Genomic DNA, 216,531 nt, shown 5'->3' with positions numbered 1-216,531 from the left:
TTACAAAAAAAACATAAACCGGATGGTTGGTGTAATTTTTTTTGTTCTTTGTAACATGAAAATATATTTTGTAGTGGCATTCCTGAATTAATATGATCTTAAAAATAATACAAAATACACCATAAAAAACGACAAAATAATACCAATGTACAATCATCAAGTTTAAAGCTAATATATAAACATCAAAAATCCTGTACTAGGATCTCGCATGAATATAACAATATTGTTTTTATTAACTAAAGATTGAAATTTTTTTTACACTGCTGAAGAGGCGTTTGCATTACAATGACTTGGTTTATCAGAACCCATTTGCTTAATGTTCCATAATCCCACACAATAATGAAACAATCTGTGAAATATTTTTATGCCACAAATTTCAACACTACACGCGAGTTCAACTTTCACTTCACTTTTTAATGCAATTGTGGACTTTTTATTACAGACAAATAAACTTTCATTTTTACTTAAATTTTACAGTAAAATGAAAGAGGCAGAATAAACTCTCATAATTTGTTTTAAATATCTGTTGCTTTTTATCCCAAATTACATTTCACAGTATGTGTAGAAGCATCAGAACTTAAAATTGAGTAGTCTTTCTTTCTTTCTTTCTCTTTCTTTCTTTTCTTGGAATTTTAGTGTTTGACATCACCCTCACTCAGGGGCGTAAATCCCAGGGGAGACTGAGGGGACACGTCCCCCTTCATCGGAGGGTTGTCCCCCGAAATCATTAAAAATCGCACTGTCTATTGTGCTAAATATATATTTATATATACCTAAACTAATTGTGTAATTAGAAAAAAATACAAACGCAAAAAATGCGTTTTAAGTTTAGAAACAGTCGAGTTCCTTATTGTTGAATTAGTTATTTTGGTAAAACTTTACAATAACAGTACATACATTATCATGTACTAATGTTCAAACTAAGTGTTACTTTATTATGAGCTAATGATGATTTAAGGCATGCATCAAGAATTAACCTTAACTACAACATGAGTCACACGAATTCATGTGTGAATAACGGCTACCTTAATTACATGTTAGTACATGTTTGTTAATTAATGTATTAATTAACACTGGGCTAAGTTAAATGTAACTTGCTCTATGAGAAAGAAAATTAATTAAAAGTGCCCTATTTAAAATACATAACAAACACCTTTGGATGGCGAGAACAATTTTTGTGTGCCTTTACCATCTGTGTAAATATGTAAATTCAACAACACACAACCCTGTACAGTTTCTCTTGTTATTCCCATTTTCTGTACATTATTCTTATTTTATATATGCAATTGTTTTAAGAATCTTTTTAAACTGTAAATCTTTATTATAATTTGTCTTGTCATTGTGTTGAATGTGTCTGTACTAGAAGCTTTCAACACCAAAGAAAATTGCCTGGCAAGCACACCTGGCAATAAAGCTCTTCTGATTCTGACAATAATAAACACCTGTTTTGCATTATTCATACTTTTATTCATACCCACCTTGACTGGTTACGGTAGACTGGGTCCCAAGGCACTGCTCCATTGACCTCAAGGGTGAAGAACAACGTGTAGTAACAAGCAGGCGTTACTTCCAAACTACAAATCAGTTTTAGCCTACAGATGATGGTTTTCTTAGTATTGATCAGGCCCCCTGTCTATAATAAACAGTCTAAACATAGGCACATCTGCTCTGCTCTTTAACTTAACAAACCATCAAATGGTACTCAATGATAAGTGATTATGATGAGCTGAATATGTGTAGTGCATGTGTAATTGATAACTTTACAATGATGCATTAACAAGTCACGAGTTCATGTTGGTCTATGAGTAGTTAGCATAGTAGTTAGTAGTAGCATGAGTTCATAATAATAAAATAATACAAAAAGTCATTAAGTAATGCAGGGCCGGCCCTAGCATTTTGGGGGCCCTAAACTGATTTCAAAATGAGGCCCCCCATCATCTAATGTACACAACATACTAACCTTACACAGATATCACACTGACAATCTGACAATGTCAAATTAACAACACAATATAATCCCTTTACAGCTTTCCTGTAGCTCAGTGGTTAGAGCATGGTTCTAGCAATGCTGAGATCATGGGTTCGATCCCAGGGATTGCACATACACAGAATGGATAGTACAATTCAATTAATGTAAGTAGTTTTGGATAAAAGCATCTACCAAATGCATAAATGTAAATTCTGATCTGCAAATACATACAACATAACTTAGAAAGCTTAAAGTGTGCAATCAGTTTATTCAAAAGAAAGAGCTTACAAGCAGAACATCAAAAGTAATAACATGCACTACAGTAAGTTTTTACTGTATTTGTGAATTAATAAATGAATCTTTAAAATAAAATTCTAAGGACACCAGCATTCCAATTACAGATTAACAAAAACATATTAAGTACCTTTACAAAACAACATCTCACAATAGTGCAAATTAACCTGTAAACGAGTAAAGTGAATTTTGCCATCAAGGCATCTCCTACTGCTGCCAAGCCCTAAATCCTTGCCAGTCTTGTTTTTTTGCTTGCAAAGTCATTTATTACATCATCATAGGATAGCTGGCTGCCAACCTCATGATTGATGATAATAATGGCAAGTGCATTTAAACGTTCTTGTGCCATTGAAGATCTGAGGTAGGTTTTTATTAACTTAAGTTTTGAGAAGCTTCGCTCAGCTGATGCCACTGTAACTGGGAGAGTACATGAAATGCGTAGAGCTACCCAAAGATTTGGGTACAACTCACATATATCTTTATCATGCAGGAATGCAAGTAGTTCCAGTGCTGTCATTTTGTCTTTAGGGAGAGTTGGGAGGCTTTCTAATTCCATGACAAGGTCTTTCCAATCAAGATCAGACTCATTACCAGTGCTCAGTGTTCTTCCAAGCTGCTCACATTGATACCTTAATGTCTGGGTATCAAGATTTTGAAAGTTATTTAACACTCCAAAGTTGTCCCTCACCTTACCCATGGAGCTGAAACGGTCTTCCAGTGTTTGGGTAGCACAATCCACCACAACATTGAAGAATGAAACTTCCATTTTTTTTAGGGCACTGGACTCTGGCTCTGCAGCTGCTTCATAACTGAAGTGTCTCTTCATGGTTCTTAGCCTCTTCTCCTTAAGCAATGCTTGAACATTCATTTCCTCACACCTTTCAGTTGCTTTCTTGACTGCATCATTAAAGCCAGTAGCTCTGTAGCTCACGAGAGAAGCTTTTGTCTGATGGATGAGATCTACAGCAACATCCAGCTGCATGGTAGCAGATTGAAGCAGTTTGCTTGTGACATTAATTTTTCTCAGAATATTGTACCAGACAACAAGACAGATTTGAAATCTGAAGGAACCAATTTCTTCCGCGAGTGACTGGGCTTCAATCCTAACTGTAGGATCTTTAGTGTTCTCCCTGACCTGTAAAAGAGCCTCCCTCACCTTCTCTGGCTGGTGCTGCAACGGCTCAATACTTTTCACCCGACTTTCCCATCTGGTGTCACTCCAGCTTTTTAAAGTGATGTCAGCATGATCTTTGAGAATGGCCCATCGTTGCGGTGCAGCTGCAAAGAGAGTGAACAGCTTCTGTACAACTCCAAAGAAGTTAATTGCAACTATTGACTCTTTAGCTGCATCTGCAACAACTAAATTAAGAGTGTGGCTTCCACAAGGAACATAAAGTGCACGTGGATTTTTCTCAAGGAGTCTAGCTTGCACTCCTTTATTTTTGCCCCTCATGTTGGCTCCATTGTCATAAGACTGGCCTCTGCAATTACTAAATGGTATGCCAAGCTCCTCCAGTCTTTTTAAGATAAGAGAAGACAATCCAGCGCCGGTGGAGTCAGGAGCATCTAAGAACCCAAGAAAGTACTCCTTTATCTCTGGCCCTTTTTCTAGACTGACAGTTCTGGCCACCACAGACATTTGCTCTGTGTGGCTGACATCTGGTGTGCAGTCTAAGATGATAGAAAAATACTTTGACTCTTGAATGCCAGCCACCATTGTTTTGACCAGTTGATCACCGATGCAGGAGATTAGTTCATTTTGTATTGTTTTGCCAAGATAGGTTGTGTGGTTTCCTTGCTTGTCAGCTAGTCTGATATGCTCTCTTAACACAGGGTCAAACTTAGCCATGAGCTCAACCTCTTTTAAAAAATTGCCATTGTTGGGTACCATTAATTTGTCTTCAGAGCCCCGAAAAGCGAGGTTTCGCTCTGCAAGAGACTTAATGATTGCAATCAGTCGAATGAGAACCTCACGCCAACGTCTCTTCTCAGCCTCTGTGAGGGTTAGTTGTGTGTGGTCAATTGTTTGTCCCTTTTTTAAACCTAGTTCAAGCTCTTTCCATGACACCACACTTTTTATGTGTGCAGGGCTGTTTTCATGTTGTTTAAGGATTGCTCCAATATTAGTCCAATCACGCTGTCCCTCTGTGATTAGCTTTGAAGAGCCCTTTGAAAACAATTTGCAACACCAGCAAAAAACAGCATCACTTTTCATGGAGTAAACAAGCCATGTACGTTGGATTTTTTCCCCATTAGTGAGGAGCCGAAACTTGTAATGGAAATGAAAGCTTCTTCCGTCTTGTCTTTTTGGAAATTTAAAGTTAGGATTTAAATCGCTTGGTCCTCTAATAACTAAACCAGCCCTCTCTTTACCTGACAAGACCTCAGGCCAGTCAGCTGGATCTCTTGAAACAGCTGAGACATTTGCAGAGCAGAAAGCTCCTTCTGTGATTGCACTGGAGGATGAGGTGGAGGCAACAGCACTGGAGGTTAAGGTAATGTCATCTGCACTGGAGGATGTAGTGGAGGCAACAGCACTGGAGGTTAAGGTAATGTCAGCTGCTCTGGAGGATGTAGTGGAGGCAACAGCACTGGAGGTTAAGTTAATGTCAGCTGCTCTGGAGGATGTAGTGGAGGCAACAGCACTGGAGGTTAAGGTAATGTCAGCTGCTCTGGAGGATGTAGTGGAGGCAACAGCACTGGAGGTTAAGTTAATGTCAGCTGCTCTGGAGGATGTAGTGGAGGCAACAGCACTGGAGGTTAAGGTAATGTCAGCTGCTCTGGAGGATGTAGTGGAGGCAACAGCACTGGAGGAAGAAGTAATGTCAGCTGCTCTGGAGGATGTGGTGGAGGCAACAGCACTGGAGGAAGAGGTAATGTCAGCTGCACTGGAGGATGTGGTGGAGGCAACAGATAAGCTGGAAAAAAGACCAATGTAGGCTGAGACAGGGCCAAGACTGTCATGTAAGGAGGAGGTAGCTGCTGCACAAAATAGATGGAAAAACAGAAGTAAATATGATAGCTCATTATGATAATTTAGTATTTATGTGTTAATTTTAATATTTTTGACAATTTATTTTACTAATAAACCTTTGTACATGTAGTATTATTAATATAAAAAGGCTATTTTAGTTGTATTTCAGTTAAGTGAGATCTATAAGAAAGTTATTTAACTGACCTGCATTTTCACCAGCTGTAAGTAGGCCTACATTCATTAGAAAATATTTCAAAAGTCTCCCTAAGGTGCAAAACACACACACACACACACACACACACACACACACACACGGAGACAGACACACGACGCACACACATGGTTTCTGAGGACTCCCCATAGACGCATTGAATTTTATTGTACAAACTATTCTGTCCCCTTCCACACTAACCCTCACAGAACACATTAGGCATATTTTATTTAAAAATAAAACACCATTTAGTATGTTTACTGAGCGAATAGTCCTTGTACAGAACCACATTTACAAGTACACACAGCTTATTATAATGTTTTATATACAGTAGCCTATCTTGTTAAAATTGATTCAATTTTTTAATTGAACACTTACCCTTTTCTTGATATTTTCTTTTCTCATCTTCTTTCCTCTTCTTCCTCTTCTCTGCGCCAGACTGATAGTGCCGCCTTTTCATTTTTAAGCTTCGCACAGTTTAAAGCTAACGCACATGATGATTGACACTGACACAACGAGCAAGTAAATTAAATTTTTACGCACGGCAGGGGGCCCCCTAGTGGCCACGGAGGCCCCATGCAACTGCCTATATCGCTTATTAGGTGGGGCCGGCACTGAGTAATTGCATTAACATTATCAACATCCACCAAGGTCTTTATTTTGCACCAGAACAATATCCAAAGATCAACATGCTCTTCTAAGATCAGATGACCAGCGGTAAATACGCACAAAATTTAAAACAAACTTAAACGTTACAAAATTCAGGAACATCACAAGATTTTTAGGAACCTGTATTTACTTTAAACACAACATCTATCGATGCAAACAATTTTTTTTCAACCATAAATAGTACAAATGTTTTCTCTAAATACTAAAACCAAAACTTCAATCTCACTTTTTGGAGATATCAAGCAGTGCATGTCTGTCTTTTAAACGCCTTATGACATCCACATTAGGCTGAGCTAGACAACGTGCATAACACATATTAGAAAATTTCTGTATACTTTCTCCGTTTTTAAAGGTTGCTCTCAGTGCTTTGAACTCCTCTTGATTTGCTGTAGCCAATTCAGCGATAGGAGCCTGCATAACAATGGTATTTCTGTCAACCTTGATTTTATGGTAAGCTTCCGCTTTGCTCAAACCACCTTTTACAAGCTGTACAACTTTGTGGTAACACTTGATTGAGTCTTCAGGGGTTCTTGCTGAAAAAAAAACAAAGCATACAATTATTTACAAGTAAATATTCTAAATTATACACTTTTTTCGGTTCATAAGATACGTAAAACCGCTGCAAGCAGCAATTACATGCCCAAGCTAAACTGTGCACCGCTACATGTTAGCTCTCAGAAAGCGATCAAAATCACTCAATGTATACATGTATGCTATAGATTGAGACACTTCCTGTTTCAACTTTTTTACCATAAACTTTGCAATGGCAACATCATCTGAAATAATTTCTAGTTTAGCATCTTCCCATCCACACCCATGTCTAAGCTTTTAGCATGGTAACAGCTGTAAATGCACATAAGCATACCATGTGTCTCAATTTGCACCCTAGCTGATTAGTTCAAGAATCAGTGTATCGTGTACTCTTCACATTGGAACACAGATGGCTTATTTTCCTGTGACGTGACTGTTGATACTTCACAACTGGTAATCAACAACAAACAAAACTGACATCTCTAACTTTACTTTTAAATACTGGTTAAAGTGAATTATGAAAAAACACTTTGACTGTTATACATAAATATAAAAAAAATCTTGCAATACTATGCCATCTAGTGTCGTGGTGTTGTGCATTGTTGCTGTAATTCATAATTCAATTCGACAAAATAACCCAATATTAAAAAGAATATAGATTAAAAAACATTTCCTAGTTTCCTCTGAAGACTTCATTAATGAAAAACAATAACTGTTGGAATGTGGAAAAACTTAAGATAAATAGTTATTACTTGTCTTTGTCAATGTATACTAGTTCTTGAGATAACAGTACTGCATTGATTACATTAAATACTGTCATAAGCTTTAATATTTACCATGGTGATGGAACTGAGAGTGGCATCTGCCTTATTTTGAAATCTGCCTTATTTTGAAACTTTAATATTGCGATGTTAGAAATGTAGAAACACTCCAGACAAAAAGATCTGAAAAGCTGTTTGTTTGATCAAACAGTTCTCGTATACCGCATCAACACATTTGGGGGTGAGCATGAGCAAGGGTCATATGGCTGTATCTTTGCGATACTTTGGAGTATTGACTCCAAAACTTTGTACACAACATCAGTAGAACAACTTGCTATCAAGTTATACGAAATTTTATTTTATTTCTAGTACTTTTTGTCAAGGATTCGTGGCGGGAGAGAAGAACCCAGATGCAGGCAGGCAGTGATGAAGGGGTTAACAGAAATATTTTATTTACAAACAAAGAACAAAACAAAAACCCACGAGGGGTGATCAAAAACACAGGAAAGAAAACACAAAACTAGAAACCAAACACTTCCCTCGGTGGGGCAAAACAAAACGCGACACAACGTCCAGGGGCAGGAAAAACAAAAAAACCAACACGGCAAGGTGAATACTCACAACAGTATAAGCACACGGGACACGTATACACGGCACATCAAACGTAATACAAGAGCAACAAGACAATGAAACAAGAGGGCATTTTAAAGGAGAGACAAACGGAGGAAATTACACAGGGCAGGTGGGAAACATTAGACACGGCAGGAAAGCAATACATGAGACGAGAGGGGCGGGGCCAATGACAAGACACCAGAAAACACATGAGATATCAGAAGATAAACATCCCATGGTCTTCTCACACAAAACCTAAGGCTTTGCCATGGCTCTGCTACAGGACCAAGAAAAACATGACTAAATGAAGCAGAGCCATGACACTTTTACCTATGAATTTAAATTTGATGTTCAAAAATTAATGATCAGACATAACCACATGTATTTCCTTTTGTGCCCTTGAAGGCCTTGACCCAGTAATTGCTGCTTGCAGTTATATTAATAATAAGAATGAGTATTTTTAAATCACTTAGTCTTGACAGAATTTTTGGATAAAGCATTATTTTAAAATTTGGATAAACATAACCCATCTAAAATCAATCCTCAGTTTCTTGAATTTCTTCCTGTTCTTTTGTTTTTTATCCTTTTTCTTCTTTGCTGTACGTTCCGAATCAGATGAATCTGAAGAATTTGAAGATTCTGAAGATTCGTCAGTGGACTGTGATGTAGCAACAGTGGATGATGCTGCATTCGGGCCAGATGAATTAACTGCTTCACACCTAAGTGCTATGGCAGAAACAAATACAATGTATTGACAACATAAAACTACAAAGCATTAGGGCCCTGTTTCACAGACATGTCGGTTTAGCTTAAGCCAGGACTATGCCTTAGTTGAAGTAAAATATTCATGTTGCTTTTATAAAAATGCCTTAGAAAAATACATCACTGGTGTGCATCTTGAGACAAAACAATGGCACTAATATATTTTAAGATATTTCTGGTAAAGTTATATTCAGTTAAGGACTAGTTTTAAGCCTTGTCTGTGAAACCAGGCCTAAATCCCTTTAATCACACTTAATGTAGTCATTTTTGAGGTTTTACATGTCTAAGAGGGACAGTTCACCCAACAATGAAAATTATGTTATCATTTACTCACCCTCATGTTGTTTTAAACCAAACCTGTAAGAGTTTCTTTGTTCTTTTGACAACAAAAGATGATATTTTGTGATGGTTACCACACAGTTGCTGGTACCTATTGACTTCCATGGTATTTGTTTTTTCTACTATGGAATCCAACGGGTACCGGCCACTGAGGGGTAACCTTCATAAACCAAAATATCTTATTTTGTGATCAACAAGATAAAGCAACTCAACATGAGGGTGAGTAAATGACAGAATTTTCATTTTTGGGTGAACTATCCCTTTAATAGTACACGCAGAGAAAAGGCAGCCTTCTTAGTTAGCCGCCATCTTAAAATGGATGCAAAACACGTGCTCAACAACCATTCATATGACAGGGTGTGTGAAATGGTATTACCTAAATTTATAAACATTAACGCAGACACAAAAACACAATAATCAAAGAAACACAAATGTACCATCCTCCAGTCTTGATCGGAGATAATTCCTGTCATCCGTGAGAAAGTTCTGCTTTTGAATTTCAATTGTTTTTTTGGCTTGATCAAAAGCAATTTGTGCAGTGGGTGCCACTTTTAGAAGACAAAATCAATTATGTAACTTGGATGGGATCAAACAATACATAAATAAACATTGTATCCTACATGAACTAGGGTTAATTCAATCAACATGCATAATGAAGTTAATACATTAAAACACAAATTCGTAATTATAATTGAAAAAACTACACGATTCAAACAATATCAATTTAACAATGATCTGTATCTTGTATTTATTTGTCTGTAATGTTCACATGAATCTTGTGTTTATGTAGAAAAGGCTACAACAAACCTGCTGTGTCACTGGTTGGCTGTACAGCAGACCTGCAGCATTAGAACAGTATAAGCATCAAAGTAACAACAACACCAGAAAAGAAGCCTTTATCCCTTTAAAAACATTTGTGAGTTTTAAGGTCGACATGAAATCGACGTGATGACATATCAACACATTATGAACTAGAAAACTGTATGGGGGAATATATGTAGATGAAGCATTTTTATAGGATTTATGCAGTGGTATTCATTCATTCACACTTCTCTGCAAATTTTGTTAGTCTCCTTCATTTGATACACTGGAACTCTCACCTAATGAGCTGATGATTGGAATCAGGTATTAAATAAAGGAGACATAAAAATGTACAGAGTGATTGAAAACCACTAATGTAGTGTATAATATGATAGCAAATTATTTGATAATAAAGTCGTTATCACACAGACTAAAAACTGCAAAATGCTTAATGGCCACCAAAGGTCTCAATTTATCTGTCAAGATATTATAAACGTGTCCAATAAGAATATCTCAGGGGAGGAAAATATCATAACAAAATTCTAATCAATTCGACCATTTGTTTCGACCATTTGTGTCATTTACTTACCTACTGATGACCTTGTTGGATTTTCAGACTGAACCCTCTTGCGTGCAGGTAGAACTAGGGGGAAGCAAGTGTTAAACATGAAAAAGGGGAAAACAAACAAGCAGTAAATGCAGGGCTCGGCTTGAGGGGGCTGCGAGGGGATGGCATCCCCCTTGTTGAAAAAAAATGCATCCCCACTGTAAAACCACCATCCCCCATATAATTACTTTTTAATTATTATAATATACATTTTATAATGCGAATCGTCAAATATTTGACCACAGCATCCATCTTAAAATGTTTTTACAATTCGACCATGCATACACCAACAAAAAGTATGATATAAATTCTTACCATAAAGATCGGAGCTGTATTTGTGATTTTTTTTGTTATTGTCCTCATTCCTCGTAGCTTTTCTTGACTCATCCATGTTGTCCAGGTCCTCTTGTTCATCTGCTGATACACCCTTTTCACATGACGTCACGCATCTTCCTTTCTGCCGCGAAGCAGTGTATCATTACTTCCAGCACTCCAGTTCATAAGGTGGCGGTAATGCACCTATAAGCTGATTTGCCAACCGCCAGTAAAACTCAAGAAGAAGAAGTTACTTCCGCTAGCGCCTCAGAATGGAGTTTACCAAGTGGCTTGCACATCTGCCACAAATACGGCTAGATGATGTACAACTGTCACGGCTGTGGCAGAAGAACCCAAGCGCAGGCAGACGTGAAGGGGTTAACAACTAAATACTTTATTAAACAGCACATAAAACTCAGAACAAAGAAAAACCCACGAGGGGGTGTCCGACAAGACGAACTAAAATACAAACTAGAAACCAAAAACTTCCCTCAAGGGGGCAAAAACCAGAAGTAAATGATAATAAACACAACTCACAATCCCGGGACGCAAAGAAAAGCAAGACAGGAACTCCAGGAACCAACACAACGCACGAGACACGAACAAGCATGTACACATGAAACGCAATCCAAAGGCACAAGACAAAGAAACATGAGGTCATTTATAGGGAAAGACAGAGGAGCGGGGCCAATGACAAGACACTGGAGAGAACGCATATTATTGTCAAAAGAACAATAATATGTTTCTCTCCACACATAACCAAAGACTTTGTCATGACTCTGCTACAGGACCAAGAAAACATGACTAAGTGAAGCAGAGCCATGACAACAACGTCTTGCAGACAAATATTCGCTAACGACAAGATCAAAGCTAGAGAAAGGATACAAATTCTTTGTTGAACAGTACCTGTTTGATTATGAAGGTAAGTGTTTTCTTTTCTTTTTGTGTTAGCGAAGGTGCTAGGATAAGTACTTGAATACGTGTTCGGTCCGTTTTTTTTCTCACTGTTGTTAAATTCCAGCGCGACGGCAAAACGGAAGTTCTTCTTCTTCTTCTTCTTCTTCTTCTTCTTCTTGTTTGTTGCAAGACGGATGTTATGATACACTGCTTTGCAAAAAGGCGGAAGTTAAGTGACGTCATTGTGAAAAGGGCGTATTAACTCATGCTTAACTACTCCTAGACCAACATGAACTCGTGACTTGTTAATGCATTGTTATGTCATGACTTTACCTGGAGGGGAACATTATTATTAACTCATGCTTAACTACTCCTAGACCAACATGAACTTGTGACTTGTTAATGCATCATTGTAAAGTTATCAATTACACATGCACTACACATATTCAGCTCATCATAATCACTTATCATTGAGTACCATTTGATGGTTTGTTAAGTTAAAGAGCAGAGCAGATGTGCCTATGTTTAGACTGTTTATTATAGACAGGGGGCCTGATCAATACTAAGAAAACCATCATCTGTAGGCTAAAACTGATTTGTAGTTTGGAAGTAACGCCTGCTTCATGAATACATGTTACTACACGTTGTAATTCACCCTTGAGGTCAATGGAGCAGTGCCTTGGGACCCAGTCTACCGTAACCAGTCAAGGTGGGTATGAATAAAAGTATGAATAATCATGCAAAACAGGTGTTTATTATTGTCAGAATCAGAAGAGCTTTATTGCCAGGTGTGCTTGCCAGGCAATTTTCTTTGGTGTTGAAAGCTTCTAGTACAGACACATTCAACACAATGACAAGACAAATTATAATAAAGATTTACAGTTTAAAAAGATTCTTAAAACAATTGCATATATAAAATAAGAATAATGTACAGAAAATGGGAATAACAAGAGAAACTGTACAGGGTTGTGTGTTGTTGAATTTACATATTTACACAGATGGTAAAGGCACAAAAAAATTGTTCGCGCCATCCAAAGGTGTTTGTTATGTCTTTTAAATAGGGCACTTTTAATTAATTTTCTTTCTCATAGAGCAAGTTACATTTAACTCAGCCCAGTGTTAATTAATACATTAATTAACAAACATGTACTAACATGTAATTAAGGTAGCCGTTATGTGTGACTCATGTTAAGGTTAATTCTTGATTAGTACATGCCTTAAATCATCATTAGTTCATAATAAAGTAACACTTAGTTTGAACATTAGTACACATGATAATTTATGTACTGTTATTGTAAAGTGTTACTGTGCATCACACACTGCAACTAACACGCCGAAGCTGTTTCCCATGCATTGTTTTATTTGTGGCGACCTGGCATAATGTTAACATCAGTGGCTGTTCTACATTGAATTACACCCTGGCGAGACCCCTTCGAGCGCCCCCCCCCAAAAAAACCCACAAAATTCTGCACAAACAGTTATATTTTATTATAAGAATTTTACCATAAAAAATAGCCAAAAAAGAACCATCAGGGAACGTTACTTTCTGGTTATTTTGTGGTTGCAAAAAATAACCAATAAATAACCATCAGAGAACGTTATTTTCTGGTTATTTTCTGGTTGCAAAAAAATAACCAGAAAATAACCACCAGGGAACGTTACTTTCTGGTTATTTTCTGGTTGCAAAAAAATAACCAATAAATTAACCATCAGCGAACGTTAATTTCTGGTTATTTTCTGGTTATTTAAAAAAAACAGCCTGCAACGTTCTGGGAACGTTATTTTCTGGTTGCAAAAATAAAACCTGAAAAGAACGTTCTTAGAACGTTATTTTTTGGTTCCCAAAAAAAGGGAACCAAAAGCTAACGTTAGGGGAACGTTCTGTGTTTGCTGGGATATCAGGCTGTTCTATCCCTTTGAGAGCGACGGCGAAGCATGAAATATGCAACCCAACCCAACCTTAGTTCCTTCCGGAAGGCTTGGGTAACTGGTGAATGCAGCTGGTGTTGTGGTGAAAATAACAGTCTTGTAGTTCAAAAAATCTCTCAGACAAAGAATTTGGTCCAGGTGTTAAGGAGTTAACGTTATTTGCTCGAGCCAAACAAAGTGAGATGTTCCAAGTCATCTAAAAACCAAGTGTTTTCCAGTCTACAGTTATAGTAAAACTTTTAAAAGGTGGTCTCTTCTAAAGCCAGGTACTTTCCTGTTATCTCTATTTTTTTATTAACCAATTATCGATTGTCTGCCACCAATAAGTCCCAGGTAACAAGGTACGTATCTAATGGTACGCTGGCTATTACCTCATTTTTTAAATAATTTGCATACAATGGTTACCATACGAGACTACCAAACAAGCCATGGTCTCCATACGAGACCACCAAACACACCTTGGCGTACGTGCGTGATCATGGTTACTTTTAAACAGTGGAAAATCCCCAGGTTTCAGAGAGAGCACAACATGCTTCAAACTTTAGGCCTCTAAAAACATCACTGGATTTTACCTTGTTACATTGTGCTCAAATGTGCTTTAAACATGCTTAAAGTGACATTAAGTGCATTTATATGAACAATCATTGGTTACAGGTACAGATTGTATCATTAAATCATCAATTCATCTTCAAATAATCAAATCATCATCATAAACCTACTTATATGTAATCATTCTTATTAAATGTGATTTCAGATCAACCCATCTACAGTATGTACTACTGGCGGGACTTATAGACGAGACACCGGAGAGAACGCACATTATGTCCAGGCCGACAATAATATGTGTCTCTCCACACAGAACAAGAGGCTCTGCCACAAGACCAAGAAAGACATGACAAAAAGAGGCAGAACCATGTCAGTTTACTGTCCTTACAGCACAGACCCTATAAACACAGAAAGTATAACTTCAGAGTTTTATTAGTATAATTATAAAACATGTTTTTATAGGTCATATATGATCTTTAGGCTGAACTAAAGCATGTGTGCACCCATTGCCAACAAAACACAGACATCAGTTTCACTCACCACATGCGGTTCATGTCCGGCATCTTTTAGCGCTGGGACGGCTCCATATATCAGTTTCAAACGATCTCCAAATCCAGCGTTATATCCACCGTTTATATAACATTCATCACCCAAATGCAGTGAACAAACTGTACACTTGTACAAACGTATGCTGTCTCTCTCTCTCCTGCACACAAGTGAAAGTGACGTCTGCGCATGCTCTTTCTCCTGCTCTCCTTGCTGCCACGTGCTTTTCTGGGAGAATTGTCCAATAAGGGTCTAAGAAAAATTGTTACGAAACAGTTTTATATGTTCGAAAAAACCTTTCCGAAACCTGTACGATCGCCGGGGGAGTGTATCGAGCACAGAAATACAACGTAATACGCCCAAGTCGTTTTTTGACAAGTTGACCATGTTAAGCATGAGAAGACAGCACGTTTAACATTGTAAAGAAGTCAGAATGCATGACACACCGTTGCAGCACCCCTTTAAATGATTTAAGATTCCATCAGATCTACAGTACAGGAAAATAGTATGGTTTACCGCTGCAGCACCCCCACTGGCCATCAGGGGTCTTGCAGCAGAACTTCTCAGCTGAGCAGTAGACATTTCCATCACACTGTACAATCTCTGCCTGATTCTGCCATTCAAGTGCTTGATCCGCAAGCACAAACTGAAAATAGAAATCTAGAAATGAGATTAGATTATGTGGCTCAGTGGTCAGCGCTCCAGACACATATATGAGCTATTGGCTCATGGGGACCCGGGTTTAAAACAGACCATGGTCAATGCCCGATCCCGCACCCTGTCTCTTACCCTCATGCTCCTGTCTGTCTCCACTGTCTCACATATATAAATAAAGCCCAAACATATAAAAAAAGATTGGATTATACATATGAATATTTACCTTGTTCTTAAAGTGGGTCTTTTCTTCTGTGGTTCAGGTTCTCCTGCTGTCTTTGCTGTCCTTTCTGTCTCCTGACTTTTATATTCATACATGTGGCACCTCCCACTGCAAGTTTGTTGTCCATACATTTAAAATGCAATTCAACATTTTCATTTTATAGCCCAATTTTCGTGATAAAATAACTGTCTGTAATATTTTTAAATTAATATTTTAGCAAACTAAAATGTATTTTATTAAATTCATAAGAATTTGGTTTTTTAAGAGTAAAGCAAATTTTTGTTTATGTTAGGTGTATTTACTTTTTTCGAGCATTTACTGTGAGACAGAACAACCAAAAAACATATTTTTATTTGAAATATAGTGAATGGTAACAATATTTAAGACTAATGTTTCAATATTAAACATTACTTTGTGAAGGTATTTCATCCAAAAATAAAAATGATGTCATCATTTACTACTGTTATGTCATCTCAAACCTAAATGATCAAAATGAACATTAACGAATGCAAATCTGTCACTAATATTGTTTATCAATTACTGTCAACAAAACTGTCATTTCAGTTCAGAGGTTAAGTAAATTCTCAGTATTGACATGTTTGTGTATTTTGTTTTGGCATCACGGTAAGGACAACTGCAAACTAAAACAAATTTATGTACTCATTTATACAATGTTTTTGAGGTGTTTGAAGGAACCACTGAAGTTTAATAAATGCTAAATGTTTTAATGTTGAATTGTGCATTTTTGTTAATTTTCAGTTTTGTTATTGTTTTTTAAGAAAGAGCAACCACAGAGAGGTCACGGAGGTTGTTTCTCATGACTTAAAAAAGTGCAAATTTCTCTGAAAAAGAAAATGTTTATGGATTCACATACAATTATATGCATATACTGTATATCGAGAGAGCGAGAGGTAAATTTCCCTCAAGGACAAATAATGCTGATTTTAGTGTAACACCTCTACACATACACACTTACATACAGTAATGACACAGAGAGAGAAAGAGAAATAACATAAACCACGATTAAGGGAGCAGATGTTGCAAAACAGAAAATAAATCTTTCTCATGGGAAAATGCAGTTTTGGCTCAGGCTGCATTTTTTCTCAAGACTGATATGAGAAAATATACTGTTCTGAGGACAGCTAGTGTGCGTAGTAGGTTATTTACTATACAGTAACAGTATCACCATAATGTTACAAACGCAATCCATATCTCAAGGTGTGTTTTTCATCCAAACCTTTAGGAACCTATATAGGAAAACAAACTAAAATACTAATTATTAAGATGAGTTATTGTATTGCATTTGTGTACACAAATGCAATACTGTTTTACCCTGGGGGGAAAATCACAAACATGCCATGTTGTGAAAGCCCATGGTGTGTAATACAGTTCCATTTCCATTTATGCATTTGGCAGACGCTTTTATCCAAAGCGACTTACATTGCATTGTACTATACATTTCTGACTATGTGCAATCCCCTGGGATCGAACCCATGACCCCGGCGTTGCCAGCGCCATGCTCTAACCACTGAGCTATTAATTACTGGTGTTGCTGTGAACACAGAAGTAATAAATGTACTGTTCCCCAAATTGTTCATTAAATAAGTTATAAAACGATTAATATAGAGGAACAGCAGTCAGATAGTAGAATACAATTTTAAGCGGAGTCATCCCGTGAAGAAGAAGAACATATTGACCTTGAACAGATCGGCGGATGTGAAAGAGCTGGTCCAAACATAAACCACATTTACAAAGATATGAATTATAACTTTAAATCATAAAATCAACAGCTATTGAGAAAACTAATTTGTGAAATCACACACAACATTTTTCTGAAGAGGTTCTACTGTCTTAATTCTTAAGGCTAATTTACACTCATCATGATCAAAAATCATGTTTGGGAAAACTTCAGCCATGTTTGCATAGTTGTGCCGGATTCAACTTCTAACCATAACTTTAGCTTTAAGTAGATTTATGAGGTTTCAACTACTATAGAAGAACTTATACTAAAACCTCACCATATCCAGGCCAGGTCTCAGTGTGTGTGTACCACCATCGTCCTCTAGATGGCCACATTGAATCACTGCACATGTCTGTTGATCATCAAGCGCTGCATGCAGTGTTTTATAGAAACTGTAAGGCCATCTCCTGTACAGTAACAAAGAGGCACATGTTAAGATGTGTCAGCGTTTGTATCTAAATGATATGCATGTGTGTCTGTTTACAACGGCCTGCACACTTTGACACATGCTTGGCTGGTTTTGTTGAGTCCAGGGCCTCTGTACTGACACTGTGCAGGATGGAAAGATACAGCCTGAGCCAAGACAGTCTGGAAGGAGGCCACAGTGACACTGTACAGCCAGTCTCTCAGTCTGAACCCACCTCACCGAACATGAGGTATTGCTGACTGTGCCACCACACAAATGGATGCAATCCGTCTGTTTATATTTATATTTACATATTTATGCGTTTTTTAGTTGTAAAATTGTGACATTTAGCTAACTTACTGTGGAGTGATATGAAACGTATGTTGCCATGTGCAAATGTCAATTATAAACAGTGTGATCTGAAGGATAGACAGGGGACTAATAGGGATAGTTTACCCAAAAATGAAAATTCTGTCATCATTTATTTACCCTCATGTCATTCCAAACCTGTATATGACTTTGTGGAAAACAAAATATATTTTAAGAAATGTCTCAAGGGTTTTCAGTCCATATAATGGAAGTCAATGGGGGTCAAGGGTTGTTCTTCAAAATATCTTCTTTTGTGTTGTGCAGAAGAAGAAAGTCATAGAAAATAAAAAGAAAGTCAGGTTTGGAATGACATGAGTGTTAGTAAGTTATTAAAGAATTTTCATTTTGGGGTGAACTGTCCCTTTAAACAAAGCTTTAGAACCAAAATACCAGAGTTATTAGTTTTGTTTTTAGTTTTATTAATATTTAAAAAAAATAGTTTTTATGTAAATTTTAATTACATTTTTTTGCAATTTTGTTATACTTTTTGTCATTTTAGGCTATTATTTTGCATATATGATTAATTTAAATTATTTTTTTGTTTATTATTATAATTTTAGTGGCTTAAATTTATTTCAGTTAATTTCTGAGGCAACATTTAAAAAAAAATCCCAAAATTTTGAGGCCAATATTTTATTTGATTTCAATAAACAGAAATTTTAGTAAACAAAAATAACTTTGCAACAAAGCAATCTTAATTAAGTGTTGCAGAAAAGTATGTTTGTGCTAAATTTTATATCTTGATATCCGTCTTAATTTTGTCAAAAATATTTTCTTTTGATTTTCAGTTGGACCAATAAAAAAGTCCTAATTTGGGTAAAAAAAGTTGACTAAAAACTAAATCTTCCCCATTTTACAGATGTGCATTGTGTTTGGGGACTAATTTTATTTAACTAATCATCCCATGTCTTTTGCACCATTGTTGCTTGTTGTCACCATTTTGATAATGCCGATTTACATTTTGCACTCCTGAGATACAGGAGGATTAAAATTCCCTATTAGTACCATCTTTGGCACATTCATCTTAATTTTTAACAATATTCTGTTATTTTATATTTTCAGCACAATTATCTTGATAATTTCTAATATTGAATATATCGCTAGCCCTATTATGCTTGTGTTTGTTTTAACATTAAATATTTTCTTCAAACCACCTTTAACACAAAACGTCTGTTACATTCCATGAGCCCACACACACATGGATCAGGCAGGTCGATGCACAACACTTCTGATATGTTCATGTTCAATCTCAGAGGTGAGGCAGCACAGGAAGAATATGTAACTGCCCTACAAATGAGGCCCTGTACTTCCAAAAGAAAGTTAGACGCCCTCCATTCTGAGGGCAAAACTTTCAGACTCTGAGCAGTAACTCACAATGAGAGCCAACATGAAGACTCGAGCCCTCACAGTGCCTCACACTTGTGGCTAGGAAAGGCTCTGCACCGCTCCATTATCATTGCAGTTAGGCAATCTGGTTGACACTTTTTCGTGACCTGGTTCCCTCCCCACAACGGCAGGATTCTCAGCCGCACCATGTGGGACAGTAAGATAATCTTCCGGCCACTCTTAGTGACGTGACAGTGTATGCAGCACTGTACTGTATATTATGCTGATTTGTGCTGATTTGTTGCTGTAAAGATTTCATATCTTCTGATGTAATCTTCAACAAAGCTGCGTAAAATGAATGTATTTAGTCATGCTTGCATGTTTTGCATTTTCAAACTGTTGCACTCACAGAGAAATGGCTGAAAACAATTGTAATGCTAAGGACTTGATTTTCCCCCTGTAAAATGCATACTGGACCTGTCAAAAATTTATTATATAGACTTTTTAGAAAAGTTAACATGATTTGAGCTATAATCTGTTGTCATACGTGACTGCTGATTTAAAATGTTATTAAATTGCTTCCTTGACAAACAGTTAAAACTTGATTATTTTTACAAACTTGACACATTTCAGTCTTTTTCCATACAAATGCATAGAAAATAGCTGCCGGGAGGTCACAGACTACCAAGAACAATAGATGAGATCTCCTTAACATCTTGAGTCTAATGTATTTAATTGATATTTATTTCAACTAGACATCAATGAAATTAAATAAAGAGCAAACGGAAACTTTTTTTATTGTGTATTAAGTCTCCTTTATCTTATTATCTAAAAATACAAAAAAAGAAACACCCAGAAATCTCACAAATGGCTCCATAAGCGTTCAAGAGATCACAACAGAGATGTCACAAACTGAGCTCAGATTTGCGTAGTCTGCAATGAAAAGTCATTATTAGTGATGATTTCAATATGATTGTACACATTTCTCATCATATTTATCCTAATTCAGATGATTTTACATATACAATCTACATTCATTTTACAGCTTTGATGTATATTTTAATAACTGTTTTAATATTTTCTAAGTAATTTTGGGAGAAAGATTTGAGACCAAGTTTAAACTCAATTGAAACACAACTGAGAACTCGATCAAACCTCCTGAGCTACAAAAGAGCAACCTCTGAGCAACAATAATATTTTCCTCTGGGGACTTTCCTGAAGGGATTATTTTTAATACACTTTCAGTGGTTTTCAAATGTGTTTTACTGAACAAATCTCGATTTCTAAATACAGCAGACAAAAACATACAGTATGTGGAATTGAGAGAGAGGAAGAACATGAAAGAGAGGAAGAGAACACCAAGAATATGAGACTGGGGGCGGGGGAGCAACTGCAAACTTCCTAAGCAATTTCATTGGACTTCAGGTTTTCAATCATCTCACTAATACATTTAAGTGTCCCAAAAAGATTTTAGTTCTTGACACGTACGTCACACTTAAAAATATATGAATGTCTTCACATTATCTAACAAATATCAAACCAAGTATTGATTTAAAATCAACAGCACAAGCACACTTTTGAACAAAAGTGTAAGCGACATCAATATATAGTCTACAATTAAACATAATATTTGGATACTTTGGTTGTCAGACGGGGCAGGAGATCAAATATTCAGTTTACAGTATAAAAATCATTGTCTATGGAAAGTCAAACAAAATGTGTGTATGTGTGTGTGTGTGACACACATGATCGGTGCTACATGTAAAACACGCATACAGTATGTTCACGTCCTCATGCATGATTTTATTTTCCGTAGACGTGTTGATCTCACATTTCTCTCATTCTCTAAGTACTTGGCCTCGGCCTGCCCAGCCCTAATGACTTGTTGCACCGCTCTGCCTGTAAACGTCTTCACATTCTTTACTTCGCAGCGGCTTAGACAGTCAGAACAGTACTTTTATGTGTGTTTGAAAGAGAGAGAGAGAGTCGTCTGCACTTCTGCCTCGCCTCTTTAACGCATTCCACTTTCACTCACTATATCTCGCCCACACTCGGCATGTGACTGCCAGTGACAGGAAATCAAGGATGTCAAATCCTGCACTCAGCGCCACGCTCTCTCCAATAAGGCCGTCTCAGAAACTTGCCTGCCTGTAACAATCATCTAAACCTTCTCGAACTGCAGATAAAATTAAAAAAAGCTCATGAATGTAGCACAGATTTTTCCTAACTTTCAGTTGCACTGGCTTACTTGCATGCATATCCGTAACCTTTAAGGCCAGTCCTATACTTTTACAGTTCCCTAAAGTGTTTTAGCACCAAAATGTCTGGACTGCAGCTCTGCCGAACTGAGCTTTCAGGAGAGTTAGTGAAGTACCACATTATGATCGAGAATGATGTCATTGTTGTTTGGTCTGGTTCACTTTCCCTTCAGGAATATCCAGAGGAGAATGTGTGTGAAGACTGGTCAGATGTTCTTCTTGATGGCAGATCACAGATTTCAGTCACTTCAATATTATTACTGTTAAAGGTCCAGTGTGTAATTTTTTGCAGGATCTATTGACAGAAATGCAATATAATATAAATAACTATGTCTTCAGAGGTGTATAAAGATCTTACAAAATGAAGCGTTACGTTTTATTACCTTAAATAAGCTACAGTATTTCTGTCTACACACCGCGGGTCCCCTTGCATGGTATTGGCCATGTTGTTTCTGCAGTATCCCTAAACGGACAAACTGCTCTACAGAGCGCGTTTCCTAAATACGTTATCTCCTTTGGGAAAGAAGCGAAAATGTGATGACATCTTGGTGTCAGTTCGTGACCTCACCGCTAGATGCCGCTAAAATTCATACACTGGACCTTTAATATTGAATCATATTCTATGTCATTTCCATGAAAAGAAACTCATTTACAATTTGGTGTGGATGTTCTTGAGCTTTATTTACATGAGAAATAATACGTTAGGAAACCAGATACATAAGTTCATTCCTCCTAGTTCATCACAGTGGACATTCACCATTTGAGATGGTGCGAACACCCCTGTGCCACAAAATGCTGTCATATTCAAAAAATTGTAGGTGAAACAGGCCACGTCTTTATGAGATAGCTGACATTTTTAGCTGACATTTTTGCTACATCACCAAACCGTCCGTAAATCATTTTGTCAGGACATGTAATGTTGCTCAGGTGTGGTAAGAGCAATACATCTTCCACACGCACAGAGAGCTCACAGGCCGAGAGAATCAAGAGAAATGTGCTCTGATAAAAATACTCAGAGGGAAGCTAGGACAAGTTTGCACTCATGATGTTATCAGAAGAAATGGTTTTCCAAATATGCGGCAGGGTATACACACACACATGCGTAGCTGCCAGACAGAAAGAGCCAGAGGTATTTTGGCTCCGGTGGTTAAATCTGTCACCAAATTATTCAATAAAACAAGCCAGATGGGATTTATTTAACTTCACACACATCAGCTATAAAAGAATTGCTCCACCAAAAGGTTCAATGTTATGCGGTTAACACGAGCATGATTCATGTAAATACAATAAGTCTCTAAAGAAGTGACTACATTTAAAAAAAATCTAATTTAGGTAAGTTGTGTAATGCTACATATTTTCACATGTACAGTTGTTGGATCTATTTTTGAACCTGCACTGATTTACTGTTTTATTTGACAGAATCTTCACATATTTTTGCAATGCAATAAATAAATGTTAAATCATATAAATAAACAGCAAATTTACTAAATGTGCTTTTACTTAGCACATTTTTTAAAAGTATTTCTCCAGCTGTCAGAATATCACCCTTTATTTACATAATTTTTTTAAAGCATGTTATCTAATGCATTGACCAATGTTAACAATTACAAACGTATAATACTTCATTTATAATAATCGCATTGTTTTAAAGTTTGCATTTAGGCATTTAGCTTTTATCCAAACTTACAAGACTTACAAGAATTAGGAAACAATATATCTCTGCAAAATCAAAGTACTGGTTGCGGCACATTCAAAGGCACAATCTAAAACTGCTCTTGTAAAGATACAATTATCCTTTGTTTTCTTTATGGCGTGTATAAAACTATAAAGGACTGTATGAATTTATGGCTACAATATGTGCAGTTAGTTGACATTAAACACGGATGATTTCACAATCTGGGTATTAAAGTTAGTGAGAATATGATGTGAACCGCAGTTTCAACTGGAATGTCATTGTTTACAAAGCAAGCAAAAAGCAGTTGCTAGGCGACTAAATCGGATCTTACACTTGTCTTTCACAAAGAAAATGACACCAACACACTTCCTTCTCTATGCTGGTTGTTTCAAAGTAAATATTCGATAGCAGGCTGCAAAACCAAACATAACAAGTGGCAAAAAAAGGGCAACAGAGAAATGCTCTAGATGAAAATAATCATATTAAAATAAACAAAAGGTAGCATGGCAATATGAATGGCATTGCGATAGTGTTAGTTTATTCTGAAACAGCTAAAATGAGGTTGAGATTCAGCCAAACTGACCTCACATGAACTCCTCACCTATGCAATATTGTATCGTGTACATCTGTATTACTCCAAGCATACCGTGATTTTGGAACAGTGCTTCATTTTCACATGAATGTGAGGAGCAGCTGTCAGTTTAGCAAGTTAAAGAGGCAGCCCTGTGTGAGCTCTGCTGTCCCAATGCTCGGAGCAGAATAAACAGTGGACAGCTGGCCTGGGACAATGGCACCTCAGTTAATGATTAATGCTGTTAATGAACAAATCAAGAAAGCTCTTGATACTTTCAAGAACTCTTTCCTCAAAGCCAGCAACGTGCTGACCCTTAAAGGAACAGTTCACACAAAAATGAAAATTCTGTCATTTCTCACCATCATGTTTTTGAATACTTCTGTATAACACAAAATATTTATTTATAGCAGAATGTCCAAGCTGCTCTTCTCTATACAATGAAAGTGAATGGTGACTAGGACTGCTCTGCTTCTGTTTCACAGAAGATACAAAGTCGACATGAGGGTGAGTGAATTACAACATTTGTTTGGCTAAACTTTCCCTTTATTAGCCTTTGATCTGTGATAGAAGGGCTTACCCGTGTAGAAATCTGCTTCATATATGAACTTATGATGTGTTTTTGGAATTTTGAGAAAATTGCACAGTAATTGTTCAACCATGAAACAAAGAACTTACACAATATATGATACTATAGAAATTCAGATGTGGTCAAGATGGAAATCAAAAAATATGCAATTAAATGTACAAAATGTTCATTTTTGTTATTATTTAAAAATATATGATGCCTATATTGTACTATATACAAATTGTGTATAGGCATTATATTAGACAGCAACCTGTCATTTAAAAACCACATCTCAAATGTCACAAATGTTTTTACCTTTTTTGTGTCTTTCAGTTTTTCTTATTTTCTCCTGTAAAGCTGCTTTGGAACAATGCACATTGTGAAAAGCGCTATATAAATAAAATTGAATTGAATTTGTGTTGTGCATATAGTACATTTAGGATTGTGTTTTGTACATAAATTACTTAGGCAGCTCAGTTCAGTTCAGTTACAATTTATTACATTCAGTTACAATTTATTTATTTATCTATAAACAACCATGTAAATTATTGTATACCTGAGAATACATTTTCATGTATTTCTATATTTGTTAGGTGTGGATTGTGTGTCATTTTTATGTTTGATAAAACCAGTACAAATATAACATTTACGTATGTTAAGCATAAACTGCTGTAAATGTCACAATACAACATAACGTCTTAAAATGGTGAGAAAGTTTCTGCTTGGAACATAAATGTAAATCAACTAAAGACACACACACACACGCACGCACACACACACACACACACACAATGTTAACATTGATTCTCTGTAATGACAGTGAAAGCTTTGAGATCTATGAGATATCCTTACAATGTTTATTTCACGAGGGCACCACAGTCTCCACACAAATCACTGATAAATGGCTATTCATGTAAGCAATAACAGATGTGAGGGTCTTATTTAGAGCCAGTGAAAGTGTGTTCTGTATGATGTGTAAAAGCGCTGTGTGTCTGGCCCTCCATTTGCAGAGGTGGCAGGTGTTCCTCGTTTCTCCAAAAAGCAGGTTTTTATGTTCCTCCTCAACTTAGTTACTTGGTTGCCATGGAAATGCGCCACAGAAAGAGTCTTGTCTTAAGGGGCCTGTGCTGGGGAAGGCTTTACTAACTGCCTGGACTGGACTTTACTGAAGAGAGGGTGGAAAAAAGAAACGATGAAAAATCAATCCAACATGGAAAACAACTGAGCATTGTCTCTGTGCCTGACACTATATTGAATGGAGATGTTCAGAGCAGATGTTTCATATGAGAGAATGCTGGACTATCATGGATGTCCTTTAGCTCTCTTTAACACACGACTTGTACAATGACTTATAGTCGTATGACTGAAGACTGAACACAACAAATGTATTTTTTTTTTATTTGATTGGCTGTGGTAACCTTTACTTTTAGGTTTTTTTAGACGCTTCTATCCAAAATGACCTAAAGGTCCAATCATGTGTAATTTTTTTGGAGGCTCTATTGAAAGAAATGCAACATAATATACATAACTGTCTTCAGAGGCGTATTAAGACCTCACATACTAAAGTGTTGCTTTTATTACCTTAGAATGAGCTATTTCTATCTACATATGCCGCGGGTCCCCTTACATGGAATTCTCCATGTTGTTTCTACAGTAGCCCTAAACGGACAAACTGCTCTACAGAGCGTGTTTTGTAAATACGTTATCTCCTTCGGCAAAGAAGCGAAAATGTGACGACATCTTAGCCCTGTGTCAGCCACCATAGTGCTTTAAAAGGGGGGGGGGGGGGTGAGTGCTTGAGCGAGCCTTTGGTTGCAATTTGCAAGCTCACCGCTAGATGTCGCTACATTTCATACACTTGACCTTTAAATGTATTGAAAATGTTGACTGTAGAAGACAGTGGTGGTAATAGTGGCAATCAGCAGCTTAACCACTTTGATATTTTCCTAAACTTGCACTCTGGAGACAGAAGAAACATTGTAAAATGTGTGAGTCTTTTAATTAGTATATGGGGTATCCACCGGCATGGGTGGACCTACTTTCATCACCCTATAACTAAGAACAAGGTGCAGGACTGCCAAATCACAAGGGTCTCTTATGTATTAACTAATTCAGTGGGGTGAACATGTAAGCAAGTGAATGTGGGTGTTGCCCACACCTGCTTCTAAAACTCTCTCTCTCATAGGTATCTCATATAGCTCTGCAGGTTTTGAGAAGTTATTGCTATGTATGTATAATTTGGGCTAACTTTTATGCCATTCCTAAGCTTTATAATTATATGCTAACTATATTTAGCACATCTACTGTACTTACAGTAGACTACATGGAACCAGTGAAGGTCCTGCATTTGTCTGTGACTGGAGTCCATCTTGCATGTCAAATCCTGCAAAAGAACAAATAGTGGCCAAAAGTCACGACGAGGGGGGCATATTTGTACAATATTTGCTTCGAATGCATATGAAAGAATATGGGTTTTATTGTAATATACAAAAGTGCATATAAAACAAAAAGCTCACTGGAAATAAAGCAAACATCAACTACAATTGCATCTGTTATAAATATGTGGTCATCCTTTCTTGTGGTAATATTTTGTAGTCATTCTTTGGCTAAACTTTGCACGTGTTTTCCCAAGCCTCCTTAAATTCTTCTTAAGCTGAGCTTTAGTTTGTACTCCAAAAACACCATTGGAACACGTATACAATTTTTCTTTAATAAACCTGAATATTTGAATAAAGAGCGAATCTATAGACGGTTTCAAAGCAACAACATAAACAAATGTTACTGCGCATGCACGCTTTTGTGACCCAAAATTAACTTCCGATTCACATCCGCAAAGAATAGAGTCCCAGGAGATTATTTCTGGTAACAAGCAAAAGAAATAACAAGTACATTACATTAGCTAGCAAGTTAAAAGTGTCTAGCTAGTATTAGTTTGGGTTACCAGTAGAAGAACCATTACTTGGATAAACTTAAATGCGACAAAGTTACACGATTCATTCAACACGTTGTTTATTTAACAAAATTATTATACAATAAAATATGAATAGATGTAATAGGCCTACTAGACACTAGCCAGACTGATAAACATACACAAACCGGAAGTTAACTTTGGGCCAGGCACGTGCGTCCAAAGAAACCATCTTTATAACTATTGTCCAAAGTTGGACATCTTTGGCCACAACTTTTTAGCATCTGTCAGTGAGCAGTACTCGTTTTAGTTATTGATTATTTAAACAATCAATTATTCTTCTTCTTATATTATTAATTATTTGCACAGTTTTCATAGATTCAACATTACATATAAAACTGACTTTTAATATGCATTTATAACTCCCTCATCTACAGATGCATGACCAACATTATTGTTTTATCATGTACCAACTACACGGACACTATGTATTTGGGTGTGGTCACACTTTGAAAGCAGTTATTCTGTGGACAGAGGGGACAGTGAATCAACTAAAAGTAATGGGAACATGAGAACCATTAGGATCACTTTCACAAATGCTGCCTCCATGTGTGGCTGAATCTGATTTGAGAAAGCCGATCTAAGAGGCTGCTGTCGGGCCGACTGGTGTCTGCTTAGAAGTGTATGGGGTGGAAAGGTAATCTAGTAGAATGTCACCTGCTTTCCTATGGCATGGCACTAGAGAGAGTGTCTCTTACATAGACAGACTGATCCCCATCTGCCACTCAAGGGTCTCAAATAACCAAAGAGATTGTCATTTAAAAACCACTGATAATGTATGATTGAACCCTTTCATCTGGACTTACCAACAGACATTAAAGGAATAGTTCACTCGAAAATGAAAATTCTGTCATCATTTACTCACTCTCTTGTCATTTCAAACCTATATGACTTTTTTTCTGCAGAACGACATTTGCAGAATGTTGGTAACCGAACAACGGCAGTACCCATTCATTGTGTGGACACAAAACCAATGCAAGTCAATGGGTACCACCGTTGTTTGGTTAACAGCATTCTTCAAAATATCATTTTTTTTGTTCTGCGGAAGAAAGAAAGTCAGACAGGTTTAAAATGACAAGAGATTATACATGATGACAGAATTTTCATTCTTGGGTGAACTATCCCTTTAATGATCAGCAGAGCTGATGCAAAAAGTCACGTCTTGGAAATTCGGCCGATGCAACAAATTACTCTCAGCTCTATTAGAGGTAACAAAGACAGGAAATCCTCACAAAGTTGAAATATATAGGTGTTTTTTTGCTGATTACATTTCATTTCGAAGCATGTGTTTGTTTTTATAAACCATTAAAGCTTTTACATGGGATACAATTAAAATTCCTCTAAAGAGATAATCATCTCAAACGCAAAATTCCTTTCATCCTGTCTCTCAGCATTTCATTCATTCTTTCCTTCAACAAACTTTTCTGTGTGTTCAAACGGTTTTGGTTATAACATCTGCTAGATTTGTTCTTGTTTAACATACCCTGACTCCTTTTTGCTTCTTAAATGACATCTGTCTTGCACAAACTCGACCAGAAAATGTGCAACCGTTTCTCCTTTTTCAAGATGACTATTTTGGTATGTCTCAGAGGACAGTGAGCATACCACACACAAACCAATTTAATAGCTTTGTTTTCTCTGCCTAATCAGCATGTGTATGCATGGTAATGTATTCAATCTGGGAAATGGCTCTCAGAGCTGGTTTAAAATGAACAATCATGATGCATAAATGTACAGGGAAGCCTTCGCAGTTATTGGTTTAGACCCCATTGTGTGTAATGTGCGCTTTGTGATGCAAAAATTTGAATTTTAAGTTGACAAGAGGGGGCACGCATGGGGAAACTGTATTGGCAGACAAACCTACTTCAGACTCATCATCTGCCCCCATGCCGAACGGCTCTCACTCAAATCAACGAGCGTTCAGTTTCTCTCAATGCTTGAGACAAGCAGATTCTTTCACCTCAGCAAACTACGAAGCCCCCACGCCACGACGAATAATACAATTCATGTAGGAAGATTCACCAATATTCTTTGACTGATTATCAACACATTTTGTCCCCTACATTTTCATTTACAATATAGCCCGTTTAAAATGCAAAAGAACATGAATTATCAGAATTTCACAGTGCGTTTTTAAATAAAACAAACGTTTTTGTGACATTTCATTACAAAATATAATCAATTGATAAAATGAATGCATGCCACAGCAAAATCGCCAGTGTTAAAAAAGGTCAAATTAACACTCGCATTGTATATATAATTGTGAGTGTTAATTTGACCTTTTTTAACACTGGCGATTTTGCTGTGTGAATATCAGCTTTGTCGTATTGGCCACATTGCATTTTTTTTATATATAATTTTATAGGAAATTATTTTTATATTTATTTATTAATATCTAAAAACATGTTCACTGGTAAGACATTGTTAAAAATATATTTAAGTTGTCCTGCCACCTAAAAAAATGCAATAAACCAGGCGTAATCAGACTTCTTAAACGTTTTTAATAAAATATAAAAAATAAATGTCATGGATGAACGTCAGCTTTATCATATTAGCCACAGTGCACATTTTAAATAACACAATACAACTGTATAGGAATTTTACATCTGTTGTACATTTCACATATTTTAACATCTAAAAATGTTTTCGCCGAAAAGCCACAGTTAAAAACATTGCCAAGGTCTGATTTAGCAATATTTCAGGTCTGGCAACCTAAACACTGACAACATCTAATTGTGCAGTGCAGTATATATCAATAAAAGCAATAACTATTCGGAAATAGCAAGCAAAACCTTGCAGCGGGACAAATGAGACAGCGTGAAATATCTTTTGGCCCTGAACTACAGACTAGGGCCTTGAACACCAGCCTTATGACAGAGAGCTTATCACCTCACATTCCAAATATTTCACTGTGAGTTGTTTTAACAGGTTGAAAAACATCAATACTACAAGATAGGCCTGCTTATGATTCAAGAATTGCAGTTATTGATCAGGCGTTTAAGAGAGATATTGGGTCATTGGATGCACAATGATCAAAATCAATGATTTCAATGAATGTGCCCATGCATCAAATAACCTCTCTGCGTCTCTTCCCCTGCGGTGATCCCGTTCTGACACCGAGACAAAAACAAGAAAGCGGTATGAATGGTAAAGGAGCGAGCAGGCAGGGAGAAAGCAAGAGGAGGCGGTGAGGCTTTGTAGTCGGCGAGGAATGCGGAAACGCTCCTGCTCTGTGTCAAACTGCTCTGAAGGGGGTCAAGGCACATTCAGCCAGCGTGGGAAAGCGAGGAGGAGACCAAGCACACACACGAGCGCCGCATAAACTTGCATAGATGGGAAAAGCATAAGAGGGAAGGGCGGTTATTTGCGGATCGATGAGAGAGAGAGAGCGAGCGAGCGAGAGAGAGAGAGAGAGAGACGATCCCTTGCTTTCGCTTGGTTTGCCAGTTTAGTTGCAGTGGTGCGGTACTGCTGGAGATGGGGGTTAACGCGTGCACCATCCCTCTACCTGTGTGGCCAGTCGCGAGGACGCTGATGTGATGTGCGTGAAGACGCTGGGAAAGTGAGCGCTGTTTTACACAACTTTATGAATGACGCGACTCTCCAGGCGGAATATCATCAAACGGGTAACTATGTCGACATCCTCAAATCGACTTTGGTTAACTTTGTAGTGTTTTAAGCGCGTGTTTGCGTTTCTCCAGCTTTTCATGCACTTTTGGAAGATTGTGAATTAATGTCGTTTTAAATACCGCCGCGTGGTTAATGGATTTGACTAAAGCGTGGGAGCAAATGTAGGCGTTTAGTTTCGGAGTTTATTGATACGCAGAGTTGAACAATGAAATCAGTAGACAACCACGTGCTCGAGGCTGTGTGGCACAAAGAACAGATGGGACGATCTTTGACAATCTCGAAATGAGAATGAGAAAACTCAATGTTTGGCGTTTTCGTGAATGTTTTTATTGGCAATGTGCGCGCCTGTTAAATAATCGTTTACCGCGTGTTGCATTATACCGAACTTACCTGCGTTAACTGAAGAGTTCAACAAGTGATTACTTTATTCCTGAGAATTCCAGATGTTTATTTTATGCGCTTTTATTGACAACTGGTTGCGCGCGTGGAAAGATCGTGTACGTTGTATGTATGACGCTGTGTATTTTGTCCTCGATGCACAGCTTAGATGTATCTGATCGCTTTCGTGTTTACCTCTGCTTCCTTTTGTGTTCGCGATCTACAGGCAGTGCACGTGCCAGCGCCGCTCTCCCGATAATGCCTTTGTGAACTATCCTTGCGCTCGTCACATTTCGGCATTCCCCGCAGTACCTCGCCGTGAGAAAACATGGACAAAGAGAGCCTGACCCAACAGTACGAGCCGGTGGCTGAGATCGGCGAAGGTGCGTACGGAAAGGTCTACAAAGCACGGGATCTGAAGAACGGGGGCCGATTCGTTGCCCTGAAAAGAGTCCGGGTCCAGACGGAGGAAGAGGGAATGCCCCTGTCCACTATCCGCGAGGTGGCGGTACTGAGACAACTGGAGTCGTTTGAACATCCAAATGTGGTCAGGTAAATGGTTTGTTGGGAGTGGATGTGTAAGTGATGATTTTAACTGATCGTGCATGCTGTAGTGTGGTTTGTACATGCTTGATTACTCTGTGTTTCCTCAAGTTGTGCGTGTTTCCTGTCACATCAACATGTCCCTGTTGACCTTTTTTAGGTAGTTCCCCATAAGAACATTAAAAATGGAGGTACCTGTAGTTTGAACACAACGTCACATCAGGTGGCTTTTCCTCCATTGGCATCTGTTGACTGATACATTACGTCCATTAATGTTCAGTTATTGAAATAGATCAAATTTTTCTTTTTAGATCAAAAAGTTCTTTATAATCTTGCTATGACGTTATCATTATATGTTGGCCACACTTATTAATCTGACAGTTCTCGACCATTTAAATGCTGAAACCTCGTATCTCCATATTTCGTGATTTTTTGTCATAAATCATTAATAATTAGTCACTCTTGGTTTGTCAATGGGTTTTGCAATTATCTAACCAATTAAAAGTATCACAAATTGGTTGTCAAATTTGACAACACAGTGTTTAATCATTTTAAAAATTACACTTTTTTTTGTTTCCTGAAAAATAGTGAATTTGGACATCTGAGGTAATAGATAGACAACGACCATATTTAGTATTGTTACATAAAATATTGGTATTCACCAAAGTCATTTTGATCTCTAGACATCTGTTTGACCATTGAAGCCACTAGCCCTAATAATAGAACAAAACTTACACAACATCGTCAAAGAGATCAACCAAGTTTCATTTTCTCTTTATCACAGGATGAGAATGTCTCGTGCATCTATGCAGGTCTCATTGTTTTGATAATTAGATTGTCAAATGCAAATGGTACCGTTGACGCATGCACCTCTGCAACAATTCACCTAACCTTTGTCAACTGAAACGATAGCCAATGTTGAACTTTACGTGCAGATGTGAAACCATTGATGCGTAAATATCTGAGTAGCCCATCGTCATTCTCACCTGAATGGTTGCATTTTAATTCTTTGTTGGTGTCTGGAATCATCAAGGTCATCTTGCATTGTTTTTCCACTGTCACTTGGTAGCTTATAAATGTCAAAATGGCTCCCTGAGTAGGAGGAAAATCCTGATTTGATATCATTTTACGTCTCTGAGGGAGGGGTCCTGGAAATGAATAGATTGATCGGCTCATCAAGTTCTTTTCGTTGATGAGAGCTCACGTCATTGGTTGGCCTTTCTCAAGGCCTGACCTTGCCATGTACTTTACAGGAGCACCATGCACTAAAAAGCTGTCTTCGGATACACATACACATACTTTTTGAAAAGATAGACCAAGGTCTGGGCTACAAATGAATTATCTGGCATTTTATCTGTGTAATGTTGGTTGTCGTAGGAAAAAAGTGGAAGTACATCTTATGGAGACAAAGTTCTTTGGCTTTAAGAGATTTTGGGTGCTGAGAATCTTATAGGGCCGTGCGTTAGGAACACTGTGAAAGTACAGGCAACCTCTCAGTGCTTATAATGAGAATATTATTCATGCCATATGTTTTGTTGGTTAAGAGACTTCATTGTGGAGGTACAATCTGGATTCTAGGAGACGCTTTTCCTGGCGAAATTTACTTTATGATGTCATGGGATTGGATAGCGTTACCATGAGAGATTCTTTTGGTAGATTAGGTATATTTGACTTTGACTTTCACTAAAAGTCAAAGATAGTTCATTATATTTGTAGAAAACATCAAACAAATGTTTGAGACATTAAACTCATATTTTATTGTCATAAATATACGCTGGTTTTGTATTTTGTAATGCTTTACACACATATATGCATTTAGGCATCAGCCTGCATCATGACAGAATATCTATGATGAGTCATATCATAAATTTTATGAAAATCATCTGATATGCATTTTATGTCAGATGGTACAAAATGTTAAGGTAAATGGCATCACAGGATGGTGGTTTAAACACGTAGTTTGTTTTGGGTAGATCCCCTTGTTAACCCCTACAAAAACATTTCATGTAAGCGTTTAGTACTACAGCATCATAAGATCAGAACAGTAAAATAGGTTTAGAAACAAACACGGGTAATTTGAAGAAGCATTACACTCATGGAACTAAAATGTCTCAAGTTTATTAGAAAATGGAGAGACTGTCGGCCAAGATGTGGATGAGGCTATTTGGAGATGAATTTATGTATGCATCATTTACATTTAGTCATTTAGCAGACGCTTTTATCCAAAGCGACTTACAGAGAGTTCAGGGAGCAATAAAGCGATATGTCATACAGGAGCAATAATACAATAGGTGCTAATACCAAGTTACTAGTTTCCACAAAAGCCAGAACAATACCCGTTGAGAGAAAGAGAGAGAGGGTACGTTTTTTTCCTCATTTGTCTGTCAAGTATTCACAGAAGAGATAGGTTTTAAGTAGTTTTTTGAATGTTGTGACTTGTGAGAGATGTGGTTGACCGGACTGAGTTGGGAAGAATGGGATTTTATTAAGTCCCATCATTAAAATCGAATTGGGTTTAGTTGTTTAAAAGTTGTCTTGCAATGAAAATGGTTTGTTCTTTCCTCTAGGTTGTTTGATGTATGCACAGTTTCCAGGACTGATCGGGAAACCAAACTAACTTTGGTCTTTGAACATGTGGACCAAGATTTAACTACATATTTGGAGAAAGCACCTGATCCTGGAGTGCCTCCCGAAACTATAAAGGTACCACCATACCGCCACATTTGTCGCCACTTTTATTAAAAAAAGGCAAATCTGATGTCTTTAGCCCCAAAACTATAATGGTTTGTAGCAAAACATGTAAATGGACCCTTTTTATTTTATTCTAATACCTGGTCTTATTGTGCACACTTTCAGTCAGTACACAGAGTTGCAAATAAAATTTCACAATGTTTTGAATATGCAATTGAATAAAAAATACCGATTACAAAGTGACAGCAACACTTTTTATTCATTTTTTAAATGCACTTTTTACTATCAGGTAAACATGTTATATTATATCCTTTAGATTAACATCCACCGACCGGCTTTTTCCCATGCTCCATATTCTTAAAACAGCTGTTGTGTTTAAATTAAGGAGACATTTTTATTTGTGCTTCAAGGCACACGAGCAAAAAATAAGCATTTGGCCTCGTAAGAATGCAGATGAAGGATGGAACTCCGATCACAGAGTCCTGTGCTTTTGATGGCCAGTGCATGTGGTGGATGGGCTTCTAATTAAAGGGCTGGCTGCTTGTGGGCCTCTATTTTCATTCAGCTCTGGCTTTCACCAAGATTGGCCAGAGGAATGTTGTTTCACTGCTTGTCTTTGTGTGTTTGTGCACATGCAAAGAGTTTGTGAACGTGTGTATGTCTGTGTAGCTCAGCCTTTCATTGAATATAAACCTGTGCACTCCAAGGGGTTTTCTCAAGGGCCAATAAATCATTCAGTCCCAATATCATTTTCATTAGGCTAGAATTAATCCTGCTGACTGACCCCGCGTCAGTGTCCTCTTACGGTTGTTCGAAAAGCATCGAGCGGAAATGTCTGATTTTTTTTGTCCCGATCATCTACATTCACATAATCTATTTTGACTTTTTCCCACATGCTAGTCTTACAAATCCAATCATCGTATTTCGCCGCTTCTCCCCCTAGGACATTTTACATTGAGTGTTGGAACAAACTAGATCTCTCTCTTTGTCGCTCGAGCCAAATTGAAATAGAAACTAGAAGCTAAGGAAAGTTTTGAAAAGTTTAAAAAGTGACACCTAAGGGGTTTCCTATGCAAGTTTTCTGTATCGATAAGGAAGCATTGTGTGTCGTTGGTGTCAGTAGATTCGGATCTCGGATCTGAGATTAAATGTTTACACTTTTAGGCATAATCAGACATGGTCTTTTTAGATTATAAATTAGAATACAATTTTTCTTTTTTTGAAATAATGATTTTCCATACAAGTTTTACGTAACAAATACGTGGAAAAAAATTGTTATAGATGATAAAACTTTTAGGTAATTTATATCTGTACACATTATACAGGACACATTTAGGTCATCTAATTTTACATGTTTTGTCTATCAAGATAGAGCCGTGGTCAGACGTGACTGTGAGCATGCGAAGATCGTTCGGACAGTGGTACAAAAATGGGCAGGCGCGATTCCTCCATTTTTTAAATTTCTGTATCGAGAGGTCACGCTGTGACGTTTTGATCTTCTACAGGTCATCTCATTTTTTTCTTCAAGACTGATCATAACTTTAAGTCAGTTACATAAAAAGGTAGATTGGATTGTAGGTCTAATTGTAATGTGAAAAGTAAGACTGATTAGTCTTAACTAATTGCTAGTCAGTGAGACTAGAACTTAGCGGCTAAGTTTATGCAACTGGCCCCTGTACTTTTTTTTTCTTTCATTTTGAACAATAGAGAGATAATATACACTCTGAAAAAATGCTTGGTTATTTTTAACCCATGGTCTAAAAGGGAGAAACCCAACTGTTGGGTTATAAATTAACCTGTGCTGGGTTGGTTTAGCCTTACACCGTGTCTAAACAGGACGCGACCGGCGCAAGACGACAAAAGACATTAAAAACTCATTAGAACCCATAGTTTTACATTTTGTCCACACTGGATGCGGCGTGGCACGACAAAGCCATTAAGAAGCAGGTAGTAGTGTCGTGTCCGGTGTAGACATGGGGTTAAATGCTGGGTTGTTTTAAATACAAACATTTTAGGGTTAATGTAACCCAGCTGTTAAGTTTGTCCTTTTTTGTCCAACCATGGGTTTAGAAGAACTCCGCATTATTTAGAGTGCAATGAAACTGAAAGGGAACTGAGGCTGTAAATAAACTGTGTTTTGTCTAACATATTTTGTTCCACTGAGAAAAGTCACTAAACATGTAAGTTAAAGGTCCAGTATATGAAATTTAGCGGCATCTAGCGATGAGGTTGCGAATTACAACCAGCGGCTCACTCCACCCCTCGAAGCACTACAGTGGCTGACACAGGACTAAGACGTCGTCATGTTTTCGCTTCTTTGCTGAAGGAGATAACGTATTTAGTTTAGGGCAACTGTAGAAGCAACATGGTGAATTCCATGCAAGGGGACCCGCAGTGTATGTAGACAGAAATAGCTCATTCTAAGGTAATAAACACATAACGTATTATATTTCATTTCTGTCAATAGATCCTCCAAAAAATTACACATTGGACTTTTAATAACAACATTATAATATATTCTTTAGTGAACTTAAAACAAAATGGCACACAGTATAGTCTTTGAGAATAAGATCTCAAAGCGCTCTTGAATATGCATTAGTGAGATTCCATTCTATCAGGCCACACAGATCGAGCTACCCTATGGGAAACCAGATAACAGACATCAGATGTAGACTGCGGTCTCTGTGCGGTCCTCCCATAGATGCCCAATAACCTCATTCAGCACCCTCCTAAGGACACCAGATTGCAGAGGTCCCAGCCTCCACCCCATTTCAGCCCCCAAACTGCCCACTCCTGCCCCATTTAGACCCACCGCATGCTAATTGATGAGAGAGGCCCCGGGAATCAAATGAGCTGGAAGGAGATCAAGCGACCCGGCCTGCGTTGGGGAGTGCGGCTAGGCCCTTCGGCCCTGCGCCTTCTCGAGGCCTGTCTCTGGTCCATAAAGGAGAGCCTAATGAAGCATGGGGAAGGAATTACACCAACGCTAACTGGCAGATGTCCTGCATTGTGCCCGGGTACAATAAACAATATGGCTGCCTCTCATGAATTAGCATGAGAAAGGGGGGTGCCTTCTGGAAGCTCTGTTTTGACTGCTGTTTTTGGGGAGTATTCTTTTTTCTTCCGCTTTTTCCTCCTCGGCTTTATGTCCTCCTTTTTCCGAGAAGAGGTACTTTAGGACAGGTGCTATCCAATCTTGCTTTTGTTTCGGGCTTGAATGCCTCTCAGCGGTTATTTCAGGTCGCCGCTGTTGGTTTAATTTGAAGCATTAATGTTTTGATTGTAAATTATGGTGGCCCTGTTGCATGAATAGCATGTTACAACAAAGACACGTCTCTTGGAAACCCAACAGGTGGAATCTGAATGATTTCTTTTTTCATAATGAGAGACTGTTTGACAGGTAAATCAGGATTGGTTAACTGGAGCATTTTCCCCATAACATCTGAATAATTTATATTATTACACATTTCCAATTTATTTTATTCACATACCCTCACTTTTGGCTAATGTGATAAGTGTAATACATTAAGTAAAAGTAAGTGAGGTGATGTATGTTTGTTTACCCCTGGGTCACCCTTCTCCTTCATTGTTGTCATAAGTAAAAGTGGGCCAACCGTTAGCCATTTCAAGCCAAGACAGAGGAACTGGTAGGGGGTGATGCCGTTTTTAGGAGTTCCCAGAATAACCGCATGTGCTACGCCGGACCCGCAGGTCTGAGAGGTCACGGCTGGATGGCTCTTCAGAAAGGCTCCTTGTTTGCGCTGGCCGCAAGGCACACCGGCCTCCAGAGCACACGCGTCCCCCAGCGCGGGCCCCTGGTGCGTATATTGTCAGGACCTTCATCCCCTTCCACTCGCCCGGTCCGACTCGCGCCGTTTGTAGTTTTCTGCTTGAGTGTGCACCCCATTGTTTCAGTGGTTTTAATCACTCACCAGCTGGTTGGTGAATGAACAGCGCTGCGGGCTCAGATCCATGTTACTTGTGAGGTCTTGGCAGCAGGTTTTTCAGGGGTAGGCTGCCGCTGCTTGATACCTCTGCTTTGGAACAAGTCAAGCGGCAACTGCGAGCAAATGCTTCTTGCTTGCCGCTTCTTCCTACTTTTGACTCCACTTTTTTTCTTGCTGTTTGTCTCTTTCCCCCTTCTCCTAGTGAGGCAATCTATTAAGTTGCTTCACACAATACACAAAATGTACAATAGCAATGTTTAACATTTCTCTTGCCTCGTTCACCGTCTTTGAATCACAGTGCATTTTAGAAATGTGAGTGACTGTACCCAGAATAGGTCTAATCAAGCTCTTACGCTACACTGAAAAAGACCTTTGTCTTAAATTTTTTTGAGTACAATGAAAAATCAGCTTTACAAGTCATTTTGACTTACTAATTTAAATTTTAAAATGTAAAACTTAAAATGGTAAGTTGAAATTTCTTATCTTAGTTTGATGAGACGTAAATCTTTAATTTTATTAAATTATTTCAATTTGACAATTTTTCATAGTAAGCTGACTTAAAAAAAATCAATTTACAAATTTAAATAGTAAGTTGACTTGTAAAGCCAATTTAATTGTAGTTTGAATATACACTCACCTAAAGGATTATTAGGAACACCATACTAATACGGTGTTTGACCCCCTTTCGCCTTCAGAACTGCCTTAATTCTACGTGGCATTGATTCAACAAGGTGCTGAAAGCATTCTTTAGAAATGTTGGCCCATATTGATAGGATAGCATCTTGCAGTTGATGGAGATTTGTGGGATGCACATCCAGGGCACGAAGCTCCCGTTCCACCACATCCCAAAGATGTTCTATCGGGTTGAGATCTGGTGACTGTGGGGGCCATTCTAGTACAGTGAACTCATTGTCATGTTCAAGAAACCAATTTGAAATGATTCGAGCTTTGTGACATGGTGCATTATCCTGCTGGAAGTAGCCATTAGAGGATGGGTACATGGTGGTCATAAAGGGATGGACATGGTCAGAAACAATGCTCAGGTAGGCCGTGGCATTTAAACGATGCCCAATTGGCACTAAGGGGCCTAAAGTGTGCCAAGAAAACATCCCCCACACCATTACACCACCACCACCAGCCTGCACAGTGGTAACAAGGCATGATGGATCCATGTTCTCATTCTGTTTACGCCAAATTCTGACTCTACCATTTGAATGTCTCAACAGAAATCGAGACTCATCAGACCAGGCAACATTTTTCCAGTCTTCAACTGTCCAATTTTGGTGAGCTCGTGCAAATTGTAGCCTCTTTTTCCTATTTGTAGTGGAGATGAGTGGTACCCGGTGGGGTCTTCTGCTGTTGTAGCCCATCTGCCTCAAGGTTGTGCGTGTTGTGGCTTCACAAATGCTTTGCTGCATACCTCGGTTGTAACGAGTGGTTATTTCAGTCAAAGTTGCTCTTCTATCAGCTTGAATCAGTCGGCCCATTCTCCTCTGACCTCTAGCATCAACAAGGCATTTTCGCCCACAGGACTGCCGCATACTGGATGTTTTTCCCTTTTCACACCATTCTTTGTAAACCCTAGAAATGGTTGTGCGTGAAAATCCCAGTAACTGAGCAGATTGTGAAATACTCAGACCGGCCCGTCTGGCACCAACAACCATGCCACGCTCAAAATTGCTTAAATCACCTTTCTTTCCCATTCTGACATTCAGTTTGGAGTTCAGGAGATTGTCTTGACCAGGACCACACCCCTAAATGCATTGAAGCAACTGCCATGTGATTGGTTGATTAGATAATTGCATTAATGAGAAATTGAACAGGTGTTCCTAATAATCCTTTAGGTGAGTGTATACAGTATATATATACTGTATATATATATATAATATCATTAAAATTTGCTTAGCATTTCGTGGCTATAGAGCACTGTAGAGATGATGTATTTTTGTATGGAACCCTGGATGCGAGTTAGCATTTTAGCACTTCCGGTTCCAGCGCCCTCAGTCTATGGGTTTTTTGAAAATCGCCTGAAATAAGATCTTTGGTTAAAAAAACCATGTTTAACCAATGTTTAATCTATGTTATAAATAACACCAGTTATAACACGCTCATGACTTTATTTTATCTTAAAAATAGTGGTTGCTGAAAAGTTGCTAAAAGCTACTACATTCTTTGGCATGGACGTTAGATGCCATCGCGCATATAAATCTCACTAACAATGCGTGGATGGAGATTCATTCACAGTGTAATTACTTACCAGGGTCTGTTTATAGCCTCATGTTAACTTATGACTTCTGGCGTTTATATTTAGGCTTCAAAAGTAACAAATGTTGCGTTAATTTGTAAGTATTAAGCCGCGGTCACACTTGACTTTTCCCTCCTTTGACTTCCATTCATACGCATGCGAATGCGACAGACCGGAAACACAAGCCCGTCCAACGATATTTCGCTGCATAGCAAAGTTCAAGTTTGGTGAACTCTGACCTGCGGATTCGTGTCACGTGAGTGCGTGAGACCAATAGAAGATCAAAATGTCACAGCGTGATTTCTCGGTACAGAAATGTAACAAATGGAGGAATCACGCTCCGCCCATTTTCGTACCGCTGTCCGAATGATCTTCACATGCTCAAAGCGAAGTCTGACCGCGGCTTAATCTTGATAGACAAAACGTGTAAACATCATAAACTTTTTTTAATCACTGATCTTATTTTTAGTGATCTTCCAAAAATCTATGTGAAAAATGCATAGGCTTTCGGTCAAGGGAACCAGTGCAGCCCTAACTTCCGGGTTGGCCTACAAAAATACATCATTTCTGCGGTACTCCATTACATGGATAAAAGATGGAAATTCTCCACATTTTGAACTGGAACCCCGACCTCCTTCCTTGAAATTCACTTCATACACTCGGTACAACATAATATTTTTTCTACAGGTTGTTATTAGAAACGTAACTAGAGAAAAATGTGTAAAATAGAGAAATACACAAAGTATGGGCAGATCTGTGAAAAACTATATAGAGTTGTCAATTTTCTGTTTGATGCTAATTTAAATATATTAAATAAGGTGTCATGGTTTAGTTGCCTAAGATGCTTTTAGAATGAAGCCTTCATAGGGAGCTCGGCTCATAATGTTTTGGAACAGATTGTATTAGTGAGTCAGACTTCCTCAGCTTCTCTCTTGTGTATCTCTGCCGTTTCTACCAGAGGAAATGGCAGTTAGGCCATTCTGTGCCTGACCTCTGTTTTTCCCGACATCTCTTTGTCTTTTTGTATTAGAAGCCTTATGGTCAGATATTTTTGGGGGGGGGGGGTGTCGAGTGAACAAGTCAATTCACAATTAGCCAATCCCGAGACAGCTGCAGGGAAGCGGAGGCCTATAGGAATCAAACCTTACAGCGGCTTGTCAGCTCTGTCACACTATATCCATATAAGTGACAAGCACACATTTTCTGTAAAATCTCAAATGACCATAATCTGTGTTACAAATATATATTTGAGATATTTCATGATCCATCCTAATCGCTCTCTTTGATATCAATACTGTCCCATCTGCTTTTTCCACTTTAGGTTATTAGAATGTATTTTGGGATTATGTATTTGGAATGGCTAAGGTCTTCTGGTCTTGTTTTGGCAGGATATGATGTACCAGCTGCTGCAGGGTCTGGATTTTCTCCACTCCCACCGCGTGGTTCACCGAGATCTTAAACCTCAGAACATTCTAGTCACCAGTGGAGGACAGATCAAGCTGGCTGATTTTGGTCTGGCACGCATCTACAGCTTTCAGATGGCTCTTACTTCTGTGGTAAGTAACTGTGTTGCTCTCCCCTAAAAGTTGAAACGCAACAAACACCTTGTACGTAATGCCTTGTGACATTGTTTAGAATTTTTTACTTTGTTAATGTCTTCTTTTTTTATTTTCACATTTACTCCTTTCACTCAAATGACGCACAACGACAATTTCTCAGTTAGTCTTGTATAATACAGTACAGATTAAACCTTTTTTTTTTTGATGGCCCTTTGGTAGTTTTTGAGTGTGACATCCAATCATACAGGCAAAACACCCCCCCTCGAGATGAATCTGGTCAGCATCCAATCAGATATGGTAACACTGAAAGTCCATCTATCAGCCTGAAAGGAAGCGCATAATGTGTAAAGTGAAACCACCAGAGGCTGTTCTGTGTCTCTGGCCTCACAAAGTGCTTTATGCTGGGATGAAATGGATGGGCCGATTGAGTCTCGTCAATTCACTCCTGCCGTGTTTGAAGTCACATTCTCTTGAGGAGAGCTCTGATGTCACAAGATAACATGTAGCCTTTGAACGGACACTGTGTCTTTCCTTGTAGATCCTTTTTCCCTTAAAGATTTTCAAAGTGTCATCTTTTGTATTTTAGGCTTTAGTTAAGATATTGGTTATGTTTTAAAACTATTTTGCATGTGTTTTACATAACGGTGTAGATTTGGTGAGTAGCGAATGTTTAAAAATGTAATGAAATAGGGGAAATAGAAAAAGCACGCATGGGTGACCACGTGCCTCCGTCGCTTTGCATCTCCGATGCAGACTGAAAAATATTTGCCATTAAAAGTTTGTCTGTTGTTAGCAAAAGCTGTAGATATTTTCATGTTTTATAGGATGACAAAACGCAACAGTAATAATCTTTACAGTGTTTTTAAAACGGAGGTTGCTAACAAGTTGCTAAATGCGACTGCGGACAGTTACTTCCTAGGAAACAAGTTTTTAAAACATTCTTAAAAAGTTTTGGTGGTGGAAGTTGAGCGATCATGGTGTATATGTCTGTTTATAGTCTCATGTTAGCTTTTACTTTTTGCTATTGTGTTTAGGTACCAAAACTCATACATTTTGTATTCAATTGTAAAGGTTATCTAGCAAAACATGCAAGTGAACGTGTAAGAGCCAATTTTCAGTCTTTTAAAGGCAAAAATGCATAGGCTTTTGGTTGAGGGAACAGGTGCGACGCTAACTTTTGGGTTGGCCTACAAAAATGTCAATGGCTTTACTCCGAATATAACACACAGCCGCGGAAAAAATTAAGAGACCTTTTTAAAATTATTTTCAGTTTTTCTGAATGTACTAGTTATAGGTATGTGTTTAGGTAACATTATCATTTTTGTTTCATTATTTGAATTACTAACAATATTTCTCAGAAATTTGAAATAGAAAATATTGTTTCTAATTGCGTTTATTTGCAGAAATGAAAACTGAAGAAAAGATGCTCTGAATTTTTTCAGACCTCAAATACTTCAAAGAAAACAAGTTCATAATTACTTTTAAGCAATACAACAGTACTATTTGTACATGTATTTAGGAAACGTTTAAAAACCATTCCTATGTGACGACCTCAATTTTTATCACAGTTTTAACGTGTCTTGTCATGCTGTCAGTCTTTCACATTGCTGTTGGATGACTTTGTCACTCCTGAGGTTTGATTTTGTTGATATTCAACAGACACTGGACTGGCCACAATACATCTAGAAATGCTGATTTAATGAAAATTTGCAATGGTCTCTTATTTTTTTTCCACGGCTTTATATACTCTATGTATAACATATATACACAATTATAGTTCTCTCCTCTAAGCAGCGTGCGTATATCTGTACTGTATATATGTGGATCAATTGACAGGATGAACCCCACAGAAAGATTTTGCTCCGTAACAAAAAAAAACCCTGAACACTGGTCAAGACTTTTATAGCAAATATTGAATTACTCGCATCTAATTTTAGCTGTTAGCATGGCCCGTATCACATGCAGAAGAGAGAGCATGCTACATTAACCCTGTTTTTTCACAGACTCATTCTGCCTGCAGATTCTGAATGAGTGCCAGAGCCTCCTGTGGTTTCAGCGCTTGTAGTCGCTGTGCAGAAGATGCTGTTTCAGTTCTTTAATAAAGGGACTGCAGGCTGTTAAGTCGTTAGATCGCAGAGTCCCTGCAAGATCACCTGGGAATCTACCATTAGAAAACATCCCCACCCTGTGTATACTGAGAAAGAAAGTGTGATAGATAAGAAGATGGGGGGGCGGGGGGGTTACAGTGAACATGAGCACTGCGGCTCTCCTGATTAATTTTCCTCTACTTGGAATCCCCCTATCACCCGCCCTACGAGCAGCTAAAAAAAACATTTCCTCTCTTTTGGCAGTTAGAGGAATGTCGTTATTGTGTATGCAAAAACAGTCACTTGTAGATATGCTGTTATAGCTTTTGGCCACATTCTGTGACAACACTTAAAGTTAGCTACCGCCTTAGGAGACTTCATTCGCAGAAGTGCTGAATGAACCAAACGGCAGCTGAGTCATAACTGCCCACGAGAAGGCTTTCAGAATTACCGTGATTCAAAACAGACTACCGTTCTGACACGGAGACCGAATCAGGCATCAGGTTTGAGTAAAGTCTGTCATGTCTGTTTTGCATAAAGCAAAAAGGAATATCCCTTTTTGCGGGAGTTTCTGACAGAAGTACAGTATTTTGTCAGATTTCATTTTTGCATGTTAGCGTATATTTACATTTCATATTTCAGCATTTGGCAGTTGCGTTTATCCAAAGCTATTTCTATACATTTCGGCAATGCTTTTCTCGGATTAATGCTGCCTTCACGTGTTCTCGGAAATTTGATAGTTCCCACTTCTGATGTCATGATTCCGAGCTGGTTGTGTTCAGGCGCTTTGTTGTCGGAAGGAATGGAGGACGCCAGATTCATGCTTGTGTGTGTCTTGGGAAAATGTTATAGCCTATAGTTTACAACCGTACATCCTACTGTATAGTTTTACTAGTCAGCTTGCTGACTATTCTGGAATATTGGTGAAATACTGTATATGCTATTTTTGCAGTGTATAAAACATACAGTATACTTCAAAGGGTTATATGTAAATGTGTACTAATTTAACGACAAGACAAGGCAATGAAGCTGTTGTGGAAAAATTAATAAATCATATGCGTCAAAGCAGAAATCCTTCTCCCATCCTCCATGTTGATTGTGTAAGGCTATCAAAATTATTTCCCAACTTCACAGTGGAAAACGCGACATCAGAGAGCGTTCATGTGCAATTTTTACCCCTGAAACTCATATTTCCGATAATTCCGAGAGCACGTGAAGGCTGCATAAATCCAGGATTTTTGCACACTTAAAGTGATAGTTCAACCAAAAAAGAATTCTGTCATCATTTATTCACCCTCTTGTCTTTTCAAACCTATATGAATTTCTTTATTCCGCAGACCACAAAAGAAAATATTTTGAAGAAAGTTGCTAACTGGCCCCCATTCACTTGCATTGGTTTTGTATCCAATAGAAGTGAATGGGGGCCCGTGCTGTTCGGGTTCCAGCTTTTTTCAAAATATCTTCTTTTGTGTTCTGCGCAAGAAAGAAAGTCATAAAGGTTTGAAATGACAAGAGGGTCATTATTGGGACCACACATTTATACATTATTACATACATTATTGGGATTTTAAAGAGCAGCAACTACACATAAAACAAGAGGAATTGCTCTGGACGAACACATCACACTGTTTTATTGCTGACTGCATAGCTCTCATCCCCACCCTGTAGATGAGAAAGAAACCGAATGACAGAGAACTGATGGACCACCCATCGGGTGCTACAAGAGGTTGAGATTAGCCTGACCCTACAAATCTCATGGGTCCGAAGCATTGTTGATAGCTAGAATGTCTCCCGGTGGCTTTTGTCAACTTTTGATTGACAGCCGAAAGCCGCAGGCCAAGAATACAAAACACAGAAATGTTCTTGTTCTTCTTTTTCCCTTTTTGGGTGCATTTGCTGCCTTTTAGCTTAGCTCACGAACAAGCCATGGGGAAGTCGTCTCAGCTCTGAGAGATACTGTATGAAGCACAACATGTCTACAGTTGACGTGAATGTGGACACAATGTAATGGCAATGGTAATGCTCTGAAGTTGAAATTGGTTGTGGTTTCTTGATTCATACCAAATGGAGTCATTGTAGGAATGAAGGCAGCTGGGATTGTCCCATGAAAGCGATTAGGGCCTTGCTCAAGCAAACATCACGTGCACCTCATTGCTCATGAAATTGGATTTAAGAAACCGCAGGCGAATGCCTTAAATCATTTATCAGACTTATTGTTGTGCAATTTATGCCTCTTTTAATAGATAACTAAAACATACTGGAGAGCCTCAGAGAAGTGGCATATCAGTAGATTCATGATGTCAAGCAGATTTCCAAACCCGTTTGCATTGTACAAAGAGACCAGATATACAATTTTATTGGCTTATATCCTCAAACATATGAAGAGTTTGGTTCCAAAGGGAGATAACTCAGTTTTAATTATTTTTCCAAAATCATGTTTTTGATTGTTATCATGTTTTTATTGTGTTAGCTGTATTTATTGGCTTAAATCAAAAACTCATCTCATTTTGTAACCAAACTCTTTATATTTTTACCATAAATTAAAGGATAGTTTACTAAAATTCTGTCATCATCTTGTCATTTCAAGTCTGCAGAACACAAAAGAAGATATTTCGAAGAACGTTGGTAACCAAACAACTAGGGATGCACCGATACCATTTTTTAAAGACTGAGTAAGAGTACCGATATTTTTTTCCTGGTACTCGCCGATACCGATACCTATAACCGATGCCTGTATAATGTACAATTATGTTAATAAACAAGTTTCTTACTGGTACATTTTCTCTTATTAGGTCTACTTAAATTTAGGAACTATTTTTTAATTAAGTTCTATTTTTTATGATAAGAAGCACAATTTTACTAGCACATTTACTTCAGTTCACTAAAGTAAACAATATACTGTTTTAAATGGACTTTTATTTTGACGGATCGCCGCAAATGGTGTCTGTTTGTGTTCGTGTCCTCGTGCAGTGAAACGTTGGCGCTGAAAGCTCCACAAGCACAATGCGTTCAGTACACGCAACCGCACCACTCTTTCACACACGGTAACGCAAAACAAGCAGAATACATATTTAAACAGTATCTGAATATTTCATTAACTGTTACGCTTAACGTTAGCTATTAGCTGTTCAGTGTTCATTTCTTGTTAGGAAATAATACATTTGCCAGATTCCGTGTTGTACAGCAAATTCTGTTTTTATGCCTGGATTCCTCGATTCCGTCTGCGTTTTCCGCATTGCGTGAAGGTATCGGTGTGTCATTACGAGTACGAGTACATGAGCTTGGTATCGGGCCGATTCCGATAGTGGTATCTGTATCGGTGCATCCCTACAAACAACACGGAACCCCATTGACTCCATTGTATGGACACAAAAACCTATACAGGGTTTGAAACACATGAGAGTGAAGTAATGATGACAGAATTTATATTCTGGGGTCCCTTTAAAAGAGGACTCCATCTGTGAATTGTATTTTTCAGATGTGCATCATGAGAATCCTCCAGACTGCTTTCAGTGGGGTTGGGTAAATTTGCTGTAGCGGTTGACGTGGCTCGAGTTATGCCGAGATAAAAAAGAATCCCACATTTCCTGCGACCGTTTTTCTGCGTACCACAAACTTCATAACAGTTTGTGCTGTGGGAGTCTTGTGGGCCCCGTCACTTCCTTCCCCTCAGATGGAAGAATGAATCCCTTATGTTTGCATCACCTAGCGACTGTAGCTTGCCAAGCTGTCGTCCTCTAACCCAAACCATCCCAGCATTCAGCGCTGATCAGGTTTCAGTGGACGTGTGATGTGATATATAGTTCAGATATGATGCAGATTGTGTTGGGTCTAGACTTGTTGTGCATGGACTACAAATCTGACATCTGAAAGGTTTTGGAGCACAGCATACTCCAAAGTTTTGGTAGGTTAAAGTGATAGTTCACCCAAAAATGAAAATTCCGTCATACACGTAAGAAGGTATTTTGAAGAATATTGGGATACGAACAACGGCTGGACACATTGACTTGTATTGGTTTTGTGTCCAAACAATAGAAGTGAATAAGGTACCGCCTTTGTTCGCTTACCAACACTCTTCAAAATATCTTCTTTTGTGTTCTGCAGAAGAAAAAAGTCATTCAGGTTTGAAATGACATGAGGGTGAGTAAATGATTTTTGGTTGAACTATCACTTTAATGCATTGCTTGTCATGACCATAAACTGTATTTGTGAATCTCTATCATTCGCTGCCCTACAAATGTGCAAGAAAATTGTTTAAAAGCACATTGAAGCATTTTGATTGCCTTGACAAAGAATCCAAACAGCCACAATTTTGTTATTTACAAAGCGACAAACATAATATTTGGAAGATTTTGGAAGAAAAACATTGTTTGCAGGCAGTCTAATTAAAAAATCATATTTAATAACCACATTAACACATTCAATCAACTTGACCCAAATATTCAGCGAGCTACTTAATCTTTCTGCAAAAACTGTAATGATTATGGCTGGTAGCTACTTACGTTGGCACATGAATGACATGAGGCTATTATTTGGCTATCCGAACAGCTTGGCACACAAACGGAAGGGCCACAAACTGATAATGCAATTAACGGTCTTTCCATCTGCCCCTCTCATTAAGCATGCCTGGTCAGCGCCTCCTACTCGGCGCTGAACGCAGGCTGTCGATAATCATCGCGATGCGAGCATGAATAGAAAGTGGCACACGGGCGACCTTTCATGTTTAAAAGTCCCTGCTCTGACTGAAAATGAATTGAGGCCTCCCGAAATCAGCTCGCAGTTATTTCAATACACGTGTGGGCAGGGGAAATGACTCATTGTTCAACAGCAGAAATTATTCAGCCCCCTTTCACGAAATGAGTCTGCTTAATGGGATTTTCATTTTGAGCTGGGCTACACTGTCCAGCGCAAAACCAAACCAACAGTCTCCGCATTGCTTGTCCAATCAGAGTCTTACACTTGAAACGGCGTGTCGATTTAAAAGGCTTGAGTATGAATGATGCACAGAACGGAAGTCTGACGGATGTCTTACAGAAGCTTAATTAATAGCGGAGAATCTGTATCTCTCGGTTCCCAACTTCCAGCTATTGGTTAAAAAATGATGTTGTGTTTGAAATGTTTGTTGTGCGTCATGACAACAAAAAGGTGGTATATTCAAGTCAGACGCTGGTGGATCACATTCCCATCATTACTTGGCCAGACCCCAGGTCTCTCTATTTACAAGAGGTCACAGGTTTGCATGAGATGCAGTACATTCTATATCTGTGCTTCCTTTGGTTTAAAAAGTCAAGCTTGGAAAAATTGGTGAATCACTAGATGTTCTATGTTGATCAGAATGAAATGAAAAGTCAGGATTTGTATTGAAGTGCACATGGGTTGCACAATAGTTTTGTTCTTAGCAAAGACATGTTCAAATCATAATTCTTAATTATGAAAAAAAGTTCAGTTTCAGCTAAACTTTCACCGACTCTCCCTCCGAGCTGAGCGCAGCGGCTTTCGCTGCCAGACAATGTGCTTATGCTTTGGATAGACCGAGAGGCAGCGGCTTGTCTGGAGAAAGGAAAACATGGCACGCAGGAGAGCACGTGCGGCACACTCTGGGAATGTTTAGATATCTCCCCCGGTATTCCAAAAGGCAGAAAGGAGGGGGGGTTAAAATGCCTTGTATGCTCTAACTCCAGCGGAAAAAGGGGGGGCTTCAAAACACCATCAGGCACACAAAGAGTGCCGTAGCCCAATGTATGGGGAGCGTCTTATTTGGTATTTCCTGTGTGACCTCTTTTGCTAGCTGTCCACTGAGAGTTTTGAACCCTTGCTCCCGGACCTTGTCGGCATTATTTGTTGACGGGGCATTGGCTGCGAGCCAATCGGGAAGAAGAGCGAATTGAGGGGGGGGTGCGTTGCAGGATCCAATGGCATCTGGATATTAAAGGCTTGCCTGTACCAAAGCGCAAAAAAATTACGGCATATATCAGGAATTTTCCAACTAATGATGTGCGGATGTGGTAGCGCTGGGGAAAAGAGTCTGACTGTGCTTTCTTTGTTCGCTCCGAGAGGGCCCCATACAGCATTCCTGTAAGCTCTGCATTCTTTGGCAACAGTTGTGGAGGTTTTTTTCTTTACTGTATACAGTTTATGCATGCTGCTTGTGCTTTCATTTATCTGTTTCTCCAATCCTTGTCAAACCTGGTGGTATTGTTGCCATTTTAAATGAGTGAGGGGAAAACCCAGAATGACTCTTGGGCTTCACAATAATAGTGTTTACAGCCGGGAAGCAAAGAATGGCTGGTCCCAAGACAAAACATGGTGGGAGGTAAGGAGGGAGGTTAGTGCTGTACGGTCGTAGTGTGCAAACAGTCGTGCAAGAATAACCTGTTTTTGCAAACCAACCGTGAACGTTTAAATGAGGGATTTATTACAGATAGATTTCTCACGTAGCTGTTTGGTCATTATTTCGGTTGGTTTTGCATTATGGGGGAAACGCATGCAAATAAACAGCGATGAAATGATGCAAAAGACACGCATGGTGGTTTTTGAAGAGCGAGTGAAGTCGCTTGACGAGTGCAGTTGGTGGTATCAGGGGGAGGGGCTTTCTCATTCTTGAGAGGATTTCATTGGGTAAAATATGTCAGTGCAAGATGAATCATCAACATTTTTGGTCCGATGTCCCATAAGACTAAAGACTAAAGTTAATTTCGTCAACTTTTGGAAAGCACATTAACATGTGGATGCTAGCAAAGCTAATGGTCAAAAACACACTAAACACCACTTTTGTGTTTTAAAGGTCCAGTGTATGAAATTTAGCAGCGGTGAGGTTGCGAGTTGCAGCCAACGGCTCGCTCCACGCCTCCCTTTCAAAGCACTATGGTGGCTGACACAGCACTAAGATGTCGTTCCCGTTTCTTTGCCGAAGGAGGTAACGGATTTGCAAGACAGGCTCTGTAGAGCAGTTTGTCCGTTTAGGGCTACTGTAGAAACAACATGTCGAATTCCATGCAAGGGGACCCGTGGTGTATGTAGATAGAAATAGTACTAAGGTAATAAAAACATAACGCTTCATTATGTAAGGTCTTTATACACCTCTGAAGACACAGTTATGTGTATTATATTGCATTTCTGACAATAGATCCTCCTAAAAAAGGCACATTGGATCTTTAAAGAGTTCAATTTTACTTACAGAGGACTTTCAACAGCTAGTAATGATATCACTTGCTGATCTATTTCCAACTGAATAAGGTTAGCTTTTTTAGCAAGCAGCATTGTCCTCTGCCAAGTTAGCAGACTTGCCCCTTTGAAAGTGTCCGGGGGCGTCAGAAAGAATGCGGATGAACGTCTTGTGTTGAAGAGGCCTTTTATCCTTCGCTTCCTTTGAGAGAGACAATGTAAACAGAGGCTCCCAGCCAACTCCATCAGCCAGGCTCATTCTGAGTCACATTGTGTATCTGTTGTTTTAATTCTATTGGGGTAAATGTAAAGGAGGGGTTTGGGGGCTAGAGTGCATTAGGTGGGGTAAGGAGAAGTGCAGGGTGGCCCGGTGCAGGAGTCGAGCTGCGGGGCCGGTGTGGATACGCTCAGTTGGCGGTGCTGAGCAAAGCTGCAGAACTGTTTCGTTTCCCTCGTGCTGAGCGGGCCCACACTGTCTCACCGAGTCACCGGATAGGAATGCACAGAATGCTCGCTTTAAATCTGTAGTCAGCCAGAGCTGCTTTATCTGACCCTTTCATTAGCGGCCGGTTTCAGAAAAACCTCTGCAGGCTGTCTCAAAACCACAGGGATGGTTAGAAACCTAGAAAGGGAGAACGAGAATGTTAGCTTGTACATACTGGCATTTGTTTACTTCATATATATCGTTTTAAAAGCAACTTTTATATGCAGTGGAATAAGAATTAATAGTATCCAAACTTTAAAGATTAAATGTTAACCCATTAATGCCCAGATTTTCCCAAAGATGTCTTCTTTAGAAATGTTTGTTAAGTTTTAACATACTGTGCAGTTCTTTATGAACGCTAATAGGCACAGTTCGCCCAAAAATTCTGTCACTTTTTACTCATTCACAAGTTCTTTTAAATCTGAATAAATTTCTTAGTTCTTTTAAACACAAAAGAAGTTCTTTTGAAGAATGTAAAAAACCAAGCTGTTCTGGGGCACCACTGACCAACATAGTAGTTTAGTTTCCTACTATAGTAGTCAATGGTGCCCCAGAACTGTTCGGTTACAAACGTTCTTACAAATATCTTCTTTTGTAATCAATGCAACAATAAAATGTATACACATTTAGAAACTGAGTAAAGGTGACAGGATTTTCATTTTTGGGTGAACTGTCCCTTTAAATGCGTTTTTCATCTTAAAATACATCAACTTTACTGACTGGTGTAAAGAAACTTACAGCAACCTATTCAGAGATTGAGAAAAATGATTTTTTTGTCTTTAAAGTGCATTTCTAGAGCCTTCAACCATGTTAGTTGTGCACTCGCTGTACTTCAGAATGTCATTTAAGATTTCCCTAATACTTTAAATTATGTGCAGAACTCCTTTTAAGAATTACTATTAAAGCGATGCTAAATCAAGATTTACTCTAAGGAAAGGATCATATGATAACTATTTTTACATCAAGATTTTACATCAAAAGCAGCTATCTGCTTGAGTCATAGGACCCAGCCTGTAGGGTTGGGAATCGTTTCAATCTTATCGATTCTGATTCCAATTCTGATTCTGCTTATCGATTTCGATTCTTACCGATTCCCAGTTTCGATTCCACAGTTGAAGTAAAACATTTAGATATCAACCTGTATGGTCATGTAGCCTGCTTATTGACTTGTTTACCAAATATATATATATATATGTATGAGCAGCATTTTGTGTATATTTACACATAGAAACACACCTTTTCTGATTTATTACAATTTGTATTATCATAGTTGAACTACATCATGGTTAAACTGCAGTTACTATAATGCAACTATGGTTAATTTGTGATTCCTGTGCTTTAATGCAAATTCTATAGCTAAACTATGCTTACTAAAGTAAAAAATATCGATAATTTTCATAAGGGATATCAGCAGATCATGCAACGCATGTACTTTTCTGAAAATATGCACACAGGAATTGATAAGAGGAATTCCAATTTTAATCTCAAGTATCCGATTCCTATTCCTCTCGATTCCGATCCGATTCCTAGCCTTTCGATTCCGATTCCAAATTGGAATTGATTTTCGATTCCCAACCCTACCAGCCTGTGTGTTTTGTTTGATGTGAGGCCACATGCCGTGAGTACACGCTGCATTGTGTGCTACCATTGGTTTAGTGATGCAAACTGTGGCATGTCTCGTTTAACAGAGGAACTCTGTGGGTAAATGTTAAAGAGGCCATTGCCATCTTTTGTGTCACGGTCGACGACATCGAGGAAAACCGAGGCCGTTACGTGCGTTCTGACATTTCCTAAACGCCTTTTTCAGTCTCACCCCTCTGTGATGTCAGCAAGCACCTCGCTACAGTAATCCATCATGAGTAAAACGTGCCGATTTGAAATCTCACTGTTTAAGAGTCACACGTCATTTTTGAACAAATGAGACGCTGTGTGAACGAGCGTATGTGTGTATGTTTGTGGTGTAGCTTTTTATTAACACTGTCAAACAAACGGATATACTTCAGCTTGAACATCAGTTAGTGGTGGTGTGTGGTTCTTCCTAGAAGTCATGCAGCGCGCTTTGGTTTTTTCTACTTGGGTCGGGTAGGTTTAGATAAGACAACAGCTCAGGTTTTGTTTCTTTGCCGTTAACATGCTCAGCTGGACTAGAATGTTTGGTTTGGAAGTCATGACTGTATTGTGAAATGGTTGTTCACTTTGTGACTGTTTACGGCGAATCAGAACTGGCTTTTAGAAGTATTGAAGGAGGCATTCAAATGAGACGTTTACCTACGTAAACGTCAAAGTAGTAAAACTGAAATGTAGTCACTGTGCCTCAAATCTGGAACATTAGTGTCGAAGTGTTTTTAAGTGTTTTAAAGGATTTTACACATATGAAGTCAAGTTCGCGTGCTACAGGAGTCTTATTTTAGAACGTCATGTGCTTTTGTCTGTGGTCACTTGGCAACAAAGAGGCCAAAATGTTTCATCCTTTTTATTTCACCTTTAACTTCCTCCCCATTTCCACTAAACCAGGAAGACAAATGAGAATGTGTCAACACAGCACATGCGGCCCCCTCACTAAAAATAGACTACGTATGAATATATGTAGCTACTTATGAGTATGTGTAAGCTGTACGCAAATGTGAAACCTATTTTTAGTCACAGCAGGACCATTATAACACATATCTGAATGAATTACATATTCTACACCATGGGGAATACGTCAGTTTTACGTCCGTTTTAGAATTGAAAGATTTGGGCATGAGGATGTAGTCACATTTTAATTCGGGCTTAGACTTGGTATCTAACACACTTTATTGATGTAACTTTATATATATAATTTGCGAAACAGAACAACAGTGCACATTGTATTCACTGTATTTCCCATGTTAGTGTCAACCCTCCATTGGCCATCCTTCCGCTCCTCTGCCGTACCCTTGAATGTCTTGCATTTAAGGATAAGTCACTGATGTACTCTCCAGGCTTTGCTTCCAAACACAAGCCTGACTGATTTGGCTGATAAGCGTGGGGGTTTCTGGGCCCTGCGCCGATTGGGAAGAGCGAGGGAGAGAAGGCCGAGGAGGGAAAGCACCTGGAAACGGTCCACCCTGGAGCAGGGTCATTGGGTTTTGTCTGGAGGCTCTCCCTACTGTAGCTGTTAACAGCAGTCTCCTGCACACAGAGACTTCTTAGACTCCTGCAGCCTGTAGGAGGCGTTCGCCAATGCTGTCATCCTGCTTTTGATTGGTCAGTGAGATCTGTTCGGAGTTACAGAGAGCTGAAGAAATCGAGAGGGGGAACGCAATTGCCAGCTGTGATTTCATCCTTATGCAATTCCGATGGGTGATACCAGTTCCAATTGAAATAAACTGCAATGTCGAATTGTCATTGCGTATGTAGACGAGAGTGAATTTCGGACAGTTTACACCTCTAGCGAAGCATTATGAATAAAGGGGGACTGTTTTTTAAGGTATCTTGATTGTTTTTTGTTTTGTATGTGTACAGGTTGTCACATTGTGGTATCGTGCTCCAGAGGTGCTGCTTCAGTCCAGCTACGCTACCCCCGTAGATCTGTGGAGTGTCGGCTGTATCTTCGCAGAGATGTTCCGACGACGGTAGGTTTGCATCGCAAAACTGTCACACCCAGAGTCAGTCCTAATAAGCCCAGACTAGCAAAATAAAAATGTGAGATGGAGGATTCAGGGGGGGACGCTTTGGAAAACAAACACAGATAACGTGGTTGTTGCGTCATGTGACTGTCATCGTACGTTTAACTGCAAACAAGTGACGAGAAGCTTGCTATTGAAATGTAGTCACAGAGTAGTTCACCAGATAATATTCACTAAACGAAATGTAGATTAAAACATTCAAAACCACTTAAATGCAATTACCGAAAAAGTACTTCATTTTATAATAGTAGAATACAGAATGTCGTATTCGTTATTTGTAGTAATTGTACTGTTTTTCATATTAACATATGATTTTAACGTAATGTACAATCAAAATCAAACAGATAATGTAACCTTGATGTGCACACAGTATCAGCAACTTTCACGGTTACACTATAGTTACGTTCTAAATGTCATTTGAATAAATTTTCCTATTAAACGCATTCTTTTTATAAGAAAATGTGAAATTCGGAATCAAATGGTTTTTGTCACTCGTGCACGTTTTTTGCTGGAGGTAGAGGTTATTAGTAACATGAAAATGGTTAGCGTCACTGTGGTTGCAACGGGGAACAGCAGTCTTGGAGTGATCCGTTCATCTGTGTGCGGTTCAACGAATCCTTCCAACTGCTCGCCTCAACACATTTATTAAACTGCTCAATCCAGTGACAGCAGGTTTTAACCGTTTTAGACGTAAACGGCTGTTTCTTTGTGGCTTCAAATGTACTTCAGTAGCGGGTATTGCATCAAAAATTATTTATGGTTTTTCATAAAGTATCTCAAAAGGGAAGGAGGCCGACAGAGGACCATCAAGGTTTTTCCAACTAGTTCCTGAAAACGCTGCTAAAGAGTTTTGCTAATATTTTTTGTTATGTGTTATTATTTTATTCTTTTTGTGTTATGTAGTCTGTGTAGTTATGTAGTTTGACAAGACTATTCTGACCTGTTCAGTGCAATTTTGTTATTTATTAGATTAGGTATATGTATAGATGGGTTAAAGCAAAAAAAAAAAACGGTCTGTGTGTTTAAACGTGAGAAATGTTTTTTTTTTACAAAAAATGTGAATATTCAACATTACAAATACTGCACTGTACTGTATATAAGCTGTACATGTGTATATTGCACCCTATCAGTGAAGTCCATGATATTGGTCTTTTTGCCCCTTGCCCTCAACATGCTGACATGCTGTGTGGGGGGGGGGTTGGGTGTTACGTGGCCTGCTTTTTCCCTCTCCTGACGTATAGCACACATTCGGACGAAGCAGAAGAGTTGTAATGGAAAGCGCTGATACACACACATCCTGTGTTTCACGTTCTAATGGTCACACATGTCCGCCCGTTCGGCGGCGTCCGCTGATAGTGTTTGCTTTACAACACCAGCAGATAACATTAGCTGACTCATTGCCTTACACCATAATCCAATACTACAGCAGGATATAACTGATGGGAGATTTAAAGCGAAATCTTAGGAAGCTGGAAATTAAATTGTAAATGTACACATGTTTTATCAGTACGTACCTTGTCAAATTGAATATCGAAAGTGTCCCGTGTGTTCATTCTGCTGGCACGCCTTCAGGGGTGGGTGGGTGTTTAAGGTCGGGGGCGGGGTTGAGGGGGCTTTCATTGCTGTTATACCAGCACACCTTTTCTCCTTCTGCAGGTGATTAAGGAGGCTTTTTAAAAGGCCACCTGTTGCAGATTAAAGGGCACCTGGGACCAGGTTTCCCCTCTGATGTTTAAGAAGTGCGCTGCACTATGAGAGCCAACTCCAGTAATAGAGCTTTTAGATTCAGCCGAGAGTTATAAAGACAGGGAGCACCTCAGCCAACAACATATTGTATGGCTTTGTTCGAGATGAAAGTCGAAGTGTTGAGGGGACCGTTTTCCTGGAAAGGACTGCGTAACATGGGCCTGAAAGGAAGAAAAAACATCGGCATTCGAGAGGTTTGCCAGCCTGCTCGTGTTTTGTTTAACCTTATTGAGATTTTTATAAAAGGTTTAATCCTCGTCTGACTCTTTCGACAAGTTTCGGTAGAAATTCAGCAAGTCTGTATTTGTATTCCTATGAAGCTGTGGGTATGACAAGTAGTGTGCTGACGTTCTGGTTTCTGAACCGTCGGCTGCCAAAGACTTTCAGATCCTCGTTTGCTGTTTCACAGAGCAGACTTTCGTGTCGATTAAAGCAAAGCTGAAAATCATTTATTCGCACCTTCACCGGCACGCTCTCGGATACGTTCCAGAGGTCGCTCGGGTGGAATGTGGATGGAGACACTGGCACTTGGAGCGTGACTCGACGGCGTGTGCCCACTCACTCAGGAAGCCTTTGGCCCGGCATAATGTCTGCCTTGTGCAAAAAGCCCCTAATTCATTCAGACTAACAAGTAGCCCAAGGGAAGACCAAATGTGAAGAGATTTTCAGCCATACTTGTTTTGGCATGACACCGCTTAAGGTGAGAGTCCCCCCCACTGTTAGAAAATAGATCGGCTTTTGTCTGATGCGACTGCTCGGGACTGACTTTGCCTTTAAGGGTTTCACATTTCAAATCAACAGATTTCCAAAGAATCTTCTTCAAAGGGAAAAGGGAGAGAGGTCTTGTCACCTGGGAAGAATGTTTAGCATCTTAACCGTAACATTTGTACAATCTATTGACTGAAAGTTGGTGAATAGCGTAATCGTGTCGTTTTGGAAAAGTATGCAAAGACAAGTATCAGAGCGTTCCGGACTAATCTTTAAATGAAGTCTTCTGAGGGCTTTTGAAATAATGGAGGCCTAAGGAAACGCAGAGGCCTTGCACGTGCTCGGTTCTGGCTCTTTGTCTGAATACAGTTGACGCTCTGTGAGGCTGCGAGCGCCTCGAGCTTGTCCTGCCGTAGGGCGACCTCTGGTGACGGCTGTGGAGATTGCATGTGCAACATCTCAAGATGTGATCGAACATTTACATGTACTTGGCAGACATGTTTATCCAAAGCAGTGAATTCACATTTTTAATTTGTATGTGAATGTGGGATTTTAATACATGACCTTTGCACTGCTAACCAATGCGGTACCAGTTGAGGCAAGGATTAGTTATGATGGTGTTTAGGAATAAATTATGACAGTGCACATTGAACATGGTTTTGCTTATCATAAACCAGATAGCAATAAAAGTGCAACATTTTCAGTTTATTGTATGTTTTACTGTACTGTTCAAGCACGCTGTTTCATTTGAGCTTCTTTACACGGCAGGGATAAATCGCATTTTCACTTTTACTCCTTGTGGTGTGTTCTGGAGACTGGGCGCTGTGCTGCTCTTGGAATTTAAGCACATGCCAAGGGAAGCATGCCCGCCCACGGGTGTCCTTACTGGCACTGAGCCACAGGCAGCAGTGGCGGTCCAGGCGGATGGACTTGAACATGTGCTGAAAAAATCCTCAGATCTCCTCTCTCTCCCCTTCAGACTGCCTCAGTCAGAGGCTGGCCAGGAAATAACACATACAGCTGAGCAATGTGTGTTATGTGGCTGTAAGGCCTGGTTTGTACAATGTAGACTATAAGGGATTTATTTCACTTAATTTTGTTCTTGTTTCCTACTTCAACTCTGGAAATAAGACCTGGACACTGCATGTCAAAACAAAGCTTTTGTTGTATGGCTGTCCTTGTGTTTAAGTGGTCACAGAGTCCAATCTGTTTCCTGTGTTGCACGTGGCTTTCCTATCTGGGTATATACAGCAGCGGAAAAAATGAAGGGACCAGTTTTTCTGATTTTAGAATTTACTATTTACAGGTATGTGTATTAACTACTAACAATATTTCTCCCAAATTTCAAACAAAAATATAGTTTCTATTTGCATTTATTTACAGAAAATGCAAACCGGAGAAACAGGTCAAAATAACAGAAAAGATGCTATGTATTTTTTCAGATCTCAAATATTGCAAAGAAAACTAGTTCATATTCACTTTTAACAGTAAAACTTTATTATTTTACATGTATTTAGGAAAAGTTTGGAAATTATTTTTTTGTGATCATTTTTGTCACAGTTTTCACGTGTCTTGTCATGCTGTCAGTCTTTCACATTGCTGTTGGATGACTTTGTCACTCCTGATGTTTGATTTTGTTGAAGTTCAACAGACACTGGACCGGAATGACCACAATACATCTAGAAATTGCTGATTAAATGAAAATTTGGAATGGTCTCTTAATTTTTTTCTGCGGCTATAGATTTTTTTAATAAAAAGTTTGTTTATAATAAATAGATGCGGTTAAATACATGAGATTAAAACAAATAATAGCTGTTATATGTAAAAAAATTTAAATGCATTACTTGGTCTTTTTGCAGCCCTCTTTTCCGTGGGAATTCGGATGTTGACCAGTTAGGCAAAATTTTTGAGTAAGTACAATTTTTCAATATCATTTGTTATTTGTTGAAGAATTGACAATATGTAAATTCATAACCGTCGTACAATCACATATTTAAAGGGGTGCTTGACTTGATGTGGGGCAGTGATTATTTTGTATCTGTTAACCTAAAAGACATGGACTAAAATCCACTTTTTGATTTTATTAGTCTTACAGTAAAAACAGTAACAGTTTACAGTAAAAAAACAGATGCTGACAGACGCAACATATATATGATAAAATAAAATGTTTTGGTGTTTCATTGACTTGAGTGAAAAGCCATGATTTTGACTGTTTGAATGATGGTATTTCAGTGTGGTGGGGGTCCCTTCTCCAGAAGACTGGCCTCAGGAGGTGGGCCTGCCCCAGAGTGCCTTTTCCCCTCGCCCTCCCCAACCCATAGAGGACCTGGTGCCAGACATGGATGAGCTGGGCAAATCACTTTTACTTGTGAGTAACAGTACTGTCATTGATATCTTCATTTTTTGTCAAACTCATGCTGGTGGTTTACTCAGTTTGTTGTTTTTTCCCCCTACACAGCGTTTTCTGTCATTTAACCCCTCCAGACGGATATCAGCGTATGATGCACTGTCTCACCTGTACTTCCAAAGTCTGGACAGCACCAGCAAGAGTCTGTATGCCCAACCCTTCCCCAGCAAAAAGCCCTCCCTGGAGGAGAGAGCTGCTTAAAAGACTCGAGGCTTCCACTTTAGACTCCGTGTTAAAGACATAGACCCCCATCCAGCCCCATTTGAACCAGTCTTCCATTGCATAACATCACATGCTGCTTTTAGGACTCACAACAACTGTTGTTCGATCGTATTTTTCTACGCTCTCACTACTGCCAGCTAATACATAGCAACAAACAAACAAACGTGCTGCCTGGAATACCGTTTGAAATATCAAAAGCTGCTCTCTTCCACTTTAAAGGAAAATGGTCTGCTCCGAGGAAAATACGCATCACAACACTGCCAGGGATCGTCCGTCTGTTCCCGAGACCGCAATTTATACCGCTCTGAACCAAGTCTTAGCTGCATATCACTGCCTGGAACACGTGGGATCGTTTCAATCTCGCAAACAAGAACTACTGCAAATTAGGGGCCCGTTGAACGGCGCCTCTTATTTTACACATTAAAATGATCGTTTTTTACGTTCATGCTTATGAAAGCCTTCATGGTGTTAGGATTTGTTTTATTTTCTGGTGTTTAGCAGGAGCGTGAGGACACGCCAACTTGCAAGATGCAAAGCCGTTTTGATGACTGCAAAACACGCAGAATCCATTAGTGTTCGATTGAAAATGGCATTTCACGGCCTCACGAGTCTTCCGAGCATCCTGCTGTGTTCACCATCGAGTGGACGACAGAACGGCGCAACCAAACGTTTTGACTTCAAGCACTATTTAACTACACATTTCCTTGACATAATAATGTGTTTCCACACGTATTTCTTTCCATTATTTCTACATTCTGTTCCTCTATTTTATTATGTCAGTGTTGATTGTTGACATCTTCTTTTTGGCACGTCTTAATTTTAGTGAACTTGAACGTGTAGGTTGTTGTAGAGCGCTAAGTATTGTTGATTTATACCAAACAGTCTGCACCCTGTTGTCAGGGACTTGCGTAGTGGAAGGTTGACCCGTGCCGGGGTTGCATGTTGACTTTAGTGTTGGATTTAGAACAGAAATAAGCCACGGTGGAAAAACATGTATGAAAGTGTAGAGCAACGTTAGGAAATGTCTAGTAAAAGTAGTCATAGTATTGGTAAGTTATGTTAAAGGTCAGGTTGCGAGAGTTGTCGGAGAGTTGTAGTTGGAGAGTTGTTGGAGAATGTGTATTATCCCATTACCGGTCACTCGAGGTTCTTTACTTGTGTTACATCCTTCCATTTTCAATTCCACCGAATTGTTGATTGATGGTCGCAAAATTGGCCGCAAGCTGTAACGTTTGATAGATAGGCAGCTTTCATGCTTTTATATTTAGCGTGTGGCAGGAGAGTTGTATTAAGAAGGTGGAGGGAAGGAAGGAAGCTGCTTCAGATTTTAGATTTAGAAATCTGTTCCATGTGAAGATGTTGGAAGAGATTTAAGGAGCTGTACGCAGGCACTGTATTGCATTTCTACAATGAAAGGTTCACACAGTTAAGCACTGATGCTTGATTCATACTCTCAGGATCAGTATACTCATTCTCTCACATTCCATACTCAGGTCTATTTATGACTTTAGTTTTAGATTCAACCATGGTTCAGGTTTTAGCGTAAACATTTTACAGTAAAACGCAACTGATGGTCTCAGCTATCCGTTGTCCGTGATTTCATACTATAGCGATACAACTATAGCACGGTAACTGTTGGGTTATTTATGTCATCATCATTCACTCACATTTCCTTCAATTCACGTACACTGTTCTGGAAACATGTTGGAACAGATAATGGAACACACAGGTGGTCATTTCACCATTTATTTTTTTATTTATATAATATTATTCTTAATATTATATTTTATGTATTAGATCACTGTTGTGCAGCAACTTTTGTACTGTTGATGTTTTCACAAATATTCTCTGATGGTTCATAGGCCCAATAAAATCTGCGTGTATGTATCTAATGCACAGAAATAGTTTGTCATTGGTGTAAAACACCATCCAGCTCCACTGAACTGATATTTTGTTGGCGCAGCCTTACCCTCCTCCAAAATGTCGGCGTTTGTATTTTTTTAAGAGGGCATTAGATATCACACCCATGTATACCCTGTATGCCTTTTTGTTTGTGGGTCTTGTATAGAACTAATCTGTTTTTAAGTTTGGTTAGTCAAGAAAGTAATTCATAGTGTTTTATGATTATACATGTGTTAAATGTTTGGCTTTCGAATGTATGACTGTTCTTGTTAGTGATGGAATTTGAAATTTGGCGTGATCATGCTGAAAAATAGCACCTTTGATATTTACCCATCTCAGTGCTTTTCCCCCCAAATGATGCTTTTTAGTAAACCTGTTGTGGCTTTATCACATTTATGATTAACTTTGAATTAAAGGTAAATGCGTTGAAATGATTTTAGTTAGGGTTTTTTTATCATTTGTTTATGTAATCGGATATCATTTTAAGCAAACTACTTTTGGAAATTGTGGACATTGGTACATGATGTTTTGCTCCCTACTTACTTCCTCTACAATTTTTAATTTGTTCTTATTTATTGACATTTTGTTTTTGGATAGTGATGCTTTAAAAGGCATTCAGTCATTTGTCATTGAAATGAACTGTAATTGAACCGTGGTCAGCTAATGGTGCTAAAGCCACATATATCACTGAAGACTTGAACAAATTGAAACAAAATTGTTCCCAGGAGAACGGTAACAATAAATGTCTTTACAAATATTTTCGATATTTTATTTTTATTGTTTTTTTATTGTTTTTTCAATATAACATAATTTATAATAACCCAGACAGACAGTACTCTGAATTTAAAATCATGAAGCTGGAACATTTTAAGAAATAGTTAACAGTAATGTAATCTAGCAAATCCATAATGAAATACATTCTCTAATCAATGTGCACACATTTTTTAATATTTAGCTGCTGCACAGACACTGTATGAATTGTTCTCATTATAAGACTCTTAAATGTTATTTTTATCAGCAGCCTAAATATTCATTGATAATCAAGTGTTGTATCACTTTAGACTGCATGATGTGTATTGGGGTTCGAAGATTCAGAATACTGAGGAATGATTTCTGGGCTTTTAAGATATGTTTTTATTTTGTAATCATAATTATGTATCCTATTTCTTATTTTTGGTCTTTATTTTATGGATTCATTTAATCTTTTTTAATGTAATTTTTGAACATCTTTTAACTGTGCACATTGATTAAAAGTTAAAAGTTTTGGTCAGGGTTTTTTTCATTTGACTTTCCCCACATTGGCAGACGAGTGATAAAGTGCATTTTTCTAACATTTTACATTTTTGCTGTTTATGCTGTCAGCTTTTAGTCGTTTATAAAATACTTTTGTTATGGGGAAGGAGAAATGCGTGAAAATTTGTTGTCAATGCTTCAATTGAAAGTTTTGTTTATTTGTTTATGTAATTATAGAGCTAAAATAATTTTGCAATTTCTCTGCTTTTAGCTTTTACATTTTACATTTTTGCAAGTAGAGCACATGTGGATTTAGGTCAGAGTACAATACGTTACTATCACATGCATGTGACAGATCTTACTTTTGTCTTGTCTGGGTGAATAGTTAGCATTATACATAATGTGTTTTCATTTGAAGATGTTCTGAGTTCTGAAATTCAGTTTAATTTCTCTTAAGCTGTGTTCTCATGTTAAAACAGCACAAATAGTTTTGTTGCTAAATTAATTTCATTTAGCTACTCTTCTAAACACTTGCACGTCTCACTAAAGTGCTAAAAATTTGCAAGAACCAAATTGAAATTAGATTGTTGGTCACTGCCCTTTTTATGACCATACTAGTTTTTGTTAGTTTGTTTTTGTTAAAAAGGGTGAATGGTATGTAGCCTAAGTGTTTTATATATCTTTGTTGTCTGTGGACTGGTTTTGCTGCTAATGTTTGTCTTAGGCTCTGGCTCCTGTATGAGTTATTAAACTGGCCCACATAAAGATGATTCCAATTTGCCATTGAGAAAAGCTGCTTTTTGCATTTTTGTATCTGTATCTGCCTGACGTTTTCATATTTTTGTAAAATAAATATTAGTTTGTAAAACTGGGTTGTAAAGTTGATTTCTGAGAGAAACAATGCTTAGACGTTTATCCTATTTTTTAACATTTAAATATTAGGTCCTGTTGTTAAATTGGGTGGTGATTAACATTTTAAGAACACATTTTAGAAAAAAAACTTCAAACATTGCTAAAATTAATCAAGCTATCCGGTGTTCTCAAACGAGGTCTCGGCACCTCGTGCACGTTTTAACCAATCACGTCACCGAAATCCATATAAGGTTGCCAGAGCGACCGGAGTATTTACCGTTAAACGTTGCTTAAATAAACAAGGTATAATAACAATAGTAATGCTTAAAATATAATAATGCTTATGAATTATCTGCAAATAACTGTGATCATCTCAGAGTATACATCAAGATAACGATTATGTAAAGATTCCTCAGCGGGTCGTCCTCATATTAAACAAGAAGACGCGCTCTCTAGTGCTCACGTCGCGAGCATGTCATGTTGCTGAGAGAACCGCTAGGTGGCGTTAATTCTGAGCTTCTCAGTCAGCTATCGCCAGCAGCACAGAGATGTAAACAACAGGAACAATTCATAGATTTTGGCCTGCGGGTTATAGGCAAAATCTTCAAACATGGGAAAGCGAGATAACAGAGTGGTGAGTAAATATTGCATTGCTGCGTATAATTTAATTTAGTTCCCTTTTATGCGAAATTTCAGGTGACTGGAAAGAGGGCCAGTTAGGCCTTAAGCCGTAATGCTAACACGTCAGAAGAACACTTTACGTAAACGACATACCCACGTCCATTTACAAAATGAACAAATACGCTCTTTGAACCCTATAAATGCATTACATTTTATGTTTTGAACCTGAAACGAGCGTTTGTGAGGTGTTGCTAGGCTAATGCTAGTTTGTGGCTCAGACTGGGTAACTCAACAATTACATGTTTATTTTAAACTGTTCTTCTACGGTTTGCGGCACCTTTATTTCTATTGCTCATGTGTGAGTTGCATTGCACTTACATTTTAGAAACGTTTTATCAACCAAGGCTAGAGAACTGTAGTTAGCTAGCTAGCTCTTGAAACGTGGATGCTCGTGGGCGTGTTTATTATGCGGGTAAACGTGCTAGTTGATCAATTTCTTAAAATGTATTGTCTTTCAGGCTTACTTGAACCCAATAGCTGCTGCCAGAGCACGAGGACCTGCACCCAGCGCAGGCCCAACCATTCAGGATTATCTCAGCAGACCACGGCCGTCATGGTGTGTGGAGATTATCATTCACGAACCAATAATGAATATATGTGATTTGTTATCTCATCTATATGTCTCTCCGTTCATTCTGTGTGTAAGGGAGGAGGTGAAGGAACAACTGGAGAAGAAAAAGAAGGGCTCAAGAGCCTTGGCTGATTTTGAGGACAAAATGAATGCGGTATAGTTGTTTTTAAACGCTTGCCTGTTTTTGATGTTAGTGTCAGTTTGTATCGTTTGTGTAATATGTGTTGTCACTCATTCTCATCAGCGATGGAAGAAGGAATTGGAGAAAAACAGAGAGAAGGTGCTTGGTGGAGGTGAGAAGAAAGAAAAAGAGAAAGACAAGAAAGAGGTAATGTTGTGTATGGTGATCTGAATTTGTTAAATTTAACAACATGCTTATGATTTGCTGATTTTTATTTTTCTCTCTTTTCCAGAAAAGGAAGAAGGAGAAGAAAAAGTCCAGCAGGGTGAGGAGAGCTCTCCAGTTTTGTGCACTGGGCTCTTGACAGATCATGCTCCTCTTTCACACTGAAATGGTTCTGGTTCATGTTCTAAAATTGGTGCTTTGAAGACGTCATTCAAAACCAGCCCGTGTATCTGTTAACTGATGATTTTTCTATCACAACCACAGAAATGCGTAGAATAGTTTCACAATGAGCTCCAGCTCTAGCACACTGTCTTCGGAAAAGTGACATCCTATAGAGGGCAATTGACATCAGTCTGGCCTTTGTGGCTTTAAATCTAACAAATTCATGCTTTTGTTGTGTTTGTTCAAGCATTCTTCATCTTCCTCCTCCTCTTCGAGTTCTGATTTCTCTTCCGGTTCCTCTTCAGAATCTGAAGATGATGTAAGTGGCACGAAAACAAGTTGAGTTATTTGCATGTGTTTTTAAAATAGCCTTGAATAGTTACTGAATGTTCCTTGTTCTCCTATTTGCTTACATTTCAGGATGAGAAGAAAATTGTGAAGAGAAAGAAAAAAAGAAGGTCTTCTGCTAGGAAAGAGTCTGACGATTCTGACACAGAGTCGGAAACGGATAGCAGGGTATTAGTGGTTCTTTACATTTACAGGAAAATCATTACAAAGTTTGTGTTAAACATTCAGTATCGCCAGTGAGATTCTTTAGTTTGTTAACTATTATTATCCACGATTGACAGTATTCACTCTTGAGTATCAATTTTCCCTGCTGATGAAAATAGTTATGAGACTTGTTTCGGTAAGACTGAGTTATAATGTCATTTATTATCTGCAGGAATCATCCAAGAAAAAGAAGAAGAAGAAGTTCAGGGAGAATGGCGAGAAAGACAAGGTACCTTACGACTAACTGAAGACATGATTTTTACTGTTTCTTTTTATCACGCCTTTGTCTCTTAAGTTGTATGTTTTTGTTTCAAAGGATGAGAAGGACAGTCGGAGGAAGAGGAAATCTGAGAAGAGCCATTCGGAGTCCTCAGACGAGTCTGATATAGATGTATGACTGCTTAAACCCTGTCATCTCAAAGGGACAGTTTAGATAAAATATAACTTTTGTCATTTATATCTCACACCTCGTGTCATTCCCAACCCATAGGACCCAAATAATGATTAAAAAAAAAAAAACAGACAGGAACCAACTGGTTTTTGTTGTGCATGTGACTACAGAATTTTCTGTTATAGGCTTGGTTTTTCGTTGTTTCATTGAACAGTTTATATGTTTTACTTTTAAGGCAACAATGACCAGATTTCTGTGTGTGTGTTTTTTTTTAGGAAGAGTACAAAAAGAAGAAACACAGTAGTGAAGAAAAGGAGAAAGTTACAGTAAGTCATCTCGCATCATAATTAAAAAAAATCATTTTAGTGGTTTGTAACTCGTTTTGGCCATGTGACTTACAAATACTATATATACATTTACAGGATAAGTCCAAGAAAAAAAAGAAAAAGAAGAAGCATAAGAAACACAGCAAAAAGAAAAAGAGGAAGACTTCTGGCTTCGAGCTGGACTATAGGGCTGGTGAGGTGTCCACTACAACAGGCAGCTTGAAAACTGAATAAAGACAGAGCTCTTGCCAAACTGGTGGAAACCTATTAGATATCTGTCCAAGTGACTCTTATGAGCTGGTGCTGCTTAGCACGCTGAGGCTTTGTGTCCAACGGATGAGATGATCATGTGAAGGGGGAGTTGAAAGATGGCATGGGCTTTATTATGTCAGGTTTGTGTGTTTATTTTTTAAACAGATGATTCAGTCCAAATAAAGGTCATTTACACCACTGCTGGCCCCGTGTGGTATAAATGCTAAAATTCAGCTCATTTGCTGGTTGTAAAAGCTGCTGATTTACATGATTTAAAAAAAACTTTTTAGTGTTAGACATTGAAATGCAGTAAAGATGACCTATTACTCTAAACATTCCTCACAGTAGGCACTGAGGGACATCGAGGTGCAATCTAGGTCGATTGTATGACATTTAAGTTAACGTAATGGAAGGAAGATCATTGTATTTTATCACTAGCCGTACATTTTTGCACCCTGAACTACTCTGAAACAATGTTTTAAGTATATATAACATATGAGGGAACTTGTTTTCATCCACTATACTGTAGTTTATGCTAAATGCATGCATTCTGCTTACACTTCTGATTTTTATGAAACAAATGATCGGTATGAGAATTTGGTCTTATTCCATTTGATGACAATGCTAAAGTTGGAACTTCAACCTTCAGGGACCATGCAAACCATTTTAATGTATATCCTGAATGCAGTGCAAGTTGCTTTGGATAAATGCTTCGGCCAAGTAAATAAATGTAAATGTATGTACATTAATTTGCGGCCTGTGTACATGGTTTATTAACTTTGTATGCTAGTCCTTTTCGATCTACATGTTCCCCATGTAATTTTTTTTTCAAGTAGCTGTGAACTAAAGTGACTTATCTAAGGCCATCTCTGGTTATCTATTTTAAGATTCTTACTGTGTGTAATCACTTCTTAAAACATTATTTTGTGTCTTAAGTCGCTCACGGTTTCAGGTGAAACTTTGCATGTTCATGCATTGTGTAGCTCAATGACCTCTGTGTGTGTGTTGGACTTAAATCTCAGTCTTTGCTGGTATCACATACCTGTAGCGGTCTGTGTATGTCTTAAAGGAGTTTTTTTCGGTGATCTGACACTGTGCTTAAGCTGTGTATATCTCTCTGTGAATGTGTATCGGTGAGACTGTCTCTGGCCCTCAGGTGACAGCAGCCTTTTGGAACCTCAACCAGGTGTGTGTCCAAATGGCAAGTGGGAGGTGCCTGAGCTAGCTTTTCTCATTTCCCTGGCAAATACTGTCACCAGTTCCCCTTTCTTGTCACAAGCCAAACAGCTTCTAGAGATTATATTGCAGAAATGGAATGTGTTGGAGTGACCATGTTTCTACTGATGTGCACCTTATTTCTCGGTGTTGATGGTAAGAGCATTTTATACACACTTTAAAATAAACTGTACAGCAGAGGTGATATCATACACCATACGCTGCAATAGAATTTTTGGTTACACTCTATTTTAATGTGATCTTCTTACAGTGTAATTAAAGTACAGAGTGATAATTAAATACATGTACTTTCTATAGGGTTAGGGTGTGGTTTAGGGTTAGTTACATGCAACTATGCATAATTTATACTAGTAAGTGCATGTAACGTGTAACAAGGGCATCTTAAAATATTGCTATTGGGAGATTTGCAAGGGCGTATTTTTGAATGTTGTTGAATTAACCTGATTTCCCAAGGTTGAATTTCGCAGTAAATAAAAATCCATTTCTGTTTGACTTGTCATGCACATAAATACTAACAATACTTCAGTTATATAGGCCTACTATAGAGAATATTAGAGAAAAATAAAAAGCAAATCTTAAAATCTACAATGTTTTATTTCAAATTTGTATTGATGTCCCTTGGAAAAAACGTATGCAACCTTTGCATTAACATAAGTTGAGGTGCAAAAAAACAGAAAATACCGAAACCATGACATTTAAACAACACCAAAAAATGTATGTAAATGACAAAATCATTTCAAATCATTTTAAAACTGTTTGTAGATTTACTTTCACTTTAAATATTAGATTGAAACACACCCCAAAAAATACATTTACATTACAATACTTCACATACAGTTCTGTCTTATTTAGAAAAGATGACATTGATTGTTTTTAACATAATTTTTTATTATTATATATAGATTATACCAGTATGTAACCACAATTTATAAACTCATACTGTGGGGGAACTTGTTCCTCAAATTTCTATAGGGGTCGTGGACTTAAATGTAGCCATAGATGTGACTCAAACTCTTATGGCAGACGCCTAAAGTTCTATATTTCACTTTGTGTGTCACACGGCGTTTTTAAGAATACGCAAAGACAAACATTGAAGTGGATTATTCATGGCCAGGGTTATGTTACTTTCCAATCCACGCGTGTAAATATGTGTTTGGTTTGTTGCACAAAAGGCCCTCACTTAAGGTGTGAATAGTTCAGTGTTTGTGTTTGGAAACGCATATGGAGCTAGTCATTTGAATTGTTAGTGAGAACAGTATAATTCCTAATGCCTATTGTCTTGGTGGTGTAAGGTCGGTGTTGCCATCACAACAACAATCCTTTCTTTTGTTTAGACCAGGCTCAAAACTTCACAGACTATTGGAGCTCAGCGTGGTATAAACACAGGCACACTTTTGGCTTCCACCCAAACTGCCCCCTGGTCTTTTGTGCGTGCAATGGGGCGTCCTTGTTTATTATTTAACGCACAACACGAGCCACACAGTTAACTATTGTAATGCACAACATTGCCTGTCAGCGGGCCGGTAAAGGCGAGCAGGGGGTGGAGATGCTTATGTCCGGGTAGTTGTGGGCAGGAGGCGATGGGAGGAGTATGACACTGTTTACCTGTGTGCTGCCTACCTGCCTGCTGCCACACGACTGCGCTTAGCAACGTAATGCAGATTAACAGCTGTCAGTTAAAGCCGGGCCTCTGATCCTTTCAATACGGTCATTTTATCTCCACTGAGAGAAATCTTATCCTTTAGAAATGAGATATGGAAATGTAGAGGTCGGAGGAGGAGAGTATGTTGTCTTGGTAGTAGTAGTAACAGGATTACTCTAACGCTCTTTTCTGAGCATGTTTTCTTTCCGTGTACAAACACAAGATCTTCGAGCGTTTTGCAGGGCTTAATGTAATGCGCAATTTTGCCCGAGTGTTTGCTCGCAGACCCGTTTAGACAAATTAGAGAGAACTTCATGTTTGATCACTATCATCCTGAGAAGCTGGTAAATATTTGCTCACAGCATGGTACAGGATTGAACACATGGGCTGGTGGTGATTAAAGTACAGACCTGTGTGAGGAATTATTAACAATAGAAAAAAAGATACAAAAGAAGATATTTTGGCTGCGGTTTAAAATAGACTTTTGTGGGTGAATATTATGTAAGCGAAAATGCTTTGCGTCATGGTGCTGTTGGGATTTATTTTAGGATAATGATCACATGACCGTTTATTATCGCTTTAGATACTTAAACAAATGGTTGTGACAAAGTAAGTTGAGTTGAAATAATTGTATTATGTTTGAATAAAGAGATGGTGTAGTGAGACGTAAGACATGACACTTGAACAGTGTTGAAGATTGGTTGCCGGAGACGGAGTGAAATAAACCGCTGCCCATTATGGAAAAACTGCAGAATGATAGTTGACCAATCAGAATCAAGAATTTCAGAGATCTGTGTAGTAAATGTAGACGTAGGCTACATGTATTATATCTTACTTTGCAAATATCTAATTATAGAGTTAAAGGGACAGTTCGTCCAAAAATAAAAAGTTCTGTCCTTATTTACTCACCCTTGAGTTGTTCCAAATCTGTATAAATTAATTTGTTCTGATGAACACAAATAAAGATATTTGGAAGAATGCTTTTAACCAAACAGTTCTTGGCCACCATTGACTACCATAGTAGGAAAAAATTGCTTTATAAATGTATTTGTACTGTTGAACCCAAAAGAAGATATTCTGAAAAATGTAGTAAAGCAAACAGATCTGGGGCACTTTTGACTAACAATTTTTCCCACTATGGTAGTCAATGGTGGCCAAGAACTGTTTGGTTACAAGCATTCTTCCAAATATCTTTCTCTGTGTTCATCAGAACAAAGAAATCTACACAGATTTGGAACAACTTGAGGGTAAGGAAATGAAGACAGGATTTAAATCTTTGGGTGAACTGTTCCTTTAAACGGAGCATCCAAGTGCAAACTGCATAGGTTAGCAGAAGATGTAGATGAATGTTTAATCATCAAAGTCACTGTTAATGAGAAACATTGCCATTTTTACGCAGCGCTGGTCTGTCCAGTGATCAAAATCATGAATATTAAGCTTTTGAGGTTGCTCTAGGGTGGTGTGAGATACATAGTATGAATTTTTTCTTTTTGTGGACAGTTAAGTGTATAGTGTAATTCGATATGCTTTTAAAAATCAAACTTTTATTCCTTAAACATTGCACCTTAAATAACCCAGCATTTTTAGAGTGTAAAAATAGTTTATATTTGACCCAACAATGGCTTTAAACAACCCAGCATTTTGGTTGAAGATCTTTTTTTAGAGCGACAAAAATTGTAATGCATTTTTCTTTAAGTTTACCTAATAAAACACATAGGGGCTGTTTATCGGACGGGATTGGCTTAAATCAGGACTTGGCCTTAGTTTATTTAGGATATTTAAGTCTTTTTAAAAAACATGCTTTACAAAAAAACATTACTGTGTGCTGAGACAAAAAAACCACACTGATATATTTTATGATATGTCAGTGCAAGTTGTTTTTGATCGAGACATCTCTTAAGTTTGTTTGCCAGTAGGCTTAAGCCCTGTCCAGGAATCCGCCCCTTAATGTTTTATCCATCCAAATGTTAAACATCTTTTTAGCCAAGGATATTGTGGATAGGTAGTTACAGTATGTATTATGCACAAACTTGAGATGCACACTTTCTTTTGAACAGGTATGGAATATATTTCACTGGAGCCCACACAGCATGGCAAATACGGGGACTCTATGCTCCTCAGAGTTGAGCCTCATTTTGATGTCAAGAATGTGAAGTTCCAGGGGGCCTGGTACAAGACTAAACCCACTTATACTCTTCTTGTCACTTTCACCGAGTCCAATGCCATCCTCAATATGCGGCTGAGGAACAAACCAGTGCTTAAATTGCCAGATGTCTCGCTAGATATTGAGCATCTGGATGAGGACGCTGAGGGGGAGTACAAGCTGGAGATCAACATCATCTTCCCAGGAAGCTCCACGCCGGTGGCCGTCACGAAAATAGTGACGATCACAGTAAGCGGTATGAAAAACTGCTTGCATTAATAAGAGCTCTGTACAGATAGTTTATCATTTTATGCACTTGTTATTAATAGATGCGTCTAAAGTATGCAAACATGATACAGATGTTGGGTCAGTTTATTTTTCAGTCTCATTTCTATCTTTTATCACTCTTTTTTTTAATGGTTTCTGCCACTAGTGCCTGTGTCAAAGCCCGTTCTCAGTAAGAGCCCAGGGGCAGACCTCATAGAAGAGCGAGATAATGTGACGCTGACATGCTCTGTTGAAACCGGCACCAACGTTCAGTACGAATGGATTAAGAACAACATGGCGGTAGTTCCAAGCGAGCGGCACACATTTTCACAAGATCACGGCACACTTGTCATAAGTCCTGTCAGTAAAGATGATAGAGGCCGGTACACCTGCGAGGCCAAAAACCACATCAGCCATGAACTGAGCGAAGGAACTGCTCTCAGTGTGTACTGTGAGTATCTGTGTTTCTTTTCAGTTATTGTGGATGAGCTGCAACTGCAAACTCATTCATCATCTGTTATTGCCATGTGTTAATCATTACAAGCTGTCCAGCTCGTTTCTCTTGTCTGGGAGTTAACTGTTGTTTGTTTTGTGACTCTGTACTAACATGATGTCATTTCTATTATGGGCTTGCTCACTTTTTTAATGCCAAGGACCCAGAGTTCGAATAGTTTTGTTTTCACTTTTATTAATATTTTGAATTAGCTTTAATAATTTATTTTTTTATGTTTTTATTTCATAGCAATTTTGTTATGCGCTTTTGTCATTTTATCATCATTTTGTTTATTTTGATGAATTTAATTTAGTTTTACTTTAGTTCTAATTCATTTTCACTTAATAATTGTGTCTCAACTTAAATGTGTTTCAGTTTACTCCTGAGGCAACATTTCTCATTTTCATTTATTTTAAGTTTTTAATAATCAAAATAAAGGAATAATAATAAAGAAATAATTAAATATTTAGGCTAATGTTTGATTTCAACAGACAGAAATGTTTTAATAGTTTAAGTTTTTGTAATCTATAATAACTTCAAGGTTATCTCCATGCATAGTGTCAAAATCAATATATAATGTGTGAGAACAGGATTCATATTATAAGATATTATAATTTTTTCAGTATAAAATAAGACAGTAAGTGCTGGCTTTGGTCACTTTTGTGGATGACGCTTGTAAAGTGTATTAACATGTTAAACACATTTAGGGGCGGCTTCCAAGACAGGGATTAGTTTAAGACAGGACTTGGCCCTAGTTAAATTAGGATATTTAAGTCATTTTTAAAAACATACTTGACAAAAAAACATTACAGTGTGCATCTTGAGACAAAACAATCGCCCTGATGTATTTTAAGATATGTCAGTGTAAATTGTTTTCAGTCAAGACACCTGTAACACTTAAGTCTGGGACTAGGTTTAAGCCCTTTCTGGGAAACAGCCCCTTAATCTTCTAAATTAGATTAAAATATTTGAATTTTACCTCTCAAATTTCCCCTTACGTGCCCCTGGGGGTCACATAGATCTGAAATATTAATGAGTACATGAATAAGGACATTTCAATGTCTAACACAATGAATTGGAATCTCTCAATGAATGTAAAACTACTAATACTGTTTTTATGTGTCTTTACTAATTGTGTTAGATGGACCCTACAATCTAGAAGTAAATTCAGAGCAGGGTCTGAAAACCGGAGGGGTGTTCACGGTGAACCCAGGGGAGCTGGTCTTTTTCGACTGTCTTGCTGACTCGAACCCTCCCAACAGCTGCGTCTGGATCTCTAAGACATCGAACGGCACAGAGATCATCATGACTGGAACACGGTTTGAAGTGACATCTTATGAATTAGCTCAAGCAAAGGAGTTCTGGTGTAGAGCATTTAACAATGTGACAAAGAAACAGGATGAGACCAAATTTTCGCTGGTGGTGGCCAGACTTGGCAAAGGTACGTCTGCAATGTGTTAGAGATGAACTAGAAATAAAAAATGCAGTTAATATTGCCAAAAATAACACAAAGATTAAAATGACATATACAGTGCTCCTAATAAATTCCTGTTTATGAACATTTGTAACATATTTTGTAGTAAATTTGATTCTAGGCCCAGATTTCTATTTCTATTTTGTTCAAAAAATGTATAAGAACCAGATATGTATTCTCATTGTTTGGATGAAAAACATTAAAATCACCCCTTAAAAAATATAGTATACATCTATAAATTATAATATAAATTAAGCTATTGGCCCTTAATATAAAAAAATCATTCTGACAATAGTGTGCAGACTGCTTTGCATTGGTATATTTGTGTATATTCATTAGTATATATGTTTAATAATTCTGCCAGGATACTAAATAAATTCAGATTAAATTGAGCTCACATGTCATGGTATTTTCTGTTTGTTTTAGTTGTTGGGAGTTTGTTCTATGAGTTATTGAATGCTACATGTACAGTTTACCATCCATTGTTTGACTACAAGCTTTTTTCTGTGGCTAAGTGCATATGTTTCTCAAATACATCGTGCTGTTCTGTTAGAAAGTAAATAGGGGCTGGCACATGTTCTTATTATTTACCAACCATTACAGGCTGGGAAGTTTGGTTAAATATGGAAAACTGTTTTATATCAAAATATACATGATTTTGTTTATCAATGTTTTTCCAGGAAGAGAAAAACATATCCAGGAAGGAGGTGCTCTGTCTTCATTGACTTTCATTACAATCTCATCAGTGGTCATCATTGTGTGTATGATGTTTGTGCTCATAAGGAAGAGCTGCCATCCAAGACGAAGTATGAAGTTATCTGCTTTTTACTGATGTTTAGACTTTACCACAACAAAGTGCCAAAAAAAGAAAAGCGTGACCTGCCTGTGAGAAAGTCATTTTTGTGATTGACATAAAATCATTCTAAATAATGTAAAGAACATTGAAAATATAACATCTATGATATGGAGTGAGTAATACCATGTCACAGATCGAAATCATAGCGAAATTAATGATTGAAATCAAACTGTGACGCTTGTTATACCATGAATTGTTTATCATAAATAGATTGCGAGACCATCTGGTTTTCAAAGGCAGTGTCATAAATTGTTTTGAAAAGATTCATTTGGCTAGTGTACTTTTAAACAAATGCAATAATTTTTTTAGCATGTTATGCTTATCAGACTGTATTCAAATCATTCATAATGACTAAGACGAAGAAAACATAGCACCGGTAATTTAAATAATCTTTTGATCTTGTTTCAACAGTGATGAATACAATCTACAGACGGTAAGAAAAACTTTCATATTCAACAGTTTGAGAAATATATGCCACGTTTGTATGTTTTTCTGACAGCATTGATTGATTGGACCTGTGTTTTAGGCCTATGACAGAGCAGAGAGGACTGCACCGATCCGGTAGGTTTACTGCACGCTCACACTATATACCTGTGTTGTTAGGCAGTAATGTGTACATAGCCTCTCTGTACAAACAAACTCCCCAACCCCATTAATATTACAACTACTATAATCATATCTGCCTGGTTTCTGTCAGCATACGCTATAAAAAAATTCCACCTTGCTTGCTTGGTTTCACCTGACTACATACACAGTCATTTCTTATTGTAGTAACTTTGGGTTTGCTAAGTAGAAAGTTGGTTTATTTATAAGGATATTAAACAATTTATTTCTTTTCTGCCTATACAATAAAACACTATACAACTATTTGGAATAGAATATTTCGGTGTATATTATTTTGTTTAAATCTCTGTACTAAATGGTTCACCAATCTGAGTAATATACTTATAGGTCATGAAGATGCAACTGAAGACTTCGGGATCTACGAATTTGTTTCTGTTCCTGGGAAAATGGAATCGACACAGGTTGAAACCCTCACATGAAAAGATAATTATCTGCTCATTTGCATGTGCAGTTTTGCCTCGGAACAGTTTTAATCTTTCTTCCCTGTGCTTTTTCAGGCATCCTGCAGGTCTTTGGCACGGCTTGATTCAGTCAAAGATTTGCATACCACCATCTATGATGTCATCAGACATGTGCCTGAAACGCCAACACTGAGTCTGCTTAAATGAGAGGGAGAGGTGTCACGTGTGCTAAATGTAAAAATTTGTTTTGTTTCAATCCAAATTTTCTCTATACAGTGACACATTTCAGCACTTATTTTGTTTTGTACAATTATTCATGTTTATACTTTATAAAGATCATAATTCTTATAACACCTGTGCTGAGCACTGACATTCTTACCGTGCTGGGCACTGACATGTCTTAAAAGGAATATATACTGTATATATTGAAAATTATGCATTATTTTCTGTAACAACAGGCTTAATGAAAAGCTAAGAGTATTTATATAAAATACATCAGCTGACGTTATGGTTTTGCATTGTGAATGTAAATACGATCGCATTTCGTACTTTAATATTGTATTTTTTTTTGCACACTGCAATGTATTCCACGATATTGTTCGTAACATTACAAAGATGCCACATAACCGTTCCATACATTTCATACTAGGTAGCAGTTTTTGAATTTAAAACAGACATTTTTAGTCGGTTTTATTTTCTATGTGTTGCACCTGCTCCTGTTTATATTTTAAACACAGATGGATGCCCTGTACTTTGAAAATAAAGGTTTTTAGAAATATTTTAATAATGGTTTATTCATTCTTTAATATCTTTAAACACAATAAAGGATTCTAAGTCTTAGTATAGAAAAGCATTTTATTGACAAAACTAAACAGCATTCTATGAAATAATGAGCAAAGAGATTACAGGAACACTATCTGTTTATTTTCAGTTTGAGAGAAAGAGCAGAAGGATTAAATCAACAGCTCAGCCGCCCGCGGGGGTGGTGCCACTCCTTCATTTGACTGGGAAATCATCAGTGGTGGATATCAGTGGAACTTTATTTACAAAAACACTGGGTCTTTTATTTATTCTCCAGCCAGTCTGAAATGTTCACCTCAAACACCCACTCGATGTTTTTGACACTAATCTTTTATTTGCTGTAAACTTTTCTCCGAGCCATATGATGTCAATGACCAAAACAAATGAGGTTTGGCAGCATTTTACAATAATCCAAAATGTCATGTCATTGGGTATATCTGTCAAAACATGCTAGTGTAATGATTTGAAAAGTCATTGGACTTTTTAAAGCATTATCCAGCTATTTTAGAAAAGTAATGATTATCGAACAGAAAATAGAGTGACACACCAGGAAATTACTGAGTAATGATTATAAGGTTGGTGGGTGGGTGGATGGATGGATAAACATAAATACAAAAATAATTAGGCCTATTAAGTCATCATCATAAAAACAACATGGCATTTTTGCGGTATTACTGTTAATGGTAATGTTGTCCTGCTTTATAAATTGTGTTTTTCTTCATATGTAAACCGTTTTAGACGAGTACTTGGAGAGATTGGACGCAAATCCTCAGGGAGTGAGCGGAACTACGTATCCCATGCTGCACTGCACATGACCTGTCACGTGATCCCCGTAGTGAAACATGGCACCTGTCTAGCACTACAGGAACTGAATTGCAATTTGACAGAGAAATACAATATCGTCGCGTCTGTTCTTAAATATACGATGCAGAAAATCAAGTCTTTGATGGCCCGTCAGGTGAGTTTTTGCTCATTTTATGTTAGCCCACTTTTTCATTTCATTGACGACTCCGGAAGCGTTTTAATAAGCTAGCCTGCTAGCTATAATACAATTTAATAGAAAAACAGCTTGTATTCGCTGGTGATGTACGTAGTTTTGTAATGCATTAACGTTACATCAATGCCATTGAAAGGACAAGGGAGAACGGTCAGTAGTACAAATAATGATGATAACCAGCTTCAGTGTTTATAGTGCTCAAAATGGATGGTCATTTGTTAAATCGGTTCAAAACACAGCCTATTTTCACTCAATTCATACCCAGTTCAAAGTCATATTCTTATAAACCTGTAAACACACAGTCAGCTTATCAATGGTTTTGTTACGATCATTGCCCTGTCATTGCACAGCTGTCACTGAACTGACAGATTGGTTGTAGCAGTTTCTCTTTTCGTAAAATATCGAATAGTTATTGTTAGTAACGTGGACTGTTTATTTTTCCACAAGGGCCTGAAAAGTCCTCAAGAGAGTGTGGTCGACATGAGCCCCGTGGAGAACTTCAGGATCCCCAGCAAGGTGTGTGTGCAAGACATTATTATATTCAGACATAACCTGTGCTGATGTGCTAGTTATTTACTTCTTTATTTTGCTGTACTGTAATGGTTTTTGGTTTATAAATGCAGAGGTTTATTTAAAATGGTTGAATACAATAATGTTGTTTCTAAAACTGTATGATGTGTTGTTTACAAAAGAAAAAGATCTAGCTTAAACAGTTTTGTAACTGTTTTCTGTCATTGTAGAGAGATTGACAGAACAAACATTAGTAATGATAGGAATAGCCCAGGAAGTACACTCCTTATGTCACACATATGTCAATGGGGGTGTAACCATACACTCAGCTCACGATTCGGTACATATCTCGATGCTGGGTTCACGATACGATACACATCTTGATATTTTGAACAAAATAAAAAAATGAAACATTTATTTTCAAAATATTAACAATTTCAGTAACTTTTTTTGTTGCACATACAACTTAATAAAGAATTTTAACATTTTAAGGCTTAACTGAACCTGCTGTACTGCAGGTTTGTCAATGAGTGACAGCAAATTTTGATTTAGGTTTAGTCATAGTCTTTTGACTAAAATGCAATTAAGTTTTAGTCGACAAAATCTATCCGGTTTAACTAATTTAAATGGTGTAATTAAATGTTCCATACAAAGATTTAGCTGTTTTGATTTAATTTACTTTACCTTAGAATTAAATTAAACCAGGTCATTACCTTTATTTTTCAGAAAAGTTGAGTAACTACTGGATATGCATTGTTGTAACACAGAGAATATTAGACCATGAACGACATGTAGCAGTTCATTCAGTCTCATTTTGACTCAATTGACTCGTTCGTTCAGTGAAGGGCGTGTTCATTCAGTACATTCAACCAATGAAACGCTCTGACAGAGCTCACACTCAAACGCTATTGGCGCGCTGTCTTTGCTTGAGACAGTAATGAATGAGAAAAATCTTTCAAAAATACATATCACATAAACTGCATTACATTTCTTCAATCATGCAAATCACATACTTGTTTTCTAGCATGTCATTCGATCTTTTAATATGCAGTACGACTCACTTCATCACTTCTCTAATCGGAACAGCGCTTGTTTCTTTTGGCTTTATGTTGCATATCATGTTATGCAGCAGCTCACGTTAGCGGATAAATTAACATTGGCATTTAAAAACGTTTGTGCTGCCCTTGTAATGAGTTTCGGGGTGACTCGCCAGCAGTCACGCTTCAAGTTTGCTGTGTTTTAACTAGTGATGGGAAGTCCGGCTCTTTTCTGCGAACCGGTTCTTTTGGACAGTTCTTTCAATGAACCGGTTCAAAAAACCGGTTCACCGATTCTCTTACACTCTGACGTCATGACGTCACTCGCCCTGACGAAACGTGTCAAGTCTATCATCCCTACCGGCTGGGATGAAAATACACTCGGCACATTCAAATATAAACCAGTAATCATAACTTCTGTCAGTTAACACATCACGTCATGATCTGTTTCTTACATATACGTTTTGCAACTAAAGCACCCAAATAGGCACAGTGAAGTGCAGCAAACTATGACATTTTAAGTCTTAAAGATAAAAAGTTAATAATTAATCTTCATCAGCATTTTACAGAAACTATATAATCCATGCATAATTCAATACGATTTATGTGTTATTAAATAAATTTACGCTTTGCCAGATTGCTCCATATATTTTAAGTCCTCGGTTCACGTGCGCTCGTAACATTAGCACAGCATCAGTTGTCCACACTGTTCTGTAGCCTCACGGTGAATCACGCATGCTCACTATCCTTAGCTCATCGGTTCTCACTCACTCACTCAGTCGGACCGACTCGGACATGTCCGAAAGAAGCGGCTCTTCGGTTCGTGTACTGCTGAATCGAAAGCTGTTGCAACCGGCTCTTGACTCGAGAACCGTTCTAGCAGTGGCATGAACGTAAACGGCGCTGCAGATTGGTTTACGTACAGTGATAAGGCAGTAATAAAGTCCTAAACATCTTTCCAATGTGTTTTATAGTATCACAGCTCTGTTTTATAAAAATATCTGACTTAGATGCTTTTTATCTGCTTTAAAATTACACGCATGCGCAGTATCATCGGTTCTGAGTCGGACGTGTCCGAAAGAGGCGGCTGTTCGGTTCGTGTACTGCTGAATCGAAATCTGTTGCGAACCGGCGCTTGACTCGAGAACGAGAACCGTTCTAGCAGTGGCATGAACGTAAACGGTGCTGCAGATTGGTTTACGTACAGTGATAAGGCAGTAATAAAGTCCTAAACATCTTTCCAATGTGTTTTATAGTATCACACCTCTGTTTTATAAAAATATCTGACTTAGACGCTTTTTATCTGCTTTAAAATTACACGCATGCGCAGTATCATCGGTTCTGAGTCGGACGTGTCTGAAAGAAGCGGCTCTTCGGTTCGTGTACTGCTGAATCGAAAGCTGTTGCGAACCGGCAACCGGAATCCGCTTGCTTCTCGCACATGATGATTACGTCATGTTTAGATTTATATAATCTTGTTTAGAAATTAAATAAGATGTTCATGAAAACACCATGGATTACACTAATAAACTAAAATAAATGTTTAGTTTATTATTTTTGCGAACAATTCTTTTTAACCTTTAAAATAATTAACATAAAAGCACAACTGCACAAACGTTTTCTGTAATGCATTTTAAGCAACATTAATATTAAGAATATGTTTGTACAAATTCTTATGACCATTAAAAGTGTGATCTGTGTTCAAATGTTTATGTTCATGTTGCAAATGTAGTTTCTTATATGTACAGTAGATATACTAAATCCTATTGAAATCAAGCTGGCTCTATCAGCTAGCTTAGCTATAGCTTGAATAGCTTCTCCGCTCGTGCTTAACAGTTCAGTTCAGCGTGTAGTAGTTTACTGTTGGATTTACTGAAAAGTCGTTGATACTGGCTGGTTTATTTTGAGTGGGATGCGTTGTCATGCATGTCAAAAGTGAGTAACTGAAGGAATTTGTGGATAAGTGCTTTTTGTAGACGCGAACCGTTTCAAACGATTCAGTCCGATTTGGTGAACCGGTTCGACCGCATATGTCTCTACCGCATATGTGAGATAAGCACACGTGACGCGCTGGCGCAGAGTATAGGGTTGGGAATCGAAAATCAATTCCAATTTGGAATCGGAATCGAAAGGCTAGGAATCGGATCGGAATCGAGAGGAATAGGAATCGGATACTTGAGATTAAAATTTGAATTCCTCTTATCAATTCCTGTGTGCATATTTTCAGAAAAGTACACATGTTGCATGATCTGCTGATATCTCAATAAAAGCCCTTATGAAAATTATCAATATTTTTTACTATAGTAAGCATAGTTTAGCTATAGAATTTGCATTAAAGCACAGGAATCACAAATTAACCATAGTTGCATTATAGTAACTGCAGTTTAACCATGATGTAGTTCAACTATGATAATACAAATTGTAATAAATCAGAAAAGGTGTTTCTATGTTTAAATATACACAAAACGGTGCTCATAAATATATATATATATATATATATTGCAAACAAGTCAATAAGCAGGCTAAATGACCATACAGGTTGATATCTAAATGTTTTACTTCAACTGTGGAATCGTAACTGGGAATCGATAAGAATCGAAATCGATAAGCAGAATCAGAATTGGAATCGATAAAATTGAAACGATTCCCAACCCTAGCAGAGTAGGTAGCGTCTTGACCGCTCAACGAATACAATTTAACATCATATCGTAAAATATCCCCATCTCTCTTCGATGCGCATTGTGACATTTTTTGCATCGTGAAATATCGTAGTACGAAGTATCGTTACACCCCTAATGTTGACCATAGCTCCATTCATACTGCACATGTGTAGAATGGTTGTCAATCTTTCATAACTTTATTATGTATGAATATAACCGTATATAGCTGTTTTTGTACTGTTTATTTTTTGTTCTGAGATGAAAACGTTGTGATCATCTCAATAATGTGTCTGAGAGAAAAATGTGCAGTGCTATGTATGGTAAAAGCACCGTTTTAGTTACCACCTAGCTATTATCAAAGTTTGCAAGAAAAGGACATGTTTTAGTCTGGTTTAAAGGCCTTTTTGTGGGTATAGCACCTGCTTGTTCACCTTTGTGAGAAATCAGACACCTTTAAGCCCCAAGCTGACAGAATTATTTGTCTACAATTAGATATATTTTCATTATTCACACATAAAGTTCTTACAGAAATAGAATTAGCGGCTCTAGGAAAGCTAAACAAACTTTGACTGAGTCATACTGTTACTGTGCCACTTGTGTTATAACCTTTATTTAGTGAGATAAATGATCTTAGCATTGGCTCTGAGTGTTGGTTCTAACACTGCTTCACAGGTCCATTAAATCAGCGGGACTATTCTGAGAATAGACTGCTTTTTAACACGTTCTGGCTATTTCTATGTTTCTAATGTGATTATAGTCCTCAGTGTCACCTCTGATATTTCCTCAGATACGTTTTACTTTAGTTTACGGATGCACCGATACCGATACCAGTATCGGTCCGATACCAAGCTCATGTACTCGTACTCGTAATGACACACCGATACCAAAGACCGATACCTCACGTGACATACGAGCCCTATGATTTCCGCAATGCGGAAAACGCGGACGGAATCGAGGAATCCAGTCATTTCCTAACAAGAAATTAGCGCTGAACAGCTAACCTAACAGTTAACGAAATATTCAGATACTGTTTAAATATGTATTCTGCTTGTTTTGCGTGACCGTGTGTGAAAGAGTGGTGCGGTTGCGTGTACTGAACGCATTGTGCTTGTGGAGCTTTCAGCGCCAGCGTTTCACTGCACGAGGACACGAACACAAACAGACATCATTTGCGGCGATCCGTCAAAATAAAAGTCCGGTTAACTTAAACGCTCTTTGCTGCGTCCCGTCAAAATAAAAGTCCGTTTGACTTGAACATGTTATAATACACTCACATTTCACCACACCACCCCCTTAATTTTTTTTGTAATTTGACCACAGAGTGTATTGTTTACTTTAGTGAACTGAAGTAAATGTGCTAGTAAAATTGTGCTACTTATCATAAAAATAGAACTTGATTAAAAAATAGTACTTAAATTTAAGTAGACCTAAAAACAAAAGAAAATGTACCAGTAAGATACTGGTTTATTAACATTATTGTACATTATACAGGCATCGGTTATAGGTATCGGCGAGTACCAGAAGAAAAATATCGGTACTCGTACTCTGTCTTTAAAAAATGGTATCGGTGCATCCCTAGTTTAGATCCCGATTTATGCCAAAAGAGTGTCTGTCATTTTAAGTTATTTTAAAATTTATCTATTACTATTACACATACTTTGGAAAATGATTTTCTGGGCCATATGGCTTGGATCCCCGGTGGGCATTGTTTCAAAATTTTCCAAACTTTTCTCAAGCGATTGAGGTAGTGAGAAAGTGTTTGATCAATGTAATGAACAGCCTGTCCATGTCCGTGCCCAGCAAAATGATGGATTAGACCACTCACATAGCCACCAAGTGCTTTTGTGCCATTAAAGATGCTTGAGTGCATGAAAAGTAGACTTTGTTTTAACATCTTTGTCCAAAGAATATAATTAGTTTGAAAGTGAGAGTAAAGGGGAACATTTTATTAATTTGTTTCAACGAGGAGACATTTATCTTCATTTTGTTAACAGTAATTAACATAGGTTTTTTTCCTGGTGACCTGGTCAGATCAGGATGTTCATGTTAACTTTGCCCAGCCAATATTTTCATGTACCCTGTCATGAATAAAATTAATATCTATGGATAGCTATATCTTTTTAGATGTCTGAAAAAATAAATATTTTTCGTAAAACATTTAATGTGATGTTATGTAACTCCATGACAGTTGTGAGATTATAATATAAATACTTGAATAGCAATGGCATATAGTGTGAAACATTGTGAGTTCTTTGTCATATGCTATCTTAAGCCGTTATCACAATTTCAACAAATCCTCATTTATAATAGACGGCGGAATCACCTTGGAGATGTATATCAGCACAGTTTGCAACTGTTTTATAATAAGAAAATGCAAATATGAACAATTATTAGCATTATAATTATGTTAATTGGCAAGTTCTGTGTTTAAATTTGCATTTGTTGTGTAAAAAAATACAGTGTGTGGGTTTAAAACGACAAGAGGGTAGGTAAATTACTACAGAATGTAATTTTTTGACTTAAGTATTTCTTTAAAACTTGATGCACAGTCATACAGCTTATGCATTTTGTGTAGCTGTCATCACTTACAAATGCATTGCATTATTTCCTTTTGTACCAATGGCAATGATTTAGCAGTTTTCCTTCTTGTAATTTTTGCAGCAAACAGTGAATGTGGTTGTGTAGTTCTGTTCAGTTATTCGTAGCATCAAATGCAGTTTTGCCTGAACCTGGGTGAAACTTAACCTGTCACAAAGAGATGGTTTATGATTCTGTTCCTCATATTTTGTTTCAGATGCTTAATCATTTACTCACCCTCATCAAGTTGTGTTCAAACCTGTATAAATTACTTTGTTTTGCTGAACACAAAGGAAGATATTTGGAAGAATGTTAGCAATTTTCATTTCAATAATTCACTACCATATAGTAGGACAAAAAAAAGTGGTAGTCAAAGGTGCACCACTGTTTGCTTTCCTAAATTCTTCAAAATATCTAATTTTGTGTTCAACAGTTCAAAAAATATAGAATATTTTGTTCTACTGTGGTAGTGGATGATGTCCCAGAACTGAAAATTGCTAACATTCTTCCAAATATCTTTCCCTGTGTTCATCAGAACAAAGACATTTATACAGGTTTGAAACAACTTGAGGTGAGCAAATGATGACAGAAATTTACGTCTGGGAGTGTGAAGTATCAGAAATACAATAAAAAAAGTTGGTTTCACAGCTATGCCCAATATAAGTTAAGGGTTTAGTTAAGGTTAAAACAGTTTTAAGATGGTATGTGACCGTTTTTAACTTTTTTATTTGGTTTATTGTTTTCACTTATGGAAGATTAAACAAACAAGGGCAGGTAGCGTTTTTCCATTTGTTCATCATTTTACAGTTCCTAAAAAATGGTTTCAGCCAACTGTCCTAGTAAGCCAGTTATAACTTGCATTGATGCTTGGTAGGTGTACATTCTGTACCTTATGTCTTTAACAAATGCTATCTCACTTCCCTTGTACAACAGGAACTGTGTCAAATCACAAGGTATTAAAACCTAAAATGTGCTCTTGGGGGTTTTTATATGCCTAAACAGATTTTCACTTGTTCAGTCTGTAGATGGCAGTATAATCACATGATTGAGATTGTCAGGCAGTCTTGTGAACAACTCGTGCGGTTTAGCAGTGCAAAGTCAGTAGTGTTATTAAGAGCGTCTTTACGTCATTAGTGGAGTGTTATCATCAGCATTGACATCATCGTCAATAATATTTTCCATAACACAATTCATTCTCACATTTTTTTAAGAATGTCAGTGACGGTAGACTACGCAGACTTGTCTCACAGATGATGCACATTGCATATTAAAAAATGATGATTGCTAATATTGTTGTCTGATACCTGCAAAGAAATTATAGAGTTTAGACAAAGTGCCGTGACTCGGATTTGATCACATTCTCGCAACAGACGTGACATCAACGGCTGTCTGTCGCTTACCACTCATGTCTGTCCATGTGCACCAATGCTTATTGTTATTTTTAATACGCTTTTGAATAACACTGTGTTATGCGTTTGATCATTCATTCAATAACACTTCAGCTCACTTATCTTGAGCCTTGATTGATATACAGCACATTGAGTCACACTTTTATGTGCAAATAGACTCGCATTCAACTCCATCTCTGCGCACAGGGAATAAAGGGACGGGAAGTGTTAATTTCTCTAAACATTGTCAGCCTAAATAGAATGACAATTAAATTGAACAAAGACTTTGCGACTGTTTTAATTAGCACAGCAGAGATTTATTTTTATTTTCTCACAATCAGTTTGTGTGGAAATGCCGTGATGCTGTGAAGAAGTCTCACCGGATCTGATTTTGGATTTAATTTACACCTGATTTGTCATTATGTGGTGTATACTTCACATATTCGATTCAGTTGTGCATTTTTGATCTCTAATGAAAAGATCAACAATATTCACAAGGGATGTATTTTTAAAGATGACATTATTTGTATTGATAAACACTTTTCTTGAATCCGATTTTTGTTCTTGTCTCAAGTGGGGCTCACAAAACCTTAAAGTCCCCATGAAATCAAAATTTACTCCATTTACTTTATTATTGCACATTGCTAGTTTTGTGGTGAACAGTTTTTATGAATGCAAGTCAATACACAGTTTTTGCTGTTATTGTAATCTTTAATCAAAACTTTCACTCCAACTGACAGTCTGCTGCAAGCTTCATTTCTGAAGGATCTACTTTTCTAGATCCAACCAATTGAGAGTGAATAAACAAGCTATGTTCTCTTATTTTATAGTTCCATATTTTGTTCAACCCCCAAATTCTTCACAATACGGAAGGTAACCATGCATTCACACGAAGCGTCAGCATCAATGCTCGACGGAATGTGTGTCTAAAGCGTGGCCCTGACGCGATTGTTATAGTGACAACAGCCAATCACATTGTTCTCCGGTTTTGCATGAACGCAGTTGGCTAGCGCCTGCACTAGGTTATTTGTATAAGGCAAAGATTGATTGGCTGACGCCTGCGATGGCGCTTGAAAAGTTGAGAGATTTTCAACTTATGCGCCAACGGACCCACAATTCAGTTCTGCAACACATGACGTCATACATTCAAAGTAAATGAGAAGCGTTAACGCTGACTCCCCGTGTGAATGCACCGTTAAGGCGATCACAACTTCTGGTTCATGCCAACTTTAAGGTCTAATTAAGGTCTAATTTGAGATGAAGCTGGAGGTGGAAAGATCCTAGTTTAAATGTCCTGTCTCCAACCTTAATGCATTCCAGTCCATCACACGTCATAGCACAGTAAAGCGTACTTAATCAATATTTATTTGAATTTATTAATAAAACTTACAGAGAGACTTTGTTTCATATCATTTTGTGTTGTGCAAATACAGTATGTTAAAGTTTGTTTTGACGATCTCACTGGTAGCATCTTTGGCTTCCTGAGGTCGGGGTTGATCGGTCTACCTGAGTTCAGAGGTCAGATGTTTGACTTTGAGGGATGTTCCAGATGTTTATTTACGGGTTTTGTGGTGGGAAATATCAGAAATCTGAGGTGTCTGGAATGCAGAAATAAACATTTCACTTAACAACAAATAGGATGCATCAGTATGATTTTCTGATTGGAAACAATGTGTATTGAGAAAAGCACTGTACAGAAATAACTTAACCAACATTTATTTGAAATGGGAAGTTTGGCAATCTAAGCCCCTTTGTTAATAACTAATAGCATTTATGTCAGATTGTCAGCCATGGTTGCTTTTTGCTATGCAGGGCTCCATTGCTACAAATTCATACAAATTATTGCAAATTATTACCAGCAGATAAATCAGATTAAATATAAAGGAGTTTATGCTTACATTTCAAGAAAAGACATTGCCAGTGGGGTAATATATCTAAATCAACATATATTCTCTGTAGACAGGTTTTTATTTTGTGTAAGGTTGCTTGATATGCTTAGAAGGTAAAAATACTGATAAGGTACATTTATTTTTGGTGTGAGGGGACATTAGAAAGCATTTTATTGGGCAAAAATGTGTAAGCCCTTGAGCGCCCGATGACTCATCAATAATTTTGGAGTGTGTATTTTATATGCATATAAAACTTTACTTTGTCAAGCATATGCAGTAGGTGACCTCAAAGCCAACAGACCAAATACCAGAAAAGTCCAATTTTCATTTCACAGAATCTTTAAGCCCTAATAGTAACCGCTGATCCCAGAGATTTTGCCTTTTGTTCTTCCTGAGAGTGTACCAGTGAAGAGTGACTCATAGCACCCCGCCCCCTGCTGATGTTGATGCCATACCTCAGTGAATTCACCCACGCTTTCCTCACAGCACTGCCAACATCATTCTGTACCGCATGCAGTTTCTTTGCGTAGATTAAAGGCTCTCTGGTCAAATTATATCTTATCTTCCGTTTCAATGACATGAAATTGAGGCCTTTATACGAAGGTCCTTTATATTTTATTAAGTGTCTAACTTCAGTACAGCGTGAATGAGTGCTTTATCAACATGGATTGCTTTCTGTGAATGTGTTTGACGGCTGTAATTAAAGGGTTTTTGAATGCTGCCTCAACATCTGCTCTTGTAATTGAATATGGCTCTAAGTTTATCTCGGTCGCAGAGCTGTTTAAACCCCATTGCATCACACGCTATGAGCCTCTCAGCATCATTCTTCAAAGAAAAGAAGATGGCTTTATTTCTCAAAGTTGTTTTGAGTGAAATTGATGTTCCTGTACTGATTCTCATTAAGGTTCATGAAGGGAGTTCCCCAGGGACGGGAGCTAAGACCATTTAATCTTTGGACTATGAGCCATACTTAAGAAATAATCAATGTCCCAACTCGGTTTTGAAGGAGCAAGGCTGTTTTTCCCATCAATGGTGTCCCAGATGTAGAGAGATTTCCTTGCCAACACTCACACTCATTTCTCTCTCCGCAGGAAGAGCTGCGGGAACTAAGAGAGCAGCCCACTGATCCCCAGGCAGAGCAGGAAATCATCGACAGCATTGAGGAAGTGTACTTTTCCAGCGACTCCTTCGACATGGTGCAATACGAGCTTGAGGTGTGTGGGGGGGTTCGGAACCTCTGGTGTACCTTCTGTGATTTTTAATTGTTTGTAAATCTTCAGATTCAGAGAGTCATGATCCTATTTCAAAACAATTCTCTATGCAGAATAAGCGGGTATTCAGTAATAACCTACAGTCAGAAGATCAGTACACTATCTTCTCACACTGAGAGCACTGACTAGCCGATGGTTACGGCTCATCCAGGGGTCTTCACTGTTTGCGTAGTTTGACCCAAGTTGATGGATATTCTGCATCCCGCAGATGTGAAATCTCATTAGGTTTGGTGGTGCATTGCAAAAGCTGCGTTAAATAAGACTTTCAGCCAAGTAGAAAGTAATTACTCTTACGCAAGGCTTGGCTTTTTACTTTTCATTGTTTCTCTCTGTGGGAATGGGCCATTAGGCGTTGTTTGTGTATTCTTTTATTATAAACTCGGATTGATTCATCAATTATCCACAAGTCTACTATTCAACAGGGAAAAAGTTTGTTCAGGCTGTTGAAAAGCTTTTATTTAGAGAGATCTTTATCTGCACAAATTAGACAAAGATTGAAGTTCTCAATTTTTTTCTCTGAAACAGAAACTACCTCCCGATCTGAACCTCCATGAACTCGAAGAATACAGAGATAAGCTGAAGAGACAACAAGCAGCCGTAAGTATAGGATTCAGGGACATCTTTAAAATAAATGTTTAAAATAAACAGCAAGTAGACCTATTTGTGGTATGGTTTGACATACGAGGCATGTGTTGAATCATTACTGAGACTCATGTCTCATCCTGCGTCATCTGTCACAGTTTATTACCATGTTTACCCCGCTTTAGCATGTTTTGTAGCGATCTGGGGTGATCCGCAGTTCACGTCTGCCTTCCAGTCTCAGAAATGTGTTTTTGAGTGTCCTCCTCTTTGGTTTCTCGTGAAATGCTTGCTTACGCACAGCTGTCTTGTCAGCACCGTGCATGATGAAAGATGCGACCCCTGTTTCATGGGAGACACCAGATGACCCTGCCTGACGTTATCTGTTTTGGCCTGCCACAAGCAGACCGTTTTCTGGCAGCACCCGGCCCCCGGGGTCACCGCAGGTGCCTCGGCACCAACCGGCAATCCCTGGTGGTGACAGACAGCTGCAGGCGGGTGGGGTGGACTTCCCGCTGAATGCCATTACTTTAAATTGTGCTGTGCAAGCTCGCGTAACGTGGTGTTTTATTCATGATGTATAAAAGCTCTTCCAATGTCATTTACATGAGAGAACGTGACCTTATGGACAGAAATAGAGTGTTTTTTCTTTTTATTTAAAATAGTCTCTTTACGCTGCACTCATATGCGCTGTCTGTAGATGTGTCTCTGGCAGTTATCGTTGATAGGGTTGGTCAGTGGAAAAGGAATCCATCTGCTCTATTGAAGGTGGCATCTTTTTCTTCTGCTAACAGGCAGCTCTGACACTTCACTGGCAGAAGCTCATCATTGAGCTAATTGCTTGTCGGCAGTGTGAATAAGTCTGACTTTTCTGAAGCAGGATGACATTCTCAGTGGGTTTTAGTTATTTAACAGCAAAAATAGTTTGCTGAGCTTAAGTAACTTAAAGAAATGGTTCACTCAAAAATGAAAATTCTACAATCATTTACTCATTCTTGTATGAGTTTCTTTCTTCTGTAGAACACAAAAAATTACCATTGGACAAAAAATTACCATTGGACCACATTGATTTCTATTGTATGAACACAAAACCGTTGAGACATCTCTCATAATATCTTCTTCTGTGTTCCACAGAAAAAAAAGTCATATACCGGTTTTGAACGACATGAGTTGTGAATAAATGACAGAATTTAAATTTTTGGGTAACTATACCATTAACATTAAAGCAATCCTTTTATATTTAATGTATGGGATATAAAGTATATATGACATTTAATTTGGTCCTAAAACAGATTCTCTACGTTTTTAATCCGGTACTACGAGGAACATTTTGATTTAAGATTTTGGGTAGCACTTTGATTTGCAGTCCTGTTCCACATGTACATGTAAATGTGTAGTTACTAGGCACCAGCCCTAAAACTACCCCTTAATCTAACCCATATTAAGTATATATAGATATATACAGTATAGATGGTTTCATCGGACGCATGTGCCTGGCCCAAAGTTAACTTCCAGTCTGAGTTTGGTTATAATATAACAGTTTATTTTATATTTGATTAATATATTATAATGCTATTATAATTAAATTAAAACTGCTCAGTTATAGATTCTTTGCGAAGGTCTACCGGAAGTTAAGTTTGGGCCACATAATGTATGTTTATGTTCTTACCAAAGAAACCGTCTACTGTATATACGCACACACTGTGAAATAAAAATTCAGCCATATTTTGATCCGAGACCCGCTGCTTTAAAGTATTAGGGTGTTTTGAACTGTAAAATAATTATTAATCTCAGAATTTTTTGGTAGTGAATTATTAAATATTTGGTAATCTACTATAGAGTGAGGAACCTATTTAAGGTTTGATGTTGATAAGGAGTTATAGAGACTGTATTTAGGAGGCTGTAGGGGAACATAGGACATAAAGGTTACAAAACACTAGCCTTTATAATATTGCCCTATGCTTTATGATGTAGCCTACGCTTTGGAGCCGTGTAAACTTTTAGTGACAGTCCTGTGTGTATCTTATGAAAAGCAATAATATTGTTTCAACCTAGAGGGAGGTCTGGGGTAATTGGCTCGTAACATTTAATTTATTTTGCCGTTTTGCAAAGTGAAAGATTGTCTCATGTTGTATTGTTTTGATAAATGTCTCAAAGCCAAGTTTAACGTTTCACAAAAACGATAGTATTTTATGTACAGAATGAACAAGATTTTTTTAGGCAGAATTCCTGCAGTGCTCATTGTGCAACTGTTCACAGGGGGAGGAGAAAAATGGACGAGAGCAATGACAAATAAAGGAACAAACCAAAACAGAGCCAGCCCTAATTGTCTCTGTAGTCTGTGAGAGAAAAAGTACTAACAGATATTGTTGCACAAGAGCACAAGCAGAGCACAAATGCCTTCAAGAAATGAATTCTCGTGAGGCTTTTTTCAAATTAGCCACACACTTTCATTGTGTACATATGGCAGTGAATGTGACTCGATTGGCTTTTGATATAGGCATGTTGATCAGGGCCCAACGCTTAACTTGTTTAGTGCACCATTGGCCTTGAATTGGGACCTGCTCCATTTGATTGAGCTTTTCTTTGCAATCCCAATGAACCGTAATGCAGTTTTAGCTGATTAGATATCTGTGAGAGAGTTATTTCCTGTAGTCATTAGGCAAAATGAAAAGTATTAATGATGAACTTTATTATTTGAGTAATATTTGTTTGTGTTCTTGTTCTTTTAAGGACCATTGTCGTAATTGGAAAATAAGGTAAAGAGTACGTACGGTGTTTGACGCAGTTCCACGCTGGTGTAATTTGGATCCGTAAAACCAGCGCTGGGGAAAATTGCAGGCTGTTTACTGCACTGGTGCAAGCTCTATTTAATAGATTTCTAATTGGAGTTATTAGGCGTGCAGGGATCAGTCTGCGAGAAGGCGTACAGGGAACGTTAGCGCTCTTTTGTCTTGCTGATAGACCGCTTCGCTGGTTGTCATCATATTCGCTCTATCGCTGCCGAGTTGCTGAAGTCTGACGGGTTGCGATACAACATATGTTGGCCAGTTATTTTTAGACGCTGTCTGTCTTCAAGTTTTGGAAATATTGAAAGGGATGGTGATTTTTTTCTAGGTGCTTACTGGTGTTCATCTCAAACACGAATGACCAATAGGTGGGGCAGCGAGCTTTGTGAAAATGATCTCTTTTTGTCATCTGTGAACAATGCGAAATAGCCTACCTTCGCTTTCAGTAAATAAGCTACAGGTTTGCGCAGCATTAAAGGGATATTTCACCAAAAAAAGTGTTCCAAATCTGGATAAATTTCTTTGTTCTGATGAACACAGAGAAATATTTTAGGAAGAATGCTTGTAACCAAACAGTTCTGGGGAGATATTGACTACCATAGTAGGAAAAATGACAATGTTAGTCAAAGGTGCCCTAGAACTGTTTACTTTCCTACTTTCTTCAAAATATCTTCTTTTGTGTTCAACAGAACAAAGAAATTTATGTAGCAAATTTTCCTACTATGGTAGTCAATAGTGCTCCAGAACTGTTTGGTTACAAACCTTCTTCCATATATCTATCATTTATCTTTGCTCTCCTGCCCATCTCCACCCGTCTCAGCTTTTCACACGATGTGTTCCGTTTACACTGCTCAGCTGAGTCTGCCATCTGTTCGGCTCTTACGTCACATCAGCACTTCACAGCTGTCCTGCCACCCCGTTCACGACGGCTGGCCATGCCACGTGACACACATATCGATCAGAGCGTGCCACAGAATGTTTTAGGTTTATGACCTAACCTTCTGTGGCTCCATTATCCCCTGCTGTATGTTAGAATGTGCCAAACATTTATAATGTTGTGATAAAGTCACTGTCGCAAATATGAAAGACATGGAAAGTCAAATTAGGTTAAAAGTTTCTTGTTTCCTTCTAATTTGTGACTCGACTAGTAATGACATTAAATGCACAAATGTCAAACAGATGTTAACCTTTACCTTGTGTTCTCATCTTACAGGTGTCTAAAAGAGTGGCAGACCTTATTCTGGAGAAACAGCCTTCATATGTTAAGGTTAGTAATCTGTCATGTCCGGTTGAACTAGTGCCAGGACACTGTGTCTGGAGGATGTGTTTAGTTGACATCTGACTTCTGGCCTGTTTACTTTTTGTAGACACACAAGCTGTTTGAACAGTCAAAGTAAAAAAAAAAGGATTTAAAATTTAATTTAAACCTGAATATAAAAAAAATGATTTTGGAAAATCAAACTATGAAATGTGAAATATATACAGACGTGCTCAAATTTGTTGGTACCCTTACAGCTCATTGAAATAATGCTTCATTCCTCTTGAAGAGTGATGAAATTAAAAGCTATACTTGCATGCCTTTGGTATGTCATAGAATAAAGCAAAGAACCTGTGGAAAGAGATGAATTATTGCTTATTCTACTGGACACATTTGTTGGTACCCCTTAGATAATACATCATTGGATTATAGTGATATTTCAAACTAATTAGTTTCTTTAATTAGTATCACACATGTATCCAATCTTGTAATGAGTCATTCAGCCTATTTAAACGGAGAAAAGTAGTCACTGTGCTGTTTGGTATCATTGTGTGCACCACACTGAACATGGACCAGAGAAAGCAAAGGATAGAGTTGTCTGAGGAGCTCAGAAAGAAAATAATAGACACGCATGGTAAAGGCTACAAGACCATCTCCAAGCAGCTCGATGTTCCTGTGACAACAGTTGCAAATATTATTAAGAAGTTCCTCCCTGGGCGCGGCCGCAAGAGGAAAATCGCCCCCAGATTGAACAGAAGGATAGTGCGAATGGTAGAAAAAGAACCAAGGATAACTGCCAAAGAGATACAAGCTGAACTCCACGGTAAAGGTACGTCAGTTTCTGATCGCACCATCTGTCGCTTTTTGAGCAAAAGTGGGGCCCAGGAGGACTCCACCTTTGAAAGAAAAACATTTTGCTAAATTTCATATTGACAAGCCACAATCCTTCTGGGAGAATGTCCTTTGGACAGATGAGTCAAAACTGGAGTTTTTTGGCAAGTCACATCAGCTCTATGTTCACAGAGGAAAAAATCAAGCTTTCAAAGAAGTGACCACCATACCTACAGTGAAACATGGAGGAGGCTCGGTCATGTGGGGCTGCTTTGCTGCATCTGGCACAGGGTGCCTTGAATCTGTGCAGGGCACAATGAAATCTCAAGACTATCAAGGCATTCTGGAGCGAAACGTACTGCCCAGTGTCAGAAAGCTCTGTCTCGGTCGCAGGTGATGGGTCCTCCAACAGGATAATGACCCAAAACACACAGCTAAAATCACCCAAGAATGGATAAGAACAAAACATTGGACTATTCTGAAGTGGCCTTCTATGAGTCCTGATCTGAATCCTATGGAACATCTATGGAAAGAGCTGAAACTTGCAGTCTGGAGAAGGCACCCATCAAACCTGAGACAACTGGAGCAGTTTGCTCAGGAAGAGTGGGCCAAACTACCTGTTAACAGGTGCAGAAGTCTCATTGAGAGCTACAGAAAACGTTTGCTTGCAGTGATTGCCTCTAAAGGTTGTGCAACAAAATATTAGGTTAGGGGTCCCATCATTTTGGTCCATGACATTTTCATTTGTTTTATTATTTTATGTTGAATAAAAAATCAAAAGCAAAGTCTGATTTCTATTAAGTATGGAATAAACAATGGTGGATGCCAATTACTTTTGTCAGTTTCAAGTTATTTCAGAGAAATTGTGCATTCTTCGTTTTTGTGGAGGTGTACCAACAAATTTGAGCACGTCTGTATGAAGTATTTAAGCTTTCGCACTTTTTATAATATAACAAATACATCAAAAAAGCAAATTTGTGACATTGACCAGGTTAAGTTTCCTAAGCCAGGTTTTTTTTAAACTGGGGTCTGGAAAAAAAATTATGCAAAAAATGTTTGAACATTATTAGTGTTTATTTTCGAAGTGTTTATCTGTTAGAATCTCAGAATTGTTTATATTTGTATCTTTTTAGTGAGTTTTTCTCACCATAGTAGCCAACAATCGTAAACGATTTCACTTTTACAGTTTATCTAACAAAGTTTCAATGTTTCTTTACACATAAAAAATGATAGATGGATATGAATTTTAGAAAGGGGGTCACTCATAAAAAGATTCATTTTATGTCGGGGTCCTTGACATCATAAAGTTTGAAAACCCCTGTCGTAACCATTGAAGTGCCCAAGATTTTCTTTAGTGCATCCACAAAGCAAAAAACCCCAAAACCCCTGTTTTTCTTGATATATATTAAACAAATTTTTCTTGGAAATGAAATGGGAATTGCGCATGGCATTTCTTGTTGACCTTCAGGAGCATCCTTGTTACCATGGAGATTAATCCTTTCAAACTCTACATTAGCCGGGTTTCCATCCAAAGTTGCGAATTAGTTAATGCGCAAAATTGGAATATCGCATAAAACATTTGCGAATAAGCACCGTTTCCATCCAACTAGTCAACCGTCACTTCCTAATAAACTGCCACTAAATATCAGTAAGAAAAGTAAGAGAAGTCACTGAATATAATAATTTTCATAATACTTGCGCAAGCAGACGATTAGGAAACACAATAAATGCGGTGCTTTTGTGGATGCCTGCTGTTTGGGAAACACAGTCGTGATAGTCGTGAAGAGGCAATTACAGAAATACTTGACGACTTTGCTCAGGCATTTAAGAATGACCGTAACAACATTTCTGATGCTGTGTCACAAGATCAGTACTCTGGTTAGTCAGGTTACGCCGTCTCATAGTGCAGTTACGCTACTTTTTGGAGAAATTCATTCGGCAAATGCGTTTCCATCTCCCATTATTCGCATTAACCCTTTTTCGCAAAAAAGAAAAACCACCTCAAGCGAGCGTAAAAACTTTTTTGCGAATTAAGGGTTTTTAATTCGAAATTTGCCGTTTCCATCACTCGTTTCTGATGCAAAACTTCAAAATGCGAATAAAACCAGAGTGATGGAAACCCACTTATAGAGTATAGACTATTATGTTAAAACGCAGCTTGTATGTGCGTGTATTCGATTTCATATATCATGTGACTGACAGGTTGGCTCAAGATACTTTGTGTTTTTATCTCGAGGGAGACTTTTCCTGTGATTTAGGATCAAAGCAGTATTGGAAGTAAGAAGCTGCGGCTTTGTATCTGTTTGCCTCTGGTCATAGTTCTCTCATCCTTAAACAACCCTTTGAATCGCTTTTGAAAATGGATCACTTTGAATTGTTTAAGGTAATCAGAAGTGGACATGCTGAGCTTTGATTGGGATTTTTACCCTGTATCCGGGAATGGAATCATTCATTATGTTTGATGTACGGAGGAATTTGGATTTGGGTGGGGCGTTGATTCAGAAAGGGAAATATCAGTCTTTTTTCCTTCTCAACTGTTGAGAATAATTACATTTTTAACTTCAGAGATGCACATTTAATCCCCTCCCCATGCTTTCTTGTTGTTAAAAATGAGATATTTCTTAAACTTTTTAAATGAATATTTGTCCCTGTAGAGATTTCCTCTTTGTTAATGAAGAGAACACACTTTGATCTACCAGCAGCTTTTTCGCTGAAGCATCATAATGGTTTTCAATATTAGCAGTAAAATCGAGGCAGATTTTTTGAATGTGTCAGATGCCGCAGCGTTTCTCAGTCACGATCTGTTTAGTTTTTTTTACCTGAAACACTCATGGTTTTTCTTTCCTGTCACCTTGGAATTCAGCTGTATGTGTCTTGCTGGACAATTACTCAGCAGGCAACACCGCACCGATGTGCCGTCCCTACAGATGTGCTGTCCAAGCTATTTTGTAAGCGTACGCATGGTGAGAGGTGAGACTGGAAAAATAAAACCGCATTATAGCTATGAAACACCCCGCAGTGCCTCTAAACATATATTTGAATTGCTAAACAAAAGAAAGTGCGTTTGCTGTCAATTTACAAGATGAATGAAGGGAAAACTCTAGTTTATCATTGGCAGCCTGCGTTTGGTTAGTAGGTAATGATTGGCTGTCATTCTTCATTTTTTTCAAGTGAAACAAACAAACAAACAAACAAACAAACAGTGTTATAGTTTTGTTATGTGACCTAAAGTTGGCCTTGGTGTTGAGGGTCTCCATAACCTTGCTAATGGTATAGTTGTTCATACCAATGATTTCACCCTCAATCCTTTCCTCGTGCTTGATAGCGTTGTACAAAAAGGGCAAGCGTGTCGTTTTTGTGTGGGGTGTTGCTACTTTTTACGTTTGTCAGTAGTATGAGTATTTGAGAAACATGTTTGGAAATCATCATTGTTTGCCAATCTAACGGTGAAGAAATTAAACACTTCACATTTAGGGCACGTTGTTATATTTTCATATTTCCACATCTAAAATGTATCAAAGCTGTTTATCTTCTGTACTAAACTGCAGCTTATGTAATGAAAAGCGAAACACGTGGTGACATTATACTATAGAATATATACTATACTTCTAGAATCATGTCACAAACATTTGCCCTTTGAAGGCCAACACAAAAAACATTAGATATTGTATTTATTATTGATGCTCACTGTAACATATTTCATGCTTAACATCAAAATGAACCCTTTAATGTATTTATAGCTTTATAAAGGTTCTATTAAAAATGTTTTTAAGTGCCATAGTACTTATTACCTTTACTTATACCAGTGTGACTCTAATCTAAAAGTACTCTGGTTTTGGAAAATCCCACTCAATGTCATTTAAAACTGGAAAGTTCTTATACATACAGTCAAGCTCCGTCAATCAATAGGTCACAGAAGCGCACGGGAATAGAAATCGCTATTTTTAAACTCCTGACTCATCTGACATTGAATCATGTAGAGAAAAGTGAGGTTATTTGCGTTCCTCCTTTTTGAAGAGCTTTTACCTCCCATAAGTCTGCTGTTGCTTTGCCACGAGCCATTTTGTAGCTCGGCAGCGCGGTTTGTTCTGAGCCTTTCAGAGATACGGCTGCATTTCAGCCAGCTTTGAACTGTTTTAGCTGTGCGTTTCATAAATCTTGTGTGCTTTGTTCTGTACGTGTCACAGAAATAGTCAAACAGCGGTACATCACAGTGTGATGCACTGAAACATTTTGATGCACTTCACTTGCTTTGTCATTTTTGAGCAGTCTTCTTGACTGTAGTTTGCCTGTAAATTCTGCGAATGTTGCTTATGTAGACGGCTCTCTAGATTTTGGAACAGAGCCAGATATGTACGTTGTTATTTTGTTTGTTGTTGCAGGTAGTCATTTAGCAGACCCTTTTATCCAAACCAGCTCGCAGTATTCTTACTACAAGCACAATGAAGCCGCCTCCAAGCGCTTTTCTCAAGGGAACAATGCTCATATTTTCTCTTGACAGGTTCACACTAGCACATCAGATTAGGGAGGGTGGGTTCGACCAGGCTTTAGGACTGTCTGATCCGTGTAGGAGTTTAGATGCATGTCTGCAGGTGCATCATTGACTGGTGCTGATGCAGGGCTGTGAACCAATAAGGGTAATGACTCTACTACTAGTTTGTGTGGGTTGGTAGATAGGACTTTCAGTTATGGCTGTAGTTGGCTGTTTGTGAGAGTGATGGTTTAAATCCTGAAACTCCTGGAAGGAACTCACTAAATTATTGCTTCTTTTGTCTAGAGAATACCGGAGTCACTCCTTAAATTGCTGTGGTTGACGGATTGCCATTTGAATCCCTTTCAATCCTTGAATCCTGTTTTTTTACCAATCTGGCATTAAATGCATTTAGCAAGGTTTAGTTGCAAAACGACTGCTGCTTTAAAACAATATGCTTTTTTTAGACTGTTATATTTGTGATATGTTCAGACCTCAGAGATCATGGAAATATCTGTGGTGGAGACCCTTAGTATGGCTCTCGCGATTAAACGCATCCAGAATAAAAGTTTGTGTTTATAATAATGCTTTTGCACGGTTTCACAGACAAGGCTTGAGGCTAGTCCCAGACTAAAATGAATGTTTGAGCAGTCCTAAAATTGCCCTGACATATCTTAAAATATATCAGTGCAATTGTTTTGTTTTAAGATGCACACTAGTTAACATTTTTATAAAAGTGACCTAAATATACTAATTCAACTAAGACATAGCCTGGGCTTAAGCTAAGCCTTGTCTGTGAAACCGGCCCTATATTTCTGTGTACTATGCCTATTCATTTTGTATTTATAAACACACACGTGTATATTTAAGAAAAATATAAAAATGAATAAATGTTTATATATAATTTAGATGATATATAAATGTATACATGCAAATATTTCCTTAATATATACATGTATGTGTTTATAAATACAAAATAAATACAGTTTATGCTCAATGCACAGACTAAGAGACCATTCCAAATTTTCATTTCAAATCATCAGTTCTAGATGTGTCTGTTGTATTTCAACAAAATCAAAGCTCAGGAGTGACAAAAAAGTCCTCCAACAGCGATGTGAAAGACTGACAGCATGCCAAGACACATTAAACGAAAAGTTCATCTCAAAATCAAAATTGTGTCATTTTTTACTGACCCACATGACGTTCAACATGTTTTAAGACCTCCCGGCGTCTTCGGAACACAAATAAAGATGTTTTAGGTGACTTCCGAGAGATATCCAGGCCTCCTCATAGACATCATGGTTATTGTTGTTGTCAAGGTCCAGAAAAGTACTAAAGACATTGTTAAATTGGTCCATCCGTTCATAGTGGCTCAATTGAATTTTTTTGAAGTGACGACAATACTATAAGTGCGAAAAACAAACCAAAATAACGACTTTAATCGATATATTCTCCTCTGTCTTGTCAGTCTATGGTGCGCGTTCATGAGAGCACTTCCACGCATGCGCATTCGGTTTGCACGGTTGGGCAAAAAAGTGCAAGTCTTCCTCAATATCGAAATCATCAGACATTTTGCGAAGATCAGTTTATATACAGCGTGCATCTGCTTGTAAACACAGAGCTGCGCTTCTGGGTTGTCAGTCAGAACGCCAGCGTCTGCCCTCGTGAACGCGCACCATAGACTGTTCAATCCTGCTCTATAATGATGTGAAGTGAAGTGACCTATTAGTCAGATATGGTGACCCATACGCGAAATGTGACCTCTGCATTTAACCCATCCAGAGAGTAGTGAACACACGCACAGCAAGTGGTGAACACACGTACACCCGGAGCAGTGATGTGGAGTCTGCAGAATGTTCTCCAGGCAATTCAAGCACCTGGCGTGAAGTGGTCCGTTCATCTCTGGGAGCCTTTGAGCGTTCTCGGGGGTAATTCCTGGATGTTTCCATGTGATGCTTCTCACAAGGAGACTTTGTTTCAGCCGGCTGACTGTGGAATCGATCCTTTCCACCTCGGATACTTTTGCCAAATAATTATCTTTAACGTGACGGTGGCGTGATGTTTGGGGGCTGAAGGCTGGTTTTGTGCCGGCCATAGCTAATGCACTTTGAAAGGCCGGGTTCACCTCGGGCTGTGTCAGCTGTGCTCTTCAAAAACTGAGATTGTTGTAATGGAGAGAAAAAAACTTGCAAAAGCCCCAAACCTTAACTGTTGAATAGTTTGTTGGACACGGTGTGGGCTGAGAGGGATGTTTTTTCTCTAAACTCTGCCTTTGTATTAACCATAATTTAAGCTTGTCGCCATTATCTCCTCTCTCTCTCTCTCTCTCTCTCTCTCATATGTTATTGTTCATGGTGGACAAAAAAGTCTACGAGAGCATGCCCACTCTGATCTGAACCCATTAAACACAAAGGGTCAGAGTCGCGGTTGAGAACTAATATTCAGGCAGCTCCGTCGAAGAAACTTCATGTCCATTGTCTCAATTTTGTTATCTTTTGTACTTCAAAGGATTCCTTGTAATGCTTGTCTGATGTTCTGCATAAAATCGTTGTTTTGCAGGAGCTTGAGAGAGTGACGTCTCTTCAGACCAATCTGCAGCTGGCTGCCGTAATCTGCACAAATGCACGAAGGTCAGGGAGCTTTCATCACTGTAAACACCAGAAAACCGAGTTTTGAAAATTGGTTTTAATTTTTGATGAGCGCAAATGAGGTTTTAAAAGCTGACGTTTCGGCTCTCGCAGGCAGCTTCGCTCTTCTAAAGAGGGCTTTACTGAAGCCAGTCTGGGGCTTCTGGCCAATCAGAAACGCCGACAGCTGTTGACAGGATTGCTGAAATCTTTGAGGACCATAAAGACTCTAGTAATCACCTCATCTGCATTCTTAATGGACAAACTGAGTATTTTTGTCCAAGTTTTTATAAGACTCATTATCTACTGACCCGTGTATATCTGACACTTTCTCTTCTCTGTCTTCTACAGCAAAGAACTGATGTTAGACTCAGTGAGATGCTGGAGGTACATTTATGCTTGATAAATGTACAAATGTTTAATGCACAAACATCCCGTGATTAAAAGGAATCACAAGAAAATTTTAGTAATTAAACAAATTAGTATTTTTTGGTCATTTGTAATGTCACTCATAAAGCTGTGAGTGCATCTGTTACTGTATGTTTTAATATTCACATAAAATGTATTCTTCAATTTTACAGGAGGAGGATTATCCAGGAGCCATCCAGTTGTGTTTAGAATGCCAGAAAGCCGCCAGCACTTTCAAACACTACAACTGTATAAGGTTTGTAAAGAATCACTGACTGGGTTGATGAGAATCTCCTGTAGAGTTCAGTGTGATGGGATTAAGTGTCATTTCTGAAATAAACAGATTCTGGGTTTTCATGCAGGTCATGCACACAGTTAGCAGGTTTGCTTGAAAATATGTCTGTGGTATCCCACAATCCTGTGTCTGTGTTTTGGTAGCTGGTAAAAAGAATACAAGTTGGATCTTATTGCAAGAAGAACATGAATTTTGTATTCATGTTTTTTTACACCTCGTGGAACAGAAAATGCATGCACTGAATGGCAGTATCGGCATTTGAATCACACTGACACCTAATAGCTTTACACTGCTTTTATCACTTGAGATTTAATGACGAGTGTTTAATAGTGTGTAATCTGGGTTGACGAATATTATAATAAAGTTGGTATTTGACAGGTTGCCAACAGTAATGGAAAACCGGGGAATTTTAGGGAATTTGAACAGTTTAATTTTTTAGATAGAAAAGTAAGAATGCAAAATGGAAAAATGTAGTTATTTTCAGCACTAAAATATTGTGTATGATGTAAATTGCTTTGACAAATCAATGTGTAAAATATTTCAATCCTTATTCGGTAATCGTGAATGATTGGTATATGTATGGAAATGTGTCAGTCAGAAAATCTAGGATATCTGTCAGCAAGTGTTATTCTGAGAAACAAATCTAGCTGTTAGCTGTACAGTGAGCAATGTCACCACCCACACTAATGGGGTGTATCTATCTATCGTGGGATGTGCCATAAGAGACAGGAAAGGTGCAATAAGAATAGCTAATGTGAAAGTATCTCTTTCTTTCTCTCTCTCTATCTGTTCTGGTTGGCACAGGAAGTTCTGATCAGCCTCCAGCCAGCCCACTCTGCAGACTGAGATAACTGTGCAAGAGCATTGAAATCTGCCCAAAGACGATTAAACTCTCTCTCTTTGAAAAAGAACAGAACAAAAATGTTGATATTTTTCAGAGTAGGTATTACGTTATTGTGCTCAAGGATTCATTTTTGTTTTTCAATGGAAGTGTCGCTCTCACTTGATTCCAAAACTCCTTTTTACCACACCTGCCAATAGAGGAGGAAGAAACAGTTAACCAGCAACAAATATCAAATAGGCCTATAGCTCTTTTTTATGCATAATAGCAAACAGCACAAGTGTGTCAGTCACAGCATATGTGATATGCATGTTCTCTGAAGAAACAAACTATCCTATACACCTACATAATTAGTACTTTCCTCTAAAGTAAAAGCTGTTTGAAGATGAGTCATAACAGATGTTTTCTTGGCACCTTATGTCAGCAATAGTAATATCCTTAAAATTCAATATTTATCAGGTACAAACTTCCTAGATTCACTAAATAATACGGTCTGCAGTTAAGCATTGTTTTCGTAGATGCTACTCTAGTCTCGGGTCACTTAACAGGTCAGTTTAGGTTAGAACGGGGTGCAGCAGAATGGAACAGAATACATAATGACAATAAGTTGTCAAACAATGTCGGCTGTGATACATCTGTCTCTGTATTGTCAATGCTTGAAGGAAACGACAGGTAAAAAATATAAAAACATAGGCTCACAGTGACGTCACATGACATTTACAGCTCTGGTGATTGGTTTAAACATTGATTGCCCATGAAGATGGCATTCTAATCACATATTTCTGGCAGCTAAGTATCTGTTATTGAAATGATTGTCAATTATATTATACAGCTTTCTCTCCAGCTGTTCTAGACAAAACTCCATCTTTCTTCTTAAACCTGACTGGTGGTTGCCTCCCTTGATTTCCTAATAGAGCTGAGTGTGTATGCTAGTGGAACCATTAAAACATTCCTGTTGACTGCACATTCATCCACCTGTTTTGCTATTCAGCGTGGTCTTCCAAGAGAGCGGCGTTCTATTCAACAACCACAAACCCTTAATAAAAGCACTGTGGTTTGCCCATCACTATCTCTACAGGGAAAAGTGATAAGATGTTTAATTAAGTGCATTGAGATGCTGAGCTACGGAGCGTTTTATGGAGGCAGCTATCGATGTGACTCCGGGGGAGTGCTGCGATGTACGGCGTATCTGAGGTCATGGAGTCTACAAATACCTGCAGGCAATATCACAGTGTGAATGTCACTTGCCGATACGTGACCTTAAGTCTGCTATCTTTACCTGTAAAGCTGATCTTTTAAAAGTGTTTGTTAAATCATTTTTATTGTAACTTTTTCCTCTGTCGCCATCTCTGATTGAGACAAAAAATTGCAGGTTACTTCACTCTTAAAGAGATAACAATTCTGTCATGAATTACCCCGGGTTCACACCGTTGTTCATATCAAGTTGTTCTAAACCTGTGTAAATTTCTTTGTTCCAGTGAACACACAGTAAACTATTTGTAAGAAAGCTTGTAACTAGGGATGTATTAAGCTCATGTACTCGTACTCGTATAGATACACCGATACCAAAGCCCAATACCTCACATGACATACCTGACAGAATTGACAAAAATTTGTTATTATAAGTTATTAGTTTCGGTGTGTTTTGCTTGAAAAAATGGCCACTCACGTAAATAATCCAGGTACAGGCATCGGTATAGGTGAGTACCAGAAAATAAATATCGGTACTCGTACTCTGTCTTTAAAAAATGGTATCGGTGCATCCCTACTTGTAACCAAACAGTTCTTGGACCCCATTGACTCATTGACTTGGTTTATTTTTAACCAAGAAAAGTTACAGATTGCAGCTTAATATGATTTACTGTTTAGACTGTTTTTGTTCAGTTGGTCAAATTCATATCATTCATGATAATATCATACATGTTTTGAATTCTTCTTTATTGCATTTTTTCCCTCATGCACTTGTAAAGTTTTGCACCAAAACCAAATAGTTTTTTACAGCAATGAAAATGTTCTTACTGAGTTTGAGTGGCAAAAACATTTTCTGGATTTTAAATCATCTTTGAGACTTTTGAAAAGAAATGCTTTCTTGTCGTTGCGAGTAGTTAAGCGAGTTATTTTCCTTCTAATCTCCAACAGGACTCTTAAAACTTCAAAGCTAATTGCTGAGAAACCCAGATCAGAGAAGAGCCCAGCACGATAGTTTTTAGCCCAGCACGCCGAATTTCTACAAACACCTCCCACAAATCTGACCACATCTTTGAAACATCATTTCCCCCACGCTACTAGCGATCATGTTTTTGTGTTATATTGGTTTTAACAAGAAAAAGTCAGCTTTTTGTCTTTACTCCCAGTGCGTGCTGGGCTAATGGTGTGGTAATGATAAGAGACTGTTTGAATTGAAATGTTTTTATTGTGCGACAGATCCTGTCACGAAAGCTCATTAAAATGTGATTTCGCGCCGGTCTCCCCGAAGGACACGGCAAGGCGCTAGGAGGCACGACGCAGATGAGCGAATCAGGTGTAATTGATGGACTCAATGTGATATTGGGGTTGAGGAGCCCGAAGGGAAGGGGTGTCGCACGCTGAGTCAAAGGCGACCTCGATGGATGAAGGCAGCCACCACATCTTCCCATCCGCCTTTGCAGGAACTTCAAAACTCCTCCACAGAAAAGCTTTTCTACGGAAAGGTCACATTCTCTTGTTATCTGCACTCTTTTCCTGGACTTCTGCCGTGACAGAAAAACAACGAGGCTTATTAAAAAAGCCTCCTGCTTCTGCACTCCAGTAGCGACAGATGATTTAGGGGGCTGTTCCTCAACGCGAAGAAGCATGCATCGAAATGAGAGTGCTTATGGGGAAAAAATTAGAACAAGGCTGCAGGAACACCTCTTGTTGCTTCCTTGCATCCAGTGCCTTCAAAGAGAAAGAAGAAAAAGTACAAGGGAGGGAAAAGGCAGTTTAATTAAAATTTTATGCATTCTGTCTAATGTTTCACCAACATTGGCCCCCGGGGGTGGGCAATCTCTTTTGTCAAGAAGAGTTGGCTTGTGAAATGGAATGCAGTTGCTTTTAATCGTCGGTTTTATAAGTATTCTTGGCCACCGGGAAAGTAGCTGCTGGATAGAGCCTCAACCAATAGTTGCTTTTAGCACTTGCTCTTTTCGAAACTAATAGGAAGGGGTCAGGACTACTTGTCTAATTGACTAGTTTGTCTAGATGATTTTTTTGCAGTAATGCTTCAAAGCAGATTAATTTAAAGGTCTAGTGTATGAAATTTAGCGGCATCTTGCGATGAAGTTGCAAATTGCAACCAACGGCTTACTCCATTGTTCACACCTCCCTTTCGAAGCACTACGGTGGCTGACACAGGACTAAGATGTCCTTACGTTGTCGCTTCTTTGCTGAAAGAGAAAACGTATTTACGAAACGTGCTATGTAGAGAAGTTTGTCCGTTTAGGGCTACTGAAGAAACAACATGGAGAATTCCACGTAAGGGGGCCCGTGGTGTATGTAGATAGAAATAACTCATTCTAAGGTATTAAAACAACGCTTCATAATGTAAGGTCTTTATACACATCTGAAGACATAGTTATGGATATTATTTTGCCTTTCTGTCAATAGATCCTCAAAAATTACACATTGGACCTTTAAAGGCTGAACTATTTTGGCTGAGTTTTAGCTTTCTGTGGTTGTGGATGCTGATAGACTGTCCACATGGTAAAATTTTGAGGAGGTTGAAGCACCATTAATTCATTTTATTATCAAAACGTGTAGTTTTGCTCATCCTTACAACACGCATCCAACCTGTTCCAGCCACACGAGCTAAATAACAAACCAGGTTTGGTAAAACTGCGCAGTCCGTTTTTCTTTTCAAATGTCATTGTCATTTTTTTATCACAGGGAAAATGTCAACGTCCGTTTACAAGTCTGGTTTTCTGTTGTTTAGTGCTCTTTCGCTTCAACAACCCATTTCTCAGAGTAAAACAGCTACTTCCCTCCAGCACATTGCTGTGTAATTTGCTTGGTGGTTTGTTGTGTTGTTAAGGACGAAGGTAACCTGTGGTGCACGATCGACTGAAAATGATTTTTGTCCCGTTTCTATTTAACAGATTCTATTGTTGTCCTCACAAAACTGATCAAAACTCTCTTTTTTCCTAGTGAGTTGAATTCCAAACTGCAAGACACCTTGGAGCAAATAGAGGTATGTGACCTTCAGAAACATTTTAGTTTTAGGATTCAGATTGGCAACCTTCTTTAAGTTGAATCGGACGTTCAATCTCCTTTAGCTCCATGCACACCCTGTTCCTTTCAGAAACACACGCTCACGCGCCGCTCCCAGATTAAACAACAGCAGTTGCCCTTTTATAGTGCATTCAGCATTATATTAAACAGATCGGAAGGAACACTTGACCATGCGTTTACGTCTAACAGTGGTGCCCAAGGTGTCAGTCTGCCAACATCCAGTCTCTCAGGCCCCTGGGCAGATGGACTGTGGTTTATTAAATAAATTGCTGCCTTTCAGGATTTGGTGGATATTTTCAAGTTTAGCGAGAGCACCTTGCCACACACATGCTTTTCCCAGCTTTGCTGCTTGTCGGTGGCATCTAGTGTGTTATCCATAGACGTCTGTAATTGGATGGCAGCAAGCTTTGAATACAACTCCTCAACTCATTGACTTGCTCTCTTTTTCCTCTCCTTTTATGTTTCTCTCTTAATATCTGCTCTTCTCTCCCCCACCCATCTTTTCATCTTGTCAGTTTTCTTATCTTGAGCATTAGCAAATAGCGTGGCGCCCGCTTCAAGCGCAAAACACGGCTCTCGCAATTACACCGATTCACGCCGCGCTTCTATTTCTGTAACACTCACGACCCAGTTCATTAAGAATGTGAATGCTTATCTTTACGTTTAAATGAAGGTGTCAGTTTTATCTGTCATTTATACCTCCGATTGTAATCGTCCTCATTCATTTTGGGTAATCGTGCTTTTAACGGCATGTAGCAAACGCTTATTTCCTGTGATGTGTTTCCATATACACACTAATAATGCCCATGAAGGTTCCCCATCTGCTGCAGATCATGTTGGTTTTACGTCTGTCCATGCAGGAACAGCTAGATGTGGCTCTGTCCAAAACCTGCAAGCACTTTGATGTCTCTCACTACACCAAAGTTCAACTGGCGTATAAGCTTCTGGGCAAAACACAGGTGAGCGACTGCAGCTTTATCCACCCCACCCTCACCCATTCATGAGCTGAACAAGTATGACAAAATCATAACTTTACAATTTACAGTAATTTTGTAACATTATAACCCTGTGTAAACCAGAGATTTTGTAATGAAATGATACAATATTGAATCACTTAGGTGGGTGCTTTTGTTATTTGACATAATATATTTTTATTTTACAAAGAAATGTGCAGCATTTGAGAAACAATAAAAGGGCAGTTGTTCATTTGTAATTTGTCTTAACTCATTTTGTAAAAATAAATTTTGAATAAATCTTTCCGTGAGATCAGTATCGTGAATCGCATCGTGAGCTGAGTGAATCGTTACATCCCTAGTTGTTACATTGCACATGGTAATGGAGTTTAAAGGCACAATATGTAAGATTTTTGCATTACGATATCCAAAACCCACTTGCACAGTGTTATATATTTTTTCACTTGTCTACCTGCATATCCGAAAGTTTCCAATAATGTTTGAATCCAAAGAATTTCGCAATTCTCTTGTTTGGGTTAGAACACAATACTCCTCTTCATTGGATTATATTGCCTGTCAGCGTGTTTTATTTCATTCGCTGCTCATGGACAGATCGGTGTATGACGTCAAAATTCTAAAGTGAGTTCAAAACAGTAAGTCTCCTGAAAAAATGCAAAGAAACTGTTTTTGTTTCTATTAAGAAAGTCTATTGACTTACGTTATAACTTAAAGGTTGATTTCCATTGACAATGGAGGTGAAGACAACAAATTCCATCATTCCATACACCTTTACAGCATCATCAAGCAATTCCTTTATTACTGGTTTGTAAACTCTAGTGTCGAAAATAACATATTGTGCCTTTAAGTGAGAATTCACGCTTTGGCGGAAATATGCAACTCTAAAAGGAAAATTATTTAATAAATGTAATTAAAAATTAATTATTTCCCATTGCTCATTGATATTGTAGTCATGATTAAAATTGATTATTTTGATTTACATGAAATTAAATACTTATTTTGTGTGGGGTGGTTAGACATTGGCAATGCAGCCCTTTCCTTACACTTTTCCCCCACCTCCATCCCTTAAAATCAGAAAATGTTTAATACCTCTGTTACCTTTAGTGCTTGCCAAAAGGGATGTTTTATTTTCAAGCTGAAAGCAAAATCCAGCAATATATCTATTGTTGCTTGTATTATCAGCAGACTCATGCCTCTGCTGGGGTTTGCCTTCCCTATCGCTTTAAAAAATCGTTGAATTTCTTCTGCTATTGTCGATCTGTCATTGATCCGCAGGATTAAAGACCTACGTTTTGCAGGATTCAATGTGAGACACGCACGGTTGAATGGGCTTGTGAGAAGCACCCAAGAAAGTGGAAAAAATAAGAAGTAAAGCAGGTGTGAAATAAATAAAACGCAGCGCTCTTTGGATAGGGATCTCCTAGTATCAGCTACTGCTTTCATAGCTTTTGTTCTGTACAAACTGCTCTTGGTCGAAACACCTGAAACGTAAGCGGTCCATTTGTAATGTTGATGTAATTTTAATGATAGAGTGTGTCTTTGTGTAGCGGTAAGTGTACCTTCCAATGTATGTGTGTGCACTCTTAAATGCCTGCCTTTGTATAAGTATGCGAGTGTGTGTGTTCTGAGACGTCCCCTACCTCATCTAAAAGAGCCTTGTACGTGTCACTTTGATCACAAAAGCCTCTGGAGTGGATTGCACACACACACAGGGAGCAGAATTAACTCTCGTCACACGCCACATGCTCTCGCCAGTGAATTAAACCGAATTACTTGCCAGTGGATGTTAACTTTATTAGGGGATCTAAACATAGTGTATGATTTCAATCCAATTGTACAAATAATCCAATTGTTGCTGTAGGTGGCGTAATCAGTTCAATTTTTCCTTCTATGGTAGTCAGAGGTGTCCATGAACTGCAAGTTCACCACCCCCCAAAAAAGTCTTATAACATTTATTCACCCTCACGTCATTCTAAATCTGTATGACTTTATTTTGCAAAACAGATATTTTGAAGAATGTTGGTACACAGCAAAATCGCCAGTGTCAAAAAAGGTCTTGTTAACTCTCACAGTGTTTATATAATCCACACTTTGAGAGTGTGGATTATATATACACTGTGAGTGTTAATTTGTCATTTTTTAACACTGGCGATTTTACCGTGTAACCAAATAACATTGGCCCCCATTGACTTCAACTGTGTAGACTCAATACCACTGAGACGTTCCTCAAAATATCTTATTTTGTGTTCCACAGAAGAAAGTCATGAACAGGTTTTGAACGACATGAAGGTAAATAAATGATGGCAGGATTTTTGGGTGAACTTTCTCTTTAATGTACACCTGTGAGTTTCAAATACTCAACTCAACTTTATTTATATAGCGCTTTTTTACAATTTTCATTGTTACAAAGCAGCTGTGCATGAGACATATTGACTATAAGCAAAACAATTAGTTATACCTGCAAAACAAGAAAAAAGGTGAAGACACAGAAGACAGACATACCCACATACAAACGCTCCACACACACAATATGCACATGTACTAACACACATACACAGACAAGCACGCACGCACGCACGCACACACACACAAACACACACACACACACACACAGACAAGCACGCACACACACACAAACACACACACACACAACACACAGACAAGCACGCACACACACACACACACACACACGCACACACACACACACACACACAGACACACATACGTGTTTTGCTATACTTGTGAGGACCATGACTACACAGCATGTTGTGAGGACCCTGGTTTCTGCTGATACTAGGAGACTGGAAAAAAATGTTTTGCCACTAGGGGGGAGTAGACAAACAGAAAATCACTTCAAATGTTTACACACATGATGTTCACAAANCGCACACACACACACACACACACACACACACACACACACACAGACAAGCACGCACAAACACACACACACACACAGACAAGCACGCACAAACACACACACACACACAGACAAGCACGCACACACACAGACACGCACAGTGAAAGCACACATTTAAGATAAAGGAGAGAGAAACACATGTCAAATATTAAACGGACTATAAATTCCTATATGCAATATTAATTATGTAAAACTTTAAAATTCTAAAGCAACCCCCTCGGCCAGGCAAATAGTGCAAAATACACTATAATGATAATGTTTTTGACACACGCAGCTCTCCGAGCTTAATTTATGTACGATATCTAGTACTATAACCGTTACTAACTCCAAGATCTGTAATTCACACACAACCTTTAAAATGAATAGTGAATTTAAGAGTGTCCTCTGGAGATGCTCTAAGAGTCGTTCACAGGCTGAAGGGATTATTAGGTGATTCATGACACTTAAATTAGATGCTAATGTTAAAATCCAGTAGTTTGTAAAAACAAGCTTGTGGCCACTGAAGCTTTCTGACAAACCACTGTTAAAAGTTTGGAAAACCACTTTATACCTTGATGCTCCTCTGTGCTTTTAGCTAGATGTTGTTGATCAACCAGCTTCAAAGATTCAGACTCCTCAAACGCAAACCTTTTTTCATTACGTACGTCACTCGTAAAATAGTTTTTGTCTGTATTTCTTTCTGGCTCTTTTCCATGAACTCTGCAATTAGTTTAATGACTGTGCAGCTAATTCGCACTCTTTTCATCTTTGCTGTTTTTGTTTTTCTTGTTACGTTCGCCTAATGGATGTAATTGCGCGCTTTTCAAGCCACAACTAATTTCCGTGGCGTTCTTTCTTTATCGCTGTTTGTTGTTTGTAGATTATTCTTTCCTAACAACCAAGTTGCAGAAGATAGCTCTATCAGTGTAGTAAAAGGCATTTGATTGTTTTCACCGACCCTCATTTGAATGCGTTGACCTGCAGCGAATATTGTGGCGTTCCGATTGAACTCGACAGAAGCTTAGGGAGAGATTTGTTTAAGGTTGAGCGAGAAGCAAGCCAGAGGAAGATAGAGAGAGGAATCATAATTAAGTTATAGCAAAGCTGATTCGCTGTCCGTCTGGATCACACTGATCTTCCTTGCGTTGTTCCATAATGATTCGGCTCTGTGAGTTACCTTTAAACAGACCAACTCCTTGGGACCTGTTGGGTGTGTCACATGAAGGGCCACAAGAGGTCTGTGATTATAGTCGTATACCAGGAAATCTGAGCTTTTAGTATCATTTTTTAAGTCTGTTAATAGGGCTTTTAATAGACATTTAGGCATGTTCGAGCAGCATTAGCAGATGCGGCTTGTGCCTTTGTTCTGCAGTCATGTGTGCCCGAAGCTTTTAATGGATGTGAATGATACGTAAAGCGGTTGTTTAATGCTATTGATGCATGTGTGGGTGTTTGTTTATGTGTTGCTTGGTTCCTGTCAAGGTAAAAGCATCTAATGTGCAAAGAATGTGAAGAAAAGCATCAAACGGACGTTTGGATCGCCTAAAGTTAAAGGGATAGTTCACCCAAAATAAAAATTAAAAATCATGTCATTCAAAACCTGTTAACCACTCTTTCTTCTGTGGAACACAAAAGAAGATATTTTGATAAATGTTATTGAGAAATACAATGGAAGTCAATGGGGGCCAATGTTGTTTGGTTAACAGCATTCTTCAAAATATTTTCTTTCTGTTCTGCAGAAGAAGTAAACTAATGTTGGTGAGAAAATATTGAAAGAATTTACATTTTTGGGTGACCAGTCCCTTTGTAACACTGAATTGTTTATTCTTTCTTGTGCCTTTTTCGGCTAAATTAAAAAGGCTTTTATTACCCGCGTGATTTGACTCCTCCCACAGGAGGTCCAACTCTCAACTTCTCATCTGTTTCTTTTATCCTGCTTTCTCCCCAGACGGCCATGGACCAGCTGCACATGCACTTCACACAAGCCATCCACAACACCGTCTTCCAGGTGGTTCTGGGATACGTGGAGCTGTGCGCTGGCAATGCCGACACCAAGTTTCAGAAGATGCAGTACAAGGATCTTTGCACGGTATGCTCCCTTCATTCTCATGCGCTCCTGTTGATGAACGCCCTGAACAGACAACTCCGTATTCACACACAGAGGTCACTTTTAAAAATCTGTGTGAGGCAGGTACATAGTTCAAGCATGAAATCATCCCTTCTTTACAATATCATTGTTCTCCAGACAGGCGTAAAATAGGTTATATTCCTCCGTTTGGAGCAATCTATTTGTCTAGCTGTAGTGAGAAGCGTATTGTGCAGTGAACGGATCAGGCAATCTCATTCATGAGCAAGTCACGAAGCAATTAATTTCAGTTAGCAGGAGAGGTTGCAGTTTTGGCCTGGTGAGATCTTTAGTCTGGATGCTGCAATTCTCATTTGCATTTGGATAGAAGCAATAAACGCTTGGATGGTAAACAAAATTGCGGTCATTCTTTTGGGATCATTTTCTTACTGTTTTACAAGTCTGAAATGAATATAATTTGATACTGTAAGTAAGGGATAATGTACTTCTAGACTATTGTTATCCCAAAATTAAAGGGATAGTTAGGGCTGTCACGATTATGAAATTTGGCTGACGATTAATTGTCTAATAAATCATTGCGATTATGACGATTAATTGTCTGTTTTAGAGCTTTGACTTTTAATTCTCATGCATTTTTATTCAGCTTTGAAACGATCATATTGTTCTGAATATGAAGACTTTGTTCTTTTTCTTGGAAATACATAGGAAAAAATTGGGTCATCATACTTAAGGTTTAGGCTTTTACCTGTCAATAATACAACCGCCAAATACTTAAGTAAATTGATCAGGAGTGAATTGAAGCCACCATTAAAATGCTATCAGTCATAGAAAAACTTCTAGTCTGTTTTTTTCTCACTTGCAAGACTACAATAAAAGTTTACTTCTATTTTAATGAGATTTTGGTAGACTGGTTTTCACTCTGAAATAATATTAAATTGTACTGCAGGTTATTTTTATGCTTTAGTTTTTTGTAAGTGTTTGTGTTGTGGTGGTACATTTTACAAGTATTACCATGCTTTAGTTACAATATATACACTAAAATATGCAATATGCAGATGCACTACAGCGCCCCCTAGTGTCTTCTATGATGAGGTCAAACAATCGCGATGAGACGATTATTTAATAATCGTGACAGCCCTAGGGATAGTTCCCCTAAAAATGAAAATTTACTCATTTACTCACCATCTTGTCATTTCAAACCTGTATGACTTTCTTTCTTATGCAAACACAAAATGAGATATTTTAAAGAATCCATACAATAGAAGTGTATGGGAAAACAAAACATTCTTCAAAATATCTTCTTTTGTGTTCTGCAGAAGAAAGAAAGTCATACAGGTTTGAAATGACATGAGGGTGAGTAAATGATGACCGGATTTTTATTTTTGGGTGAACTATCACTTTACCCAGGCAGGGTGATATGGACTCCGACATGAAGCTGGATGCACAATATCCCCCTTAGTACTCGGCTACTAGGATACAAATAAATAATAGGATACAAAATATTGATTTTAAGTGTTTTTTAGCCCATTTTTAATGAAGTCAAACCTGTCATGAGAAAAAAAGACAGCATTAAAGGAGTAGTTCACTTCAAAATGTGCCCCCATTGACTTTCCATAGTAGGAATAAAAATTACTATGGAATGTGAATGGGGGCAAATTTTGAAGTGAACTACTCCTTTAAGTATAAGCAGCACTGATCAAGATTCAATTCAATTCAATTTTATTTATATAGTGCTTTTCACAATGTGCATTGTTCCAAAGCAGCTTTACAGGAGAAAATAAGAAAAACTGAAAAACACAAAAAAAGGTAAAACACAGCACAGTGCATGGTGTTTATAGAACAAGCAAGATCATTCTAATAAATAATATCTAACAAATGCAGTCTCCCGGTGGTTTATTTAGCATATTTTGCATTAAGTGAATGCTTGGCTGAAAGATGACTCACAGTACCCGGATGAGCGGTGTGTTATCAATTTTAGTGGTTGTTATCAAGGGATAACAAACCTGGGAATGTTGCAACTGACCGACCAATCACAATCAAGTATTCCAGAGAGCCTTGTAAAAAATAATATATAAAGGTCCTCCAGAAGATGGAGCACTACCGATTATTTCCTTAAGAAGCTGTTTTGGCTGCTTTTTAACTTGCTTTCGAATTCTTCCTTGTATGAACACTAAAAAAGGTTTTGATTCAAAATTCTTGTTTGACAACTGTGCTCATCATTCACTTTTATTGTATAGAAAAGAACAGCTTTTACTTTCTTTAAAAACATGGTCTGGAAGAAATAAAGTTACATGCATATAAAAATGACACGATGGTTGAATAAATTATAAGTGGGTTTTTTTGGTATCCAAAACTCTTAATGTTCCTTTAAGAGTAGTTCCTTTAACATCTCTGTAACGATGTCATTGATATACACATTGTTTCCCTGTCCTGGTGCTGGTGTTTATGGAGTTTTTTCTATGACCTACTATTGGCACACAGCTCAGAAAGTTGGCGGAGGCTTTTCTGCACCTGGTCTTGCTATATTTGAGTGTCAGAAGGGAATATTGTTATTATCTGCTGAGCTGAGTTAAACACACCCCTTATGTTCAAGTTCAGCTGGTTTGATCAACAGATGTTAGATGGGAAGGTGCCGGACAATAATGCCACGTATGTGGAGGATTTAGAGATTTCATTGTGGACCTTACTTAATTCTTGGATTTTGATGGATTTTCGAGGCCTTATCTACTGTGTATATTTGCACAAAAAATTGTAGCAACATGCATCTAGGTGTTGTCACAACCTGAGCTGATTAAATCTTTTGCTTTTCCAAAGACCGCCATAACACATGCTAAAATGATATTTGTTTTCTCAGTGGAGGAGCACTGCTCATTTGAGTTTTCATTTTGAATATGCCGCCCTCAGAACCTCCGAGAGGGTAAGAAAATGAATAGTTATCTGTTTTTTGACCCAAGACTTTTTTGTCTGCATTTTTCCTTCCTCTCATTTCGCAGCGTAGCAGAAATTGAATATGAATTTGACCACGGACAATGCTGCATCCTTACAGTTCTTAATCACGCGTACGGTCGTATGTGTGGTCGTAAACAGCGTGCGATATGCTAATGCCAATCACTTCATTGCTGAACTTTGAACTGCATTGTGGGGATTAAAATGCAGCGTAACCGGAATGCACCAAAGGTCACGTCGCGATGCATACGCAGCACATGAATTTTACATGACGGTGTCATTATTCTGTCCCATCAGAGATCTGCGGCAGCGTCTCTCTGCTCTGATTCTGAGTGACAGTTTGAGGTAAAAGCAGGACTGTGTGTTCATGAGTATATTGTATTTAAATAAAACCTCCGGACAAAAGTGAGAAAATGGCACACTCGGATACACGATTGTTGAATGTCAGGATTGTTTACCGTCAGATTGAATGAAGCTCTCGCGCTCTAAAGTGCTCTTAGTGGATGTTGACCTTGAGCTGAACATGAGCGTTTTACAGGAGCGTGACAGTCACATCAGCATCGGTGTGGTGTTATGACTCATACCTGGATTCTAGTGTCCACTCTGGTGTTTTATCTCAACAAAATGTTATTCTCTTGATACCTTCATGTGCTGTAGAGCATCGGTTTGCTCTCTTCCATTCTCGTTCAGCAGGATGTGAATTGAGCTGTCAAGCTGTCATCTTTAGAGCTCTCTAGCTTTTATATTCTGAACTGTTGAGGAAACATACTGTAAGCGTCTGTGCTCTATGGCTATTATGCTCTGAGTAATGTGGCTATTATACTCCGAGCTTTCTAGCTTTTATACACTGAGCTATCTATTATCTAGGCTGTTTAACTCTTATTTAACCGAGGCTGTGTTATACTCACACTGAGCTATCTTGATATCATCTGAGCTCTTTGGTTAATAGACTTGAGGCCTTTTAGATATCTTGAGCTGTGAACTTATCTTAGCCGCCTTGCTTTTAAGCATTGTTGTTTTATAAAATGAATGAAATTTAGCAGCATCTATTGGTATCACTTCACCGCTCACCCCTCCCTTTCGAAGCACTACGGTGGCTGACACAGGACTAAGAATTAGGGATCCACGATAAATTATCGACCATATCGGTACCGGCTGATAAATGGTCATTTTTAATGTTATCAGTATCGGCCGATAATACATTTTAGGCCGATATATTGTAGCCGATAAATAATTTCCTCCGGTTAAACTTCTTCAGCTGCACGCTGCTCACTGTTAAAATTCACTACAGTACAGTATGTAGATACAGTATTTATGAATGTGTAAATTATAGGAACAAAAGCATATTGTTTGAATCAGACTGCTGTGTGAATGCTTTTTGTCTTGAGACCTGTTAGACGTGGCTATTAAGAACACGTTTCTGGGTTGCTCTGGAAGAACATCTATAATTTGTTTATTAAATAAAAAATATACCAGAAACGTTTGAAGGTTAAGAATCGTTAACTAGTGTAAAGTAGGCTTACGTGATTTTCACCGGAAAAAAGTGAACTACTGGTTACTATGTTTTCTGCAGTGAATGTTTTCAGATAAAAGCAGCTGTCCACTTTTTGCCTTCTGTTTTTCAGTCTTATGGAATTTTATATTCATATTTAGATACTGTATATCGGCCAATATATCGGTTATCGACTTCCAGTGTTAAAGAATTACCGGTAATCAGCCAAAATTTACATATCGGTGCATCCCTACTAAGAATCACGTTTTCGCTTTTTTGCCGAATGCGATAACGTATACGAAACACGCTGTGTAGAGCAGTTTGTCCGTATTAGTATTTATCGCTCTGAAAAGCGAGGTGTGCTATGATTGGCCAGTTAACCAGTGCGTGATTGGTCGAATACTGCAAGCGTGTGACGGAAATGTGACGCCTCTTACCATATCTGGAACATCAGGTTCCAAAGCAATTGTACTGACAGGTACACCCACCTTACTTGCGTATACATTTGGGCGGTCTTAGTCAAATCATACCACGAACTGATGTAGATTTGTGGGGGTGTGGTTACACGAGGCATTTCAGGCAGGTCTGGGTGAGCATTCGCGTTTAGATAGAATGCATCTTTTGTTCCGACACTTTAATTTTTGCAATTTTACGTGTCTAATACATGCATGGGCAACTTAGAACACACCAAAGACACAGAAAGACACGTAATCGCGCTTTAATATGCTGCGGTACCCTTGGCTGTTTTTTCTCAGAGAAATGTTATGCATATTATATTCTGTATAAATCTGTGCTTTCTAGCCATTACTTTTTTAGACGTATAACTGTCATACTCTGAGCTGGTTAGCTTTCATCTTCAAGTTGTCCAGTTCTCATTCTGTCTTTTTTTTGCTGTCTAGTTTTCATCCTCTGTGTGCCAACTTGAAATCACCATGGTGTTGGCTTTTTTCATAATGCTACGTTTGGGACTACATGGGGAGTTTTGTCAGTGGAAGTTTCAAACATGCGAGCGTTTGATTAATTCTGTCTATTAAAACAGCAGGGTGCTGCACATACATCAGTGAGTATGAGATCTATTTCAAAGACTTTATAAGCTCCATCTAAGTTACAGACTAGAAGATATACAGCTGTACACTAATGAGAGTTTTAGTACAGTATTTAGTATGACAGGTGAAAATTAACTACATACTATAACAGCTGGTCGAACATTTACATTTATAGATATTCATTTTCCCGGTGCTTTTTTCCAAAGTGGGTATTTGGTAACACTTGACAATAAGCTTGTTTATGTTAACATTAGTTAATGCGGTAGCTAACATATGAACTGACAGTGAACAATACTACAGCATTTATTAATCTAAGTTCATGTTTATTCAGCATTTTCTAATGCATTTTGTAAATCAAAAGTTGTAGGCTAAATGTTATCATTAGTTTATGCACAATGAACTGACATGAACAATTGAATTGCCACTAACTAATATTAACAGAGATTAATAAATGCTAAAAAGATATAAAGAGGGTATGCATTGATGTCACTTTCCCACGTGAACACGCCGGGACACATTCCCTTGAGTGGTAAAACACTCAGCAAAATGGCTGCATTCAATAGGAGAGACAAAGAAACCGGGACTAAAACACGCAATTATTTGCTGAAATTACAAGCATCTGGACTCGACGGTGATCCTTACGACTACCTCACGACTTACAAAAAAAAGTGTTCTTGGACACTCAAATGTTGCGCTGAATTGCGTATCCTGATATTATAACCATTCATTTTGCCCAGTTTTACCACTCAACCGGGAGCGTTCCAGCGTGTTCACGTGGGAAAGTGACGACACGTGCATACCCTCTATTGCTTATTGTTAGCATTTACTAATGTTCTTTCCACGGATCTGATCTGCACATCACATGGAAGTAAAAGCATTGCATGTAACTGTTCCATGTCCACTGCGTCCCATCAAGTCTTGGAAGAGACAGTCTGAGTGACATCTGGCGTTTTTTTTAAGTGGTTAGATCAGGACTTAAATATCTGTTCCTTAGCTATAAGTGATGTACAGAGCTGATTTAACTCGGCCTGACTTCTCATCTAAACGCTTAGCCCACATCTGTCACAGTATCTAATAATGCCAGTGCCTGAAAAACACTCAGCCAGCACTTTATTATTGATGATATAATAATTCTGGATGTTAGTCTTTATTTTGTATGTTATAGTGATCATTTAAATTTGATCACATGAAGACAGTGTTTGAAGTTTGTTTAACAAACCGGGTTAAAATAAGGTTCCATTTTTTTAACGTAAGTTAAAAAATTCTGTCATCATTTACGCACCTTGTCATTTCAAACCTGTATAACTTTCATTCTTCTGCAGAACACACAATAAGATATTTTGAAGAATGTTGGTCACCGAACAACCGCGGAACCAATTGACTTGCATTGGTTTTTGTGTCCATACAGAAGTCATTGCGTACCACTGTTGTTCGGTAACCAACATTCTTCAAAATATCTTCTTTTATGTTCTGCAGAAGAAAGAAAGTCATGCTGGTTTGAAATGACAAGAGGGTGAGTAAATGATGACAGAATTTTTATTTTTGAAACTCTCCATTCAACAGTTACTGTACTATATTAAAAAATGGACCATATATACAGTAATGCCCGTGTGACATTTCCAGTATCACATGGACGGTGTCATCCGGCCCTCACATCCAGTCCCAGAGGAACTAGAGAGCTCCGAGTGAACTTGAGTGGACCATCTGGAGTGTGATTTCTGTTTGCTTTTGATTGAGAAGACGCGGCACAGATTTGCTGACTTGACGCATTTCCAGCCTGCTGACTGCAGCAACACTGTTTTCTACTTTGTTTTCCTTCCATTGCACTTTCAAGGATAATACCACACTCATATTTGGGCGTGGGCGTGATTCGCCTGTGTTCTGAATGGTGGCCACCTATGCTGGCCGGGTCTTTACTCAGCCATGCATGCGGGTGAATGAAGGTGCGAGCTTAGCTGGAAGTTCATCCATCACAGCCACACATACATTATAGTGCCCATTAAAAATGAATGCCACCCGTGCCCTTTTAGATTTGTGTTTGTACCTTCCTTTTTATTTTTCTGTTTTTATTGGTTTCTGGCACTTTACTAGGCTCACGGTCAATCGTTTATAGACCTCAGTCAAATTGTATCTTACTGTTCTGTCCACATATCTGAATCACTGAGGTTTCCTCATGGGGTGACATACATACCTATTCTTGGCTGTCTAATCTGTCTCCTTTGAGATTAGGAAGACATTTAGACATTTCTTGTTGCCAGGCAACAATGCCTCATCTCGAACCCCATAGTAGGAAGTCATCTGGGGAGAATGGGGAATTGATTGTTTGAATGAGATAGCTGACTTCTCCTTCTGCTCACCTACAGGAGTCATTAGACATCAATGAAAATATTGCACATCTTCCTATCCGATAACGGTTGGATCAGTGCTAATCCGAGATGCTGCGCTGGTACATGAGAATCTCTCCTCACTCAAAGTTGCCAGCTGTACAGCTTTATTTAAACTAGGGATGAAGCTTCTTTAAACCATCAATCAACTTCAAGTGAGACAAACGGCTCATAAAATCATTGCTTTCGGCCCATTTCGGCAGTGTTACACCTTTTCTTCCCTGTAATACTTCCTGCACAGTTCATTGCATTAGTTGCAGACGCTCTACTGTAATGAGTTGTGTGGGATGGTTTCAATATGAGCTTATTTATCTGTTACTGCAGTATTACTGTAAGTGATGAATCACCTCCGAATGCCCAGAGCTTTTTCTGTGTGTAGCACGGGCTTAATTAGATTTATCACAGCCACTCAGGATCAGGTCGCATTGTGTTCGAGGGTGTGAATACAATAAGAGTGACTGTGTGTTTTATTCATTTGATTATTTGTTTTTTTTTATTCTCAATGGGCTGCACGAGCACTGGATGGGAGATTCAGAATGATTTTCTTGAGCAGCCTTCTCCTAAAATGGAGGGAAATGCCTAGGGTATAGATAGATCATTGAGGCTTTACTTGGAATCGCATTTGCTTGTTTTTACATGAAAAAGTTTCCTCTGACTTATGAGTAATGTTCACCCAAAAGAAAAACATTTTGTCATGGTTTAGCCACTCTCATGTCTTTTTTCAATACAGGGTCATTTTTTAGGTTATTCTAAACACGTTTTAACTCCTAGTGAATAGGTAGGTCTGTTACGGGACCTACTTTTTGTTTGGTGATATTGTTGTCATAAAACAACAATAATAGAAGTTTTCAGAATTATGAATATTTCATGCCACTGATTACATAATGAAAATATATAAGCATAGTAATGCAAGGACACCCTTTTTCAGAACTTGAAAGAAGAATGTTTAGATAATTGGAATGTACAAATTTTTATAATAATAAAAAATTAAAAAATAGTAATTTGTAATAAATAGTATTTATGAAAAATGTTTTGTTTTCAGTTTTATGGTCATTTTATTATCAAATTTATAAATAGATTTTAATTTTGTTTCATGATAATTTAGTTTATATTTATATACTGTGCTTTTGTCATTTTGTTATTATTTGTTTATTTTGTATGTTGCTATATGGGTTTCATTTAATTTAATTTTAGTTTGTATTTATTTTTCAGTTGATCATTTTTGTGCCTTATTTCAAACTTATTTCAATTTACTCCTCAGGCAGTATTTCTTATTTAAGTTGAATTGAAAACTTTTTAAAATAAATTTTAAGCCAATATTTTATTTGATTTCATTAAACAGAAATATTTCATTTTAGTTTTGGTAAACTGTAATAACCTTGGTTTACGTTTCCAAGTCGTTCTAATTTACTCTAGAAACAAAGGTTTAGTGATAAGTCAATAAAGCAATTATAGCTTTAGTTTTTGTAAACTATATTCTACATGCTGTATAACAATATTCATTTTGGGGTAAACTATCCTTTTAAAAATGAATCACAATGCTATTAAATGTCTTTTTTGTTTTCTCCCAAAGACCAGAAACATATCGTCGCTGTCGGGCGGAATCCTCGTATCTCCAAAACCATTATTTTTCAGGAAATTAAAAAAACTGCATATTTTTTTAGTTATTAAACATTGTATCGTTAAAGTTGGTATTATACCTTATATTGCTATCATATACTGTTGTGTACCAACATTAACACAACATTTCCCCAAAACCATGTTTAATCGGAGATACAAGGTTTATGACTTGGGAGTAGGGAGATACGAGATTACGCTGTCATTGATAAGAATGGTACGGACACAGACGTCGCTGCTGCCAGCAGTGTTCATCAAAGTCTGCGGTCGCGTTGAGTCTTTTGACAAGAGACGAGGCTTTAAGAGCTAATGAAAGCTAATGATTGTGGTTACATACATCTTCCTAAACTCTATTTTAAACGTTAAGAGCTATGAGTGATGCAATACCAAAATAAAATGTTAAACAGGCTGTCTAATATAGGCTGAAATTAATCTGCACGCAAATAAAGTCGGCGGTCGCGTTGAGCCTCTTGACAAGAGAAAAGGCTTCAATCGTGAACCAAAGCTAACGACTGTGGTAACATACATCTTCCTAAACTCTATTTTAAAGGTTTAAGAACTATAAGTGATGTAATACAAAAAACGATGAGCTGACTAGGCTGTCTAATAGGGGAAATTAGCCGAATCTGCTCGCAAACTTACCTTCGTGGCTCACGGGCTTCCTTCTGCACCGAAGCATTACAGCTATCGATTTTTAACAAAACAGGCCCACTCAAATGTATCTAACCTAACTATTTTCACTCATTATTGTCTAAAAAACTTTCAGTCAGGAGACGTAATGCCGAGAAGCTCCCGCGGAGTGAAGAAGAGGTGGAGTTACGAGACTTCTCAGACAGTTGAAGTGTCCAATGGAGTTAAGAGATTTGCTCTCAAGCTATTTTCAACACTATACATAGATTGGTTAACAATTTGTAAAAATAACAGACCCATATGGGGACTGACCAATAGCATCGATTTGTGAAGAAATATGAAATTGACCAAATTTGGACATAGGAGGTTTCCGCCCGACAGCGACGAAATACTGGCAACATGTCTGTGCCATCTGCTTCACAAATGTTGTTCAGATATTTAAAATTCTTACACTGTGACCTCAATCGTAGTTACCTTCTAATGCCTCAATAAAGTTGATTAGGTAAATGTTTGGCAATAAATAGTCAGAAGTTAAAAGGTTACAAGCAGCGGTACATAATTTATGGGACCCATTTGCGAGCGATTGTGTAGGGAGAAGAGATGACTATAATACATAAATTGTTCCTAAAGGGGAAACGTGTTAGCTTTTCCACAGCTGGAGGCCATGTTGCTATGTGTCGTTCCCGTTCCTCCAAAAACAGTCTTGTTGAGCCTCAAGCTGATCGTAATTTACCAGCCCCAGCAGTTTGCAGAGTTTCCAGACTCGGTTAAAAGAAAAGGCATAGACAGAGTTTTAGCGATTCACTGCTGACAGTGTTGATGAATATGTGTATGGATGAGTCTGCAATGTTGTGCCCTCAGACACGGCAAAGTTTATGTTGAAGTTTCCTGACCGCAAATCTCACCAGCCAAAGGGAGTATGTCAGGTCTTCCAAGAACTCCAATATCGCAGACGACAAAGTTAGACTTGATATAGTCTCTCATCTCAGACTGACCTGACCGGAGCTTGCTTTGTTGTCTCTATGGTATTATTTCTAATTATAGCGTTCCAAGGAATGTATGAGATTCTCTGAGATTTTGAAGGATTGATCGCATGGTAAATATTCATTAAGGTCCACAGCAGGTCGATCATTATCTCTGGTGTATTTGCAATGTCAGATTTACTGTCCTCCAAATGCCTTCGGCTTGATTTAAGGACACATACGCACATTTGAGGAGACATACTGTAATGTCACATTGTCCTGGGTTCCCCGGCAAATCCTTAGTGAGTGTGTTTGGTAGTTACTAATAAACTTGTTTGTAATATTTCTTCAGTGAACAAAAATCTTAGTGGAATGGGGTATACAGTATGCACACGGGACAATGACGTACTTCTGCTAAAATCTCAGCCAGCTAGGTCACTTCCGCACTCATAGCACTAAAGGGATTTTTCACCGAGTGATAAGGATGTGTTTAGTAAGAAAACATTCACATTTCGGCGAACCGACAGCACTATGGGTGAGCATTGTTAAGTGCCTCTGTGGTCATGCCTCTAGTAAGTGCAAGAGTTCACGTTGCTTTTTTTCCATGTATGTTGATGTACCTTGAAACGGATAGCCTGAAGTGCTTCTCCTTTTTGGTTGTCGTCGTATGGCGAAGTGTTTGAATAATTAGACTCACGTTATTGATCGTAATCCTGTGTGCATCCTGAAGCGAAACCCCATTGTTCCCTATGACGCCGGATGTAACGGCACTGTAAAAATTTCAAGTTGTTTCAACTAATTATTGTTTAGTAACTAGTTCCACAGAAATTTTACGTTCACTGAATTTCTGTCCCCAAAGTGTTACTTGAATTGTTATTTTTTAGTTGGCCCAAACTTGACTCAAATATTAAAAAGTGTGCTTGCTCAACTAGTTTTATAGTTACTTCAACTAAAGTTTTTTAATTAGTTTAATATTTGAAAACAATCAGCAAATATTCTGTCAATTAAAATTTAAGTATTTACCCCACTCTGTTACTTCAATTAATTCTTATTATATGGGAATTTTAACTAGAAAAACCTATGGAACTTACAGTATAAATAATTGCACATTGGGGTTGTTTCCAACCCCAAATATTAACTGGAATCTTTCAAGTCACAAAAAGTAAATCACACAAATAAACCAATACATAGCTTTTAATTCACGACAATCACTTCTCATATAGACTGAACATACATGATTAAGTGCTTCTGTTGACAGACATCATTTGAAACACAACATCAAACTTATTTGCTGAACTACAAAAAAGGCCTATTGAAAAAAAAACACGCAAAACAGGTATTTTGAGTTTGTGAATTCCTGCGGAGAAAATCACTCGCTGCCCTCCATTGATGCATGGCTATATCTGTGGTCTACAATAAAGAAAACATGTTAAAATATACAAATGAATTTATTTGAGAACAGTGTGCATGTGTTCCTTATCTACGTTAGGCTTGTTAGTATAGCATTTAACTCATCTTGACTATCACCTCTTCTGGATTGAGACATCCTGATCAGATCTTTAGCACAGACTTCCAAGGCTTTGTGGAAAGTTGAGTGCAGATTCCTCCAGTGATTCTTTTAAATTCTGCATAGACCTGGAAATAACATTGGATAACAGAGGAAAACATGAAGGAATAATTCACCCAAGTTCTCAAATAAATTACTCAACCTCATGCCATCTTAGTTGAATAAACTGCGCAGGCAAAAACACACAAAACAAGCCCACGTTACCCTAATATAACTTTTATATAACTATTTTTAACAATAAGTTTAATAGATTTCAGTCAGTCGCATCGAACATACAGCAACATAACGTAACGTTACACAACTTGGCTTATGAGAGAAAAAGCACAATGCCATATCTTAACTTTAAGAAAAAAATATCATACAACACGCCAAAATTACATTTAAAACCTTCATTATACAGATTTATACATTGCGTGTTATTAATTAGCAGGGTGAAAGACTTTGTTCCATTGACTAAAATTTAATTTCCGTTAATGCGTTTCTGGTCCTTGATGCTGATGGGTCAGTAGCTGATATTTAAGTTTCACTGACATGCAGAGATTTCATTTATTTAAACACTTTCAATAAACTAAGCTAATAAAAAAGTTATACATTTTTGTTGCTAAATTTGCATACTGTATGTATGTATATACTGTATGTATGTGATTCCATTTTCTATTGCTATATATTTGACAAAATCACAATTTCTTTTCAAACTATACAGCGTGGACGAATTATCTCTATGGCCTGAAAGGCACCGCAGTGCAAACGGTTGCGCTGCATGAACTTGTTTGAAATACAGCGCAACCCAACTGAGCTTGACACAAAATTCTCTTTTACAGAAACCTCAGATGACTCTGTGCTTAACCTCATGAATATCTTATTAACATCCTGACATCCTAAACAGCACTGATGAGGAAAACAGGAGAAAACTTCTCTCACACATTACCTCACCTCCCTTACATTTCCCATGGATTACATGTAGTAACAATAACTCTTAATAACTTTGAGAGTTTACGCAAAAATAAAAAGTTCTGTCCTCATTTACTCACCCTTGAGTTGTTCCAAATCTGTATACATTTCTTTGTTCTGATGAACACAGAGAAAGATATTTGGAAGAATGCTTGTAACCAAACATTTCTTGGCCACCATTGACTACCATAGTAGGAAAACATACAATGGTAGTCAAAAGTGCTCCAGGACGGTTTGTTTCCTACATTCTTCAAAATATCTTCTTTTGTATTTAATAGAACAAAGAAATTTATAGAGAACTTGAGGGTGAGTAAATAAAGACAGATTTTTTTGGGAAGGTGAACTGTTCCTTTAAAGTGATAGTTCACCCAAAAATGTAAATTCTGTCATCATGTACTCATCCTCTTCTCATTTCAAACCTGTATGACTATCCGCAGAACACAAAAGAAGATATTTTGAAAATGTTGTTGACCGAACAGCGATGGCAGCCATTCACTTGCATTGGTTTTGTGTGTCCATACAATGGAAGTCAATGGGTGCCACCGCTGTTCGGTTATCAACATTCTTCAAAATATCTTCTTTTGTGTTCTGCGGAAGAAAGAAAGTCATACAGGTTCGAAATGACAAGAGGGTGAGTAAATGATGACAGAATTTACATTTTTAGGTGAACTATCCCTTTAAGACATTTTGTTAGATTTTTTTTATTTTATTTTATTATATATTAGGTCTATAGAATGCTATGTATCTGAACAGTGAGGAAACTGTTCAACAACAATGTAAGATTAGTATTTCTCATTGCACACAACCATTTTTATTGCATTATTCCATGAAAATATGGACAAATTTCACTTAAGGTAAAGACAAAGGTACACTCTCTTCATGATCTTCATAAGTTCAAGATATCTCTTTCATTCTGGTTCAATCTGGTTTCAGTTCTGATTTGCAGTAGCTGTTATTTTATCTTTAGGATAAAGTGTCCCAGTACCACGGCTCTCATATGTCTCATATCTAGAGCCCTGACATATTTTACATCACAAGCCCGTCATCAATTTCTGCTTCTTTTGCTTACGCTCAGCCTTTTCTGCTGTGAATGAATGCAGTCTGAACGCACACACATCTCATGGTGAAACTTTAGCAACTTGTAGAAGTTGATACAGGGAGACTTAAGCAGCTCTTTTCTTTGATCTTTTTCCACAGCACATTACCCCAGACAGCTACATCCCCTGCCTAACAGACCTCTGCAAGGCATTGTGGGAGGTGATGCTCAGTTACCACCTAACCATTCTGTGGCACGATGAACACTACAAAGAAGAGGAGGCAGTTCCTGCAGCAGGCAAGTCAAGCATCCTTTGAGCGCAGTTCCAGCAACACTAAAGTCATGGGTTCACATACAATATACTGAATAAAACGATCTGAAATCTGTAAAACAAGACAGGAGTTTAAACACATTTTTTGGTGAAATTGTCTGTATTTTATTGCTTATACTGTTTTTCGGCTTGCAGGTATGCTACACAATTTGTATGAAGTTTAGAACACTTGCAAAACAGATAACTCTGTTCAAAATCATGTTTTTTTATTGTGGATTCCAATTAATATCAATCAAACTGCAGTTGGAATGTTTTGATTAATATAATAATGTTAAAAATAATGATAATCATAATAATATTTTAGTATTGTTAGTATTATTAACAAAAAAATACAGCTAACTCACACAATATAACACATTAAAAAACGGAGTTATCTGTTTTTGCATCTCTTTATTTCTGCCTCATCATATCAACCATAATGCAGCAAAAAAATATGTTTTCCGTATTATGTTTTCCTCCAAATATCTTTTTCAGTTTAAATATATTTTTACCAGTACATCGCTAAAACAAAATCCATGTTCTCAGCGAATATTGATATCCAATTATATATGAATTTCATTACTCAGCGTTTGGTCTTGTCAGCATTAATTGATGTCTCATACAGTTTTGCATATTAATTTCTCTTATTTAATGATGCATATATTTTTATGGTAAATCTAAGCAAAGATATGAATTAATATCATATTTAATATCATGCTAAGGGTATAAAAGCAGAAGGTACAGGATACTACTGAAAGAATTCAACTGCCTGCCTGACGAAAAAGGCAGATTTTCTTTGGAACCCGCGGTTCATCTTTCTGCTGATGCGTGCCTAAACGTCCTCGTATCGTACTGCCGAACCGACTGCATGACTTCTACATCTGTGTAATCATAAATTAGTTTTAGCAGTTAAGCTGGAGTTTCATTACTTCATTTCATCCCTTGATGGTTAGATTTATAAGCATTACATTTACACTTTTTACGGCCGCTGTATAAAGGAAATGGCTTTCAGGGGTGCAGTAATCGACACAGCAGTGGTCAAGGAGCCTGTGCAGGTAATTGAAAGGGGTGCTGTGCTGACAGCAAAGTGCAATGTAGTTTGTAGAGTTTGCCTTTCTGTGTTTTCCCCCGCTTCGATTTCTGAGGTCACGGAACAGTGCTGAAATAGATTGCTGCTTGTTCTTGGTTAGGGCTGACATTGGAAATGTATCGAACCATTCTAAAGTACCCAAATAACCCCTACAGAGGGAAGCAGGCGATGTTCATTTAGTAGCATTACCATCAGTAGCGGAAATGATTTTCTGGTTGTTTTTATAAATATTTAATGAGGACGTATGTTTTGATCTCTTCTTTCTGTAATCCCTCTGTTTTTAATGCTACTTTAATCCTCTTCTGCTTGTTCCTATTCATTAAATTAAGCCGTAGCTCCCCAAACTGTTTATTGAGTAATGTAAACTCAGCAGTGTACCATGTTTTGCTCCTGACCAGATCTTCCACACAGCAATTACTTTCACAAAAGTAGTCATTTTCAACTGCACTGTAAAAAATGGCTTTTTTAAAGTTATATAGTATGCTTTTTAATATTGTAAAATAACAGTGAGGATTATACTCAGCCAAGTGAAAAATCTGCAATGCAGCAAAGCAAAATACACTCAAGAATCTTACTTGCTTCATGTCAATTAAATCAAAGTTTTGGGCTCTAAATTCCTCACGTGTGTCTTTTGCTTGGTTGTCAGTGTTGTCTTAGATCATTTGCCGACAACTTGTAAAATTGTTGGTGATACAGACAGAAAAGGCAAAAAGGGTGTCATGTGCTTATTAGTTATATTTTCTGTTGAACTTGGTTAAAATAGGTTATCAAGCAGTTCAGCTGTCTTGTCCTCTCCTCTCTTGTCAGTGTATTCTTTCCACCCCCCTCCTTGACAACTCAACTTCTCTCTCTTCCTCAAACTAATTGACTTTTCTAATCGGCAGGCCTGTAAGTTACAAATCAGTAAAGGATACTCTGACAGTTCAGAGGTGTCAGATCTTGTATCGAACCGTTCTAAAGTACCCAAATAACCCCTACAGAGGAAAGCAGGCTATACAAGAGCAGACAAATCTTGCTTCTGTCATCAGTTATTTCACCTGCCTTAGGTATATTTTGACCGTCTGCCCAGGAAGATATTCTAGTTTAATGAGTTTTTTTAACGATTTGTCATTTTTAGCCACTGAGCAAAAAAAGCAAAAACGTTCTTTTTGTAACTTTTGTGCGGAGGATAATTTAGTTTTTTCAGATTCTTTATAAAAATTAGTTTTTTTGAAAAATAATCTGCATTGCTGATTTTGGGCTGTTGAGATTATTATGTCAAAAAGGAGAAAATTGTAACGACCCATCTGACCTACATTGTTTTTGTATGTGAAGTGTATGACACCACTTATCAATGACATCACTATAATAAACTTTAAAATAAATAATGGCTGAGCAGACTCGGTGATATAGACCACTTCGCAAGATGGAAACACTGGTCTAGAAGCACTTTCGGATTCATTTTTTAAGGTGCCTAAGAATTCGTGATATCTACATGCCTGCCTTTATAACTGTGCAGCTTGCGTTGTATAAAGATGCGCATGAGTTTATAACTGAGAAGCTCGCACTGTACAGATGACACACGCCTGACTTGATAACTGCCCAGCTCACACTGTATAATGAAGACGCGCCTCACTTCATAACGTCGCGGCTTGTTTAAAGAAGACAACGATGTCATCGTCCAGCACGATGTTTCACTGTAGACATCGTCCGACCCTATTCCCAATACCTGCAGAACTTCCGATGATTCGGCTGTACACGTCCGGCTGGCCTAGAACATGGGCGGGTATATGCATCATTGGGGGCGTACATCCTGACCATAACGTCACAGTCGGTGTTATGTTGGGATTGGCCTCTTTTTCAGTGGTCTTTTGCATGCACAAGATTTACATAAGGAGGAGGAAACAATAGTGTTTGAGACTCACGATATGTCATTTCCATGTACAGATCTCTTATTATTCATCAATGCCTAGGTAAATACAGTTCTCCATTCTATGGCACCTTTAATTTTTCCCACTCAAATCTTACATATGTAGTCAAAGATCCAGTGTTGAAATTAGCGGCATCTAGTGGTGAGGTTGCGCATTGCAACCAACGGTTCACTCCACCCCTCGGTTTTGGAGCACTACGGTGGCTGACACAGCACAAGATGTCGTCACGTTTCCGCTTCTTTGCCGAAGGAGATAATGTATTTAGGGAACGCTCTCTGTAGAGCAGTTTGTCCGTTTAGGGCTACTGAAGAAACAACATGGAGAATTCCATGCAAGGGGACCCGCCGTGTATGTAGATAGAAATAACTCATTCTAAGGAAACTAAAACACAACGCTTCGGCATGTAAGGTCTTTAACACATAGATATGTCTATTTTATTACATTTCTGTCCATAGATCCTCCAAAAAATTACACTTTGGACCTTTAAATCTTAAAGATATTTATTTAACATTTTGATTTGGTTATAAATGTTCTGTTGGTTGTATTTTGTTCAAACCTGTCTGTAGTCTTAAGAAACGCAAACAATTTGGACCAGCTTTATTTACGTCTTCCGAATTGGTCAATATGTAAGAAAATACAATCTTAATGTAATACAAATTAGCTTTAAATTTAAGTTGTGATGCCAAAATAAGATGTAGCATATTGTCTATTAAACACTGTGTATTTTATAAATAGAACCTGGAAGTTTGGTGTGTGTGTGTGTGTGTGGGCGCATCTTTATGGAGTGAAATACATTCTACAGTAAAATTCATTAAACTACAGTACAGTACAATAACCCTAAGCTGAATTGTGCTATACATACAGTTCCTATAGCTTATTATCTACATTTTATTTAGAAAAGTGGTGATGGTTTTACTGTGGTTGCTGTATTCCCTCATATGATTGTTTTGTTCTAGTTATTATATTCTTCAAATGGAAGGTTAGGTGCTTTGAAATAACGATTTTCACATCACAGCCTTGCAATGTCAGTAACTGCTACTGAGACATATATTTGTAATCCAAACACCCCAGACAAACAGCGGGTTTAAATCTAGTGAAATGAGCCCAGCAATTTGTCACTTGCTAGACAGCTCTGTGTGCCAGACCATTTTCTCATAACTTCTTTGTTTTGTAACAATGCATATTTAACTTGACCAGCATCCCTTGAGGATTCATCAGAAAGATTTAGAGGCTGCGCTTGTCCTCACACACTGCGAGCATGTCCTTGACTTTGGTCTGTAGGAGGCGCTCTTACACACATTGAGTGGAGATTCAAGAGCAGGTGCAAGCTGATGTGTTAACCAGAATTTTGAAAGGACTGTGACGCCCAGTGAGACGTAAACAAGATTTTCAGATGAATATCCGCGATCGTTCATGCGAGACATATAAGGGATAATGTACAGGCAGCCGGTTGTTATCGCAGAAATAAGCCCCGACAGTGTGTTCAGGACTGAATAACACTGAAGGGACTTTTGTGATAACAGCCGGCTGCTTGTACATTATCCCGCTTATTACCCGACTACTTCCCACATGAGAAAAAAACTGGACATAAAATGTGAATTTGAAATGTTTTATTAGCTCATTTTTACTGAATGCAGATCTTTTGCGAGGAAAAGACGTTTAGTTTCGGTTTTAAGGTAAGAAATGACATTCAAATGCCATGAATGTGCAATTTGGTTCAATCCTTTGTACATATAGTGTCATATATGATATTAAAAGACATATTTATATCTAATTTGTCAAAACCGTGTTACCGTGTGTTATTAGTTTTGAGAGGTTGTTATCTGGGAATAACGAACCTGCAAATGTCGCGACTGGCCAATCAGAATCAAGCGTTCCAACAGCTGTGTAATAAGAAATCTGAAGGTTGTTTGTTTATCCATGTTAATAAAATTGTAAACTACAATAGCTCATTTATTTGAAAATACCATGTTGATATTGAAGTGATAGTTCACCCCAAAAATTTAAATGATTTCATCATTTACTCATTCTCTTGTCATTTCATCCACAGATCACAAAAGAAGATATTTTGAAGAATGTTGTTAACCGGCACCCATTCACTTGCATTGGTTTCAGTGTTGGGTGTAATTAGTTACGACGTAATTAGTTACTGTATTTTAATTACTTTTCCCATGAAAAAGTAAAGTAAGGGATTACTCTGTATTTTTCTGTAATTTAATTACAGTTACTTCTGATGTCATTAAACTAAATACTTTGTGTAAAATGTGTTTGTGCAATAGTGGATTGACACCAAAATTCAAAGTCTAACTTTAAAATCCGTGCTTTAATGTATAATTCTCACATTTGTAATACTTTGGTCAGTTAATAATACTACTTTATGTAGTTTAATATGATTTATTTGAATGAATGAAAAGAGCCTTTCATGTCTATCCATGAAACACTTAACTAATCAAGGTTGATATAGAAAGTAATTAGTAATGAGTAATTAAATACATTTTGGAGTGAGTAATTTGTACAGTAATCTAATTACACTATTGAATATGTAATTAGTAACTAGTAATTGATTACTTTTTCAGAGTAACTTGCCCAACACTGATTGGTTTTGTGTCCATACAATAGAAGTGAATGGGTGCCGACGCTGTTCAGTTAAGAACAGTAAGAACTTCTTTCTGCAGGAGAAAGAAAGTCATAAAGGTTTGAAATGACAGGAGGGTGAGTAAATGATGAAAGAATTTTCATTTTTCGATGAACACTTTAATGCTAATACAGTAGAACGTAATGATATTAAAAGTGAGATGGCATTCCCCTAAAGAGCATTTTTAGAGCCGCTCGTGAGGATCATGATACGGTCGGTTAAATTGTAAATTAAAACATCTTTATTCGCGTGTATCGTAGTTTATATTCTGTTCCGCTGTGAGCGCAGGATATCACGGGGCCAGCATGCTTAAGTTCTTACAGGGACGTATGTCCGTAACATCGAATAATGCACCAATCCCTGTGTCAAATTGACAATTACACTTCTCGTTGCATACGATTGCGTGCAGCATTCATCTCCGTCGGTGTCAAGAAGACTTTACTTTTTTACCTGGCAGGGCCATCAACAGGTAAATTGCCTCCGCTGGCCTGTGACTTGCTTGGCTATCTAATTTCACAAGGTGCATAATCACAGACAAACCACTTGTGGAAAAATTGAGCACGCCAGTCAAAAGGAATATCCATTAGAATCCAAGTCGGGATTTTTTTTAGATAAATTCTTTGCGCTTTAGATTAATGGCGTCTGTGACCCTACTTCATTTAGATGCTGGGAAAGCCCAGCTGCTCGCTCTTGGGCACACGTGTGTGCTTGAGGAAGCACGGACCGAGATGTTGTAACTTTGCATGAAGGTGCTGCTCCAGAGGTTTGGCTTTATTGAGTGCGAATGAAGAAATTGCCCTTAAGCTTGTCAGAGAGATGTGGGAAAGATGCTTTCTCTGAACGAGGCACTAAATCTTCATTTGGTTTTTTAGACATAACAAATTCAGCCGTTTGTCGGCGGGAGCGGAAGGTCAAGTGGGAATGAGAACATTCAAACGTGAACATTTTATTGAATGCCTCCCTCAGGTCACAGACTAGAAACAGATGTACTGGGCAGTTTTGAAAGACTGACCGTGTGATTTCTGTCTTTTTATTGTTTCTCTTTTGCTTGATCCTCTCCAAGCTCAAAATCGCTATTTGCAGGTTCGGAAACTCGGGGATGCTGGATGGGTTTTTTCGGATGTCACAGATGTCCTCAGACATCAGTCTTTAGACGAAAAGTTCTCCTAAAGGCAGAGTTTCTAAAGTCACAGAAGGTCAGGTTTCAAATGCTCTCCAAGCTGTGTGTTTTCTCTACGGGGTAAATAGAGGGTTAGGAATGTTTTTTTAGACCGCACATTTAATGAAGAGGCCAGATAGCTGACCTGGAATCAGACAGAGCTCTGAGTTTAGACCTGAGGAGACTGACTAACTCTGTTTTGAACTCGACAGAGATGAACTCCACTTGGATGATGTTTCCGGTGATGGTGAGATGTCCCTGATTGGATTAAGATATTTTTGCTTTTGATTAAGCATTCATTTGCTCATGACCGTCCCTCCTGTAAACCTGCTTTTTTACCGGGCTGAACTGAATTAACACTAATCCTTTATACAACCCTCCAGTGTCATGTTGCCCTGTCTTTTCAGGTCACAGACTTCCTTTTGTTGTCTTTCGATGTGGCACTCATTACTTTCCTTCATGTGATTCTTCATGAGAACTGTATTTCTTCTTGTTTAAAATAGAAACCTGACAATTTAATGGCTGTCTGTTATTAGAACCTTTTTTCTACATAGTGGATAATAACTTCCTTTACAACCTTTTAGATTTACCATGAAGGAAGAAATAAGTGTACTTTTACCCTCGTTATCACTTCTGAATGGAATGATGCTGTAGCTTAGCCAGGGTCATAAGAAAAGATGTGCTAAAGTTGATATATACTGTGGCACTGAATGGTATTCATATTCTAATGGTTTGTGTTCCTGTAGCTCAATTGGTTGATCATTGTGCTAGCAACACAAATGCCATGGGTTTGATCCCTAGAGCACACAGCGAGGTAAAAATGTGTAGACTAAATGGACTATAAGTCATCTGCCATATGCCTACATGTAAAAGTATTTACATGGTACCCAAGGTGCTTTGAAGAAGACAGGAAGTTGACGATAAATTCTAGGTAGGAATTGACACAACACTGGTCAGATTTGAACTTTATTTTCTGAATGCACTTTATTGTTTATTGCGTGCTAACCAACACAATCTCACGGCAATTCGTATCTATTTAACCAGGTGGCTAATTCGTATTAATTTGTACGATCTCATTCATCCGTTTCAGAATGATTTGCTTTCATTCCAGTGACGTTAGGTTTAGTGGTGAGGTAAGGGGATGTTATTCGGTATGCCGTTTTTCGTATAATCATATGTTTTGTACGATTTACATTGTATAAATTCAAATTTAATATGATATGAATACGAATACGATACGAATTAGCCACCGCGTAAAAATGTACAAATTCCCATAATGCTGTGCTAACCGCTAGGCCACTGCTCACACATTTGTTAACTATGATTTACACCGTGTCTATACCGGATGCGGCGCGACAAGAGACAATAGAACGCATTAGAACCCATTATAATTTTACATTTTGTCCACACCGGATGTGGCGCGGTGCTGCGTGACAATCCCATTAGAACAAGCCGTGTGTCCGTTGTAGACACGGTGTTAGAGTGATTTGATATGTTAGGCTTTTATATAAAAGATTTTTATTTCTGCGGAATATGAAAAGTAAAATAAAAGAATTAATATGTTTGCATATACAGTACAAGGGTATATGTGCAAGACAGAGAGACAGCGAGAGAGAGGCGTGCAAGCGCTGATTCACTCACGCTGATTTTGAAATTACAGACTGAAATCTGAAATAATTCACGTCGACAGCCGCGTTTCGAAATAAGGTAACTGTTAGCATATATGGTAACTCTTTGTGTACATGTTCTTTAATTGCATTATTTAAAATAAAAATTCTTTTACACAGCTCTACTATGAACAATATCTGGCAAAACAGTGTAAGAGAACCAACAAATTAACCACAGCAATGCAAACAATTTTGATAAGCTAAGACAAATGCTCTGAAAACATGTTCCACTCCCACAATCGTAGTTGAATAAGTTGATAGGGAGTACAACCTGAAGGCAGTCCCTCAAATCGATACTTGTTGTGTAAACTCATTACTCTGCTTCTGAAGATCTCCTGCATGTTAGAAATCATCATTTGAGGGAATTCTGGCCCGTTTTGCTGCTTGCTTCATGTTCTTTATTTTCTTCACCTCATCGCTTTGTCTGGTTACTCTGCTCCTCTCCTTCCTTTGAAATTCCCAGGGATGCAGAAATCACTGCCGTGTGCTATAGACTGCTTGCGTGTAAGTGTGTGGGAGTGAGCGGCTGCGAGTGTGTGCGCGTGTATGTGTGCAAGGAGCTGCTGCCAGGGAGATGATATTTTGCTTGTCCTCTCCAGTAGTTGGCTTGCGGTGATTTACTCTGTGGCTCTGCATAGCTGCACTCCTCCAGGATTGAAATGATTGGGGAAAAGTCCAACTTCATTGTCAGGAGCCAAGGAGCGCTTTGATTCTGCTCCAAAAGCCCACATCTTCCAGGTTAAATGAAAAGAGCTTAGAAAAGAGCTTCGTTTTTTGCGACTAGACGTTGTTGGATGTAACACTTTTAGGGTTTCTTTCATCAGAATTAAATAGGAATAGCATGTTTTAAATTACATACAGTGTACACTACAGTGGGGCGTCTATGTTTGTGTATGTATTTTTTTATTTTATTAAGCGTTTATGCAGCAGTTGGATTTCAGGCCAATCAGATTGGGCAATATTAAGTTAGAACTGCCTTCAGGCACTCACTTGACCACACAACGAGTAATAAAATGACTATGAATGGGTCCTTCAGTAGAGTGCATATTTTAACTATTTCTAACCCTGCTTCATTTGAATACTTTTTGAATACATGCATACTTTTTTTGTAATTTTAAGTGATTAGTGTATTTTTTAGGGCTGCAACAACTTCAGTTCAATTCAATTTTATTTATATAGCGCTTTTCACAATGTGCATTGTTCCAAAGCAGCTTTACAGGAGAAAGTAAGAAAAACAGAAAAACACAGAAAGGTAAAACACAGCACAGTGCATGGTGTTTATAGACCAAGCAAGATCATTCTAATAAATAATATCTAATAAATAAATGAATAAATAAATGCAGTCTCCCGGTGAGCAAGCCAACACTGCACTGCTGTGTCGATAAAATCGATAATAATCGTTAATGAAAATAGTTGTCAACAGAAATAGATCACAAATTTACAAGAAAAACCACGTAATTTTACCTGAAAAATCGTTTTTATGGTTCTTTCCTGCAGCTGGGGCGCAGTAAAATTTCCTTTACTTTTACAGTCTATTTTGGAAATATGGCAAAAAAAAACAGGATTTTTACTGTGTATTTTTGAAATACAGTGAAAAAGTCAAATCACAGAAAAAGACTGCAAATATACAAGAAAAACACAAAACATGTGATTTTATGTGAAGAAAAAAATACAATTTTCACAGTTCTTTTTACATCAAGGTCATAAACGTAAAAAAGACACAAAAAATAATGGCGGCGTCCACATCACGACTGTAACAACAAGTATACAGACCTCATGTACCTTCTCTGGATCTGTTCCACATTTGTGGAATGATCTGCCAGTTGCTACAAAATCAGCAGATTCTGTAGCCATCTTTAAGAATCTCTTCCGTCAACACCTGACCGATCAGTTCTGACTTCTATCTCTTTTCTGTCCTTAACAAAAAAACCTTAGCTTTTTATACTGTGGTAGGCTATATGAGACCAGGGCCCAATTGCATAAACATAACCGCTAAGATAAGACTGTGTCTTAACAACTATTCTCGCTGACTAGCATTTAACTCTTCATATTTCAACTAGACCAATTTGCCTTTTAATGTAACTGACTTGAAGAAGTTAAGGCCAGTCTTGAAGAAAAAAGATAGGTGACTAACTTGTAAGACTAGTCTTAGCAGTTTATGCAACCGGCCCCTTATGCTTTTTGTTGTCCTTATGTTGTTCCAATTGCTTCTATTGTTTACCTCTTTTGTAAGTCGCTCTGGATAAAAGCGTCTGCTAAATGACTATATGTAAACGTACACAATAACTTATTATTAGGATCACTTTCAGAGTGTTTTTTAGCCAATCATAATCTAATCAATCAGATTTAAAGATGGGGTGCCCTCTTAAAAATGGTGCGATTAAAAAAGTGACTTTATTAAATTAAAATCATCACCCAAACAAGCTATTGAATATTTTTAAATGTCTGTTCTGTGTGCGTGATGAGGAAAAAGTTGTGATTTTAGTCCTCCTAAGTGCATAAATAGGATAACACTAACATTACGATGGATTTTGAGGGTAGTGCGATGAAGACAGGTGTGTGTTTTAAGGTTGGGATGTGTTTGTATCATCAGCAATTCTCAGAAATAGTGTACCTTCAAAGAGTTTGTGCATTTAAAATGTGAAACTGCAGCACGCAAGCATAAAAAATTAGTTTTAATTCTTGGTTTGAAAGGTCCTTAAGTTTCTTTCCTTGTCAAATGGATAAGATTATCAATTTTCCTTGCTTCCAATACAACAAAAGGTGCAAACTGAGAATTTCTGAAATCATTTTTTTTATTGTGCATTCCAATTAATATCAATCAAACTGCAGTTGGTTTGTTTTGATTTAAGCCATAATAAAAAATACAGCTAACTAACACAATAAAAACATGATCACATAATAAAAAACATGATTTTTGAAAAAAATAAAAAAGGGGGGAAATCTCATTTTGGAACTGTTGCTATCCGGGAAATGTTGCTTTATCAAAATCCTAAACTATATCAAAAGTGTTCATTTTAACTCTGATGGTGTTAAAATTGCACTTTAAAATTTGCAGTGTACATGCCATACATGTGAAAAAAGTTCAATCGAGCCCAAAGCGTCTATGAAATATCAGTGTACCCATGTTCTATTTTTTCTCAGTATCCATGCAGCCACTAGCGTGTCAGGCTAGCGTGACGCAAAGCCAGCGTTTTGAAGTTTTAACGTGCACTTCCTGTAAAATGGGAAACTTGGTTTCGAGTTCTCTTCAGCGGATTTAAGATGAGATGAGATGCCTGCACAGAAACTCTTGAGTGATGACTGTGGTCCTCTGGGGTTTAAGGGAGCACTATTGTGTAAAAACATGTTCTTTTTATATAAACGTACCGCTATCTGAACGCCATGCATCAGTCTGCTGGCTTCAGCCAGAAAATCCCATCAGTCCTTGGCTTGAAGTTTCTCTCTGCCAGTCCCAAGGCACTTGCGACTTGTTTCATTGTCTTGCTGGCACAATAAGGCAGACAGGTGGAGGGGTTCTGTACAACATGTGGTATTATTGCAGCCTGCAGGCAGTGGTGTGTGAGCTGGACTTTTGCAATGAGACACTAGAGTTCCTTTATGCTGATTTTAGATGTTCCACTTTTATTTAATGTTCACACTGTTTCTGTGTTTAAGACATTTTTAAAACTGTTTTACTTTACGCTCACAATAGTAGTGTAAAGCAGGAGCTGATGCTAAAATATTAATTATTTATATTAATATGCCATTTATTGAAGTAATAAAACATTTCATTTTTATGCCATTTTTTATTTTTATTTTCATGTTCGCCTGTTATTGATATTCAACAGTTTTTGTGACATTTGGACCAAATTTATTTCTGTTAAGGGTGTCACTGTTGATATTGTGTTAATTCTACACTGTTAATAATTCAGCACCGGTTTAACGTTTTACCTTAAAGTGATAGTTCTACCAAAAAAAAAATTCTGTCATCATTTACTCACGGTCATGTCATTGCAGACCTGCAGTACCCTTTGACTTGCATTGGTTTTGTGTCTATATACAATAGAAGTCAATGGGTACCGCTGTTGTTCGGTTACGAACGTTCTTCAAAATATCTTCTTTTGTGTTCTGCAGAAGAAAGAAAGTCATACATGTTTGAAATGACGAGGGTGAGTAAATGATGACACAATTTTCATTTTGGGGTGCAACTATCCCTTTAACAGCAACAAGTGACAATGGTCACAAACTCCCTTAATTGTGTGATTCATTTACCAAAAAAGAGAAAAAATAAATTGAAGAGGAATTTGACTAATGTAATAATTTGTTTCCTTTAAAAACAACTTTTCGATAGATATCGTGATGGTGTTATTGTGAATTGGTTTGGCCACAATAACCGCATAGTGAAAATCTGATATCGTGACAGCCCTTACATCTGTACTGTCCTCAGAGAAAATGTCTCTGCCCTTAGATGATTGTACAAATGTTGTAAATTCCGCAGGTTTTACGTGAATGCGTGTTTGTTTTCTCCTGAGGTTGACCTCCTTGTATCATCTACACATCAATGGAAGGATAATTACCTTATATCGCTAAGGGCCTGCCGCAGCATCAGCGCAGAATAAATTCCCCCTGAAGGCCGTGTACATTTACCCACTATCTGTCACGCTTATCATATGTCGACATTAAGATCAGTCGCCCACGTTCTCAGCTCTTAACACACTCATCTCTTGCTGAATTTGTTGTATCATTATTTTCATTTCAAGTATCCTCCATTTACATTATAATGGATGCATAATGACCATGGCAATGAAGAGCTATATACACTAAATGATCTCTGCCTGTGTATGCTGCATTTTAAGAGATCATATTCATGTCCTATTATCTACTTTTAGTCAAATACTGATGCACTTTCACATTTAATATTCATCGATTCAAGGCAATCCTAAAATGAATTGCAACAATATTAGTGAATAGAATCAGTCATAATAAATAAATAAATAGATTGTGGAGGATACTAGATTTTTTTTACTAAAAAGTATTAGATATGCTAACATCAAACTCTGTTGAAAGTCATTGCACTTGTATTATCCATCCGGATCACTCTTTGTGTGGTGTATGTAGTGTTGCTGTCTATGTAGAGCACTTCAAATCAGTCACTTATGTGGTTTTAAGATTGTCAGGATGCTGCCTAAAAAACAGATGCAAAGCTCTTCCAAAGTCCCAGTTTAAGTTTGGATTGAGCACGTTACATAACGGATACGGCTAGATAGATATTAGAATACAGCAGATGACTCATGTGGGTGGTTTGTTCTGATGAGTGAGAATCATGTCCTCTTTGATTAAGCTCATTTTGGTAGATCAGGATGAACTTTTGTGATGAAGAGCGACAGCTGCTGCTTTACACCAGGAGCTCATTATCAGCCTGATTGTGAGAAGGGGTGTCAGACTTGTTTTAGGTGGAGGGGTGGATTAGAAAAACATCACCTTTTGCATGCCTAATTTGTTATTTTTCCCTGTGGAGAACATATGCAGTTCTGGAACTTATAAAATCTAGAATCGACTTTATACTGCCTTAGAGACCAAAAATCTCTGTTTCATCCTGTTAAAATAAAAACATTTAGTAAACTAAATGACATTTCTTTTTATAAAAACACTTTTTAAATGTGTTTCTTTGAGTTTTGTGGCAAATGTTATCCATTTTAGATTAAATTTTTTTTTTATTAAACCATAATTTAATATACATAAAATAAATAATTGCATGAGCGGATAATGCTAAATATACTATTCATATCAATATACACCATATACATATATCTATTTACTGTATGTGCATGGTTTGGTTTAATGGTAAGTTTGCAAATTAAGATGTTTGCAGTGAAGTTCGGTTGGGGCAAAATAAAAGTTGTGTTTCGGTAACTCATTTAATTAAGTAAACAAAAGCAGCTTTACGGTTAACAAAAAAGAACAACATGCACTAGGTAACATATTAACAATACAAAGACAAAACCACTCTCTGCTTTCTTTCCTTAAAAGCTTTAGCCTTAACATGCGATCTAAAGGCAAACAATTACACAAAGTTAGTTCTTAAACCCACAAAAATAAAGCACTGCGTACAGTCAATGTCAAGGTCTTTGTAATCCTGACAGCCACTGCGCAGTCTGCCAATGGGTTGAGAGCTCTTTAATGTCTGGTGCATTTTTCGTACACGATCTGCTTTCACGGGTGATTTGAATGTCATTTGCAGCATCTATAGATGATTAAACAACAACAAACTGTAGCAGTCTGAGATGGTTATCAATTTCATTGGTTTCATGTAGGTTAAATGTTACAGGCATATTTGTTATGTATGTGTTGTTGATTTGAAATATGGCACCGTTTTATATTTTGTTGCAATGTTGGATGGTGCACTCTTTTGGGTTTAAATCCTGTTAAATCCTTAATTTAATTGTATTATTTTATGCTATTTTATTTGATAGAATGCTATGTTTTTTGTTTAATTGAATACTTTTTATAAAATGTCGTTTTCATTTTATGTTATGTTGTTATTCATTATTTTATTCATTTTTTCATTTCATTTTTTATATAATGTTATCTTATTTTTTATTTTATTTTATATTATTAACATTATTATTAATTCATTTTATTTCATATTTTAATTTAATTTTTCATTTCATTTCATTTGAAACCTAAAGCATTTGTATGGTTTCCTCACCCATGCCTCTAAATAACCACAATTTCTTTTTTTTAGATGACTCCACCGTGGGCCGCAGTTACGTGAAAAAGAAGCTGGAGCATGGCTTAACCCGAATCTGGCAGGTAGGGAGCGCACTTGTTTGCTTATTTGGTTCTCCGTTTGTTCTCCGTTCCTCCATTAGCTTCGTGACCAGCCCCCCCACCTCTCGCCCTTTTATCTCTACCCCTAGGACGTCCAATTGAAAGTGAAAGCCTATTTGCTGGGAACAGACATGTCCAACTTCAAGTACGACGACTTCATTGTGGTGCTGGATGTTATCAGCAGGTAGGGACCCACTTCCTCATTAGTGCTAATTGGATCGGCCTGCAAAGACCGGCTGGGTGATTTTCCCCCTCCCTCCTGCCTCATGAGAAACTCCCCCCAAATCAAAAAGGGGACATGGGGAATCAATGAGGCCGCTTGTTTCTCAACGAGAAGGGCCGGTGCGGTCATCCCAATTAACAGGGCTCAATTAAAAGGGCATTTTGTGTGTGAAACCATAGCCCTCTATATTGATTCTGCACGAGGGTCGCTGACTTGTGTGAATAGAGGCGCCATTTTCCGCCCTTGTTGGGACACGTGATGTGAAGTGACTTTTCAAGGTTAATTAGGAGAGCGTTCCCCTTTTTATCCAGCTTCATTTCCTCTTTTCCTGTCTGTTTTTTTACCGCAGGTTAATGCAGGTGGGAGAGGAGTTCTGCGGAAGCAAGTCGGAGGTATTGCAGGAGTCCATTAAGAGACAGAGCGTAAACTACTTTAAGAACTACCACAGGTAGAGCCAGACTGCTCACGTTGAAGTTCATTTAAAAAACATCATGACACTGGTTTCATGTGGATTTTAAAGCTGAAATGAATCTAGAGTGCTAGTTTGGGAAAAAAACAAGCTCATGTTCAAGCACCCGTCAGGTACTCAGGTAGGCTGAAAATGTGTTATTTAGATTTGTGGCCAGCGTGAGAAGAGGACAGCCAACCAAATTCTCATCCTGTTGTTTTGGCGACAACACATGCTTTTTAGTTTGAGGAGAGGGAGGATGCCAGAACGTCTTACAATCATTTCTGAATATTCAAGCGTTTGGGTGGCATCCATAAACCGATAATCTGTCAGTGTGCTTTGCTGTCATTGCGTATCCAATAACACGTTCTGTCATTGCAATACATTGCGCCCTCTGGCTTAGAGGACAGAACTGATATTCTACATCCATTGTTGTAAAATTGTTGCATATAAAAATATCAAGGATAGGGGACGTGAAAAGAGATTTCACATGTCAAACACCCTGCCCACGCTGCCATGTTTGAATACCAATGTGGCTCATTTGAATCCAAAGAGCCCAGCTTCTTAAGAGGAAAAACTGCTGGTTTGTTCTTCAAACGGGGTTTAGAAACCTAAGACTGGCAGTGGACCTTTTTATGTTCAGCTGTGCATCTTATGCACGTTTTGAATTGAAATGATGAAGTGGATGATGTTGACATTTTGTACAAGGCTTTTGAGTTTGACCCCGTCTGGCAGCGAGCCAACCTGCCTTATCAAAGCGTGTCTACCTCTAACTGAGATCGACTTTTCCCAGAACTATTTGTCAATAAGTTTGATCTTCAGTGAGTTGAATGGCAAAAGGTTGCTAGTTGACAACAACTGACCTCTCTTCATGTCTCTTTGTATGCCAACAGAACCCGCCTGGAGGAGCTGCGAATGTTTCTTGAAAACGAAACGTGGGAGCTGTGCCCTGTGAAGTCCAATTTTAGTATCGCACAGCTTCACGTAAGTCATTCTAACCATAAGACAGTACACTATAAAAGATCCCATAAAAACGTACAATTTTGTAAAATAAAATGACACGTTTTTATTATTTTTTTACTCCCAACTTTTCTGTAATTTGAATTTTTTTCCAAAAATACGTGAAAATTCTGTAAGAAATATAAAAATTTGGTAAAATTACAGTTTTACAGTGAAGTGAAATCCCGTAAAAAATGAAAAATAACTTTTTTGTAAAGTAAAATGACAAAAAATAGGTGAAAATTCTTTAAAAAGTACAATTTCGTAAAATTTCATGTTTTTACATTGTAGTGAAATCCCATAAATTGTTTTAAAATAGCATCTTTGTAACGAGAAATCACACTTTCATTTGACACTTTAAAAAAAAGTGTGATAATTCTGTAAAATAAAGCAGTAACATTGTGTAAAATTACTGTTTTTACAGTGAAGTGAAAAAAAGAATGTTTTTCGTAAAATAAAATGGCACGTTTTTACACCTAACTTGTAAACTTTCTGTATATTTCTGTAATTTGACAAAAAAAATGAAATGTGTAAAAATTCCTTAAAATAAACTGTACAGTTTCGTAAAACTACGTTTTTTTTACAGTTAGTGAAATCCTGCAATTTCTCATTTCACGATCACGGCTAATCTGTACCAGCTGGCATCGTTGACGGTTTTGTAAAATTTGACATTTGCACATGAAAATAAGCCAGGAGGACTTTCGTCCTGCTTCTCCGAGGAAGACGTGAGATGGCTGCAGGCCAATGGCATATCAACCAAACATATCCCTCTCTTTCACAAGAAACATGACTTTGTTTACAGCCGACTTTACGAGGTTAGCAGGTTAAGATGTGTTATTTTTGTCAGTCATCACAGGAAATGAGATAAGTCCACTGTGGGTGGTTTTCTTAGCAAATAGAGAGTCTGTTGCTCATCCTCGTCTTCTCCTGCACCCCTGTCGTAATGGGCACTTTCACATGCGATTAAAATCTCAAGGAAGTTGTGACAGCATGATAAATGAGCGTAAGCACCATCACCGATTGTATTCCAACATAAGCCGCTGTCATCTCGGCAGTCAAGATGTCATCCGTTTCTGAACAAATTGCACCTTGGGAAGCGAGTATATTCAGCTAGAGTATCGAATCAAACTAATAAATGGAAATGCAATGCTTATTATTATTGTGTGCTAAATAGTGTCTCTGAATTGGATAAACTGTTCTCTGATGGACCTTTCGTGGTGTTTTTGTTTTAAAAGAAGCAGCACTAGTTCACTTGATGATAAAGCCAGAAAAATCTGTGTCCTTTCAGGGAATAGTTCACCCAAAAATGAACAGCTTGTCATTGTTTACTCGTCCTCGTGTCTTTTCAAACTCGTGCTATATTTTTCAGCGGAACACAAAAGGACAGTTCTGAATGAGTCATATGATCTGTTTATGGTTCCTGGTTTGTCTTTTATGGTGTCTGGTCCTTTTTAGAGCTTAACAGGCTGGACCAATACAAGTGTTGCTGTTGTTGTATAGACATTGAGTTGTGATAAAAAATAACAGCAGAAAATACTTGCATATGGACTTGCATGAAGGTATGTTTTGTATGAACTGTTTTTGAACATCTCTCATAGTTATCCTTTGGTCTCAATGTCAGAAAGAAGCATCTCGTCTAGAAGGGACTTTATAGTTTTGATCTTGCTGTATTGACATTTTATTCTCTTGGAGAACACACTTCTTTTTGCCTTTAAGTTTCTCTGAATGAACGTAGACTTGATATGTAGTGTCCCTTTAGCTCTTTGATCCATCATGCCAGTAAATTCAACTAAAATCTAGGTAATTGTTTTCTTCTTTTCCAGGAGTTTAAGTTCATGGGTCAGTGTCGGTCTCCCTCAGTATCTCCCAGCCGACAGTCAGAATCCATCGAGCCTGTGGATCTTTCTCTCTTTGAGCAGTACCTACAGGGTGGAAACCCATTTGAGATGCAGATAGATAATAAGGAAGAAGAAACAGAGGATGTCCTGGCTTCCAATGGGGTATATTTTGTTTTTTAAATAATATTATATGTTATTACATGTTTATTACATATTTACTACAGTTTCTATATGAAATAAGTGTCTAAATGTTTATTAAGATGATGTTATAGTAGTCATATAAAGTACTTGGATAAATAGTCTTATTTTTAGGCCATCTAAATTCTAATATGTATTCTTCACTAAATTATGGGATTGTTTTATGCAGTTTGCCATCATGCTTAAGTAAACAATCATCTTATTATCATTTACATTTATGCTTACATCAGAAGCTTGCTTATAATCTGACATTCATAAACTATGCTGGCAGAACAAGGTTACTGGTGAAATGAGAAAAAATAAATAGAGCGAAAATGTGATTACGCATAAATATTTGGGACCATTAAGTGCCTGATTGTCCTTATAAGCGTTGACAGAGGGCATTGTATTTATGTGGAGAGTAAACTCATCATCATGATCTGCTTGCCATTTCTGATGATATCTCTGTAATGAAAACAAACACTGTATGTGTATTTAGGAGAGTGAGAGCCCTTGGTAGAAGTGCTTTTACCCTCCGAGAACAAGGTGCATTGTGAAAATCAGCAATTGTTAATTATTCCAGGTTTAATGGAAAACAATGTGGTACATTCATTCTCGGTTAAAATGGAATTTGAAGGTCAGTGATTTTCTAAAGGGAAATAAGGTTAGATATATCCATTTTGAAATCACTGCATTGCACTGATACATCAAATGCATTTGATATTCACATTGAATTATTTAGCAGACGCTTTTCGCAGATCAAGGCCAGCTTTAATCTTCATAGAATAAAGGGTGAAACATAATTGTGTTTTTCATCATTAGTTAAATTTCTCTTCTAGCTACAGCAGTTATGTTCTGCCAATTACATTGTGCTCTGCATTTTTTCAATAAAAGTTGTTCGAGAAGGTTTAACCTTGAATTGCAGTGCCTGAGATGTTTGCCTTCTAGTTAAGGAGATTAAAAAAGTTATATTAAAACACTGGTGTAACGTAGAGAGTGATCCTAGTCTCAAAAAATGTTTTGAAAACACTTGTTTAGTCTATAAGAGAGCGCCTAATCTTCGTGATATTCTGGTTAGGGCTGATTTGCCACCTGCCTCTCATTTCTTGAATAAAATACCGTTTGGCAATTATAGATGTGGCAACTGTCAACAGTGTAATTTTAGATATAAAACGACTATTTTTACACATCCTCACACGGCAATTAAAAAAAGAATTCGAGGCACAATCTCTTGTAAAACCATTAATGTGATTTATATGCTGCATTGCCCTTGTGGTTTGTGTTATGTAGGTAAGACCAGTAGACCTTTAAAAACTCGGATTGCTGAACATCGTTGTGCAATTAGACATCAAGATCCAAAGAGTCCGGTAGTGAAGCATTTTGCAGATATGAGACATTCAGTTTCCACTCTACAGTATATTGGTATTGAGTTGGTAAAGTGTCCACGACGCAGAGGAGATATTAATAAACTGCTTTTACAGCATGAGGCCTATTGGATTTTTACACTAGACACGTTATCTCCCAGAGGATTAAATTAAGATTTTGACATTCGTCCATTTCTTTGAATATTGTTTCAAAGGTTTTGGCTTCATTATTTGAAATTATTGTTCTGTTCGTATGCAGGTATTTTGTAGGTTCTTTATTGAAATTGTATAGTTTGTATATATAATATATATATATATATATATATTTATATATATAAAAAACATTCCTTTGTATTTTTGTTTATATATATATATATATGTGTATATTTTTATGTCTTGGGATCTTTAATCACCTGGAGGTATAAGGGGGTTCATTTAAGGGACTGACATGCGGTTATTATGTAGAGGTTGTGTGCTATTCATCCATCGATGTTATTGACCTCATAAACATGCAAATCATAATGTTAACCCGGGGTTTACGATTTTTATGAACTCTGGTTGCTTAGGATTAACTACTATATAGGATTCTGGTATAAAGCAAGATATCCCAGTATTATGTTTAGAATATCCTTGGTCTGCGTATAAAAAGCCTCGACTTACCTAACATTTCTTCATCCCGTTTCCTATGCGGGCAGTATGAGTCAGATGAGCTGGAGAAGTGCGTGTATCAGGACTACGACAGCGATAGTGACGTAGCCGATGAGCTGAAGCAGGACTACGTGGATGAACAAACAGGAGATGTGCCTGTAAAGAGGTCAGTACAAGTATTTTTAATGATGCGATTGATGACTTTGGCATTTCGACTGGTCAAGTAGAAGTAGTTTGTTTCGTAGCCCAAGACACGAGTAGGACGCAGCAAACCTTTTTTATTTGTGGACTTCCTGTTACCACTCGAGCAGCTCGTGTAGTTGAAATTCACCCAGTGTGCCGTGAACGCACGCAAGCTATCATTAGCCTCTTATCTGGAGAAGGGCTTTAATTATTCTATGAAGAATGAACCTTCTAAGTCCACAAGCCCCGTATTTAGAGCCATTCTGAGCTTTGAAGTCAAATAGAGCAGAGTTTCAAGTAGATTGTTAAAGCCTTTCCCTTCTGTATCGAACCACGTGGTTGTCTGCCAGCTGTACAAGTGTGCAAACACTGACATTTTTCACAATATGTAAGTGCTCTCGGTTTGCTCTCTGAGTGTAGGTTTGATAGAAATATGGTAAATGAAGATTATGATTAGGGATCTGATTAAGCAGCGTACACTGATGAATATTTAATGTCTGTTTGTTTCTTATGAAGATGACTGACATTTCTCACTGCAGTAAATCAGCTGGAGCATTACATGTTGTGACATTTAATTGTTAGAGACTGACAGATTTTGAGCGATCTAACATATTTTGCATATTTAAAATGACATACAAGGCTTACAAGGGCAAAATAACTCAAAATAATTCCTCTTCGCATGACTTTTGTGTCGGCTGTTTATGCATCTTAAAAGTTTGTTAAAATGAAGTCCATTTCTGTCACATCTTTCTTGAGGAGGTGGCAGGGTCGGTTGGCACATGGTCAGTTTTTTCAATAATTGTATGCTGTCCGATAAATAAAATCCCTTTTTTAATTTTCTGTGTCAAAGCAAAATTAAGTTGTACAGCTGAAAGGTTATACGTTTAAAGACAATTGTCAAATAAATGACATGAATAAAAACGACCACTTTTGATTTGAATACAAAACTTAGCAGGTTGTGATAAGTTATGCTGCCTGGCAAACATAAATTATCAATTTTCATAAGACATAAAAACTGTGCCAACCAACCCGGTCTCCATGATTTATTTATTTATTTAGAAGTTGTAGTAGTAGTAGTATTGAGTATTTTTAATATTAAAATTATTATTTGTAAATACTAATACTACTAATAAATAAGTACATAAATAAACAAATTATAAACAAATAAACTATAAATAATAATAATAATGTTGTTTATTATATGGATGTGTGTGCACTGTGCAGTGACATCAACTAGATACCAAACCATATGGACTGACTTTAGTTCAGTCTGACTCTGAACAGATTAATGTGCAACTGTGTGACTCTTCAGTTTTGAGGGTCATTAAACTCTAACACTGATCCTGGATCTGCGTGTGCACACTTTGTTTCCTCTTAATCAGCGTGTCCAGAGAGACCCTCCGCAGCCAGAAGAGATCCGACTACAATCTCAACAGAGCCAATGCCCCCATTCTTACCAACACCACCCTCAACGTGATTCGTCTGGTCGGTGAGTAATTGACCTCTGACTATCCACCTGCGTAAGACTGATGTTGCATGATAAAGTTGACCCTAAGCAGGGGACCGCAATTTGCCCTCTAATTAACAGGCTAATAAATGAATTGTTATGACAGAGGTGCATTGGTAGACACAGCTGTGTTCTGCTTCAACTTCCGGAGATTAGGTCCATTCTGAATATGTGTCTGCCTAGGTCTTCAAGTTCATTTGAGTGAATGTTTGATGGGATGGACAGGACAGTGGTATAAAAAACAATGGAGCTAAATTAACTGAATGAAATTGTTCCTTTGATAAGCTCCGTAGAAATTGTAGAAATTGTGTTTGGATAGTTGTACTGTACTAAGCTTTTATTCACAATGGATCTTTTACAAAATTCTATAAAGAAAAAAGTTGCAGTCATAAATAATAAAGTCATAAAAAATAAAGCCGTTTGCCAGGCTGGTACTTGCATTAGGATGTTAAGATTGATGATGAAACCAATGGGTTCATTTCATTTATTCATCGTGAATATCTTGTGTCTTGAAAAAAATTTAATTGACTGAAATATTAAGCCTTTTAAATCAATGTGTACAGTGTACACAAGGGATTTGCTGTTGAAATTTACCAAAATGTCGGTTTTTGATTCTGTAGATATGACATATTTGTACCTCAAATCCCTTCAAAGGTTTTTAAATCTTGGGATCTCTGTATGTGCTGTATGTCTTTGTTTTAGATTTGACATTTTAACTGATCTGTTTCTCTTTTGTAGGTAAATACATGCAGATGATGAATATTCTGAAGCCCATCGCCTTTGATGTCATCCACTGTGTCTCTCAGCTCTTTGATTATTACCTTTATGTCGTCTACACCTTCTTCGGCCGCAATGACATGGTACGCATATGAAACACACACATAATGCAGCATTGCTTTTCTCCTCCATCTTGATTGTTTCATACCGTTATGAAATATTTATTATATACAAATGGACGTTTTGTTGTGTATATTCCCCTTGGACGCCGCGTTCATTATTAAGAAAAGCACACTCCTATTGTTTTCCCTGTGATGTCTGCAAGCCCTTCGGGCATTCACTGTTCTATAATTACTTCTATTATCATGTAAGCCGGAGTTGAATAAAACGGCCGCCTCATAAGTCTGGATGCTGAATGTCGAGCACAACAATAGGCTGAAAATTCAGAGCTAAATCTCAGTGTACTGTTGTTCACCATTATTAGTGGTAGGTTTAGTGATCGTGTTAGTGTAAAATAACATGATTTTGTTTTAAAAAATACTGCAATTTGAATAGGAATTTCAATGCTGAACCAAATTTTTATTTACAAATTTTAATACTTTTAACTCAAGTCTTGCCTGTGCGGTCGGCACCGGTGGTGTCCTTTCTCTCTAAACCTGGTCTCTCTACCGTGTACTGTCTTGCAAAAAACTATAAAAAGGCCAAAAAAGTGAAATTCACTTCACAACAGACGCGAATTCGCGTCATGGGAGGGGCTTTTGACAGGCGGCTCCAGTCTCGTGTATATATAGCTCAAATTGAGTAAAGATCGTTTTTTACAATTTACCAGATTGTCCGACCTCCTCACTCACTTTCTTCCAAGCAAGATCCTTTTTATTCCTGTTTTGATAAAAGTAAGATCTATCATACAGCTCCGGGTATCCACATACAGCGACGATGATTTTGTCTTCCATTGTTGTTTTGGATTTCTGCCTCCGCTTGCTACGTCATAATCACATCACTACTAGTGCAAGCTCCTGATTGGTTAACGCGGCGCGAATTTTCGCCAAAGTTCAGATCACGCGTTACGCGCGTCAAATGCCCGAAACGCTCAATTCGCGCTGCCTCATTCACACGAATCGCGCCGCAGGATGTCCTATCGCGTCTTTGCATTGACTTAACATGTAAATCACTTGTTCTTAATGCTTCATTCGAGTTTGGTGGGAACGCGGCATAAGTACATAGCTGAAACTTTTTTGATATATATTTCCCATTCTAAATCCTTTTCTGTGACCCCGTGTTTCTTTTTACTGTTTGTAGTGCATAGAAGGGGAATGTACAAATTAAAGTGAGGTCAAAATGCATGGCGGCGATTTAGAAGATATCGGAAATAGACAAGTACATCTGCATAAGTTCAAGATACTCCTTTAGTCGAGTCATTTTAATGCAAACCTGATAGTGTTGCGTCTTGATAATATCGCTGCTGTCCTTCTGAATCCTTTTATCTCCATATTTTGTCATTTATATATATTTTTTGCCATAAATCATTATTATTAGTCTCCCTTTATGTTTGTCACTGGGTTAACCAATCAAATGTACTGAAATGTGCTTGTCAACTTTGACAACACAGTATTTAATCATTTAAAAAATACAGTGTTTTTTCCATTTCCTATAAAACAGCTTATCTGGACATCCGAGGTTTTGGATGCATGAGTCGTCTATCCGTTTTCACAGCCCTGCCTTCCCAAATAAAATTACACAGCAGCTCAATTATCCTTATTAACTTTCACAAGCCGTGTCTAAAGAGGCTTATCACAGCAGGAATCTCCCTGAAATATTCCACACGGTGGCAGTTCCATTGAGAAGTGTTTTCTTACTCCCTCGAGAACACTACTGTAGTCATCTTTTGTGGTCAGTCTCCAGCTGATCTTATATGCTGTAACTTATGCCAGCTCAGCTAATAAGGCGTTATCGAATAATGACACTTATCCTCGCCTGTCAACTCTTCTAACATCGATTCCATTTTGTCAGACCTTTGTAAAGCTTGTCTTAATAGAATTCCTGGTGCATGACCATGCTCCATGGCACTACGACTGAAGGATGACAGTAGCAAATCTCACAAGGTCTTGGATCACTATGAATCAAATGTCTGAAAGAAGCTGTTGTGGTTCAATGAGTCAATGTGTTGTAAACCCAAAAACAATTTGGGTGGTTTCAGGAACAAATCGCCAGGGTTATGAAACAGTGCTGATTCATTGAAGTGGTTCAGCTAGAAATGACGTTTTTCACATTAAAGCCTCCACCTAAAGTTCCACGCTCCTGCGCGATTTACGCTCATACTGCCCCCTTTCCAAACCAATCCGCGCTCCAGCCCACCTCTTCCAACCAGGCCAGGGCGCAGTAAGTGAACCGTGCCCGAGCGTGGTTGTGAGCACTCACACTAGTCAATCGAACCAGGCTTTAGGGGTCAAATGCGCCCGGGCGTGAGTAGATGCGTGAGAGTGAGTAGGCCCTCAACCATCTGTTTGTCGTACAGTAGATGAAACCATTCAAGAAACCATTGGAAAACATTATTATGGTTTCATAGCCCCATAGTGGATATTCTGACATTTTTGTAAGAACTATTACAGCAAGATTAAATGTACCAGTACATCGGCCTGGACTTGATTGGGTATCTCCTTGTGAATAACCAACAGCATTCTTTCATCCAAATGGAGCCTGTGGCCTTCATCGACTATAAAATAGTGTTTCCCTCATGGGATTTGACAGTAGTTTTAATCTCACCCGGCAGGCACAGATAAATCAGGTGAGAAAAGATGAGCTTTCTCTTCTTCATTTGGCTCCTGATGGCCAAGCATTCAGCATTCCAGTGATGTTTTTACGGCAAGAAGTGCCATCGGCCTGCAGTTGTTTTGTTTTCGAACTGCAGTAAAATATTTTTGTCTTTTGATGTTTTTATCGCATTTTATCACAAAATGCATGCCGTTTGCTCTGTGCATGCTGTACAAACAGGGAAGATTCTGCAAATATTGGTTTGTTTGCCGTTCCGAGCCAATGCTGGACTATGTACGCAAAGGCTTATACATTTTCACTATAGAGTTGGGTAATATGGTATGCAATCTTTTTTGTCTTAAGGCTGAAGTACCCTGGCATTGAGATCTAGCCAAAATTTTTTCTATTTCATTGAGTATAATTTAGCATTATCATTGTTATTAATAATTCAGGTACCTTCCTCTTAAACTGGAGTGATATAGAATCTGTTTAATAACGGTGTGGTGTTTGATATTGCTTTGAAATTGACCCACAGTTTAACCCAGCCTGTAAGGTAGGGTAGGGTGTGTACGAAATAAGAAAACAGCTCTCATCTTTATTTCATCTCACACACTGGTCAAGCCGCGAGAGAAATATTGATAGGCAAAAGATGCTGACATACCAGATATAGAGAAACCTATTAGATAAATACAATATATCATTATTTATATTAACATTTACATAGTGCCTGATATTGATGTGCTCATTTGGGTTCACTTTCACCCATGGCTAACTCTAAACACACAAGATATTCAATCTCGCATTGAGATGGAGTTTATGTGTTTAGCCATTTAGTTTGGTAAAGCACAGCATTACGATTCGAAAGGTCCAGACGCCATTGTACGAAGACGCACATCGTTTAAGATTCTTCAGGCCCGGCATTCATCGCTTCTTGCCTCAAGTTAATAACTTGGCTTAAAGGCAATGAATGGAAAGAAGATGCGCGAGTGCTTATCTGAGAATAGATCACCACCAGTATGATGGCGTGCTTGAGCGGATGAAAAAAACTGAGTATAGTGCTTAATAAGTGCTGCAGATCGAGTGAGCATCGCAGCTGAAGATGCGTCTGTCCCGCTAACAGATGGGCCTTTTGGAAACTTTGCAAAAATGTACAAATCAGTCAAAGGTTTTATTGTTTCCCTGCCAGCCATTTGTTGTCAGGAGTTGAGAAAGAAAATTGTATATTGCACAATATCTTATCTTTTAATGCATTTAGTGTCAAATAAATACTACAGCCGTTAATCTATTCATTTGATTTAATTTAAAACATGATGTGCTTGCTGGGTAATCACCTCAATCAGTATTAAATAAGAAGTCCCTAGTGTAAGATAATTTAATACATTGCGTTATTGTGGCTGGTGAGTATGTCGAATATACAGTAGTCAGTCCCTGTTCAGGCTTTTTTGTTTAACATTGCATTTTTACATACTGTGTCTTGGTTTCTTTTTGTTTCTCAATGCAAAGAACATGCCATCTGCATCTCTGCCTTCTCAAGGCTCTCAGGCTGGGTTGTCCAGACAGACAGCCCCTGTCTATTGGGTAAGAGTTTGGGGCCGTTGTGTGCTGTGTTTTTACCCCATAGTCGTGGTTGGAGTGTCACTGTGATGTGTTTTTTAGTATGGTCTGATGTAGTTTCTATAATTCTTTTTATGAACCTGTGCTTGCAAACGTTTTATTTCGTCTGCCAAGATATTGCACTTTTGTATGGTTGTCCGTTTCTACACGATATTTTAAATGAGTGTGTGCTCAATTTCGTCCTTTATTTTTTGCTTGCTTGTAAACACCCATTTACTGCACTAAATAGAAGTTATAACCCATTTGCACAAATAGTAATAATGCTGTGCCAATATTGAATCAATATTTAGTATGTTTGGTGTTCTCTACTGTAAGTGCTGCTTTCAGTTTCAAGTTTATAATAAGATGTGCCCTGAGTAAAGATGAACTGACGTTTGCAATTTTATCATCGATGACGGTTTGCCAGTTTGAGAACACCTCAACTGCGTATTAATAACACTTAAACCTGCATTCATTTCTGCATTTGTAAATACATTTCAAGCGAATGATCACAGGAGGGTTTTCCAATCATATTCATCCTTTCTTGATGAAAAACGAAATCGCGATTAATGAACACAAGTCATGACGCCGGTGGGAACTGTATGTTAGAAGTGAAAATTCCTGGAAAGTGGTAGCGTGGGGTTTACGCTCACTGAGTGTGTGTGTGTGTGTGTGTGTGTGTGTGTGTGTGTGTGTGTGTGTGTGTCTGTGTTGTGTTTGTTTGATTTATAAAAACACGTCTGTACCTCACGGTGTGTGTTCTGCTGTCTCCCACAGTACGAATCTTCTGGGCTGGGTCTGATCAGCAGCAGACTGAGGACTACTCTCAGCAGAATCCAGGAGAGCCTTATAGATATGGTGAGTGGAAACGTTCAGTTGCACCGTCTCGCTCTCTTTTCTGTCTGTCACACTTTGTGGTTCACGCACTCTCTTGTGTATCCATTATGAACCCGAGTGGAAATGCTAGTGTGCATTTATCTCCGGTCCTTATAGCCTCTCATCAGGCCTGTCATCCCTTGCCCCCTTCTACTTTCAACTATAGCAGCCATAGGTGAGTTAATCACCCTCGGCACACTTAGCCGGCCCCGTGCTCTTAATAAATGTCCTGTGGTTTCCATGGTTGCACCCATTAAGGCCCTCGGGGCAAAGGCTTCATACCCACAATGCACCATGGGCTTCCACCTCCCGTACAAATAGGCTGTCATTAAATAGAAAATCCTTTCTCTCAGATCCCTGATACCTTCCCCGAATATCAAAGAGCAATGAAAGTGTTTAAAAAAACCTTTTTATGTTGATTCAAACTTTTATAGTTCTGAAGTTGAATCCAGCATTGGAGATTTTGCCTTCATATTAAAATTCAGTGCCCACATACTGTAGAAAGAGTTTTTAGTTATCATAGGGATGCTTCCGGCAGAAAGGCCGTCTCAAACTGCAGGCAGTCAATTATACTTATATATTATGAATATATTTAAATTTGAACCATATTGATGCTGGAAATGTTAATGGTATTTGTCAGCTACCCGAGAACATTTCATTTGCTTTTGAAGAAAAAGTGTCAAGTTCATTGGGGTTATTGTTTGTATTGTTTTTTGACACTATTTGTGTTTTCTTGTGCTCATTATCAGCACTTTGTTTTGCTTGCTACATGTTCAACTCAAAATCAAAAGAGTTTTGGATGAATCTGCCATGCGTGACATTGGCTGTTAAGAAATGTTTCTGCTCCTGAGGTCATCTGAGATCAGCCTTTAATGAGAATGCGGTTGTGATGCTGTCTATGTAGATATCTGCCTATGTTGGAGGTAGACAACAAGTTCGTTAACAAAAAGTGCAAGGTTTCAACAGAGTTCTTAACCATTCATGCTCTGGCTGGTATAATTTATTTCACCAGGGCTGCACATTAGCTTTCATAACGGAGAATGACATAATCTACATCCCCATCATTTATTGGGTCATCAGCGATGAGAGACCGTGTTCCAGGCAGCTGTCAGAAGAGGTCGTCTCTTAGACTTTGGCAGCACGCACACTGCATTTTAAACGAATGCATCCCTTTTCCCAGGGGCCCTGGGAGAACCTCAGGTGTCTGCGATAGTGTTGAAAATTGATAGCTCTGATGCCTTCAGGAGTCTTGGAAATAATACGCATAATGGCTGGAATACGGACAGGTTTTAAAGATGACTTTAGCTCCTTTATGGTGATCAATTGTTATAGTTTGGTCTCAGGGCAGTATTTTAATAAGTGTTATATACCGGTAAAAAAGGTGTTTGAGGAATAGAGTACATTGTTCTTTAATGTATCAAACCCCTGTTTTTACCAAGCGGCAACCTTCCGGTCTCTCGCATGAAATTCATCGACTGACCGCTAAAGACTGGCTCCAAAACAGAGCAGAATCTCATTGAGCCCCATGTTAAAATGCCCAACAGAAGAAAAAAAACATATTTACAGCCTGGTACAAAAAATGATTTTGGTCTATATAGCTAATTTTTCCCTTCATAACAACTGTGAGAGGGGTGGATTTTTTTTATAACTCATCCATTTAGATTATAATAACCCTTAAAATTCTGCATAATAAAGGGCGTGGTCACTCGAGTGACAGGCGGTTTCAGCTACCAGGCACCTCAGCTCCAACCACGTCCTGCCTCTTTGCCCATTTCCGATTACCCGGGAGTGACACCCTGCTAAGATAGCGACGGCCGGCTTCGCCCACTTTAGGCTTCAAAAAAGCTCCTCAGAAACATTTTCGGTTTCATCATCTGAGCGGTTGAACTCAATGGTCCGTTTTATATACAGGGGCCTGCCCAAAATTAGGATTTACAGTTCAGATGTACCACAGATTGAGAAAATCTCAATACTCCTCTACAATACCAAAAGATAACCTGCCAGCTCCTATATTGCATGAGATGTATGTCAGACATCAGTTATTTCTCCAGCTTTGAGATGCCGTGAAGCAAAGCGCATCGAGGCAGAAAGCAATTTTTCTGCACGAGGGAGCGTATGGTATTTTCCCCTGAGTATATACACCTACATTGCCCGGTCTCCAGCGCAGATACCATGATATCATTCTGCGGCCGGTGCAGACCAGAGAATTAAAAGCTCTTTAAAGCATTATCGCATCTGTGGCAGGACCAGCCGTCCTTGCAAGATCTTCCTGCTTTTCGTAATAGCTCGGATAAAAAAACAAGATGATTAGAAGGAAAAGCTTTTAGAGTGCAGCCCACATACACTTCTATTTTTATTCAACGCGATAAGTCTTTAATCGGAGATACCCTCCTTTAACCTTAAAGTTTTGCTTCTTTTTATATACAGTAAGGAGTTAACTTCCTGTTTTTTTTCTCTTCTGCTTTATGAAGATTATTTGTATAAAGATGAGTCAGATTTTCATGCACTGTAGGTTTTAATTGTTCATTTTAAATGGAAATGATACTTATTTCGGGTTCTGCTAAATGAATTTTCTTTCTCAGGGCTGACACGTTTATGTCGCACGCACGGACACTGTGGGCGAGACCTCATTTGTAAACAGATTGTAGCTGCTAGTTATAATTGCTTTCTCTTTATTGGGTAAATGAAAAAAGTAACCTGTGTGCGCCAGACAAGAAAGATCATAAAAAAAGACATGGGTGTCTTAAAATGGACAGCGTCTATTCTCAAAAAGCTTGTCAAAGTGTCTTTTCTCAAAGAAAAGTATCTTTTGTCAAAGCAAAGTGTCTTTTCTTGTCACCTCTAGTCTTGAGATTTACATGTCTGCCAATGTTCAGAATTGGTGCCCTGCTGTCCTTCTGAAAATCTCCATATTTTTATTTATTTTTGTCATAAATGATTATCAGTAGTCACACTTTACGTTTGTCACTGGGTTTTGCAAATATTTAACCAATAAAAAGTATTAAAAAGTGCTTGTCAGTTTTGACAACACGGTATTTCATAATTTAAAGGTGCTGTGTGGGATACTTAGGAAGATCTATTGTCAGAAATGCAATATAATATACATAACTATGTCTTCAGTGGTGTATAAAGACCTTACATAATGAAGCGTTATGTTTTTATTAGCTTAGAATGAGCTATCTATCTACAGTTCCGACAGTATCCCTTAACGGACAAACTGCTCTACAGAGTGTGTTTTATATGTTATCTCCTTTGGCAAAGAAATGGAAATGTGACGAAATCTTGGTCCTGTGTCAGCCCCTGTAGTGCTTCGAAAGGGAGGGGTGAGCGGTGGAGTGAGCAGTTAGACTCCATATTGCACCTTTAAAAAGTAGTGACAGCGAATTTGCACATCCAAGATTTCTGAAGGACAACGCTGGTATGTTTCCTCATATGGTATCCCAATTTGTAGGCCAGTATTGCATCCTTCAAGTGACAAGCTTAGTGGAAAAAATAAATCCCAAATGTTGAGTTTTATAATAAATCTAATGTAAAGTTTAATAAATTGAGAGAAAATGAATAAAGTTGTATATAAAGTAGGGCTGTCCACACGTTAACGCATGCGATTCATGTTTTCAGATTAATGTGTTAAAATATTTAACTCCATTAACGCAACATCCGTTTTATCTTGTTCTTTTTCTTTACATTAAAATTTCTCAAAAAAGAAGTGCACTTTAAGTACCCGGATGATGTGCTCATTCAACCGAAAATATGAAGTGTGGAACTCTAGACACTTCACGCACTCAACGGTCGCAGTTTCGCTTATGTAGCGGAAGGGAGGCAGCGCTATCAGACGCTGCTCGAGCAAAGTTCTCCTGCAGAGTGATAACACTTCAATTTAACGCTAACTGAAGTCAAAAATTGCGGTTATCTGAAATAATTGCGATTTATTTATTTATTTTTATTTAGGTTTATTTGAAAGGGACCATGTACAATTATAACATTAATGTTTCCATTTCATGCATTGTACCGAATTTAGCCCACAGGCTAATTTCCATCCGCAGTCCCTTATTTGATGACGTCAAATAATTGCGATGAGATGATTATTTAATAATTGTGACAGCCCTACTTCCGGTTAGTATAAAACTGTTTAGTATTTCATTTGGGACGATACTACTCCTTTTATATTCATACACTAAATGGTTGAACACATAGTGCATAGTCTAAGTGCATAGTGTATAGTATGTCATTTAGGACACAACTTCTCTTAAAGTCAATTGCTGATCAAGTCTTCCCAGCAGAACTCTATTTGTGTAAAGTGTGAAGTTGCAGAGCAAGGTAGTTCCTTGGGTTTGTAACAGAGATTGTTTGTGTTCACCTGTGTGTGTTTGCAGACTGTAGACGTCACAGGTGCCGGGCAGTGCTGAAGTACAGTAGGGCTGAAACGATTCCTTCAGTAACTCGAGTAATTCGAATACAAAAAATCATCGAGGCAATTTTTGTTGCCTTGAAGCCTCGTTTAATCCATTTAACTACAGTACACACGGAGCACTGCGTTTCCCCACGGACCGTTATTACTGACGCACAGCCCGCTAAACTCTATTCATGTTACAGGGCTCTCAAGTCTCACTCATTCACCGTGAGACACGCATTTTAGTCTGTTCACACGCTCACACGTATCTCTCATGCTGATAAATAACTGATAGCTTATTGAAATGGTGAACTGCTATTTTACTTAGTTATAGTCTATTTTGCGAGTGAAACTTGTTTTCCGGCTGCATTGAGTCCATCAAACTAGATACGGACTAGTGGATGCCGAATCATGTTATTTACACACGTCATCTGTCTGTTCTGCGTGTCTGAGTGAATGAACTGCACTTTATGAGGACATGAACACATGAACTTCATCTCCAGAGTTGCTCTGAGAGTTTATTTCAGAACATTTTACTGAGTGAAGCTAACACACTAAAAAATAAGCGTCTTCCGACGACCTGCCAAAATAAAAGTCTGGTTAACTGTGTATTTTTATGTGGACAAATATATTACTATTTAATAGTAAAAAAAAGAAACTAAAACTAATTTAGATAAACTAAATGCATCATACATAAGCTGAAATTAGTTGTTTACCTTCTATTTTTATTAATGTTTCTTATTTATACATTTGTATTAGACCTATATTGCATTTTGAATGTAATATGGCAATGGAATGTACTAAATGCGTTTAGATATATAGATATAGATATATACAGTAGATATTAAATATGTTAATTTTTCTAAAAAGTAAACAAATTAGTTTTTCAATTTAAGAGACCCGTCTTATTTTCTCTTGTATATTTAGAGTTGCTCTTTAATAAAGAAAAAGAACTTATTATCCAAATACCCGATTAATCGATGGAAAATCAGTAGAATACTCGATTACTAAAATAATCGATAGCTGCAGCCCTAAAGTACAGTGTTTGATAGTAAAGTTCTCCCCAGGGCCAGCTGCAGTCTTGTGATTAGCTATCCCCTGTGATGCTAACCTGTCTCTCAACATGCTGTGCGGCGAAGCACCCTGTAAACGCTCTCTTTTCTACCTCACACTGGTCAAAATAGCCATGGAAGCTGGTTTGGCGTAAAACAAACAAACAAACCTCACAGTAGTCTGGCGATGGTGTGTGGATACAGAGGTTATACTTGAACTCTTGCCATGTGTTTACTCTTGCCACCAGGATTAGTTTCAGTTTTGGTGGCACAGGTCCAGCTGTCTCAGCATGCACACAGAACTGATAATCCTAAAGTGGCGATTCTGGTTCTTAATTCTGAATTTAAAAATGATACCTCACGCAACACCGAATAGGAGAGAGCATGTCATGCATTTTTCTGTCAGGTATATTTTGCAATCAGATAATAAGCCGTTCTTCCCCACGCATTTCAGGATCAGTTCTCCCCTGGTCGCAGAGGTTTTGGCAGTATTCCATCCAACATAGCTCCATCTCGTCCAACAGCTTGGCTGTTAACCTCGAGCCTGTGGTCGGATTGCGAGTGCCGCCACATTGTGACTTGGCTCTCATAACAGATTGGTGTGATGGCAGCCCAGGGCGAGACTCCAATTATTCCCTTTCACTTTCTCTCTGTTTGTGGTGGTCCGTAAGGATTTCTGCCCACGTGTTCCTCCCAGGATTCGATTTGACAGATGCCGGTGTCCTCAGTGTGCACTGGTTGATGTTCAGCCAGTTTGTAAGTGATACCGCTGGTGAAAAGTGTTCGCAATGCAAAGCATTAAAATAAATTTCACCCCAAAATAAGACAATTTATCCACCCCCATGTCGCTCCAGATGTTTTCTTTAGGGATGTCTAATTTACAAAGCATTGTTACAGTAAGGCTGAATTTTATAACATCAAGTGATCTGTTTGAAAGGTTTCAAACCCAAAGGTAAATTGTTTTTTTTTACACATTTTTCATGAACTCTCATGTGGCAAGGAGAGAGAGAACAGCTGTTAAGACTTCAGTAAATTACAGTAAATTTCTCCTTTTGTGTTCGACGGAAGAAAGTGACAACGGTTTGGAGCGACATGAGTGGGAGTAAATGTAAGTTATCATTTTTGGGTGCGCTATTGTACAGTGCCTTTCTGCACTCTGGAAGCGCACTTAAGTGCTGCTTTTTATTTCCTCTGTCATGAGGATTGGTAGCTTAATAAAATAAAAAATCTTGCAAAAGTTCAGTGAAGTAGGGTGCTTATAGAAGGTTCCACCTCAGACACGGTCACTGCCCGTTATTTGTTGTAGCTAAAGACAATCTTGAAATAATTGTAAATAAAAATATCAAAAAGTGATAATTTATACCTGACCCAAAAGTCGTCTTTTAGAAAGTGCGTCAACAATTCTTAAACCGACAGTCAGTTGCCTGTGGCTTTCCCTCAATTGAAATATGATGATTTCAAAAAGAGCCATTTGACCCTCTGGGACTGCTGATATCATTTCCATTTTCCCAATGAAGCAAAAGGGAGGTTCTCATCTGAGTGATCCCATCTTCTAAATTCAAGCAATACCTGTGAGAAGGACATTAGGAGGTTGTGACACGGAGGTAAGAGGAGCCGTGGACCTGCACCACACATGCAAATGAGGGCCTGTAATTCAGTTGGACGCCTGTCTAATGAGAAATGAATTTTGGAAAATTAGGAGCGGATGAAGCTGAGAAATATATTCGACTGTAATTGCCAACTGACACGAAACCCTTGAGAATAAAGAATCAAAGTAAAATTGAGGCCAGTGCATTGTTAACTTTTTCACAATTGGAAAAGAAAGATCTTGTACCGAAGGACCCTCAATGCATCTTGGGAATGCCTTCTGCTTACAGCATTTTGCAAAGCCAATGCATTTTTTTTGTCACCACACAGATGCATTTTAGTCATATGACACGGAACATTGTTTATCATGGTGTATAGATTCTTAGATTACTTCGAACACGCTATGCATCCTCTAATATGTTTCTCTCAATGTCAAGGTAGATGTTTCATAACATGAAAGTAATGAATCAGTTGGTATGCCAAGACCCCATCATCACATTATCTGAGACCCTGGCAGGATAACAGAGCGTGTCCTCCAGCTCCAGACTCTCTATTTGTAGCATATCAGCTGCTGCTGCTATAGAGACAAGACCCAACAACAACAAGTCATATTTCAACAAGGCGAGCTTGTGTGTGGAGGACATTGCATTTTTCCAGATGATACCATTATGATGTTGGACCTGAAAGCCAAGAGGATTAAGAACAGTTTTGTGGGTATAATGCCTCAGATGCCATCATAGTGCAAATCCAAGCCTCAGAAAATATGACTTACAAAGCCAAGGCTTTGAGGATGTACCGCAAAAGTATGTACCGCGCTGGCAACATTCACCATATGTTCTTGTTTTGCAGAAAGAGACGAGCCTAGATTTGTGTTATTTCTAAACACAATATGTCTTGGAAGAGAGCAAAGGACAGCCGATGTTATCAGCTGGAAAAAAAATGAAAATATCTCAAAACCATTTCCAGGCATTCTTCAATTTTTTGTTGGAATAGTCACATAGCAGTAAAACAGTGTTTGGTAAAGATAGCAGAGATATCAAAAGCGTATATTTGAGCTAGTTTCATTTGTGAGCCGTTTCGCTGGGAAATTCACAATTTCTTATGAGTTCTGTTCTTCAGTGAGTTTGGGTTTTAGTTAGACTAATCGTGATTGTTTGCTTGTGGCACGGTAGCACAGAAGAAGTCAATATAATCATCTAGATTTTGATTGTGACTGCAGATTATTACACTTATCTAACCCCCTAATTTTACAAATAAAATTATAAAATCATTTACTGCAGCAACATAATTTAGTAGAGGCATAACATCTAAAACTGTTTATTGATGATGTAACAAAACAAGAAATTTCACACACTGCTATACTGTAAAATCCAAAATTTATTAAGATAACAATGTTTCAGCCATGTGACCGAAGCCATTTCAAAGGTCGTATGACCTAAATTTATATAAATCAGGGATGTGATTTTTCCGTTAAAATACGGATTTCCGTCTTTTTTGACCTCGCTGGGATCACCCGCGTAAATTGCATACATTCGATTTATTTTAATTCGTGGCGGGGTTGGGAATGTGCGCGTGGTAATCGTACAGCTGGCCAACAGGATCATTTCTACGCTCTTTACGTCATGCACACGCTTGTTATAAATGCTGAGCGACCGCTTCATTCAGAAGAACATCATTTTGGGAGTTATCTTTATGTTTCCAGAGAGTCCAAACAGACTAATAGAAGCCAAAAATGTGTGTGGTGTCATTTTTAATTAAGTGGGGAACTGAACAGCTTTTTTTTAAACTTATACAGAAAATCCCGAGTCTGGAAGTTGAGACGTCTATAAGATATGATTTAACATTAAAACATTATCTATATACAGAGACTAAAATAGGCCATTCCGTGATTTGATGGCTTGAAACTATACAAATGGCCGATCTAGTCACTGTAATATAAACGCGTTGAAGTCTACTGAAAGCATACATTTAAATGATCTAAAACCGCAACATGCAGCGTTTGCCCGCTGTATGAATGACGTAGATGCGCCATCTAGTGGCTGTGTATGGAAGTCTCTTGAGGCCACAATATTCTTTACTTTTTGTTCAATTATTGTTAAAGGAATTATTGCTGATTACAATAAAATTTAAAGTAGGCCTAGTATAAACTACTCAAGGGCCATTTGTAAATGCCATCTTATTTGACATTAGCATAAGATTTTTGCACAAACCATCAACCTATTTTATTAAATATTGTTTAGACTGTTAAACTAATAAACATTTGATTCGCTTAATAGGACTAGGTGTTACAATCCCACTATTTCAGCACAGTTGAAGTTCCCAATAGGACATTTCCCACGCCTTATGCGTGACCGGGGGAAGCAGTCAAGAACAGACGGAATTGGAAAATTATAATAGTTTGTTTTTGTGTTGCTAAGTGAAGTATATCTATTTTTGGCAAACAGTTTCCTGTTTTTAATCATGTAACATTCAATTAGTAACATTAAAGACAATTTTTTTGGGGGGGATTGGGGTTGCGGTCTTCCTTCTTTTTTGTCCTTGGCTGATCACATGCCTGATAAATGAATATTATATTAATAAGAATTTCTATTTCTGTGTATTATTTCCTTTGCCCAGTGCACCTGCCTGCAACCATTCAGTTGTGCGATGGATGTTTTATGGAAAGACAAACCATGCTTACATGGCATGCATGACAACCATGCCAACTTGTGAAATCATCATTTTAAATTAAAGCTACAACTTTGCCTTTGTATTTTTTAAACATCTTGATGTTCTATATGTAGGTAAAAATATCAGATTTTTTGTCTACATATACTGTGTTTCATCAAGGTATCTGTCTAGTTCATCAGTTCAAATAGCTGCTGTTTTGAACAGGCAGTTTATTGAGCAAATAACAGCCATTTGGGTCTCTAGCTAACCCGAAGTGACAGCCAGACACAGTGATGGGTCCTACTGGCTGAGCGCTCTCAATGTTACTCTCAGCCGAGACCAGGACACACACACAAAGATAATGAGTTAATTTGTGTGACAATACACCAGCTTGCACCCGCATGGGCATGAGGATGGGAGAGGGGCTCGTAGCTCAACAGTGATGGACTAAATGAGGAGTGGAGAAAGGGGGTCAGCTGGGGCCAAAAGAAACATTGCACTCTGTGTGAGAAACAGCGGGGGAGATGGGAACTGTTAGCCGATGAAACGTGGGAGGGGTCGTGCAGAGAAATGCAGAGAGAGCTTGATTCACGGAAAATTTTAGACCAGTTATTCTCTTGAAAAGGACTGTAATGCACAGAAGATGCGGAGAGTCTAGCAAATTTCAAGTGCTTTGATAATGACTGGACACCAAAAATGGGGCTGTGCATGCAGTATCAATTCTCAGCTTTGACTTCATTACAGATTTGCGCAAAACTTAAGCGATATTTTTAAATGTTGATTTAAAAATATTGCGGAATGGCGGGGTTTCCATTAAAAGATGTTATGCGACTGAAGTGTAATTTCTTGGGCGCTTGTGTTGTAATTTATTTTTAGTCATTCTGGCCATATTTCTTTTTAGGTTTTATGGAAGGTTGCGAACCAACTTTAGAGTTGCATAGTGCCACCTACTGTGATGAAAGAGTGTAGAGAAATGTCTATATCTTCCTATATATTTTTATAATAACTCACTGTTCCTAATGAATATCCATACTGCACTCATTTGTTTTCCTGCATTTGGGCCATCATATAAGATATTACTTAAAGTGGAGGCAAAATGCTATGTCATGCATTCTGACTTCTTTACACTGTTGAACGTGCTGGCTTCTCATGCTTAACATGGTCAATTTGTTAAAAAACGAGTTGGACGTATTACGTAGTATTTTTGTGCTTGATACACTCCCCCAGCACTCCAACTTGTTTTTTTTAAGGTCTGGCTGGAACCCTGTTTCGTAACAGGGATCCTGTTCCTTTTATTGAGCAATTCTTCCGGAAAAGCATGGCAAGGCAAAAGAAAGAGCCCACCCACACGCCAACCGACGAGCGAGACCCTCCTGCCATCAAGATTGTCTGCGCTGCGTCAAGTTTGGCTTGTTACTCTTGCGATTGTGAAGTTTAGGTGTCTGTTTGTTTACGGCATTTCAGTGATGGATGTTATATAAAAGCTGAATATAAGTCTGGAGTTAGAGATCGTTTGAAACTGATAGATGGTGCGGTCCCAGCACTAAAAGATGCCGGACATGAACTGCACGCGGTAAGTGAAACTTAAGTCATATGTCTGTTTTGTTGGCAGTCGGCACGTACGTGCATAATTGTGTGCTTGTGCTGTTATGTGCTCGTACTGTAGTGCCATCCCACTGCCAGCCTCAGGCAGGTCGTGTTTATCTTTTATAAATGTGATCAAACTAAACACTCTTCAAAGATACAACGTATGCAATACTACTGTACATGTACTCAAGATTAATATGAGATTGGCAGAAACTGCGTGTGATACCTGATCTTTAATGTGAATTCCTTACATCCTATCTTTCCAAATGTTCTCCCAAACATACCGCGAGTGGTCATGTGACTTTTTCGTATGCCGCGTGACTTGTAAATTCGACAAAAAGTGTTTCCATTGCAGCTTTGCAAAATATACCTTTATCGTAATGCCAGAAAAACACCTCATGCGAGTGTGAAAACTTTTAAGCGATATATAAAGTTTTTACAAAATTGACGTGTTTTCATTGTGCGTATTTTCGGTGCACTAATTTAATTCACACATTTTGAAGGGTAATGGAAATGCAGCTCATGTAAAAAAAAAACTTAACTATTCTGGTAGCTAGGGCTACTTTTTTGTTAAGTAAAATTACATGTTTTATGTTATTTTACACCCAATTTGTACATTTGCAATCTATTTCTGTAATTTGACTTTTAACCGCATTTCAAAAATATGTCAAAATACTGTAACATAAAAAATCCGTAAAATTACATTTATATATGTATATATTCAAAACATTTGCACAATGCTTTGCCAATTGAGCTACAGAAACAATTAAACTCTTTTGTAAATTTGGAGTCACATTGAGGTTTTTTATTTGTCCTGGTGCTCAGTAATTTGGTGCTCCCCAATGAGGTGTGTCAATCAATATTGAAAATACGTTCTAAAGAATGACGCTTTGAGCTTCTGCATAATACTTGATTAAATATGTATTTGTGTGTTAATTTTGTTTAAGCACTTGATGAAGTGTGTGTCAATTAAATCACTTTATGCTGGGAATTATTATGAGTTTGCTTAGGTCAGCAGTTGGCATTCGGTTGATCACCAATTACTGATTGCTCGTAAGCATTTTAAATATGGCAGATTGCAATTAGGCAGGCATTATGTTCCCTCATTTGCAAACGGTTGCTAATAAGTTGCCTAGGGGTTTAACAGAGGTTTAGCCTGCGCTGAAATATTTCTTTATCTGTCAGGATCATGTGATGGTTTTATGAAAAGATACTCAAAACGTCTTTTTTCATAACTGTTATTTTTGCGTGTTGGAGATGAAAAGTTGTGTTGAATCTTTACATTTGGGCTACTTATATTCAGACGTGAAAGCTATGTAATTAAATTCAACTGTGTTCACAATGAAATTGATTATTCTTTGCTCCTCCATCCCCACGCTTGGTCTTTTTGTTCACTGTCTGGAAGCAGATTAGATTAAGCATTTGTGGCGAATACTAGACCGTTGCTCTGCTTTTCGCTAGTGTGTTATCATATTCCATTTTTCTCCTTTCTCCTCATTTTTAATAAACCCTAAGCCCATGCTTTGGATGGCACTGCCTCAGACTTTGGTTCATTTACAATGAGCTCTATGAAAAAGAGTCTCAAGATGAGGTATTGATATTTTTTCTTTGAATAAAGCAGTTATTTGTTGGATGGAACCTTTTACCCTTAGTATTTCAGATTAGAGTGGCTTTAGAGCTTGCTAATACGCTACAAAGACAATTATGAGGCACAGCGTATTGTAACTTGTAATGAAAAATGAGGTAATAAGTCATGGTGGGACCGGTCTGACTTATTAAATCACTACTGTTAAAGGGATAGTTCACCCAAAAATGAAAATGTTGTGATCATTTACTCAACCTGTATGACGTTCTTTCTCCTGCAAAATACAAAAGAAGATATTTTGAAGCATGTTAACCAAACAATGGCGGTACCATTCACTTCTATTGTATTAACACAACCAATGCAAGTCAATGGGAATTTTCAACTATCCCTTTAACTACTGCTAACTATCAGTGCTAACAGGGCTGGTCCTGGGACGTTAAATCGGCCCTGGCATTTTTGACCAGCTTCGGCTGGTAGGTTGTGGTAGGTTGTGCTGCTGTCATTGCCTTTCCTGCATACATGTCCGATTCGCAATTGCATTCGCGTCCCGTGCATACGTGCCCGATTCACGCTTCTAAATCCGTCCATCTCTCCGGCCCATGCGTCCGTTTCGGCCCAAAAAGTACATCGGCTTACCGGTAAAATGCCCGGTATGCCTGATTACCAATCCAGCCCTGAGTGCTAATAGAACGGAGATGGTGTTTCTGAACTGTTTTAGAATTTTCAGATTTTCAACAAAGGGTTTTAAAAGCGATTTTGATTTAAAACTGACTTAAAACCTTTGATTGGTTGAAATAACAGGTACTGTAGCTCCACCCTAAACTTGCAATTAGTTGTCTATAGGGGCGTCTTTTGTCTTAAAAACATTGCAAGGCATTAAAAAAAACAGTTAAAGATGAATGTTCAATGCATGTCTACATTTTTTTGTTGTTGCAGTTTTCTGATTTAAAGCTGGGACTGAAGAAACTATAGGGTGTCCTTGTCTTTGTAAATTTTCCAGCTTTTTGCCGGACGAGACCGGAGATAAAACAGGTGTTCAGCTGCACCCCGGTGCGTCATGCACTTTCCAGCTTTCAGATTATTCATTTTACCAGCATGTGGGCCTTTGTTTGGGGGCACACTGTCTTTCCCAAAGATTTTTTTTGTACAGTTATATAATTGTCTTTTTTTCCCCAAATCGCCCCCTGAATGCTTTGCCCTTTATTGGAGCTTGTGTTGTGTGTGATTCTTCCATCTCTTTTAATGCAGTGTCACACTGTAGTGTCATGTATATTTTGATAGTTGTTTGCTCACACGAATGCCCCGTACAGACAGAAATTAAGAAAGAAAGAACTAAACGAAATCCTAAGTCTTATTCAAAGTTGCATTCATATGCAGATAATGCAGTATACAAAGTACTATTTATACGCAGGCTCACTTGTCATGTGCGCTTCTGGTTTTGTCATGGCTCTGTTTGAACCCACACACCTTTGCATATCCTCTTAGCTTCTCGTACTTCGCTCTTCTCAAGTAAGAAAACTTTGAGTGCTGCGATGATAACTTTCATATAGCAGACATTCTGTGGAAATGTGATAACCACAGAAACTGTGAACTGTGAAATGTCATTCAGCCTCATTTTAATAGGCTGATCACAACGTGTGAAGGTGTTTGCACCCTCTTTAGTTGTTCTCACTTTGATCAGATAATCCAGCAACATCTGTTTGCGACGATATGCCTATTACCAACTTTCAAAAATGGCTTCCGTGATTTCCCCAAGCTAAAAAGCCAGTTTATTAAAAGATAGTAATGTCTCATCAATAAATATCACAACTGTCCCCATTTAATTTAATTTAATTAATAACTTTCTTTCTTCTGCAGAACACAAAATAATATATTTTGAAGAATGTTGGTAACCAAACAACGACGGCACCCAATGCAAGTCAATGGGTACTGCGGTTGTTCGGTTAGCAACATTCTTCAAAATATCTTCTTTGTGTTCTGCCGAAAAAAGTTATACAGGTTTGAAATGACAAGAGGAAGAGTAAATGATTAAAGAATTTTCATTTTAGTTGAACTATTCCTTTCATTTCTAGACACCATGAGAATATAGTGCAGTTGTAGTTTGTGTTTTTTGTTTCATGACCAGCATAATGTTAAAGTCTCAATGTGGTTTTTAATGGGATGCGTGACAGTCATTGATTGGCATTACTCATTGCTCATTTCCACACGCTCATTTACTGTAGGGATTTCTTTTCTATTATCATTCTCACAGAGCTGTTTATACTGCAGGTCCTTTTTCACACGTCAGTTTTTATGTTCAATCAATTATAGAACTGACTCTTTGTTTTAAGAGCGTTTGCGATTCCGGTCTTAGAGAAGTTTAGGGAGTAGAATTCAAAGGGAATGTATTCATCTTTAATCCCCAATTTATGCGTGGTATTAAATTTAGTAATCCTATTATCTTCTTTCATGTTTGTTTTGAACAGGAACAGAATGTTAATCTTAACCTCATTACAGATTATCTCAATGGATAGCATTAACTGCACATGTTTTATTATTCTGCAATGTCATTTTTGCAGCTTTGTATTTTGCTGTATACTTCATAAATATTTAAAATGTCCTGAAAGCTTAGAGAATTATACAATTGCCTGTTTATGTATGCGCCGTGTGGCCAGAACTATATGGACATCTCTTTTTAATTAATTGGCTTGGCTGTGACACCTTCATTCCGGTGAAGACATGTCTTAATATGCTGTCGTTCTGGAGAATTGTGTCGTGTTGTAGCAGTTTAAGAATGGCTATTCTCTAGCTTTACAATGCCCATGTGCACAAAATGTGATCCATTAAGAAATGCTTTTCTGGTGTGTGAGACCTTGCCTTGCTTGCACAAAGCCAAGACCTGAACCCCATTAAACAACTTAAATTGGACTGAATTGTAATTGTGAATGCAAGTCAGGCCCCATCATCCAACATCAGTGTCTGAAGTTGTAAACTGGATTTCCATTCCCATGTTTTTATGCAGATTCTGGGATTGCGCATAAGAATGATAAATGGAAACAGAGAGAAATAAAATGCACATTTTGCATTAAAAAAATAGTTTCCATTCAAACATATGCACTCACTTGAGGTGTAAACATTTTATTTGAAGATTTATTCTATAATGAACGAAACTAACAATTCCTTGGAAATTCCAGTTTTTGGGTGTCCACGTAATTTTGGCCATATTGTAGTTTGGATTTACATTTACATTTAGTCCAAAGCGACTTACAAATGAGGTAAACAATAGAAGCAATTGGAACAACATAAGGACATCAAAAAGCATAAGTGCATTAAAAACTGGTCTCATATTGTCACGATTGGGGTGAGAGACAAGGATTCATGGACAGAGGACCCAAATGCAGACAGCGGGTAAGGGGTTAACAAGACAGACTTTAATAATAACTAACAATACAAAACAAAGACCCACGTGGGGGAACATAACAAAACATAGCAACGCGGAGGCATGAACTAATTAACAAACAATAACGAGGAGACGAAAGGGCGGGAACAGAGACGCCACACCAGAGAGGGGAAGACCAACAGGGACAAAACGTCACTCTCCACATAAAACAAGAGGTTCTGTCATGGTTCTGCCACTAGGTCAAGAAAAGCAAGACAAGGTGGGGCAGAACCATGACATCATATAGCCCACACACTGTAAAAAAAATCCCGTCAAAAATGGATAAAGTACCAGCAAAAAATTACCAGTACATTTTCCTTTATTTTACAGACATTTCCGTTAATGCTAAAATGTCATTTAATGCAGTGCAAAATGTAAAATACAGGTAAAACAACTGTAAAAAATGAATATGGAAAATTCCTTCACATTAAAACAGTATATTGTGCCCTATTTTTACTGACTTTTTTTAGAGTGCTGTATACAAAGCTAAGGTTTTTTTAAAGGATAGAAAGAGTAGAAATGAAATAGAAGTCAGTACTAATCAGTCAGCTGTTGACGGAAGAGATGTGTTTTCAGTCGATTTGTAAGAGAATTTGTTTTGGAAAAGCTGGAATTTAAAAAAATTGGACTTACCTTCTAAGAAAAAAATCCTCTTCCATGGCGGGGTTAAAAGATACACATTTAAATTTCAAAATAACATTTCTAAGGGTTTAAAATGTAAAACAGTCTCTCCCTTAAAGGTGCAGTGAACTGGCCGTTTTTATTGTTTTATACTATTGTCTGATGTCTACTTATGACGTCCGCATGGTTTTTACATTCGAAAACATCAAAATCAATAAGTAATAGGCTATTTTCTACCCTGGCTTTGAGGCCGGCTGGAGAAACGCTTGGTTTTTAAGGGCGGGCCGCATAGAAGACTTGGAAGTAAACGCCCACTGCTATGATTGGATAGCAGCTTGCGTAGTTGACTTAGTTGGAGCCTTCTGTGAATTTGGTTAGATACGTAACGTTACGCAATGTGATTTTACTCAAATTTACGGACTTATTTCCCGGATGTGATGGCAAGGCTTTGCGTATAGTTCGTATAGCTTATAGTTGTATGGTGTTTAGTAGGGATGTAACGATTCACTCAGCTCACGGTGCGATGCGAGTCACGATTCTGATCTCACGATGCGATTTATTCACGATTTATTTTTACAAAATGAGTTGAAACAAATTAGAAATGAACAACTTCCCTTGCATTATTTCTTAAATGCTTCATGTTTCTTTGTATAATAAAATAATGTTTTATTTCAAATAACAAAACTAAACTGCAATTTTATAACAAATTAATAATAGAAAAAGTCTCTTTAATATAAACAAACTAATACTGTCTGAGCTTTTCTTGGATTTTTTTGCATTTAAGAAATATCACCATGTCCACGTTTAGATTTGCAGTGAAAATAGCGGCCCCTGCTGTTCAAAAAATGTATTGCGATTCAGTTCAGACCTCAACCGATTTGAATCGTCACTCATTATAACCGATTTTCAACCGGCTCATGGTGAATCGTTACATCCCTAGTGTTTAGTGATATATGACCGTACATGTCCGCATTTAAGACCCGCGAACCGGACAGAAGATCACCGCGATCGCGGGTCTCAAATGTTATAGTTTTCATGATAAATAAACAAACTCCCGGCCAAAATGACCCAGCACCAGAAATAATATCAAAGCACTTCAAAACAGCCTCCATTATTCGCAAACGGTGGATAAAACCTTGAAAAATGATATATGAGCCCGCCAAATCACAGAGATGCCGATTACAATTATTACAAATGACTAGAGGTCCCCAGGTAATATTATCAGGGCATATCAAGCGATCTCTAACAAAGCAATAGTGACGCATGGTACAAATATGTTTTACTCACATAAGATTGCTGCGCCATTCCTATCGGATCCAATATTGACGGCACAGCACTGCTTTTTAATTTTAGTCTCTCTGCAAAGATTTGTTCAAGGAATCCGCTTTGAAATGAATCGAACAAATTCTTAATGTTTTCCCCACGTGAGCTGGAACGTCTTTAAAAATGAACTTCAACCACTCATTCCTACTGTCGGAATCCTAATGAAGGTTATGCAGCGACTGTGTTCTTCCACAACCAGGCACTGCACAATATTTTGCGATCTTTAACGGCATGATGCTTACACTCGCTCTATCTGGTTCCGTGCAGCTTGTGTTCAGTACTGTCATGCATGAACCAGTGGGCGGGGCTCGAGAAGTAGGCGTTGGTATTCTTCTGTGGAGGCGGTGTTCAACCTATCTATGATAGGTGCATTCCAGGACCTGGCGTTCGCTGAGCCTCGTGTCAATAACAGTTGTAATCTCAGTAACAAGGGCGTTTTCAGGTCAGACACTTACAAGATGTTTGCTTGAATACGATTCCCTCTTGTATAACAAAAGCTCGGGTTAAAATTGTGGTCCTAGTTCACTGCACCTTTAAATTTTTAGAAGATGCGCTTTTGGAAGCGATTGCAGACTGGAGTCTGACAGAGTTTCCATAACCCTTGCAGTTTCCCCATATTTTTTTTCTTTGAGAGCTCCTCAGTCTGGTTGCATGGTCCTGAGTCAATTTCAGTCCAATTTGAAAATTTATGGGTGGACTTAACAAAAAACTGGATTGAGATTTGAATTCTGACTTGGCCTTTCCAGGACATTAACATTGTTGTTTTCAAGCAATTCCTGTGTAACCAGCCTTCTCCCTCGTGACAGGTGTTCTGCAGACTCCATCAGGTTTCCCTCCAAGAATTCCCTGTATTCTGCTGCATTCTTTTACCCTTTAACCTCTCAGCAAAAAAGCATCCACACAGCATGATGCTGGCACCACCAGACATCACCATGGGGATGGTGTGTTTCTCATGATGTGCTGTGTTTGGCTCACAATAAACATGCCGTTTAGCCTGATGGCCAGAAAGCTCATTTTTGGTCTTGTCAGACCATCATCCAGCTGGCTTCAGAGTCTGCCACATGCCTTCTGGCAAAGCATAGCAGAAATGTCATATGACGTTTTGTTTTGATTATGTGATATTCAGTCACTGTGATGATAAACAACATCCCTTTAAAGGTCATGCCGTATTCGCTTTACCATTAGCATTTACCTGTGAATCATTAAATGAATCATATTTGCTTATTTGTTACTTTAAAGGAACAGTTCAACCAAAAATGAAAATTCTGTCATCATATACTCACCCTCTTGTCATTTCAAACCTGTATGACTTTCTTTCATCTCTAGAACACAAAAGAGCATATTTTGAAGAATGTCGGTAACCAAACAATGGCGCTACCCATTGACTTGCATTGGGTTTTTGTCTAAACAGTCAAATTGAATGGGTACCGCTTTGTAATATCATTCACTTTCACACCCTATCTAATATTTTTATAGTCTGTTAACAGGTGTTTTAAATAAAACCCTTCACGTCAAATGAAAATGAAAAGTGATTATCAATCAGAAGTGAATGGAAAGACATGGGAACCTGGATCAGGCAAGTGGGGAATTGAAAAGGCTCTCATAGGGGGAGACTGAAAAGGTCAGATCCATAAATAGTCCGATAACACAGACCTGTGAGTAGAACTGCTGGAGGAAAGGCTTCTTGGCTTAAAGGGATAGTTCACCCAATAATGAAAGTTCTGTCATCATTTACTCACCCTCAGATTGTTCCAAACCTGTATTAATTTCTTTGGTCTGCTGAACACAAAGAAAGATATTTGGAAGAATGTCAGTAACCATACAGATCTCATCCCCCATTGACTCCCATAGTATTTATTTTCCCTGCTATGGCAGTAAATGGGGGATGAGATCTGTTCAGTTACTGACATTCTTCCAAAGATCTTCCTTTGTGTTTAGCAGAACAAGGGAAGTTTGGAACAATCTGACGGTAAGTAAATGATGACAGAATTTTCATTTTTGGGTGAACTATCCCTTTAAGGCATCATAGTGTCGAGATGGTGCTGAATACTCTCAAACCCTGCCTGAAAAATTCTGCAAGAAGAAAAAATGACTAGATTAGAGAAGGTTTCTGCAGGTCTGTTGGGGCACGCTCGCTCAGAACCACAACAGAACAATTTCCCGTTGGGAAGTGACTGATGCTGAATGCTGGAAATAAAGGTGTGATGTGTCTAGAAAGTTTGAGGTTAACATTTGTCAAGCTTACATTTCTCTGCTTGATATTATTTTCAGGCTACAGGCAAAGTCTGAACGCTGGTTATAAAGGTGTCTATTTTAAGGTCTGTAGTGTCTACAGTATAAAAAGAATTCACAGTATTGGAGGTTTCTGTGTGTTGCTGTTTTACATCAGAGGATTATTTGTGTCTTTTTGACACTGCTTAACAGAAACCGTTCTTTCATGTCAAAGTGTAAACAAATGTGTTTTGTATTTTACATTTCCAAAAACTTTGGATGTTGCATTAAGTGACCTGAACGCATATTTCATTATTTTATAGCATCTCACCTGATCATTTACTGTATGTTTAGACTAAAACCTGACACCTGATAACTTAGCTTCTCATTTGCCTGTCAAAATATTTAGTTTAAACTAGAGATGCACTGGTGTATCGGCCAATAATCAGTATCGGTCGATAAGATACATTTTTCATAGACACAGCTGTACGATTATTTCCGGAAAAAGAGGAGCTGCTGGAGGTGTGCAGGGGGGCCAGAACTACAGCACGAGCACACAATACATCACCGCATGATCCCTTCATAACTGTTGATTCACTATAAGTTCATGTTATTTACATTATGCACATACACGGCGATTGCCAACAAAACACAAACATATGACTTAGGTTGACTTACCGCTATGGTTCATTTCCGGCATCTTTTAGCGCTGGGACCGCACCATCTATCAATTTCAAACGGTCTCCAAATCCAGCGTTATATCCACCGTTTATATAACATTCATCACCCAAATGCAGAGAACAAACAAACACTGCTAAACTTCCGTCAGCCAAGTGAAGCTGCATTGATGGCGTGCTCTTTCTCACGCTGGCTGGATGACGCGTGGGCGTGGTTTTCCGGGAGAATTGTCCAATGAGGGACTAAAAACCCTTACGAAACGGGAATCCATGTTCGAAAAAAACTTTCAGAAACCTATACGAACCCTGGCGGATTGAATCGAGCACAGAAATACTACGTCACACGTTCAACTCGTTTTTTGGCAAGTTGACCATGTTAAGCTTGAGAAGCCAGCACGTTTAACAGTGTAAAGAAGTCAGAATGCATGAAATAGCATGTTACCTCCGCTTTAAAAGCAGCCAATGATCAGAGCCAATATATCCTGTCAATCATATAGGAATGCAATAGGAAAATGCAAGAATTTGTGCTCCGTTTATAGAAAATGTTAAGAGACATCTTGACATTTTATGTTAATAGTCATTATATGAATTAATAACATTCAGAAAGTTAAGAACTATTAATTGAATCTTCAGAATCGGGCAGATATCACTCTGAATAATCGGCTATCGGTATCGATGGAAAAATTGAGTATCGCGTATTCTAGTTTAAACAATAGATTTTGTTTAACAATGCCAAAACGATGACAAGAAGTCCACTGTTATCCAATGCAGTAAAACAGCAAACATCAATTTGTTTATAGGCACTGTAAATATTCTGTGCCTTTATTTGGCTTTATTTATCATTTCACATTTCGTCAGACATACAGTAGCGTACCACATTTCCTTCGGGTCACGGTCTTGTAAAGGTCATTTCATGGACAAGACTGATCATTACAGACAGTATCTCTTTTTTATAGAACAATCAGATGAAAGATTCATGTTAAATCCTTCAACACGAATGTGCTTTAGGAACGTTTGTTCTGACCCCATGACATTCATCCTTTCAGTGCAGTGGACACATCATTCTGAGCATATTGCACTGGACAAAAGATCAATACTGCTTTGCGGTTTCCAAGTTGTGACTTTGGAGGTAGCAGTAAGTGACCTGAATGCACATTTCATTGCTTTATAGCATCTCACCGCATCATTTATATTTAGACTAAGTGACACTTACTGAATAATTTGGCTTCTCGGTTGCTGGAAATGCTGAAAATAGTGGTAGTAAAACAAGTAAGTCAGATTGGGTATGCGTGTCTAACAACAATGGGACTCTGTCAGTAACGTCACGCATGTATTTGTGAAAAAAAAAAGTGTGTATGAGAACAATGGGTCTCGGTCATTATTCACGCAGATGCACATATCTGTGTGTAAAACCTGTGTTCGAGCATTTAGAAAGCAGAAGAATATGTTTGCAAAGAATGATGAATGCCTGTGAAAGAGAGGTTGTGCAGAAATCTCTCATATGGAGATGATGTGGGTGTGTGTTATACTAAGAATTAACGGCAATGTACTTTACGTAAAAAATCTGGATTCCACAACATAAGAATGAGTGTGGGATACATCTTGTGTGTATGCACCTGTTGTGAATCCCACAAAATGTTTTCTCTGCAAGGACAAGCACCTGAATGCAATTGTTATTGAATGAGATCCATTGTAAACGTAGCTTTTGTTTTTTCACAGTAACAAGAATTCATTAACATTTAACAATGCATGGTGACAGAAACACACGTCTTGCTTCCACAGGGAGTTGTCTACACGTTATTCCCAATTCTTTTTGAATATTGAGAAAATGGATTGTGTAAGGATATTGTGAGTGTAACAATGCTTTGATAATGATTATAGAGCGACAAAGATCAAATCCCATTGCACCTTTGCAATATCCCCAAAATAATTCTGATATTTTGTGAGGTGATTATTACCATTATGTGATGCCTGAGCTTTTTCCAAGTTCCTACGTTTTTTGGCTTGCTGTGTATTGTTTAAATATCTGATGAAATGTGTTATTTCTCTTCTAGACTTTAATGAAGCAAAGGAACCTGGTTATAGTTTATCAAGGAAATCTGATATTTGATAAGGTGTTAAATGGGAATGCATGTGGCCAAATCCTTCTTAAAAGACTAGCTTAGGCCAGCATGAATTTTGGGAGGATGGTCAACCAAATTCCTGCTGGGTAACCGAGTTAAAAAGCCTTCGGGGAACACCAGCATCCCATGCTGACACCCGGCTTCCAAAACACAACACATGCTTTGGCAGGGAACACAGAGCACAGTCTGTTCATGCATTTTTGGTTATGTGCATAAACACAGTGCAAACACATAGTCTCTTTGACACTCCTGTGTTAATGTATGTCAAAGTGTTTTTTTATTATGACAGAACATAATTAAACCCTTGATATTTTTTATCTTCTATAGACATTTCAGTGGCAACAACATAAACAAACGTCCAGTACACCTCCGAAAAGAATCAATAACTGTTGAGTAGTTTTCATTTAATTTAAAACAATTAATATACAATAAAATATAAATAAAATATAAAATAAATTGTAATATTACTAGCCAGACTGATATCCAAACAGACTGGAAGTTAACTTCGGGCCAGGCGCGTATGCACGTGCATCTGATGAAACCGCCTATAAATAACATTTGGTTTGCGTAGAAACTTAACAGAAATTTAGATGTGTTTTTAAGATACGAAACATACAGGGGTCTCAGGCATATAGTCAAAATGCTTTAATTCTGCAATTTTCTAATTTAATGCAAATTGCATACTATATTATTACCATTACTTTTTGAGTAAATATAATAAAATCTAAAAATATATATACACTCACCTAAAGGATTATTAGGAACACCATACTAATACGGTGTTTGACCCCCTTTCGCCTTCAGAACTGCCTTAATTCTACGTGGCATTGATTCAACAAGGTGCTGAAAGCATTCTTTAGAAATGTTGGCCCATATTGATAGGATAGCATCTTGCAGTTGATGGAGATTTGTGGGATGCACATCCAGGGCACGAAGCTCCCGTTCCACCACATCCCAAAGATGTTCTATCGGGTTGAGATCTGGTGACTGTGGGGGCCATTCTAGTACAGTGAACTCATTGTCATGTTCAAGAAACCAATTTGAAATGATTCGAGCTTTGTGACATGGTGCATTATCCTGCTGGAAGTAGCCATTAGAGGATGGGTACATGGTGGTCATAAAGGGATGGACATGGTCAGAAACAATGCTCAGGTAGGCCGTGGCATTTAAACGATGCCCAATTGGCACTAAGGGGCCTAAAGTGTGCCAAGAAAACATCCCCCACACCATTACACCACCACCACCAGCCTGCACAGTGGTAACAAGGCATGATGGATCCATGTTCTCATTCTGTTTACGCCAAATTCTGACTCTACCATTTGAATGTCTCAACAGAAATCGAGACTCATCAGACCAGGCAACATTTTTCCAGTCTTCAACTGTCCAATTTTGGTGAGCTCGTGCAAATTGTAGCCTCTTTTTCCTATTTGTAGTGGAGATGAGTGGTACCCGGTGGGGTCTTCTGCTGTTGTAGCCCATCTGCCTCAAGGTTGTGCGTGTTGTGGCTTCACAAATGCTTTGCTGCATACCTCGGTTGTAACGAGTGGTTATTTCAGTCAAAGTTGCTCTTCTATCAGCTTGAATCAGTCGGCCCATTCTCCTCTGACCTCTAGCATCAACAAGGCATTTTCGCCCACAGGACTGCCGCATACTGGATGTTTTTCCCTTTTCACACCATTCTTTGTAAACCCTAGAAATGGTTGTGCGTGAAAATCCCAGTAACTGAGCAGATTGTGAAATACTCAGACCGGCCCGTCTGGCACCAACAACCATGCCACGCTCAAAATTGCTTAAATCACCTTTCTTTCCCATTCTGACATTCAGTTTGGAGTTCAGGAGATTGTCTTGACCAGGACCACACCCCTAAATGCATTGAAGCAACTGCCATGTGATTGGTTGATTAGATAATTGCATTAATGAGAAATTGAACAGGTGTTCCTAATAATCCTTTAGGTGAGTGTATATTACGGTGGCGTATTTCTGTCATGTACATATTATTTTTTCCACTCAATTATGTCATAATAACGAGATATGTCGTTAAAACGAAATATTTCATCATCCCGATGAATATGGGAATCACAAAGTTAAGTCGCTGGAATGTTATTTGGTACGTCGTGGCAACAAATATGGTCCGGTCGTCACTGTGGTAGCTGAGCGGACCCATTGGAAGTGGCATTATTCCTTGTTGATGAACTAGACCGTTATGGGAAGCTTCGTGGATATAAACTACTACATCTGAAATGTATTCAGGCTGGATTTGTTGTCAGTCAAACATTTATTAAATATTCTGGATCCGTAAGTGCAACTCAGAAGAGAAATCGCTGTCTTGATTTTGGCTACACTGTAAAAAAGAAATCCCGTAAAAAACGGATAAAGTACTGGCAGAAAATTACCAGTACATTTTCCTTTATTTTATGGACATTTTTGTTAATGCTAAAATGCAATTTAATGCAGTGCAAAATGTAAAATACAGGTAAAACAACTGTAAACATGAATACAGAAAATTCCTTCATATATTAATACAGTATATTGTGCCCTATTTTTACGGATAGGGCACCGTACAGCGGGCCGTGGCTCGAAAACATGACATTTTACCTATGTCCATCTAAAAAACATGTCGCTTTCACATAATAGGTTAATGTGTAATTATTATGAGACGTCATATTATCCCTTTATAACAAGAAAATGATTTCGTTAAAACGAGATATTATCTCGTTAAAACGAGATATTATCTCGGTAAAACAACATATTATCTAATTTTAACGAGATATTATCTTGTTTTAACGACGTGTTATCTCGTTTTAACGACATAATTGAGTGGAACAAATAAAATGTACGTGGCAGCAATACGCCACCGTAATATATATATTATGTTAATATATATACAATATATAATTGTATTATTATTATTATCATATATAATATTACCATTACATATAAAAATATAATATGAATATATACAAAAATAATAATACAAATAAAAACTGCTCTAAAAATAGATTTTTTTATATTTGTTATATACCCATTTTGCTTTAATGAGTAAAAGCACTTTAGCTGGCATGGACTCTACAAATTTGTGCAAAGTGTGATCATGCCTTTTATTCCAGAAGGATTAAGGAATCTGACCATATTTTATGCTTTGAAGAAAGCAATGCAAAGTGATGAAATCTGACCTGTTGTACAAAAGTTAACGTGGTCAGTGTTGCAATTTGATTTGTTTCCTAGAAATATAAAAACATTGTTTTACAGTGCAGTAGTTTTCGTTACAAAATAAAACTAGTCAAATGTGTTTATTTTGGGGTTTCAATTGAATTTTAAATCCCACATTTAGTTTAAGGACCCCACTCTACTGTATGTTGTATATATGTTTATTCATTTTCATTTCCACAACTTTGACTTGTACATGCATTCAGGGAGGATGTAAATATCTGTTGTCTGAATGTGTTTTCTCTGTTTTGCAGGAGGCTGGAGGAGAAACTGCAGGTCCTCATGCACCTAATGAGGAAAGGAAGGAGAAGGTCCCCAGTCCTCACCTCAGTCAGCTGGTGGTCCTCATGGCTAGTGAAACGCTCTACGGTTTGGCAGAGAGAGTCGTCGCCACTGAATCGCTGTAAGATCTGCTTCCAGTTACCATACATGAAACAATAGTTCACCAATCAAAAAAACAAATCTGAAATGATTGATCACCCACTTTTCATTCCTAACTTGTATGTTATTTTGTCTGTAGTAAAGAAATGGAACAATTTGAAAGAATCTTCACAAGAAGCCTTATAATACCTTAAATAACAGACCAATGTTTTTTATGCTTTTTGGCAAAAGACGTGGTCACTATGTACTGCCGTTGTGTGAACAATTCCTCAATAAATCTTTTGTAGTGTTTCACGGTAGTAACAGCATGCAGGATTGGAACTACATGAGGGTGAGAAAACTGTTCCTTTAACCGGTGTCATCTAGAAATGTCGTTTGTTTTGAATAATAATGCATTAAAAAGAGAAATCAGCCAGATGGCATCCATATCCCATATCGTATATCCAGCTGTACATTAGCGGCAGAAGCAAGCCGACTCTTGCAAATGAATGCATTTACATTAAAGAGCTGGTTGACTTTTATGCGGTCTGCCTTGAGCTGTGGCATACTGTTGCTAGGTGATGAGTTCCTAACCCCTGCACCACTTTTCAGCCGAGCCTGTCTAACCCAATCAGTCATATTATCAGTGTGGCTATCTAATCAGCGAACCCCATTAGGGCTTGCTTTCCTCCTGATAAGTCAACAGAGGCGGGCCGGGCCTGCTTCAGCGACAGCCCGGGAGTTCATTTCATTAAGTGATGTGATGCTGTAGGGGCTGATGGGAGCTACCTGAATTTTCACAATAATACTGGTGAGATAGACCTGCCGTAGACGTCGGGCCTCAAAAGCATCGTCGTTGCTGACCCTTTTTTATCCGACTGCATGTTCAGCAAGACTTGAAGTCTTTTCTCAACAGCGGAGAATACTCCCTTGGAATTCAGACTAGTTGAGCTGCCAGTTTGATCCTCCCTGCGGGTGACTTGGACGCAGCTACGTTGTTGTCAGATGGCGTTCGGTTTGTTTGGATTAGATTGAAAATGAAAGGAGATTAAGCGTCAAGAGAACGGTCTTCACAGCAAGGAACAGGTCGTCCGTTGCTCAAAACGAAAGCGTTCCAGAGGGTGAAGGTCTTGGCTCCTGCCCTTGTGAAGCATGTACATGTCCAGAATGCAGTACACTGAAAAGCACTGTTTATTTTCAGAGAGTCAGTACAATCTCTTATTTGCTCCCTTCACTTCCTAATGGAATAATCAATGAAGGCCACAGAGTTTGAGCAGAGAGTGGCATAAGCATGTGAAAAATAAATGAAAAAAAGTAGGTGTCTTGTTTTTTTCTGGAGCTGTATTTATACACGCCTCCCATATGAAACCTTTGTTATTATTATACCCTGTTTTTTTCTGTACCATACCTTCAGTGAGCAAAATAACTTGTTTTTTTCATTCCAACTCATGTATTATTTAGTTTTTAATAATGTTAGAAATGGGACTAAAATAAGTGTTTGTTTACGTTGGTCTTAAAGGGATACTTTATAAGCAAAAGTTCCCCATGTTACGCTATTAACGATAAGGTCTAACTTCCGTTATCCCTCGCCTGCGCGTGAACCAGAGCCTTGTTTTTCTGACAAATGACGCAGGCGTGCCGAAAGTTCCAGTGACGAACGCTGCATTTTTCATTTTGTTCTAATAGGATTCCGTCTCCTCTGTGCGGGAGCTTTCGTCACCGTCATTTGCCAGAAAAACAAGCCTCTGGTTCACGCGCAGCCAAGGGATAAAGGAAACTAAACATTATCGTTAATAGCGCTGTCAATGTGGATATTTCTCTTAAACAAACGCATCGATTCGCTTCAGAAGACCTTTGTTAAGACCACGGAGCCGTATCGAGCAGTTCTTTGATCAATGGATGCACTTTTTGGAGCTTCAAAAAATTGCCCCCCATTCACTCCCTTTTTACCGCTTGGAAGAAAAAGGATAGGTGGTATTATACAGTAACTCAGACTGCATTATTCTTCAAGAAGAAAGTCATATTCGGTTAGGATGCCCTGAGGGTGAGTAAAACATGGGGACATTTTGTTTCTTGGCTGAAGTATCCCTTTAAACTCAAGCCCCGCCTTTGATGCAATTTACCTCGCGTGTGATTTGTTCTTTTTTGTCATTTACTTCTTTCCTCTGATCGTGATTCACTGATTATTTTTTACTGCAAGTATGTGAACCAGTCTGTGAAAACCCAGCTTTTTTATGTTCTGTTTTCTACGTGAAATAATGTAACTAATTAATCTTTAATATTGACTGAGGAAGGACGTTTTAAAACCATGTTTTCAAACGCCAGCTTCTGATATACAATGACGTAAACAACTCTGATCGCTGGTCCAGAAGCACTTTCTGTTTCAGTTTTTCACACTACAGAAACGTTTAAACAAAACACAACCAACTTAATAATTACTGTATATCCAAATCAAAATGTTAAACAAATATCTTTAAGATTTTATTATATATGTAAGAATAAAAAAAACAGAAAAGACTGAAACCGGAAGTGCTTTTGGAACAGGAGACTAGAACATCATTAATGTCCAGTATATATCATATTACAGGAGAATTTAAATATGGTATGTCGAAATCTAACATATAATCTATCATAGCAATAAACACACATGATCTATTTTTGTCATTTTTATGACTTTGACTACTTGATGCTCCTAATTTCATAATTGGATTATGCAACTGTAGTTTGTATTTCACAGAGAGGAATCTCTTTTTGAGAATATTGGTTGTTGTTGTTGTTGTTTTTTATTAAGAATCAATGTTTAAAATTGAAATACCTCCCAAATATAAATAGTTATTATACAAATAACACGTGATGAACAAACACACTGGCTGGCAGGAGTTTAATTTAACGTGCGACAGTAAACATTGTTTAAGGGCTGCTTTTTTCATTCCAGTGTTTGCTGTTAGAAATCTCCAATGTATATCTTACAAATCATAATTTCTAGAATTTATTAGATATTATATGCAAATATTCAAGTCAGATTCTTTACTGAATGCTTATCGCTCTATGTGGGCTTTCATTAGCATAAATCTGTGGGTGTTGTGCTGGTGGGTGGGCACTGAATCTGATGATGGTCTCAGTTGTGCACAGATATTGGCAGCAATGAGAATCAGTGATTTTTAATTACTGATTCATTCAGTTTCTTTCTTTCTTTTGAAGAAAAAATGTCAGAAACCTGATTTCTGTAGTGCTTGGTGTTGGTTTGCTTTAATCACATGTAAAAATCGAATGGTTATCAAGCAGTTATATTCACATTTATTTTCCACACCAGTAACAATGCATCTTATTTAGATCTTGGTTTTCAAATGATTTAACTTTTTGAGGGTGTGTACGCCAAAACAGCAAAACAAAAATGTATTCAGCTGTTTAATGCTGCGTTCCCACCAAACTCAAATGAAGCGTAAAGCGCGAGTGATTTACATGTTAAGTCAATGCAAAGATGGTGATTCACTGATTATTTTTTACTGCAAGTATGTGAATAGGACATCCTGCGGCGCAATTCGCGCGAATGAGGCGCGAAATTGAGCGTTTCGGGAGTTTGACGCGCGTAACGTGTGATTCGCGCGAGTTGAAAAATCTGAATTTTGACGAAAATTCGCGCCGCGTTAACCAATCAGGAGCTTGCTCTAGTTGTGACGTGATTATGACGTAGCGAGTGGAGGCAAAAATCTGAAACGACAATGGAGGACAAAATCATTTTTGCTGTATGTGGATACCCGGAGCTGTACGATAGATCTTACTTTTATCAAAACAGGAATAAAAAGGATCTTGCTTGGAAGAAAGTGAGTGAGGAGGTCGGACAATCAAAAAAACGATCTTTACTCAATTTGAGCTATATATACACGAGACTGGAGCCGCCTGTCAGAAGCCCCTCCCATGACGCGAATTTGTGTCTGTTCTGAAGTGAATTTCACGCGCGAATGAAGCGAGTAAACTCAAAATGTTCAAGCGTCCAACTACGCGCGAATAGCGCGATTCATTCGCGCAAGTCGCGTTTGGTGGGAACGCTCAGTAAGAATTATGCTAAATTATGAACACAGTTGTATTATTAGACCTTAAAATAGAAACCTTTAAGCCAGCTTTTAGATTCTTTATGTAGCTCGTGCCTAAAAATGATCAAAAGCAGAGTATTGTAAGTTTGACAAATGTCACACCTTTATTTTCAGCATTTAGCATCAGTCACTTCCCTGCGGGTAACTGTTCTGTGGTGGTTCAGAGCGAGCGTGCCACAACAGACCTGCAGAAACCTTCTCTAATCTGGTGTCATTTTTTTTACCTGCAGAGTTTTTCTGGCAGAGCAGTTTGAGCTTCTTCAGCCCCATCTCGACACTATGATGCCTTCAGCCAAGAAGCCTTTCCTCCAGCAGTTCTACTCACAGGTCTGTGTTATCGGATTATTTATGGATCTGACCTTTTCAGTCTCCCCCATGAGAGCCTTTTCAATTCCCCACAGGTTCCCAGCATCGTTTTTCATTTTACTTCTCTTATTTGATTTAGAATCACTATTGATGAGCTCTAGTCATTTGGTGTGAAGGGTTTTACGATATAAAACACCTGTTAATGGACTGTAACAATATTAGATAGAATGGAAAAATGAATGATATTACAGTGCTTTGCAAAGGTTGACACAGTTCTCCTCTGTTATAGTATGTTGACCTTCAGAACAATTGAAACATGCCTTAGCTAGCATTCTCAGTGTTTGAAAATGTATACACTGCTTAACAAATGTATTGGACTACCTGTCATAAAAAGAGAAAAAACAAATATTTTAGGGATCTGTCAAAAACTAAAAATGTTATTTTCATCTATTAGGCAAATAACTGAAACAATGAAATAGTCTTTATCCATGCATAATAACAAATGCAAATGTCTTTTGGCCTTGATAACAGCTTGCATTCTTGCTGGCATTGTTTTCCACAGTCTCTGTTGTTATTGATGCTGTAATTGGGCATCTGAATAAAAAAGCCTTTCTTGTAAAAACTGTAAATTCAAAAATCATGGATATCAACAACAATTATTTTAGCATTAGAAATACAACTGTGAGGAAAGAGCTTAAATATAATAGTGAATTAAACATTACAGAAACAAAAAGATTTTGGTAATCACCAATACTGTTAATTTAGGTCAGCTGTGGCACAAACCTTACATTGGTTGTCATTGACCTAATACATTTGTGAAGTGCTGTATATAGAGAAAAACAAACAGATTGAATTTTTTTAGGTTAAACCTCAAAAGTTTTGTCTCATAACACTTTGTAGAGGTAAAACAGTACAGTACAGTACAGTATTGAACATAGTAACATCATTTAAATTAAAAGCTATAATATTTTGCTTTTTTCGTTGAACTTCAGTAATAGTTTTTTATAAACCATTTTATAAACCTAGGGGATGTGTGTGTTTATATATTTATTTTAGAAAAGTTATTTTTGAAACATTCAATAGCCGTTCCACTGTTGTCCTTCTGATAAACAGCCTGATTCATTAATTGTGACTTTTTATTCAGAAATATGATGAAGTTAATGATTCACATAAGTGTGAGTCAAAATATGTCCTTATTTAACTTGAGTATTTAATTAAATTAAAAATGATAAATTCTGAGTTTCATTGCTTGGAGCTACGAGTGTTAAATGTGTGGTGCTTTTGGGATTCGGGGAACTTTCTAAATCAGGAAAATGTGGAAATGAAATATAGTTCTGTACACTTTTGCCAGGCGCATTTCGCATTACTGTCATAACTACAAGAACTTTTATTGCTTTAAACAACTATCTTTTGATTCTCTTTGGATTCTGGATGGGTAAATCCCTGTCAACCACACTCAAGCCGATGCTGTCGCACTGTTTAATTTGATCAGCTCTGCTCTGTTTCCTCTGCAGACTGTATCTACAGCCAGTGAACTCCGCAAGCCCATTTACTGGATAGTGGCAGCCAAAGCCATAGATTACGAACAGATGCTTTTGCTGATGGTGGGAGTGAAATGGGACATTAAAGAGATAATGTCACAGCACAATGTCTACGTGGATGTCCTTTTAAAGGTAATGTGTTTGTGTGGCCGTGCGATGGGTTTTATGTGCCAGAGTAATGGGTCGGCCGCATTATCACACTATAGAGGTGGTGGCAGTGGCACCCACCCCCCTCTCAAATGCTTCCAACCCCTCTGGCAAAACGGCAACATTTTGCGCTTGCTTTAACTTTCATAGATATAAAAAAACACATAAATAATTAGTTAAGCACATAAAATAAACAGTGTTTTAAAACTAAATAGTAAAACTTTGCCAAATCCCTGACCTGCACTCTTTAATGCAAAATTGCCAGTTACACCATTTTAAGAAATCTGTACAGCAATGGACGGTTAATTCTGATGACAGTAAGGCTGCGTTTACATTTGTCATGGACATGCGACCTTTATCAGTTTGGTTTTGAAGCGCTCTCGCAATGAATTTGATGTCATGTGTGCTGATCGGACAGCGCAGCTCGGCATAAAGTTTTAACACACCACCCTGAGAGGCAGGTGCACGCTCCGAGTCCCGATAAGTTTAACTGACGGCATGGTGACACGAAATGTTTGCAAAAAATGATCGCACATTTTTTTCTCGGCCATTGCGTGCCGCCCCTGCTAAATGCCGCCCAGGGCGGCTGCCCACGTTGCCCATGCCTAAATCCGCCACTGGGTGGTGGTGGGTGTACAGATCAGCCAGTTTTTTTTTTTTGGCTGTTCCTTGTAGTCATTTTCAGCATGGTTTGTTTATTTTCAAGGAAACTTTCATGCCTCATTGGCAGTACAGTGCTGTCCTGTCTGATTCACTCATCTCCTGTTTCACCTCATAGGAAATGAATGGGCCGCGATCGAAATGTGCAGTGTCAAAATGTCACTGTCAGGAGGTTCTGAAGGTGCTGCTTTTAACTGAAAGTGACAAGCGTTCCCTCAAACACTCACTGGAGTGACAGATTGAAGAAGTGCTGGAATATTTGATTCGGCAAATCTCCAAGTTTTTTTTATTTGTATACCTGTAAAGAAAAAAGTGTTTTTCCCATTAACGTTGATGTCCAAATTTGCTGTTTTTCAGGAAACAAAAAACACAGTACTTTTTAAATAAATAAATACTGTGTTTTTAAAGTCGTTAAGCACTTTAATACTTTTTATTGGTTAGATATTTGCAAAAACCAGTTACAAACATAAAGGGTGTCTAATAATAATGATTAAATCATTAATAATTTATATAATAATAAAAATGACGAAATATGGAGATACGAGGTTTCAGAAGGACAGCAGCGATATGTTAAGAGATTACAAATATTGTTTTATTTTCATATTGTTAAACCAACACCGGACTACAGTCCATTGAAATCAATTTTACTGTTATCTTTAAGATGTAATTCTTTCCAAAAAGTGACTAAGAATATGTAAGAATTTTTATTTAGTTATCGCTATTAAATTGTCAATGTGTGAACAGCTTGTAAAAAATCAAGACCTTCTCCAACCTCCTAGGTTGTCTATGAGAGGTTTTAAATAAAACACTAAGGATGGTTTTGCTGTGATAATCCAAAGAATGTAACTAAATTTTCATTAATTTCATCCGTCGACATCATTTTGATGAATCACGTTCACTGTTTTGGTTTGCTCGTGTCGCTTTGGAGTGTTGGATGTAGATAGATGTCTTGTGGCTAATGTACCACATCTCACAGTTTTTAACAAGACTTTTATTGTAAATTGAGAGGTTTTCAGTTGTGTTTATTCAACGTGATCTCTTGAGAATTCGTATGTATTTTGCGTAAAATGTGATTCTATAAAACTTATATTTACTTAAGTTTGCACAAACAAATACTGACGTGTTCACAGCATCTAAACACACAATACTGATGTATTGACGACACATAAAACGTTAATTATTTACATATGAACAACTTTACAGACTTACAAATGAATCCTTATGAATATCATAATTGCAGCATTAACATTTAATTTATTATATTGTATGTATTTGTCATATCAATGGCATTATGTTTTCAATTGCATTTCGTAAAGTTTACTCGTTGACTTATTATGAAATGATTTCGGTTCTGTGTGATTTCTGCTGCCTCGTAAACTCGTTTAGAAAAAACAAGACTTTAAACTCTTAAAATGAATAACATTTCTGTAATCGTTTAACCATTACTTATGTAATAGCTTTTTTTTACCATAGGACACAAAGGCATTTTTTCCAACATGCTGCGACTTACAATAGAACCATAAAATACACCATAAGAAATGCGCGCTTTCACGGAGTGGTCAGGATAATAATCTGGATATTTTCAGTGATTAACAATTTAAATTCTGCTCTGTTTCTCACACAAAACTGTTGTTTTCCGTCATTTGGGCTTCTTTTGGTATTTTTGAAATAAATAAGTTGTTGTGATTGCACTTATCTATCTGTCATGTTTTTCTTTATACTGTACATATTTTTAAGAAATGTATGGTTAGGTTAAGAGGTAGGAGTAGGATTTGTGACTATAAAATATCTTTTTAATGCTATATTGTTACTAAAATGGTCATTTTCCTGCATATTTCAGTCTATTACATTTTATATCTTTTTATCTTCGCTGTAAAATGGGTAGGTTTAGGTTTGGGGGTAGGTTAAGGGGTCTAAAAATCGCTTATCGATACAATTGTTGCAACGCACGGATACAAATATCTTGATGAGATACAAGCTTTGTAAATATTTTACGTTTTTTAGCATAAAAAAGGGGAAGCAACTTTTACATTTTATACGTTGTAATACGTCCAAATTCAATGTTTCAGCATCAATAAAAACATACAAAAAATTACGTTTTGTGATTGTAAACTTTACGTACAAATGCCTACGTATAAACAATGAGATCAGGCTGGTTTATTAGTGAGTAAATAGAAAAGTAACTTAGGTTACACCCAAATATATATCCCAACAACTCATGTATCCAACTTGATTTCATTATCCGCATTTGATTTAATCGAGGATCAGCTAAACTTCACAGATCAGGTTGCCAGCACCACCCGGTCCTGTACATTCATCCTCTACAACATTAGGAAAATTCGACCTTTCCTATCCGAGCATGCTACGCAGGGCCTAGTCCAGGCTCTTGTTCTGTCCAGACTGGACTATTGCAATGCGCTACTGGCTGGACTTCCTGCTTGCACAACCAAACCTCTACAGATGATCCATAATGCAGCAGCAAGAGTGGTCTTCAATGAACCGAAGAGAGCACACGTCACCCCTCTCTTCATTAAGTTACATTGGCTCCCTGTAGTCGCTCGTATCAAATTCAAGACTCTGCTCCTGGCCTACAAGACCACCACTGGTTTGGCACCTCCTTATCTTCACTCTCTAATGCAGACTTATGTACCCGCCAGATCCTTACGCTCTGCAAACGAACGACGTCTTGTGGTGCCATCCCAAAAAGGGTAAAAATCACTCTCATGTACCTTCTCTGGATTTGTTCCACATTTGTGGAATGATCTGCCCGTTGCTACAAGATCTACACACACATCTCTTCCGTCAGCACCTGACCGATTAGTTCTGGCTTCTATTTTTTTTCCACTCTTTCTATCCATTATAGGTGTGATGAACTGGGCTTGTTTATTGTTTTATACTGTTGTATGAGGTCTACTTATGACGTTCGCGTGGTTTTTACATTTAAAAACATCAAAATCAATAAGTAATAGGCTATTTTCTACCCGGGTTTTGAGGCCGGCTTGACAAACGATTGGTTTGAATGGGCGTTCCGCATTGAAGACTTGGAAGTAAACGCCCACCGCTATGATTGGATAGCAGTTTGCTTATGTAAACTTTGTTGGAGAGTTCTGTGAAATTTGTTAGAGACGTAATGTTAGGTTACACAGGGCATATCAAGCGATCTCTAACAAAGCAATAGTGACGCAATGTACACAAATGTTTTACTCACATAAGATTGCTGCGCCATTCCTTTTGGATCCAATATTGACGGCACAGCACTGCTTTTTAATTTTAGTCTCCGCAAATCCATCGTCGACCTGTGCCTTGTTCACAAAGGAATCCGCGTTAATGTTTTACCCACGTGAGCTGGAACCTCTTTAAAAATTAACTTCAACCACGCATTACTAATGTGGGAATCCGAAGGAAGGTTATGCAGCGACTGTGTTCTTCCACAACCAGGCACTGACTCCACAATATTTTGCAATCTTTAACGGCATGATTATTGCTTGCTCGCTCTATCTGGTTCCACGCAACTTGTGTTACATCAGAATTGTCATGCGCGAACCAGTGGGAGGGGCTAGAGAAGTAGTCGTTGATATTTTTCTGTGGAGGCGGTGTTAAACCATAGGTGCATTCCAGGACCTGGCGTTCGCTGAGCCTGGTGTCAATAACAGTTGTAATCTCAGTAACAAGGGCGTTTTCAGTTCTGACACTTATAGGATGTTCGTTTGAAAATGATTCCCTCTTATAACAAAAGCTCGGGTTAAAATTGAGGTCTTAATTCGTTGCCCCTTTAAAAAAAGCGTCGCTTTGTATACTGTGGTAGGCTATATGAAACTAGTTTTACTGCGCTTTTTGTTGTCCTTATGTTGTTCCAAGTGCTTCCATTGTTTACCTCATTTGTAAGTCGCTTTGGATAAAAGCGTCTGCTAAGTGACTAAATGTAAATGTAATGTAAATGATTTCCGGGCAAATTCGCAGAAGATAAATTCTCAAGTGAAATGAAGTCTCTGTGTGAAGTCATGTGCGGTGGACCTCATCATGTTGAGCACATGCCCGTTCACACAGCGGCGTGTTTAAAGTGAGATTATTCAGGTTAAGTGCTCCTGTGGAGAGACTCGTGGGATCTCAGATCTTGAATGGAGGCCCAGGACAGCTGTCATTGCCCCATGTGTGTCACTGTTTACATGTGGCATATTGAAAACGCTACTTCCGTATTATAATACAGAGAGGATTTACTAAACCAAACAAACATGATGCTCTCCGTGAGCAGTCTTGGTGTGTCCTTATAGTCCTTGATAGTCCTTGAGGATGCTACAGTAGATGGTCTGGTCCACAATTTATTCTTCCTCTTTTTTGACTCTTTGCCTAATGACTGTGCCTTATGAATTCCTCTGGATTGAAAGATCTTGGGTATTAATTATTTGTCAGGATGTGAATTATTTAAACAGTCGGGCTCTGGGAGTCAAAGAGGCCAGTTGAAAAGTTTCTCGGTTAAGTATCCCTCAACTGTCCGCATGTCTTCCGTAACTTCTCCTCATTAGCCCGCATGCATTTTGCATGGGCATAGCGAGCGATTTGAATAGCCGACACATACATTGAAATAAAGAGGCTCACCGAGCAGATGGGGTTTCACAATTGAATTATCTCTTTGGCTTATTTGCAGAGGAAGCTCGCTGAATCCCAAACTATGCATAATCATGTGGCGGCAGGGCATATTTACATAAGTCCTGAACCGAGTGGTGAAGTTTCAGTTGGAAGCTTGGCTGCTAATGAAGAAGCGATGCTCACCTTTGTGTGCCTGTGAAGTCATGTGAAGCCCGTCTCTCCCAGCGCCGTCATTTTAACCCGCCGCCAAGTGTGTTTGTTGATGCCAATTTGTCTGCGTTTGCCAAGCGGACCGAATTAATCATGTAAGTGTGGAAATACTGCAGTGACTCGCTCTTTCTTTTTATAGACAGTTGAAAAAATGATGTTCAGGTGCCTGGACTGCTAAAGGACATTTGCTTAGATCTGTTACGGTTTAATAACGGTCTAATAACGGTCACCGGCGATAGGCTGCATTATATGTTATTTTTCTCTAACTGTTATGGACTGTGTGAGCAGTTTGTGTAGTGATATGTTATTTTGAAAGGAGAGGTTATTTTCTCCTCGGTGTTTGAAACTGAATTTAGATTTCAGTCCGACGCTTGGGCAAACTCTTGAGGTTAAATTAGTTTTTTGGTATAGTACTGCAAATTGATTTAAAAGGGCAGGTCATTCATAAATGAAAAGTCTTCATCCATTTACATTCATTATATTTCAGATCTTTTCTATTATGGAACAACAAGCAGCAATTAAGCCCAACAATAGATGCAAGCATTAGAAAGTCATACAGGTTTTAAAAAGCATAATGTTCCTGCATCAGAGATGTGACATTTTCAGTCAAAACTTGAAATATAAATTATTGTATTTATTACCAATATATTGAATCATCTGTTTATATTCTACTAAAGCCCTCGTGATAGAGGCCAGACAAAAGAAAAATATCAGTCTAAGCATGCAGTTTCTATTTTAAAAGTGAGAAATATACATGCGTTATGGATGTGACAGAAAAGGACACGTTTTTGAGAGACAACTTATATTATAGGATTTCTGTGAATTAAAATGTGCAAACCGGAACCAATAATACCCAACAAATGGAGAAGGGATGGCTCTTCATAGAACATAAAATAGTTATGTAATTTTCACGTGACCTTTTATGAGGAATTTGGACCGTTATGGAAACCTGACTATGGAAAATGCTTTAAAAACACAAAAAAGCTTTAAAAACTCACATGGGTATTTAAACCACCAAATATTGACATTTGACCTATCAGTATGGTGAAAACCTTGGGTAAAAAAATCTTAAGGTTGACATTTGCATGGAATTGCCCATTTACAGTAACCATTTACAGAATGAACCAATATATATGACACTTAAGAACTCATATTTCAAAACCATACGAAAAAGTGTTTTACTGTAGCTCTCCATCTACTGTATTTTTCTTTTTTTACATCAAGTCTGTTTTTCTTGTTAGAAATCAAAAACCGCACGACCTTTCACTTTGCATTACTTTGAGTAATACTTGTCAATGACGAAGAGCAATAATCTGATCTGCTAGCCGTGTTTCGCATTTGTGAATTGTCTCTTGCAGGCTCTATAAATTATAATTGGACCCTGAAGCGCAACGCTGATTTTTGCGGCCGGCACTCCTGTTAAACCCATATTTCTACGTTGTAAGATAAACAGGATATTTTACACTTAATACAGAAGATTAAAGGAAAGTGAATAACACTGACAACTCGCAGCGTTTTTACTGCTTCTGGCTTTGGATCAACATTCAAGGTGCAAATGCACGGTACATGTAGTCCTTGGCTTTCAAATGAGCCATATGTCAGTGTGTTAAGAAACTTATGGGCGTGTTTTCCTGTCACAAGTGAAAGAGAAAGGGCTTAAGCGCAGCTGAATCAACACCTCGCTGAGCAGACGGCTTGTACAGCGCAGGGTTTTGTACGTGGCATGGCTTTATCTGGACGTGTGTGCTGCAGGGAGATTTTTGGGGTGGCAAATCTTGCAGGTTGAAAACCTGGTCGGTCAATATGGCACTTGGAGATATTTATAGAGGTTTGCTGTCTGCGTGTCTTTGATTTTGTGATTCATTTACAGCTTTATTAAAGTTTTTGCGGCTTACTACAGTACATATTACAATTTCTAGACTGCACGTCACTTGATCCAGATGGTTCCAACACCACCTTATGGAAATCCAGTATTAGACTGTATTAAATAGGAATGAGTCATGATTGTCAACTACTAGACTAGTCGTCCATCAACCAACTAATCGAATGTTGAGTTGACCTATTTTGTCTTAGTTTAGTTTTATGTTGCGCAGGAGAGTTTTAAAAAAGGATGAATCAAGGAGGACTTTTTTCGGGTTTTTAACGCTCTGTCAGCATTTTGTGATTTGTTGTGTAGCTTTGATTCCTTCCAAAGCTACACTGCTAGAGCAATCAAAGCAGCTCTTGCGCAACAGTTTCCACCATCAACAATAAATTTCAAGACAATTGTTGTTGGACTTCTAATAGTTTTTTAACAATAAACGTCCTGTGAAACGACCCCTGAGAAGCGTTTCTGATCAAAGTATGGTGAGAAACAAATTCTGCCGTTTTATACAAGGCTTCCTTAAAGTGATAGCTCTACCAAAAATGAAAATTCTGTCATCATTTACTCACCCTCTTGTCATTTTAAAACTTTACTGTATGCCTTTCTCTATTCCATAGAACACAAAGGAAGATATTTTGAAGAATGTTGGTAACCGAACAACGGCGGTACCCATTCGCTTTTATTGTATGGACAGGTATGAAAAGTAATGCTAGTGCCGCTGTTCGGTAACCAACATTTATTAAAATACCTTCTTTTGTGTTCTGCGGAAAAAAGAAAGTCATAGGTTGGTATTGACAAGAGGATGAGTAAATGATGACAGAATTTTCATTGTTGGGTGCTTTATTAGTTGAATTCAAAGACAAAGACACGCGTATCTCCATTTTTATTGAAATATGTATTTAAAAAGATGCACTGTGCACAACGGAGCAAACACAGTGTATTTTTGGTCATAAGAAGTTGAGCGGTCATGCTACATGTAAACATAAATGTTTTGTTTTTTTTGCAGGAGTTCGAGAAATTCAACCAGAAGCTTGGAGATGTTTCGAAAATAGTTCGGATTCCCCTGCCAGTTTCCAATGTCTTATGGGAGCACTGCATCCGTCTGGCCAACAGGACATTAGTGGAGGGGTAAGAGCTCTGTTTAGCTGAACCAAATGGGTATCCATGTGTGAGAGACCTGCCGTCTGATAAATTTCCTACCACGCAGTGTTTTCATAGAAATACCAGCCATTGCAAGGCACATTGTTTAGGTTTATTCCTAAACAATGAGATTAGCTCACATAAGCAGTTGGATCATATAGACATAAATACAGACTAATTATGTGTCCTTTGGGTTATTTAGCGAGTAAAGGACATTATATTACTCTGTCAATACTTCTGTGAGTGGTGGTGTTAATGGAACTGGGAATTATCACAGTGCTTTCTACAGCGAGATGTTCTCCCAGTCTATGTTTGATGTTCATATTAAACCTGCGAATCTCTCGAGTAAACGCAGCACATTTATCCAGTGATCCATTTTTAAGAACATGCATTTCTTCACTTTTCTCATTTACAGCAATGTCCCCCTCCCAAGGTTCTCCTCAAGGATTTGCCTAAATTTGTCTCTCTCCATGTTGCCACAAAGAATTCCTCTTGTTGAAAAGTGACCCCAGAGATTGATGTTGCCGACAGGCTTTGTTTTACATGAGTGCTGGGATGTATTTGGTTTGTGCCAAACATAGCAGTACAGTACAGTCTCGTCAGACCACAAACGTTTCTTCTAAAAGGTTTCCTGTTTTGTCACGAGGCCTAATGTAAGTCTTTTTTTAAAAGTGGCTTTCTTCCATTCTCTCCAAGAGGCCAAATCTGTGAAATGCTAAAGTGGGTTTGGCCTTCAAGCGGGTCCAGAAGTTTTCTTAAACGTTGTTGAACAGTTGTGTAATACATTGTCTGAAAAGTGTATACACTGGTGCACCTACAGAGTGCATATTAATACCTCAAAGGTACATATTGGTACCAAATGTAATGTATGGACTAGGGCTGTGTATTGGCAAGTGCCTCCCGATACGATACATAACACGATAGATGGGTCACGATACAATATATTTCTATGTATTTGGATAAGATACACATTTGCGATATATTGCAATACTTTCAATAGAAAATGTAAAAAGTAGAGCTAGAAACACAACATGCTGTGCACCACCGGGGGTTTTCTGTAGGGATAAGTGTAAAAACATCTCTTACCTCTGCAGAGTGGCCATGATGTGTGATGCATGGACCTTTAGATCAGAGGTTTGGGTTCTCAAACTGTGGATTGCGCCCCTCAAGTGGGTAGCAGAGGGGAATAAGGTGGCTCACGCAAGTCACTTGTCTGTTGTGGTGCATTACAGTTAAAACACTGAACATGGGCAGTATAAAACCTCTGGTTCATCCGTGCGGTAAATGTGCTGGTGTCACATCTGTGAAAGCACAATAAATGTCATTGTTACTTTTCTTAATAAACTTTTTGTCTAATGCACTGCAGTAGCCAGGTAACTTGTGTCATGACTTGCGAAGCCTACAAACAGCATTATTTTATATAACTCATTACTCCATGACTTATTTTGAAAACCAAAGCACACCCACACATCAGCTCTGAGAGCTCCAAGCGTTCTTATATTTTTCGCCATGCTCGCTTCCACTTACTTTTGGCCGTATGCATATGACATGATTTAAAAAAATATCGATAGTAGAGGTATCACTATCAATACACTATCGAAAAAATAATAATATTGCGATAGTTACATGTATCGATATTTTTGCACAGCCCTAGTATGGACGGTTTCATCGGACGCTCGCACTGGCCCGAAGTTAACTTCCGGTCTATGTTCGGTTATAGTAAAACAATTCATTTTATATTCAATTGATATTAATATTAATTCATCTTAATATTTTACTGTTTATTAATTGTATAAAAATAAATTAAAACTACTCAACAGTTATTGTTTTTTTGCGGAGGTCTACCGGATGTCAAGTTTGGGCCACGTAACGTTTATGTTGTTGCCGCTGAAACCATGTAAACAAATCTATTAGTACCTTTTCAAAGTGTACCGTCCCTGTGACAGCTTTTATACCTTTTTCTGAGAATGTATAAGTATTATTTTAAATAATCGCAAAAAACAGCCACAGATCAAATTTAAAGACCACTCCAAAATAATTTTCACTTTTCTGAATTTACTATTTATAGATATGTGTTTAAGGAAAATTATCATTTTTGTTTCATTCTGTGAACTAGTGACTCCCAATTTCTCCAAAATTCGAAGTGAAAATATTTTGTTTGGGATTTATTTGCAAGAAACTGACACGGGACAAACTGGTTAAAATAATAATAAAGATGCCATGTTTGCAGATCTTGAATATTGCAATGAAAACAAGTTCATATTCATGTTTAAACAACACAATGCTAATGATTTTTAGATTCATTTTAATATCAGTTCAAAATTAACATTTTTTCACAACTTCCATGCATCTTTGCACTCTCACACATTGTTCATTTCTCACATTGCTGTTGGATGACTGTGTCATTCCTGTGGTTTGTTTCTGTTGAAATTCAACAGACACTGACTGGACTAAAATTGCCACAACACTTGCAGAAATGCAGATTAAAGGCAAAACAGTAGTTACTCCGAGTAAACAAAAGTGTACCTAGGAGAGCTTTTTTGTTTTTCAGACGCTTCAGTATTTTCATTATTAATTTAAAACGTTGCGGATTGATGAAGACGCAGTCATGCACAGGAGTGACAGCGCTCGTGCTAATCAGAATGAATGGCCGGGAAACATCATATCAAGTTATTCCTTCTACTGAATAATGACTCAGCAGTTGATTGTGAGATTTATTATATGGATTTGTGGCTGTTGTTGTCACACTGAATTATAAATGTTGCAGATTGATCAATAAATGTGATATTAATTTTAATAACAATAACTTGTCTTTATTCTGCATATTCTTTCTTAAACCCCCTTAGCTGTTATAAAATGCACTTGTAACCCACTGCTTCGCGGGGCTTATGGCTTTTATAAAACGGTTATTCCATATGCGTAGCAAGATTTCATAAAATAAAGTAAATGACTGACCGTTTTATAATTCTATTTTTGGCACTACACTGACTCCATCCATTCCTGTAGTATACTCGCATGAGGTTTTTAACTGGCCTCTGAATGAAAACATCCGCTGGTTAGTGACCCCAGGTCATTTAAGGTTGAGGACAATGCTTCAGACTATTAGCTCTACAAACATGGAAGAAAATATGTTCTGAAGACAGCTGTATGTGCCAACAAAACAGACTTGTGTTTGTTTTTTTAAGAGTGTCTCCGACAATAAATTAACTTTAGAGCAAATACTTCATAACCCAAATGTCCTGCTCAAATACCTTTAAACCAAAGTGATGTTTACAAAAACTGCAAGCCAGCATGAAGAGTGTAACGTCTCTGCTTCTTCTTCGTTCCTCCGCCTAACTCACAGGTTGCTTTTACTATTTCTATAATACAGGAGAGAATGTGCCAAGAGCTGTTGTGTTTATAATGGTGGTTCGACTGGCAGTGATTGTTTTGAGGGATTTGGGGAGGGTGCAGAACTTCACCTGTGGAATATTTGATTTAAAGCAACGGCAAGAAATTTTCAGCTGCCTCATTGGTCTTGCGTTTGGAGCGTCTCGTCGTTGCGTTTATGCAGAGGAGTGTTTTTTTTCGGACAGATTGTTCAAATGTATTAGTTCTGTGAGAATTCATCAAATGTCTGTTCTGACTCGCTGCCATGCACAGAATAGCTTTTCTTGTCACGTTTCCACATCCTCTGTTGCTCTTGAACAGCTTCATCGATTAATCCATCAAGATTTTCTTTATATTTATTTTTCCTTCTTGTTTCTACTTCAGGCGCGCATCTGCTTGCCATTATGCGAGAGGCGGTTTCCTCATGCTAGGAAAATGAACGCTAGGAACATTTGCAGGCATGGTGTGACAAGCAGCTTAAAAGCCGCGTCCTCTCCAGGGAGCTGTTGTCTTTCTGCCTTCTATCATTCTTATCCTGTCCCACCGTATTACATTCAGGATGTGAGAAATCTGTGCTTCGCAGAAATGCTCGGGAGCTCGTGTGCTTCTCACCTCTGTGTTCTGGAGATCTGCTGAGAGAACATTTGACATGACACTTCTTGACTTCGGAGAGGTTTCCCATCGGCTGAAACAATGCCTCTCTGTAGAAGACGGGTACAATGAAATGTGAAAAAATGAAATATTCTAGTCGCTCAAGGTGTTAATCATTTATAAAGCCTAGCGCATGAGTACATGAAGGACGAGCATGGGGTCCAGAGATTGAACAGGATTTATATAAAACAGTTGAGAAGTCCGGTGACAGTTTAACACTGCGGGACATCAGCAGAGATGGAGTTTTATTGTCGTCTGTATAGATGTGGCTCATCCAGAATACGCTTTTAATGTTGGCATGAAATGGACAGCGCAATGGTTTTTTTAGATTGTGATGGCTTCTGGGATGGAAAAAAATGTAGGGGGGAGGTATATGTGACCCTAGACCACAAAACCAGTCAGAAGTATTATATTTGTAGTAATAGCCAACAATACATCGTATGGGGAAAAATGATCATTTTTTCTTTTATGCCCAAAATCATTAGGATATTAAAAGATCATGTTCCACGAAGATATGCGATACCACCAAATCCTATTGTAATCGAGCTGGCTGCGATATGCAATGTGTTGATATTTTTTTGGAATGCGTAGCTTGTCCGTGAAGCACATCTCTGGGATGAGTAGGAAATGCTGCTCGATCTAAAAGCAGTGCGAGTTTGAGTCGCTTATAATGTGCATTTGAAAAAGCAACACCCGTCAAACATGATCATTATAAATATACTTTATTATCATAAAAATACCTGATGAGGCTTGAGTAGCAGTGATAAAAAGGCATTTCCTAGATTCTAGAACGTGTTATGGTCTTCTTCTGCAGTGCGTATTTGGAGTATCCGCACGAGCGCGCCCTCTGGCTTTCGGATGCAGCAGCATTTTCCCATACTTCACTCAAAAGCTGTGCATAAATCACGTGATATTTATCTTCGGTTTAACGTGACAGCCCTACATGAAGATATTTTGTAAATGTACTACCGTAAATATGTTAAAAAAAAACATTTTTGTGAGTGGATGCAGCAAAATCGCGAACAAACATTCCCGCTCTTTGGGAATTACCCACTCAAGTTTGGTATCTTTGTAAAGCTTAGAATTTCCACTTTCAGGTTCATCTACTCTCCACAACGCCATTACAACATAAACCGATAGAGTGTTCAAATAAACCTGTTTCTTCGTAGCAACAGCCTGCTACAGCGCCTCGAATAGACAACTTTAAAGGTGATTTTCTCAATATATATATTTTTTATTTTGATTACAGATTTTCAAATAGTTATATCTCAACCAAATATATAGGTATATAAAAGACATATAAAGCTCAATTTTGAAAAGTTGACCCTTACAGTATGTGGTCCATTGTCACATATGTGACCCTGGACAACAAAACCAGTCTTATGGGTAAATTTTTCGAAATTGAGATTTTTACATAATCTGAAAGCTGAATAAATAGACTTTCTATTGATGTATGAGTTGTTAGAATGGGACAATATCTGGCTGAGATACAACCGTTTAAAACTCTGGAATCTGAGAGCGCAAAAAAATCTAAATATTGAGAAAATTGCCTTTGAAGTTGTTAATCAGGGGCACTGTGGCAGACCATCCACTCACAAAAATAAAGTTTTTATATATTTAAGGTAGGAAATTTACAAAATATCTTCATGGAACATGATCTTTATTTAATATCCTAATGATTTTTGGCCTAAAAGAAAAATCGATAATTTTGACCCACACAATGTATTTTTGTCTTTTACTAAAAATGTTCCCGTGCTACTTAAGACTGGTTTTGTGATCCAGGGTCACATAATTGTTATGTTCTTGATAGAAGATTATCAGCACACATGACTTAACGAAATAAACCTGCATGATAAAATCATTTATTACGAACACTGCAATATTCCACAAATAAAATAAGAATGATCAGGTTTGATTTCATGTTCCTGGAAAATTCATGGAACTCGAGAAAACCTTCAGCAAACGTTCCTGATTTGTTCGATCCCAAACACACATTAGGACAAAGACTTGTACACCCTGAGGGCTTAAAGCCATTTACTCGAGCAGGACATGTTCCTGGATTGTCATCATCTTGGTTCTGGATTGTAGGGTGACGGCTGGTTAAAGTGCTTCCAGAACAAGAACATTGTATAATTTTTCTCTGATTTTAGGGGTGTTTTATGGTTATGGACTTTTTTCAAGGACAAGCATGTGATGATGTTCCAGAAACATGTTCTTCCATTCTGAGACAAAAACAGTACAAAACAAAATGCTTTGTAAGGCCGTGACCCTATATAGCTTGGCAATCACCCTCTGGCAGGATCCAGCCGTATACCTGAATCGTAAGGTCAAGGGTCACTTGTTTGAAGATGGATATGTACACGTCTGGGATTGAAAGGGCATTTGAACTGTTAAATCTATTCTATGTCTGGTCATAACAGCCATCCTTCACCACTAATAGTGCTGCCTGTCTGATATTATATTGTGAATAGAGTATAGATTACTAAACCTATCAAAACATTTTTGTTAATTGAAATCAAATAGTTATTTTTAAAATCAAATCACTTTTTATTAAAAATAAACGGCATTTTATATTTTTCTGCATTTATTTATAATGTTTTAAAATCAATAAAGACAGAGTTAAAAAAATATTTTAAAAAAGCTATTTAGTAAGTAAAAAAGCTATTTAGCTAAATATGAATAAAACTACAATAACATTGAAAATATAGCAGTAATAATTCCCTGTTTAGAGCTTAAAACCTTGATAATGAAACCTGCAGTATTGTTGGGAACTGTTGAACTCTCGACTGTCTTTGCCTCCAGCTATAGATGTACCTCCGGTGTGTTGGTAATGTACAGTATGCACACAACAACATTCAAGCTGATGACAACCCCCAACTTTGCGCCACACACGGTACCAGAAGTTGTCTTTGGGTTGAAGTTTCTGCTTTAAATAAAACATTACAACCAGAATCATTTTAGCTTTGTTGTCATTCAGCTAGCGTGTCAATATTAGCCACTGTACCAGTGCTGAGGTGTGTCCCGTATCGCCCCCGTCCATCAATCCGAACGTGACAGGAGTCTGGGAAGAACATGAAACGGCTGGATACACTCGATGGGCCCTGCAATATCTTCCCCTCACAGAAAGTAATTACACCGCTGTCAGCCAAAAAGTAAACAGGGGTGTCAACAGCACTGAACCTTCAGCTACTTGTCTTGGATGCGGCCACGGTGTAAATCGACTGTTGTGATGGATGCTGAGCCCCGCGTCTGTAACTGAGACCCACAAGCTGTATAAATTCTTTCTTTCTTTACGAATAAGTAGGATTAAATGTGGCAGACAAATGAGTCAAAGGTTGCAGGTTCAATCCAGGTTTAAGCACAAGGTGACCTGGTTAAAACCGCCTTTGAGCGGGACACTTCACCTCAGGTTCTCACAGTGAATGTATGGTGTGCTGTGCAATCATGAAGGCTGTGCATCTGTCTCACTCGCCTCTCGTCTCCTCTGCTGTCTTCCAGCTACGCTAACGTGAAGAAATGCAGTAATGAAGGACGAGCGCTAATGCAGTTGGACTTCCAGCAGTTTCTGATGAAGCTGGAGAAGCTCACAGACCTCAGGCCAATTCCTGACAAGGAGTTTGTGGAGACCTACATCAAAGCGTACTACCTAACTGAAAATGACATGGAGCAGTTCATCAAGAACCACAGGGTAAGATGGCTGACACACAACTTCCTTCATACACACCAGTACTGTATTACATTATTTAGTCAAAAACAGCAATATTTTGTCGTGGTTAAGTAATAACAACTCCAACAAATCGAGCTAACTAACACAACAAAACATGATAACATAATTAAAAAAACATGATTTTTATGGTTTCCTGTGAGCTTTTTGTTTGTCAATGGATTTTTTTCTACAGTATATTCGAATAAAGCCCATATTTGCTGATATGCTTTAGTTTTCTTTTTGCCCAATAAATACTGTACCTTAAACCTCATATTTTGATGGTTTAACCTGAGGAAGGATTAAAATCAAATGTTGTGCAAATATGCCCCCAAATTACATCACGTTTGACCACTACTGTATATTACAGTATATTGTTTAGCTTTGATATTGTTAAATTTGTATTTGAATTTGAACAAACAAGGCTTAATAGTCCCAGACTAAAATGCAAGTTTGAGCTGTCTTAACTGAAAATAACTTGCAATGACAGATCCTAAAACATGTCAGTGCTATTGTTTCGTCTGAAGATTCACACTAGCATAGTTTTTACTAAGGAATGTTGCTACATAAATATCCTAATTTAACTTAGGCCTAGTCCTGGCTTAAACTAAGCCCTGTCTGTGAAACCGGGCCTTTATGTATTAAAATGTCAGCATGCAAGGAAATCATTGAATGAAGTTGTTAATGGACAGTTTCAATGATAATAGAGTAGCGCAGAGAAGACAGGTTTTTGTATGCAAACCCTAGAAGCGAGTTAGCATTTTAGCACTTCCGATTCCATCACCCTAAAGTCAATGGGTTTTTTTTAATGGATCTTTGGTAAATTGCCTGAAATAATAACTGTAATTAACAAAAACTCTAAATATTATCACGTTTTAATCTTTGACATAAAACACACCAGCTTCAGTAAAGCTTCATTGTGTCTTAAAAACGGCGGTTGCTTAAGAGTTGCTAAAAGCGACTTCTTTCTTTGGTGGGGACGTTACACATCATCGCGCATATAAATCTAAAGTAATGCAACATGGGCACAAATCTCTAAAATCGTGGATGGGTGTTCATTCACTGAGTAATTACCAGGGAACACGTTTTTAAAGTCCCCGTGGAAATTGCGATCGTTTTTACTTCCGTATTCTGACACATTTCCGAGTGAAATTTTCTTTCAAAGGAGAAAATTAGTGGGCGTGGCTTGCATTTTTCACTGTGAATTGATTGGATGTGTAAAGACAGCTGTTGCATTTTGAAGCAGACTGACAGTTGAAGGGGAGGAGTTAACGGATGCTCCGCCCAAGCCATCTAATTTACGTCATTTGAGATGGATAGTCATTTCAGGGCGGAAGTGTGTTTTCAGATTTAAACTGAAGATTATGAGGGTACATGAATTTTAAAAAGAAAATGACCCACACTGATAAGCTATTTACTATAAACGCTGCAATATTCCATGAAAAAATAAGAATTGTCATGTTTAATTTCACTGGGACTTTAATAAAGTTTGAATATGAAATGTTCATGATGGTCATCATCCATTATTTACACTTAGAAACCTTTGACACCAGTGAATGCAAAGAATGTCTCCAACAGAGATGTCTTATACTTTTCTGTCCAGGAATACTCAATGAAGCAGCTGACCAACCTGGTCAACGTCTGCCTCGGGTCCCACATCAACAAGAAGGCGAGACAGAAGCTCCTCGCAGCTATCGATGACATTGACCGACCAAAAAGATAAATATTGACCATCTACTCCAAGCTCTACAGAATCATCATGGAAATCCCATACACACACTCTTACTGGTACACAGGATCCATAGCATCACACAGCTCATGTTTTGTTTACCAACCGTCTGCTGTTTATATTTCATAAGGAGTGTAAGCAGGACGTGCTGTGACTATACGAGGGCTGTGAATGGTAGTAATAGACAGTATGTAATGAAAGTGTTACCCTTTTCATTTGAATGACAACAATAATGACTTGACTCATGAACTGTCATACAGTACAGTAACTTCATAGCGGTTTCTATAGCAAAGTCCGTATTTGCTTATTTTCTAATGGAATGTATAGCATGAGTATCACTTTTTAGCATTAAAAGTGACATCATCGCTGCGGGTCTCTGGTATTTTAAAGAGAAAGCATGTACTTCCTGTTTTGACAGGCTGCTGTTGCTTATAGCTATGTCACGGATCTCGCCCTGTTACACAAGCACATCAGACAGCGCTTTACCTTGCAACTTATTTCTTTACCATTGATTTTATATGACACTTGCCGGTTGATCCCAGAGACATATTGTAGTATTGTTGTCGAAACCTTTGTGCAGGGAAGTGTTTACTTGTTTGTCCGTAATATTAATAGTAACACTTGAAAAACAACTCTATATACATTTCTGTTAAAAGTGATGCATTGTGCTGTGATGGGCTATTTATTTCAGTGACTTTATATCGCTCGCTGATATATGTTGCTTTGTGTTGTGCCGTTTTCAGAAATATGACGAAATTGTGTAATAATATTCAGCTGTACCTAGATGAAGGAAAGATGGAGAAATAAATACACTAACATTCTTATTTGAATGAATGATGGTGGTTTTGACATTTTTTGTGCTCTGATGGTGTTCCACCCACCTCTCTTTTTTCCTTTGATATTCTTTGCTGGATAAAACAGAGAACTGTATTTTGATGTACAAGCATGCTGAAGCCTCATAGGTAGCATGGCTGATCCTCAGCTCTATTCTCAGTGGATTTTTTTTAAATGAAGTTGCCGGTCTGAGTCCCTGAACATGCTTCTGTTTGTCATTCTAATCTTGCTGTTAGACTCGAGCGCAGGGCCGGATGTCCCTTAGGACACCTCATAGCGCAGAGTCAGCAGAAGAAAAAGGGACCTGCTGCCATTTATAGAGCCTACTGGACATATTTAGACCAGCACTGCTGTGTTTTTTTTAGACACAAATTATCCATTATACCTTGGCGTACCCATTCACTTCTATTGTATGGACACAAAACAAATGAAAGTCAATGGGTACCGCCGTTGTTCGGTTACCAACATTCTTCAAAATATCATCTTGTGTGTTCTGCAGAAAGAAGAAAGTCATACTGGTTTAAAATGACAAGAGGGTGAGTAAATGGTGATAGACATTTCATTTTTGGGTAAACTTTTACTTTAATATGTCACCTACAGTAGATGTACTTTTACTTTTAAAGGTCCGATGTGTAATTAGGAGGACCTATTGACAGAAATGCAATATAATATCCATAACTATAAGACCTTACGTAATGAAACGTTTTGTTTTTATGACTTTAGAATGAGCTATTTCTATCTACATACACCGCAGGTTCCCTTGCATGGAATTCTCCATGTTGTTTCTACAGTAGCCCTAAACGGACAAACTGCTCTACAGAGCGCATTTCGTAAATACGTTATTTCCTTCGGCAAAAAAACAAAATGTGATAACATCTTAGTCCTGTGTCAGCCACCGAAGTGCTTCGAAAGGGAGGGGGAAGGGGTGGAGTGAGCCGTTGGTTGCAATTTGCAACCTCACCGCTAGATGCCGCTAAATTTCATACACTTGACCTTTAATAAAAATGTACCAACACTTGTAGCTTGCTTACTATTAACACACTTCGCAAATCCTGGTCCTGATTTCTGTAATAACTCTGTTCAATGACACATTACCCTTCAGGTATTCAGTGTTTTTCGTGCGTGGTGTAGCCTTTAATCATGTACAGCAAGTAAAGCTTCAGCACTAATTAATTGGCTTCTGCTCCTGTTGTGCTGCAGTTTAAATGGTCTGTTTAGGATGTAGTGTATGTATTGATTTGGGCATGAGTCATGATGAGAGAGAGGCGTTTTTATGTTTTTTTTAATGGCCTGGGAGGGGGGGATGGGTGGTTGTTGTCTGAGTGCCTGTAAGCCATTGTGCATTCTCTATCTGAGTACCACCTGAGATCCTCGATCACACCCTCATAATAACCATACACAGTCATTTAATATATGCTGACGCTGGAAATAAAGTGGGGAGAAATTCTCTTATGAACTGGATACATTTATTCACAGCATTTATGAAGTCAACCACAGGACTGTATTGAATTCATTATTAAAAACAGTTAATTCAGACATAAATCAAAGTAGACTTCATGTAAACTAATTCTGTGCATGATTTCCGTGTTTATCGTTTACATACAGTTCCTGTATTGATTCCACAACTTTTTGTGCTTCTAACACAATGCTCTTGTATTTAACAACATCATGGTTGTATATAACATTATTTTAGTAAATATATTTTTAGAGAAATGTAAAATTTGAAATTTTAACCTTTTATTGACATTGACAAAAATGTAACCTGGTGATGATGTCATCATCATCATTTTTATGTAATTGGTCTTGCATATTTTTTCCATTTGGGCAATTCCATGCACATGTCAACCTTATGAAAAACATATGTTTTTTACCAAAGGTTTTCACCATAATAATTTAAATACCAGTTTAAATACCCGTGTGAAGTCTCTCTTAAAGCTTTTACGCATTTTTGTGTTTTTTAAGCATAGTTTCCCATAGTCCAGAAAGTCTGTTTTTTCAATAACGGAATTGTCATATCCGTAACGTTCCATATTCCTCATAAATAAGCTCGTGAAAATTAAAATACAGTTCCTGTTTTATGATCTATAAAGAGCCATCCCTTCTCCACTTGTTGGGTTTGATTGCTTCTGGTGTGTACATTTTAATTTACAGAAACCCTACAAAGTTTTCTCTCACAAATATGCGTCCTTTTCTGTCACATCCATAACACATTAGTCTTTCCCTCTTTGAAAATGGAAAACTCGTGCGTAGACTGATATTTTTCTGACGTCTGGACTCCTTTCTCAAGGCTATAGGGAAATATAAACAGATGGTTCAATATATTGGTAATAAATACATTCTCTGACAATTTATTTCAAGTTTTGACTGAAAATGTCACATCCATAACGCTGGACTTGCCCATTTATAGCTTCTTTTTACTTCACACTAATATTTTGTGTGCTCAGTAGAAGCTCTGATGCAGTATTAAATTATACAAAACCAACATCTGAAACGTAAGATTAATTTATGCATCTAAGATTGACATACGCTCTTGATAACTGTTAATTTTTTTGTGGCACTTAATAGTCGATACTTAGTCGCTGATTGTTTCAATGTTTCAACTTTTCAATGTGAAGTCAAACCCTGTTATTTTAGGACGCCTACACATCCATCCGATTCAAGATATTAAAAACGTATATGTAATGTTTATTCCGTAATCATGATTTGGCTTGCTTTTAAACTATATGTAATTCCAAGTACTTTATTACTGTTCTGATATATTTTTCCAGCTGGCTCAAGATGAATGTCGTTCTCAACACATCTCAGATGGCCAAGAGACCTCAGTGAACTATTACAAGTACAACACACTGAAGAAGCGTAAATGCAAGATTATAAATACAAGCTGTCTTTGGTCCGGGGTAAAGCTGAAGCGTAACATTTTTTGGGTGTTAAAATACTTTTCTCCCATCTTAATATGCATAGACAACGGTAAGCCATTTGTTATTTAATGACTCTAAATATGTTCTCAGTCAGACATTATGAAAAAAAAGTAATTTCAGTAAATCTGATTATTGGTAATTTGCCCGTTAACTTGAGATGCGGCCCTCTTGAGATGTGAATTTCACATATGCTTGTACTTTGTTCAATGCTAACTCGTCTTTCGGGAATTTGTGTATTCATTAACACTAATCCTTATTAATAATTGTCTTGTTTGACCCAGTTAACATTTCACAGATCAGTGGGTTCGCTTTTTACGCATTTCATACATATGCTTGTACAATATGACTTTGTAAATGATTTATAGCATATAATTATTCAGTTATTACCAGAGGGATTTTCCTAATGATCGTATAAGATGTACAGTACGCCGGCTCTAATAGTGCTGCCTTGTCACTCTGTGAAACTATTTCTTGCCCTATTGAGACGTTCCAGGTTGACAGCAGCAGTTATAGAAGGTAAGATTAGTTGTGTGTACATGAACGACCTGGGAGTTCACGCAGGGACTCACTGGATGTTATGAGACTCATGGCGAGAGTCACATTCTTTCATATCTCTTAGAGGTGTATTTATAGCTCAGCGCAGGTGCAGTGAGAATTCTTCCATGCTTCATCTTTCTCAATCCGTCGCAGAAAACAAACTTGGGGGAAATGTAAGCTCTGATCACCCTTAAAGCCACAATATGGAAGAATTTTGTTATGAAATGTCCCAAAATCACTTGCACGGTGTAATATATTTCATGCAGTTGTGTATTTACATTATTCCAAATGTTCCCAAGAATGTGCCAATCCAGAGAAATGCCTATTTAAAATAATGGCCCGTCCCTTGTATAGAGGGTATGCATTGACGTCACTTTCCCACGTGAACACGCCGCGACACATTCCCTTGAGTGGTAAAACTAAGGCAAAATGGCTGCATTCAATAGGAGAAACAAGAACCGGGACTAAAACACGCAATTATTTGCTGAAATTACAAGCAGCTGGACTCGACGGTGATCCGACTACCTCATGACTTACAAAGGAATCAGGTGTTCTTAGACACTCAAATGTTGCGCGGAATTGCTTTTCCTGATATTGTAACCATTCATTTTGCCCAGTGTTTTACCACTCAAGCAGGCGCGTTCCGGTGTGTTCACGTGGGAAAGTGACGACACGTGCATACCCTCTATTTGTCACATATCCGGTGCTCCGCACTACCCTCAGTTTCCGGTTGTAGAAACTACGGCAACACGCAAATGCGGAAGTGGTTATACAGCATCTGGGACACAGCATCTGTTGTTCTGTTATTATGGATCACTCTTTGGCGAGTAAAGGAAACCCCCAAAAAAGCGTAAACGTAGGCAAAATGAGGCAAGCAGGCTTATGGCCAAACGAAGAAATAAAACAAGGATTAATATCCTTTTTAATATTAATAAAAGCGTTTTCTAAATGGAGAGAGCTTCGCGACCAACTTGGACTCGACAGAGACTCCACTCTCGCATGTGTTTTAATAGACAGGTAAGCACATTTCTTTATTGTAGCCTACACGAAATACTCATGCACAGATTATTTCAATAGTTATAAATGCAGTTACCCTATGAAATACAGTATGTCACACAAAAATGTGTAGCTAATAACGTTACTTGTAAATGCTGTGGGTTCGTTCCAATTTACTTTTTAAATGACGACTGTATGACTGTTTTAAACAGGTAAAACCGTGTAGCATTACGCTACCAAATCAATAGACAAAGTCCAATATCAGTCGCGGGCTAACTGTAGCATTACATTCCACGTTTCTTGCACGCTAATTCATTACGATGACATAAAATAAAATTAATTAATTACCTCGTCCGTGAACATGATGGGCGATATCCATACGCCTCTGGATGGTGAAAACGACATTTCCCATAATTCCACTCTCCTACATAACGTCGTTTAGCTTCGCCTTTTGTTGTTGTTTCGAAAGTGCGCCATCTAGCGGTCCAAATATTCCATATTGTGGCTTTAAGGCTCTACACAGGTTACCCATGCAGCAGGATTACAGGCTTTGCAGAGATCGGCCCTTTTATTTTTTCTATTCCTTGTGGGTCAATCAATCGGTCAGCTTCTGCCCACACAGCCCTTTTACTTGCTAAACTCACATCCTGAGAAAAGCTTTTGCGGATGCAGCTGAACTTTTAGGATATATCGAATGCACAGAGTTATAGGTTTTTAGAAGGAATGGTGTGGCATTTTTGACAGGATGAAGCTCTAATAATTAATAATGAATTTTATACCAAATGTAGAAATGTAGAATGCCTGTGCAAAAAGCCATTCTAAATATAGCGCTACATTATGAGCGATACCAAACGTGCCAGTTCTGCATGCAACCAGCTATATGAGACATTGAGTCTGGTGCAGGATGGCAGGTTGAATGTGTATTTATTGTGCGGTCAGTTTGTCTTTATTGATTCACTGCTGTCTTTAATTGGTCTGTCCAACACAAGTTGGTCGATAGAACAGAAGGAGCAGCAAAACATTTGTTGACATTGAGCTTTATATAAAACATGAGCTGAATGCTGCAACGTCAGTACTTTTTGAATGATCTGTTTTTCTAACTTGGAACAGTTAGAAAGTTTCAGTCCTGCGAGTAGAAAAGAGTAGCAGGCATAGCCTACACGTTTGTGCCATTTGCTTCGTTTATTTGCGTTAGTTTATAGGTTTCGGTCAAGAACTTTGTCGTCCAAATTGCCAGTTTATAGGCGCCTTGTGTCTCTTACTTACTTTAATAGGGCTATCTAATTGAAATCCATCTGTTTTACAGACATTTTTGTGTGCGTTTATCCCTGTTTAAGGTGTAATTGTGCATTTAAATTATGATCGACCTCTGTAACAAAAATCGTTAGCTTTATGAGGCTGAAGGAATGAGTGTGATTTCATAAACCAAAGCTCTATGCAAGAAAGGAAGGAACAGCCAGCAAGATTCCCCAAGAACCGACAGCCATATAAATCACATTTTTATGGTGCTGAATTATTATTACAGTACATATAATGTTATAGCGTAGCTTCACACTTTCCCGGTAGCGATAAGTAGGCCTAATAGATTCACATTAGCAGCATAAGCAAATATGGCAAAGGATTGTGTGCATATCAGGAACTTTTCATTAGCCTATGGATTCTCACGTTTACTTTATAATTGTATTAAAATAAAAGGTATACTCTTGCAGATGCACGTAATGCGATATTTTGTAATTTATTATCACAGAAATGTGAATGTGACTAATGCTGTGTTCTCACCAAACGCGAATTAAGCGCTCGGCGCGAGTAAACTACATACAAAGTCAATGCAAAGACGCGCATAGACGCGAACTCGCGGCAGGCTGTGCGAATGACGCGAATCGGGCGGCGCGTTTGAGGCGTTCTTCCGCAAGTTGAAAATGTTCCACGCGAAAATAACGAACTTTTCCCGCGAGTAATAAAGAGCGTGGAACTGCATGTTATACTGTGTTCACACCAAACGCGAGCAATCGCGTTCCACGCTCGAAAAAAAGTTCGCGTCTTTGCATTGACTTTGTATGTACTCGCGCCAAACGCTTAATTCGCGTTTGGTGAGAACA

At 38.0% G+C, this 216,531-nt stretch overlaps 5 protein-coding genes and 1 long non-coding RNA gene across 7 annotated transcripts; 4 read left to right on the top strand and 2 right to left on the bottom strand.

Annotated features, from left to right (window-relative positions):
- Positions 1 to 1,961: 1,961 nt before the first annotated feature.
- LOC130566925 (zinc finger MYM-type protein 1-like) lies at positions 1,962 to 5,908 on the bottom strand. Its single transcript, XM_057354749.1, has 4 exons — positions 5,827 to 5,908; positions 5,442 to 5,468; positions 2,952 to 5,245; positions 1,962 to 1,985 (listed from the first exon to the last, which is right to left on the bottom strand). The coding sequence occupies exons 1-4, from the start codon at positions 5,906 to 5,908 to the stop codon at positions 1,962 to 1,964; spliced, it is 2,427 nt and encodes an 808-aa protein (XP_057210732.1).
- Positions 5,909 to 25,159: 19,251 nt separating this feature from the next.
- LOC130567075 (uncharacterized) lies at positions 25,160 to 31,837 on the bottom strand. The gene is made up of 3 exons (XR_008964540.1): positions 31,726 to 31,837; positions 26,868 to 26,937; positions 25,160 to 25,719 (listed from the first exon to the last, which is right to left on the bottom strand). It is a non-coding gene; the product is annotated as an uncharacterized LOC130567075 (long non-coding RNA).
- On the top strand, positions 30,627 to 64,986 carry cdk6 (cyclin dependent kinase 6). Its single transcript, XM_057354972.1, has 8 exons — positions 30,627 to 31,148; positions 31,757 to 32,082; positions 34,641 to 34,776; positions 42,345 to 42,512; positions 55,737 to 55,846; positions 60,214 to 60,264; positions 60,587 to 60,722; positions 60,813 to 64,986. The coding sequence occupies exons 2-8, from the start codon at positions 31,859 to 31,861 to the stop codon at positions 60,960 to 60,962; spliced, it is 975 nt and encodes a 324-aa protein (XP_057210955.1). The 5' UTR covers positions 30,627 to 31,148; positions 31,757 to 31,858; the 3' UTR covers positions 60,963 to 64,986.
- A 467-nt stretch (positions 64,987 to 65,453) lies between these two features.
- Positions 65,454 to 68,449, top strand: fam133b (family with sequence similarity 133 member B). Its single transcript, XM_057354238.1, has 11 exons — positions 65,454 to 65,604; positions 66,110 to 66,207; positions 66,298 to 66,376; positions 66,467 to 66,550; positions 66,636 to 66,668; positions 66,978 to 67,049; positions 67,151 to 67,246; positions 67,455 to 67,511; positions 67,599 to 67,673; positions 67,949 to 67,999; positions 68,096 to 68,449. Exons 1-11 carry the CDS (start codon positions 65,581 to 65,583, stop codon positions 68,231 to 68,233), a joined length of 807 nt encoding a protein of 268 aa, XP_057210221.1. The 5' UTR covers positions 65,454 to 65,580; the 3' UTR covers positions 68,234 to 68,449.
- hepacam2 (HEPACAM family member 2) lies at positions 68,280 to 78,159 on the top strand. The gene is made up of 10 exons (XM_057354237.1): positions 68,280 to 68,391; positions 69,408 to 69,622; positions 73,187 to 73,528; positions 73,706 to 73,990; positions 75,174 to 75,473; positions 76,187 to 76,312; positions 76,774 to 76,795; positions 76,889 to 76,923; positions 77,314 to 77,387; positions 77,484 to 78,159. Exons 2-10 carry the CDS (start codon positions 69,562 to 69,564, stop codon positions 77,592 to 77,594), a joined length of 1,356 nt encoding a protein of 451 aa, XP_057210220.1. The 5' UTR covers positions 68,280 to 68,391; positions 69,408 to 69,561; the 3' UTR covers positions 77,595 to 78,159.
- Positions 77,607 to 210,266, top strand: vps50 (VPS50 EARP/GARPII complex subunit). Of its 2 annotated transcripts, XM_057354235.1 has the most exons (30): positions 77,607 to 77,621; positions 78,319 to 79,146; positions 79,633 to 79,701; positions 90,338 to 90,460; positions 91,043 to 91,114; positions 95,099 to 95,152; positions 103,005 to 103,075; positions 103,187 to 103,304; positions 103,424 to 103,459; positions 103,654 to 103,736; positions 108,778 to 108,820; positions 109,722 to 109,820; positions 114,680 to 114,820; positions 129,610 to 129,745; positions 144,947 to 145,014; positions 145,122 to 145,216; positions 145,605 to 145,703; positions 146,597 to 146,687; positions 148,526 to 148,702; positions 150,777 to 150,895; positions 152,295 to 152,401; positions 153,158 to 153,279; positions 157,391 to 157,465; positions 158,258 to 158,338; positions 185,041 to 185,189; positions 189,471 to 189,567; positions 191,061 to 191,219; positions 199,562 to 199,683; positions 207,214 to 207,403; positions 209,022 to 210,266. In XM_057354235.1, exons 2-30 carry the CDS (start codon positions 79,000 to 79,002, stop codon positions 209,139 to 209,141), a joined length of 3,063 nt encoding a protein of 1,020 aa, XP_057210218.1. In that variant the 5' UTR covers positions 77,607 to 77,621; positions 78,319 to 78,999; the 3' UTR covers positions 209,142 to 210,266. The 2 variants fall into 2 exon arrangements, with proteins under 2 accessions (XP_057210218.1, XP_057210219.1); XM_057354236.1 differs by lacking the exons at positions 77,607 to 77,621; positions 157,391 to 157,465 and having other exon boundaries at positions 209,022 to 210,263.
- The last annotated feature ends 6,265 nt before the right edge of the window (positions 210,267 to 216,531 follow it).

The sequence above is a fragment of the Triplophysa rosa genome, linkage group LG16 (assembly GCF_024868665.1).
Source record: "Triplophysa rosa linkage group LG16, Trosa_1v2, whole genome shotgun sequence".
Classification (NCBI taxonomy): domain Eukaryota; kingdom Metazoa; phylum Chordata; class Actinopteri; order Cypriniformes; family Nemacheilidae; genus Triplophysa; species Triplophysa rosa.
The sequence above is the reverse complement of the archived record's forward strand: the minus strand, read 5'-3'. Positions and strand labels throughout refer to the sequence as shown.

What these genes read in the sequence shown, in the direction of transcription:
- vps50 (XM_057354235.1), top strand. Translation starts at nt 79,000, where the DNA reads ATGACCTGTCACGTGATCCCCGTAGTGAAACATGGCACCTGTCTAGCA. An exon ending in AAACACTACAACTGTATAAG is followed by an intron (nt 103,737 to 108,777) that starts GTTTGTAAAGAA and finishes CTTTTTTCCTAG; the next exon opens with TGAGTTGAATTCCAAACTGC. An exon ending in GCTTAACCCGAATCTGGCAG is followed by an intron (nt 145,015 to 145,121) that starts GTAGGGAGCGCA and finishes CTCTACCCCTAG; the next exon opens with GACGTCCAATTGAAAGTGAA.
- fam133b (XM_057354238.1), top strand. Translation starts at nt 65,581, where the DNA reads ATGGGAAAGCGAGATAACAGAGTG. An exon ending in AGCAGACCACGGCCGTCATG is followed by an intron (nt 66,208 to 66,297) that starts GTGTGTGGAGAT and finishes TCTGTGTGTAAG; the next exon opens with GGAGGAGGTGAAGGAACAAC. An exon ending in CAGACGAGTCTGATATAGAT is followed by an intron (nt 67,674 to 67,948) that starts GTATGACTGCTT and finishes GTTTTTTTTTAG; the next exon opens with GAAGAGTACAAAAAGAAGAA.
- cdk6 (XM_057354972.1), top strand. Translation starts at nt 31,859, where the DNA reads ATGGACAAAGAGAGCCTGACCCAACAGTACGAGCCGGTGGCTGAGATC. An exon ending in TGCCTCCCGAAACTATAAAG is followed by an intron (nt 34,777 to 42,344) that starts GTACCACCATAC and finishes TTGTTTTGGCAG; the next exon opens with GATATGATGTACCAGCTGCT. An exon ending in CAGTTAGGCAAAATTTTTGA is followed by an intron (nt 60,265 to 60,586) that starts GTAAGTACAATT and finishes ATGGTATTTCAG; the next exon opens with TGTGGTGGGGGTCCCTTCTC.
- hepacam2 (XM_057354237.1), top strand. Translation starts at nt 69,562, where the DNA reads ATGGAATGTGTTGGAGTGACCATGTTTCTACTGATGTGCACCTTATTT. An exon ending in CTTATTTCTCGGTGTTGATG is followed by an intron (nt 69,623 to 73,186) that starts GTAAGAGCATTT and finishes TCTTTTGAACAG; the next exon opens with GTATGGAATATATTTCACTG. An exon ending in AGTGACGATCACAGTAAGCG is followed by an intron (nt 73,529 to 73,705) that starts GTATGAAAAACT and finishes TTCTGCCACTAG; the next exon opens with TGCCTGTGTCAAAGCCCGTT.
- LOC130566925 (XM_057354749.1), bottom strand. Translation starts at nt 5,908, where the DNA reads ATGAAAAGGCGGCACTATCAGTCTGGCGCAGAGAAGAGGAAGAAGAGG. An exon ending in AAGAAAATATCAAGAAAAGG is followed by an intron (nt 5,469 to 5,826) that starts GTAAGTGTTCAA and finishes TAATGAATGTAG; the next exon opens with GCCTACTTACAGCTGGTGAA. An exon ending in GTTTCAGCTCCATGGGTAAG is followed by an intron (nt 1,986 to 2,951) that starts GTGAGGGACAAC and finishes TGACATTGTCAG; the next exon opens with ATTGTCAGTGTGATATCTGT.